Raw genomic sequence first — 268,872 nt, 5'->3', positions numbered from 1 at the left:
GAGAGTTCAATGGGGTCTTTGATGAGGGCACTAATCTCATTCATGAGGGCTCCAACCTCGTGACTTAATCACCTCTCAAAGACCACATCTCCAAATACCATCACATTGGACATTAGGATTGCAACATGAATTTGTGGGGGGAAACATTCAGTCCATAATACTGTGGCTTACAGTGGCTTCCAGGATTTGCCTTTTGACTACCTCTGCCACCTCATATCTTCCTTTAACAGTGTAAGTTCTAGTGGGTATGAATATATTCTCAGTTTTTGAGGCAAGATACCCATGTCAAGTTTTAGGCTTTAAACATGTTTAGTCCTGACCAATCCTGAGCACAAAATATGGCAGCAAGACATGAAGCTGAGTAGAAAGGCACTATTGGATTTGTGTGGAACACTGCAGTCTTGCCTTATTTATCTGACTTAATGAGGTGAGTATATATTTATAAAATATATCCAGCAACCCATGATTTTCATGCAACAAATACCACACTTATCATGTATTAATGGGCTACAGGAGACTGCAAGTCCAGAGTCACATCTTATTCCCTGTATTCCTATATTTCCAGGAAAACAATGACGTTAATTTCTTCAATTTTATAACACCTCAGGGGTGATTACAGGGAGCTGATTTAGAAGCACTTTTGATTGAGTAGTATGTGCAACATTATGTAAATGGCTTTAGGATTAAGTAGGGCCTATTTGATCCAGCATTTTGCTGCAGTATTTGAAAAGCCAGCAAATGGCTCATGTTATGTGTCAGCATAAAACTTTAGACTGCAAAAAAGTGTCTGTTTTGTCTTTGACACTATATTCTTTGCCTCCTCCACCTTCCTCAAACTCTAAGAAACTAAGTAAGCCTTTGTAAATATTTTCTAATTTTTTTCAATTAATGATATCCAAAAACAAAAACAAAAATGGGGTTACCAACTAATTTCCCCCCCAGTAGACTATCCCTCAGTAGGAAACTCACAAGGAAAGGAAGAATAATGTTCCCTACAAGTACAATAATGTTCCCTCAAGTACAAAAGATCTTGAGGAGAGATGTTTAGAGGTTAAGATGTTATTTTAACACTTATGAGGGAAAATATGATCCTTCTCCTTAGTGATAAGGAAGACATTTGTGAATCACCCACTTTAATACCTTTAGTGTGTATCTGGTACTTGGCAGCGTTGGTAGCAGTAAAAGTAAGAGTGCACAGAGCATAAACATGCAAGAATGAAGGCAGTATGCTTTGAATTGCAAAAACCCCTTGATATGAAATGGAAATGCATTTGAATTATCACTTTAGAAATACTGCTTTAATGCTGGTGTTATTTGTTGCAAACATATTCCCTTCAGGTAACAGAGTTATGTTAATGACTATTAAAATTCAGCAGATATTTCTGAGTACTCCTCTCACTGTATTCATGATGCTGAGTTATGGTTTAGTGATATCATATGTTTAGGGACAAAAAATGGGATTAGGAAAATTGCTCTCAGTCACCCTAGTAAATTTTCATCAGAACAATCAAGGAGGCAGCTATGGTAGATGATATTTACTTTGACCTCTGAATACATCATTAGAATGGAAATGACTTAATGTAATATCCCCAAATATATGTTCTGCTGCTGAGATATGTTACCTAAGATTAGTATATCCTGTGCCAGTATACTACAGTTTAAAAAAGTCAAAACTTTTAACATTCTCCATTTTTAAATTTTGGTATTTGTTGACATTGGTACACAGGCAAATGCTTATTCATGAAATGATGTATTTAAATTGGCATTGTGTGGGAATAAAGGTGACATATAATTTTTAATCTCTATACTTAATTTTGCATGTTCTTTGCAGATTCCATATTTGTTTTCAAATCCCCCAAACCACTCATCAACAGAAATTGTAGTTAAAAGTGACAGCTAACACTGTAAAGAAATAATTACATGACCACAGGAAGTCCAGTTCAACTCTGTATAAAATATGGCACTAATTCCATACATATATTTTATCCATTTAACTTTAGAGAAAAAATTTTTAGGAAAAGTACATTGCTAGTCATCATGTCAGAATCCAAACTGTAACAGTAGTCAACTGTCTTGGAGTATGTATTTTATAATACATGCCTCGTCTACAGTGAATGTTCCTGATTGCAATCTGCCATGAGGTTCATCTACTCAGGCTGTTGTCTGGGTTGCTTCTCTTAGAGGAGGACCTGGCTGAATAACTGCACTTCAAATTTTATGGTAAAAATAATTTTGTCTTGTGGCCAGGTTTTAATGTCAAAGGCCAAAATATAGCTTAGAAAAACCATACTCATATTCTATAGAATTTTCTCTTGCAATATTATAATATTGTGCAATTACTTTACTATTATGGAAATTTGAAATGTCTGAGACTTTATTCCTCTTCCAGTAATTTTGCATTAAAATTTTGACATAGGGAAGCAAGAGATTGATATGTCAGTCTTGACTTTGTCACTTTGTAAATTTGTTACCTTGGTCAAATCATATTAATGCTTACAGACATTTGTTTTCCAATTTATAATAAGAAGGAGTTGAATAAGATCATCAATAAGATTGATTTAGTTCCCAAAAGTTGTAATATTCTAACAAGGAACTTGCTTAGGTAACAAATCTTAAAAAGTTGTACCATAAAATTTGGTATTACTTTATCATGTGATTTTAAAGTGAGATTTCATAAAAATTTTGTTGATGTAATGAAATCAATGTTACTTTCTTAAAATTTAATTACAATTATCCCACATGCCATTAAATAATAATAAAACATTACTTTTTCTGTGGAAGTACATTTTAAAGAGAAATATATAATTTTTCTTTTTTTCTGAAAGACTTGATACGTCAAAAAGATTTACCTTTTTGAATGGTATCTATCTAGAATTGTTATTTTGTAAAACATAATAACGTCTTGGAATAAGGACAATAATGTCAGCAATTGAATATGTTATTAGATTTGACATGTGTGGAATGTGATGCTCATTTTTGTCATCTGCAGGTCACCATGACACAGGATCAGGATGACACTAGGTTAGAAGACAGATAAAATAAGCAATTTAATGCCTAAAGGGTTCTTTGTGCTCAATCAAACCTCTTTGTACTAACTCAAATATAGAGCTTGATTTTACTCTAGAAAATGCAAAACCACCTAATCATCTAGAAGTAAAATGTCTTTAGAAGTGAAAGCGTTCTTTAATCTGATAATTATAAAAATGCCAGTCACTTGTTACTCCATATACTTTGAAGTATTCTTTGGCTCATGTAATGTGAACTTTGTTTATTTTGCTATTTTTGTTCCATTTTTTCACATTTTTATTTCAAACATCATTCAATGGAGGAATGATTTCAATGACCTCAACTGTCTACGTGGCAGAGCAATTTGCTTCTGCTTTTATCCATGTTGAATTAGAGTGAGGAGAGAGTTTCTCTTTGGACCTATGAGAGATTATTTATGTACAATCCTAGAAGAGGGGCATTATTAACTGCAAAAGAAATCCATGAAAGCCCCTAACACACTCAGGGTTTTTTGGTTTTTTTTTAGAAGATGTTGGGGGTAGGAGTTTATTAATTAATTTATTTATTTTTGCTGTGTTGGGTTTTCGTTTCTGTGCGAGGGCTTTCTCTAGTTGTGGCAAGCGGGGGCCACTCTTCATTGCAGTGCGTGGGCCTCTCACTATCGCGGCCTGTCTTGTTGCAGAGCACAGGCTCCAGACGCGCAGGCTCAGTAGTTGTGGCTCACGGGCCTAGTTGCTCCGCGGCAAGTGGGATCCTCCCAGACCAGGGCTCGAACCTGTGTCCCCTGCATTAGCAGGCAGATTCTTAACCACTACGCCACCAGGGAAGCCCACACTCAGGGTTTTTAAGTTTAATGAGCTTATTTCAAGAGTAAGTCTAAATATTTTTCAGAAAATGAAAGTGATTACACAGAGACTATTAACCTGTTTTCCATTATCTTTGGTGATTTTGTAGACAGTCTTATTTAGTATCATTTGAACCAAGACAAGTGGTTAATTTTCTATTGTTTCAAATTATGTTGAAATCATATATATGTGCATGTGTGTGCATATATATATACATATAATAACTATTGAAACCGAGTGAGGCCCTTTTTCCCCTGTTTCTTGTAAGCAAGGCTCCAGCCTCCATGACCTTCCCTGAGTTCCAAAGGGCAGATTCCAACAGTTGTTAATCAAGGGAGAAGCATCCATGAAACCACCTGAGGCAAGATTAAAGGGACCAGAGAAGCTCATCAAGATTAGCCGACCACCTGAGCTGAGATTAAGGGCGTGCAGGCCCTGCGCAACCCTAATCTTGTCAGAGACCCCACCTTTGAACCACTGTTATAAAACTCTCATCAAATCCTCCCAGGTTGGGACACATAGTTTCTCAAGGCAGGAGCCCTATGTGTTCCCCTTTGCCTGGCAAAGTAATAAAGCTATCCTTTTCTACTTCACCCAAAACTCTGTTTCTGAGATTTGATTTGGCACCGGTGTACAGAGAGGTCAAGATTTTGGTAACACAATTAAACAATATTTTGATGACTATTAATCATTTAAAGATTGCAAGCAGAAAAGTTGATTTTATAGATTTATGAATATAGTTCCTTCTTAGGTTTAATTCTTATATTTAGATGCATATACTTTTCTTTAAGATTTAAAATGGTTGCAGAATTATTGTCCTTTCTTATTACAGATTTGCAGACTATTTTATAGAGTATCTATACTGTTAATCAAAAACAGTGTTTGATAATATATATGTGTTTATCATGTAATTTCATTTTATCTATGCAATTTTATAAATGCAATGGGAGAGTGTAAATAAATAAATAAATAGAAATTGGAAGCAATTTCTAATTACTAAGTCTCAGAAGACATAACATTTAAAAAGCCAAAATTAACTTACTCTAGTGACCTTTGAAATCATATTAGAATAACAATTTAGCAAATCACATGCCTCTTAATTCTGACTGAAGATATGAAATCAAAAAGTAGAATAAAACATGTTGAAGTTGCAGATAGTGCCAACTTTGGAAAATATTCTGTTTTATATCCTGATCATCCCTAATTTTGGCTTCAGGTCTCAGACTGTCTTCTCCTAAATCATTTAAAATCAAAGAAACTGAGAAACAGCCACATTTATATTAGAGACCTCTGCCTCCAGCTTTCTGATAGACTGGATATTCTACAAACAAACAACCAAAACACTTCTTTCTTTGATATAACTTGATCCTGGGTAAATTTTAACAAGCTTATATTTAAATGAGTGACTGAGCTTGTGATGAAGTAAGAAAAATTAACAGGGTTACCAAAATAGGAATAGCTTGCTAAAACCAAAGCAGTGAGCATTAAGTAATCAAAAGCTAGGGGATGTTCCTAAAAAGCAATGCATATATCAGGTATGTAGATCTTAAAAATAGATGATATAGTATACAACATTGTAAATCAACTATATTTCGATAAAAATTTAAAAAACAAATGACATAGCATGTAGGAAATTAGACATTATCCTTAGGCCCACCGAATTAGAGAGATAAAGGGACACGACTGCAGTAATACTATGTTTTAGTGAAATGGTAGGTTACCAACATTTTTCTTTTGTTTTATTGAACTATAGTTGAATATAGTTGAATTTTGGTACAAAATTCAACTATATTGTTGTTGAATATAGTACCAAAAATTTTGTACCAAAAATTTTCTGAACAACAAAAGGAACATACAAGGATACCTGTCTGTCTCCATCTCAAAAAAGAGAAAGATATGATAAAAATAATGATCATCATCAAAATGATAGGCTTATCTGATAACTTACAAACATAAAGCTCTCTCAGGTGACTCTCGATTTCAAATTTTTACAACCCATGTCAATGGAGAGTATCAAGCCAAGAAATTATCTTAAATTGGTCCCAAGTTAGTAGTTCTCCTCATGACATATAAATACTTTCAGGAGGAAAAAAGACCCAAGAAAATATCCTCAGGTTTTCAACAGAATAAATCCTGTCAAATATTAACTCAGATTAAAAAATACTGGATATTTCAAGAAAGAAGCCATTATGTCTGAGGTCCAGCACAAACAACACAATAAAGACATACAAGGACTTCAGATACTGGAATTATAAGATTTAGAATATAAAATAATTATATTCTAATTGTTTAAAAAATGGGGTAAAAAATAGCAATGTGCAAGAAGTTATCAAAAACACGAGAAATATCTGATATTCAATTAAAAAAGAGAATTAAGAGTGAAAAATATAATAAATTAAATTTAAAGTGAAGATTAAACAGCAGATTAAATAAATCAGTAGAGATTATTAATGAACTAAAAGAGACATTAAGAAATTATTTAGTCTGTAGCAGAGAGAAAAGAAGATGTACAGCATGAATAAGAGGTAAAAGATATGAAGGATAGATAAACATGGTCCATTAATATAATTAGAGTTCCAGAAATAAAGAAGAAAAATAATGACTAAGAATTAATGCTAGAAGGGATAATAATTAATAATTTTCAAGAACTTTATATGATATGAAAATCTTTATGAATACTAATAGAATAAATAAAAAGTTCACAACTCAATACTTTGTAGTGAAATAACTGTGACATACTCAAACAAAACCAAACAAAAAACTACAGCAAATATTTTTAAAAGCCACAAATTATCTTCTCATGAACAGTAATTATACTGACCGCTGATATTTCAAGAGTAACACTGTAATCTTGACAATAATGGAAAATATCTTCTAAGTGTGAAGAGAATTTATGTACCCAGCAAAACTATTTTTTATGAGTGAGGGAATAGAAAAGTAATTTGCAAGTAAACAAAATGGAGTTTACTATCAACAGATCCTTATTTAAAGAACTCGCAAGTAATGCATATATCTCAAGAAGAAGGAAAATGATCCTAGAAGAAAGTCTGAGATATAAGAAAAAATGGTGAGGAAATAAATTGGTAAATATGTGTATAAATACACACACATGCCAATTATAAAAAATATTAATATTCATGTATAATTTGGAGGAAGTAAAAATGACAAAAGAGGATTATAATACCACATAAGCTGGGGTATATAAAACATTCAAAGATCTTGGTATTTGAAAGGAGAATTAATCTACTGATTAAATTTTCTTTACATTAGGTACTCCTGAGAAAACTGTGTAAGTGTAACTCATAAAAGAATTAAAATAGGGCTTCCCTGGTGGCGCAGTGGTTGAGAGTCCGCCTGCCGATGCAGGGGACACGGGTTTGTGCCCCGGTCCGGGAAGATCCCACATGCCATGGAGCGGCTAGGCCCGTGAGCCATGGCTGCTGAGCCTGTGCGTCCGGAGCCTGTGCTCCGCAACGGGAGAGGCCGCAATAGTGAGAGGCCTGCGTACCGCAAACATAAATAAATAAATAAATAAATAATAATATTATGATAGCACCCAAATGTGTAGATTTAAAAAATAGTGACAATTAACACGTGAAAATTCCTGAAAAATTCCTCCCCAAAAAGACAGCAAAGAAAAATAAGACATATAAAAGCAGGAATAATAGCATAAAAAAAGATGTAAACAAGGCCTAATATATCATTAATCAAATGCAGGTAGACTGAATGTTTCTTTTATAAGACAGAAATTGTCAAGTGGAATTTAAAAGTCCAGTTGTAGCTACAGATTCTTTACAAGCAACAAACCAAAAATATGAAGACACCAAAATGTTGAATATAAAAGGATGGAAGAAGTCATATAAGGTGAATACAAGGCAAAAGAAACTATGCTAGAAATAGTATAGATGCTATTATGAGAAGGAAAAAATGGACTTTAAGATAAAAATGTTATTTGGACAAAAAGGATTAGTACATTATGATAACAGGTTTAATTCACCAGGAAGATGTAATAATTCTAACCTTGTACTTAACTAATAGATAAAGCAAAAATGGATCAAACCAAGTGGAATTTGAACAATATGCTTACCAAACTTTATTTAATAGTAGATCTGTATATCTAATGTTGAAGCCAACAATCAGAGAAAACAAACTCTTCTCAAATGCTCGTGAAGTAGTTTTACAATTTGTCTTAATGAATGTTATGTTATTGAGAAATCTCAACAATTTTTAATAAATTGATATCATACAGACCAATATTTACTGACTACAATTACATAATATTAGTAATAAGTGAAAACTAACTTGATTGTGGTGATCATTTCACAGTGTATACACATAGCACACACATTGTACACCTTAAATATGTATAATTTTTATTTGTCAATTATACCTCTAAAAAAGCTGAAGAAAAATAAAATACAAAAATACTCCAAAAATAAATTAGACATAAGTGGTAAAATGATACTTAATAAAGCCTCTTTCTATATTAGAAAGTTAAAAATACATAAACAATTGAATAATTAAATAATGACTAGATGAAAAAATCAAAATGGAAATTAAATAAAAAAAATGTTTCCTGCATGATAGTAAAACACTGCATATTAACATTAGATAGGTACAACTAAGTTGGTTAGATGAAAGTGGATAGCCTTTAATGTTTAGACTAGAAAATAAAGAAGACTGAAAATTAATGAGCTCAGCCTCCCACTTAAGTAGTTAAAAAAAACAACAAAGAGAATAGACCTAAATAAATTGGAAAGATAAATCTAATAAAGATATGAAGAGAAATTAATAAAATATAAAAGAGATATACAAAGGAAAAGAGCACTAAGCTAAAACAATGATTACTGAAGTACCTATAAAACAATAATACATTTTACAGGATGGAGAAACAACAATAAAAAAAAGAGAATGAAAATACAAATACTGTCAACAATTAAAACGGTAACATAACTACAGATATAGCAGAGATTTAAAGATAGTAATCGAATACTATAAACAAACGTATGCCAATATATCTGAAAACATGTGGAGTGGAAAAACCTCCCAGGAAATTGACTTACCAAACCAACTCAGGAAGGAATGGAAACACTAAATAATCCTATAGGCCTTAAGTACATTGAATCAATTAACAATCTCGTCATAAAAATAATACCACTAAATATTCCTCACAGATGGTCTTACAAGCAAATTCTATTATTTATATGGAAGAAACCCATCTCATCGTGAACAAATTATTTACAGAATGGAAATAGTGGGACTGTGCCCCAGCTTATGAGGCTACTAATAATCTTGATTGAAAGCCAAGTAAAGAAATAGGAAAATTGTACCTGCAAGATAGGTGAAATCATTTAAAAATTAGTCAAATAGAATGCAACAGTATATAAAACATATATTACAGCCTGACCTAAAAAGCATGTCTCATTTAATGTTACATATTCTATGTAATTTCCTTATTAAAAGACTAAAAAACAAAAATGCTTTGATCTTTTCCAGAGTTTAAAAGAAAATTCAACATCCCTTTATGATAAAAATTTTTAACAAACCAGGACCAGGGTAGAACTTCCATCTCATTGTCAAAGGTAAACATCATTGTTAATTGTCCAAAACATTCCTTTAAACCTAAGAAAAGGGAAAAGATGCCCAACGTCACTTTTGGTAAATCATAGTGAAGATCCTCCACAGTGTAGAAAGATAATAAAAGGCAGAAGGATTGGAAAGAAAGAACAATACATCAGTCGCTAGCATGCTTAGTAAAACTACAACAAAAGATGTGCAAAGTATTTATAAAGTTATTGAAAACAATTAAGGATATACTCCATATTAAAATATTAGTTTTCTCTAAATTAATTGAAAGAATCAATGCAGTTCCACTCAAAATTCAAACAGAGTTTTTCATGAAATTTGTCAAGCTGATTTAAAATTTTATATAGACAAGCAAGAAGACGAGAATAGCCATAACACTCCTAAGGCAGAAAACAAGGTGGAAAAATTTGTTCTTGCAGTTATCAAGACTAATTATAAAGTTATGATAATTGAGATAGTGTGGAGTTAACAAATAGATCAGTGGAATAGAATATAAAATATAGAACCAAACCCAAGTATATACTGAATCATACTATGTGACAGAAGTGACATTGCAAGGAAATACATTAGGATGGACTATTTAACAACTGGTAGAGAAAAAGTTGTAATTCTTGTAGAAAAAATAATAAAGTTGGAGCTGTACCTCATACCATAGACAAAAAAAGTTCAGGTGGATTGAAAGTTTAAGTGTAAATGTAGTAGATTTACAAGAAAATTTGAGACTATGTTTACAGCCTCAAAGTATTTCTTAAACAAGATAAACAAAGCAAAACAAAATAGAAAGAATTAATATACTTTACTATATTAAAATTTAAAAATTCTGCTCCTCCAAAGACACATAAAAATAAAGTGAATAGGTAAGTCATAGTCATAAATCAGCAGAAACTGAAAATTACAAAAGGAGGATTTTTTTATATATAAAACTACAAATCTAAAATTACTCAACAGAAAAGAAACAAAATATATACACAGGGATTTCAGAGAAGAGAAAGCAAAAATTTTTAATAAACATAGTAAAAGAGACTCAGGATTACCTGTATAAAAAATGCAAATCACATCTATTTTGACATATTCTTTTATATCCAAATGGCGAAAACCATATCACAATGAAATTTTAATATGGAAAAATAAATATAAAAGAACATGGACTCAATCATCAGGTAAGCAGGGCCAAAAAGAGAGAAAGCAAGGTGCAACCAAATAAAAGAATTCACCTTCCTGAGAATTAAAAAGAAATGCTAGACATCCAAAAAAACCAACGAAGCAACCAACCAACCAAACTAACAGGAATTAAGAATGCATTTGATGGGCTTATTTAGACTGGACACAGCTGAGGAAAGAATCTCTGAGCTTGAGGATATCTTAATCAAAACTTTTAACACTAAAAAGCAATGAGAAGGGTTTCCCTGATGGCGCAGTGGTTGAGAGTCCGCCTGCCAATGCAGGGGACACGGGTTCGTGCCCCGGTCCGGGAAGATCCCACATGCCGCGGAGTGGCTGGGCCCGTGAGCCATGGCCGCTGAGCCTGTGTGTCCGGAGCCTGTGCTCCGCAATGCGAGAGGCCACAAAAGTGAGAGACCCGCGTACCGCAAAAAAAAAAAAAAAAAAAAAAAAAAAAAGCAATGAGAAAAAAGACTGGAAAACATGACAGAATATCCAAGATCTATGGCACAACTACCAAAGGTATAACTTATGCATAATGGTGGTACCAGAAAGAAGACAGAGAGAAAGAAAGTGTTGAGCAGAACACCATGAACCAATTACTAATCCGTGGGGAGGACTCCAACTATGTAGAGAATAGCAAAGATCATCACTATGCCAGCCACCAGGAGTAGAAGGAAAATGATATAGGTTAGAAATTTATAACTACATAAAAAAAGGAAGGGCATAGGGGAAGGAATAAATAATGTAAAATAAAATATTTTATTTTTCTTATCCTTAATCGATCTAAAAGGTAACGGTTTATTCAGAGTAATAATAGCAACAATGTATTATGTAGGCATGTAACCCTTCTCATGGAGTTAAATTACTTTTTGTCCCTTATTCTGGGCAAAGCTGCTTTGCTTAGAAGGCATTTTCCAGATGGGAGGCATCCAAAAAATCAGTCTCCTTTCTAGGAAATTTCTATCTGTGGTTAACAGTTTAAGCAGACAATTTAAACAATTTCACATGCATGTTATTCTGAGTCATGTATAACCTAACACTGGCTTTACTGCCAATCAAAATGACAACTGCAAATTCATTCATGATCTTGATCTGAGAAGAGAAATCCCTACAGATGATTTAAGTAAAGGGAGAGTAGAGAAGAAAATGAAATTTTGTGTTATTGTCCATTATGGTTGCTAACTAGCAGGTCCTCAGAGAAGTGAATGAAATGTTTCCCAGGCACTGGCTAATAATTTGGAAGGATGTAATTTGAGATTAGAAAGAGAGTTTGAGGTCCATATGACAAATATGTGTGAGCTAGAGTGGCCCAGTTTCTCATCTAGAAACAAACAAATAAATAAAAAACACCTGAATAGAAATTTTAATAGAAAACCTTGAACTTTTGGAAAATTGGTCTGTCTGTCACACTTCATATATGATTTAAGGTAGGAGTTTTTTGCTTGCCTCAGGGAGTGAAAGTGCTATTGAGTTTACCTAATGAGATTTCACGGAAATAGATGAATTCAAAGGAGAATAATTACTCTAATATTTTTACTTTTCAATGCTTAAGGTTAAGGAAATTACCTATCTGTATATACATGTTCCTCGGTGTGGTCCTTTTAAAAACTTAGAACGCTAGTAAAAGACTGCATCTTCGAAGAATTGTGTACATTTCTGAAGCACAGTACTTGGAACCCAGTGGAGAGTGAGTCAATATATGCTGGAGCGAGAGAACAAGAAGGGAAGATGAAGGGGTATGAGGATCAGAGAAAATGAGGAGAGAAAGAAAATAGGAGACTTTCTTACAGTACCAGTTCTGAAGTTGCTAGATAATAGATTACTGAATTTTAGGTTTAAATTTTAGCATTTAATACATCCAAAGGGATATAAAGAATATTATATCAAGTACCCATGTAGTTACCAACTAGCTCAAGAAAATACTTGCCAATACTGTTAAATCTCTTTCACAAACCTTTCCTGTACACAACCCAGCTATGCTCTAGAAGTAACCATTATCCTAACATTGTTATTTAGCATTATAATGAATTTCTTTATAGTTTTCTAAATATATATGTATCCCTAAGTAATACATAGTGTTGTTTGGAATACTTAAATCTTTATATATAATTGGTTTCAATGTGCAACTTCATTTTTCTTTCCATTCAACATTGTGAGATTTATCTATATTCATTCCTTCCTGCATGGTATGAATATACTATTTCTCCATTCTCCTGCTATAGACATTTAAATGGTTTTTCTCTCCCTTCCTTCCTTCCTTCATTCCTTCCTTCCCTCCGTCCTTCCTTTCTTCTTTCCTTCCTTCGTTCCTTCCTTCCCTCCTTCCTTCCTTCCTTCCCTCCATCCTTCCTTCCTTCGTTCCTTCGTTCCTTCGTTCGTTCGTTCATTTGTTCCTTCCTTCCTTCCTTCCTCCCTCCGTTTCCTTCCTTCCTTCCTCCCTCCGTTTCCTTCCTTCCTTCCTTCTGAATGCTATTTTACGCATTATCCAAAGTGATGGCACCAATTCCCAATTCCACTGTAATGCATAGACATTCCTCATGCTTCCCTACTTTTCCAATATTTGAAATATGGCAGCTTAATATAGCAGCTTTAAAAATTTTTGCCAACTTGATTATTATGAAATGGTATTTCATTGTGACGGTAATCTATTTTTTTCTTAATTATTAGTAAAGTGGAGTATCTTTTCATGTGTTTATTGGCTTCTTTTTGTTAATGCATTGTTTTTGCTTTTTACTGTTTTAGGAAGTTTAAAAATATATTTTAGATATATGTACAGTGTATTATACATACATATGTGTGGATATAAAAAATAATTTTCCCCCCAATTTTCAGGCTTTTTTCCCACTTTTGTGATGTGCTTTAATGAAAATGATTTTACATTTTAATGCAATCAACATACAGATAAACTCATCACCCAGATTCTCATCCCTGTTATGCTCAGTACATCCTACTGAGATCTATAGTCTGTTCAATCTATAACATTTTTACTGTCTCTCCTTCTTATGCGTTGCCTACAGCCTTCATTGTCTTGCCCTTTAGAGTACAAGTCTGAAAAATCTGAACTCTAAATGAATTCAATTTTCTTTGTACTCAGCACTTACACTGGGACTTGTAACACAGTGGAGAAAAAAAGCACACAGCCATGATGCCTAACCCACTAGAACTCATAATCCTTTCCCTCTTCTGCTCTCCTACGTAGCTCTTTCCTGCTGCTTCTTAAATTCAAAACACTCTCTTATCCATCTTCACTCTCAGACTATGTCCTTGCTTATTTCACCAAGAAAATAGAAAAAATTGGAATAAAGATGCCACATACTTCCTCCACCCCAGTCCCCAGTTAACATAAACTATGTCCATAGAGCCTACATTACTCCTATAACTAAAGCTCCCCACTCCCCTATCTAAAGCTAAGCCCTCCACTGGGTTCCCTCCCATATCATCTACTCAATTTTCTTTCCAGCATTCGTCCCCTTTTTCTTCTGTGCACAACAGTCTCTTCTCTCTATTGGATCATTATTATCATCATACAAATAAGTAATAATTTTTAGAAAGAAACCTCTCTGGCCTCCACTTCCTTTCCAGCTAACACCACTGTAGCACTCCATTTCTTATCTCTCTCTTCTAACTAAACACTCAGAAAAGCTGTGTACAATTGCTTCTCTGATTCTCTGCTTTTATTCTCCTCTTTTAAGGTTTTTATTTTGAAAAATTCAAACATACACAAATATAGAGAGAATAGGATAATGAAATCCTATATTCTTATCACCCAGATTTAACAATTATTTGCCTTACTATCTACATCTACACTTTTCTTTTTCTTTCTTTCTTTCTTTCTTTCTTTCTTTCTTTCTTTCTTTCTTTCTTTCTTTCTTTCTTCTTTCCTTCCTTCCTTCCTTCCTTCCTTCCTTCTTTCCTTCTTCCTTCCTTCCTTCCTTCCTTCCTTCCTTCCTTCCTTCTTTCCTTCTTCCTTCCTTCCTTCCTTCTTTCATTCCTTCCTTCCTCACTTCCTTCCTTCCTTCCTTCCTTCCTTCCTTCGCTGAAGTACATAAAAGCAAACTTCAGACACCATGTTATTTTTCTTCTCTAGTCAGTCTTTGGAGTTCAATACTTCACCATATCAGCTATTGTCAAGGTCAACTATGACCTCTACCTGGCTAAGTCCAATGGTCAGTTCTCACTTCCTCTCGTACTTGGCTCATCAGCACCATTTTGTAAACTTGATCACCTGCCTCGTTGAAATATTTCCCTCACTGGCGCTGCAGTGTACCCTACTGCTTTGGTTTTTCTCCTGTTACACTGAACACTTCTCTTCAGTTTCATTTGGTGGCCTCTCTATCTATAAATCGTAGAGGCCTTGAGATTTACTTTCTTGGCTTCTTTTATTCTTTGCATAGATTCATTCTTGGGTAATCTAATCCAATATTCTGGGTTTAAGTACCGTCTAAATACATAATGATTTTCATAGTTACATCCCCAGATGAGTCCTTTTCTAAGCCTGACTCATATATGTCCAACTACTTTCTTGCCTGTATCACTAAGGTGTCTAACAGGCATGTCGACTTTAATGTCCCGAACTGGACCTAGAATCTTTTCACCTCCTCTTAGCAAACCTCATCCTCTAAACTGGATCACTATAGCAGATAAAGTGATCCTAGAATATAAGAGAATATGTATATTCTCTCTATATAATCTATAAGCTGTATCACATCACTCTTTAGCTCTACATTTTTTTTTTTAATTCCCATCAGAGTAAAAGACAAAGTCTTACAAGGTTTATAAGTAAGGTGGGTATATGTTTATCTTCCAAACCAGAACACCTTGAGGAGTGAAAGAGGATTAAAACTAATTAAGGTAATATGATTTTAAAATACTCACTTATGAGTAGACAAATTAAATTAATTTCATTTGTAGACATAAAATGATCATATTCAATAATTATTTCAGAACAAAAATGTTCTCCCCAAACAATGTTTGTTAAAGCAATATTTAAAAACTAAATATCTCACTTAAAAATGAACATAATGTGAATAATTATTCTTGGTACATTTTCACATACTTTAGTCATGGTTTAGTCATAATTATCTCTAATATTATGTCACTGGTACTTTTTTTAAGTGTATATTTTACCATGGGTTTATTAACTTTATTTAAAAACATTTTTTCAAATGTTCTTCTAATTTGCATTATACAGCTAATTTAAAAGTAATGAATCTTTCAATGTGTTCTAGTTTGCAAGCTGTCAATAATTTCAATTTGCTAAAATCTTCAGATATGAAATTTGGAAGGGACTCCATTTGTTGAATAATTTAACTATTTCTATTTTCTTGTTTTGAAAAAATACATCAACATTTAGAGGATTCTATAAAAAAATGTTCAATACCATTGTAGCACATTTAGCTAGATTGACAAAGCAATTGTTCAAAGAGCCAACATTTTCAAAATATTATTGATGTGGGAAGCAAAAGAATAAGTTAGCCTCAGAGAGAATGTACTTTTTTAAATTTAACATTAACTTAATCAGAAAAGGTTTTATAGTTAATCTATATACATGTATGTTTGTAAATTTTGACAACTATAGCTATTGTTTTTATTTATAGGGCACTGCTGTTTGTTTAGATGTAAATGAAAATTATACGTGCATGATAACCAATTTAAGAATATCTCTCTATATATTTTTAACTTATAAGAACACTGGTAGAATTATGCTGTTATTCTTCAATATTTGTATTTGTTTTATCACTGTAGTGCTAAACTTTCTAACTTAATTAAGAAAAGTATTCACAAGAATGTCAGATATCTAACTTTCAACAGAATCAACTTTCAATAATTTTACTTTTACCCCACGAATTGTACAAGAAATTCAAATCATTATTGGAGTTAAATTAAATTTTTTTGAAACATCAGATGACACTAATATGAAACTGGGATCTTTTAACTATTTCTGAAATTCTTCTACTAAAGGAGGCAATATATCACTTCACTCTTCATATGTGCACAAGAGAAGTAAATAACTAAAAAAAAAAAAAAACTTGGATCTAAAAGAAAAGCCACACTTAGAGTGACATATAAATGTATCTTCTACAGTTACAAGCTCTAAGTCATTGTCTTGTGTGAAGTTGTTTTTAAAAAAAGAAAAACATTTATGTTTAAAGTAAAGGATCTCCAGCAGATTTTTCTTCTGATTTTCATGTGATCAGTGATATTATGGCCCCATGAAAGATGGAAAATATTGACAAAGAGTAATAAGAGCAGGGTTGCTGTACAAATATTACAAATGTTTATAAATGTGGTAGCTTCAGAGATAGCGTAAGTCAGTCTATGAATGAATGCCTAAATGAAACTTTGTATTTAGGATCTAAAAATGTGGCTGTCATTGAATATCATGTTCTTCTATAAGGCCATCATTATAAGAAGAGCAATTTTATTCTACTGGACTGAACATTAAAAAAAGAAAAGAAAAAGAAAAAAGAAACCAGGGTCAAATCAAGGTTTATGTGTGTCCTGATAATTAGAATTCTAGCTCATTCTTATGTGGCATATGCTATGTGTAAGGCACTGTTCAAAATAATTTAGATATATTAATACATGTAATTTTTACAACAACCTTGTGAAAGGGGAGTTTTTTTATTATTACCATTTACAAAGAAGAAAACTGACAGCAGAGATGTTAAATAACATGTCTAAGATTACATGGCTAAAAGGTGGAAGACTTGCATTAAACCTTGGTGCTATGGATTGAACTGTGTCTTCCCCAAATTCATATGTTGTAGCCCTAACCCCCAATGTGACCATATTTGGATGTAGGGCCTTTAGGAGGTAATTAAGATTAAATGAGGTCATAAGAATAGGGCTCTAATCTAATGGGACTGGTATCCTTAAAAGAGGAGGAGATACCAGAGTGCATTCTCTCTCTCTTTCTCTGCCATGTGAGGACATAGCAAGAAGGTGGTCTTCTGCAAGACAGGAGGATAGCTCTCACCAGGAACTGAGTTGGCCAGCACCTTGATCTTAGATTTCTGAGCCTCCAGACTGTGAGAAATACATTTCTGTTGTTTAAGCCACCCAGTCCATGGTATTTTGCTAGGGCAGACTGAGCTGGCTAGTCCACCAGACAACTTGGCACCAGAGTCTGTACCTCTTAATGATTAAAACTCCAGGTGAAAAAATGACTTATCCAAATCTTCTCAAACTTGTGTTCTGGTGTGCCCAGAGCAGCAGCATTAAATGAATATTCCCATATGTATTTGTTTCCTAGGGCTGCCATAAAAAAGTATCACAGACTGGGTGGCTTAAAATAAAAGAAGTGTATTCTCTCACTTTTTGGTGGGGCTAGAAGTCTGAAATCAAGTTGTCACCAGGGCCATGATCCCTCTGAAAGCTCTAGGGAAGAATTCTTCCTTGTCTTTTCCAGTTTCTGTTTACCTTGACTTATGGCAGTGTAACTCTAATTTCTGCCTCTGTCTTCACATGATCTTCTTATATGCTTTTCTGTGTGCCCTCTCCCCTTCCTACAAAGACACCAGTCACTGAGGTTAGGACCCACCCTAATCCAGTATGACCTTATCTGAATTTAGTTACATCTGCAAAGACACTATTTCCAAAAAGTTCAAGTTACAAGGTTCAGGTTGGACATGAATTTGTGGGGACTCTTGTCGACCCATCACCAGATTTCTGGGAAGACTAGATTTAGGTTAAAAAATCACTTGAAATCTTCTCTCTAGGAAACCAGGAAAGGGACAGCTGTAAACGAGCCATTTCCCTCTCTTTCTTCCTCCCTCTGGATTAGCCATTTTGAAGGATTAAGCTGAATTGTAGGCTCCCTGCCGTCCCTCCCCCCACCACAGACAAGAAATTAACTTCTTTCAAATTTCCTGTCTTTTGAAGAAGGGGTTGTAGGATTTAGAGCTATGTATGTGGTCTGAAGAGAGCTCATTTCAGAGTTAATTTAGAATTAGAATTTCAGACTTAATTTAGAATCTAGTACATGTGAACCTCAGACTATTCTAACTCTTAAACAATTAGTGTTGGAAAAGCTGACTGAGCTTTAGAAAACTGTAATATTTAGGCTTGTTACTGAGTTTTTCTCTTCCTGATGAATAATTAAAACTGTAACTGTTATTTATGGGAAATCATTCTGAAAGAGTTGTCATCTATACTTTTCATAATTGGAGTGGAATAAACACATATACATTGCTATGAAAGATAGTTTGTGCGTCTTTTATTTATTTTGTTAGTTCTTAGATATAAGAAGAGCAAAGTACAAGAAACTAACTTTAGAACAATTAAGAATTTAAAAAGATTTTGAAAAAAATAAAGGACGCTTAGGGGCTGAGGGAAAAGATCTTCTGTAATTTATGGACATTGAATTATAGATTTGAACATAATACTTCAAAATATCTGTGTTGGTTAATATTTTGAATTTTGGAACGTGCTGAGGATGGATAAAAGTCACAATGGCAGACCAAAAAAAATCTCAAAGCAAAATGTAATAGTAAATTGTTCCGGATGGGCAAGGCCAAGGCATAGGTCCATTAGTAGATGATGTTAGGTAATAGCTTTCTTTGAACAGCTTGCTTCGTAAAACTGGGAAGCACTTTCCACTGTATGGGGCTGTGGTTTACATGAAAGTTCAAAGAAGACTTCTGGAAGTGGAGCATGGAGAATTATTAGAACCTTGACCTCTCTTGCTTCACTGAAGTTTATTATAAAAAGAAAAATGCCTGATTTTCTACAGTGAATCCAGTGAATCTGAATCTACAGTGAATCTACAGTGAATCTTTGTTGGAAAGAAACAAAGAAGGCTCTAAGAGGAGCCCAGTCTGAAGAGAGGAAGAGTGTGGATGGGTGGCCGGACAGCAGCAGTGCTGGCCCATCAGAGGGGAGTGCCGGGGTGGGGCACAGGGAGTAGCTGATGTGGGAGCCTCTACAGATCCAGGTTTTTCTCTGGGGAAATGGACAGGTGTGTGAACTGAAAGTGCTGTGCCACTGAAGAGTATAATTTCAGGTCCAGGTAGCTTTGTTGTGGTTAGTCTCTGATTGGATGTAAGTGAGGAGAGCACATCCTTCTCTTTGACCTATGAATCCTTGGAGACAGAACGTTTTGCATCTGGGAGGACTGCTGGCACTTTTAGATGGGCTCTCAAAGACTCTAAATATCTGGCTCCACTATCAGCAATGACAGTCCACTGCGGGTAATGGTGGCCAGCTATGAGGCTGCAGGCAATCAAACCACCTGGGGGAGGGTGGGACACCATCAATTATAAGTACCTTGTGGAGTTCAGCCTTGAGTGATGCCATTGGCAACAGGGGAGCTCTGAAAGGGACTTATTTATGACAGAATGTAAGCAGCTCTGAGGATTTGTGTAAATATTTATATGAAGAGTGAATTCTGGAATAAATGGAAATTATTACAAGTAAACGGATAGTGGCTTCAAGATACTATAATCTAAATATAACTATAAATGACCTCTCACTTTTGCCATTGGGCTAGTGAGACATGAGGAGGTTCTCAGTGACAAAACTGCCCATATTAAGGCAGTGCCAAGGTGGTTAAGAGCTCAGAAGTTGGAAACAGGCTTCTTGTGTTTTGAGCCTGTCTGTACTATATACTAGTTTTGTCTTTGTTACTTTACAAAGGTAAATTCATCTCTCTATGCCTCATTTTCCTTATCTGCAAAAAGTAGTGCCTCACTCATCAGATTGTAAGTTTCAGGGTCCCAAATTATTTCTTAAGTACTTAACACAGTGCCTGGCCCACATGCTATATGTGTAGTTAGATAAGAGTCAATCAAGGAAATGGAAGTGAACAAGGAGAGTTATATCTGTGTTTCTAAAAATAACAGGGTGAGAGGCTGAATTTGTTAGCATTTCAGGGGCACTGTTCATCTCCTCAGTGAGCATGACTGAACATCTCCCGTGGGTCAGACAATTGCTTAATTGTGGCCCTCAAGCAATAAGCTCCAGCAATGGGTAAGCCAATCAAAGAGGGGCACTGGATATCTATTGTCTTCCATTAGTCAGAGGGATTGCACTGGACCTCAGGCAAGCCTGAATATTTAGCCACCAAGGTAAAAACATGCAGTCTTCTGGCCTAAGGATGACTCTAACGGCTGTCCCAGACCCTCCTCTGAGGATGCTTAGGGCATTGCTAGATACTGAGAAGCAGTAGTGTAGTGATATTAGAAATCGGCTATAGTGCCAGACAAAAGAAATGCTTGTGTTATAGGGCCATTGTGAGTATTAAGTAAAGAGACACATGTTCAAAGCCTAATAAATAGGCACATTGTGGGCTCCTGTTATTCGGAAGTTGCATTTCTCAAATAATTCTCTGCTGTTTCTCCAAGGACCTCAACATCAATCCAATACACAGCATCACTGACAAAGGCTTTTGGGATGCAGCAAAGCATAATGACTCGATATTAGGGCTCTAGACATATTCCTGTATTCAAATCCCAGCTCCTTTACTTACTAGCTGTGTGACTGAGGGCAGTCTATGCTCCAGGTTCATCATCTGTAAGTGGGAACAATGACAGTTCTTACTCCACCGCATCATTGAAAAGATTCAATGTATTAATACATGGGAAATCCCCAGGACATTACCTGGTGCACAGTAAGTGACCTTAGTAGATATTAAGCACTGTAATTAATATAAGAGTGCAACAAAACACCAGAAAAAGAAATAGTGTCAGGAAAAATTCCACAGAAGGAATAAGATAGTGATGAAGTCATATTTGCCTTTTCTGTAAAAGCAGGGTTAGAAGAATCTTTTCTCCACTGATCATTGCTACCAATGGCTCTAGTGCCACGAGATGCAGGAAAAGGCTAGAGTAAGGATTCTGATGGCAGCAGTAAAGTTAAAGCAGGAAGCTCATGAAGGATCTCCTAAATATATGAGGTTCTGAGTTAAGGGCAGTGAGCTCATTTAAAGACCACCTAGCTGGTGGGTCTAAAATCCAGTCTCCTTACCAAGGCCCATGATGTCCTATTTGATCTGTTGGCCTGCCCAGTCCTCCAACCTCATTTCCCACTCTCCCCACCCCCATTCCTCACTGCACTCCTGCCTTTTCTTTTCCTCAAACATCCCAAATTCTCAACTCATTCCAGTCCCCGACTTTTGCATTTGAAATTGCCTCTGCCTAAAATGCTCTAGGCTCTCCTGACTGGCTTCAGATCACCACTCAGATCAGCATTCCCTGGTCATCGATTTGAAAGTACCCAACAGACTCTAGTCAGCTTTCATCTCCCCACTTGTTTTCTTCTTTGTACTTAGCACTGTGTAAAATTATACTGTGTACTTGCTTCCTTGAGTAGTAAAAGCACGGACTTGGTCTCAACCACTATTTTTTTTTTCTGTTCCTGGAACAGTGCATGTCATACAGTAGGAGATCAACAACTATTTGTTTTGTGTGAAAAATATTCTGGCTGCTCAGCAGAATGGGGCTGGAATTTAAAGACAGAATATCTTTAGAGCCTGTGGCTGACAAAGTCAGGGAGAGGTCTTCTCACTTCCAAAGAAGTTTCCTTTCTCTTCATGAGGTTGTTTTGGTTCATCTTAAAATGTGGGTGCAAACCTGTAATCTTCCAGGTATACTTTGGACTAAACGTGGCAGGTTTATCTCCATTCTTTCTCTGCTTTCCATTCATATTTTAAAATTCAAGACTAAAGCAGCATTAATTAAGTAGGTGAATTAAAAAAATAAGAATTTGGAACCTGTCTGAGTTTTATGGATTTTTAGCATTTTTTTAATGCAGTATTTCAAATTCATGGATAACAGATTGGCCTATTCAACAAATGATGCTGAGAAAACTAGTTAGCCTTTGGGGGTAAAATGTAATGAAAATCCATACCTCACTGAAATCAATTTCAGATAGAGCAATGCATGTAATATTAAAAAGTAAGATTTTGACAACAGTTGAAGAAAATAGAAGTGACTATTTCAGAATTTCTGATAGAGGACAACTTTTCTATGCATGCCATAAAGCCAGAAACTACAAAGGAAATGGTTGACCTACAAAAGATTAAAAGTTTCTATAAGGAAAAATAAGTCCTATAAACAAAATTAAGAGACATTTGACAAACCGGAAAGATTTACTATATTTCCTTAATGTATTTATGTTTTTTTTGTTTTTGTTTTTTTTTGCGGTACGTGGGCCTCTCACTGTTGTGGCCTCTCCCGTTGCGGAGCACAGGCTCCGGATGCGCAGGCTCAGCGGCCATGGCTCACGGGCCCAGCCGCTCCGCGGCATGTGGGATCTTCCCGGACCGGGTCACGAACCCGTGTCCCCTGCATTGGCAGGCGGACTCTCAACCACTGCGCCACCAGGGAAGTCCCTCCTTAATGTTTTTAGAGATGTATTTACACACACACACACACACACACACACACACACATCACTTAGAAGGACACCTAATCTTCTGAAGGCAGATGGCACTGGTGGCCCCATCCATTAGTCATCTTTCTTCCCTCTAATTTCTTCTTTGCCAGCGTAGTCAAGTTCTCACCATAGAGGCTGAACTGTCCCCCAAACCATGCTTTGAAGCATCCCTGCAGCTAGGCCAGGATCATGTGAGCATGTGACTCAGTTATGGTTAGTGGGATTTGAGTTGACGTCTGCTGGCCTCCTAAGATGTACTTTTTCTCTGTGAAAGAGGCTCAGAATAAGAAACTTTTCTTTTTAACTAGATATTGTTATGCCTACCTGGGAGCAGGATTTTGCTACATTTGAGGGCTAAGCCAAAAGTTTCAAGTCTGAAGACCAACCTCATATGCTAAGAAATTTAACTTCATATTTAATTTGAAAGGTAATTAATCATGCCAAAAGTTGAACATGATTTTATAATTTATCATTTTTTTAAATGTCCATATCATCTTTCTTTTCTAATCTAGAAGCCTAGGCAGGTTACATCTATCAATAGCCTTTGAAGTCGTTTCTGTTTGTAAATCATGAGTCTGTCAAATATTTGAGTTAACTCTCATTCTGAAGGCTTAGCAACTGAGTCAACTGTCTGTGGATCCGTACAGAGTGTATAGTTGACAGTCTTAGCATTTTCTAACAGCCAAGCCACATAATATGCAGTGTTCCAGGCATCTGGGATCCCTACTAACCAGGGTAAATGATAAAATAAGACCCCTTGTCTTCAACAAGATTGCGGTTGTATCTAACTCTGCACACTTCTAATCTCTGTTTTAATCAGTTAGAGATCCCAGTTGTCTGCTTCTGTGGCCCATCTGTGCTCTGATGTTCCATATTTTCTATAATACTCTGTACTACTTTGCCCTTGGGCTGCAGTCCTGCACCTTCTGAACCATCCATATCCTCTGGAGTTGCTCCTCCGTAATTGGCAACCCCTACCATATTCTCAGTGGATATCTCAGTGTTCCCTCCATCGTCTTGTCTTAACAGAGAATGGCCTCCTTCCTGTGGACATTACTTCTGCCCTTTTTTGTTTACTCTCCCTCACCCAATATAGCTCATGACCAGGAATTAGGCTTTGATGTCCCCATTTATCTCCATTATTACTTCCAGTCCATTGTTCTTCTACTCTCTTGTAATGAAATTCTTTTTTTCTCAAGTCAATGTATTGAAAACTGTGTTGCCTAGTTTACTGTCATCATTTTATGTACTTCGCTGCTCACAGGATGAACCTTCAGTGTTCTGGCTTCTCAGTATTCTGACCTCTTCAGCTCCAATGGCTTTCTCTTTTACTTCACTTTAACAATCCACTCCAGGGGTTGTCTCTAACATCATGCCATCACCTCCGATTTCTTTTTCTCTAAAATAAGTAATTCAAGCCTTACATTCTTTTTTTTTTTTTTTTTGCGCTACGCGGGCCTTTCACTGCCGTGGCCTCTCCCCTTGCGGAGCACAGGCTCCGGACGCGCAGGCTCAGCGGCCATGGCTCACGGGCCCAGCCGCTCTGCAGCATGTGGGATCCTCCCAGACCGGGGCACGAACCCGTGTCCCCCGCATCGGCAGGCGGACTCTCAACCACTGCGCCACCAGGGAAGCCCAAGCCTTACATTCTTTACCATGTCCTCTTATATGTTCAGCTTATTAATTCAACATTCCTTTTTTTTTTCAACTATTCAATACCGTCCATATCACTTATCCATTCTTACCCATTCATTCCTTAATTTGTCAACAGCTACCTTTCATGCCTTGTCATCCGGGTTAAACTTTATGGTTCATTATTTCAACAACACTCTTGCCAGTGTCTTAAACTTCTTTTTTCTCTGTATTTTTCCCCCTCATCATATTCACCTGGAAAAGCCCTCAAATCCAATCAGCTTGACTGTTTGACTTTTCCAACTTTCACTGTATTAGCCATTAGCTGCTCCTAGTTTCATGCCTTCTCTTACTTCCCATCTTAAAAGTTTTTTATCCAAATTTCTCAACATAATCACCTAAAATTTCCCATTTACTTCCCTCCAATTTACTTATTTATTTAGTTTTGTCAGTATTCTGACCTCATCCTTTCACCAAAACAATACATGTTAAGACCACAAATGATACCCATCTTCCTAAATTTTTCAGACAATTATCAATAATTTACTTGAACTTCCATCAGGACCCTGTGCTTTAGACTCACCCTTCCTGAAATAACTCTCTTTTTTGGTTTCCATGTCACAATATGTTTTCACTTCATTCTTCTCCAGGTCACTTATCCTGTTTGGTTTTGGGGGTTCATTCTTCTCTACTTACCCAGTGAACACTGACATTGCCAGAGTCAGCATTAAATAATCTTCTCTTCTAATTTTACACTATACACCATAACCTATATCACTAAAACCTATGGATTAAATTTTTCTCAATATGCAAATGACTCAGAAATATATGTATCTTACACATATATAAGATTTACTTACCTCCCATAGTTGCTTACAAGTATATGCAACTGCTAGTTGATATTTCTTTTGGTTGTGGTAAAAGCACCTTAAATGAAACATGGCTAAAACTAAACAAATGATTTTTACCCATCTCTCCAAGAAAACAAACAAAAATGCATACAACACAGGTCCTCTTCTAGTGACACAACCATCTGTTTAGTTGTATGCATTAGAAACTCTCCAAGTCCCATACATAATCAAATCCTAACAGTTTCAATTTCCACAAATCTAGGATACCAACATTTCTCTCCAGGAATGTTATTCTGGTGTCATAGCTCCCTCCCTCCCTCCTTCCTATCTTGCAACCATCCCACCCAACATAGTTTCCACATAAACCCAATTATGTAAACTCACTCTTTAAAGCAATGGCTTTCTCTTACACTAATTAAAAAAAATATTTAAGTGATCTACAATTATATTGTGTGTCTATCCAATATCTCCTTTTCAGCTTCATTGTACCTCTGTCTTCCAAAAAGAATGAGTCAAGGTTGACTAAAAGATTTGGCCTGAGAAAATTCTAGGATGGCATTGACATTTCCTGAGACAGAGAAGAGGGTACAAGGGGCAGGGGTTATCATTATTATTTTGTGTTTGTTGTTATTGTTTGTAGTGGTGGAAATTTTTTGGGAAATACCTATTAAACATCAAAATGGAGTTGTTAGGCAATTTGATAGAGGATTTGGGCAATTAAGGAAGAAGGTGACAGTGGATATATTAATTTAAGGGTCATTTCATGCAATTACCTATGAAGTGAATATTAATAGAGAATAGGCTCAAGACTGAGCTCTCAAACAGGGAAACAATTTGGAATATGGATGAAAGGAAGGATCCAGCAAAGAATCAAAAATAAAGAGTGGTCAGTGTGATAGGAGAAAAAAAAAGGTGGTGGAGTCCCAGAAGCTAAGTGAAGAAAAGTGAGTTACTGTGCGAAAAGAAGCTGATTCAAGTAAATTGAGGACTGGGTTTCCCAATATGAGGGTCACTGATGACCTCTATAATTGCAGTTTCAAGGGAATGGTAGCGGTAATACCTCGGTTAGATGGGTTCAGGAGAAGTGAGACGTGAGGAAGTAGAATAAACAAATAGTGAATTTCTACTAAAGAAGAGCTATGATTGACTTTTCTCAACCACCTCTGTTCGTAATAATAAGATACAATAGACTCAATAATTATTTGTTGAAAAAATGATTTAAGTGGATAAAATAAAGGAAGAAAATGTTATTATAAACAAAATTATGTAAATTCATGGTTGTTTCTTATCAATGACTTAAGTCAAAAATTTTAAATTCCAGTTTTCTTTATGTCTAGTACATAGGTAGATAGGATCCTTTTTAAAATTATTATAAAGGAAAATTGACTTTTTACTTTGGCTTACAGTTACATGAATTTTTAAGACATGTATGGTTTCCACCCATACCAGGTTACAAAACAGGCACTTCATCCCAAACAACTCCATTGTGTTATCACATTGTAGTCACACCTTCCCTTCATCCATTTCCATTGGCAACTACTGATCTGTTCTCGATCACTATCATTTTGTCTCTTTAAAAATGCTATTGTATAAGGAAGCATTCAGTATGTAGCCATTTAAGACTGGCTTCTCTCTTCAGTTATTGAGAGTCACCTGAATGATTGTGTGTAACAATAGTTTGCTCATATTTGTGGCTGAGTAGTACTCCATTGTATAACCTCTGTACCATGGTTTGTTTATCCATTCACCAGTTGAAGGACTTTTGGGTTACTTACAGATTTTGACTTGTTAGTTAGTAGATAGTCTCTTTTGTGTAACTTCTATAGCATTAAGTTCCATATAGTATCACTAAGAAATATTATTATAGGAAAAAATAATTAATGGAAGGTTTTTTATGTTTTAATAAATATTTTATAAAGCTATATAAAAATGACAGTTTTTTCTCCTAAAAGAAAAGCTATTTTAAATTCTGTCAGTTTGCACCATGATCATATTTCACGATTTGCGACTCTGTAGGCACAAAATGACCTTGAGGTTAAGATAGAACGTTCTAAGACCAATAGAGAGAAAACAATAAATATTCTGCATTACAGATGATACCTAAAATATTATTTCTTTACCTCCCTTCAAAGCCTTTAAGACTTTTTGTATGAGTACATATGTAATTCTTTTCACATAAAAAAATTGCTTCAAGAATCAGCTCATATTCAGAATCCTAAAAACAGTGGGTTGTTTCTTCATGAATCTTACATTTGTTTTGTAGTTGCGATAGCTTTTTATTTAATTGTATTTCATACACCTTAGAAAAGGTGTAAAATATAACTTATTTAAATACAAATAAAACCCAACCTATTTTGGAATAATTTTTTAAATGTCAGGACAACACTGGAGGTTGAAAGCTCTTGGGATACAGCACAGTAGAGTGGAAATCAATCATTCATTTAACTCAATATAATAATATCCTCTTGTGATTTTGCTTACAAGTTGACATGGAGACAGTGATATCCACCTAGGATCCTCACTTTTCCAGTCAGTTTCAGAAATGACTATGGGAGAACTGGAGAGACATGCTACAGCTAGATGACATGGAAGAAAAGTAGGCTTTATCTATTAAGGTGGCTTTGTTTGTACCCAATGGATCATAAGCCTAGGCAAACATATAATCACACACACAATAAAGACGAGTGTTGTATAATGATAGAGAGGTTTAATGTAGACACATCCACTGGGTGTTAAACCACTGTTCTTACTTTCTCTTAAACCAGTTTGAATTGGTAATGGCTTGAAGTCCGTCTCCTTGTTCTTCATCCATAGAAGTTGACAGGACAATCTGTTTTCATGAGGTACATTAGTAGAAATATAATCCATTTTAATGCACTGCTAAAGCACATCAAGAAAACCATATCCCCACATTCCTATGTGTGATGTAAAAGCTGCTCAGGGCTACCGTGTCCTCAGGAGGTGTGTGTGGAACCACCATTAGTATTTAATAGAAGCTGGGCACGTCCATCAAGAAGATAATATTATAGTATCTGAGAATGTGGTGAGAGCTATATAATATTAGGGCTTTTCTTGGACAATAGACATAAAAATGATTGAAATCCTGGTTTAAGGAAAAGAATGTATTCACTTTAAATGTCTTCTTTGGTGGTATTTATAGAAATAGCTTTTATTCTTCTCCAACAGCTTTCCTAACTGTGGAAAAAATAAGTCATTTCAGTATGATGCAGCCTAATCTATAAACCCTTAGCCTGTAACTGTTCCACATACCATTGAAATACAAATACTCATCTGGCTGGAATTTGGAAGAGCAGTCAAGGGGGCCTACCTAAAATTTGCTTTAAATTGAGGACAGAATTAAAAGATTCTTTCGTGTGTCTTTGTGCATATGTTTGTGCATATATGTGTGGAATGATTCTATGGCACATTACAATATGGAAGTAAAGCAATCAATGATCTAATTCAAATAAGAAATGTTTCATTTTCTAAGTGTTGATTGGCTCAAAGAGACTGCCTTTTCAAGGTTGTTGGCTTAAAAAAATTAAAACACTGCTTCAATCCTCTCTTAAATTTCCTCTTTCCGGTCCTAGGGAGATAAAAATACTTTATTTAAAAAAAAAAATCCTAATAAACCTGTGATTGATTAAAATGTGGAGATTTTTAAAAATTCAAATTATCTTTCCACAATTATCATTAAGCTTTGTGTGATGAGGCTCAGTGGCCTCCATTAAATTTTTTAGGTCAACTCTCCCAGATCCTAACATTCAAATTCAATAAGCACTTCTTGTTTGAAGTAGAACTGTATTTCCCATGGACTGTTTCCTTAAATGAGATCTCTAAATAAAAAAGAGTGTTTTCCTTCGTTTTTTCTCTTAGGAAGTAGTGGGTGGGGAGTCCGGGCTGGGAGGCCTTATAAGCTGTAATGTCCCGACGCTGAACTGCTTATTGGAGAATTCATTATACTCAACTGAGAGGGCACGACCTTTCAGCAATCGTGTCTTTAGATACTCCACATGTTTTGTTAGCAGCTGTATTGTTAAATTTAGATAAATCAGCCCTTGCTTGTACTGAGGATTGTGTCTTTGCAGTTTACCCTATATCAAGTTCAAGGTAATTAAATTTTTAAAATTTAATTTTCTTTCTTAAACACCATATGGGCTCTTTTTAAAAAAAAATATTTTTATTTTTCTAATTTTTTAAACATCTTTATTGGAGTATAATTGCTTTACAATGGTGTGTTAGTTTCTGCTTTATAACAAAGTGAATCAGTTATACATATACATATGTTCCCATATCTCTTCCCTCTTGTGTCTCCCTCCCTCCCACCTTCCCTATCCCACCCCTCCAGGCGGTCACAAAGCACCGAGCTGATCTCCCTGTACTATGCGGCTGCTTCCCACTAGCTACATATTTTACGTTTGGTAGTGTATGTATGTCCATGACACTCTCTCACTTTGTCCCAGCTTACCCTTCCCCCTCCCCATATCCTCAAGTCCATTCTCTAGTAGGTCTGTGTCTTTATTTCTGTCTTACCCCTAAGTTTTTCATGACATTTTTTTTCTTAAATTCCATATATATGTGTTAGCATACAGCATTTGTTTTTGTCTTTCTGACTTACTTCACTCTGTATGACAGACTCTAGGTCCATCCACCTCACTACAATTAACTCAATTTCATTCCTTTTAATGGCTGAGTAATATTCCATTGTAGATATGTGCCACATCTTCTTTATCAATTCATCTGTCGATGGACACTTATGTTGCTTCCATGTCCTGGCTATTGTAAATAGAGCTGCAATGAACATTGTGGTACAGGACTCTTTTTGAATTATGGTTTTCTCAGGGTATATGCCCAGTAGTGGGATTGCTGGGTCGTATGGTAGTTCTATTTTTAGTTTTTTAAGGACCCTCCATACTGTTCTCCATAGTGGCTGTATCAGTTTACATTCCCACCAACAGTGCAAGAGGGCTCCCTTTTCTCCACACCCTCTCCAGCATTTATTGTTTGTAGATTTTTTGATGATGGCCATTCTGACCGGTGTGAGGTGAAACTGTGTCCATCAAAAATATGCTAAATTTTGAGTGTAACAACAATAACAACAGCAACAAAACCACATTTGCATCAGTCTCACATCTATTCATTCTTCCTATGGTTGATTCCTTCTGATTTTGTTCTCCCTTTATCCTTACAAACAAACAACAAACAAAAACCTTTTTTCCTTTGACTGGTTCTCTTTTCTTCTTCTTCTTCTTCATTAAAAAAAGAAATTCTTTTATTTTCCTTTGTGACTATTAGTAGACTCCCTCAGCTAATTGTTTCTTGGCTTGGAAAACATAGGTTCGTTGGATTTCGGAATCTCTTGCTTTTAAAGATTTTTCCAGGAGGTGGCACTAAAACACTGTAAAAAGATTGAGTCACAACTCAGTTTTAAAATATCACCTGGAAAAAAATCTCTGATGGGTCGTGAGGTTGGTACATGTAAAGAGGGTATGGTTGCAAAAAAAGAGCGTTTTACAGTTGAAAAATCTTAACACTGCATAGATTTAAACTACTACCAACAATTTAGCCAACCTCATCTGTACAAAAGAAATCAATATTCATAAAGAAATAACAGGAGTTTGTATGAATGTGTTTGTCTCTTTTGGGGAGAATTAATTGAGACAATCTTTGTCTCCAAAGAGTCTGCTAAGTGTTGTGTAAAATACTATGTTAAATCTGCATAAAATCAGAATTAAAAATGTATTTATTAGTATCCATATGATTATGTTCTCATTTCAACACAAGGGAATCGGTGCTCATACTCTAACGTCTATTAGTATTAATGCGAATTATATGTGTAAATCCTCAAGTCCCAGTGCATTGAGATTAAAATCTTCAGAAGGATTTCCAAATCTGTATTTGTATTGCTTTTGGTTGTGAAGAAACTCAAAGTGTGGAAGTTGGTCTTATATCTTTAAACTTAGTAGAGATAAGTTGCACCTGAAACAACAGACTGAAATGTTATTTATTCCAGTTAAACATTCAGTTTTCGTGGGATGATCAATTCAGAGCCAAAAACTAGAGAGGTTTCTCGGATTGCCAACCCGGAATTCTGGAAATCAGCCATCCCCAAAGAGCTACCACAGCTGTTCCCATAGTAGCAGAGGTTGCTCCTGGGTCTGGCTTCCAAGAAGAAATATCTTCCTTTCCATGCCAGTGCGAGCATGAAAAACAGCATAGCTTTCGTCTCCCGCCCAAAGCCTATCTCTGCAGTTCCTTCTGCCTCACCCAGCGGGACTGCTCAGTCTCTCTGGCACCTGTGGCTCCCAGGATCTTCAGAACACCACCTGGATTTGTGCTGGTCCCCAGTGACCCTGTAGAAGTAGGTTCTCTCCAGAACGTTCCAGGTCCAGGCAGCCGAGGAGGAATGTCAGCTGCACTGCAGCAACCAGCTCTTCCTGACGGACACTTCTGGTTTGGCACTGAACCAGGAAATTGAGGAGAGGGTTTTGACAGCTGGGAGATCTCCAGCCCTACAGACCTAGAAGATTCTTGTGCCAGGAAAGAAACCCTTCCATGCAGGAATGCAAAGAGCCAGCCAGTCTTTTTCTCAACTGATTGTCTTTCCCGGCTCTTCTTTTCTGAGCTTTGCCCTGCCTAGATGACTAATAATAAGTCCAATCGCTTGAAGAATCTGTGTGGTTGGCACGCAGCTGCATTCTCTACCTCCCGTGGTCCCAGAGACTTTCTGGTCTTAGTAAAAAGCCCTTCTGTTCTTGAGAGTATACTTCCAGTAACGGAAGACTTCAGTTTTCCCCCACTGGATGAGTTGATTAGCCAATATTTAGTGAGTACTGATGATGTGGCCAGCACTGTTTTATGCTGATTATGTGAGGGACAGGGGAAAAGATTCTTTTTCCATTTTTTCAACCCTCTTGCTTCTGACTACCTGTTTTTTGAAGTACAATAGCCTTTTCTTTTCTTTCCTTCTTCTAGGTTGGCTGTGTCTACCATTCCTAGCTCAGCTTGCTGTATTTGCCAAGGTGATAGCTGTCACAAATCTACTGGCCTTTTGTATTTAATGAGTGGGTTTTAAAAGGCATCATTAGAGACAGTGTATACTATAGATAGATAATTCCCTCTGGGTTTAGGAAAAGATGAAAATGAGTCTTTTATGTTAGCCTGAAAACTCACTCTCCTTTATATTTTGTTGGTTTTTAACTCCTAATGTAAAAGAAAATATGTTTTTTTGTTTCCATTTTCTTGCTCTGGACAGGATGGAGAACTGTAACACGGGTACTGTGTGTTTAGTAATGATTTACTTCACTGATAGAGCAAATTGGTTTTGACAATAGTTGACTGTTACTGCCTAATAAGGGAAAGAAGCATTTTATTGATTAAAAGACAAAAGTACCCAAACTGGGTTTTGTCCCTTTAAATGTATTGACTGTAAAATGAAGACCTTGCGCTTTTTAAATTTGAATTTAGTCTGATATTACAATTACTTTTACTATCACTCTATTCATGTTTTCTGAAAGGGCATACACATTTACTCACAGGAAAAAATGCTACCCCTTAGAGATTCATTGTTGAGGAGTACTTACGCACACCCACATGCAAAGAAAAATTCAAAGCAAGAGACAAATGCACTCTAATTTTAAAAGACATTCCGAGGTCATTGCTAAAAATGTTTGATTTGAAGTCAGTTCTTCCAAGTTGACTATAACAATATTTCTTTAGCACAGTATCCTCCGTCCACATCTTATTTACAGTAGTTAAATCCCTAATCCTCTAACACCAATTCAAATAACTGTCCACTTACTAGCTTCAAGCTTTGGGTCACTATTCAGTGAGAAGTGACAGGCAGTAAAACAGAGAGCTTAATGGCAGGTAGGTAACGGATGTCAAAGAAAGCCTGCATGACTTGTAAATAGCCAGACTTTATAAATTATCTATTAAACAATTATCTTCTGAGCACTGTGCAAGGCAATGGGTGCAGTGGCTGAAATAATCACCATTCTCAAAAATTGTCACTGTTCTCAAGACACTCAGGGTCTGGCAACACAGGCTGATAGAGAGGAAAGTACAGGAGCTAATAATTGCCACAAACCAGGTGATTCTAAACATCCCATACCTGCTAAACACCTAATATACACCGTCTTGCTAATCTTCACAACCACCTTATAAAATATATATTATCTGAACTTTACCAAGGAGACAATTAAGGCTCAGGGAGATTATGTTAGATGGCTAATGTGTATACTTTATTAAATGACATCATTTGAACCCAGGATCGTCAGGCTCCTGAAACTGAGGTCTTTCTCCCCACCTTGCTATTTTCATCTCTTGGGAATACAAACGATCAAGTCAAATTTTCTGACAGGAACACAGGTGACCAGGCAAGACATCACAGAGATGGCATCTCTTGAGACTGGGGGATATATTTTCTTGGCACACTGAATTAGCTAATTTAAAAAAAAGAAGTGTTAGAGAGTTGCTAGGTAGTTTATATTTTATTCCAAGTTGGGAAAATACCTTGTTTCAAGGCTTTGTTTTTGTATGTATGCTTTGTGGGGTGGATCACATTGTAGGCAATTTGGAGAAAATGTTTATAGCTATACAGGCTGAGAATCTGGTCCTTCCCCAACACATATTTTAATGTACAGCAAAACAGCCACTGTTCATGAAGCGAAGTTTGATTCTGGGGCATAAACAGGAGTGTAACTATAGGAAACATGAGTTAAGCCTCTCACAGTTTTCAGCATTTGTAAAGCTTTTTAAAGAACCTCCTGTTTAGAGCTGACCAAAGCAATTTAAGCAGATACATGGAACCTGGAGAGAATCCAGAGGAGGGAGTCTGGAATAATGTAAAGATTCTCCAGTCTGCCTCGTGTAAGAAAATAATTCAATTCAATAAACACTCATGGGCAAGGGACCCCAGAGGAAAAGCATAGCCCAAGAGGGCTGGATCCACATCTGTTGTGTTAATTAATATGTCCCCAGTTCTTTGCCCAGTTCTGGGTACATAGTAGCATCTTGGTCCATATGTGATGAATTGAATCAAGGGCCTTAGAATCTAGTAGGGATGCAAACCTAAGACCACAATCCAAGGAACGGGAGATAAGTGCTATACTAAATGTACCAGGAAGAAGGGAAGAAAGTAATTCACTCTGACTAGATAATTATTGAAGGTTTCATGGAGGAGTCTAGTGTTTGAGATAGGCTTTGGACTAGGGGGGAGCTTTCTATAGGATAAAGAGGGAATGGACATTTCTGGATATTGGGTCAGTCTGTCAAAAGACATAACTGTAAGAGAGTTTATGTTGTACTGATAGAATGCAGGGTGGTAGAGCTGTAATATAAAGTTCATGGGGAACATGAAACAGAGGAAACAAGACTGAATTTAAGTCGATATCAGGCTACAAAAGGCTTGAATGTCATGGTAAGGATTTTGTACTTTATTCTTTAGGCAGTGGAGAAAATGAGAGTTAACATTTATTGAACTATGGTTATCAAATTTAATAGTGGGTAAATATGCAATTTACAAACATTATCTTACTTAATCCTCAAAACCTAGCTGAGGCTTAGTAGAGAGTTGAAGTAATATTCCCAAAGTCACCTATCTGGCTGATAGCATATCTGTCTGAATCTAGATCTGACCCCAGGGCCAGAACTATTAACTATTATATTAAGCTGCCTTTTGTCAAAAGCTTTTGGAGGAGGAAGTGATATGATTAGGACAATACCATCACTTTGAAGTATGCATTAAAGATATGAGAGAATGGAAGTGAAACCGCTTTGGTAAAACCAGGAAGATTATTGCCACAGTCCAAGCAAACTATCATTTAAAGCATAACTCTAAAAATGGCAGTTGAAGTGAAAGTAGGGCCTGGATATAAAAGTAATGTCAAAAGTAATCTAAAAAGGGCTCAAATAGTTTGAATTAGGTGATGTGGCTATTATTAGTGTTATTAGTCAAAAAATTCCAGTTCTTTCTCTTTCCAAACACATTAAGTGCACTTTCTGTCTTCCTGTAGTTGGATGGGGTCATGTGGTTAATTTGAGACAATAAGTTGCACATGGAAATGAAGTGTGTAATTTCTTGCCTGAGTACTTAATCACCAATGTATGAACCTCCAGAGCTCTCTCTTTTCCTCTTATCATTGCAACTTGCAGTATCTGAAAAGGCGTCTTCTCTTTCAGCCTGGTTCTTGAATGCTTATACAGAGCAGAGAGCCCTTTGATCCATGAAATGCATGATCTGTGAATGACAAAGAAACCTCTGTGACTGTGAACCACTGAAATTTTAGGTTTATTTGTTACTGCAGCAAACCTAGACTGTCTCGACTAATACAGGGGATGAGGGAACTAGCTAACATTTATTGAGTACTTATGATGTGATATGCTCTGTTCATTAATTATCTTATTTAGTTCTCAAAAGGAAATCTATTAAGTAGTTATTGTTATTATCCCTATATTTAGGTGAGGATCTGAGATGTATTGCTGTTAAAAGAGATTGGCTACAGGTTTCTTAGCTGAATACTCAAGTCAGAATTCCCCCGAGTGACCACATTTTGAATATCATCTTACCCTTTCATTGTGTTTTCTGGTCAGGATGACTGGAATAATGATTATGCAACGTTAGTTGAAAGAGAGGGAGTAGGTTCCTTAAACATGTGTTGAGAAATTATTACATTTTAATATATTTTTTAAGTAGAGTTGGAACTTTTGGAAGCAGAAGATTGGGCAATTTTATGTAAATATAACACTTGGGGGAAAATCAAAACTAATGTGGTAGACAGAACAGTAGTCTCCACCCCAAGATGTCCATGTCTTAATCCCCAGAATCTTTGGATATGTGTTCTTACATAGAAAAGGATTTTGCAGGTGTGATTAAGTTAAAATCTTGAGATGGGAGATTATCCTGGAATTTCTGAGTGTGCCCAAATTAATCACAAAATTCTGTACGGGAAAGAAAGCAGATGTGATGATGGAAGCAAGCAGAGGTCTTGGAGTCAGAAAAAGATTGGAAGATGCACAAGTGCCAGCTTTCAAGTTGGAGGAAGGGGCTGTGAGCCAGGGAAAGCAGATGGCCTCTAGAAGCTGGAAAAGGCAAGGAAACAAATGTTCCTCTAAACCCTACAAAAGGAATGCAGCTCTGTCAACCCATTTTGAACTTCTGACTCCAGTACTCTAAGATAATAAATCTCTGTTGTTTTAAGCCACTAAGTTTTTGGTAATTTATTAGAGTAGTGATGGGAAACTAATACAACAATAATAGTAGATTTGGGGATTCATCTAAAGCAACTTGATAGTTGATGCTGGGCAGGTGGTAAGATTGTCCAGATAAGGAACGTAAAGTGAAATGAGAAGGACTAAATACTGGACTTTGAACAATTATAAATTCTCTTCAAGGGGAACACAAGGGAGGAGGATACAGTCAATGTCAAGATAGAAAATGGGCAGCTCTACAGGAGGAGAACCAGAAGTGGGATAGTTATAGATCTGCTGTGAGTTTGGTGCTGCCATCTCTGGAAGGAATGGTGAAATTGATTCATAGACCAATCATAACAATAAAAAACTAAGAAAAATAGGACATACTTGTATGGAGCTCTGGCCCAGCCAGCTCACTACTACTACTACTACTAATACCAACAATAAAAACAGGAACATATGATTGACAGTTTACCATATGCTGGGCACTGTTCTAAGTGCTTTACATTTGCTTATACTTCTGAACACTGCAACAACCCACTAAGGTATGCACTACTGTTAGCTTGGTTTTGTAAATGAGGAAATTATTTATGACAAAGTAGAATTTTAAATGAAAAAGCTAAGAACCCAGGCAGTCTGGAGCAACGTCTATATTTCCTAACCCCAATGCAGGTAGATATTTAAGAGAAATAGGAAGAAATAAGACCATTGTGATTTCAGTTCTTTGTTAATCCATTTAGTAGATTTTTAAAATACTTTTTGCACTTCCTTTTTTTGTCTTTAAAGTAAACATAATAATAGCGGTACCTATTTTGTACGGCCACTAGGAGGTGTACTATTCTGGACACTATTGGTTGCAAATGATAGAAACCCAACTCAGACAAACAGTAACTGCCCTCTCATTCCACGAAAATAAGAAAGGTGGACTTATTGGAAGGGTTATGAGGTGGTCCTCAGATGGAAAGAGCATCACTCTTGGTAAGGAGAGAAACCCAGCTATCTCTGGGGATCCCAGCAATTCGAGTGTCATCAAATTTTTTTTCTTCTCATCCCTACATTCATCAGCATATAAAATTTGTCCTCTCCTACAGAAGAATATCTCCCTCCATCCATTCAGTGGGGGGACATGGTATTTTGGACTTCTTGTGCTCTTCTCTGTCACCTTCATGAGTACAAACCCATGATTTGGTCCATGGATATTTCTCAAATCTTATTTTCTTCCAGTATACCGCTGGCTCCTCCAACCATTCATACGAAGTCTCCTTGCTGTTCCTTGGACCTACCAAACATGCTACCATTGCAAATCCTCTTCTGGAATCCTCCACCTCAAGATAGCAATAGTAATAGCCAATTATAGAGTAATTATTGTGTTTGGGTACGTTCCGTGGACTTTACCTATAAATTAATACTCAGTGTCAAACCTCTGAGAAAGATACTATTTTTATCCCCGTTATACAGATGAAGGAAACTAATTCATGGAAAGGTTTCTTACTCAATGTCACACAGTGAATCAATAGCACAGCCAAATTCAAGCCCTAGAAACTTGGCTTCAGAGTCTTTACATTTTCATTCTCTCATTTCCTTCAGGATTCTGCTCAAAGCCCATCTCAAAGACCTGACCACCCTCTCTAATATAGTACCCCTGGTATTCTCCCTCTTTTATGTTCTATTTTCTTCTAAGCATTTTATCAGCACTTGACATTATATTATGTATCTATTGGTTGTTACCTGTATTCATCACTATCATATGAGTTCCATGAGAACAGCGGCTTGATCTGTTTGCTTAACTACCTGGCACATAGAAACATTCCAATATTGGTTGGACAAATTAAATTATTGAATTATTATGTGCTTAGTGTGTGCCAAGCACTATCCTAGATACTTAAAATGCATCAAAGATCCTTGATTTTGTGGAATTCATATTAGATGAGGATTTAGGGGAAGAAAACAAATAATAATTATAATGTAAAAGGAAGCTATAAAGTATGAAAGCAAATTATAATATAAAAGTAAATTTTATAATATAAAAGTAAATTGTAAAAGCAAAATTTTTTACTATGTTTGACGGTGAGAAATTCTATGAAATGAGATGGAAGTAGAGCAGGGAAAAAGGAGATGAGGAATGCTCTCAAGATAGGCAGTTGCAAGTTCCAAATGAAGACTTGAAGGTGAGGGAGTGAACCATGTTAATATGGGGGGTGAAAAGAGTATTTGGGGCAGAGAATACAGTCAGTGCAAAGGCCCTGAGTCTGGAGTTGGACTGGAGAGTTGTCTCTGCCGTGGCTGAGTGGACTGAGGTGGAAGTCAGAGGAGTTGAGGTGAAGGAACTCAGAGGCTGGAGAGAAGGAAATGGGTCAGGTCACCAAGAGACTTGAGGTTCACTGTCAGTATTTGGTATTTGAACAGAGAAGTGACATGAGTTTACTGGATGAATAAATAAATGAGTGATTATAAAAAGGGAAAAATGTATTACATTAGCTCCACTTAAAAAAAATAAAAAGTCTTTGACATTACTGAACAGTTCTGCTTTGGGCTTGTGTCTATTTCTGAACAAATCCCATGACATTGACCATGAGCCTCGGTCACAAGGTTAGCTCAAATTCGGTTGCCCACTTAAAAAAAAATCACTGTGGATAGAAAGGTAAGTTTATATGAGAAGGTGGTGATTTAGTTTTGTAATATTTAGTTTGGTTGGAAGAGAGGGTACAGTTCCCCCCAAAGTCAGAGTGGTATCCCAGATATGGCTTGGGACAGTAAATTTTAGTAAGGAAATAACCTGGCAAACAGTAGATTCTAATTTGTAATGTTCTTTTATCTGTTTCAGTCATTGGGAAACATTCTGTTTGAACTTGTGGCATCAACTTTAGATCATCTTTCATTAAACTCACTGTTCCAGGCACTGGGGACATAAAATTAATTGACCAAGACATGCTCTCAAGAAGCTCACACCCTAGTGAGACAAAATGTAAACAAATCACAATAATACGACGTGTTCCTTGATATAATGGAGGATGCACTGCCTGCTATGGGGTCATGCTGGATGGATCGCTTAGAACGTTATTTTCACAATTCAGTTTCACAAAGCATTGTCCAAGGACTGCCTGTATCAGAACCACCTGGGGAGTATTCATTAAAATGCAGGTAGGGCTTCCCTTGTGGCGCAGTGGTTGGGAGTCCGCCTGCCGATGCAGGGGATGCGGGTTCGTGCCCCGGTCTCGGAGGATCCCACGTGCCCCAGAGTGGTTGGGCCGCTGAGCCTGCGCGTCCGGAGCCTGTGCTCCGCAACAGGAGAGGCCACAACAGTGAGAGGCTCGCGTACCGCAAAAAAAAAAATAAAAAAATAAAATAAAATGCAGGTGTCTGGGCCCTACCCCAGACCTACTGAATCAGAATCTCTAGGGATAGGGTTTAGGAATCTGCTTTTATATTATAATAAGCCTCCTAACAATTCTTACCCACACTAAAATTTGAGAGCAACTGCCATATATTTTTTCTTTCCTCCAATGCTCCCTGGTAACAGTGCTAAGCACAAAACCAGCTGCAATGAGCTGGTTTACAGCTCAGCAGAGTCGCAGGGGAATTTGCATTGTAGTCACTCTGCCACAAGGTACACAGATCTGAAAATTCAGCACTGAAAATAGAGAAGCACAGGCCCCCAAAACACTCTTCAGATTTTAAGCCATTGCTGTGGTTGCCTGTGTTTAGAACCCAAGTATTACCGTGGGTGATACACTTCATTATTATTATTATTTTTTGTCCATTGTGAGTTAATTATTTTTAAAAACACTAGGCTTTTGAGAAAGCCATTCTTTGCTGATAAGCGACTGTTGTTTTCCTCAGGACAAATAGACACAGTTATCCAAGTTAATCTGATTGCATGATTGAGAGCTGGTGGTTCAACCAATACATTCTCTACATTACAGAAAGAAAGGAAAGGAAGAAAAGGAGGAAGGAAGGGAGGAAATCAAAGGAGGAAACCAAAGAAAACTCTCTCTCGTTACAATTTTGAACATAAGCCTTACTTATTATTCCCCCCACAAATTATTTATCTATGTAACTCAATTAGAGAATTGGCTCTGATGATGGTCAGATCATCACACATTTGTGTTTCTTTAGTCCTTTTTTTTTTTTTTGTGGTACGCGGGCCTCTCACTGCTGTGGTCTCTCCCGTTGCAGAGCACAGGCTCTGCACGTGCAGGCTCAGCAGCCATGGCTCACGTGCCCAGCAGCTCCGCGGCATGTGGGATCTTCCCGGACCGGGGCACGAACCCGTGTCCCCTGCATCGGCAGGCAGACTCTCAACCACTGTGCCACCAGGGAAGCCCTGTGTTTCTTTATTCCTATACTCATCTCCATGACCTCAGTCTCTAGCCCTTGTGTTCCCAAGTCCAGCTTGCTTACATATTACAATATATTCCTAGTGGTTCCCTTTGCTTTTCTGTTACCTAGCTTCAAGATTCAGCAGTGATGCTTGATAAATATTCCTAAAGTATCACTTTCATGATGCCAATGTGTTAGTTAGGCTTCTAGAACCAAAGAATGGAGTTTTGCTCTGATCACCTTACATACAAGGAGGTTACTGGAGGCAATTGTCTTCTCTCTTGGTCTCCCATATGTACTATGTGGTTTCATGATATGCTTCTGACTACAAGTTTCCTCTTTCTAACTCTTTCTCTCCCCTGAACAGTCCTTTATGCAGTCAGTCTGATTGCCTTAACTAATAATAATCGTCATCATTCACAGTGGGCAGATTCTCTATCCCTGGGCTGCGTACTCACTCTGACCCAGTTAGTTATCAGCTCAGTGCCAAGAATTGTCCATCTTTGCTTCCTGAGCCACAACCTCTGGTTGAGGGCACCTGTAACTTTCCAGCTCAAGAACCTAAAGTGACTCTCTGTTATGACCATAAAAATGTTTAAACTTTCTCTCTCTGGATTTCAGTTTCCCTGATAACAGGATGCTTCCCTAACTTTTCAATTTTATTGGTGACTACTTTAATGTGTGCTCACTGCCATAGTAGACCAGTTTCCTTCAAGTGCTTCCATATACTGTGCATGGTCCCACCTCTACACCCTAGTCTTTAATGCTTATTCCGCAAAAGCCATGCATCTTCCCTCTATTGACACCTTACTCATTTAGCTACAGCTCACTCATTCTATAAGAATCATGTTCTATCACCTTTATCCAGCCTCTTCAAGGATTTTGTCCTATGTTGATCCTCCCTTTTTGTCATCTTTTTGAACATTATAAGTACTGTCCTATTATCTATGATTTATTATTCAGGTTGTTTATTTCATGTGTTTTTTACACAATACTTTGCTCTCTAATTGGCTTCCTTGTGTCATATTGGCTAGCACTGTCCTCCTATGTGGTAGGGCCACATACCACTGTACTTTGTGACATAGTGCCCAGCCCAGTTCTATACACATAATTGGTGCTCATTGTTGTAAAGACAATGTGAAACAGAATAAGCAATCATTAAACAGGAAATTCCCTAAATGATTGCTACAAGGGTGATGATTAGCAATATTACCCAGAAAATATCACGTATTTGGTAAACGGGAAACTTCTTTTCTGTATGAATTAATCATTGAGTGGTTCTTTTTAACTAAAGAAAGGGGACTTTTTGGGCTTCCCTGGTGGTGCAGTTGTTGAGAGTCCACCTGCCGATGCAGGGGACACGGGTTTGTGCCCCAGTCCGGGAAGATTCCCACATGCCGTGGAGCGGCTAGGCCCGTTAGCCATGGCCGCTGAGCCTGTGCGTCCAGAGCCTGTGCTCTGCAATGGGAGAGGCCACAAGAGTGAGAGGCCCGTGTACCACAAAAAAAAAAAAAAAGGGGGATTTTTGAAATCTTTCTTCATAACCTCAAAAACAAACAAAAAAATCTCGATCTGATTCAAGTCCAGAAACTAGAGAGTTCTTTGAATGAAGTAGAGGACTTAGCTCATGGACATGAAATAGGGAGAAAAAGGCATTTAAGGCAGAGAAAATGGCTTAAATAGAAGCATGGAAACAAGGACATTCATGATTTGATCTGGAGTTCAGTTTTACTGAAGTAGTAAATTCAGCATAATTCCCACCTCTAGACTGGATGGTAAGAAATTTATCCTGCACAACTTTGTATCTTCAGTGTTTAACACAGTAGCTGGCATATGGTATGTCCTCACTAAACATTTGTTGCAAGATGGCTCAGGTTAGAATGAAGAAGAATTAAAAAAAAGAAGAGAAATTATTCTACAGAGCATCCTGAGTGAATGCAAAACATACATAGAAGTATAAAGGAATGTGTACATATTGTTCAATATTATAACTACCATTGACTAGTAATGGAACTCAACTGATCATTTGAGAGCAAGCAATTAAAAAGACTTAATAATGAAGGCACTAAAGCAAATATTGGTTCTTCTAGCACCAAATGCTATGGAGTGAGATTTCTACCAGGTATACAGAAAATGAACCGTAGATCTGTGACATGCGTAAGTAAAAAGTAACCAGGTTTATTTGATTCAAAAAATACAAAGATTTTCTTTTGGCTTTCCTCGTGAAAAAAAATTTCCTTTTTCTTACCAGTTTCTAAGTGAGCAAATTGACATTGTAATTCATGTTGTTGTACTCAAAGTTGCTTTGTTAATTTGTGCCTTGGTCATCTATATAAGAATTTCTTTTGTTCTATATGTTTCTTCTCACATTAACTTTTTCGATTGAATTTTATTCCTTGTTAAAGACTTTCTTTCAAGTATTCTTATACATATGTGACGGAGTAGGTGGACTTTACTCAAATCAGCAGGGCTTTTTCAGCACAGGTACTGGAAACTCAATTTAAATACCACGAGTAAAAACTTGGGTAACCTGGAAGTCAAGGGTGGAACTAGATTCATGCACATTAAAACCTAGGGCTCTAATGACGTTATCAGGCCTTTATCTTCACCCTGTGACTCTGCCTCTTGCTGTGTATCAGTTTGTATTTTTTCTACTCCAGATGAGCTTTTCACATGTGGTTGCTAAGGAGGCTTCTAGTGGGTCCAATTCTCCATGTTTCCAGCTTAATAGAACTAGAGGACATAGATATTCTCTCTCTAATGTTTGTCTTCAGAAAAGACTGATTGGTCCAACAAGGCATGTAGTTCCCGTGAATGATCTGCAAAGCTGGGTTGTATGATTAGTTTGATTTTCGTCATATCCCTTCCCTCCCTGACTCCCTCACCTTCAGTGGCCAGGGTGTGCTGGGCACCCCATGTAATAGCACTGCAAGATTACAGGTATTGAAGGGAGAATTCTCAGAAAGAAAGTGATGTTGGCCATTCAACATATGACTACAATTTTGACCTAATAGTGGAGATTATGTTTTCTAGATTGGAAACAATGAGATAAGCAGCACATATCTTGACATAGAACGCCATCCTAACAAAATTTATTTTTGCCTTATGATCATTTTTAAGACTGTATCCTACAAAGATGACTGCAACAATTCTTCTATCCCATGTGTTTTCTTCAATATGATCTTACCAGTTTCTGATCAAGAGGTGGAGTCTAACTCCTTCCCTCTGCCCCCAAATCTGGACTGTAGCTAACAGAAGATGGCAGAAGTGATGCTGCAGGGCTTCTGAAGCCAGGTTAAAAGCAGTATTGCAGTTTCTGCCATGGTCTCTTGGAATGCTTCTGCTTGGGATGGTCTATCTTAGAGCCCAGAAGCCACGGTGACTTGGCTGCATGTAGATGTTCTGATCAGCAGTCCTAGCTAAGCTTGGCCTTTGAGTCATCCCAGCCCTGCCACCAGCCATGCAAGTAAATTAACTGTCTTGGAAGTGTATCCTATAGCCCCAGTTGTTTCAGCTCCCAGCCATTTGTGTCACTCACAGAGGAGGCTCTAGACATAAAGGGGAAAAGATGAGCCACACCACTGTGTCCTGGTAGAATTTCTGACCCTAAATTACGTGGCACAAAACAAACAAACAAACACACCTCAGTTGTTTTATACTACTAAGTTTGGTTAGTTTGTTATGAAGCAATAAATAACTAGAGCATAATTCATGCTCTCAGTGCCCAGCATGGGTTTTGGCAGAGGATAGAGAACATATTTTCCCCCTGACATCTGAAACACCATTACTCCAGATGAAAAACATAGTCTGAAAATAATACTATCAGAGAGGGATTTAACTGATAGTATAATGATGATCAGGTACATTCTTTAAAAGAGGTGGATTCTGAGATCTTAAAGTCACTGAAAGATATTAATTAAGGGAGAGAAATGTAAAATAAAATCCAGGGATAGAGAGTTTAGTGATCAGCACCTACTTGGGATAATAAGAAATTGATGACTGAAATGTGTGCAAGGCAATAGAGATGAATTTCAAAGCTGGGTAATTTATTGGGGTCTCGAATGTTCTGCTAAGTTTAGCTTTAGATAAGGAATAATAGGAGGGTGTTAAAATATATTCTGTTTGAAAGTTACATACCCCAAATGGTAAATTTGTTATCATAGCTGTGTTTCAGATGACTTAGAGTGAGTAACAATCCCATGATGTAGTAGAGAGTCTGGTAGAAAACATGAAGAGCATGTAGAAATTGTGGAAGATAAATAGAATAATTGTGTGACCAGTTATAGTTAGGGGTTAATTATAATTATAAATTCTTGCTTCCTATAAATGATTAATCCCCCAAATAATTCCAGAACATGACTATAGTTTGTAGTGAGGGACAGCTGAGAAAAGAGGCTTATTTTGAGGGATTTTCAAGTGTTAGTGGTTAGTATAGAGATGTAGTTTTCAAAAATAGCATTGGAAAAATTTTATTTTCATTTGGCATATTTGTGATCTTAGATTTTTCACTCTAGTCTTGTCAATCATAGGTCGTAAACCACACTAACAGAATGTGTTGTACCTGATGTGTGTACTTTTGGTTTAGTACTCAAAATCCCAGTCACTAGCTACGGCATTTAGAGCAAGTAACATTCCTAGAATTTACTTTTAACATTGGGAAACTGTTATTTGACTATTTCATTGAGTTTGTGGAAGAATCAGATGAATACATATATGTGGAAGTGTTTTTGTACACTATCAAACCATATACACATAAAAATTCTTGAGATGAAACTATAGATTAAAATGTTTCAGCTATATCAAAGGAGTATGTTATAGGGTAAAGTCCCTGAGAGGTATATATACTGGGCTGGTGTCTTGGATTTTATGTGGGGCTACAAAGAGGAGTGTTTCAGCCCAGACTGAAGATTGGGGAACACAACTGGATGTTGGATCAGAATAGACTCATACTCTAGGGCAAGGAGCCAGAAATGGGTGTGGAGGTAAGACCATGATAAGTCCAAAGGTGAGAAATGAGAAGTCAATGAAATGAATCAGAGAAACAGATTTGAATAGACTGAAGGAAGGAAGTTAGAAAGATTTCAGTGGATTTCTGTAGGAGGGGCAGGGACACTGGTATGTCAGTTTCCTCTATCGACAGTTTCCTTTATTGATGGTCCTCTTGGTGTGGGGCTTCTTTGCCTAGGGTTTAATGGGGGCATTCTCACATAGGATTACTTAATTATTAAGGGCTTCATTCTTTCAGTTCTCAAAATTGCTATACCTGATACTTGAACTTAGACAATTCCTATTCCTGTCTCAAGCTTAGACTCTGAAAGCTAAGGGATATAAAAACTGTTGTCCTAGTTGGCTCAGATTCCTCCTCATTGACGGTGCCCTCCAAATACGAGGGCAGATGACACTAAAGCACCCTGTATAAAGCCTCTATTTTGTATCATGACTCCCAAATGCAGCTACTATAATTTCCTTTTTTCCCTTTTGAAACCCTATTGCCTCAGAAGTTGTTCTACCACCTTGCCCTTCTTCTTTGGATTGTTCATTCTATCAGCTTGGGTCTTCACCCTTTTTCTGACCTTAGAAAATGTCCAGCATTTTTTGATTCCATGCTCCAGAGCCAGAGGCCACCCTTGCTGTACTCAAGCATTTTAATTTAGTGTTTGTTGTCAGGGTCAAAACCTTAAAGAGATTATTAGTCAGCCAGGGCAATTACATATGCTGTTAGGTAGGTGTTAATGTGGTCACTTTTATTTCAGGTCAAACATTGAGGTTATCTCCTGTTTTCATGTTATTTGAGTGATGGTGCAGAACTTTATCAGTACCAAGTAACACTGTGTATTTGAAAGCAAACAGAGATTGCATGGTGGGTGCAGCTTATAGATACAGAATGCAAAAGAAATCTTTTCCACTTGCCAATATAATTTCACTTTCTGGCATGAGAATTGAATTATATTTCAAGGTGAATTTTTAAAAAATATTAAATGTTTAAAATAATATTTTCTATTTTAGAAGAAAAATTTTAGATTTACAGAAAAATTGTGAAGCTAGTACAGAGTTCCTGTATACCCAAGCCTAGTACATTTGTCACAATCAGTGAACAAACACTGGTGCATTATTATTAAGCAAAGTTTTTAACTTATTCAGATTTCCTTAGTTTTTATCTAATATCCTTTTTCTGTTCTAGAATTCCATTGAGGGCACCACACTATATTTAGTTATGGTCTCCTTAGCTCCAGTGACTACAATAAGTTCTCAGATTTTCCATGTTTTTGATGCCTTTGACAGTTTTGAGGAGTTTTTGTAGAATGTCTTTCACTTGGGATGTGACTATGTTTTTCTCATTATTAGACTGGGATTATGACTTTGGGAATCCCCATGGATGTGTTCTTTTAATAAGGGAGGCGGTTCTTTAAATTTAGCTATCATTTCTCGCTTATAAACTGGTATTATTTCTTTGTGTGTTTGTTATTCAGTGATCAGGTTACTGTATACAGGTCTCCTTATTGGTTTTCATTAGCATACAATACTTTTGGAGTGTCACCTCTTGCAAACGAATTTAACTAAAACCAAGATATCTGTCTTCATTTCAAGCATATTAGTGCCTGTAGTGCCACCAAAAGGCAACTATCACTCACTTTGAGATTTAGCTTATTAGAGACAGAGTGCTAAAGGAAGCAGGTTAATTCTTGGTCGTGGTTATTTTCCCTTTAAAAATGAGAGGTGTAGGCTGCAGCTAAGGCTTCGTAATGATGTGTTCAGTGTTCACAGGCTGTGTTGCTTGTGTGGTTTCAGAGAAAAATACTTTTTGAACATGGGATTTTTCACCCTTTCCCTATTATCTCAAGCTTCCCCTGCTGGGTCTATCGGGTGATTATGTCTGATTCAGTAGTCTGTAATACTCTCATTGCACTTGGAAGTGTTGCATACAAATCATCCATTAAAAGGGTAGACAAGAAGATATCATTGAATGCTGTTTTCAGATTCAGTAGATGATTTTCAGTTTTGTGTAGCTTCAGGGAAGGCATCCCTGCAAACTACTTTCCTTTAAAAATGTCTTTAACTTCCTCACTAATTCATAAATTCATTTTTCCTTAAACACAACTTCATTATTTCCCTTTCTCTTTTGTACACCGTCATAGTAAATCAGAGACTCAAAAGTTCTTTAATGTCATGGGTAGCACCATTTTATTTTTGAATCTGTCATTTTGTTGTGCAAAAGTTCCACAACTAGATCTGGGTGAGATGAAATACAGTCTTAGTGTACAATATGTTTTAGGTCATAGCTGTTTGACTCAGGTTGTCACAGAAAGAGAAAATAGGACGTAGTTTAAGTTTGGTCTCACTAAATATACCAAACTTTTGAAATAGATTCCTTGTATATGTAAACTTGCTTCCTAATTTTTCTGATATTAAATATTTGTCTTCTTTTTTTTCTAGTCAGAGCACTATGTAGAAATATTATTCTGTAAATAATATCAACTTCCTAGAGCAGAGCCAGAACTGGATACCATTATATAACCTTAAAAATACTTGAATATGGATAAACAACAAGTTCCTACTGTATAGCACAGGGAACTATATTCATTATCCTATGATAAACCATAATGCAAAAGAATATAAGAAAAGAATGCATATATATGTATAGCTGAATCACTTTGCTGTACAGCAGAAATTAACACACCATTGTAAATCAACTATACTTCAATAAAAAATTACTTGATTATGCATTCACTTACTATATATTAGTGACTTCACATTTGTTTAGAAAATGCTACATTCTTACTAGTTACACAATGATTAAATATAGAATAATACTTGTAATACAAAATAATTTATGTGCCATTTTACAAAATGAAAATATGTTCATCTAAATTTTAGGATAATAGTTTTTTTTGAGAGCTAAATATTTGCAAGTATGTTCTAAACTTGAAGCTGCTCTGAAAGTTATCAAGTGAATGAAAGAAAAACAGTAGATTTTCACACTGACTTTGGATTTTACACTAATAACCTTGAAATTTAATATTAAGATCAATGTATTTGTAAAGTTCATTTAGGTGGATATTTGCGTGTATATTGGCCAGGGAGAACTTTAACTAAATTACTCTCATTATGCCACAGATCGGGAGTTGCCTGGGCTCTCCATCACCCAATCATTTGTTATGTTGTATGAGGGAGGTGTGCCCTTAGTTTGCTACTTAATAAAGCTACTGTGTCCTCTTTTGTTGTTGTTTTCACAGAAAAATTATTAACTACATTCCTGAATTAATTGAATGCAAAGGAGTTTCATTTCACAACTGACAGGTACTTGACTTAGAGTTTATTGTCAAACAGAGTGCTACTCAATATTTCTGACCAACTCTACTGATGGAGTCAATAATTATGGATGAGTGACAGTGGAAGGATGTGGAAACTCTGTACTGTATCACATCAGTACTTCCCGATCTATGTGCTGTGTGATCTCTCAGATCTTGGTTAGTGTACTAAAGGGAAAGAAAGAAGGGTTCTGAGTTTAAAAAGGTATGGCAAAATTACGTTAAGCTAGCATCAACATTTTTGTTTGTGTGTTTTTTAAAACAGCAGTAATTCTTTTTTTTTTGTTTTTAACATCTTTATTGGAGTATAATTGCTTTACAATTGTTTGTTAGTTTCTGCTTTATAACAAAGTGAATCAGCTATACATATATCCTCATATCTCCTCCCTCTTGCATCTCTCTCCCACCCTCCCTATCCCATCCCTCTAGGTGGTCACAAACCACCGAGCTGATCAAAGCAGCAGTAATTCTTAAAAAATTTTATATACTAAAAGAATTGACAGGCTGGCTCAGTCAGTGGTAGAGTTGGGCAGTGGTTATGGGTAAACTATGCAGGATTTCTCAAAAATTTTTTACTTATGGAATACCTATATTATTTTATTTTTTCAAATAGGCCCTATTAACTTTAATCAGAATACTGGTGTTTGGATACAGTATGGGAAATACTGATATAGACATGGATTTTTAAAGCTACCTCTGGATTCAGATATAATAGCAAAACATAGTTACCTGGATCATATAATTTGGGACGTTTATGGCTTTTATTGTTTGCACTGAATTGTTCTTTGGTGTGACTTCGTTGGACTGTATTCAAGGACACTTCAGGGAACAGTCCTATTGAGTTCTTTACTTTGTCTAATGAAAGGATACACAGACATTAGCAACAGCATAAAACTTATGGCAGATTATATTTTCCTAAAATGACCTCAATAATATTTCCCAATTCCATATACTTTTATGCATGTGACTTTGTCACTCCATTAAAAGGTGGATCTATTTCTCCAACCCCATAAATCTGGGTGGGATTTGTGACTGCTTTGGTAGAAGTAAACATTATGTCTTCAGAGGCCAGGTGGTAAGAAGCCTTTCAGCCTCTACCAGGGTCTTTTGGAATGTTTGCTTTGGACATGCTATAACAAAGACCCCAGAATCCATGCTGTGTGAAACCCAAATGACATGGAGAGACCATGAATGGTGTTTGGCTGGCAGCCCCTGTGAAATGGTAGTGGATGGCTATCTCAGATGGCTGTAGCCCCAGTGAACATCTGAGTGCAGTTTCACGAGAAACCCTGCGTGAGAGCTACCCTACTGCGTTCAATCAACCAACAACAATGTGAGAAACAATAATAAATTATTTTTCGAAGGCACTAGGTTTTGGAGTGGTGTGGTTACACTGCAGCAGGTAACAGGACAGAACCTGAATGAATAAAGCACTCATGTTTTAACTCCATTTTATGGCTGTACCCTTATTTCTCCTTTGACTCAATTCTCGTATGTGTTTTGCATTAAAATATCTAATTTATATTTTATCCATGTTTGTAAAGTGCCTTAAAGTTATTTTGTAAAAAGGTTGAATGTACATAATGCTTCATGTATAAAATCACATCGTGTCCAAGTCCAAAAATATATATTAATCCACTTACCTTTTCTGAGATTTGAAAAGAAAACAGAAGGATACTAAGAAACAGCATTATACTCTTGGTCTCAAGGAAATAGAGATTTGGTGAGAAAGAGTCCCAACAAGTAGAAAAAAAAAAAAATGTTTGGTTGTATAGAGTTATTCAGCTTATCCAAGCTATGCATGCAAATCTACTTGAGAAAAAAAAAATTCACACAATGCTAAACAGGTCTTATACTTTAGCACATAAAAGAATAAAGAACTATGCTTCTGACCTCTGAGGCATTCTTTTTCAGAATGATGAGGTATCAGGTGACAGTGACATATAAAATAAAATGTCTGAATTCTTATATTAGTAACTAATAGAATTCCTGGTTCATTTATCTCAAAAATTTGCAATATCTAGTTTACTAAATATGGAAACTAGAAATTGCCTTTATATAATAACAAAGACATCTTATTGTTCAGGAAACAATGCAGAAAATTTAAATAGCATAAAAATAGGTAAAAACAAATGCATTTTACATATGACTACGAGGCATTTATTAAAGAATATTTCTTCCTTTCTACTGAAGATTCCTTTTTATTTTTTTCTCAAGTATTAAAATAGCTCATTTGCTTTTGCCTTTAAAGAAATCAAGACTATGTTTTAAAGGAGCATGGTTTCTATAGTTTTACATTAGGCAAGAGCAAATGAAATGACTGCAAATTGTCCTGCACAAAGAAGATGAAGTACCCAAATGATGCCAGTATGAATTTCTCGGTCTTTTATAGGAATATATGGAAAGCTGAGAATATCAAATTATCTTCGCGTATATGTAACTGTTTAAAGAAGAGATTATATTTTTCAAGTTCATATAAATGCTCATAGTATTTATACTTAAATAAAAATATATCAATGCACCTTTGTACAGGAAAACATTTAATCAAATATTTAATCAAATTGTGGGACATTTAGCCCTGCAGGGGCAGAGATTTTATATGTCCAGAGCAGTGCAGGGGCCTGGGCTGCACCAGTACTCCAAAGGGCGTGTCAGCAATGTTGAACATTTGAAATTCTCTCTAACATCCTACCAGCTTTAGAGTGGAACTTCAGATTTTGAATGGGGCAGGGTGGAGATGGGAAGGTAAGTTGGGAGGTGGTAGACAGGAAAGTGAACCTACAATTTGACTTCATCGTGACTGATTTCTGTTTTTACTGTTTCCTCAGCTCTTTCAGAAATAACTTGCTGATAAATCAATAATGTGGAAATCTTCACTTTATACAAGAAATGTATGTCTGTTTTTTATTAATTTGCTTTTTACTAGTGAATTCCACCACATACCTATAACAGTCCCTGGCACTTAGTAGGTGCACAGTCAATATCTGTTCACCCAGGTTATAATAATCATAGCTAATCCTTCAATGTCAATTGCTATGTGCTAAGCACTGTAGTAATTATCTTCCATATATTAGTTGATTTAATTGTCACGACAACGTGATGAAGTAGGTCCTGTTGTTATCCCCATTTCCTAGATGAGAAACTGAGTCACAGGGCATAACTAAGCTGAGATCCCATATCTCACTAGAGGTAGAAAAGGAATTCTAGCCCAGGCACTCTGACTGCAGAGAGACCGGCCACACCGCGTTGCCTTTCGGAAAGTAAAGCTCTAAGATGTGAGAGGTGGCTGTTTATTTACACATTCCTTAAGGAGAATTGGAGAGATTGATCTGAGTGGGAAGATCAAATTGGGGAGCATTTAGGTAGTTCTGCAAAGGAGTGGGTGGCACTTGAGAAACAAGAAGTGATGTTGTTTTGAATAATTACTTTCCTTACTCGGGTCATAGAAGGTCTTGCACAAAAGCCTCCTGCATCAGATTGAGTGGAAGATATAGTGGTCATGATTGCCGAGTGGGCTGAAGTGACAGAATAAATGACCTCACTGGAGCTGTGTCGCTCTCCAGGAGCCAGATGCACGGAAAACCAGGGGAATTTTAGGGTAATTTGAACAATATTTGCAGTGGTGGCAGCACAAGGCTCTTTCTTCACAGCAGGCAGCAGTAGCGTGGAGTCTTTTTTAGGGCTGTGCTCATATCACCTAAAACTTACAAAACTTAACTGACTGCCAGGATAATTAACCCCCCTGCATACTGGAGGTTCTTTTAGATCCACTTCCGATACATTAAGGAAAAGAAAGAAAATAATCATTTTCAGGTTGGGCAGCCTGGCCCTTGGATGCTGATATATGGCAAATTGCAACCCAATAGGAAATGAAACCACATTTCTTAAGAACAATTTTGCAAGAAAGCTATTAATTTTCCCCTTTTGAGTGTATAAAATTGTAATATACTTTATGGATTTTATTATTTACAATGCCTCAAAGTGGGGGGTTGAAATTAGAATCGTGGTACATTGACACCAGAAGAGATCCATTGCAGCTAAACTAACCCTCTCATTTTATGTTAATCATAACTACCATACAAACCTATGACGTATAACGTCTGAATGAAATACTGAGTAAATTGTTCTGTACTTTCAGATTGCCTACTGATCTTAATGCTTGCTCAAGCCTTCTATCTAGTGTAAGTAATTCAAATCCTTTTCACTTAAATGAAAATGCTCAAGGAGCTTTGTGGATCTCAAATCCATGGCATGATTTTCACTGAATAGTTACAAGAAATAACAAGCAACTTCTATATCAATGAAAGGTTTATAATGCTTTAGCTTATCAACATGGGTCCACATCCATCATAAGAAAAAAAATAACTATTGGCATTGGGTATTTTAAACAACAAAACCAAGCCACATAGCATGGAGAACATTACTCCTGAAAGATACTGACGTCTTCTAATGTATTATTGCATACCAGCTGTGCAATTTATGGTCCATCCTTAGTATGGAATATTATTCAGTCACTTAAAAGGAATGAATGAAATGTACCCATTAGCTTTCCACGTGATAATAGAGATGCTTTTAAAATCTGATCTAATACTAATCATTTGAATATGATGATATGAACAGGAAGAAAAAAATGGAAGAATATATAACAGCTAGTTAAAATAAATTGCCTGGCTGGGGGTGTAAGTGGGCATGGGGATAGGAATAAATGTGCAGAGAAAGGGCAGCAAAGCAAAGAGAAAAGAAGAAAAATACTTCACCTTAAAACATATGAAATACACATTTCAAATTGCATATGCAATGTAGAAAAGACATGTTAAAAAAGAATGTCACACTTCCTCTATACCCAAAAGAACATAATTGTAAACAGGAATATTATCCTTATATGATATGAGTTTACAGCTACGGAACAGTGGAATATGCTCTAGACTGAGAGGCAGAAAGCTTGGGTATGAATCCAGTCCCTTTAACTTCCTATCTGAGAGAGTCTGAGCAAGTTCCTCAGAGTTTCCATTGCGGGGAGCAGAAGCAGCTATGACTTTCAGTTTAAACACTGATTGTTCAATTTCCTAGCTGTGTGACACTGAGCACTTTTCACATTAAAAAATGAGGATAAAATTGCATATATTACTGTAAGAATTAAATGAGATCACACAGTTTAACAATTGAAATCTATATCAAATTTCAGGAAGAAGTCTTTTTTTCCCTTTAAATGCCATCTTCCAGTTATTTCTCTCATATCTGTAGTCTAAAACCTAAACGTTTTAAGTTTTAAGCATGATGACTTAACAACCCCTATTAAGTGTTATGTTATTTCGTACACTTTGTAAGTGCTATAGTTGTAGTGACTGGGGAAATTAATATGCACCCAATTGATCTGAGAGGCTTCATACTAGGGGTCTTGAATCATGGGCAGAATTTGCACGGGAGAAGACGTTCTAGGTAGCAGAAAAATCTGAACAATAGGTACTCTTTCTGATCCATACTGAATCAATAATTCACATACTCCTCAAAGATTTCATGTTGGAAAAATTAGAGGATAATCTTGACACACAGAAAAGGCTCATATTTTGTAAGTAATTGAAGATGGGTGCAATAACTTTAAATATATGGAAAATTAAGAAATGCAGGGTTATCATTTAATTGGGGGGCATTAAATTAAAAAGGACTGAAGAAATGATGCCATCATCAAATGAGTATGTATAGACTGTTGGTTATGCCTAGCATGAAGATTGTGGAGTATCTGCTTAGAGACTTTCTCGTACGTTTTTTAATTGCTATATTGTGTGCAAATATATTTTTTCTAACCACAGTGTAATCAATCAACTAACAGATTTTTTAATTAGGGGATTATAGTGTCTCCAGTTAATAACAAGTTTATACACAGTAAGGGAATTTATCTTACACTTCTTTGGTGTCCATTCATCTCATTGTTTGAGACGCACCTTAAAGTATTAAGTTCTTTGATTGAATCCCTTGAAATATGATAACCCTTCTCCCAACCCCAGCTGCTCATGAAGAAGAGTTTGAAAATTAATATTTATTAATGAATTTGTAATACATTTTAGAGGTTGAGGAGACTGAATTTAAAATCCTAATATTTATTCCTCTCACTATCAAATGGTACATGAGGAATAACAGACAAATGGAAAATAAAGCACTACTTTATTACTTCTTTGGCAAGTTCCTTACAAATCCCCAAAGATCTTCCCTGGAAAAACTGAGTTGAAGCCATATTACGAGCTCAAGGCTACATTGGTAGCCTAATTCCTCTCCCTGCTCTACTTCATCAATTTGAGATTGCTGGGCCATCTCTTCCACCTAAACTGCATGACGTTAGAGATAAGCATGGAGGGCTTTACCTGAGAAAGCTGGCTCACCCAATATGCTTCCAGTATGGAGTATCTAAAGCAAAAGAGCAAAAGCCAGGCTGTTCAGAGGGTCCAGACTCTCTTATCACCTCAACCACAAGGTCACAAAACAGAAGAAGGCAGTGACATTGATTCACGAAGCAAAAAAGAAAAGGTATCTGCCTTAAAGGAAGAACATAACTTGGTACAATGAATATCTTGAGCTCGGATAAATAATTGCAATACAATGTGATAAATGTCAAAATAGGTAAGTACTGGATGGAATGATGACACAAAAGTGAGCTGATTAATTCCTTGTGTGAAACCAGAAAGGCTTCATAGAGAAAGATACATTAGGTATAAGCAGATGTTTGTCAGAGTAATGATGCTAACAAGGAGGAAGCTCCAGAAATAGGGGGTTTGGTAAACCGTAGAAAGTCTTGGGAAAAATAAACAGTTTAGCAGAACTGAAGAAACTCATAGGGCAAACGTGAGAACCAGGGGGGTAGGATCTCTTTATCTCACAGACTTTGAGTGGGTTTAAATTTTTCATGTTAATTAAGTGTGTGGTGTGTGGGCATTTGAAGGCGTGGGTGATGTCCACACCGTGGGGCAGTGTCACTTGGGGATGGGGTGAGCCCTCAGGCAGCGGGTCACACTGGGTCCTGCTGAGGCAGAGCTGCTGGGCTTCAGGGGACATGGCTTCATTGCACTCCTCCATCTGAGGGCTCGGGAGCCGCACATTGGAAGTGTGTTTCCAGCAGCTAGCAGCTGTATGTACTTTTGTATGTACCTTTCAGTTCAGCATCTTAACACATTCCTGTCATTGTAATGTTCATTTTTGTTTTTGTGGTTGTTTTTTTTTTTTTTTTGCAGTGCGCGGGCCTCTCACTGTTGTGGTCTCTCCCATTGCGGAGCACAGGCTCCGGACACACAGGCCCAGCGGCCATGGCTCACTGGCCCAGCCGCTCCGCGGTACGTGGGATCTTCCCGGACCGGGGCATGAACCCGTGTCCCCTGCATCGGCAGGCGGACTCTCAACCACTGCGCCACCAGGGAAGCCCCATTTTTGTATTTTTTAATACAGTGAAAACCTTTTAATACAGTGAAAACCTTTTTTGAGCCCTTTCTCTTGTTGATTATAAAAACAGGGGGCAAGTGCTATGAGGCATTTATGCAATAAATACATATTTATACGTGTGCACACACCTGTTTTTTTTTTTTTTTTTAAAGAGAGATCCTTACCTAATAAAAAGGTAAGTGAGCAGTTATGAAAAGGTCTGAAATCTCATACTAAAGAATACAAGTTTCACCCAATGATGTCTATGGGAGGGTTAGTGAAAACAAGATTCGGGATTTTAAGGTTTTCCCTACTGATATGAATACTTGCTTATATCTAAAGATGTTATTATGTATATATTTCCATAGTATTAGTTCCTATAGTTGCTGTAACAAATTATCAAAAAAAATATCAATAATCTTGTGACAAATTATCAACAAACTTGGTGGTTAAAGCAATATACCTTTATTGTTTTACAGTTTTAGATGTTAGAAGTCCAAACTGGGTCTCCCTGGGCTAAAACAAAAGTACAGCAGGGCTGACTTCCTTCTAGGAGCTCTGGGGGAGAATCCATTTCCTTGCCTTTCTCAGATTACAGGAGCTGCCCATGTTCTTTGGCTTGTGGACTGTTTCCATCTTCAAAGCCAGCAATGTGTGGTTGAGTATGCCTCGTACGGCACTGCTTTAACAGGCTCCCTCTTCTGCCTCCATCTTTTGTTTATAAGGAAACTTGTGATTACATGGGACCAACCTGAAAAATCCAGGATAATTTCCTCACGTTAAAGTTAGAGGACTAGCTGTTAGCTGGTTAATTCTCCTCTCCACGTAACCTAACATATTCATGTGTTCTGAAGATTAGGGTGTGGGCATTTTGGGAAGACCATTATTCTGCCCACCACACATAATTTGTATACATTGATTGAACAGATTACTTTTTTAGTATCTTATTCCAATAGCACTGTCCTATAATGATAATTATAATAATAGGTCATATAAGAGATCAAAAGATCAAATAAAAAGTTATCACAAATACTCTAAAAATGTTTAAGACATTGGCAGGCAGCTCATCTTTCTAGAGAAATGCCTCAGTCAAGCAGTAGAAAGATTCATTTTATTTGTTAGTGTAAGATGTGACAGACTTCACTTGAACAGCTGGAGAAATTAAGTTCAAATCACAACATTTAGTGTATTGGCACACTTTTACAGGTAGGTGTAGAACAATTACATATTTTTTTGAAGTAAAATCACTGCTTCTACATTTTAATGAGAAAATTTGAAGATAGATAGAAGCCTTACATTTTAGCAGATATGCCTTAATAGAGGAAAACTGTCAGAAAATAGATCCAGTGTGAAAGTTTATACAGTTCCCAGTGATTTCTTTGTTATAAATAACATTTTTAAATGTGTACTTTTCTGAACAGAAAAAAATAGCAATTAACTTTATGAATACTTTCATATTTACAATGCCCTTTTAAAAATAGTAAATTGAAAGAGAATATTGTGATGTGAACTACAATATTTCTAAAATTAAAAAGAAATAAAGAACTCAAATATGCTAGTCTAATGAGATACAATATTTTTCACTACACTGAAAGGTTATGGAACAGAGTACTTCAGGTTTATATACACAATTTTTACATTTACAGGCATGAACAATATTATATTTTGACACATTTATGTACTACTGAATAAGCATTTGAAATCACAATCTGTGAAATAAGTATAGAAAGAGCATATACCTCATTCTGATGTTAACCTAAAAACAGAACAGAAATGTTTAGTTTTTTTGTGTGTGTGAAGTTTTGTGTTTTTATAGACTATTAGAATAGAAAATGGATATAATAAATACAGGTCTAAGTTGTTTTGGTAAAAATTTAAGTTCAGAACAATTCACAGAATGGTAAGATGTGTTTATTCAATTGTTTGTTTTATCTCTAATTTCCCATCTAGTTTACAAAACAACGAGCTTGTTCAAAATATGTCTCATCATTACAACCATCATTCCCTTTTTACTGTTTTATATTCTACCTCTTCATTCTCTTATGTTCCACTTTCTGTAACGGAGCTCATTACCAAGGTGATAGGGGACTAGTTTCAAAGGCAACATGAATCAAGAAAATATCAAGCCAGTGGTTTCCTTCAGGACATTCATATATTTTTTGTGTTAGAAAGAAAATCTTTCCTTGGGTGCAGTGATATCACTCTGAGAAACCAATTACTTTCCAAATATCTGCAATACTATTTTTGACATAGCTAACTAAGTCATGTAGGAAAGCTTACTATAGCTATATGGTACATAATTTTATCTCGTATTATCTACATTTCTTACACAGTAAACAGAAAAATGGACTTAAAATATTTGATTAGTATTAACAATTGGACAATTTGTTTGAGTCATTTTTATACACTGGCCATCCACAGCTTGGCTTCTTTATTTCTGTGTAGCAATAATGATCCAGAGTTCTCTCTGTTTACCTCAAACATCCGAAACAACAAGGGACATTTTTGAACAATCTATAATATTCTTCTTGGATCTAAAAAAAAAGAAGAAAGTAAGAAACGTGAAATGTAACTGTAACAATCACATCAAATTATTTTCAAATCACAACAAATTGTTATATTTAGTTTTCTAAATTATTGTTGCTTTCTGATTATCTGTCAGAATACGCTCAAGTGAATGTAAGCTGTATTTATACTCCTACTAGCAAGTTTTTTAAAAGCACATTTCCCTATGAACAGCTAAGCATTCTGATTATTTTGACACTAAAATGTACTGCACTTAGGCAATAAAGGCACAAGTCATAAATCTATGAGAATGAGAATTTTTATCAATTTGGTAACTGATGCTACATAAATATGCTATAAGGTTGACAAAAATAACAAATTGCTTACCTTTCTAGATAAAACACACAGGAATAAGAAGATGAACATCCCCTGGAAGGCATTGCTGACGGTGAAGAGGTAAGCTGTCACCACCGATGCATGTACAACATGGAGCACTCCAAAGATCCAGGTGGTGCCAAGGAGGAACAGGAGAGCAAGGGCTCCTCTGGCACAAGACCTAGAACAAATTTGCAATGTTCCAGCTAAGAAAGCTATGCATACTTAATGTATCCTCAAATTCCTCAAATTATGTGGGAAGTCAGTTTTTGAATAACCAAGAAATCTTCGGTAAAGACCAATAATTTTGAAACTGACAAATTATGCTATAGCTGCATGGGACAGGCTAGGGTATACTAGCGTACTGTGGCTGGGATGTGCTTCCAAATTCAAGGCAGCATTTTTAAAATCTGGTATTTTTCAAGGAATTTCCTTAATCCTAAAATATTTTCATCTGTGTGTATGCTTTTTTTTTTTTTTTTGCAGTACGCGGGCCTCTCACTGTTGTGGCCTCTTCCGTTGCGGAGCACAGGCTCCGGACGCGCAGGTTCAGCGGCCATGGCTCACGGGCCCAGCCGCTCCGCGGCATGTGGGATATTCCCAGACCGGGGCACGAACCCGTGTCCCCTGCATTGGCAGGCGGACTCTCAACCACTGCACCACCAGGGAAGCCCTGTGTGTATGCTTTGATCTCAAATCTAATGTTGCAGGAACTCCCAAAGGTAAGACAGATAGCTGTTAGGAAGTATTCTCCCTAAGAAACCTTGAAGAGTATACCATGTGGATTTAGGTCAGCACATGGGCAGGACATCAAAGGATACTTCTGCTTTCCTTTCAGGCTTAGTAGAGAACATGTAAAATATAAAACAAGTTTTTTTTTTTTTTTGCTTTTGCAATACAGTTACCTCAAAGTAAATTCATGTTAGAATGCTTATTTCTTAAAAAATACAGGCACATACTCACTTTTACACATTTTCAACTTATTGCCTGTGAGTTTTGGTAAAATAATATTCAATCCTGCTCACTGAGGACCTGCCTTGAAAATGAGGCAACTAATACTTATTTTCTCATTCATTCTTAGTGCAATCATTCTTTACTGCAGAAGATGTTTTTGCAGTGTACCACAGAAAATGAGTCATTCTCAACTTTATTAAAGCCAGCAAACTACATGTAACTATGAATGGTGAGGAGTAAAAGAAAGTAATCAATCAAACATTTGCTAAATCCTAACTATAAATCTTGTGCAAGATATTGAAACTACAGGAGTGTTCCCAAGAGACCCAAACGTCAGTTGTTTCTAATGTTCCCTACAGTACACTTCAGTTTTTCCTGAATAAACCATTTTCAAGGTCTCAATAAATCAGTTTTAAAGGGAGGGAGCTGAGGAAAAATCATGGCGGAATGCAAACTAGAAATCACAAGGAAGAAACACAGTTACTAAGCGCTGAGAAGTGCTTTGCAAAAGCAGATCACTAAGGCCAACTTTTGTCTTAAAATGCAGTCATCATCTTTTCTTTCAAAGGGGAATATGTTCAAAAAGATTGCTTTACTTACCATTTAATCTGTGGTGATTATAGGCTTATTAAACATATTAAATACTATTTAGCAATACTATTTAGTATTTTAAATATGATGGGGGAAAGTGTGAAAAATCATTTAAAAATTGTCCTTCCAAAAATTATTTCTACTTTAAGTTACTAAAGCTTTTAATCACTAAAGAAAATACAGTTGAAGAAATACTTACCTTATGTTCTCACAGCAACTAACTTCTGGTTTCAACCCCGCAGTGTGACGAAAAACTTTGTATATGATAACTCCAAATGCCAAGAGATTAACCTGAGAATATAAATTAATTTCAACAAAGAGATAATTTTCATAGTAAACTAGATACATATAAAGGAAATAAACAAATAGCAAAGATATCAAATAAATAGAAACCAGTAAATCATGGCACTTTTATGTATATTAAGAAGTACAAACCCTCCGGTAGACATATGCAAACAAATATGTGGTTGATCTTTATAATATCACTGAAAATTGTCAGTACAAATCACAGTTAGTACAATTTGCCAGATTGTATTAAGCACCTGTTCAAGAACTTCTTCAGATGTTATAGTCACTTCTACAGATTGATGAATTATCATCTTCTGCCAACAATATGGTTAATATACATATTAAGATAAATTTTGGTTTAAAAAACTTTATGAACACTTGAGAAATCAAATTTTTGTTCATGAAATTGTGTGCTGCTTCTTTGAAAAGAAGTTTTAGTGATACTTCTGTCAATCCTTTGAAAATTTAAACTGGAAAAGAGAAATTGAAAGGAAATTTGAAAACAACAAAACACCCTTAATTTCTACTGTTAGAAAATGTTTGAATGCACTTTCTTTTGTATGGTTCATCTAGCTATCTCTCCTAATATTATGTTGAGATTTCCTTTCCCTAAATTTAATCTCATAAACTTTCAAAATATTAATCAGTGAAATATATGTTTAAAGGCATATGCATTTTGATAAACATTTATATTCTATTATATATATTCCACAATATCGGTTATATAGAATGCACAGAATTTTTACCCCTTCTAAAACGACTGCATTATGAAAAACTTACTCTTCTTTTCTTTCCTTTTCTTGTACTTTTGGAGACTTGTAAGTCATATGTGCAGTGTCAGAGGATTAATTGAGGGGTATATTTTAAATGTATATCTATTTTAACATAAGCATACTAATAATTAAAAATATTAAAATTATAGAAATAATTTGTAGGTTAATCCTTTATTGAATATATTTTATTAATCCAAACAAATTTTTCAAAAGCCATTTTGTAACAACAGTAGCAAAGTGCAATATTTTAATTTTCAGCTAATTCTTATACTAGGATTTCAGAAATTAATAGAAAAATTCTGTTTTTTCTTCCATATTCTAAGGACTTTATATAGCTTCTAAAAATGAAATTTACTAGTTACTATTATAAAAAGCAATATAAAATAATGGATCAGATAATTTCACGTTGTCATATCTCCATGGAGGGGTCCTTGAGAGAAACTCTTAGAGGAATATGGATCTAGTCCCTTCTTCCTGCTTCCAAATGTTTATTACTTCAATTATACGATTAATTAATTCTAATTACAGTAAGGTTTCCATACAAAGAAACACTTCAGCAATTGCAGAGGGGAGATAAAATATATTTAAATTGATTTAGTTGACAAGTTTCGCCCTATTGTATGCTCAAATAACTAGCTGAAATGACAATTTAATAATATTTAATTTTATAAATAGTCTCTGCTACTTATGAAAGAGAGATGCATAGCATTTTCTAGGCTTCTATAGCTATAACTTCTTTAAATAAATTTGGCAACAACACTTGTATTTAATTTTATAAACATATATATGTTTTTTAAAATAATAAAAAGTATTAAAATTTGGTTAGTATAAATAATATACCCAAAATATTATTGGTTTGAAAATTTTCAAAGAAGTTTTATGAGGTGTTTATATTGAACTTGTTAACTCAACAGAAGAGTTATAAGATAAAATAACTTTAAGTGTTAAAATAATTGTTCACTAATGCATAAATTTCCTAAGTTAGTGATTTAAATTTATAATATTTATTAAATAAAGTTTCTTAAACTTCTGTTATCGATAAAACAAATTTGAAAAATAGTTGCTTATATTGTTATGGTTTCTCAGAAATGCATATACATTTTGGATATGCTTTTATGTCATATGCTAAAATAGTGAAGAGTAAAAATGAAACATTCTTTATGGGTGATCTAGCTGTGGAAAGTACATGTTTTCTACATAGAAGGGAAAATGTTTGCATACTTATAAAAACCAGGTGCTGCTAGACAAACAAGAGACAATTCTTAGTCCATAAACTTATATTTTTGCAATTGTAAGATAAAACAGATTAAAGCATTTTAATCAAAAGGTATTATGGTTTTATGCAATGAAAACAATCACAAATACATTGATTGTATTATCAATGACAATAATAAAAATATATGGAGCTTTTTATTTACATATATTCAAAACATTTTATAAAGGGTCAACTAAGTGTCTGGTATATTGGTGAGGTCTGGGTACATATTAATGAACAAAACAGACACTGCCCTTTGTTCTCATAAACTTATTAAGAAAATAGATAGTAAAAAAAAATCATACAAATACAATTCTACAAACTGTGAAAAATGCTACTAAGTCATAAATTTAGACTGTTAGGAGACACAAAATGAAGGTGGACTAGAATGAAGGTTTGGGAAGTATGTCTCTTAAGATTTAGCATTTTAAACCAGACGTGACGACTGATAATGCATTAGCAGATCAAAAATGAGGGAGAAAAGCATTCTATGAAGCAAAATGGCACAGAAAAAAGCCATGAGGCTTAAGAATATGGTATGCCTTTAAGGAATTACCAGCAGTGGTGGCTGAAGTGTAGTAAACATAGGGAAGGGTAGCTGGAGACAAGGTAGACAAAAGATGAAGAGTTCTTAGATTTTATCTTAAATGCAAAGGTTTTTAAATTTATTCTTTCACTCAAGAATCACGCACTATAGTCCTTTTCCTCAAGGAACTTACAGTACAGTGGAGGAGATGGCCAGTCAACAGGCAAGTACAACATTACTTAGGAAGAGCCATGCAGTTGTTTGCAGAGTAGAGTAGAAGGACACAGGTGATGATACCCTAATGTATGATTTCTAAGCCAGTCTTGAGTGACCAGTAGAGCCAAAGGAGTGAAACACAAAGAAAATAAGTGATTCGTCTGGATCTCAGTTGCTGGACCTGTCTATATATACTCACTGCCTCAGACTCAGTGGCTCCAAATAATATCCTTAGGCCCCATCTAACTTTTCTGCTTGGAAATCTAATGGGCATCATGAGTTAAAATGTCAAAAGTTAAACTGCTATTCTTCTCCTAAAGAACCTAGTTTTGTTGTAACATATCCCACCTCACGAAAAAAAAGTTATCTCATTTTCTAGCAGATCAAGTTTATTCATCAGCAAACCTTTCATCTCTACCTTCAAAACATATTCGGAATATGACCACCATTTACCGTCTTCACAGCTCTTATTCTGGAAGAGGCCACCATCATGCCTCTTCTGGGTTATTGCAAAAGCCTCCTAATTGGTCTCTCTGCTTGCATCCTTGCCTTCCTACAATCTTTTCTCATTACAGCAGTAAGATTGAGCCTTTTAAAATGTAAGGCAGACCACTTCTCTAGTCGGAACCCTCTAATGGCTTCCCATCTCAGAGTTAAACCTGAGGATCTCACAATAAATTCTAAGGTCTGAAATGACATACTTCTTCCCTCAAGTCCTACTTCTCTGTGCTTTGATCACCTCACTCCACTCACATTGGATTCTCTGTTCTTCCTCCAGCACACAAAACATGACTTCAGGCCATTGTCCTTGCTGGACCTTTAGATATCCCCTTAGCTCATTCCCTCACCACCTCTGTTTAAATGCTCTTTATCTACCTACTGCCTCCCAGTGTACCTTTGTGAAAAACTGAAACCCAAATGATAAAATCAGACCCGAATTCAATTCTACGGAAATGCAGAGCATGATCATACTCTTTACTGTTTTGGACAATGAAAATTCTGTATGTCAACATGTTCTTCCCTTGCCTTAGTCAGTAGGAAACTGACAAAGACTTTCCTTAATTAAATCGCAGTCAAGTTCCTCTGAGCCCTCTTCTCATCTAGGCCTCGACCCTGAGCTTCAGTGACATCCTTGCAGTGCCCAGTTTTAGCAAGAATCCTGCTGAATCAGCTTAGAGAGGATTTTTCCCACTCTTGATATGTGATCACTTTCAAATTCCTCATCTCCCATCCTTGATATCTGATCACCCTGGCCTGCCATTCAGTAAGAAAGCTCTTAAAATAAGTTTAGCAAGAATTTTCCCTACACTTAGGCTTCCCTGGTGGCGCAGTGGTTGAGAGTCCGCCTGCCGGTGCAGGGGATGCGGTTCGTGCCCCGGTCCGGGAGGATCCCGCGTGCCGCGGAGCGGCTGCGCCTGTGGGCCGTGGCTGCTGGGCCTGCGCGTCCGGAGCCTGTTGCTCTGCGGCGGGAGGGGCCGCAACAGTGAGGGGTCCGCGTACCACAAAAAAAAAAAAAAAAAAAAAGAATTCTCCCTACACTTGATGTCTCCTCTAAGTAGTTTTTCATCTGCCTTCCCCACCCACTCCCTCACACATAACCTGTTCCTTGGCTGTAAATTCCCAGTTGCCCTTATTGTATTCACAGTTGAGCTCTATCTCCCCTATTTTGATAGTTTTGCCACGTCTCACAATAGTCTGGAATAAAGTCTTCCTTACCATTTTAACAAGTGTCAGAATAATTTTTTCCTTAACCAAACTCAGAGTCAAATCCAAGGTCATATTGTAATATTAAGCAAATTTGGGATAACTGGAAAAACCTAAATTTACTCTTTTTACACTGCCTGCATTCTCTCTTTATCAATAAATATATAAGCTACTTAAAATTCTTTTTCTAATAGAGTAAAAAAAACAAAAACAACTTAAACAAAGAATTAGCATCACCTAAAGGCACATGACTTTACTTAGAGGTGGAAATTAAGTTGAAACTCTATGCATTTTACATGGTACAGAAAAGTATCTTTTGGGAGGAAATGTTTTATGAAGTAATCATGAACAGTCTGAGATGAGATAAAAACAAAAGCTCAGAACAAGATTATGTAGAATTAAAAAGTATTTCTAATAATAAGAAATAGTTTGCAATTATTCCAGAAGTAATGACTTTGAGGACTGATACAGAAATATCTGTATTTTAGGTTAAATAGTTGGGAAGATACTATTAACACTGTGTTTACAAGCAATGGCTACAGCAACAATAAAATACTTGAATACTTCAGTAAGTCTTTAAAATATAATGTAAATCATTAATATTAACCTTAATTAGCAAAATGTTGCCTTTAAAATGATTCACACTTTTGCTCATTAGTGCTTACCTATGTGTGCTGATTTTATAAGCTGTGGTTCCCTTATTACTTATCTCTAACATTAGTGTCACAAAAAAGCACAGGGGCTAATTAATGACTTGTGAATCAACAGAGTCACTCATTATGACTTTTGTCTCAATTTTTAAAATACAGTTGTAGTTTGTCAACCAGGAGCCCATAATACTTTTCTAGGAATAAACGGGACAAGGACATTACATGGCAAACATAAGAACTCTGAAATTCATTGCTGTACTTTAGATTACAGAAGAGAATGAAAATAGCTGTGGAAAAAAAATCATTCAAAGTCCTGGAAGCTTAAAATCAGTTCCCTTGCTTCATCTTAAGGGATGTTTATCTATACAGAGATTTGTTTCTTCACTTCATTGATGCATGCAGTTACTTCAAAGTTTGGAACACATGTTCGACAGAGTGCATTAAAAATTTTTAAGTGCCTTAGTTTTTTAAACTAGAAATTTAAATAGATGGGCTGGTGAGAGAGTGAGAGCTAATTCTGAAAGATTTAGACCTACAGGTACATTCAACCCAAGGGCTTCAAATTCAGACTTCAGAATAAAGCATCCCAATCAGTCATTTTTTTTCTTAGTCTTTTTCTCAATAATTGATGAAGCCATCTATATGCTGATGTCAGATCTCACCAGAAAGAATGAGAAAATTTCTCTTACAGCACTTTTAGTCTCATGCTTTAATTTTTCATATATATCAAACAGGATCTGGTTCATTTAAGAATGTGTCATGATCACAACTGCTATATCCTTTCAAATAGTTTTATTACCTTTAAATTAACTGGCCTAGAACAAAACTGCTTCTGCCAAGGACAAAAGGTGGGTTTCTACTGGCTTACCAAGAGGCCATAAAAAAAGACCCATTCTCAATCCCTAGGCCACTGCAGAGATGGCTGAGTAGCTTTTAATTTAAGCTTTAAAGTGAAAAGATATAATCTATTAAATAAAAAAATTGTCTACTAGCTAGATTGGAATTAAGTAGTTAGAGTTTTGTCTTCTGTCTGATTGTTTTTTTAAATTATTTCCCAGCTGGAATCACTTCTTTACATGCCTTAGTTACAGTATATTCATATAGTATTGGGGTATGTGGTAAGTGGAATAATATGCCCCTTCCAAAAAAAAAATGTCTACTCCCTAATGTCTGGGACCCTGTGAATATAGCAAAAGGGATTTTACAGATAGAATTAAGGTTATAATTCTAAGGATAGAAAGACTTTAGGATAAGAAAGTTATCCTGGATAAAATAACGGCTCAATGTAAATATGTGAGCCCTTAAAAACGAAAGAGGAAGGCAGGAAAGATTCAGCAGAGATGCCACAGAAGGCAGGAGAGATGAGGCATAAGTGAAGGTCTGAGAGACGGAAGAGCAAGCGGGCCATGTGTCAGGAAATGTGGGAGGCATTACAGATTGAGACTGACCTCTGTCTAACAGTCAGCAAAGAAATCAATCGCATGAAACTGAATTTGGCCAACAATCTGAATAAACACAGAAACAAATTCTCCCCCAAAGCCTCCGGAAGAGCTGACGCCTTGATTTTAGCCCAGCGAGACTCTGAGCACAGGAATCAGCTGAGCTGCACTGTGCCCAGACCTCTGACCTACCGCACTGTGAACTCACAGATTTGGGGTGTTTTAAGCCACTAAGTTTGCAATAATTTGTTATGACAGCATTAGAACACTAATACAGGGTGTCTCTATTGCTAATTATAGAGGTATAGATATGAAACACCCTATAATTACAGTGTTTCTTATTTTTAAAATAAAAATTTTAAATCCAGCTTAAAATAAATATTAATTTATCAATAACTCATAAATAGTATTGATGTTCCAGATATTTGATGGGTAGTCAATTACATGAAAGCATTTATTATTTGTGGATTCTGCTTCTGTGTTTCCTAAAATAAAAAGATCAAGACAAGTTATAACTTGTAAAAGACTTCCTTTCCAGCAAGTCACAAATGCAGTTTGTACTTTCAGGTACCTGTCACATTTTCTTCATTATAATACCTGCCCTTATAGGCCTTTCTCATAGTGCTGCCAGATTAGTAAATAAAAATATAGGATGCCAGTGAAAGTTGAATTTCAGATAAACAACAAATTAATTTTTTAGTATAAGTATGTTCCATACAATATTGGGGACATGCTTATACTTAAAAAATAATTTTTTGTTTATCTGAAAGTCAAAGTAAGTATGTGGGCATTCGGACGTTTGTTTGACAACTCTGACTTCTTAGCTTTCAAGTTATTTTCACATCTGATCTTTTTCATACTCTGAGGGCACTGACTTCTTAGTAGAAAACCCCAAGGACATTATCCTCTCGATGAAGGCTGATCTATAACTGCTTGAAAAGAGATCTCAAAAGAAGAGGGGGTCAATTTTCAGAAGTTGCAACCATTGTGGAGCCTGAACATGTGTGTATGTGCTAAGACTGATAAAATACCCTGAAGGTATATAGTGGCTGAAAGCACATATAAAAGGTTTGAGCCCGATAAAGACTATACCCAGGCTCGGCAGAACTCCCCCTGGAAAGCCCAAGATCTGCATGGTGAAGCTGTGCCAGGAAGCAATGGATTGGGTTGGCACCTGTTAAAAGCTTTTTGCTAATAAATTAATATTTGGAAACTAAATTTCCAAAGTTTAGATGCGAAATTGCTTTAATACAAATTTAGGGAAAACCCACAGAAATTATGACGCTACCGTGTTTGTTGACCTTTTGTCAGAACTGTGGAGTGGAATAACTTTTCCTCTCCATATACCTCCATGACACTGCTAGGAAGCATTTCTCTCCTAACATCACGAGCCTCATCTTGTTTAACATTCCTGAGGCTCAGAACTGAGCAGCTTGGGAATATCTACAGAGCTAAGAGATGCTTCTCTCCTGAAATTATTAGCACCTGGCTCAGGAGGGCATAGACTACAGAGAAATGGGAATGTAGTCTACAAATTATATGAAAAAAAAATAATCTGAAACATATGGAAACATCTGAAAAAATCTGAAAACAACATATTTAAGTAGGTTCTAAATATCATGAGAGGAGAGTATCCCTCATAGATTACTCTGGGGTATTAACAGTAATCCTGATACTTCACTAATCAATCTCTTGAGGTTTACACTTTAAAACACAGCAATACTCTCCTACCAGGCCTTGACTGCTTGGATATACAACTGGATGAATAGTTGTTCTGGTATAAAATAGCATTTTTCATGTACTCAATAACTACTATAAAATTGAGGCTCAGATCAATAACAAAAATAATAATAACTAATATTTATTGTTTTCTATGTGCCAGACATATTCCAAGTTTTCCTTATTTATTCGTTTATTTAACCCTCACATGAACTTTATGGGGTAGGTTTTCTTAGTCTTCTTAATATTATCGTTACAGATGGTCCCTGATTTACGATGGCTTGATTTAGGATTTTTCGACTTTACGGTGGTGTGAAAATGATATGAATGAAGTACAGTTTCAGTAGAAACTGTACTTCAAATTTTGAATTTTGTTTTTTCCCGGTCTTGTGATATATGGTATGATATTCTCTTGATGCTGGGCAGCAGCAGCGAGCCTCAGCTCCCAGTCAGCACCGCTGTCACCAGGGTAAACAACCAGTACACTGACAAATATCTGTACCCATACAACCACTCTGTTTTTCACTTTCAGTACAGTATTCAATAAATTACATGAGATTTTCAACACTTTGTTATAAAATAGGCTTTGTGTTAAAATATTTGCCCAATTGTAGGCTAATGTAATTGTTCTAAGCATGTTTAAGGTAGGCTAGGCTAAGCTATGATGTTTGATGGGTTGGCTGTAGTAGATGCATTTCGACTTAGGATGGGTTTACTGAGCCATAACCCCATTGTAAGTCGAGTAAGATCTGCATCATTACATTTATTTCACATTTATGGCAACAGAGGCATAGAGAAGTTAAATAATTGGCCCAAAGTGAAACAGTTAGGATGTAGCAGAGCCAAGATTCATACCTAGTAGACAGATTCTACAGTTTATGCTCCTAAGAACTCTGCAAAACTACCAAAGTACAGATGAAGGATAGGTAAAGAGAAGTTAAATTGACATCTAAAAGTTTAAGAATTTGTTTAGACATTTATTTATTTTGACTACTAATAGTAACTTTATTTTAGAAATGGTTAAAAGTAGAAGAGGAAAACATTATTAAGTAGTGACTTGGTTAGCTATTAGGCGTTAGTGTTCATTGAACTTAGTGAAGAAACCAGTAACACTGAACAGGATGTAGTGTTTTATGCCAATGACCTTAATGGAGACACCTGCCTTCTGTTCTCTGTGGTCAAGGATCTAAGAAAGTGATAGTTTTTCCTGTGCTGGTCAATAACAAAGCTTTATATCCTTTAGAGTTCAAATATGGTTATCGGGTTCATGTCAGTGGTCTAAGTGGAATGCAAAATAATCTATTGTTGCACAGGAAAAACACATTGGAATTCCTATTGATATTTTTCCAAGGAAAAATTAAGGTTTACTACTTAAAATACAAAGGACACTGGTGCCCTCACTTTTTCTACATCACATGTCACACATCAGATATAAGCCATTGGGAGGGATAAGTGCTTGTTACCAAAGGTAGCAGAGTCCCCCGTCTCCTGCTGCGCCCTTTGCTATCTTTCAGCCTCCTGCAGCATATGGTATGTGTACCTGCTAGGTGGATTTCCAGATCACATTATGTAGTTTAATAAAGTAACCCTAATAAAATGAAAAAAGTAAGATCTAATGTCTCCAAGTGCAACTCTGGATTAAAATGAATACTGCTAAAGTATACACGAAGGAGAAAATGACACAACTGACTTTTTTCCTACTCCTAGACTGAGTTATTTGCCAGAAAAGTTGCAAGTCCATGTAAGTCAGTCAAGTTAAAATCCACAAATGGATTCAAATTCCAGCTCTGACATTTTTACTTAATTCCTTGTATTGCATGTTCCTTGTCTGTAAAATATGGATAATATTAGTACTTATTTCACAGGGTTTTTGCATGTATTAAATTACATAATTAATGTAAAGTACTTAGAATAGTGTTCAATATATACATTCCCAACAAACATCAATTATTATCACTAATAGTTATTAATTCATATGGAAAGATGTTATTCCAAATTGTCACAAATATTTGAAGTGTCTAACAATAAATATAGTGAATATTTATTAACAATTGGATAAGCATTATTTTGTGTCATAGTCTCACTGGACCTATAAATAGCACCTTAAAAAAACAGAACTTTTATCTGTCAGTCTTTATTTTAGGCAATATGTCTTCAACAGAAAATTTAAGATCTTTTTTTCCACTTTCAGGATTTTCCTCTAAAATAATGTCAGGAAAATAAATACTTAGATATAATTCAACAACAAGTCAATTCTTTATTGTTCATGTAAACAATTTCTCATTTTTGTTAAAACATCTCTAGGGTAGAATTGAAATTTCAGGGTCAAAAAGCTAGGTATCTTTAAGAATTTTATAGAAAAGGAAGGAGTAACTAACTCTATTTTAAAGGGCAATCAATATATAAAATTACCAGATACCTTAATATAAGAAATATATTCTTAATAAATCCAATATGATATTCTAGGATATTTTATGGGAGAGGATAGTTATCTTTTCTTACATCACTCTAGTGTAGAACAGGGATTAGCATACTTTTTCTGTAAAGGGCCAGATAGTAAATAGTTTAGATTTTGAGGGCCATATGGTCTCTATCATAACTACTCAATTCTTCCTACCATTAAAACAGCCTTACAAGAATATACAGTGAAGAAAAGACAGCCTCTTCAATGAATGGTGCTGGGAAAACTGGACAGCTACATGTAAAAGAATGAAATTAGAACACTCCTTAACACCATACACAAAAATAAACTCAAAATGGATTAAAGACCTAAATATAAGGCCAGACACTATCAAACCCCTAGAGGAAAACATAGGCAGAACACGCTATGACATAAATCACAGAAAGATCCTTTTTGACCCACCTCCTAGAGAAATGGAAATAAAAACAAAAATAAACAAATGGGACCTAATAAAACTTAAAAGCTTTTGCACAGCAAAGGAAACCATAAACAAGACAAAAAGACAACCCTCAGAATGGGAGGAAATATTTGCAAATGAAGCAACTGACAAAGGATTAACCTCCAAAATTTACAAGCAGCTCATTCAGCTCAATATCAAAAAAACAAACAACCCTATCCAAAAATGGGCAGAAGACCTAAACAGACATTTCTCCAAAGATGATATACAGATTGCCAACAAACACATGAAAGAATGCTCAACATCATTAATCATTAGAGAAATGCAAATCAAAACTACAATGAGGGCTTCCCTCGTGGCGCAGTGGTTGAGAGTCCGCCTGCCGATGGAGGGGACACGGGTTCGTGCCCCGGTCCGGGAAAATGCCACATGCCGCGGAGCAGCTAGGCCCCTGAGCCATGGCCGCTGAGCCTGCACGTGCGGAGCCTGTGCTCCTCAACGGGAGAGGCCACAACAGTGAGAGGTCCGCGTACCGCAAAAAAACAAACAAATAAACAAAATAAACACAAAAAAACTACAATGAGATATCATCTCACACCGGTCAGAACAGCCATCATCAAAAAATCTACAAACAATAAATGCTGGAGAGGGTGTGGAGAAAAGGGAACCCTCTTGCACTGTTGATGGGAATGTAAATTGATACAGCCACTATGGAGAACAGTATGGAGGGTCCTTCAAAAATTAAAAATAGAACTACCATACGACACAGCAATCCCACTACTCGGCATATACCCTGAGAAAACCATAATTCAAAAAGAGTCATGTATCACAATGTTCATTACAGCTCTATTTACAATAGCCAGGACATGGAAGCAACCTAAGTGTCCATCGACTGATGAATGGATAAAGAAGATATGGCACATATATACAATGGAATATTACTCGGCCATAAAAAGAAACGAAATTGAGTTATTTGTAGTGAGGTGGATGGACCTAGAGTCTGTCATACAGGGTGAAGCAAGTCAGAAAGAGAAAAACAAATACCGTATGCTAACACATATATATGGAATCTAAAAAACAAACAAAAAAAACAGTCATGAGGAACGTTGGGGGCAAGACGGGAATAAAGGCGCAGACCTACTAGAGAATGGACTTGAGGATACGGGGAGGGGGAAGGGTAAGCTGGGACAAAGTGAGAGAGTGCCATGGATATATATACACTACCAAATGTAAAATAGATAGCTAGTGGGAAGCAGCCGCATAGCACAGGGAGATCAGCTCGGTGCTCTGTGACCACCTAGAGGGGTGGGATAGGGAGGGTGGGAGGGAGGGAAATGCAAGAGGGAAGAGATATGGGGATATATGTATATGTATAACTGATTCACTTTGTTATAAAGCAGAAACTAACACACCATTGTAAGGCAATTATACTCCAATAAAGAGTCCCAGTTAAAAAAAAAATAACAGCCTTAGACAATACTGAAACAAATGAATGTGACTGTATCCCAAAAAAACTTTATTTATTAAAACAGGCTATGGCTATTGTAGACTCCTGGTCTAGAATCCAAGATCCATAAGGGTAAGGACTTTTTAATATTTTATTCACTGATGTATTCCCAAGGTATAGCACAAAGTCTGACATATAAAAGATGCTCAATAAACATTTGTTGAATGAATAAGAGGATGAAGAGTGGTATGCCCCAATCCCAGGTATCCTTAATGGCTTATGTAAAGGAACATTCAACCATTAATCTGACTAAACATTTAAAAATTTATATTTTGTTACATCTTGCAGATTTTGACAAAACAATATCTCACTAGAAATCTATAATCTGTAGATAGATATACCAATGGAAACTGAGAGAAATAGTTATCAAAGTATAATGACCCTCTAGGAATAATTTTGAGAAAAGGGAAAGAATTAAGTTACATCTCCTTCATTTTATGAATGGATACCTTGGGATATATGCAACATTTTGCATCTAACAGAAACCACAGACCTATGGACTTTATGAGGTATATTCGTTAATCAGACTTGGGCACACAAAAGTCTTAATCAACAAGTGGGCAGAAAACTGCCTCATTAGGAAAATATCTTCCCACATCCCCCCTGAGGTAATAGTTAAATAATTGCTCTATTTTATTACGGCTAAAATTCCATAGCAATATATAATCATCTTATGAATTAAAAAAATATTCACACTTCATATTTTTAATATGTTTCCACTGGGAATATTTTAATAGTTGGATATTGTCAATGTTTGAAAGAATAATTTACTAGTCTCCAGACAGAATTAAAAGGTGGAGAGAACTAGAAATTTATAAACACGAAGGGTAAAGTGGCCTCCGTGGGTGTAAGTGAATTTCATGAGCTTATTTTTATGGCTGGTTTCAACTGCAGATGGTTATAAGCCATAGAAAGATACTAGAAAACAAAGGTGAAGGAGAAAAACTATATGTGAAGAGTATTTACAACAATTGTTCGGTTTAATGTGACAATGAAGACTGAATAATGAAATTTAAGATATAAGCAAGGAAAAATGTTCCTTGTATATGCTTACTGTATAAAATGAGGATAGAGGTTAGTAACAGTTAAAAAGTTTATACAAACATATAAATCATTAAGCTGTTATTTAGCATCTGATAGAACTTTAACAATTAAATTCAAAGATGTATCTAGTTATCACCAATATAAAAGATAAAAATAGAAGAGGGACATAAGACTGTCCCCCAAATTATTAAAAGTTTTCCTTTTTAACTTTTAAAGGATGTTTTTATCTTTTTAATTTTGTTTCTTTTTTTTTTTAACCGTAACTCTGTATATAGAGTTGACATTGCTATCCTCATGTACATATTAGAAATCCAGGGCATAGAAAGGACTCCATAATATGTGCTTTTTACTAATCATATTACTTTTTAAAAACTCTGACATTATTTGGCTAGGACCTCATTTTATTCAGTCAAACCTAAAATGCCAATGAAGATAGATCTAGGTAGATAGATAGATATAGCAATTATTCCTAAGGTGAAAAGACATAAAGTAAAAAATGAATTAAATAATGCCATTTGCAGCAACATGGATGGACCTAGAGATTATCATACTAAGCGATAGTAAGCCAGACAGAGAAAGAAAAATATACAATATCGATTATATGTGGAATCTAAAAAAAATAAAAGATACAGATGAACTTATTTACAAAACAGCAAGAGACACACACACAGAAAACAAATTTATGGGGGAGGATAAATTAGGAGGTTGGTATTAACATATACACACTACTATATATAAAATAGATAATCAACAAGGACCTACTATATAGCACAGGGAACTATACTCAATGTTTTGTAACAACCTATAAAGGAAAAGAATCTGAGTATACACAAATATACATATATATAATATATGTATAACTGAATCACTGTTCTGTACATCTGAAACACGACATTGAAAATCAACTGTATTTCAATTAAAAAAGTGATATGCTATAATGACTGCTTCACATGTTATCTCTTCTGAGAAGTCTTCCCAAAATAACCCCATTTCCACGCTGATGATTTCTTTCTTTAAATTTCCTTTGGAGAAAAGAATTAACATGTTTGACTAACTACTGTACTTGGTGCATCATTTATTTATTCATCCAACAATATTACTTGAGTGATTACTACTCGGCAAACTTCAAGGATAATATAGTGAGAGAAAATCCATAAGGTTTTACTCTTATAGAGCTTACAGTCTCCTGGGGGAGACAGATACGAATCAGTTATTGATCAGTCATTCAAACTAACTCCCGTGTAATTATAAATAGAGGAAAGTCTTCAAAAAGAAAAAAAAAAAAAAAGGGCTTCTTTGTAGGCATATAACAAAAAGATTCATTATAGACCAGTGAGTCAGGGATGACTTTCCTCAGAAAGTGTTGTTTGAATTGATATCTGAAAGGAGTTAACTGGATGAAGGACAGACAGAGGAAAGCCATGAGGAGTGTTTTAGTGTGGAGATGCTGACATGGGCAGCTACATAGAACTTCTGAGAAACTATAAAGCAGCCAATGTTATTAAAACACAAAAGCCCACGGGAGGGTCATGAGAGATGAGGTGGATCAGCAGACAGGGGCCAGAACACGCAGTGCCTGCAAGGGACAGTGTCCACTTTATCCATGTTTGTTGAGGCCCAGTATTTGTTACACCTGTTGCCCAGTGTTCTGCTCAGTTTAGAATTTACTTGAGTTTTTTGTTTGCATCTTATTAAGATAAGCTCAGATATGTTTGGCAAGCTCCACCTCCAGCTTCTGCCATGGCTCCTGGGGTACCGTGTGAGAATCATGTGTGTAGTGACCATTCTAACTTTCAAATGTGCCTAAATATGGAAGATAACCAGCAATAAGTCACCTCTTTCCGGACCTTATCCAGATATGATGTGAGCATCACCTTTCACCCAAATACGCTCAGGCACAGGTGGCTAAGGACAGCCATCTCCTTCGTGTATTGGGGTAGTGGAAGAAGGATTCAAAATGTCTATCATTGGGAATCTATTATTATCATTCAAAATGTCTATCAGGCACGTGGTGCTCTGTTCCAAATAAGTGTTACTCTGTAGAAAAAAAATTACTTTTGAAAATAGCTTTTTGAATAGAGCTGTCTGGAATACATCCAGACTATCTGTATTCTACATACTGATCTATAGTCTGGTATAGTCAGGATTTCAGGTAGGATTTTTTGATTAGTTGTTAGATATGCCTGGCAAGTATTTAGATAAAGCAATACAAAATGGGGAAAGAGACATCTATAGTAGATGAGATGTCCATCATTTTCAGTGAAAAATAATTTATTTTGACATCTTCACTAAGTAAAGCAAAGAATTGAAAGTTTATGAATAATTTTTAGAAGGAATGTAGTTGCTGTGTCTCTGACGACCCACCTTGAAACATTTGTGGAATCTGGGAGATGGGAACAAGTTTTTCATGGACCTAACAAAGATCTACTCCCTTCGGTTTCTTGGGCAAGGAAAGATGAAAGAATATATGACAGGGAAACAGCACAGAATGTAAACTTGGAAAGCATGAGTTTGCCTCTACCATTCAGTAGCTGGGTGACCCTGAGTAAACTTCTTATCTCTATAAGCCTTAAAATAAATTCCCACTTATTTGAAATACAGTCAAAATGGTGGCTCTTACCCAAATGAGTGTGAATAAATCTCTAATGAATAAAGGTTGTGCACTAACACTGAACAACTTGGGCTCTCTTTTTGAAAAGAAACCATCAGGAGGCATGTTTTTTTCATCAGAAGGAATTGTTAAATGTTCCTCTCTTGGGAAGCCCTGAAACTAGACACAACATTTTTATATGAGAAACAGAAATCAAAACAGAGCCACGCAGATAGTCCTTTCTCTCAGAATGAGTAGTTTATATTTTGCAGAGAGTACTGAAGGGGACAGAGGGACATGATACATACTTACAGGGAAGATTAAATATTTTCAGATGTGTAGAACAAGAGCTCAGCAAATGCTAACAAAGACTGATTCAAATAAGGGCTCACTCTTGTTGCAGACCAACTTGGGTAAGGACACTGTGTTACACTAAGAGGATGAGCAGAAGTAGAAGAATGATCAGAATATGTAGTGTGCTCTTGGCTAAGGTTAAGGATTTTTATGTATTCTTGCTGAGTAGTAGCTTGAAGATTTCATCTGTTAGCTACATAAGAATGTACATAATTAGCTTTAGTTTAACCAGTTCTCAAGGAATTGGTACACTTCTTTAAAAAGCTATAAATAGCAGAACCCCCAAAGGTATTTATAAATAGATAAGTCAAGATTATAGTTACTAGATCTAGTGAAAATCTAGTAAAACATTATCTCTTATTACATGCTATTCCTACCTTAATTTCGATGTATTACTGAAGCTTTTGGGAAGATTAACTGAGATGCTAAAAGGGTTTTGTAAAGATTAAAAGACTACACAAACGTAAAGTGAACAATAATTCTAATTGACTGTCTTGCTCTACCAACATCCCTAGTGTTTCCCTCTCACCATTTCATTATGTAACATCCCTCAATGTAAAGCTGCATTTATACGAAAATACCAGGGATGAATTTCACCTTGGCTGGTGAAATTCTAATTGAGCTGGTTATTTCTTATTGGGCTTGAGAGACCCAAGGGGTTTCTTTTTCGATATTTTTTTGGATTGATAAGTTTTATGAAGTTATTCAAATTTTATGAAATTTTTTAGAACAAGTTCCAAGAAGATTATCTGTGAAGGTATTTCTGATAAGAATATAACTCCCATGAATGGGAATACATAGGAAACTACAAATGTATTATTTATGTTAAGTTCTTTTTTAGCACCACTTTTCCTTTTTTAAAATTCCAGCTACCTGTTTCAAGAAGGTCAGAATAATATGAAAAAGTAGCTAAATGTTATAGGCTCTGAAGTTCTTATTAATACATAATATGGAGAAAAGGGTAGAATACTGAAGTGCCTTGAACCACAGAGGTCACTAAAGATGCATCTAACAAATATGATGCCATTAAATTAACACATGTAATTAAAATGTTATCCATGGAATTAAAATTGTTATCCACAATTTAAAATTTACAATGAATAGTGTTTCTAATATAACTTCAATGGGGTCATCTAAAGGACATTGCCCAAACTATGATTTTAATTCTCTTCCTTATATTTGTGTCATTTAAAGAAAGCTGCAAATGCACTCCTATAAAAGATACTTAAAAACCAAGTCTACACTAGTAGCTCCCAGTCAAGAGATTTAGGAGTATTGCCCACCATGGGACATTTGGTTGTGCCCGGAGACAGTTTTTGTTGTCATACCCAGGTGGTGATGGTGGAGCTGGTGGTGATGATAGAAGTCAGAGATGCGGCTAAACTTCCATACAGCACAGGTGCCACAACAAAGATTTGGTCCTATGTGTTAATGATGCCACTGTTGCAGAATCTTGGTCTATCATAATTCTTCCTTTCAGTTTATACATTCCTATTTAGCCATTAGACACCACAGTAGATAAAATTATCTAGTGTTGGCAAAAATGTCAGAAAACAGACATTCTTATATATTGTCAATGGAAGTATCAATTGAAGTAAGTGTTTCGGAGGCAATTTGGAAATTTAAAAATCTGCCTCTACTTGCATTTGTACCTTTTTTAAAAATTGAAGTTTAGTTGACTTACAATATTACATTAGTTTCAGGTGTACAACAGAGTGATTTGATATTTTTATACATTATGTACTATACAAAGTTATTACAATATTACAATACAAGTCAATATACAATTGACTATATTCTCTGTGCTGTACATTATACTTCTAAAAAGCACTTCATAACAAATTTATATAATGGGTATATGTAACTGTATTGAAACGATTCTCTTGCAGTATTATTTGTAAGAAGAAAATCAATAAGAAAGTGATTAAATAAATTAGATCATACTCATAATATGCAATGATAAAAAATAGTAGAATTGTATGTTCTAACAAGGAAGGATGAATATGATACATTGCAGGTTATAAATAATTTGGGTTATTTGAATTTATAATCAAATTTCTTGCTTACATTTATACATATGTATATGCATATTTATGTGTGGTATATATGTATTTGTGTGTGTGTCTGTATGCACAGCAAAGGTCTGGAAAGATACAAAGTAAATATTAAGCAAAAGAATAGTCAGTCATGAAGAATATGAGTATGTTTTGAAATGTTCACTTTTTACTTTACATAGTCTTGTAATATTTGCATTTCTTTCAAGCTTGGGCAATTTGCAAAATTTAAAAAAAAGTAATAAGAATACATCACATAATAATAAATATACATAGACATGGTCTGTCTTGTAAGGCTTATGTGAGGAATTCAGTTTTGAGTAGGTTTTAATAGTTATTTCCTAGTGAAAGGGAATTAAGAGATTGTAGACATAATTTAGAACAATTAGAGGAGACCATCACAAAAAACTGAGTGGAATTCTGGGCAACCTAAAAAGACATGGGTAAGGGAGCAATATAGAAACACTGAATTATAAGAGTTGTGATTTAAATTGAAATGAAAGCTCTCATTTTTTAAAGAAAATGCCTTATTTGGACACAGCTTAATTAGTATTTGCCTCAATCCAGCAAATTAAATTCTTCAATACTGAACATATCTATGAGAAACTTCAATTTCTACTTAAAAGTTAGATTATTTTCACAAACTCTTCTTTATATTTGTGTACTTGAATCTAATCATTTGCACAGTTTTAGTTGAAAGAATTCAGCATGAAAGATTAAAAATACTGAAGAAAAGAAATAAATTATGTAAATTATCTTCAGTTTGCAGCTTGCTTTACAAAGATTTAGAAATCTCTTTCTTGTACAGCTCAATCTTTCAAAAGCATGGCTAGGTCTTTTCATGTATAGTTATAATCTTAACATTCTAAATGTAGTGATTCATAGATAGAATCAGTGGGGTCAGTGGTTCACACTTCAGAATTCTAAGAGATCCTTAATATTAATGAGTAAACACCTGAGGAGTACTTTTATTTGATCAATGCCGAAAATGTTGCTGCTCAAATACCTAAGTAGTTAACACTTAACAGAGTAGATTGAAAGCTTGAATCTTCCTTTGAAACAACATACCTAGGGGTAGAAAAAGCCACCAGTGCGAACTAATTCAGTGCTTATTCATTTACATATTATCTTAAAGGCATCATCATTATAACTCCAAACCAGACATGCCCCAGGGCTCCATTCATAAAAACAAGCAAATATCATTTACTGGGAATTGGTTCTTACTCTACAGAAGAAATGCAAGGATTCCATGTAAGAATTAAACCCATTGCCAGTTGTTCGATAAAAATGTCTTTTCCAAGTACAAGTCTTTCCAGATTTATTCAGAGAAAGCTGAAAGCAATTTTATCTCTCATTTAAAGCCAGGCATAACAAAGTCACCAATAATTATGTATTTAAATTTGAAGGCTCATTTACTTTTTTATCTTTATTCTGGAAAGTAAATACTATTTATTCTATTAAATTTCTATTGCTTCTCTTTAAGACATTTCACACTTTGTTTCATTTCAGTTAACGTTTTCCAGCAGAGTGTACTAGAGACTTTTAACAAATTCCATGTACAAGCACGGTTATCATAATAATATCTTGCTATAATTAAACAAATGCTGTCATATCTTCACCAATATTTAAAAAATTAGGACCTATGCTTATATATATGTATACAGACACACACACACACACACACACACACACACACACACACACATTATACCGGCCGAACATATAGTACCTTGCATACAAAATTTTGCTGTGCAAATTATGGTTTTAAAATTAGTGTTTTAACTTAATTTTTAATACAAAAGGTAAAGCTAAGAAAGCCGAAGACTGTCCTCCAAATTATTGTGTATTTTCCTTTTTTAATTTTTAAAGAATAGATGCTTTTTCTAAAAAAAATGTTTTGTATTTACTGTATCTTTGTTGTGTTGGGCTGGCATCATTATCTTCATCTTACATGTTAGGAATCCAGAACACAGAACAGTCATATAGCTTAAGAAAGATCACAGGGTGTTTCTTCTTGCCTTATTTATTACCATGGTCTTTATTAATGGATCAATTAAAATACACAGATAATTATTAAGGATTTGCTACCATCTGTGTTCTGGGGTGATCAGTAAGAGGGCTGGTAGTTTTACAGTGCAGAGTCCACTCATACATAGAGAATGCATTGTGAATGTGGCTGTGTAGAAAATTCGTTTGCAACTCATTGGGCTGTGGCCCCTAAGGTCATGCAATAAGTGGCATTGATTATTGAACAAGTTATGGTCTGTGAATCAAGAGACTCACAGCTCTATGTTGGGTATTTGGATGTGGGAGATGAATAGTGTAATGCAGACAGAAAATTATCATGTGAAACAAAACAAAGCATTAAAAGTACTATTTCGGGTTTGACTCAAAATTCTGTGGGAGCAGGTTGAAGAAAGAGATTAGCTACAAATCTGGAAAGGTTTTCATGAAGTTGTGCAGTAATTAATGATAAGATTTCAGGCAGCAGAGTCTTACACAAGGTTGTAGGATTATTAAGTGCAGAGAACCAAGAAAATATCCAAGGAACGGCAAATATTCTAAAGAGGATAAAGCTCTTAGGTGAGTTGTTTTGTGGAGATATGCAGTGTAAGAAAAGGCTGAAAGTAGGCAGGGTTCAGCTAAAGTACTGAGAACCTTATACACCAGCCTATGGTATTTGGACTATAGGCAATGGGGAACTATCGGCAATGGGATGAAGAAGGTAGGTCATAGACTCAACTTCATGAACGTGAGTTCCAGCTCAGGTACTTACTAATTGTTCGGCAAACTGTGTAACCGCTCTATGCCCCAATTTCTCCAACTTCAAAATAAAATAAACCACACACACACACACACACACACACACACACATTTTTGAGTTGTTGAAGGATTAAACTAAATGTGCTAATATATGGAGAATGTTTAGCTTAGTACCAGGAATATACAAGAGCTTAATATTAATGTTCTTATTTTTCTTATTAATTGCTCTCATTATGTGAGCTGAGTTTGGAGCAGTTTATTCTGGATAGATTAAAATGAAATTGTACAGAATGGCAGCAGAAACACAGATTAGAAGGCAACTGAAAAAGTGGCAAGTTAAAATGAAAAGGTGAGCTTTAGATTAAGACAGAACTAGTTTAAAGTTCTAGCCTCATTATTTATTTGTAGATTTCAGTGCCTTGGGCCAATCACCTAACATTTTGAATCAAATTCTATTTTTAATTAACTATAAAATGGGATGATGACAATGTAGGTGATTTAAGGAGACTGAGTATTGACGTATTAGCTGTCTGTTTTTAAAATTAGTAGCTGCTCAACAAACTGTGAATTTAAAAAAGTCCCTATTATTGTTATTAATACTATAATCTTAGTAAGGAATAACAATGACTCAAAAGGATAAAAAAGGCCTGACTGTGAAAGTAGAGAAGAAATGGATAAGTTTATGGAGGTAAAAATTTGGTAAATAGTTAATGACATGTAGACTAGGGAGTGATGAGTCTATGAAAAGATGATTCTTGAATATTCTTAATAAAAGATAGATTATGATAATTTTGTGATTTCTGGTACTGCCTTATTTACATTTTGTCTGTGCCCTTTGTTTTCCTTCAAAAGGAATCTGGCATGCTTACAGGGCTGCTTGGGAGACACTTAAGTTCACACTAAGAATCCACTGTATGGAAAGTATACTCTGCTTCTCTCCCCATCCACAAACGAGTTCCTCATCTCCATGATGACTTCCTCTTCCACATCTCACTGGTATCACTTATATTTTATTATATGATATTCTTTGTCATTTGTTTCATCTTGCTTTCTCCTCATTGATACTATAGTGGGCAGGGGGTAATTCTTATATTTCCTTTGTTCTTCCATCATGCCCAGACCACCCAATTAACATGGTGACCTTAATGATATGGACTGGCATCCTGTCCTACCAGAATATCCCCAAACATAGGATGACAATTTTCAATTCAGTAAATCTGTATAGATGACTGTTGGGGTGGCATGGTTGATTCTAGGATATGTTCCTTCATTGGTAAAGCTCAGCTCCTCTGCTGCTGGGGGCTGGAAGGGTCTGATCAGCTCTTTCGGATGGAGAGAGCTTCACGACATCACTTTGGTTTAGGTTGGTTCTTATTACTGCCGGTAATCTTGGCTTATGTGATGGCTTACACTTAGATGGTATATGCGATTTTTTTTAGTGTTTATAGTATTTCATTTCCATCTTGGCCCCTTCCATTTTTCACAGAGGGCCAGCCACGCCACCATTCAACATCACCTGTGCTCAGCCTATTTTCTTGCTGTGTATAACTTCACTTGAGCTGACAACCTTCTGGGCAGCACTACAACTTTTCTTCCCCTCTCTAACTTTTTTGTGCTTATAGGATAGCTGAAGCCTTGGTGCGTTCGCCCCGTCATTTTATTCCCAGGCACACTCTATAATAATCCTTTTCCTCCCTGATGTCAAGGGGATAGTCCAATAAGCACGCAGCCTGCAGAAAACTAAAAGCAAGTCTAGGCTCTATGTTCACACTTGACCCAAAGTCAGGGGACATATGTCAAGCTGTCATAAAAATTGTTCATGTATTGCTCTTGTATATCAAGGAGACATGAAAATTCCACAGTCACATCAATCCGGGATCAAGATGAGAGTTTTACTCTTATTTCTGATTCCATTCTTTACAGACCTTTTGGAGTACTCCTTCACAATTTGAACTTGTCTTCATGGAGATGGGGGAGTACTTTTTTTTTTTTTTGATTGACAGGGTAAGGAAAAGCTTTTTATAGAGAACAATGCACTCCCTCAAAGGCCAAGGACTCCTAACTCTGAGACACGACCCTCTCAGCCTCACTCTTTAGTCCCCTTACTGGGCTACAGCTGGTCCTACTGTTTCTTTGAAAGACCCATGGGAAGTGTCAGGTCCAAACTATTGGTGGCTCTTTTTCAAATGTCTGGGTGCTCAATATTTCTTTTACTTTATCTTTGAATGCAATACTATTCTGGGACAACAGGAAAACTTTTACTTAATGTTGTATCATGCAGCTGAATAACAATAATAATTATAATAGTAATAATAGGCCAGCATTAGCACAGAAATCCAGAGATCACTAGAGTAAAGGAATTCACTTTCATTCAATAATTAAAGAATTTCTGCTGTTTTCAAAGATATAAAAAAGATAAACAGTATTCAGTTTTAGACTCAACCGAAAGGCCTTATCCATTTCTTAAGTAGCCTGACCCTCTAGTTAAATGAATGATTATCATACAGAAACCATATGGAAGATATATTGGTTCATTAATTTCAGACTAGGACAGTGTGACATTGTTCATTTAGGCTTCTAGGAAAGTTTACAGGACTCATTTTTAGATAAGCCCATCTAAAGTCTGTCCATCTTACTATAAGATAATCCAAAGTTATCTTTTCCCTTATAGAAGCAAAAGTAAAAAAAAAAATAATTTCAGGGAACACTTTCTATTTCTTACTTTAGAGAAATATGCTCCTATTTTTCCTGTTTTCAGGAACTTTCTAGCCCACTACTTTCCTCTAAACTCTAAGAATCACTGATCCAAAGAACTTTCACTTATACAAAACAATATGAGAGATGGTCCACTCTGTAGAGAAGGAATCAGTAAAATTAGAAAATTTAGACAGTGCTTTCACACAAAATACTCATATCAGGGCAACGCATGAAAATATATGCATGGGACACATTCAGCCTCTATTCTCCTGTGGGTTGAAAATTTTGGAATTCTAAATAAACTAACTCTGAAACTGTTTTAGCTGAAATCTTGCCAATGTTTTCTTTTTATATTACTAGATTCACTGTGAGAATTATAAACAATTTTCTGTGATGATTAGGAAATACAGTTACTGAATGCACTTTATTTCACCCACACCATTAAAAAGTAAACCTTGAAGAAAATTCTCTGCTTTGCATTTCAAGTCTTTCTCCATTTAGCAGCTTCCTCACACCCATAAAAACACATGGGGAGGGGCTTCCCTGGTAGCGCAGTGGTTGAGAGTCCGCCTGCTGATGCAGGGGACACGGGTTCGTGCCCCAGTCCGGAAGGATCCCACATGCCGCGGAGCGGCTGGGCCTGTGAGCCATGGCCGCTGAGCCTGCGCGTCCAGAGCCTGTGCTCCGCAACGGGAGAGGCCACAACAGTGAGAGGCCCGCGAACCACAAAAAAACCCAAAAAAGAAACACATGGGGAGAGGAAAAAAATTCAAAAAAGATAGCTAGCTGATGGTCAAAACATATGGGACAAAGTTGTCCAAAATACTGTCACAACTCCTCCATTGACAATTCATTCTATTGTAGAGCCTTGTCAGACCTCCCAGATTCATTGACAGACTATTATATTCAGAGAGGCTTTGAAAACTTACGGCACTTAGAAATGCTCTGGAGACACATAAAAATGTCTTTATTTAGAATGGAACATATAACACCTGCCAAATTTGCAGGTTTGAAACCACTTCCAATAAGAATTAAAAGGCCCTCTTCCCAGCTGAAATAGGGCTATCAATACATGACTTGCCTGCTCATGGGAAATAGTGGGTTCTTGTCTCTGATGTCGCAATTTAGTTTAAAATCACTTTCGTGATGACAGGGTACATAAGGATGATAAAACTATAAAGATGACAGTCTAATCTTCAAAGATCACTGATCATTGATAAAAGATTAAATAATGTAAACATCTGAAATGCCAGATTATCAGCTGGTTGGCACACTCTCAGTATTGAAGTATGCTGAGATACTACTGATAAGTGAAAAATGCTTTTTCTACATGTAATGCAAAAATACAGCCTCCCAAGAGGGGCAAATTAATTATAATAGCTTTGAGTTTAAAATGTATATTTTTTCTCAATAGTGATGCAATATATGTCCAGTATCAATAAATGATTTATTGTAAAGTGCTCAAAATTATTTTTCCCCTCAAAGTAATGTCTGATTGTTGACAATTTTAAGCACCCTTAAACTGTAACTTTTTTTGAATTCTAGCCGCAATTTTATGTATACTTACAAGGATGATTAGACATGCTGGTCCTATAAAACTCCAAATAAAGTTGTTTTCTGTGCTAAGCCAACATCTGAAAAGTAAATAAGAGATAAAATCTACATATATGCTTGTACATACTTCAACAAAGCAAAATTTTCAATGATATACAAAGCTTATTCAGAATTGCATTCCAAATATTTACGAGATCATCTTAACTTACACTTTGGTGGTGCCATAATACCTATATCCTAATGATGCTGAAAATCCAACTACCACAGCTGGGCTGAGATAGCCAAAGATATAAAAATTCTTGTGCAAAAATCCCTTGTTGTAGATGACTCCTACAACAATGAGATAGAGGTGGATGCCTTCAATGCACATCCATGCAAAGGCAGCTAAAAAGAAGTAATGCAGCAGCCCGGCAATGATGGAACAGAAGAGCTAGAAAGCAAAGAAAGAAACCATAAGCAATGTGTACTTTAACATTATTGCAACATAAAATCTTGACTTTCTCCATAAATTATGTCATTTTCTGTAATGCTTGGTCACATTAAAATATCCTTGTCAAGTGTCAGTTTTTTAAATTGTACCATTTCCAACTGATTTAAAAGAACTGTGCTTCATCAATGTGAAACATTCACCAGTCCTGTAATAGAACTAAGTTGCTGTTCTCGTCCAGAGATTTATACTTTTTATACACTTATATTATGTGATAAATTGTGGATTAGTCACATGATTATCTCACAGTAACTGTTATGATTTGAGTTGATTTCTGTTTTGGAGCTGCCTTTACTTCCCTTTATCTTAATCATGCTCAAAGAATGGAAATTACTGCTAATACTATGTTAAACAAAACATTATAAATAATTAAGAGAAGGCACTGAAGTTACAAAACAGACAAATGATGATATATTTTACAAAAATATCCATTATATGATCACTTGAAGTTACAAGATTATCAGGTAAATTTGAGATGGATTTCAGTTAAATATTATTTATTAGTATTGACTTCACACTTAGAACTAGAGTTAGGCTTATAAGAAATAACAAAATGTAATAGTTATACACTTCTGTAGTAACAGAACTAACACAATCTATTACTGGTGGGATAACACAACATTTACATACTTACTGCACTTAATAAAATAGAGTATAATTGAAACATAATGAGATTACCTACTCAAATATATTCGAGAGTACTATATAAGGTTGGGGATGGTGATTAAAATTTGGGAACCACTGCAGTGAGGAAGTGAGATTTGAAATACGGCTTTAAAATGGGAAGAATTTGATAGGTGAAATAGAATTGAAAGTAAACACTGGTGAAATAGAATTGAAAATAAACACTGTAACGAATAGTTTTGTGGTGAGGATGATGGTGGGGTGAAGCTGAAGGAGGAATTGGGCTTTGGAGGATAGTGGGAGGTACACAGAATTGACACGTGTTATAAATACCACTGCAAAACAAACAAACAAACAAAAACATACGGAGTTTACAGTCTTCTGTAGGCTATTTAAAATAGGTGCTTTGTGGCATCTACTTCAGAAGAAAACCTTGATAACTGATGGTTAGTCTCAGTACTTGAAAGATGACTAGTAAGAATGGAAATATGGAGGCAATTTAATGTTTTGTGGCCATGTTGATGCACTTCTCTGGTCTCCTGCGGCAGGGCAGGCTGCAGCTGCTATACAGGAAAGCCACTGATATGCTCACGTTCCCTGATGGCTGCTGACAGCCATTGACTGAGCACAGCAAGACATTCCTGTTCTTGAGAGACCTGCCAGGTGACTTTGGCTGAGGGTCTTCTCAAAGGACTCCTTGACAGGCAAACTGGGCTTTCCTTAGAACTGCGCTGCTGTGTAAAGCGCTTCTACTCACTCATCCTTTCACCTTTCTTTCCTTCACTCAGGCTCAGGCCTGCATCTTGGTCTGATGGCTCTCCAAGTCTGTCTCTTCCCGTTTTCTCTCACAGCCATTTCGCTTAATAAATTTATATTGTTTTATCCCATTTTAGTGTCTGCTTCGAGGATGACCCAGACTAGCTCAAGATGGGAACTATTTGATAAGGCTCTAAATCAATAATGGTGGAAAATGGTTAGAAAAGTGCATTTACTAGGTTGAGCTAATTCATCATATTTCAACCTATGAACCTTAGCCACTTTTGTGTTCCGTCCCTGTCTTGAGATAAACATTTTTTCCAACTCTCTCTCTCTCCCCTCTCTCTCCCCTCTTTTTGTTTAACGCCCATGGAAAAACAAACCAAAACAAAACAAAAAACAAAATAAGGTTATTTCTTCAGTTTGTTGACAAGTTTTTGCAGTTCATCAAAATAAGGGCCACTGTGGTTAATGGAATTACTAAGCAAGTTGTTCAGATATATTAGCATTCTCAAACTTAGAAACACCTTAAGAACAAAGTATATCGTGTATTTGCCCCATTAAGCCCTTAATTCCAATTCATGTTTCTATGACATATATATTTAGGAAAGTAAAAATTTAGAAAATAAAAATAGAGAGTAAGGGCGATCTACGTACCTTATTAGTATTTGTATTGATCCCAACAAGAAAAACAAGTTCAGCAAGGAATAGGCTACAGCAGAGATTTTTGTGAATTGTTGTCCTGGTGCTTTGAATTTCACTGAAGAACCAGAAGGTAAAAATGCATATGGCAAGGCAAATCAGTGAAATAATTATTCCTAGTTGAGTGATCCTTGTAAGAATATTATAATCTTTAATACCCTAAGGGAAAATAATAATACAACTGTTAAAAAAATAACTCAGTAGCTCGTCAAAGGAACTACAACATACAATGAACTTCCCTTTTTGGTGAAACATTAAACTGTTCCTAAAATGTAAAAATTCAAATGTGCATTTAGATGAGAACATTTTGTACTTTTGAAAATGTTCAACATTCAGAAAATCTGATATAAATCATGTAGCACTTTAAAAGTTCTGTAATTAGTGATTTTTTTCCCTAAGCATAGCATATATTAGTACATGGTTTAACAATGTTATCACCATCAGTTTCTTGATATTAGAAAGGCAATTCATTATTGTAATGTGAAAATGGTTAATTAAAGCAGCTTTATCAGTGGTAAGAACAAGTAATTTCTATGCAGTAATTCATTTAAACACATTAAACAAAGGTATCAGAAATGCTGAATATGTAGAATAACAAAAGAGTATAGTTGCGAGACTTTGAAATTGGAAACGATGGTTTCACTCTAACCAGATGGTTTTAAGAGGCATCTTTGTTTATTTAACATTCAGAAAAAAAATCATCTTTGTTACTGACATTAGGGTTAGGCAGATTTATTTAGTCATGATATGTATTTGATGGATTTTAAGTATTGTATGGAAATGAGCCTGTAATCTAAAGATTCCAATACAAGGATATAAAATAAAAACCTATATAATGTAAAAGCAAGATATTACTGATGTAAAATACATATTATGAAGCTATTCACCTTAGAAAGATTTTTCATGTTTAAAAATCTTGTGGGGTTCTACATTATTAAAACATGGTATTTGTTATGAATGTGCTAATACTTATTGACCAGGTATCAAATATTTTTAATGAATTTGTCATCAGTAAAAATAAAGTTTCAATACAAAGGCAAAAGCCCTTGAAGTCCATGATACTTTAAAATGTATAAATGGTCCTTAAAAGCTGCATTAAAAACTAAGCGTCAATGGATAGATATTTAATACACAATCTACTAGATATTATAGATTAGGTAAGTTTTACACTAAGAATAACCAAAGATCCAAACTAGATATGTCATAGAAGGCAGGTAAGAAAAGAAAGACTAAAAAAAAGGTAATGTTGAGATTGTATCAGTAAATTAAATATGCTATTTATACCCAAAGAAAACATATAAAAATTAAATATTCTCTTGAATGACATAAAGAAGAAGAAAAAATAGATTTATAAATATGAATTGGAAAATTGGCTTACAATAGAAGAACCAGAAGACATCAAAATTGCAAAATGTGTCAGGTGGTTACAGCTGCATGAGGTGTGGGTCTCATTTGAGTATGTCACCTCACAGCCCTCCGAAGACCAGCTGCCATTCATGGTGTCAGGTAAGTAGTTCCAAAATGCACATTGACTCCTATACTTATCTGTGGTCTGAAAAAGAGACATTTTACTGACAGGAAAAAGAGAAAAATTTACACATACGACATCGTTTTGGTTATATTTAAAATACCATTTTGCATAGCAATATAATTAAAACCATGCCTAAAAAGTAAAGCATAAAATCAATGCTAATAAGTGAATGCTACTGTTGTGTGAAAAAATTGAAGTTTATACTGTAATCATGCTATATTTTATCAATCCTGTGTCACGCATTTGTGAGAATTATTGTCAATTGAGATCATGTATGTCATTTAGAATGGTGCATATCTCATTATCTTCGATAAATGTTTATTGGATATGCACTAGATATTAGTCATTGATCCAGGTGCTAAAAATACAGCACTGAACAAAACAAAAAAAGTGTTTGCGTTTTCTTTTGTTTTTTTTTTTGTTTTTTTTTTTGCGGTACGCGGGCCTCTCACTGCTGTGGCCTCTCCCGTTGTGGAGCACAGGCTCCGGACGCACAGGCTCAGCGGCCATGGCTCACGGGCCCAGCCGCTCCGCGGCATGTGGGATCTTCCCGGACCAGGGCACGAACCCGCGTCCCCTGCATCGGCAGGCGGACTCTCAACCACTGCGCCACCAGGGAAGCTCCGTGTTTCTGTTATTGACCTTACATTCTAATAAGGAGATAAGATATTATTAAACAAAATAAATAAGCTAGGGAAAGGAGAACAGAAGTAATCTGAGGAGGCTTTTCCTAGGAAATGACATTTAAGCAAATACTTCAATTAAGTGAGAGTGTGAGTCCTAAAGACTTGGGAACAGAGGGTTCCAAGAATAGAAAATGAATAGAATGAATAGAAAATGGAAAACCTCTGAAGTGAGACTCAATGAAGGTCTTCCAGAAACATCTAGAAGCCAGTGCAGTTCAAGCGATGAATGAGGTAAAGGGTACTGAGTGTAAGATCAGAGATAGACAGGGGCTGATCAAATAGACTACAGGAAGGTTGTTCAATAAATAGCAGAGTTCTCCTTATCATATATTAATATTAACTAATCATAACACAATACTTAATGCACTGTAAGTTTTAATAAGTTACTCATAGAATGCTGTATACCTACGCTTGTGTCTCGTAGAAATAAAAACTGTTTATAATTATATAACAATTTATAGTTAACTAGGTGCTTTCTTACCTACTTTGTTTAATTTGATCCTCGAACCCTGTGAGTGGGTATTGTGTTGAGAGACCAAGAGATGTCAAAAAATATATGCAAGACTAATCATTGATAAGTGGAGTAAAACAGAACCAAATGCAAATCTTCAGACAACTATTCATTAAAGAAAATATTAGTTGAGTATCAAATATAGGCACTGTGCTAGGAGCCACGGATTCTTAGTTGAAAAGATAAAGCATCTGCCCTCAAGGAGGACAGAAGCCTAGATGATTTTAATACAATTAGACAGTTGCTTTAATGGCCTATATAGAAAATCCAACACTTAGATCAATAGTTGGAGCACTGGCCAATTTGATTGGAGTACGTCTAGGAAGACAGTGATTGAACTAAAACTGGAGAGATGACAAGAAATTTTTCAAAGAGGTCACGCTACGTGAAGAAAATTGAAACTCTACATCCAGTTGCCCCAAAACTGCCAGGAAAATACCCAATCCCACTCTTGTTAAAAAGCAAACAAACAGATAAGCTAGAGGAGCCAGAAGGACTCTAGAATTGAGGAACTAGAGTCAGCTGAGAGTGCATCACTCAAAAAACAGGGGTTAAGTGAGGGTCTGTCTACATGCTGAGCACCCACCATTGCCCACCACTTTCTTTTTATTCTCCTAATCCTTGCAGTGAGCTTCTGTCTTTAGGCATGAGACTAAAAGGTTTCTGAGAAACTAAAGGCTGAAGAGAAATGACTTTTAGGTAGTGATCTTCAGGATCTTCCAGTGCAATGGCCAGAAACTAGCCTGATGATAACTCTCTAGGGAGGCACACCACTGCCACAAGCCTCCTGAACACACAATCATCTTTCAAATGTCTCATTATTAGATATGGATGGATGGCCATGAACCACTAGACCTCCGAGGACACACTCTACCATGAAAGACAAAGAACAAAAAGCCAACAAGCCAAACAGAGGAAATCACGAGCAACATAATGTAGGGAGTAGAACACAGGTTTTTTTTAAATATAAATACTACCACAGAGAAATACTGCACCTATGAAACAAAAGTAGAGTTCAAAAAATAAGGGTGCTCTGTTATAATTAAGTATAAAGTAGAAATAAAATATGTTAGTAGGAAAAAAAAAATGTAAAGGAAAACTTAAAATGAAAAAAAACAAAAAGACCTTAGAGGCTCAGCTGGAGAGTCCAATATTTACATAAGAATAACAAGAGAAGAGACCAGAGATACTGGAGAGGAAGAAATTAGCAAAGAAATAATAATAGAAAATTCCCTAAAACTGAAGACCATACATTTTCAGACTGAACAGACTCACATAAATGCCTAGTACAATTAATAAAGAAAGATCCACACCCAGGTTCATCTTTGATTGAATCCTGAGAATAAAGATAAGATCTCAAAAGTTTGAGAGAAAGAGACAGATCACTTGCAAAAGAATGCAAATTTTAAGTAAAATATTAATTGCATGCAACTTCCCCAGGTTAACCTGGAAAGCTAGAAAAAAATAAGCAAGGTCTAGAAAATTCTGAAGAAAAAATTATTCACAATTTATAACTCTATACCATGGAATTTATCTAAGTGTATGGATAAGATAGAAATATAGTATATACTTAGCTAAAAAGGCAATGCAAGAGCTCAAAAACTTGACTTTCTGGGCACCTTTCTCAAGAGTCACTGGAGAATATGCCACCAAAATATAGAGATAAACCAAGAAAGAGGAATCGTTGGTTCAAGGAAACATTGAATCTGACACAGGAGAGAGGAGAGTTGCATGCCCAGGATGATGGTGACAGAGATGTCCAGGCTGATAGCTATACAGAAGGCAAAGGATAGACCATCCAGACAGGATCAAGTTCACAGAGGCCTAACAAGGATGTTTCCAGAACATTAATTTAGCTGATAATCTTATGTATTTGAATGTTTTATAAGGAGATTTATAGTACTATCAGAAAGTTTGGGGACTAATTAGTAATGGATAAATAGAAATCTAAGCAAGCTAAATTAAGGGAATTTACTAACACCAGGAAAATTGTTCAGCCTCATGATTCAGCTGTGTATAACACATTGAAAACTGATTTAACCCAAAATTTGATGAAGCATGGGAGGATGAATAGTTGGGGGAGTGTGTGGATCACAGGGGAAGACATGTATAAGAAAATTAAATCCACATTTTCTATAGATGAAGGCAATAGATCATATCTATTTTATAAAAGCTTAAAAAAATAAGAGGAGTTATTAAGTTTGGGGTGAAGGAGATAGAGGGTCAATGGAAAATGCTTTCCTATTTTGTAGGAGGCCAGAAACTTCAGCCTATTTGTTAGCTGAGACACTGGGACCAATGTGGAGACATCCAGGAAAGTTGAGGTAATGGACAAAGCTTAATTTCTTGGGAGGTAGGTGGGGGAGTGATTCAGAGAATAGCATCAGGCAGGAGAGTATCTTAGCTGTGGAAGAATGGATTCTGGAGAAAAACTGTGGGTATGAAACTTTGTTCTACCAGTTGTTACTGAGTGACCACGGGCAAGGCATTTAATCTTTCAGAGTCTCAGTATCCTCATCTGTGAAATGGAGATAACAGTACATACCTCATAGGGTTCTTGTGAGAATTAAAGTAAATAACTTAGAACAAAGCATGTTTCCATATAAGCATTATTAAAGTATTGGTTGCTATAATTATTATCATTATTATTATCTGTATTATTATAACAACTATAATTAATATTCCTTTAAAGTAATGAAGTATATACTAGTTGGTGAAGTTGCAATTATCAGGGAATCAGGAAGTGGAAGGTGTTACATATGAAATAACTTCGATTTTCCTAGAGAATAAAATGGTATCCAAGTTTTATTCTGAGAGGGAAGCAATTGATTAGGTAAATGTATTGTCAGAGGAAAGATGAAATTTCAGAGTGGTCATTGCTTTGAATGGGAAAATAATTTGAACAGAGAAAAAGATTAAGGACAATCAAGTTTTCTCATTAAGTATGGTGAAGAACTCTTGTGTAAATGTGTGTTTTGTTTTGTTGCTGTGTCAAACAGAGATGGGAGAAGTGGTTTGTCCTTGGCACCTCTTCAGCTGCCAAAACATTCCACTGGTAAAAACTGTAGAAAAACCATAAGACTATGTAAAAGAACAATGTTTGTTTTCTAGTATCAAAAGGTCATTTGCATTTAGCATCTGAAAATATCTAAATTTAGTTTCCATTCTTAAAACATTTCACACCTTCTTTTTCCCTCAACAGAATGCCCACCATTGTTTAGGTTTGACCTACTATTTACTTGCAATTTCTATACATTTTGTTTCTCTCTACATCAGATGTCTGTCTTTACAGTGACACATTTGTACTGTATGGAAGCATATAGAGTGGCCCCTCGATATTCACAGGGGATTGATTTCAGGACCCCTGCGTATTCCGAAATCCACGGATACTCAAGTTACTTTCGTAAAATGGAGTAGTATTTGCATATAACCTATGCACATCCTTTTGTATACTTTAAATCATCTCTAGATTACTTATAAAACTCAATACAATGTAAATGCTATGTAAATAGTTGACGGGCTGCAGTAAATTCAAGTTTTGCTTTTTGGAACTTTCTGGAATTTTTTCCCTTGAATATTTTCCATTTGTGTTTGGTTGAATTCATGGATGTGGAACCTGTGGATACGGAGGGCTGACTATATGTTCTTTTAATCCCCTGTTTTCCATAAACATGCAAATACAATTGCCCAGCTTCAAGGTTCTCCAAATAGAGTTTCTGAGGCACTTTAATTATGTACTAAGATTGAAATTCAATTGAAAGCCCAATAAACCATTAACTGTAAAAATGCAGCAAACAATATGATTTTGAGTTTCCCCTTCACTTTTAGGTCTATAGAAACCCTAAATACTTAGTTATTTCTAATCATTTTTTTTTATTGTATAGTTTTAATTATACATGGGTTTGAAAAAAGATTTAGAATAACAATAAAAGAGTAAAGTGTTCTCAGATAATTTCTTTATGAAATATTATGAACTTCTCTATGATTTTATTTTAATCAGCACCCAAATCCCTGCAAGTATTATTTTATATGACAATTAACCAAACACCTCCCTCATTATACAAGTAACATTTATCTCTTTAATACTTTTTTATAACTTCTTCCTTGAAGGGCTGGAGACTTCCAAAATGAACAATGTACTTAAAAATAAAACTAAAATGTAGCTTAATTTAGATAATCAAATACATAAAATTCTTTGGTATTTATTATAAAATTTAAAGAGCACTGAAAGTACAAAAATATTTTATAGAAAAATTAGTTGAAACCACTTTACTCTTTTATTTCAATTTTGAATTTGCATTTTTTTTTTTTTTTTTTTTGCGGTATGCGGGCCTCTCACTGTTGTGGCCTCTCCCGTTGCGGAGCACAGGCTCCAGACGGGCAGGCTCAGCGGCCACGGCCCACGGGCCCAGCCGCTCCATGGCATATGGGATCTTCCCAGACCGGGGCACGAACCCATGTCCCCTGCATCAGCAGGCGGACTCCCAACCACTGCGCCACCAGGGAAGCCCTGAATTTGCATTTTTAAACTCAAGAACTCACATACAATTAAAGTGACACTACAAAACATGTTCATTTCTCTGAATGCTTCACAATTATAATCAATAGTCAACAGAAACACAACTTACCTTTATGTGATTTAATGTAAATGTTATTTTTTCAAGTTCATACAATGTGGGTGGGTTTGAGCTAATTGAGACTGAAATTACTGAAGAGATGACTCTTCCCTCCTCTTCAGCTTTATCATAACTTTGAGGTTCCAATAAGATGTTGTCAGATGATGAAAATAGAGGACCAATACTCTTATAATATAAAAATGCAACTGCAACACTGCCTGTCAATCAAATAAGTGTATTCAGTGAAATTCTTAAAATAAACATAAAAATTGACCAAAGGGAGTCATACAAATTCCCAGATACTGAAATGTGGGTCATAATATATCTATGCTTACATCATCCAACCATATTAAGACATATTCTCTGACCTCTGTGACTCTGAAACTGATTGTGGACTGTAGCATTCCCTTGGCACAGACTATATTTAGGAGAAAACTAGTCCTAGATAAATTTACATCCAAGTGCTGACTAAGAACCAAGGAGTAAAGTATATTCACTTGAAAAATAAAATTTTGACTTACTACTTTGCTGGGCGAATATATGAATTAGAAAGATATTGGGAGAAAATTATCACAGATTTACAGTATTAAGAAAGTTTAGAATTGAAAGAGTTGTGAGATGCCACTGAGTTCAACCTCATGCCCACTGAAATGCTTCCTCTTTAAATTCATGACATATAGTTATGCCGACACAGCATAGGGAATTTATTGCCTTTCGAGGCAGCCATTTATCTGAACCCCTGACACTCCCCAAATGCAGCACATCAGCACATAACCAGATACTAGAAATGTTACCTGATCAGTATAGACTATCACATGCCTATTTTTCCCTTAGCCTGGACACTACACCTATTTTAACAGATCTCAAATTGCCTTGGTTTTTGAGATCATTATCAGCAGCTCATTATCACTGATATTAAGTGTGTGTGAACAACTCAACATGGACAACTATTATCTTTTAAAATTCCTGTTGTCACTTAGGTCACATTCCTTCTCTGTTGTACAGAATTACGGACAGTAAGTTGAGGAATTTATATTCAGAATTTACTCTTGGAGTTAGAAGTTCTGGTTTTAGTCACTTCTCCTACTTGTGTGTCCCTGGGTAAACTTGAGTTTTCTCACGTATAACATGATGGTAGTGATATTCCCTCCGGCTATTTACTAGGATAAGGTGGAGACCAAATGAAATTATACGAGAGAGTCTTCTATAAAATTTAAGATGCTATATTAATATGATTATTGTTATATTTATTAACTAGAAATGTTATATGTTTGCTTTAGATACTTGGACAAATTAGGAAGAACTCTATCATATTCATTTTCCCTCAAATTTGTGACACCAGCAAATAATTTGAAAAGCATAAATTAATCAAAATCATTAATACAAATGTTGATAATGTCATCAAAAACAAAGGTCTGTGATATAATGCTGGAACCATCCACATCACAATATCACACTAATAGCTAATATTCTTTGGATATGGTTATGTGAGCTAGAAGTTGCAAAAATGTGTCACTATTCATGTTTTCTACCTTAGTATAAAAAGGCACCCCAAGATACTGCTAAGAGTCTTGCTGAAATTCAGATACATTACATATTTTCCTAAACTGCCAGCCCAGAAAACTTATATAAAAAAATAATGTTAGTATAACATGGTTGGGCTAGTGAAATTGTGATGGCTCCAGATGACAACTAGCCCAGCATTTGCTATGGACAGACCAGGGATGGAAGCACAACCTGGAAACCTCTTAGGGGAACTTGACCTAGTCCAGCTGATGAACCAGTTCATGCAACAGCAACTTCTCAGAGGTTGTAGTAGTGGGTGGTCCAAAATCAAATGAAGCACCAAAGAGATAACATGGATTTAAAAATCTATCACTCTGATACTTTCTAAAGGAAAATATTTATTTAACATCAATTTTTGACTTTGGGTAAAAGGAGACTCATGCCACGTAGAATGGTCCAAAATCCCTTTTTAATCTTTTTCTGAATATTGATCCAGTATTTGTTCATTCTTTTTAAATCATTTGGAACCTATTTTAATTCCCATGATTTCTCACTAATTCTAGGCCTGATCTAGCTTTTAACTCTCATATCAGATCTGTACCTATTTTCAGTAAACTAGGGGTTCATTCACTAATGATAGGCACTACAATTCAGTATATAAAAAAGATTAAAAATCCATCTGTGCCACCCTTATTTTCCTCCTAATGATACTATGCAGCTTTTAACTAATGAGTGTTTTTATTAAGGAAGTTTGTCAATAAATGAATAATCACATGTAGACATCATTGAGTGGGTTTGATCCGTTTCTTACACTTGTCCTTATTTTGAAGATTCAACCTTGAGGAAAATAAATTTTCTCCCTCTGCTTTCTTGAGAGCTGATATTACTGTCCCTTTCAAATGTCAGCGTTTGCATGCGTGATTATGAAATGTAACAAAACTACCATACACTAAGACACGATCTCTTCGAGATATTAATTCCATGACAATTTCAGCATCTGTCACTATGATAAGTATTTTCAATGTCTTTATTCTCAACTTCCAAATACTACTCAAATTGTCTTTGAAAATACAACAGTTTAACACATTCTTTGGATTTGCTCCTAAATATTACGTGTGTGCTTGGTTAATTAGAATATGATGTAATGGGGTAAGAGCCATGGGTTCAATGGCAGTATGGCTTAGTTATTTTTGTTTTTTATGGCCATCTGTTTCTTATTTTTGAATAAATAATGACAAGAAAAAATGGAAAGGATAATATCAATGGATTAGAAAAAAATTCCCACATTAGTGCTGTAAAAATTTTTTTAAAAAGATGGTATTCTGAGAGGGAATGTGCAACAAGCTTTTTAACAATAAAGACAACATATTTTTTAATGAAGTGATGTCTGTAAAAGTGACATATGTGTGTTATTGTATATATTTTCCGTTTGTACGTATGACCACCCACAATGCTTTGTGGAAATATTATAATTCATGTTTTATAGTTAATATATTTGACCTATATGTGAACAGCACCAATTCTATTATCAGCAGAGATTTTTTTTTCTAAGTGCATTGCACTACGAGAGCAGATAAATGGTTAAATTAAAATAGCAGCTGCTAGTTTGCCTGTGGTTAGGTGACAAGGGAAAGCTGGTCAGGGCTGATTTCTTTGTTACCTCCTTCTCTTCAAGTCTTAGTTCTGTATTATCTGTTGATGTACATAGAGACAAACCCGTTAGCTTCTTGTGCCTTAGTTCCATTATCCATAAAATGAGGCCATTAGGTTAGATAACCGTAAAGTCACTTGCTAGTACTAGCATTCTCTGGTCCCATTTCTTAAGAAATCCTGCCTTTAGTTTAGCTGAAGAGTTTAGTGTACAAAAACTAAGAAATGAGTGGAAGAGAAATCCATGCTTAAACAATAACTTTCTACCTTTTTGAACACTACCTCTATTCATCTTCCTCATACAATCCCAAATTCAGTCTTACAAGGAGGAATATGAAGGATTACTGAAGAAGAAATATTAGAAGAACTCTATGAAAATTATAGCATCTGACTGCTGCAAAATGAGGAATAAAATCACAGTTCCTTTGTATATTTCCACTGGGATCTTAACATTATTAGACAGTTACAGAGTTGGAGGATCGAGGACAAGAAGGATCTAGGTATCATCAGCTAAAATTCTACCCAGATATTTTTATCATAATGAAAATCTCAAATATAAATACGGAAATTCTGTGTATAAACATAAAATATTTTTCTATAGAAAACCACACAAGTTATATGCACATATGATACAATCAAATGTATGGTATTTATTGCAAAACATTGAAATATTGTATATAAGATTGTCAAAGTCCTACCATTTGAATGATATGCAGCTTTTCTATTTGGAAATATCTTTATATTATCTCCGTCCATATTCATATGGGGATGAATATGCTGCATGTGATATGAATCAAAAAAGAAAACTTTGAGAGCTGAAACAAAATCATGAAAATAATAAATTCTCTGAAATTAGTTTAATCAATGTATTTATTTAGTTAGAGACAATTTCATCCATCATTGTTGTATTTCAACTTCTTAATTACGGCAGGTAGAATGAACATATTCTGAACATGATGTTTGGACATTATAATTTGTATTTAAAAATCTGATTCAAGTTTATTTGTTTGATTTCACTATAGCATTCATGGCTTAATTCTAACTTTATTGAATAAAATAAAAGAAAATATGTATGTACACAAAGAAGCTATAAATCATAATTACTAAAGCAGACAAGCAATTACAATGTATTAGAGGATGATATCTACAATATAATTTATTATATACAGAGTGATTGACTTAAATTCTTGAGTAATAATTTCCTTACCTGGTGCATTTTCACCTTTTTCATGCAGGAACATCATAGAAATTTAGGCTCCTATATATGGTCACAATGCTTGCTACCTTAATTTTGAGTAACTGGTGAATCTCGATGAGTTAATGATTTTTGTATATCTATAGGTGCACAGCAGGATAACAACCAGAAATATAATAGGGGTGTATATGCAATGATTACTGCAGAAAGTGTACTTTGTTTCCTCAGAACAACTTACAGGCAGCCTCAATTTGATCCAGATTCTTAATGTGTTAAGTATGAGATTTCATAAAGCAGGAAACATTCCAATTTGCTATGCTAATTACTTTATATTATCGAAAGGCAAAGGATTCCTAATGAGAAATTTAAATATACTACATTCAGGACAAAGATATACGCCCAAAGGATTTCAACGTTAAAAATAAACATCTTCAACGTTCAACATTAGAAAAACAGGGAATGGTTACATAAAATATGATTTATCCATAGACTATTGCAGAGACACTAAAAATTATGCTCATGGTATGGTTTTAGAAGTCAGGATGGTATAATCTTTATGGGGCAGGGAGTGGCTGCCGGGGGGATGAGGGGTCTTCTGGGGTGCTGTTTATACAGACATGTTCACTTTGTGAAAATTTGTCAAGTTATATTCATTTGACATGTGCACTTTTCTGTCTGTTATACTTCAAAAAAAATTAAACTTAAAAAAATGAAATATACTACATCCAGAAAATCTGTCTGTACTATGATCGGTCAAGACAGATCCTACCAAGTCATGAGATGACAAGGGAGTAATGGTCTCTGAGCATTTAAATGCTAAACAGTTCAGAGATAGAAAAAGGTGGAGGCTATAAGTAGGTGGCAAATCTTAGGCACTCATCCTTTTTATTCACACTTCATTCATAACTACTCTTGTGATATGCATCACCATTCATGTCTACATTGATAAAACAACTGCCAGTTTAATTAGCAATATTTTAAAGACTTTTCTTCTCTTTTGAGAGTGGCTTGTTTGGAAAACTCGATTGCTTTGAAATTGACCTTGGCTTCTTACCTATATCACTTGAATTAGTATCAAACTGAGTGGTCTTTTGAAAGTTCTGAGATAGCCTTAAGGTAGCTTGCTCCACAGCATGTATCAGTTTTGTAAGATGAGTTCTTCTATGGTTTGTAGACAACTTGTCCCAAACTATAAATGTATCCTTTTGAACAAAATTATTCACAGTTTTTACAAATTCCTGTTGAAAAAAAGTGTATCTTTTAAAAATGTTGGACTTTTACATTAATCACAAATGTAAGGAAAATTTTAAGCCTCAATTATGAGTTAAAGCTCAACATACTTACAGTAAGAGTTGAATTAGAAAGGGTGTCCTTGGCCGAATTCGTGCTATTCATATAACCCAGTAATGGGGATGATTCAGCTAATATTTCTATATATGTAATTATATCCGTCAGTGAAAGATCTTTCACAGAATTTCTATAGACTTCTTGTAGCAAAGCCACAGGTTCTTCTATGTGCCTAATCTGAACAAAAATGAGCCCAGAGAAAGGAAACCAGTTTAAAGCACTACTAGATCTTTTCAAGAATAAATGTTGCATGATAAATATGGTCTGAGTTTTTTTTCTCTTATACATTAATAAGTTATCAGATTACACCTAAACCATAACACAAAGCAATGAAACCTGAAATTATTTACAAAGGATTAGCAAATAGCTTAAAAGGCATAGAATTTACTTCAGAAAGGCAATACATATTTGAATTTATCATTTTAAAGTTAATTAAAATAAATTATAACTAATTTGAATTAGATTTTAATTAACCAGAGAAATTTTTTTACATGATAAAATGGCAATTTGCTTTTACCTCATTGTTAATGAGTCATGTGAGACTCACACTTCTAATCTCAGGACAGTAATTTTATGAATGTCCTACTTTGTTTACTCTTTAAAATAGTATTTACTTTGGTGTACAAAATCTAGTTGCATTCAGCTATGTCTCCTTAGAATTTGAAAATGGCCTGGGGTCAAAGTGTGTTTTTACTATTTTATCCATCCAATTTCTTTACATGTTGAAAATAACTTTCCAGTCTACCGAATAGTGAAAAAGTAACTTAAATTAAATATGTAAGTCTTCTTCAGTACTTTGGGGATTTTCAAATTAATCCTATCAAGTACTTAGATCTCTATATGTAAACAGTTTCAACTCTACATGAAGACCAACTGCTTGTTACTCTTTTAAAAAAAGTGACTTTGGAGTGCTCACTTCAGCAGCACATATACTAAAAATTGGAACCATACAGAGAAGATTAGCATGGCCCCTGCGCAAGGATGACACGCAAATTCGTGAAGCGTTCCATATTTTATAAAAAAAATAAAAGAAAAAAAATAAAAGAAGTGACTTTGGAAAGAATTAAACTGAAACCAAAATGTCAAAATAGAACGTATTTTTAATTCAATACCTTTACTCACTTTTGTTAAAGTTTTATTAATATTCGCCGCAATACAGATATTATCTAAATGGCAGTCTGGATTCACAATTTCTGTAGAAAAAAAGATTATATATTAAGTCTTAAAAAATATTTTTCCTAAGATAATTATATTGATTCCAGTGATTTTGCTCACTTATTTAGACATTAAAAACATTCTTATCATTTGAGTTTCATTTTTATTTTATTCATGAAAATTCATTTATTTAAAATTTTTTTCATTATTCATTATTTTAAAATTTTATTCATAATAAAAATTCATTTATTTTTATTCATTAAAATGCAATATTTTATGGAAAATAGAATATTGTAGTTACCCTAAGGAAACAGGGTATGGTAATTACATAAAACATGTGGTCTACATCTTCTATTAAATAAAACTGTAACTTTTCTTATTCCATTTTATAGATAAAGGAATACTAGCACATTTCTTGGAAGACGTAGCTCTTTGATACTTCACAACCGTGTAGTACATATTTTATATGGTGCTTTGATAATACATAACATATAATAATATAATTTACCTTGGCAATAAGTGCCATCATTAGGTGTGAACTGTGAGTTTCCTGTGGATGTATAACCTTCCTTGCAGGAGCAGTAATATCCACCATCCACATTTTCACACATTGCATGCTCTCCACAGGCAAATGATTCATTGCATTCATCTATATCTGGGAATATTTGAAAAATTAAAATTTTAATTTAGTGCTCATATAGTTGTTACCTTGTTGATAATAGTATTACATAGAGTTAGTGATTTCATATCGAATTTTACAAGATAGCAAGAAAAATTCCATCATTTGGAAAATGACAGAGCAAACTTAGCAGCATATATATATATATATATTTTTTTTTTTTTTTTTTTTTTTTTTTTTTTTTGCGGTACGCGGGCCTCTCACTGTTGTGGCCTCTCCCGTTGTGGAGCACAGGCTCTGGACGCGCAGGCTTAGCGGCCATGGCTCACGGGCCCAGCCGCTCCGTGGCATGTGGGATCTTCCCGGACCGGGGCACGAACCTGTGTCCCCTGCATCGGCAGGCAGACTCTCAACCACTGCGCCACCAGGGAAGCCCTGCATATATATTTTTAACTTTGATTTGGTCAATCCATTTTGACAATATATTGAAAATGTTATTCATAGACCAATGCTTGAATTGTTTTCTAAATAGCTTAATTCATCAACAAAGTCATTAGAGTAATTTCAATCATTGATGATGTAATATTTATTCCTAATTAAAGATCTAATTTAAAAAATACATTTAGAATTCTTTGTTTTCTAGTATTAAATTAAACTGATTGTAACAACTCAGTTTAGAGTAATCTGCAGGGCAAAAAGGAGTAGTCCATTTTCTTTCCAAAGCCTCATTTTTCCATATAAGTAAACCTAAAAATTAAGATGTAGCAGAATGTATGATTCAACTCCCTTAAAATTTTACCAGAACTTATTACTTTTGTTCAGGTTATATTTTACTATGATTCTTAATACATGGTCGTCAAAGGTAAAGTAACAAACTGTACAGAATTAAGTCTTAGATTTTCAGTAGCTATATATCAAAGCTACAATAAAAATGGTAAGTTATAAACTCACATAATTTATATTCTTAATTTAAAATTTTACATACTATAATGAATAGTGAAATATGTCTTAAGTTATAAATACAGAATAAATACTCTGCCAGTAGGCAGAGTTCCAATAGGGAATGATTCCAAGGAACTGAAGAGTCCAGATCATTACCTTAAACTAATGTAAAGATTTTTGTGCTCCTAGCCTAGCCCTGACATCTTAGAGCTTCTCTATGTTAGATTAATGCATTAATCTGTAATCTTGCATATACAATTCGATTTTTTAAAGACTCATAGAGTGGCACAATCCTGTTTGCCATAATAACAGGGAGTAATCAAAGTCCAATTAAAATGTCATCTAGCGAGCTATCTGAAATGTAGATGATCCTCATTTCTCATTTTAAAAATGCAATAATGGCACACACACACATAAAAAAAAAAAACATTAAACCTCACACCACCAGAAACTGGAACTGACAGTAAGTCTCCTGCCAGTTCTTGAAGAAATTTCCATTAGCTAAGAAGGTGAGGGTACTGGACTTAGAAAGACTATTAACTCCCTGAAAAAGAGGTAGAAAACCCCTTGTTCTTCTGCCAAGTCTTCATAGTCACGATCTGTACTGCCTAGAAGTCCAAGTTCTCTACTTTTAAATAAACAAATGCTGCCCTAGCACCCTCACCCTCTTCCTTGAATTTCTATATATATGTGTTAATAAACTGCCACTTCACACAAAAAAAGGACAGAAATAAAGGAGGAGGTGATATCAGCTTGGCTCTTGGGATCTGGAGAATCACTAGCAAAATCATTCCAGGTTGGGCTGAAGTAAAGAAGTCAGGTGGGAGGGCAGACTAGAATTATTATTTTTCATGAGATCAATGAAGTGAGAAAAAAATATGAGAAAGCAAAAGACTAGTCTTTTGTGGAGCAGAGTTGAAGAAGTCAATTGTGCAGTACCCAAATGTGGATAATACCCCAGTGAAGGTGTGAAGAGATCCATGAAGTATCATAAATAGAAAAACTTATTTCATGGGAAAGAAAGCTGTGTTCTCTGAATACCCCCACTTCATATTTTTGGATACCTTCTATGGCTAACTGAAAATGAAGCATTGATTTCTCCCAATTTCAAAAGTGCAACTTTTCTTGGGAACTTTGTCCTAAGCCCAATCTCTCAGCAACATACTGATCATAGCTTTACAAACTCCATTTGCATCCTCCCTCATGCACTTTGGACACAGATGTACACAGTCTTGGTGTTCTTGACGGTTTCAGCTTTCCCCTGTGCATCCTCCATACCCTGAGGTCATTATGTTGGGGTCTCTCCTCTGGTTCCAGCCCTCCCAGCACCCGCTCAGCTGTCTGCTATCCCAGCACGTCAGCTTTGGACCAACTAGGGTATTTCAGCTTCTGAATTCACCAAGTGACAGAATGTTAATCTGTAAAAATAATGAGGTCATACTCTGGGAAATAAACATTTGAGATTAAGATTATGCAAATTTTTATATTCTGACTCCAAATATTCTAAAAGAATATCAATCACCCTACCAAAGTAATGTTTTTCAAACCTCAATCATCCTTAATGAAAGACATGTTTTCTAAATTGTTTATACTTTCCTTGTTTACATTATTGTTTCTCTAACTTATTACTAAAATGTAGACATGAGGTTTGCTGAATTTGATATCCTTCTCAATTTTGGCCTCAGTATTAGAACTTACTGAGTTTAACCTAGTAACAGGTACAGAGTGTGTGACCACCACAACTGGCTGTGTGTTAGGGTAGTCAAAGAGCTTCCACTATCCTTAGCATATCACTCTATGCCTCCTTGCTACCTAGTAATATAAAGAGATTCATAAAATACTGAAAGAGTATCCCAGGCCCAAAAGGGATGAAACTGGCTTAGCCAAAATGAATGTGACCGCCATTTTACATTGAGATCCATACTAACATCTCTTGCAATTTCTTGTAGGGCCTAATTAAATCTAATAAAACCACTATGTATCCTCCTTCCTACAGGCAAAGGCCCTGTAGAAGACCTTAATTCAAATCTTGATTCTAATACTCATTAGCTCTGTGACCTTGGGTAGTATTATAAAAATACTCTTAACTCAGAAGAGTTCTTTTTCATAACCAACGAGGAAATGTATGTAAAGGTGTTTGGAGGGATGCCTAAGATATAGTAGGTACCTGATATTGTAATTGGGAATCAGGTCCAGTGATTCTACTCATATTGTGTGTTTTCTTAATAGCAGGAGCCCTGTGAGTATGTAGGTTTGGAGAAAACACATTGATAATGAGTGTCTCATTAAATTGCCATGTTTTGGTACTCCTAGAGCTGTAAAAGAGAAAAAGAACCCCTTCCCCCATTTTCATGAAAGCTAAATTGCTGCTGTATAATTATTTCAGTTAGGCTACAATTGACAAACTATATTTAATAACTGATCCACTTTTTCCACTACCAACCTAACACTCAACACTAATAACTCGATTTCGCTAAATATAAGTACATCATAACACACATTTCCTTGTTTTGCATGTCAAAAAATTCATTAGCTACTTTTTCATTAATAAGGTTATGCTTGTTTTTCATGTCTACAATGAGCCAACACAGCAGTATTTTATCATAATCTTCTTTCAAAACATGATCATATGATTGTTTTGATTTTTATAATTTTTATAATTTTCACCAATAACTGAATTTTCTAATGTTGTTTAACTCATACACTGAAAAGAAAAGATGCAATGTAGTGGAAGCAATTTGCAAAAACAAAATTGAACGTTAATATTATTCAAAGCCAGGAAAAAAATCTGTATTTATCAGGGTACCTAAGGCAATAGGACATAAAAAATTACAAGCAGTGAACACTGCTCTTAAGCACACAGAAAACGTGAAGAAGTTCTTGGGTTCTACTCATTTGGTTTTGGGAGAGTCACTTTACCATTGGATGCCTCAATTTCCCTCCTTGTGAAATGTGAGTCTAGAACAAGGTCTCTTGGGAGCTGGGCACCAGACGTTCTGTTTTACTCTGATTCCAAGGAGAAGGAAAATAGGCAGGGTGCTAAATCTCACTCAAAGTCTTCTGCAATGAAATTACCTCATCCATGGAAAATAGTACTTGAATATAGACTAAAGATATAGAATTTTGCTAGGGTCATTTCTTGCCCTGTACTGGAGTTTTTCATTATGTTTTGTTCATATTTTCTGTTTCTTCCTGGTTCAGTCTTGGAAGCTTATACCTTTCTAAGAATTTGTCCATTTCTTCCACGTTGTCCATTTTGTTGTCATAGAGTTGCTTGTAGTAGTCTCTTAGGATGCTATGTATTTCTGTGGTGTCTGTTGTGACTTCTTTTTCATTTCTAATTTTATTGAGTCCTCTCCCTCTTTTTACTGATGAGTCTGGCTAATGGTTTATCAATTTTGTTTATCTTCTCAAAGAACCAGCTTTTAGTTTTATTGATCTTTGCTATTGTTTTCTTTGTTTCTATTTCATTTATTTCTGTTCTGATCATTATGATTTCTTTCCTTCTGCTAACTTTGGGTTTTTTTTTCCTTCTTTCTCTAGTTCCTTTAGGTGTAAGGTTAGATTGTTTACTTGAGATTTTTCTTGTTTCTTGAGGTAGGCTTAGCTATAAACTTCCCTCTTAGAACTGCTTTTGCTGCATCCCATAGGTTTTGGATCATCGTGTTTTCATTGTCATTTGTCTCTAGGTATTTTTTGATTTCCTTTTTGATTTCTTCAGTGATCTCTTGGTTATTTAGTAACGTATTGTTTAGCCTCCACGTGTTTGTGTTTTTTACATTTTTTCCCTGTAATTGATTTCTAATTTCATAACGTTGTGGTCAGAAAAGATGCTTGATATGATTTCAATTTTCTTAAATTTACTGAGGCTTGATTTGTGACCCAAGATGTGATCTATCCTGGAGAATGTTCTGTGCGCACTTGAGAAGAAAGTGTAATCTGCTGTTTTTTGGATGGAATGTCCTATAAATATCAATTAAATCTATCTGGTCTATTGTGTCACTTAAAGCTTTGTTTCCTTATTTATTTTCATTTTGGATGATCTGTCCATTGGTGTAAGTGAAGTGTTAAAGTCCCCCACTATTATTGTGTTACTGTTGATTTCCTCTTTTAGAGCTGTTAACACTTGCCTTATGTATTGAGGTGCTCCTATGTTGGCTGCATATATACTTATAATTATTATATCTTCTTCTTGGATTGATCCCTTGATCATTATGTAGTGTCCTTCCTTGTCTCTTGTAACATTCTTTATTTTAAGTCTATTTTATCTGATATGAGTATAGCTACTCCAGCTTTCTTTTGATTTCCATTTGCATGGAATATCTTTTTCCATCCCCTCACTTTCAGTCTGTATGTGTCCCTAGGTCTGAAGTGGGTCTCTTGTAGACAGCATATATATGGGTCTTGTTTCTGTATCCATTCAGCAAGCCTGTGTCTTTTGATTGGAGCATTTAATCCATTCATGTTTAAGGTAATTATCGATATGTATGTTCCTATGACCATTTTCTTAATTGTTTTGCATTTGTTTTTGTCGGTCCTTTTCTTTTCTTGGTTTCCCACTTAGAGAATTTCCCTTAGCATTTGTTGTAGAGCTGGTTTGGTGGTGCTAAATTCTCTTAGTTTTTGCTTGTCTGTAAAGCTTTGATTTCTCCATCGAATCTGAATGAGTTCTTTGCAGGGTAGAGTAATCTTGGTTATAGGTTCTTCCCTTTCATCACTTTAAGTATATCATGCCACTCCCTTCTGGCTTGTAGAGTTTTTGCTGAGAAATCAGCTGTTAACCTTATGGGAGTTCCCTTGTATGTTATTTGTCATTTTTCCCTTGCTGCTTTCAATAATTTTTCTTTGCTTTCCATTTTTGCCAATTTGATTACTATGTGTCTCGGCGTGTTTCTCCTTGGGTTTATCCTGTATGGGACTTGCTGTGCTTCCTGGACTTGGGTAGCTATTTCCTTTCTTATGTTAGGGAAGTTTTTGACTATAATCTCATCAAATATTTTCTCTGGTCCTTTCTCTCTCTCTTCTCCTTCTGGGACCTCTATAATGCGAATGTTGCTGCATTTAACGTTGTCCCAGAGGTCTCTTAGGCTGTCTTCATTTTTTTTCATTCTTTTTTCTTTATTCTGTTCCACAGCAGTGAATTCCACCATTCTGTCTTCCAAGTCACTTATCCGTTCTTCTGCCTCAGTTATTCTGCTATTGATTCCTCCTAGTGTAGTTTTCATTTCAGTTATTGTATTCTTTATCTCTGTTTGTTTGTTCTTTAATTCTTCTACGTCTTTGTTAAACATTTCTTGCATCTTCTCGATATTTGCCTCCATTCTTTTTCTGAGGTCCTGGATCATCTTCACTATCATTATTCTGAATTCTTTTTCTGGAAGGTTGCCTAACTTCACTTCATTTAGTTGTTTTTCTGGGGTTTTATCTTGTTCCTTCAACTGGTATATAGCCCTCTGCCTTTTCATCTTGTCTATCTTTCTGTGAATGTGGTTTTTGTTCCACAGGCTGCAGGATTGTAGTTCTTCTTGCTTCTTCTGTCTGCCCTCTGCTGGATGAGGCTATGTAAGAGGCTTGATAGGAGGGACTGGTGTTGGGTAGAGCTGACTGTTTCTCTGGTGGGCAGAGCTTAGTAAAACTTTAATCCACTTGACTGTTGATGGGTGGGGCTGGGTTCCCTCCCTGTTGGTTGTTTGGCCTAAGGCAACCCAACACTGGAGCCTACCTGGGCTCTTTCTTGGGGCTAATGACAGACTCTGGGAGGGCTCATGCCAAGGAGTACTTCCCAGAACTTCTGCTGCCAGTGTCCTTGTCCCCATGGTGAGCCACAGCCACCTTCTTCTTCTGCAGGAGACTCTCCAAAACTAGCAGGTAGGCCTGGTTCAGTCTCTCCTGGGGTCACTGCTCCTTCCCCTGGGTCATCATGCACACACTACTTTGTGTGTGCCCTCCAAGAGTGGAGTCTCTGTTTCCCCCAGTCCTGTCAAAGTCCTGCAATCAATTCCCACTAGGCTTCAAAGTCTGATTCTCTAGGAATTCCTCCTCCCATTGCCAGACCCCCAGGTTGGGAAGCCTGGCGTGGGGCTCAGAACCTTCACTCCAGTGGGTGGACTTCTGTGGTATAAGTGTTCACCAGTCTGTGAGACACCCACCCACCAGTTATGGGATTTGATTTTACTGTGATTGCGCCCCTCCTACCATCTCATTGTGGCTTCTCCTTTGTGTTTGGATGTGGGGTATCTTTTTTGGTGAGTTCCAGTGTCTTCCTGTCGATGATTGTCCAGCAGCTAGTTGTGATTCTGGTGTTCTCACAAGAGGGAGTGAGAGCACATCCTTCTACTCTGCCATCTTGGTTCCTCCTCATTATGTTTTTATAGAGGTTCTTAATGACTATAATTACTAGACATGTCAAATTTAAGGATCAGCTAAACTTTCAAATCAGAAACAATATACTACAAGGTGATACACTAATGTAAAAAGGAAATAGAATTATGGTTCTCTGTTCAAATTCCCTGAGGATTATCACAGTGCACAAGGAAAATTACTATAGGACTGGGGAAAAAAAAGGAAAAGAAATAGCTGTTCTGCTTCTTAAAAAAGTTTAATCTTTAAGGAAAACAAAACTGGTGAGAAATAACAATTTTCCAGAGAATGACTTTTTTCACCAAATAATCCATCAAACAAAACAGGTAGAAATTGAAGGACTCAATATTGGGTATTGGGTTTTAATCTAAGTTATTGTTTACTGATTACTTAAAATAGCTAAAAGGGGAATTAGCAAAAATGCAGGGCCCTTCCACAGTATCTCAATAATAATTGAGTACTGGGAGAAAGAGTCTTATATTACAAATATATTACAACCCCGTAAAATGTTGGCTTTCAATTATCTTTGTGTGTGTGTTTTCTCTGTATCTGTGATTAATTTTTTTCTAAACAGGAAATCTTTACTTTCAAGGAATACAGAGAGAGAAATATATATATCCCTTTGTGAACTGAGGCATATTAAAAGTAAACATTATCAGATGAAAAGACAGATGTCTTCTAGAGACAAGAGGGAATGGAGAGCACAGTTTAAATTGTATTAAATTCCAGTGATTAAGATGTCATAAGTTGCATTTCTCCATTAACTAGAACTTTTCTAATAAAGCTTATACAGGTACATATTTTGAACTTATCTACTATAGATAAAATAGGCACACATTATATAACATTCTAAAACTAGAGACAAGAGTTTAGGTTTGAGAAGAACGAAGAGTGGGGTACTAGGTTTTCTGGGAAAATTCTAATTTCTTGCATATATTGTAATGCTATAATCCAATAAAAAATTTTGCTGCAAACAAGAAAGACAAAATTATAATTCAACAGAAATAGCATTATTTTCTCATATTTTAAATCATTTATGCCCTTGCAAAGTTGATCCACTGCATTTGCATGATCCAGATTCATGTGAGATTTAAATGGCCACCCATTTAAGACTCCTGTGGAAATACCAATGGCTTTCTAGATACAAGACTGTGATTCTAATCTTCCCTTTACCCTAAATGTGTGAATCTGGAATAGCTCTTCACTTCCCTTGGCTATAATATGAGAATAAAATCTACCTGGTTTATGTAGCAGAGAAAATGCTGTGAACCATAAATACACAAGACAGGATAATTTCTTTGATACAGACATTTCACTGATTAATTCTCTTTGAACATTATCTCCTGACTATCATGTGTGTTAATGATAACATTGCCAGATTTCTCCTTAGCTCACTGATGAGAACCTCACTAGAAGCTCATCAAAGGCTTTAGGGTGATCTACATTGATTTAGACATCTCTCATTCATCTAACTATAGAAAGTAGAAGCAGCACCTTACTCCTGCCCATGTTGCATGTACAGTCCCTGAGTTCAAGTCTCATATCTACCCCTGGTTATGTAATTAACTCTCAGGGCCTTGGTTCATCTGTTAATTTTGTAGATTATTATCAATCATAATTATACTAGCTGTTGGTAAACTGGACAGTTCCTTAGAAACCATGATTAAGATGATTCATAATTTATTTTCAAAGTTAAAGTCTTTGGCTCCAGAGAATTTGTCTCTGAAATTTCTATGCAATTATTTTTTTCTCAGACTATAGGATCTGATAAATCAAGTGTGTGACCAAAATACAACAGAAGGACATTAAAAAAAATCTAGATACTCTCTTCAGACTCACAATATTTCACTTAGGGATTGAATTGAAATTAATAACCCTCCAGAAGACATTTTAGTGAATCTGAGATGATTTTCTAAATAGGACTATAGTGTTCAGAAAAACAGAATGCAGATTTTAAGTGTGACAAACTTTCGGCAGGCAGCAGTAAAAGCACTAGGACAATTTTTTCACAAGTAATGCTTTCCTGAGCACTTTCTAGGAAAATGTAGGGCCCATCTCAGAGTTCATATTTATATAAGCATCAATATCTGGTGATACCAATGATAATTTTCTAGAGTTAATATATTACTTTAAAGTGTAAACATTTATTGTGTTGTTTGCCACCATGCTAGATCTCATAACTTCACGATTTATTTATTTATTTTTTGGTAAACTGGTTGATATTCTCAAAAAAAAATTTTTTTCTTATACCCTTGGATAAATATACCATAGTAACTGACACCATACTGGAGAATTAAGGGAATTAATGAAGTTTTTGATAGTATTAACAACGGGGTACAATCAAGGACTGACAGAACTTGGTTTGAATATTATTTAATCTCTGGAGGTATAAGCAATAAGAGATAGGTACAAATTTTAAGTTATATAGTTGAATTTACCTATGCAGATGGTTCCATCATTAGTAATAAACTTGTCTTGCTTACTGCTGGATCTGAAACCAGGTGCACACATACAGTAGTAACTTCCTTCTGTGTTCGTGCAGTTAGCATTTTCACCACAGGACTGCGTTAAATTTCCACACTCATTATCATCTGTGGACATATCAATTTAAAACATTATTTTTATATAATTGAGATGAATTCCTAGTTTCCATCAGTTTTTGGGAATTTTGCCTGTTAAATAGTTTAGGTATGTGATGTTTATTTATAAGAGAAGTTAATAATAAGAATCCACATTCCAGGTACTTCCTTGGTGGTCCAGTGTTTAAGAATCCGCCTTCCAATGCAGGGGACGTGGGTTTGATACCTGGTTGGGGAACTAAACTCCCACATGCCGCAGGGCAACTAAGCCCACACACTCTAGAGCCTGTGTGCCACAACTAGAGAGAAGCCTGCATGCTGCAATGAAGAGCCAATGTGTTGCAACTAAGACCTGACACAGCCAAATAAATAAATAAATTAATTAATTAAAAAAAAAGAATCCACATTCCATACTTGGTTATTCTTGCTTAAATGTGAAACCTTTGCAGTTGCAAAGCAAAATAGAATCTCTTACTTCAAAAACACTAAACATAGCTATTGAATCTATATTGGATTATTTTTCAAATTTTTACATATAATTCAATTATTATGTCAATGAATATCTTATTTGTGAAATTATAATGCTTTTTGTTATCAGTCAAAAGCATACCATAAGTTAAAAATGAAAAATCAGAGATTACACATTGATATACTCTAATCATGTGCCATTTATTTTTGTCACTTACTCCCCAGAAGAATTTTGTGTTACTAGGTTTGCATCCCTTCATTTATTCATTGTCATATGTATTGTACTGTATATGGAAGAGTACACAAATACAAAAATAATTACATGATGATCCATGGTCCTTACCCTTATACTCTTATACTGTAATTTATCAGAAAAGATATATATAGGTTCATAAACCATTTTTAAAAATCAGATCTATATTATCTGTCAAATAAATGAAATAGAAAACAAGTGTTTCTCAGAAGTGATTATGAGGGGCTGGAGGAGACATTAGATCCTCCTGTGGGTTGAACTGTGTCTCCCAAAAAGATATACTCAAGTCCAAATCCCCAGTGTCTGTGAGTGTGAGCTTATTGGGAAATAGGACCTTTGCAGATATAATCAAGTTAAGATGAGGTCATTCTAAATTAGCAGGGCCCCAAGAGTGGTGTCCTTATACTATGTAGGAAATTCAGACATGGAGCCACAGAGGAGAAGACGATGTGAAGACAGAGCCAGAAACTGAAGTGATGCAGCTACCAGCCAACAAAAGCCAAGGACACCTAACAACCACTAGAAGCTAGAAAGGCATAAGCAAAGATTCTTTCCTAGACCCTTCGAAGGGAGCATGGACCTTCCAACCCCTGGATTTCAGACTTCTGGCCTCTAGAACTGTGAGAGAACAAATCTGTGTTGTTTCCAGCCACCAAGTTTGTGCTAGTTTCTTAGGGCAGCCCTAGGAAACTAACAGACCCGAACTGGCTAATTTTAGGTAAATAAGTATTTGTTAGACAGAGAGAAGGAAATCACTAAGAGGAAAGCAAAATTTTGGGCAAACATGCAAGCCTAAGGGTGATTGAGATGTTTCTGAAGGTAGAGGGAACCCTAATCAGGGACACAGGGAGAAATCATAGGGGGATAGTGGTACGAGTTGAGTTTGGAAAATGTCTTGAATTTCTATTCTCCATTTTAATCAAACTAAGGTTAATTTATTTTAAAAGGATGATTTGTATAACATTTAATTTAAACACAGCTTACTGAACATGTATATTGATACCTAAGGGTTGGAGATTTTCCTAAGTTTATATAAATACTAATTCACTTAATCCTTACATAAGTTCTAGGAAGCAGGTACCACTATTATTCTCTTAACTGATGAGGACAATAAGCCATAGAGAGGAAATGTAACTTGTCAAGGTCAAACAGCCATTTAGTTACAGAGCCAATAGTTTAGTCCAAACCTTGTTCTCCTAACTGTTGCATCCTGCTGCCTCTGTGAGAATCATTTTAAAAAGCAAATATATAAGATAAGAATGTATCTAATGGATTATGGGTCTATTTTGAGAGAAGAAAAGATATTGAGGTAGAGATTTCAGAAGGAAAATAAAAACTATTTGTATTTTATCTCTAATGTAAAATTTATTTCCACTTAATCATTTTCAAACATTATAGATATAAGTATAGAAGTTAGTATATGACAGACAACTAGAGGTGAATTCCTCTCTCTCTCTTTTTTTTTTAATGATTCCTATGGACAGTCAGGTAAGATTTGCAAATCCTATCCTTTCAATATATTCAAACTATACATCTCTATTCCATAATTTTATTTTAATATTTATATGTTCTATCACTTTCACTTATTACATTAATTATAATAGGCCAACTGTTACAAATATATCCCAACATGTAGTGATTCAGCACAATGAAAGATTATTTGCTGCTTTAGTCAGAGGCCAAGGTTAGTGTTCAGGTCGATGGTGTGGCTTCTCCCACAATGGTTCAGGGACCCAGACTCTACTTTTGGCACAAGACTATTTCAATTGCTTGGAAAAACCAGTTCATGAGAAAACTGGTCAGTCCCCAAGAAGCAAGAACATTTTCTCCAATGTCTAGAGCAAAGCTAGGCCAAGCCTCTCACCTAATAGTTTTTCATGTTATGGCATCAGGTCTCTTTCCACTTTCCCACTGGCGCCTCTTTTGGGTTCAATCCCTTGCCCCTTTGAAAGTTCTAATTCCCAGCATGTGACCTGATTTATTCTTGGGTGAGTAGAAAGATAGAGCAGCAAGAGAAGAGTTTTGAGCTCCCCTTAGAGGCCAACTACTTGGAGACATGTAAGTGCAAAGGTTGAGCTCTCAAAAAGCTTGTTTAGGCCAGGCAGGAGGGTAACTTAAAGTCTGACTCCACCAAGTGTCAAACAATAGAAGGTGGTGTGGCTTATGATATAAGGAAGTACATACCTCACTTAGAGGATTTAAAATTTTTTAAATTTGAAAAGCATATTTAAAACTTTTTTTCACATTCAGCACTTGGTTAGGCATTTGTCACCCCTAAGTTAAAGTGTATAAATGTTGGAGGAGTTAAGGAAAATTGCTGAAAATATGATAATCAAGTAAGAGAAATTATGAATGGCCATTATATAAAATGTTGAAGAGTTAATATTTTATTAACATGTGTGTATTATTAATTTATCTATTCTGTATACAGAGATATGAGATATTATGCAACTCTATATGACTATATGCACATATATACTGAGAAAGCAAACATATAGGTCTATGTATGCATTCAAAATAAATTAGACTAGTTTATTAAAATTACCTGAGAGTATCTCACAAACTGACACACAAGAACCTAAATCAAGTTAAAGAAAAATATTTCACACACTTTGGGTTTGATTCAATCATTCAGTTACTCAAATATTTATGGAGTTTCCCAGTTCCCAAATGTGAGTATGTCTACACTGGGAAATAAGTAAAAATTAATCAAAAAGTCAGGATCTGTGCCCTGCTGTCAGAGTTCACATTCTAAAGCAAGTTAACATAGGAGCATGTAATTGAGTTCTTATTAAAATAAAAGTTTCCATTTTTATTTCAAAATTTGACTCCCTTCACTGCATACTGGGAGAAGTTTATATTAATTTTAAAAGAAATTGTGCTCTCAGATCAGTTATTGGTAATACAGAGAATGATGAAGATTGTATCCCTGTGGTCTATAACTGCAAAAATGATATGCAAAAATACTGAGGAAAAGAATTCACTAGGTCTGAGTTATTGGTCGAGTCTAAGAAAATGAGCCACTTTATATCACCTGATTGTGTTTCTAAAAACAAATTAATGTATTGATATGGTATTTGACTCCAATATATTTTTAAGTCTTGGGTAACACATTAACTGGAAGAAAAAAAAACAAAGATTGACACTGATTTTTGTGTTTCTCCTTACTATGTAGTTTTGAGCACTTGACCTCTTAGCTTCCTTATCAAGAATTTGGAAATTAAAACATTTTCTTATCTATCTCCTAATCTTCTGGACTGGATATACAATATAGGCGAATTCCCTAAATGGTCTGACTCCAATCTTGTTCCTTGAAATACCACTTATCTGAAAGTAACTGCCTCTCTCCCCCCAAGATAGTGGAGATAGGCAAAAAAATTATCTTTCTGAAGTAATATATAAATCTGAATTATTTAAATAGCTTTAAACTTCCCAGTGTCTAACTCCATAATAATTAAGTTTCAAGGAGAAAGTTTCTTTGAATGGGTACAATATAGGAAAATATATGTCTGCTTCTTTTGTGTTCTTATTTCCATTGTTTAAATCAATTTAGCAGTTATGTTACCCACTCTCTGTGACTCTATATTTAATACTTCTTGTGGGATTATAAAATAAATATTTAGATTAGGATGTCATTTGAAAAATTCATTATAACACCATTAAAGAGAAGGTAAATTATTTAAAAATTATCAAAAAATGTTAATAAGGAGAAATATTCAGCATTCCTTCAGTAAAAATTCTTACAGGCTCAAGCCTAACACACCAGGTTGAGCACTACAGGAACAAAGGCATACACACAGCCTGTAACATAACAGGATCCATGGCTGCTGAAGAAGACAGACAAAAACCCAAATTATTAGGATGTGGTGTGTATAACAAATAAATGAGGTGTTTAGCGGTACACTAGTAACTCAGAGAAGAGAAGGTTTCCTCAGCAAGTTTTCAGGATAAAAGGGAGAAGGTTATTCGCACAGAAGGTTTAGAAGAGGAAGAGATGCTTGAGCCAGGCACTGAAGTATAAGAAGAATTCAGACAAACAAAAGGGGCCCCAATGATCCATTCAGACAAAGGAAAGAACTCACCCAAACGCCTGAAGCCTGCAGAAGCATCATACTTTAGAGGAGAACTATATTGTGGAACACCGGCCATGAAGGTAGAGGCTGTAGGGCCAGAATCTATGCAGACAGATATGGTCTAAACTGGGAAAACACTTGCTAAGAATTTCAGACTAAATTCAGTGGGTAAAGGATGGCCATCATCAGATTTTATGTAGTGGAGAAGTCTGATTGGACTTGAATTTCAAAACAATTTTTGAAATATAAGGAAAATTAGCTAAGATCCAGGTAGACCTGCTAAAACGCTGTAAGACATGAAAAACTAACAAAACAGAGTCAAGGAGAAAGGGGGGAGGGTGGGCTAGATCAGAAATATTTTCATGTTAAAAGTCAGTGATCTGGGGAGATAAAGGAAAGTGGGTAGGATTCACCTAGATTAGGCATGAACTGAAAACTGTGTCATCTGGATAATGACTAACATGTGGATCTTTATATATATTTTTTAAGGTTGTATTTTTTTTTCAAAGTTACATTTATTTATTTATTTTGGCCATGCTGCACGGCATGTGGGGTCTTAGTTCCCCAACCAGGGATTGAACCCACACCCCCTGCACTGGAAGGCAAAGTCTTAACCACTGGACGACCAGGGAAGTCCCTGGGTCTTTACATTCTTATTTTTATTTTTGTGACTTTGAAATTTTTCATAATAAAATGATTTTAAAATATTAGTGCGGCTTGGAGACTAACTGGATATGAGTTAGTTGGAGAGGAAGTGAGGACTCCCAGGTTCTGACTTGGAGGGATTTGTTGGCTACATTGACTCACGAGGACAGAGAGAAGCAGAGGAGGAGCTTACTTTGGGGCTAAGAGAGTGAACTCACTTTTGAGCATGGAGAGACTGAGGTGCCTTTAGGACATTCAGATGGGAGTATCCACAGTTGGATAGTCAACCATGAAGCCATAACTTGTTTAAACACAAGGTGGAGCTCAAGACTCCCTTCTTTTCCAGAGGGTGAGTCAGAAGCAAGAGCCTGGCATTTACTAGGCTCCAGTGCAGGGAACAAGCCTGCTGTCTTCCTTTGCCCTTATCTCTAGATGGACCCTTTCTCCTGACTCCTCCTGCTTTGATCTCAGTAGTTTAAATGAACTTTGCCTCGGGCATTATACACTCTCTTGTTATTCCTTTTTCTTTTCTTTCTTCCTTTTTTTTTTTTTGTTGTTCTTTGTAGCTTCTACTTACTTGAGTTTGCCTCTTCCTACCAACTGAGTGATAAAGTCCAGAGGTTAGGATGTGAGGGTAGAGAGAAAGGACCAAGGAAGCCCCTTAACCTGTGTTTGGTCTCAGTGTTGACCAGAAAATTCCTTGGGGTTCCACTTGCTTCAGTCCAGCCTATTGGAAAACTACACAAATCTTTAAAATAATACACAGATGAATATACCAGAAATATCTTCTCTCAATATGTTTTTGGGCAGCTTGTTCCTATGGTTGATGGTTAGTTACTGATTTAGTTATTGGCTTATATTTAGTTATTGGCTTACATTAAAAACTAGATCAGCATGATTTATACCGAATAATCTGAAAGAAGAGAGGAAACATTTTTCAGGCATTCTCCTAGATGGCTCATTTTAGTTTATTTAATCATTACAATAACACAATAATTGATATTATCCCCATTCTATTTATTAGGAAATTAAAGCCCAGATGCATTACATCATGCTAGTTTAGAGAATCTGTTGGATGTGGTTTTTATATTTAAGAATGCCTGGCTCTAAAGACCAAGTTATATCTTTGTATTGTAGAGTGAGGTGTATTTTGTAAAGTGTGCTTCTAAACAAGGCATAAGTAGTGGGTATATAATTCTCCAAATTCAAGAGTGATATTGAGTACCCTAGTAATGACATGTTTTTGGCAACAAAGCATAGAATTATATTACTTCCTGTATAATAATGTAGAATTTTACTAGCTTTATAGGTCACTGGCATTCCAGAATCTGAATAAGATTTTAGTTTTTCTTCCATTTTTCAATCTATTGACCACAGATAGGGAAAAATAATTTAAAAAGAGAAAATATTCCCCTTTCTTTTTCTAGCACTTGAAATATTATTGGCTGGGCTCAAATTGATTATAACAACTTGAAAGCCAGAGAACTTTAACAGCAGCATCACTCTTATACACATTTTCCCTCTGGACATGATTGCCAGTATTGCTCCGTAAATTTGAACACTAAAATGACTATAACCATTGTGTGATTACTTGTGAAACAGGCCCTCTAAGTCAAAGATGGAGCAACTCACACGCTTTTTTTCCTATTTCTCCCCAAGGCAGTCTCCTGGGCTCATTTGTTTTCAGTAACACTGGTAATTCTCTTCTCATATCCAGCATTCTTTAATGAACTTAGAAGAATCATCCTTACGAGCCCCCTGAATTATGGACTTCCTATGGTTTATATTTTTCTGGGTAATATGAAGGTAAACACATAGTCATGGAGGTAAGGGGGAGAAAAAGGTCAGCAGAAGGGAAAGAAAAAAAGGAGAGCTGCAATGAAACCAGAATGGGTTCAGTCAGTCAAGAAAAGTAATGGAGTTATTGTTTCCACGCTGGAACTGTCATTACCAACCGCTATACAAGACAAGGAAAGGTATCAAAGGAGACACTTGGAATTATATCTTTCTTCCCCTCTGGGAATTTCTTCTGCACCTGACTCTTCAAGTGCAGCCCAGAACATGAGTATGATACACACATAACCCACCCTTCCATATAAACATACTGACATATGCAGAATTATTAAGAAGACAGAGAAAAAAATAAATCCAGTGCTGAAGATATACTTCCTACGTTACCACTGTTGATTATAAAACACATAGTATAAAATGTATGTTTCCCATAACTGTAAAATTAATAAGTCCAATTTAGTAAAGGAAAAGTCAGACACATCAAATGCAAAATGTTAGAATTTACCATGGTAAAGAAAGTAGAATTACATAAGAATAAATTGTTCGTGCTGGGTATTTATTATTTGAAAAAAAAATTATTTAGTGGAAATGTGTGTTTTTTCCATTGTTTGAAGCAACAAGTATCACTTGAAAATTTTATGAAAGAAGTGTGCCTTTGACTATGGAACAGATTTTGCAAAGGCTATATAAGCCAGGAAAAAAAAAAACAAAAAAACGTATAGGATGGTCTCTGTTGCTGCTTTTGCATTTACTTATTTGCCAAGGGAAATGTAGCACTTAAGAAAATATTCTCATTTTATACTACTGTCACTTTTTTAGTCCATTCTTGGTAGGAATTATTAACACACACATTTTAGAGCAAACAAGCAAAACCAAGTGTAAGCAGAGTAGGCAAACAGGAGAAAAATAAATCACTAGACACTGGAAACCACTTCTCTTGTTCGTTTGATACAAACGGTAGGATAAAAATCCTCATACATTTATTTCACATTATAAATTAACTATTTTAAAGTTTTTTCATTTCATTGTATCTATCAACTGTAACAGTAAAAATGAATAATACTCATATATAGTCCTTCTGGTGCTTGAGTGATGGCCATGGAATAGTTTTTAAGAAATTAGTTTTATTGATTTTTGTTTCTAATCATTAAATAATACATATTCCAGGGGAAAATCAAATCCATGATAGAAAAATCTTACAAACTTGAAACTGAGTCCCCCTAAAACTGAGTTCCCCTGCTGAGTTTACAATTAATTTCTCTATCCCCTTCTTGTCCTACCCCTGTTCCCCTCAGGATTGATGAGTATCAAAGAAAAGAGGGGATGTAAACCAAGCAGGACTGTGCGGGGGGGGGGGGCTTCTGTGTACAGAAGCCCTGATCATGCATCGTACGACCCTCTCCTCTAACACTATCTTTAAAAACCCTTGTCTAAAAGCCATGAGAGAGTTCAGGTCTTTTGAGCATGAGCTGCCTATTCTCTTGCTTGCAATAAACGCTGTACTTTCCTTCACCACAACCTGGTGTCAGCAGATTGGATTTGCTACACTTCGGGCAAGCAGACCCAAGTTTGGTTCAGTAACAAGCTCTCAGTTGCAAAAGAATTTGCCAGTTTACAAAGGAAAAGCAATTATAATAGTATCAGGTTCTTGCTAACATAACTGAGAGACAGTAGGATACCATGTGTAAGTCACTGAGATAAAATGACTATGAGACCAGTTCTCTAGTTCTCTAACCAGCCAAAGAAATCTTTTACTCATCAGGATGAAAAACATTGTAGAAATACATGGATTCAACGAGTAGATCACCCATGTACTCTGTGAAGAAAACATTCGAGATACCTTTGAATCAAATAATAATGAATTTAGGAGACAGAGCTCAACAAGGGAAAATGAGATGGAGGTGTAACAATGGTAGACAGCAAATCTTGCAATATGTAAATTCAAATGAATGATGACTGTATGATTATGAATGTGCAATATAAAAGATAATTAAGATTCTTATAAAAATTTACTGAAAGGAAAACCTAAGAGTCTGGATATAGTGGGTTCATATTACCGTGGTCAGGCTGAGGATAGAGTACAGTGGCAAGTAAAGCACACTGTAGAAAGGAAAGTACAAAATGTGCACCTAATTTTGGTAAAGTACAAAAATGTGAATTTGATTATGAATAGAAAAAGGAAATGGACTGAGAATTTACAATTTAATTTTTTAAAAAAACAAGAGGAAAGGGGATGAAAAGTAAACTAAGAAAAAACGAAACTATAAGTAAAAATAAAATAGCTAACATGAAATAATTTTGATGGAATAAAAATATCAATCAAATATATCAACTGTTATGCTAAGTGGAAAAGACTCATATTTCCCCATTATAAGACACAGCTTGTTAAATTAATTTACAGTTGCAATCCAACTATTTTGTTAATAATAAACACACTTAAACTTTAAATTAAAGCAACCTTGAAAATAAATCAGAGGACAAAGAAAATAGGGATGGCACATTTAATATCAAAAATACATTACTGCCAGCCTGATTTAATTATTAATGAAACCTTGTTTCCTTAATTTTAAGATGTCATAAATTTTGTCACTTCATCAATGTGATAAAATATTTTGGGAAAAAACTATAGCCAATCTACACTTATTAAAAGTTTAAACATTTACCCTACAAATACATAGTACTTTATCATAAAATTGACTCTAATCCTTTTACACATTATATTCTAATATAATTTGGAATTACCTTTGGTATCCAACAGTACATATGTTATGATAATATGATGCCTTCCCTAATTTGTGATCATAACCTTCACCTCTATATTCACTACATTTAGATGTGGCAGATGTTACTGAAATGCAAAAGCTATCAGAGTTTTGCCTGCATTTTCTTTTTAGCTAAACTAGGATTTTGCTTGCTTTTGTTGCATTGTATAGCACTGAACATTTATATAACTTCTCAGCACTCAGTTTTAGGCTGTGACAGATTTCTCATGCCTGAGTAATATTTGTTCCTGATGCCCACATTGGTAATACCAACTTCTCCTAGGTTTGCTCATTGTATTATCCATTCCTAAATGTGTTAATATCTGAGCAAGAAATGGCAACAGACTTGAAACTTATTTCTCTATCAGCCAACAAGTTCATCCTGATATCAAACTAACAATGAAAAGCAGTATTTGTCTAATGTTCAATTCTATGTTACATTTTAATTTGGGGGAAGGCAAGAGTTTAACGCTCATTTTTCAAATTCCTCAATCTAATTTACTTTTTCCTTATTTTTCAATTCTTGCATGCTAAATTAGATTTCCCCATTATTATTTTTCAAAATACATAATATAAAATAGTATTGCTGACAACAGTGAATTAAATTAGTTATCAACAGCATTAAAAGTTAATGAAATTTTTTAATTAAAATTATCCAGAGTTTTAGAAAACAACAAAAACAAAACCCCAAAAACTTCTAAATAATGCACAGGACAGAAGAAATCAGAAATTATAATGGATATTTTGTAGCTTTCTGACACTAGAAATGAGTATATAATTCACAAAAGAAACTCAACATATAAAATTGCAAATAAATATTTATCCTTACTGATAAAGAAACTCAAATTAAAGAGCAAATGAAGGTCAATTATCATCTATAAATTTAGCATGATACCTTTAAAAATTCTTACCACCATTTTTATTAAAGCTAGAGATTTGCTGTTATTTTGTGATCAATAAATAGTCCATGGTCATTGGTTACGACACTATCCCACACTGTATTCCTTATTTGCTACTACTAAAGTTTTAAAACCAGACTGGGGCAATAGGGCAGAAAAAGCAAAGATCCATGAACATCTTCCATAACATCTTACTCCGATTCTGCCTCCACTCTGATTTTTTGATTTGTTTTTCTCTTGGGAAAAGTGTTAGAACAGTGTATTAGAACAGTGTATGGACTGGTGGGCAACCTGGTATCATGACCTTTTTTTTTTTTTTTCAAAAAATAGCAATTTACAGAAGTAATGGAGTTCAACTTGTATTCCCTTTGATTTTATTGGTCTGACCTCTTTTTACATTACTTTAACATTTCAACAATTTCCCGTAACTGTAAAGAAAAAAATAGAGGAACTTAAGAGAATACTGAACCAGAGGTGGAGCACTCACATATCTTGCTAACAGAAGTATATTCACTGTTAAATCAAGAGCCTGAAAAAATGGCAACATCTTTTTCCCCAGGAATTTCCCTTCTAGGTAATAATACTAAGGTTCAAAGATATGACAAAATTTAGTTCAAGAACTTTCACTGAAGTTATATAATGGTAAGAATAAGCAAGCGCCTAAATACCCATTACAAATATTTTGAATTATGTGATAATTTACAGCCATTCAAAATCATATTTTGAAGAATACTGGCTAACTTTAGATAACATCCATAGTTTAATAAGTGAGACATCCTGAAAAACACAATGATGAATCCCACCTCCTATTGCTTACTAATTATTTGAAATATCTCTGACACCTTTTAAGAAAGATGCTTACTTAGAGGCATATCCTCATATGAATTATTTCACTGAAATAAAAATGTGGCTTTTTTGTAAAGCATCTGCTTGCACCATGATTTTTCTAAAGCTATTAAATTTTACAACAGTTATTCAGACTTTTTTAACTATATCTGTGCCCATGGGCAGTTTATGATTTTATATATGTTGTAAATAATATCTAGAGTTTAAAATTATCACACAAATGCCATAGTAAATATTTAAATCAGGTTTCTGGCAACCATCAGCCTTTGGAATAGACCATAAATCTGACAATGACCCTTTGCTCTTGAAACATTAACTACACCTTGACACCCATATTGAGTGATCTAACATAATTACCTCTATCCCAGACCATATAGATTGCAAAGCCAACTGTGATCTGGATGTGGAGTTAGAAAATTTGATACTGTCATAACTCTTCTACTTTACTATATATTTCCTAGGTTAAGGTTTGCAAACTTTTTTTTTTTTTTTTTTTTTTTACAGTTGCCTATGGTAGGAAATGCATACATCCCCATGACTGGATATATTTATAAATACAGTGAAACAACTTTTTCATAAAAAATATTTACCCTTCTGTCATTTACCGTCACTTGATATTTCCAATTCTATATTATTTCAGTATGTTTTAAAAAGCTGGTCATGATCCACTCCATCGACTGTTTCACCTTTTAACTACATAAACTATATATATATATATATATATATTTTTTTTTTTTTTTTTTTTTTTTTTGGTGGTACTTGGGCCTCTCACTGTTGTGGCCTCTCCCGTTGCAGAGCACAGGCTCCGGACGCACAGGTTCAGCGGCCATGGCTCACGGGCCCAGCCGCTCCGTGGCATGTGGGATCTTCCCGGACCAGGGCACGAACCCGTGTCCCCTGCATCGGCAGGCGGACTCTCAACCACTGCGCCACCAGGGAAGCCCCTTAAACTACCTTTTGAACAAGCACAGATGGCTAGAGTCACTTGATTCTGTTTAGTGTCAGTTCCACATTTTATGACACCATGTGTTGATGACCTACTGTATGCCAAAGGCCAATTAATGTTTTTTTTTTTTACTGGCAGTCACAACAACCCTGGAGCCAGGCCATCAGGGCTGCATGCATAGCCTTACATGGCACCACTGTATATATGTCCTTGATACGGCGCCATTGTACGTATTAGAAAAATGTGCCCTCTCTGAGTGGACACAGCTTTGTAGGCATGGGAGTAAGTGAGCATATGAAAGCTTTGCACCAATTTGTAAGAAGCATCCCCTCCTCCGTGTGAAACCTCCGTGTGAAACCAGCCCTGCATCTTGGAACAGGGCCTGGAGAGCAGAGCATGGGCAAGACTTCAGGCTATGCTGTAATCAACATTTAATGCATCCCTAAAGTGCCTCAGTCAGCAAGCAGCCTTTGTGCTTCTTAGACATCATTCACTCTCTGTGTTCAACTATTACCCCTGGGGATTTACATTTTTTTCCCCTACATCCTTGACCTCTCTCTGCATTTTAATTCAACAGCTACAAGATACTCCCACTTATCTCTCTCAGCATTTCCCTATACTAAACACGGGAAGTTTTCATATATTATCTCCTTCTTCAAAGATGACAGCCATTCTGCCTCCCTCAAGTTCTTTGCATCTACACCATCATTTCATGAGTCCTCCTGCAGTCCTATGTTGAAGATATCTTTGATTCCTTTCTCTTCCCTGTCTTCTCCAACCAAGAATAAACTTTATCTTGACAATGTCAGGATGACATCTTTTTCTTTAAATATTTCCCATAAATCATATTGATCTTTCTTCAAAAATATGTCATTTATGTATTTTGTTTTATAACTAATATATATGTATATATGTATGTGTGAATATATAATATACATAGTTTTTATTTTTTAAAAGAAAGGAATACAGAAATTTAATTTCAATAACATTTCCACTTTTCTGGTAACATATCTTTTCATATATGACAGATATCTCACTATGTACAAAATAAAGTGCAATAATGGTGAGGACATACATAAAACCTATGGCTAATAGAACTAATCAAATAACAAATTTTAAGTAATACAAAATACGGTGCCAATCTATTTGAGAAAAATGGCCATGGAAGCTTACATTTTCTTAGAAATACTTGGTATGCAAAATTATAGCATGCATAAAAGCTTGTTTTCACATTTTATTATTATTAAAATATGGTTTCTGTATTTTATCATTGTAAGTTGATGAACTATCTACAAATATGCCACTTACTTTAAACTGTGAGATTCTCAAGGAAAGAGACCATAAGTTATTGATATTTGTATTTTCAGTCAAGTGTACATATCTAGCACATAGCAGATGCACAGGAAATGCTTGCTCAATGAGGAGACCATGATATTGAATCTTCTTGCTTGCACCCAGATCAGAGTATGTCATGCACTTTTTATTGACAAACTGTTGAAAACTTAGTATGGGATTTGTAAGAGGTATAAATCGTACCAGTGTTCCCACTGCAACAGAGGTCTTGTTGCTTGCTAGGCAACTCATGCTCCATATTTCCTTTGCTCCAGCCTTTCTCTGCTGCTTTGTATACCTGTCTGCCTTTCCTACCTGATCCCAAATTCCTCTGCGCCCAGAAAAAAAGTTAATACACCCTGCCTAGCTAGGAGTATTTGGACTCCCAGGGTGCTGCCAAGATTATCTTTCTCTGCCTTCTGAAGTCTCTAGCGAAACGGAAAGCTCTAATTGGATTTGGATATTTGAGGTCTCCTTTGGGACTGTGTAAAATGAACCTGGTACTCCTAGTTTTCATATTAGCAGGATTAAATATGACATATTTTAAGACAACTCTACCTTTATCTTAAAGCATGACACAAAACGATTATTTTATCATTTATGTCTGGCTGGTCTTAAATCACAGTCACTTGACTGTTTTATAGGATATCTTAGTAAAAAAGATAAAAATACATTTACACATAATAAAATCAAGGCCCCAAGAAATAATGAAAGCATGTAAAGAAACTGTTTCATGGGGCATATAATAAACATATGGACATTTCTTCAATTCTTAGAAGAGTTCACTGATTTAAAAAATCGTTGCTATTCAAAAAAACGTATGAGTAATTTATAGCTATTTAAATTGAAAATGATACTAGGTGTAATCAAACATCACGCTTCTAGCCCTAACATAATTGCCTTAAGGGTCAGTTAGAAATTGCTTTCCACCATCAGTTTTGCAGCCTTATACCACTGTTTAGGTACACTGAACTGTGTGAGGATGATTTAGCTAATAGTTCAGACCCTGGGAAAAGACATGATGCCTTATTTTCCAGACCAGTGATCTGACTGGTCCGGAAAATAAATATAGGATGGTAAAACTGATTATATAACTTGAAATGTGAATACTTAAGAGCAAAGGAGACTGATTCAAAAACTTTGTTCAACTTGAAAATGAATGTTCAAGATCAGAGTGATCCTGATATTACTGTACATTTCTTTATCACTCTAGTGTCTTTCTAGCTCAGAGTATGCAGTTACTGCATTTTTTTATGTTTAATAACATCTTTTTATGACAAGCCACTGAAGTCTTAGAGGTATATCATTTTTAGTTCAGACACTATTTCTGATCAAAGTACAAAGCAGAAAAGGTTGCAACAATAACCTTAGAATTAAGTTGTTTACATCCCCATATATGACGCAAAAGTGAGTGAAAACAGCAAGGACATTCTAGGTTGTTGGTATTAGGTTGCATCCCTACTATCTACTTAAAATGTTTTCATGTTTATTTTTCCCCTAGCCCTATTGTTAGCAATGTCATTTCAAAACCTAATAAAATTCTTCCATTTAAGTCCGTTTTTTCTTTCTAAAATATTTTATCAATCAGTACAACTGTGCTTTTTCGTGGGATAATTGCAAATTGTCATGTCAAAAAAAGCATCTGCATGTCCTCATCCCCCTTATCTCCACACGGGACAAGGATGACAGCTAATTTATTAGTTCAGATATTGTTAAACTCATCAAATAAAATACTGTTTTCTGCTTCTGTGATGTTTTCTGTTACAGTATCAAAACTGTCTCTTTCAAAGCCCATTTAAAGATGCCTGTGATAGCAGTTAGTTATGCCTAATGCCTTTGTTGTACAGACATTGAAAATGGGAACTCCTTGGTTCTGGCTAAATGACTTGTACCAGATATTCTGGAAGAGAAAAGATGTGTAATCAGAATACAGTTCTGCTTGTTGGTGTGTTAAAAAGTATGAAGACTTTAAATCAGGAAGATAAACATTTATTTACCACCAGTGGCTTTTTTTCCAGGCAAGTCACTCAGTACTACTTTGTGTCTCTGTATTCTCACCTACAAAGGGGTGATATTATAATTACTTCTTTTAAAATTTCTGTAGAATTGTTTTCAGCAATAAATCAGATAGTGACTGTAATGGATTTGAATGTTAATCTGTGAAGCTATTTTATTCCTAGTATTTTAACCTTTAAAAACAGAAATTCACCTAAGTCATAGTATAGAAATCTAATTGATGCTTATAACAGTACAGTCCACAGTTCTGATAAAATGCAAATATATATTTTTGGAGGTTCCTTTTTTAATGTAAAGGCTAAAATTTTTAATTTTTAAAAATAATCACACTTAAATATGACTAAAACCCCCTATAATCTGAATAATATTTACTACTTTGTTATAATAATAAAATGTAAGTGAAATATTAACTGATGATTCAATTTTAACTGTGCTAGGAAAGGAGATATTTGGAAACTAACTCCTTGTACTTTCTTGTTCATAGCCGGCAAAACTTGTAGGCTAACATAAAAATAAATAATATAGAACAACGTGCTAACATTTCAGTTTTTATAGTATTCTTGGAGATACCCAAACCATAAAGTGTTCATTTAAGGAAAAAAATGGAGCACTTCCTTATCTCACAGTCCAACATTTCTGTAGCAAACAATAAAATGATTTCCCAATAACAAGTATAACCAGAATCCTCTTTTAAATAGCCTACTCTAAAAACCAATAGCTGGAAAGCACAAGATACTGTAAGCATTAAAACTACTATACCCATTTCCATCTATCTCTTATAATAATGATTACACAATGATATATATAATGATATATAATGATAATGATATTATAATAATGATTGTGCTAGGCAGTTACATTAACTGTGTCATTTAAATATTAAAACACACCTTTGAAAACTATTGCCCCCATTTTATAGATGCAAATACTGAAAGCACAGAGACAGATGTTAAGCAGCAGGCTGAAGGGCACAACACTGCAGGGTCAGAGCTGGGTTATAAATCTGACAGCTGAGATGACACTCTAAAATATTAAGCAAGATTTATATTATCTCCAATGAACATAGTGCCAAAAAAACTATCCTCCAATGAGAAAGTAAAGTTCATTTCAGTTTAACAGTGATGACAGCAAGAATCAAAAAAAGAAAAAAACAAAAACAAAAACAATGAAGCTGTTATTTGGAATCCTGGTTGAAAAGAGCCATAAGAGATTGAGAAAAAACACAGACTGAAAAGTCATGTATAATAAAGTTTGAATCTTATGTGACTTGTCCACACTTTAAATTCCCCATCAGCAAAACGGAATTAATAATGTCCACTGAAGAGTAACTGTAAGCATTAAAAATCCATTGAAGTTGGGAGGGAGGGATGAATAGGCAGAGCACAGAGGATTTTTAGGGCAGTTAAAATGGTCTACATGATAATATAGTGGTGGCTACATTTCATTACTTATTTTTTCAAACCCATAAAATGCACAACACCAAGAGTGAACCTTAATATAAGCTATGGACTCTGGGTGGTAATGATGTGTCAGTGCAGGTTCACCAATTGTAAGAAACATCCCGCTCTGGTGGGGGGTGTTGATAATGGAGGAGGCTGTGCAAGTGTTGGCTTAGGGGGTGGACAGGACATCTCTGTATCTTCCTCTCAATCTGCTAGGAACCTAAATCTGCTTTAAATGTAAAGACTTTAAAAATAAAACAGGAAATGTCCTCAGGGAGTAACTGGTACATTGAAGGTGCTGTACAAATACTATGGATAACAAAGCATTCTAACTGTTGAGTAAATATGTAGGAAAGTAAATAATTATTTTTAGCCCACTGCTTAGGTTATGGGATCCTACCTTCGTTTCTGTAAAGCATGTATTTATCACCATACTGTACCAATAGGATGACAAGTCTGACTGGATTTTATATCAGTATGAATGCTAAGTTCTAATATTTATGGCCAAATCTTCATTAAGACAGTAAACAGAAACACATTACTGCATAATTCTAAGATCAGAATTAGTAGGTTTCATTGTAAATCTTACTGACTCATAAGTTTTCTAATGTAGCATATTTAGAACAAATGGAAATTATAAATATGTTCAAAAGAATAAAATCCAGAACAAGGAACTTATATAAAAAAATAGTTTTGTTCCTATACCAAACCTTTATCATGTAAGAACTGTACATATTCACAACTAGCACACTGACAGGAGTTTGTTGAATTAGAAAGGGAACATGCTGGGAAATAAAATGCATTATTTGAAGATGAGGAGGATGGTATTGGCTATTTGGTTTCACGAATGTAATCTTATTGCCAAATCTTTTTCAAATTCTCTGCAACGGTTCTGTTTTCTAATTAATGTCTCAAATTGTAAGACCTTTCACACAGCTTCATGGCCGGCATACATCTGCACGTTTCCCCCCAAATGTTTTTTGTTCCACAATGACACTCCAGCTGTTGTTGCCAGCTCACTTGTTCACCAAAAGTGTGGGAAGTCTGGTTGAGGAGTCAGATTGCCCGCGGACCCTGTTGCCACCAGGTGTGGGCCTCTCAGCTTTGAATGTCAGACTGAATTCATCGGAAAAGCACATATTTCTGTGGTTTTAAAAGAAGCCAGACAGGTCGCATTCTTAGATGGTTAGCATTTTCATTTTCACATATCCAGTTTACTCCACTTTATTCCTTTGATTTACTTCCAAATTTAGTCTTCTTTTCTTTCTTTATGAGCTGGTTTCAAAGCATTTAAAAAAAACAGATTCTTTAATTTTGTTTCAGATCTTAGAGTTAAACCAAGAACTCTTTTTATCCCCTAATTTATATGCCTTTTTAAAATGAGTTTATTTTTGCTCCATGTAACAGAGCAAATATCTAGTAACTCCTTTCATATATGTGTAGGTATTATATATCAGCTATATATAGAGAGAGACGGCCTTCATTTCTAAAGAAATGAAAGATTCTGAGTGACTGTTCTACTTATAATTAAAAATATTATTTTAAAACCTATCATGTAAATGTATATTGCTTTAAAAGGTATTCTTATGACTATACTTAAAGTTTCAAATAAGGGATATTTTATGAGCAAGTACAACATATGGAAACTATAATTTGAATAAAATGTAACATATATCAATTTCTCCTAAGTGATGTGAGATGTATCTTATATGAAAATAGTTAAATGTCAAAAGAAATAAGTAAGGAAGGAAGTCTATTTATATAATGTTAAACACGTAAAACACATTTTTCAACAAATTTTGCCATCTAAAATCTTTATGATAAATTGACCTGCTTGTTATCCCTCTCCACTTGTAAAATATGCTAAAATATCCATTACTACTAAAGGACTTTTGTTTTATGTTGTTTTCCTCATATATGTTCATATTCTATAATTCTCCTTTTCAACAACTCCAAGAAGACTTTTGACTCATTTAATTAAAAATTAAGCTTAGGGCAACTGACAAAATCTTTAGGTAGTTATCCATGAGCTTTAACTTTGATTTATTTAATTATTGAAGTATATTGACAACAATTTTTAGAGAAAAATACACTCTCGTTTCTAGCTCAATCAGCATATTGAACACACACACACACACACACACGTGCATTCTTGAGGTAAGTACTCTGATTTAAATTATTATTTAATAATTACCTACAAAATTGGGGCTAAAAGTCACAACTTTGTGTTATGTCTCCCTGTAGATACAGGTGAATTTGAGTACCATGATCTATTTTCTTCTACTCTTCCAGGTATTTCTTGGCAATCCAATTGTGCCATTTGGTTTTTTTTTTTTTTAAATTATAGTGTCTTTTTTAAAAATATGACTCCAAAATCCTGTGAGGTTAAAAAAAAGAATAATGTACTAAGTTATGCTTTTCACTTTTATGTAATATTATACCCAAGGAAACATACTCAGTTACTGTATTAATTTCCAATTGCTGCTATAACAAATTACCACAGACTTGGTGGCAATGGCACAAATGGCAATGGATCTCACTGGGCTAAAATATTTTGCTGGGGCTGAGTTCCCCTTAGGAAGCCTTAGCAGAGAATCTATTTTCTTGCCTTTTCTGACTTCTGGAGGCTATCAGCATTTCTTAGCTCATGCCCCCCCATCCATTGTCAAAGCCAGAAATGGCTAGTTGAGTCTTTCTCATCTCATTACTCTGACACTGACCCTCTGCCTTCCTCTTCCACATTTTGGGACACTTGTAAGATTACATTGGGCCCACTCAGATACTACATGATAATTGTCCTACTTTAAGGTCACATGATCAGCAACCTTAATTTCACCTGCAACCTTACTTTCTTCTTGCCATGTAATATAATATACTTACAGGTTTCAAGGATTAGGGCATGGAAACCTTTGCAGGCCATTATTCTTCCTGCCAATAGTCACCTATTTAATATGTTGAAGAAACACTAACAAGACTAGAAAATAGATTGCAGTGGGCATGTGAAAACATTTGTTTTTCAGATCCTATTACAATCATACAATCACAGAGAGAAAAAAAATGAATAAATAGATCAACTTTTCTCTCTAGCACCAAATTGAAATTGGGAGCTTCCAAATTGAAATTGGAAGCTTCTTTATATGATTATAAAGTAATCCTAACTCTTGACTACTATATTTCTGGATATCTCTCATTAATAGGACCAAAATGGTTTCTGAGTTGTGACTATGATGAAGGAAACACTAATGATTGCTTAGAATAAATATCTCATGATAACTTAATGACATGACAATTATAATATAGAAACAATGGTGAAAGTTATTCCATTATATGAATATTCCTCAATTGAGCAATACATTCTACTGATAATGGTCAAATGGATTGTTTGCAGTTTTAACTATTAGAAATATTTCTCTATGAATATTTTTATGTCTTTTGGTGCATAAGTAGTAGAACTGTTGAGTTACAGGTCATGCTTACCTTCAAGCATACTAGAAAATGCCAAACTGTTTCCCAAGGTAGTTATATCAATTTATTTTCATGCTAGCACTGATGAGAGTTCCCATTGTCCAAAAATTTCATTAACATTTGGTATTGACAATCTTTAAACGTTTTACCCATCCTGGTAGGTGTGTAGTATTGACTTACTTTTGATCTCTTTGATTACTAATAAGTGTGACCATATTTTCTTATGCTCACAATGCATTTGAATATCTTCTTTCATGGACTGCCTATGCAAGTCTGTTGCTCATTTTCTATTGGGTTCTTTGCCTTATTATTATTTTGTAGAAGTTCTTTACATATCCTATGCAACAGTCATTGACAAATTATATGTGTTGCATGTATTTTCTCCCACTATATGGCTTGCCTTTTCATTAATAATGTCATTTGAAGAAAAAATATATTTAATTTTCATCTAATCCCATTTATATTTACTTTTATGGTTACTAATATTTTGTCCTGTTGAAGACATAATTTCTTAACATCCTCTTAATCTTCTATAAGCTGTTCTGATTTTCATTTCTTATAAAGATTTACAATTCAACTAGAGCTAACTATTATGTATGATGTAAATAGAGGGTATGCTTTTCATTTTTCCATATGGATCTTTAATTGTTTCATCACCATTTACTGAAACGACCATTCTTTCTCCATTTTCTATAATACCTGTGTTATAAGTATAAGTATAAAAATATAAAATTAACTATTTTAAAGTATAAAATAAGTATAAAAATATAAAATTAACTATTAAAGAAATTGAATCTGTAATTAAAAATAAACAAAACACCAGGCCTGTATGGTGCACCATCTGGATAATATAATGAAATAATGCCATTTCAAAAATTCTTTCAGTGAACAGAATTCTTTCAGTAACTTTTAGTTACTATCTAACTAATTCTAAGAAGCCAGAAAAATATAAAAATCTGAAAAACTGATAAGGACATTATGAGAAAGAAAAATTACAGATCAACTTCATTCATAAATAATAATGCCAAAATGCTAAAAAAAATAGCAGCAAATCTAATCCAGTAAAATACAAAAGTGGATAACATATGATGGCTAACTCTGACTTGTTACAAGAATACAAAGATGGTTTAACATTTGAAAATCAATGTAATTTACCACACTAGTAATGTAAAGAAAAAATAGCATGGTCATCTTAATAGATAAAGCATAAAGACTTTATTGAATTCAGCATCTATTCCTGATGAAAATTTCTCTAAGCAAGTAATAAAAGGGATAATACAGTAAACAAAAATTTAATGGTGAAAAGAAAGTTTTCCTTTGAGAAGAGAAATGAGATAAAGATGTCTGCTTTTACCACATCTATTCATCATTGTACTGGTGATACAGTGAGGCAATAAAAATAAATGAAAGGTATAAGTATTAAAAGAACAAAATAAAATAGTAGATGATTTGATAAATTATCAGAAATATAAATAAATGTATCAAGCTCATCAGATAAAACATCAAGATAAAAAATCATTTGCATTCCTTTTTACAGAAATAGGCAATAAAATCAAAATATAATTTAAAATACAGAAAAGTAACAGATATCTAGAAATAAATCTAAAAAAATTTGCAAGCTCACTACAAATATCATTAATCACTACTGAGAAATGTTAAATTATTGTAAAGCAGGCATATACCATGTTCATGGATTGGTTACATCAACATTACCAAAATATTCATTTCAAATATATATAGATTCACTGCATTTTGAAACAAAATCCCAACCACAGAAAATTAGCTTTTGTGGAACTAGTTATGCTGGTTCTGTCAATCTACATAAAAACACAAAGAGCTAGAAATGAATATCAGAGATCCTATTACTCTCCTGCCAGAAATAACCAACATTAATAATAACACAACAACAAAACAGGAAAAACATACGAATAAATGGTTTTCAAAGCACTGTACGACAGATATCAAAAGACAGTAATCCCTGTGAGATGAGTAAAAAAAGTGAAGCAAGCTTACTGCCTTGAAAATTTATTGGCCATGACCCAGAGCAGCCTCATGAATTCCCTGAATTGAGCAGATGGAGCTAATAGTGCCAGAAGACCAAGGTGGCTAGAGTTTGCAGAACAGGAAAAAGAGAGCGAGAGAGAGAGAGGGAGAGAGAGAGGGAGAGAGAGAGAGAGAAAGAGAATCCTAAAGAACTGAAAAGTTCATGTTGAGGATTCAGCAAAGTACTGAATAGTGCTTCATGTGAAGAACAAACCATCTGAAAGAGCAAAAGAACAGCATCCTTTGCTCACATAGCAACAGTTCTGTTCCCACAAGCCAGACGGAAAACAGGACATTAGGGAGTATGTTTAATAGTGTTAGGCTTCAGCAGTTTCTCCCATATGTGCAAAAATGACATATAGATATAGAATATTTTAAAAATTCTCAAGATAAAATCTTCAGTATTTGAGGTGAAAAATACACTTCATGCCTGTTCTCATTTTAATTTAGTTTAGTTTTGTTTGTATTGCCCATGAGTTAAGGATGGTTTTTATAATCTAAAGTGAGTACATGTTAAATAATTACATAAATACTACTCATACATAAAAGCCTCGATTTTGTCCTGTGTAGTTTAAAATATTTACTTTCTGGTCTTTATGAAAATGTTTGCAAATCCTTGACCTAGATAAAATGGAAAAATTCCTTAAAAAACACAAACTATCAAAACTCACTAAAAAAGATAATCTGAGTAGCCTTATAACTATTGGTGAAGGCGAATTTGTAATTAAAAGCTTTCCCAGAAAGACAACTCCAGGCCTAAATGGCTTCAATGGTAAATTCTTCCAAAAACGTAAGAAATAAATACCAATGCTACACACACTCTTTCAGAAAATCCAAGAAAATAATTTCCAATTAATTCTATGAGGTCACCATTACCCAGATACCAAAATCAGATAAAGGCATTACAAGAAAACTACATGCCAATATCCCTCATGAACACAGATGTAAAAATTCTAAACACCACTGTAGCAAATTTAATCCAATAATACATACAAAACATAACACATCATGACCAGCTGGGTTTATCCTAGCAATATAAATGTGGTTTAACTTTTGAAAACAATCAATATAATTCACTATATTAACCAACTAAAAAAGAAAAATAATCTGATTATTTCTATTAATGCAGATAAAGGATTTGACAAAATTCAAAATCTATTCCTAACCTAACTAAACTAACCTTCAGCAAACTGGCAATTGAAGGAAACTTCCTCAATCTCATAAAGGACTTTACAAAAAAAAATCTTAAATTATATTTAATGGTGAAAGACTGAATGTTCTTCTTTAAGGTGAATAACAAAATAAGGATATCTGCTCTCATTACTTTTATTCAACATTAAATTAGAGGTTTTAGCCTGTGTAATAAGGCAGGAAAAAGAAAAAAGGGCATTTAAGTAGGAATAAAAAGAAGTAAAAGGAAGTAAAGTAAGGGGAAGAAGTTACACTTTTTATTTGTAGGATAGTATTTTAAGAAAATGGTGACAAAATAGTTGGATATTGATATGTAAAAAAAAAAAGAACTTTAACCCCTACTTCACACCATATTAAAAAAAAATAACTCAAAATAGACCACAATATAAAACATAGGATGAATTTTTGTGGCTTGAATTATAAGAATATTTTTTAGATACAGCACAAAGAGCAAAATCAATAAATGATCAAACTGATAAACTAAAGTTCACCAAAAATTTAAATGTTTGCTTTTTGAAAGACACTGTTAAGATAATGTAAAGTCATAAATTGGGAGAAAATATTTGCAAAGAATATATCTCAGAAAAGACTTCAATCCATAATATATTTTAAAAACTCTCAAAATGCAATAATCAGGAAAAAACAATAATATTGGGTAAAAGAGTTGAACAGACACTTCAGCAAAGACAGTGATTGACAAGAAGCATGTAAAAAGATGTGCAACATTGCTAGTATCTTGGGAAATGCAAATTAAAACCACAATGAGCTACCATTACATACCTAATAGAAAAGCTAAAATTAAAGTGATGGACCACAGCAAATGTTGATGAGAATGTGGAACAACTGGATCTCTCATTATCTATGGGAAAGTAAAATGGTTCAATCATATTGCAAAACATCTTGGCAACTTCTTATAAACATATACTTACCAAATGAACCAGCAATTCAATTTCTAGGCACTCATGAGAGATGTAAACATATGTCCATAATAAGACTAGAGTATGGATTTTCATAGCAGTTTTATTCATACCCCAAACTATAAACAACCCAAATGTCCATCAAGTGAATGATTAATAAATTATAAATATTACTCAGAAAGAGAAAGAAATAAACTACTGATACTTGAATAAATCTCAATCATTATGTTAAAAAAAGCAGTCATATTCAAAAAAGTATGTATTTAAGACTGCATGTATTTGAGATAGATCAGAACTAAAGTGACAGAAAGTCAATCAGTGGTTGCCTCAGGTCTGGTTTGGGGGTGGGGACAAGATTGACTATGATAGATTATATGGGAACTTTTGGGGGTGATAAAATATTTTATATACTGATTGCGGTGTTGGGTATGTGGCTTTATAAACTTATCAAAGTTATCAAATATAAATTTTAAATGGGTGACTATTACTGTATGCAAATTATACCTCAGTAAAGTTGATTTTTAAAAATGCAAAAGGCTAAATGCTTCTAAGATACTCTTGAAGAGAAGAAAATGACTTTATCAGTAGAGACTTACAGTAATTAAGTTACAGTAATTAAGACCATGTGGTGCTAATACAAGAATAGACAAAGAGACCAAAGAAACAGAACCAAGAAACAGATCCATGTACAAATATATGTGTAGGTAGTAGCAGTAATAGTAATAGTAGTAATACTATGTGTGTGGATTGGTGAGTAGTTTGGAGAATAAGTACTACTTTTCCTGTGGTACTACTAGAATTTGGCTATAGACTATTTATACTAGTGATTACATTTTACAACACAGGTATAACCTTTACTTGGAATTAATTAGCAAAGACTAACATAATCAAAATAGTAGACAGTCACCCCTATCATGTATTTGTGGTAGAAAATATTACCTAAGAAGTATAAGCCACTAGACCAGAAAATAAACTCATTAAATAAATCAGAAATTAACAAATAACTAACATTTCTAAATTAATAGTATTCTCCCCACCAAACTTTGCAACCATGTAAATTTCCATAACAATTCCCACTCTGCTCTACATCCTCTATTACAATGGCCATTTGAAAAAAGTTTGGGATCAGCTTCTTTGCCATCCAAAATAGTTAAGACTTCCACTTGGTTCTTGGACCCTAAATCACATATCATCAGCATTCCAGTTCTCTTCAAGTTTAAAAGTACCCATTGTGATCTATATTCCTGACTCTAATCTCTGTGCTATTAATCAGGTTCTAGATTTCTGGAGCTTGGGGTACTCTTGGGGAATTTTCTTGCCCTCTACAAAGGATCAGGGCAGACCATCTATTGGCATCACTGGTTCTGTTACCTACACAACTATGTTTGTATTGAAAATGTACTGCCGGGCTTCCCTGGTGGTGCAGTGGTTGAGAGTCTGCCTGCCGATGCAGGGGACACGGGTTTGTGTCCCGTGGGAAGATCCTACATGCCATGGAATGGTTGGGCCCGTGAGCCATGGCCACTGAGCCTGTGCTCCGCAATGGGAGAAGCCACAACACAACGTGGGTGAGAGGCCCACGTACAGCCAAAAAAAAAAAAAAAAAAAAAAAAAAAAATTTACTGCCTACCCTACAGTTGACACTGTAAAAGTGAAAGGCACTATCTTTGCCCACAATAACATGGAAGATGAAAAGCTACAATTTCCAAGTAGAAAATTGCCTGCACTAACCAATGCCTCAATTCCTCTCCCGTGTAATTCTTCAGGCCATTGTTGCCAAATGTTTCTGTTTTTATTATCATCTTTTTCTTATAACCTTCCTCTTCAACATATATGATATATTCTTCCCTTTGAGAAGGATTTCCTAAGAAACCTTAAAGTATTTATAAATATGCACAAGAGCAGACTAACATTTATCAAGTACTTTCCAGGTACTGAAATCTGTAAGTGCTTTACATGTGTTGTTTCAATTGATCCTCACAAAAATTCCTGTGGGTTAGATTTTATTAATTCTATTTTACCTGTTGTAAAATTAGAATCAAAGAGGTTGACTTTTCAAAGTTTACAGACCTGGAAAGCTTGGAGTTAGGACTAAATTAATCGAATGCCAAAGATCTTATTCTTTTTTTCATCTCTATCCTAACGTATTCTATTCTATATATTAGATTGATAATCTAATGTTGATGTTCTACATTTTAATGTTTTAACATTAATATTTTTAAATGAAAAAATTAATATTTATTTTACAATGTTTAATATTTTAAGTATTTTAATACAAATTTTGGACTGTCAGTACTTATCATTTACCACTAGCAGCAGCAGCAATTTTTAGAGTCAGTTATGGGTAAAATTTAACAAAAACACAGGTCCAAATACACCTAAAATTTAAACCAAGAAAACACCATAGTCTTATCTATAGCTCACATAATTATCTCTCAAATGTGGCTGGCCTTCCTAAGAAAGTAGAAACAAAACTTTTATGGTAATTTAAATGGTTAACATAACCCTCAAGAATAAACATCGTTCACAGTCATGAGAGCTACAGACCCAAAATATAAATGTCATCATGGCCTTTCCCTGCTTAAAAAGCCTTGTTTTCAAAACTAACTTCAAATCCCATAGCTTGATATTTCAGTCCATTCCCCATCGTTTGATACTGATGTTCCTTCACGATCCAGCCCTTGGCTATGTCTCTCTTCTCACCTTACCCTTGCAGCCAATATTTCAGATCTACGAAATACTTGAAGATTTTCAAACTCATATCTCTCATTTTCAGAACCATTTAACATATTACTTCTGACACATTATTCTTCTTAACCTCACTTTAACAAAAAGTACTAATATTTTCGGACATAAATCAGATTTAACCTTTTTCCAGCCTTGCTAATTTCTCAACTACTCATGGGCACACACTCCCCAGTTGGAAGGCATTCCCTTCTCCCATGTGCTCTCTCTTCTTCCAATGCTTATTCATAGTGAGTTTCAATCCTTTTTATTTACTGTAGACTTTTTCACTTGGCCTTTCTTCTGAAGAGTACAGACATCTTTGTTTCTTTCCAACTTTTTCAGATAAGAACACAATAAATATTTAGTTTAAAAAACACTGCTTTTCCCAATATAACAGTCTCCAATAGAGACCTATATATCAAGTCCATTTGAGTGTTCCACTGAAAAAGAGTTCTAACTTCTACAATTAAAAAAGTTTTACTTAGGTCTTCCCTGGTGGCACAGTTGTTGAGAGTCCACCCCCCGATGCAGGGGACGCAGGTTCGTGCCCCGGTCCAGGAATATCCCACATGCCGTGGAGCGGCTGGGCCCGTGAGCCATGGCCGCTGAGCCTGCGCGTCAGCAGCCTGTGCTCCGCAACGGGGGAGGCCACAACAGTGAGAGGCCCGCGTACCGAAAAAAAAAAAATAAAAGTTTTACTTAATATTCTTAAAACAAAATTTTATAGCCACTGAGGAGTTAAAGCTTTATTTATATAGTAAAGTCAGAAAATTTAGATGAAATCTTTAGTAACTAGTTTACCACTGAGAGTATTAACTGCAGCCTAATGGAATTTATGAGCAGTTCTGAAGAAATATTTTATTTCTTTAAAGAAGTACAAAGCTGGAAACGAACCAGAAGGGTCACTTAGTTCACCTCTCATGTTTAAATCATCCCAGATAAATGAGGAGCTAAACTATCTGTAAAAACCTCCAGAAAAGTAGATATGACAACTTCTCTTTGTACTCATTCTAGTACATGACACCTCTTACCCTGACAATCTCTCCCTTAATGTAACCTAAATTTCTATTGCTAGAGTTTAAACCCCTTTCCACTTGCACCATCACTGTTTAAGCCTGAGAACAGTAGGTTAATCTCTTCCATGTAAGCAGCTTATACACTGTAGCCTACTACTGGAGCCCTGAGTACTCCTTTTGTCTCTGGTTGAATAGTCATTTTCCAAAATTGTGTTGATCTTTGTGACACCTCTCAGAATTCTTGCCAAAGGCATCAGCCTCTCTACCACAGCCTTCTAATTTTCACTCCTGCCCCTCAACAAGCCCTTTCTCCAAAAGCAGTCACATTAACATGCAAACTTCAAAGAAGACAGTATAAAAAATGTCTGTTGAAAGTAAAAAAGGTGAATATGAAGTGACTAATACAAAGACTGGTTACAAGGAAGCCATGATTATATCCTGCCCATTCCCTTCATGATGTTTCAAATTATTTTGTGTCTGCTTATTCCACTGCTGCTTCAGGTATAAAAGCTAAATTATAACAATTTTTTCACTTATAAAATGGTTACAATAAGAGCACCTACTTCACATGACTGATAAGGATGATATGAGTGAAATGAAAGTAACTGTATTGAGTAGGTGCTCAGTAATTGTTAGCGGTTATTATTAGTAATATTCACAGTACTATTGATTATCTTTTACTCTCTTTAAACATATGAGCCACATAATATAATTTTAATTCTCATAAAAGCCCTGAAAGACTAGGGATATTGTCTTAGAGGAACAAATAAAAGTCTATTTGATATCCTAGTTTTCCCTGGTTTTATAAAAGTGGCTGCTAAAATTTATTAAAATGTCTCTTTCTTGTGTTATGAATTATGTTCATATAATAATGCAAAACAAAAATTAAAAATTAATAAAATTGAATTATTTAAATCATTACATAAACATTCTTTTATGTCCCTTAATGTCCTTAATTACGGAAGATTTCACTATTTTCACTTCGTGTTGTACATATCTTATAATTCATTTTGCACTTTCACCTTTTACCTCTATTTTCAGTCTTCTTTGCAATCTACCTCACCTGTCTATTTTGCTTTCTCTTGAGTTCAGGGTCTTCTAAGAAAATAGTGGCATAATTTTCTTCTTTTTAAGCTTTATATAATTTTTGCATTCATATATTTTAATAAAATATTATTTTTTTAATATTTTTCTGATTCATTTTGCAATTCTAAACTTAAGCAGTTTACCTTGAAAATCTCACTTATATTTCCCATATTTGCAAGCACCATTTCAAAATATGTGTGCATTTCTGTTAGAGCCAGATAACACCTTGCTTTAACATTCTTCTATGAAAGGTAAGGCAACAGCTCACACCAATACGGCTTTACAATCAAGGTCAGGAGGGTTGAGAAATCAAAGCAAACAAACTGATTATAGATCGTGTAAGGTGCTTCTGACTATAAGTAACAGAAAACCCATTTCGAAGTGACTTAAACCATAAGGTAATTAATTATCTCACAAAAGAAAAAGTGCAGCAGTAGAGTGACTGCAAGGTTATTTCCTCATTCTGCTCTGTCATTCCCAGAATTGATGCTTTTTCCCTCAGGCTAGATTTCTTCATAGTCATAAGATGCCTTACAAAGAATTTTGAATTTTTATTGTAACTATATAAAGACTAGATAATCTTAACATCTGTTTCCAACAATAGAAATACTAGATAAAATATGACAAATAAAACAAATGTACTCTTAAAGGTAAAACCGAGAATACTAGAAAGTACAAGAAATCCTCAGAGACAAAAATGAAGAGAAAGATAAAAACTAGGATGTAAAATTAAGCCTCAAAACACTTTTTAGGGGTGATAATTTTCAATGACTTCTCTGGGAGGAAAGGACTGAGCCTGCGCAAGGGGAAGCCAGGACTAAAACCATTGCATAAAGTCAGGATCATCAAAGGGCTGCACACTCAGTGATAGGATGGATTTACCAAGGTCTTCACCAGGGAAAAGGGGTGACAAAAAATTATCTGTCTTGACCTAGGCAATATGTGGGGGGCAAAAACACATTTCAGAATCTGTAGTTACATGCCTATCTGCAGGAACCCCAAGCTGACAAAATAGTAGAAAGTGACTCTGAGGTGGCAGTGATGGGGGCATGGTAGCTGCAAGGAGCAAAAATGAATATTCTTCCTCCATAGAAAGATCCTTGACACAGGCATCACAGGACCCCACACATAATGACTGCGGCTAAAATAAGTCCTACCACTAAAACTAAACACACACACACACACACGCACACGCACATGCACGCACACACACCATTTCTGGGGATCAGCACCAACAAGAAATTTAGGATCTTTTACAAATGGAATTATTGAATACATATATAAAATAACTATGTTTAAAACATAAAGTGATAAGGGATGAAATTTAAAATATCTAAAAGCAATAAAAATATTTCTATTAAGGACTCAAGAAAGTTTAAAAGAATCAAGTAGAAGTTCTAGAATAAAAAATACTAGTTGGAGTTAATAATTTAGTAGACTGTTGCACAACAGATTAGCTGTATCTGTAAAAAATACTGATGTACAGCTAGATCCGATGAAGTTACCTAACACGTGGTGTATACAGACAAAGAGATGGGTAATGAAAAAAAGTTTAAGAGACATGAAGGATAGAAAGAGAACATTCGACTGGAATTCCAATGAGGTTAAATGAGGAAGAGTCATTATTTTAAGAGTTAGTAAATAAAATGTTACAGAATTGAAGATAAGAATGTTTAAATACAGGAAATAAAATTCCAAGCCAGATAAATGAAAGAAATCTAAGCCCAGACACATCACTGTGAAACATCGGAGGTGATCTTATAAACAGATGCTCTTATAAACAGTGTAATAAATTGAATGTTTGTGTGACCCCAAATTCATATGTTGAGGCCCTGACCCCTAATGTGATGACGTCTGGAGATGGGGTTTTGGGAGGTAATTAGGGTTGGATGAGGTCATGACAGTGGAACCCTGGTCCAATGGAATTAGACCCCTATAAGAAGGGACATCATAGAGCTCTCTCGCTCTCTCTCTCTCTCTCTCTCTCTCTTTCTCTCTTTTTCTACCAGGTGAATGTGAGGACAAAGCAAGAAGGTGACCATCGGCAAGCCAGCAACAGAGCTCTCACCAGAACGTGACCATACTGACACCCTGATCTCTGATTTTCAGCCTCCAGAGCTGTGAGAAAATAAATTTCTGCTGTTTAAACCACCCGGTATATGATATTTTGTTGTGGCAGCCTGAGTTGACTCATACATACAACTATAGAGAAAAGATAGATGACCTACAAAGATAAATGACAACAGACTTGTAAAACAGTGACATCAAACAAATGCTATACCATATGCCTTCAAATTTCTTAAAGAAAATTATGTTAACTCACAATGTTACGTTAAAGTACAAGACAAAATTCAGACATTTTCAAATAAATACTGTAAAATGTGACACCAATGGTGAACCTCAGGGCAAAGAATATTGAACCCAGAAAGAAGGAATGGTAAACATGACAGAATGGTGAGAAATAAATGGACAAATAACCAGGTAAGTTTAAAACAACATTACTATGTAAATACAATAGTACACTTAAAGAGACCGCAGAGCAGTGGTTCAGAACATTTGAGAAGCTGGCCTGCCTGTGTTTTGAATTCCATTCGGTCATTAGTTAGCTGGGTCATCCTTGGCAATATATTAGTTTCCACATCTGAAAGATAGGCATCATGAAGATTATATGAGTTAATATAAGCTAAGATCTTAGAATAGTTCCAGGCACAAAACGAGCAAGTTATAGCTCTTAATATTTCTGTGAATATGACTACTATTATTTCAAAATAATAGTGCCTAATTTAAGGGACAAAAAATATCAAACTAAAACATAGGACTATAGTAATAATTCAGATAAGAGTGAGTGACAGGTGTTGAAATATTAAAGTCATATATATATTTTAAATGTAGTTGTTTAAAAAAAAATTTTATTGGAGTAAAATTGCTTTACAATGTTGTGTTTCTGCTGTACAATGAAGTGAATCACCTGTATGTAAACCTATATCCCCTCCCTCTTGGACCTCTCTCCCACCCCCCACCCCCATCTCACCCTTCTAGGTTGTCATAGAGCACTGAACTGTGCTCCCTGTGCTATACAGCAGGTTCCCAGTAGCTATCTATTTTATACATGGTAGTGTATTTATGTCAAACCTAATCTCCCAATTTGTCCCACCCTCTCCTTCTCACCTGTGTCCACATGTCTGTCCTCTATGTCTGTAGAGATAATGATTATCTTCGTCTCGTTTCGTTAATTATGCAAGCTAAAGATTAAGGATACTACTAAAGGAAAATACATAGAAAAGGAAAATGTCTTCTAGCAAATAGTCTGGATAAATTTTGAATGTATCCATCTGGACAGAAAATACATGTCATCTATGAAAAGTTAAAAGTCACACTAGCCTGAATCTTTGACATGAGAGCAGTCAGTGTCAGAAGATATAAAAAATGGTGTACAACATTCTAAAGAAAAGACTGTTTGGTTTAAAGATAGTATGTCCAGACAAGATTTTCAAGTATGAAAGGAGCTATTAAACCTTTTCAAATATACAGGGGCATAAAGGACACAGCGGTCAGAAACCTTCTTGAAAAAACATATTCAATGATGAAATTCAACTAATTGGAGAAGATATTTTTTAATCCCCAGAAATGCAGCATCAATAGTGAAAATTCCTCAAGGGAAGCACTAAAAGCTTTTAAACATAAAAGCAAGACTAAACTTCTATGGGAATCGTAGTAGAACAGAATATCAATAGTATAAGCCTTGATAGGATAAGCAACAAAAACCAGGTAAAAAGGGAAAGCAAGGGAGAAGTGTTACTGTAGTAATCAGTTAATCTTTTATAGCAACAGGCAAACCAGTACTGTTTGAAATTAAAATGAGTAGTTAAAAAATTATCTCAGCACGCTGATTCTATTTATATTTTTTCTTATATTTACACAGTTACTTTAAAATTTATTTCTCTTGTGGTTAAAAAAAGAAATCTGCAATCAGCAATTCCTTCAGTTTCATTTCAATTTCCTTTTCTTCTGTTAACTTCTAGTAAAATGAGTCAGCATCTTTCAGTATATAGTATATTATATACTTTCAGTTATAACAGTCTATTCTTTTTCTTCTGTTAAATCTAGTAAAATGAGAGTGGACACCTTTCAGTAAAATAATAATCCAACTGTTATAATTGTCTATCTATCTATCTACCTATCTATCACTTATCAATCACTTCCCTTATCTATCATGTCCTTTTATAGGTACCTATAGAAAGATCTCCAGAATAGTGTTCATTAAACACATAAAGGCTGACTTGGGGGGCTGGGGATTTTAGTGATGTTTTGCTTTCTCCTTTGTACTTTTTAAATGGCTTGAAATTTTTATAATGAGTATATGTATATATATATATATCACTTTTATAAAACAAAAATAATATTTATAAACAAAAGATTAGAGTTTGTTCCTGATTTGATAAATTTAAGAGCAGTATCTTTTTGTTGTTTTAGTTGTTTTGCACAACTAACATAATATGCTTCCTCCAATGGTAATTTCAGATAGTTAATAGCTATCATATATAATCTCTCATTACTCATGTAAATGAAGATGAAAAACAAAAATTACACATAATAACATCCTCAGATGGCAGAAGACATGAGTGGCAAAGCTTAAACAATATGTGAAAAATATGGTTCATATTTAAGTTTTTATATGACAGAAATATGACTAAGTGACTGTCTTTTTGGCAATGAAATCTGCAACAAAGATATCAATTTTTTTAAAAAGCAGTATTCATTATTTTTTCTTCTTTTATTCAGAATTTCAAAAGATGTGATATGCAATATTTGCAACTAATAAAATACAACTGAAATCCAAATGTGAACTAGGTTTCTACTCAAATTCAAATATTTTCCAAGTTGTTGACTCATCATAACAAAAAGCAGCTGGTGTCCTTTTCAAAATGACTATAAACAATTTAAGTTAACACCTCAAAAGATTATCAAAACAGAAAAAAATGTATTTTGCAAAAGAGATTGGATAGAAAATCTAAAAATGTATTTGACCATAAGGGAGGTATTCTGTAGCAATAAGATGCTTTGAAGGCACTTTAATCTCAACATATGTGTCACAGGACAAAAACAGATAAATCACGGTGGCATGATGGTATAATTTAAAAGGGATATTTTGGAAGGAGCTGTCAGTGCTATTTTTAATAGTAAATTTTCAATCTTAGATGAATTTTTTTACTACCAAGGACATGAGTTAAAAGTAGCTTCAAATCTCAATATCTAAATCAATATTTAACAGAAAGTACAATAATTATAATTTCCATGCATGGCTTCAGATAGTTACATGGTATATATAAGACAGGCTATCACGGTATACTTGTCAAAGAGGACCTCATCAGTACCAGTTGTTTCCAAATTACAGTGGGGGAAATGCACCGCAAAGCACGTGAAAAACAATCCATTGATATACAGGAAAACTGTTAACATTTCTTCACTTATAAATACCTTTTCCTTTTTACAGTTCAGCAGTTATTGATCATAATGTAGAAGGCTATAATTTATAAGTAAATGTATATATATATTGGATGTGCAGTCTAAAAATTCTAATTTACAGCATGAACAGAGTCAAAAAAATCACCATTATTAATTAGAATGGGATTGATTTCCATGTCAATTCTAATTATCTGGTAGTTGTTGATCAGTACACTGTTTTGAGAAAATTCCAAGGCAATGTTCAGTCAGTGTCAGTAAGGGATACTGCTATGGATTGAATATTTGTATCTCTCCAAAATTCATATATTGAAGCCCCAATCCCAGTGTGATGGTATGTGAATGTGCGGCTTTGGGGAGGTAATTAGTTCATGAGGGTGGAGCCCTCACGAATGGGATTGGCACTCTTTTAATTGGATGAAGGGACTAGAGTGTCCCTTCTCTACCAAGTGAGAGTATCAACAAAAACTGGCCATCTGTAAACCAGGAAGAGTGTTCTCTCCAAACATCTACTCTGCTGGCACACTGATCGTGAATTTTCCAGCCTCTGGCATAAATGTTTGATGTTTAAGCCACTCAGTATATGGCATTTGTTATGGCAGCCAGAATTGATTAAGACAGAAATCATGACAGTTATCTATGGGAGAAAACAGGAAGCATGGCATCATTGGAATGGTAATCTGGCATCCTGCTCTAGGCACTGGCAAATAATACTGCTTGCTTAATTTATGTGGATAATTTCTTTGTTTCTATCATTTCCTTTTCAATATTCCAAGACTCCTGTCATTTTCCTAGATAAGCCACATTTATTCCCTCTTCCGTCCCCCACCACTCAAGGATTTGAAATAGCATATGAGGATGCTCTAGATGACAAACCTGTGCCTGTATCTACAAGTAAGCCAGAATCTTTTGTTCTAAACCCTCATTTAGCCTCACGTTTTCTCTGCTCAAAATCCCACCCATTTTTATCTTCATTGAACCTATTCTTTCTTCTAGTCTTTTCTCTCATCTTCTACTCTTTTTCTGCTCAATTCTTTCCAACAGCCTTTATATTTGGTCAATTTCCACACTGGCTTTTTTGTTTACTTTCACAGCTATACTACTTAAAATAATTTCTTTACTTCTCAGGCACTACTCAACCCATTCTTGATTGGATTCAGTCACCAAAATTTCACCAAAGTAGTTCTTGCTCATGCCACCATTGATCTCTATATTAAAACAGTTATTGAGTGTTTTTTAATTTTCATTGGGCCTTTCAGTAGCATTTGAAACTGTGAACTCTTCTTCTTTCTTGCAATACCCATTCCCTTAGTTTTAACAATAACACACAAGTTCTCCCTTCCTTTAAGGCCACATTTCTAAATTCCTTACGTCAATTTTCCTTTCTCTGCTGATTAAAGATTTGAGCTTAGTTCTTCTTTATTTTCATTCGATGATCTCTTTTATGTCATCTCTATAGGTAATCATATTTACTTCCATGGTTTCCATTAACACCAACATTCTGCTAATGATTCCAAAAATTTTCTGTCTATTCAAGACCAACATGTACTGTTGTCTCTACTTAGATGTATGAATAGCATGACAGTGATACCATACAAAACAAAACTAATGATTTTTCTCCATATACATTTCCTTTTCTCATCAAATGAATCAATATCCACCCAATTGTTCATACTACAAACCTAAGAGATATCCTTCACAACTCTCTGTCTCTCACCTGGAACATCCAATTCATCAGCAAGACCTATAGATGTCTACATTTTAAATATCACTCCTATCTGTTTTCTTCCGTCTTTTTGGTCACTAATTTTGACTAAGCCAAAATTCACTATCCCGGACCCATGAGATATCCTCCACTTGCTGAGCCTGCTTCCACACTTTGCTGGCCTTCAATTCATTTACTTTGTAGAAGAAAAGGTGAATATCTGAAAATAGAATCCATTTTTTTCTATGGATAACATCAGGGCCCTACATAATATGACCACTGACCTACATTTTAGATACATGTTCTACAACTATAGCATTTCACTAACTACTTTAGCAACTTATATTTGTTCTTAGAATTTGTATTTCTTTATCGTTCATTAGAGCTTTCATATGTGCATACAATGCTCATTCCTACCTGCCATTTCTATCCTCAAGCACATGCTTCATCAAACTAATTCCCAGCTCAACTCTCAGTTTAAACATTGTCTCCTTATGAAGCTCCCATGATCACTGGAACCACTCAAATGATTAAGTAATCATTGTGTAATAGTGGTTTTAATGTTTCTCTCTCTTTCTAGAATCCAAAACAGCCACATATACTTATTCACTGCTTTATATTTAACCCTACAAAGTGCCTATCACATCATAGGTGCTCAACACGTATTTTTTGAGTGAATGAATGCATGAATTAATGAATGGTAAACTCTATAAAAGAGCACCTGATTTGATTCAACCTTATTGCTCTATCATTAAAAAAGGTAATCTACACTAATTACAGTATGGATTTTTAAATTTATGATAAGCTATCATCATATTCTTTAAAATATTTTTAATAGCAGCTGCATTTTTTGTGTGTCTATAATTTAGAAATATTGAAAAATTAGAATGAAAGTTACAAATGTATTAGAATTTAAAATTTTAAAAAAATTAAAAGTGAAGAATTATGACATAACCTGATACTTTCTTGCCAAGTTACAAAATAAAAGTAATAAAAAAATAAATGTTATTATATTAAGGGTTTAAACACTTTATCACATTTTTTAAAAGTTAAATTCATCATCAGCTCCTTGACAATAATTTTGAAATGACAAGTTTAAAAAAAATAGAGAGGAGTAAATTTAGACTTAGGAGAGACTGATAGGGATTTTCACCACTGGCCAAGTGCTATGATGTTTGTTTTGACTTTTTTTTTTTTTTTTTTACGGTACGTGGGCCTCTCACTGTTATGGCCTCTCCCGCTGCGGAGCACGGGCTCCGGACACGCAGGCTCAGCCTCCATGGCTCACGGGCCCAGCCGCTCTGCGGCATGTGGGATCTTCCCAGACCGGGGCATCGGCAGGCGGACTCTCAACCACTGCGCCACCTGGGAAGCCCTGTTTTGACTTTTAAAAAATATTTATTTGAGATTTAGTTTCAGAAAGATGACTTTTCATTCTTAATCAAATGAATTTGTATTTAGCTTACTTTTCATTTATTGGAAAGTTTTCCAAGAAAGTAAAGATGGTTCAAATGCAGTGAGTAAATACTTGATCATCTTGGGGTGACATAAGTTAAACCATAACTCAGAAATGTTGCTGAACTGAATAAAGGTGTCTTGACACATTTTCACTCAAATCTATCCTCATTCAGAATGAGATGTTAATTTGATGAATGCTTGAACAGCCTTGGAAGAGCAGAATCATAATAGAGTAATTCAAGTCATTCCTCTCAACGAGTTCTTGTCAATGAACACATGTCATTTCTCCAAGGCACTGAAAATCCTGATAGCTGCTGTCCTAGGAGGTTATTCTATGGATCCTTGATTTCTCTCAGAGTTTAAGACTCTACCTAGAGATTATATTGAAATTCCCATCCTTGAAACAAAGTTGTGCCAAATATTTCATCTTTCCATTCTGCAAAATTATTTTCTTTATATTTCTCTCAGAATGATCTTATTCAATGGCAAATGAATCTTATTATTATATATAAGCATCATATATATGTGATCTTGTTATTATATATAATGATCTTATTGTTCATATACACACATATATATATTTCTCTATTCAAATAAGCTTTAAGCTAAATTATCCTGCAAGTCTTTTTTAAAAATTGCATAATAATAATTAAAAGAAACCTCATATATTGGGACTTCCCTGGTGGCACGGTGGATAAGACTCCATGCTCCCAATGCAGGGGGCCGGGTTCAATCCCTGGTCAGGGAATTAAGTCCCACATGCATGTCTCAACTAAGAGGCCACAGGCTGTAAATAAGATTCCGCATGCTTCAACTAAGAAGTCTGCATGCCGCAATGAAGACTGAGTGTGCCACAACTAAGACCTGGTGCAGCCAAAATAAATTAAATAAATAAATATTTAAATTAAAAAAAGAAACCTCATATAGAGAAATATCTATTTTTCTGTGTATCTGTTTATCAGTGTTCATTTTTTTGTTTGTTTTTTAATTTTTATTGAAATATAGTTGATTTACAATCCTCATATACTTTTTTTTTTTAATATAAGCTTTTTTTGTGTGTGTGTGTGTGGTACGTGGGCCTCTCACTGTTGTGGCCTCTCCCATTGTGGAGCACAGGCTCCGGACACACAGGCTCAGCGGCCATGGCTCACGGGCCCAGCTGTTCCGCAGCATGTGGGATCTTCCCGGACCAGGGCATGAACCCGTGTCCCCTGCATCGGCAGGCGGACTCTCAACCACTGCACCACCAGGGAAGCCCTAAGCATTTTTTTTTTTAATATAAGCATTCTTAAGGTCACTTTTCCATAAGCTATGAGAATGTCCCCAGAGCATTTTCTCTGGTTCTCTTATATGCTCGTGGGTTTTTATTTGTTTGTTTCCATTTTATTTTTCTTTTTTAATTGAAAGTTGCAAAAGCTTAACGTTAGGATCAGGCAAAATCTTATATTCATTTTCCATACCAGCAGCTTCACTTCCAGAAGGTTAAGGGTCATAAGGGTTTAAAGCTTCATCTACCACAAAGGTTCTCAATTCTTCATGCACTTTAGAATCACCTGGGGAGTTTAAACAACTCCCAATGCTTCTGTGCCACTGCCACCAGAGATTCTGATTGGCCATGGATGGGGCCCAGGAATGGCAATTTAGAAGCTCCAGAGTGGATTCTAATATGTAAGCAGGGTTGAGAAGCTCTCTCTTTATTCTTTTTTTTTATTTTGGCAGGGGGGGTCTTTTAACATCCTTTACATTTTATACAATCTTCATATACTTTTAAATAGCTAATTTCAATGGGAGATTTGTTAAGCCAAAGAAAAATATTTAGAGTTTCATAATATGTAGATTTGTTCAAGTTTTCATGTAAATCCTGTGTTTTCAAGCAATATTAATTTATTACTCAACTATGATAAATATTCACAGTAAGTGGACTAAACTGTTTCCTCAGAATTTACACTTTTAAATGTTTCCTACTGTACTTAACATCCTCCACTAGGTACCGCATCTTCAATGCTAAACATTTTATATTATATATGCCAATAAATTATAAAAATAATTTATTGGCATATATATATATATAAATTTGAAAGTAATTAGTTCCTAAATATTCTTTTTAAATGTGCTTCTACTTTAAATTCAGTCTTCCACCAAGCTGACCAGGTGATTGGTACAAAGGTAATTTAATGAAAATTGCTCTTTGAAGAAAGCTTACTTCACAAAGGCCAGTGATGGGTGTTGACATGATGTGATTTCTGCCCAGTGCTCTGAATGTCAAAGTGAAGAAATTCAATGAAGCTTGGGTAAATGGTGGGAGTAACTATGACTCTCTTCAGGTAGCCAAATACCTTGTCATCTAATTAGTGGTGCACATGAATGGATGAATGAGATTCCCACTGTCCCTACCTACTATCCAGCGAAAACACAACCAAGGGAACAGACTTGGTGGAATCAGAGGAGAAAGAAGACCCTGTAGAGCTTAACTCTAGTCTGGCATGGTGAAAAGAATGAGAGATGTAGAATAAGTGGGAGGCCCCTGGCACACTCCAGTCCCTGTGAGAGGGTGGGGCGGGGTCCACCGGACTTGCAGGCTGCCAGTGAAATACCACTACTCTGATCGTTTTTTCACTGACCTGGTGAGGTGGGGGGGAGGGGGGCTAGCCCCAAGGGGCTTTTGCTTCTGGAACCAAGTGCCCGGCCACACTCTGGCCATGAGTGACCCACTCCAGGGACAGTGCCAGGTGGGGAGTTTGACTGGGGTGGTACAACTGTCAAATGGTAATGTAGGTGTCCTAAGGGGAGTTCAGGGAGGACGGAAACTTCTTGTGGAGCAGAAGGGCAAAAGTTCACTTGATCTTGATTTTCAGTATGAATACAGAGCATGAAGGTGGGGCCTCAAAATTCTTCTGACCTTTGGGGTTTTAAGCAGGAGGTGTCTGAAAAATTACCACAAGGATAATTGACAGTAACACAATAATAGTAGGGAACTTTAACACCCCACTTACAACAATGGACAGATTATCCAAACAGAAAATAAATAAGGAAACACAAAGTTTAAATGACACATTAGACCAGATGGACTTAATTGATACTTATAGGACATTCCATCCAAAAACAACAGAATACACTTTCTTCGCAAGTGCATGTGGAACATTATGCAGGATAGATCACATCTTGGGTCACAAATTAAGCATAGGTAAATTTAAGAAAACTGAAATCACATCAAGCATCTTTTCCGACCACAACGCTATGAGACTAGATATCAATTACAGGAAAAAAAACTGTAAAAAATACAATTACATGGAGGCTAAACAACATGCTACTAAATAACCAAGAAATCACTGAAGAAATCAAAGAGGAAATCAAAAAATACCCAGAAACAAATGACAATGAAATATGACAACCCAAAAATTAAGTGATGCAGCAAAAGCAGCTCTAAGAGGGAAGTTTATAGCAATACAATCCTACCTCAAGAAACAAGAAAAAATCTCAAATAACCCAAGCTTACACCTAAAGCAATTAGAGAAAGAAGAACAAAAAACCTCAAAGTTAACAGAAGGAAAGAAATCATGAAGATCAGACCAGAAATAAATGAAAAAGAAATGAAAGAAACAATAGCAAAGATCAATAAAACTATAAGCTGGTTCCTTGAGAACTGGTAAACCATTAGCCAGACTCATCAGGAAAAAAAGGGAGAAGACTCAAATCAACAGAATTAGAAACGAAAAAGAAGTAACAACTGACAATGCAGAAATACAAAGCAACTATATGCCAGTAAAATGGACAACCTGGAAGAAATGGACAAATACTTATAAAAGTACCACCTTCCAGAATGAATCAGGAAGAAATAGAAAATATGAACAGACAAATCACAAGCACTGAAACTGAAGCAGTGATTAAGAATCCTCCAATAAACAAAAGTCCACGGCCAGATGGCTTCACAGGTGAATTCTATCAAACATTTAGAGAAGAGCTAACGCCCATCCTTTTCAAACTCTTCCAAAATATAGTAGAGGGAGGAATACTCCCAAACTCATTCCACGAGGCAACAATCACCCTGATACCAAAACCAGAAAAAAGATGTCACAAAAAAAGAAAATTACAGACCAATATCCCTGATGAACATAGATGCAAAAATCCTCAACAAAATACTAGCAAACAGAATCCAACAGCACATTAAAAGGATCATACACCATGATCAAGAGGGGTTTATCCCAGGAATGCAAGGTTTCTTCAATATATGCAAATCAATCAATGTGATACACCATACTAACAAATTGAAGGAGAAAAACCATATGATAATCTCAATAGATGCAGAAAAAAGTTTTGACAAAATTTAACACCTATTTATGATAAAAACCCTCCAGAAAGTGGGCATAGAGGGAACCTACCTCAACATACTAAAGGCCATATATGACAAACCCACTGCCATCATTCTCAATGGTGAAAAACTGAAAGCATTTCTTTTACTATCAGGAAAAGACAAGACTGCCCACTCTCACCACTATTATTCCACATAATTTTGGAAGTTTTAGCCATGGCAATCAGAGAAGAAAAAGAAATAAAAGGAATCCAAATTGGAAAAGAAGAAGTAAAACTGTCACTGTTTGCAGATGACATGATACTATACATAGAAAATCCTAAAGATGCCACCAGAAAACTACTAGAGCTAATCAATGAATTTGGTAAAGTAGCAGGATACAAAATCAATGCACAGAAATCTCTTGCATTCCTATACACTAACAATGAAAAATCTGAAAGAGAAATTAAGGAAACACTCCTATTTACCATTGCAACAAAAATAATCAAATACCTAGGAATAAAACTACCTAAGGAGTGCTCACTTTGGCAGCACATATACTAAAATTGGAACGATACAGAGAAGATTAGCATGGCCCCTGCACAAGGATGACACGCAAATTTGTGAAGCGTTCCATATTTTTTGATGACCATAGTGGTAGTCTGCACCTGGTCCTCCTTATGGCATTTCTAAAAGAAACCCCCGCAAAGATTCACCTTGTTGACTAACAGGTAAAATAAAAGAAAATATTCTAGAGGAAATAATACCAACAGGACTAAAAAAAAAAGTGCCGCCAAAAAGTGAAGAGTCTGCTCTTCCAGGGGAAAGTGCAGTGAAACATGGTATATTTGTAAAAGATGTTCTGTTCCCCTGCACAGAGGTGCCTGCTATACTGCCTATCACACTCTAACAAAATATTAGTATGCTTTAGTAAGACATGTACAAAGTTTCAAATAAATACATTAAGTACAAAAAAAAAAAAAAACTACCTAAGGAGGCTAAAGATCTGTATGCAGAAAACTATAAGACACTGGTGAAAGAAATTAAAGATGATACAAACAGATGGAGAGATATACCATGTTCCTGAATTGGAAGAATCAGCACTGTGAAAAGGACTATACTCCCCAAAGCAATCTACAGATTCAATGCAATCCCTATCAAATTACCAATGGCATTTTTCACAGAACTAGAACAAAAAATTTTGCAATTTGTATGGGAACACAAAAGAACCCGAATTGCCAAAGCAATCTTGAGAAAGTAAAACGGAGCTGGAGGAATCAGGCTCCCTGACTTCAGATTATACTACAAAGCTACAGTAATCAAGAGAGTATGGTACTGGCACAAAAACAGAAATATAGATCAATGGAACAGGATAGAAGCCCAGAGATAAACTCACGCACATATGGTCACCTTATCTTTGACAAAGGAGGCAAGAATATACAATGGAGCAAAGACAGCCTCTTCAATAAGTGGTGCTGGGAAAACTGGACAGCTACATTAAAAGGATGAAATCAGAACACTTCCTAACACCATACACAAAAATAAACTCAAATTGTATTAAAGACCTAAATGTAAGGCCAGACATTATAAAACTCTTAGAGGAAAACATAGGCAGAACACTCTATGACATAAATCACAGCAAGATCCTTTTCGACTCACCTTCTAGAGTAATGGAAATAAAAACAAAACTAAACAAATGGGACCCAGTGAAACTGCAAAGCTTTTGCACAGCAAAGGAAACCATAAAGAAGACAAAAAGACAACCATCAGTATGGGAGAAAATATTTGCAAATGAAGCAACTGACAACGGATTAATTTCCAAAATATACAAGCAGCTCATGAAGCTCAATATCAAAAGAAAAAAACAACCTAATCCAAAAATGGGCAGAAGACCTAAATAGACATTTCTCAAAGAAGACATACAGATGGCCAACAAACACATGAAAAGATGTTCAACATCTCTAATCATTAGAGAAATGCAAATCAAAACCACAATGAGGTATTACCTCCCACCAGTCAGAATGGCCATCATCAAAAAACCTAGAAAGGATAAATGCTGGAGAAGGTGCAGAGAAAAGGGAACCCTTATGCACTGTTGGTGGGAATGTAACTTGATACAGTCACTATGAAGAACTATTTGGAGATTACTTAGAAAACTAAAAATAGAATTACCCTATGACCCAGCAATCCCACTACTGGGCATATGCCTGAGAAAACCATAATTCAAAAAGATACATGTAACACAATGTTCATTGCAGCACTATTTACAATAGCTAGGATATGGAAATAACCTAAATGTCCATCGACAGAATGGATAAAGAAAATGTGGCACATACATATGATGGAATATTACTCAGCCATAAAAAGGAACGAAATTAAGTTATTTGTAATGAGGTGGATAGACCTAGAGTCTGTTATACAGAGTAAAGTAAGTCAGAAAGAGAAAAACAAATACCGTATGCTAATGCATATATATGGAATGTAGAAAAATGGTAGTGATGAATCTAGTGGTAGGGCAGAAATAAAGATGGAGACATTGAGAATGGACTTGAGGGCACAGTGGGGAAGGGGAGGCTGGGACGTAAGTGAGAGAGTAGTACTGACATACATACACTAACAAATGTAAAATGGATGGCTGGTGGAAGCTGCTGCATAGGGAGATCAGCGCGGTGCTTTGTGACCACCTAGAGGCATGGAATAGGGAGTGTGGGAGGAAGGCTCAAAAGGGAAGGTATATGGGGATATGTGTATGCATACAGCTGATTCACTTTGTTGTTCGGCAGAAACTAACACCACATTGTGAAGCAATTATACTCCAATAAAGATGTATTTAAAAAAAAAGAAAGCTTACTAATAAGTAAATGATTAATTTTTTTCCCCTTCAGACACAGAAAGCCTAAAATGTAAGTTGAGGATTAATAAACTATTAGCAAGTAGGGACTAATATACCCTTATTCTAGGTATATGGTTAAGTGCTCATATGTGTTGCTGTTCGTGGAATTTAGGAAAAGCAGAAGAGCACCTTGTTATAACATAACTGCCTAGATGATTTTCATCTGATTTTCTGGATAGTTTGGGAAAGTAGAAAAAGAATGAACCTATCCAAAACAATGTGGCAGAAAGTGACTGACAGATTTACATTAATAACAGTTCACTTACTGAGGCCTTTCTATATGGCCAGTATCATAAGTAAATGCTATATTTTTATTAGCTTCTTTTATCCTCAAAAATATTTTGAAGTTGATAAGACTATTTATATACCAAAGACATAGCAACTGGTCCAAATATGACAGCTAGCAAATGATGGAACCAGGATTCGATCCCAGGGATGCCTTCCTCAGAAGCTCTGCTTCTTCTATAGCTCTGCTTCTTTGGATCGATCTTGGTTCAAAGTGTCAATAGTGTCTGAATCTAAAAAGTTGAGGTACAGATTTTCAAAGCAGGTCTCCATTATAATCCTTCACCTGCTGTAATCTACTTTGAAATAAACTATAGCCATTTTTTCCCCTCCTGTATTTATTATTTGTACTTGGTATTCCAAATTTGAATACTTACCGTATGTCAAAATTTTGCTTTAAATTCTATTCTCTAAGTGCGTCATATTTGTAAGTGTGTCATTCGGTTTTAATATTGTTGTAAGGACAATTTCTTTTCAATTAATAAAGGAACTGATCTGCAAATATTAAGGCATTAGTAGTAGTAAGTCCTTGGATCATAATTTATGAATCGCTGGAATCTTTTTTTGAAAACTGTATCTCCAGTAATCAATAAGACTTAAGTTTTCTTTTCTAAACACAATAAAGTGTATTATGGGTTATAATCTAAAACCTTGCTTAAATTCATATTAACTTCATACTTCTTTATTCTTAAAGCAACCATCTGATTGTTTAAAAGGATAAGTATAAAGAGATTATTGACTATAAAACAATTACTGCCTCTACTGAAAATTTTCTGACATATTTGTCTACTAATAAACTGAAATTCAAAGTCCAAAACATATTTAAAAAAACAGTCTTCTCCACATAGTATTCCATTATGAAACTGCTGCAGGGAACATAACATTCGTTGAACAAACACAACACTATAATCAAGCATCTGCTTGCTTTCCTGCATTGCATATACAACAGAGATTTGTTGTACTATTTTTAGTATTCTCAATAGATTTCTGTGTTTATAAAGGTCCAGAAATTATCTTCAGAACAGATCCTCCATATGGCACCAGGAAACCTAGCATAAGAACCTTTCTGACACAAAGGATATAGGACTCTCTTACTTCAAAATATCAAATTTTTTCCACAAATACAAAACTATCAAGCAAGTGTCAGGACCACCTCAACTTCTGTTCAGTCTCGTCAAAATTGATTTAGTTGTCTGCACAAGTCAACTTTAATTATCAAAAATGTACCAAAAACAGCACATTTCTTCCCACTTAAATGTTAAACATGACTCCAGTGACATTTTTAATTACAAATTCTTTAAGACTCAGTATGTGTTCTTGATCTGCAGAGGGCTAACAGCATGATATCACTAAATAAACATGACCCAAATTTTAGTTCTGAGGTTATATCCACAAAAGAGAAATAAAGTGGAGATGCCCACTTTTCTGCATAATTATTGCATATATAACTGACCTGGTGAGTCAACCCAAAGAATCTCAATGAAAAAAAATATATATTTTGGTGTTCTTTGGTAAGACTTTACAAATTTCACAATTTGTTTGAACTCTCCTCTGCAATTCATTTTTTCCTCTGTAAATATATCCTGAGTTAACACCTGTTAAATAAGCTAGCATGTAAGACATGTAGAACACTGATAACCTGGCTACCTTCATTCTACTGTAAGTTCTTAAAGACTACATTCTAAAATTCACTGAATAATTTAAATAACAAATATTTTTTATGTCTGTGCTCATGTGCACACACTTTCTTATTTTTGATTTTATAAATATAACCTTTAAAGTATTAGAAAATACAAAATACCATGTTAATCTATAAGGATAACACTCTTAAATGACTGCACCTTCAATATAGTGAAACAACTAAATATAATGTCAATTACATAAAAACCACTTGTTACGCCATAGAAGATTATTCAGACCCCACACAAAAGGTAGTTTCCTTCCCCGTAATGGTAACAAAGTGATTAACTAGCAAGTTCAACATGAAGGAATGATATGGTTCCAAGTGTGTATGGTTCCTTAAACCTCGTCAAGGCATATTGCCAGATATTTCAATTAATGTGTAACAAGGTCACAAAATCAATTTCTTATCAGCTAAAAACACTCTTACAGTAAATTTTATTTTCAAACCATAATCTCTAAATTAAATCTGTGTCCCTAAAACATACAGTACAGAAACTCACTCATTGGGTTTTCCCCCTGATAGCATTTTCACAAATGGCACAAGGCTTTGTATGCTATATATAGCCTACAATGTTTGGCTGGATTCTAATCTTCCTAGAGAATGTCTTTATCTTTTTCCATGGCAAATGAAGGACCAAAGTATTAATTTACTCCTTAAAATAAGTACAGGCTTTGAACAGTCTGGCATTCTATCTTCTAGCAATTTGTTTGGGAACTTTTAAACAGTTATAAAGAGAATCTCTGATACTGTATATTAATCCAGATTTCTTGGTAATATAAATTATCAGAACATAACATTGTGGGAAAAATCACGTTAATACGGGAAATACCATTACCGTGCAGTAAATTCCATTTAAAGGGACTTGGCAGGAATCGAGCTTTTCAGGCCAATGACACTCAAAATAATCTCATTCTTAATGAAAACTCTTTGACTTGAATATAAAATACCATCGTCTATTAGTCAGGTGCTGGAGTTCTTTCTCTATATTCCAATTTCTTTAAACAGAATGTTTTTTCCTCCTAAAATTCTTATTCTCACTCTACCCACAACTACACATGAGACTACAGTAATTTAAGTCCTGGTACCTTTTCCCTCAATGGCAATGGACCAAAATAGTTAAAGCAGCTGAAATGTATCAGTAATACTGCCTTAATTTTTTAATATCCAGAAAATCACAACTTTCAAGGCAGACAAATATGATTTGTTCTGTTTTTTAACATTCAAAATGCTTGATACATTTATACAGATGCTGTATAATGTACACTACATAGTGGTATTATCTCATACAGCTGACCAACAAATTAAAAAATCGATTTATTATAAATTCAGATTCTTGGCACCAGTTTGATGGTTGGTAAAATATGGCATATAAAATCATATCTCAAGAAGACAAGAAGAAGAAATTATCTGAGATAATACATTAGAGTTTTTCAAAACATTTTTCCCATATCCTCCTAAACATATACTCTTTTAGTTGATTTCAGCACTGCTAGAGAGCATGAAAAGAATGTTTCCTAAATCATGAAATGAATAACTCTTAGGAAGGGTTACAACACATTTTTTAAAATTAAACACAACATTTTTGTAGATGAAGACAATATTTTCTTCATAATCTTTATATATTGGAAGTATTAAAATTCTAATGAAGTAATTTAAAGTTACAGAGATTAAGAATATTTTTTTCTTCCCAATTCATTCATGTGATAATTTATTCTATTTAATCAAATTTAGAGTTTGATAAAAAACAAAATAAAATTTGTCCTTCACTTTGTACATACTAATGCAAAAAAAGATACAACTTCACCTTAAGTAGGTAACTGAAGAATAAATACAGCTTCATGTAATGTTGTATTTAAAAAGATTAGTTCATGGGAAAGAGTGATAAATGTGAGACAGATATTTTCAACAACACAGAATAAAATTCTGTTTTGAAATTAAAGAAAGAACAAAGTACTAATATGCTTAGAAATGAAAATATCATTTTTCTAAGTGCTAATAATTTCACAATTACTAGGATTTCTATGAAAACAGCATATGTGACACATCAGATGCAGAAAAAAAATACCATAGTCAATGTGACTCCTGGGACTCTGAAGATTAGGACCAGGGTGCTTCAAAAACAGGAGGTCATCACAAGGTATTAGTGCCAATATTGCAAATGTCCCTGCTTTAGGACATACTGCTTCCTAATTCAGGAAAATGTTCAAAAGAGGAATAGATAAGTTAATGGAAATTCAGTCTTGCACAGTTGATCACTCAAAATGAAATAGGGAAAGACAGTTTGGAGAAAACCAATGTGAAGTTTATTAAGCAAACTGATCATTCATGCACATTTTCTATCTGGCTATAATGGATAGTCTTTATTTACAGCAAAATATTTGGGATGGGATTATACCTAATGTAATCTTGCTATATGGGTCTCTTACAATGTATAGAATTCAAGCAAATCTAAGTGCTGATTCATGCAAGCAGGAATACCACCCACAATGTCTTAATAAATTCAGCATAGGCAAGGAACAATAAGAATGGGGCGCCAACCAATCAGAGTAACCACTCAAAAACAATCCATAGTATTTTACAGATTGGATCCAAGGAATTTTGGTAGTTTCCAAGGATCCACTCAAGAATAAGAATTAGTTACTCTCCTCAAACAGCAGTCACTGTTGGGATTCCCCAGGCACTATTAAAAAGCAGGCATTCTCTATGTCTGTGTCTTTATTCCTGTCCTTGAGGACACGGGGAGGGGGAAGGGCAAGCTGGGATGAAGTGAGAGAGTGTCATGGACATATATACACTACCAAATGTAAAATCGATAGCTAGTGGGAAGCAGCTGCATAGCACAGGGAGATCAGCTCATGCTTTGCGACCACCTAGAGGGGTGGGATAAGGAGGGTGAGAGGGAGGCGCAAGAAGGAAGGGATATGGGGATAGACGTATGCATATAGCTGATTCACTTTGTTATACAGAGGAAACTAACACAACATTGTAAAGCAATTATACTCCAATAAGGATGTTAAAAAAAAAAAAAGAAGCAGGCAAACTCCATCAACACTTATTCCAATATCATGAATTGATGTAAAAATAAAAAATGAATTATGAGAAGATGAAAAAGCAAACAATTATTCTTAAAATATAGAAATAAGAAAGGCCTTGCAAAGAAAGTGACATGTGTATTGAGTTTTAGACAATGAATCTCAGTTTATAATTTTTCCAACATTGAAAGTGCCTGATTTATTTCCTGAGCACACACACAGCTGATTATCCTGTCCCATTTATTGTCTGACACAAAGTATTTTGATGCCTGGAACTATATGAAATCCTCAGAATGGAGAAATTTAGCTACAGGTTTCCAGCTGAGAAGACTGCCCCTCTGATCAAGTCCACTCTCAACATCCCTGGCTCATCACAGTTAAAAATAAACAATCATCAATGTTCTTTTGAAATTGCAACACAAGGACAAGTTCTATTTTGTAGCATTTTGTTCCAGATTGTTCATTAAATGGTACTTATAAAATCACATGAATCATAACCCTCCTCCCCACATAACGAATATGTGTATCACTTTATTCAAAAGGGGTTCTGTCAACTGCATACAACAGTGACTAAACCTTTCCCAGAGGGGAGCAAATATAAAAATCAAGGTTTATAGCCTTCTTGTTTCTTTTTTTATGATTCAGGTGACTCTGATATAGCACTTCTCCTGCTGATCATTTTCTATGTAATACCTTACTTTTTAGCACTCTAATACAGGGGGTTCACTGAAGATTCGTCCAGAAGTTCCTTTCAAAGGAGGAAATCACCAGAGAAAACAATAATGGAAATAATGGAAAATAAGTTTTATTTATGTGCCTGCCTCTACTGATTTGTAACATCTGCCTGGAGAAGAACTTTGAGGTCACATCCTGGTTCAGCAGAAAAGAATATCATGATGGTGTTATGGCCATGAATAGGGAGAAGGTAGCACAAGCAGTAGATGAAAGCCTCACCTGCATTGGTCATGCCAGCTCCAGAGATCGCAGTAAAAAGAAGGGTAGTAGAGTGGAAAGTGCACTGAGTTTAGAGGCAAGAGACCAAAATCCATATCTGTTTCATTTTCATGTTTTAAACTGAGCCGAAAATCCATTAGTTACCCAAAAAGTAGATGAACTGTATATTGACTACAGTCCAAATAAAAGTCTCACAATAACAGAATCAAAGAATTTTAAAGCTGACAGAGACATTAATAACCATTACCATAACAGTCCCAGTTGAACAGGACTAGAATATACATAACAAGCTTGGAGACCTCAACACAGTCATATGAGAATTTATTATCAGAGAATTTAGTTACTCGGGCATGGCATACTAGGAGGGTTCAAATTACAGGGCTGCTCCCAGTTATTGAGATACAAGGATATAAGAAAGGGATCCAATAATGGGCACCTGGAAGATAAGACTTTGGTGTAGTAATTATTTTATTTTTTTAGATGATGGGGTAATATCACAGTATTTCTAAAATATACCCCTCCTTTCTTAAACTAGAATTAGTCTCAGAAAAGGGTTAAATGAAAGTAGATGAATGTAGACATGGAGGCCCAGAGGATTGATAGAAACTCTTCTTATAGTGGTCATTGTTGATTTTTGGCTGCTTCGCACCTATTCACTCTCCTGATGGTAAGAGTCACTCAACTGTCGTCTTGAAAAGTGCTTTTTCTCACTCTGTCCCCATGATTTGAGAAGGTTTTCACCTATGCTACAGGAATGAAGAAGTCTATATATTCTATTATTTAGGTACACAAAGGTAATAAACATTTTGAATGTATAAATAAAAATGACAGGTTTTGAAGTAAACTATACTCTTCTTTTATTGCATGATATCAATAGGTATTCCTTAAACATAAGCTGAGAAGCAAGGCACAAACATATTATGCAAAAGACAGTTGAATAGTAGAGGGCTCTTTTAACTGAAGACTCAGGTGTTTCTTAAGCTATGGGAAATTGTCTTATATCTTTTGTTATTTCCTTTGCTAAATCTTGTCTGATCCTACTTTAATAAGACTTCTATTAGATGGATATTAGGTTCTCCATGTTGCTCTCGTATTTTCCATCTTTGCCTTTTAGTTCTGCAGTCTCTGGGTATTATTTTTCTGCTGCTTTATTGCACGTTATTGCCTCAATTTGGGAGTAACATAGATCAGAAGATAAATATATTTTATTGGAGGAGAAAAATAGATCTTTTTGTATGAACTCTCAAGAGTATTAGCCAGTGAATTCAGGAAATTACTCAGGGAAAACAAACAACATAGGTTGGAAATTGCAGATAATTACAATATTATAACCACAGAATTTATAAGTAAGTCAAAAACAAAGTTTGAGTTCAATCAAATGGAGCGGAGGTTCTTCAACAACAATGCACTATTCCTGGGTACCAAGTATGGGCTCTATCCCCATATTAATGACATTATAATGTGAAAAATTACCAGCAAATCATGAAATTAGGGTCAAAAGACACATTGACTACCCTGTTTTACCTTTGAGATAAACTAGGGGAGGAATTTGGGAGAGCTGTAGGCAGAGATAATGGAAAAGATCACAAGGGGGTGAAATTGGGTTATTATAAAAAGGGGGATTGTGCTCAGCTGATGAACTTAAGAATATCCTGACTTATGCAGTCCAGGGGTATCTTCTACTGATGTGTAAGAAAATTTGAAATTTGTAGTTTCCCTGTTCGGTGTGTGATCATTTTCATAGGAGAGAAAACCCAGGAATAGAGACTTTAGTCTCAATCTTCTGGTGATTTTCAAGAATTGCTTGCATTACTGACAATTTTACCAGTTTATTGTCTTGATGGATTTCTACAAAAGGAGATGAATAAAAGGATAAAGGAGGTACAAGGAATTGAGCAGCACAAAGGTTATGGGATATACCGAAGAAGAAAGTATTTTTTCTGGTATAATAGCTCTTTCACACACAGAAGCCTATTCTATTTGTTTTGTTTGTTAGGATGCAAAATTTTTGAGAATCTCTTTGAGGGTATCAACTAGAGTTTTTCCTTCAAACTTTCTCTCCCTAGAAAGTAACTTTTTCAGGCCAGTTCTATTTATTCATCTTTGTGTTTGTATTTTTGGCTTTTCTCCAATGACTGGTTATCCTTAAAAGACCCTTATGTTTATAACTAAAGAACAATGTTGATTATCACAGGTACCATGACCCAGGTTTTGCCTGACAGTTACAACCTCTTTAGTGCAAGAGTTCTGGGTTTGCTGCATACGTGGGTGGGGCAAGTTTCAGGCATTATTCCAGGTAGCATAGATGGGGAGTGGGCAGAAAGGTGGTATTAATTTGCACCTTAAGTGATGACAGGCAGATGACAAAGTTTCCTTTGAGAGTATTTTCTTGGCTTTATTTGGGAGCAAACACCAATGGGAAATAGGGAGACCAATCTGTACAGCTTTAGGAAAATAATGTCTCAACCAATCACTTAGATTTCCACTCCCTTTCTGGGAAGGGTAAAGAATATGACCACCACAGGGAAAAGACACCATCTTCACTGAAGCCTTCTCTGTGTACATTGAACTACCCCCATTCGTAGCACTGGATTCTATTTTGAGAAGTTCACTCTTAATTTGTAGACGTCTCATGAGCCTCCTTTGATTTCACTGATTTTATTTTCAATTCACTGGGCTTGAAAGAGATAGATAAGCAGGAGTTAAACAATTGTTTCTGGCCTATGATTTTCATCAAGCTATTAAAACTTGTAAATAGTTTTAACTTCTCTGTACTTATTCCTAAGGTATCATAAATATACACACCACACATTTTTTTTTCTTTTTATCAGTTGTTTTGATAATGTAGCACAAAAAAAGCAGAATTGAGGTAGGAGGGGTAGAACCAAAATAATTCATTTTCTTCTTAATGAGATTCAATTTCATTATTTGCAGACTTAATTCACATAGTAGTTTGAGGATCATGAGAAGACTGTTTGAAGGTACTTTCTCTGGGAAAATTATTTAACCTATAAATTGAGAATAATACTAGCTTTTACTTCAGAGTTGTTATGAGGATTAAATTTACAAATTCATGTAAAGTGCTTAGAATAGATGGTAGCTCAGAGAAAGCACTCAAATTAATATCAATATTATTATTCTTTTTTTGTGAATAAGCTGTAAATCTGAAGTTCCTTATTTAAGCATTAAAGAGACTAAGTAAGGATGAAGAGAAATAATGCAAAAATAGATAATCAGAAGACTGGTTAATTTGCTTCCAAAATAACTGGGAGTTGGCTATGAAGTATGCTAATGCCCTATTAAAACTGGGACTGTAGAAAATTGACATTCCAACAACAAAAGAAATATCATCAATATTGCAAAATGAAGTTAGCAATCTTAAAATATTGACAAAATAATAGAATTTTAATAAGCAAAGCGAAAGAATTGAGACTCATTGAGTCACTTTACGGTGTTAAAGGTGCTATCTCCAAATTCCTTTGTTCTTCTTTATGCCAATATTTTCTTGAAAAGCAACAGAGGTTTAAAATGTTTGAAAATTCCACATTTAGAGCACAATTTTCACTTAATTTAAATTTCCTAGCAGTTCCTAAAGATATGACTGAACATAAAGTATAAGATGGTACAACTGCCATGTTCACTTTGCATGCAAAAAATGAAAACTAATGCTAGAAAAATGATATCCAATTGTATTGCTATTGATGCTTTATCATCAGCAACACATATTATATGACGTATATATATATAAATATATATATGATGAATCAACATTTTAGCCTACAGTAAAAACAAATTGATAGTCTTCACTTGAAAAAAAAAAACCCATCACTCTGATAATGTCAAATCAGGTAGTAAGTCTTATCTAGGATTGATTTAACACAGAAATTTGAGTAAGTATTTTTGATTATTGATATTAGCACTCAGAAGTTCTGTGTTGATTTTTACTATTTCTGTTTAATTCTCTGTGCCATTAGTTATCTGATATTACTTTTCTGATTCTAAATATGCAATGAATCCACGTAGATAATACTGATTAAAAAGTAATCAAAAATAAATGAGACTTCTACATGAAGAAACATTTTCATGTTTCATTATAGATTAGTTGGGAAAATCCAAAATCATATATTCATATTAAACTTTTCTTTAAGAACTCAGGATAATTCTTAGTTTGTATCTCATTCATTGTCATATCTGTCCAGTGAAATACACATGAAACAGGATGACTTAGAAAAATGATTCCTGAAACTTAGTCTGCAAAAAATGACCTTGTCAAGTTAGATAAGAGAAGTTTTTAGTTTTTAGTTTTTTAACATTGTTATTGGACTATAATTGCTTTACAATGGTGTGTTAGTTTCTGCTTTATAACAAAGTGAATCAGCTATACAAATAGAGGGAGGAGATATGGAGAAGTTTTTAGTTTTAAAACTGTGGTGCTGATCAGCAAAACTCAAATGACACAAGTTCTTTTTTCTATTTCTTTTTAAAAATAAAATACTAGCTTAAAGATGGTTTCTATAATGGTTTATTCTTTTATTTTTCTCTTTTTATATGGTAAAAGAATTTGTAATCTTATAGAGTAGATTTTTTGAGGAGGTTCTACTTAATTATTGTGCTTGAGTTTGTTCTCTCTATTGTGTAACTCTTCTTGTCAACAGACGAAAGAGGTCATATTTCTAGTTACAAGGAAAAGAATTTCTGAAATTGGCAAAGGTATTTTATTTATTTGGATGAAGTTCACAGAAGTCATGCATCCTGGAATGTAAGCCTTGGGTTAATTTAGACTATCAGTTTTTAAACAGGTTACAGTTTCCATTCAGTACAAGAAGGCCCAAGGAAATATGTACCTCACTTTAAAAAAATTTGATACACAGCTATCTAGAAGCATGTTAGAGTTCATACTTTTTCAAGTTTGTACTAGTATTCATTTTCCTAGGAAATTCCTCTGGAGTATGTAAAAATACACTTGTTTTACAAAAGAAATTTTGCTTCCTCAAGGGTTTTTAGTAACATATTACATATGAAGGAAGATGTGGATGTAATGTTATTGAGACATAGATTTCTAAATCTTCAAATATTCCTTAAATATTCCTTAAAAACCAGAAGACACCTCCTTCTATGGACTGGAACAAGAAGAAAAGAGAAAAAGACATAGAGAGGGAGGCAGAGAGAAAAAGAGAGAGAGAAAGGGAAAAATTAAAGAAAATGCTAGCCCTGGCTGCAACTCAATTCTGTACTCCTAAGTTTCAATACCACAAAATGTAATAAATGTAAAAGGATAAGAAAAGTTGTAGATGAACTACTAGGAGAGCTGATGATGCCAGCTGAGAAATGAAAACAAATATTCAAAAGATACCCATTTGCAGCCTTAAGACAAAAAAGATTTAGAAGCTGCTGTGAAAAATCGCTTTTCTAGAGGGACCTAATCCAGGCAGTTTTGATGCACTCTATCTTCTGGGTATGTAACTCCACAGAAGTTAAATATCAGTACAATTTAAAGATGATTATAAACTTTAACTTTCCTTGTTTTTGTTCCAACTGTCTCACTCAATAAATAGACTAACTTTGGTAACCAGACTATTTAATTTGCCAGATCATGACAGAACTAAACTGATGGACCATCTTTTTTGGTAACAGAAATAAAATGTTGGTATGCTAAATTATTAAGGGTACCATATTCTAAATTTTCAAAGTTAGAATAGGTTTCAAAAATGACAGGGTCAAAATGAATATTCCAATTGTTGAAATAAGTAAAGGTAATGATGATGTTTTAAAAAGGTAATGATGATGTTTATCATATAAGAAAATGCTTGACATGTTCGCCAAAATGCACTGATACATTTTATGACATTTTTGTCCTACACTGTAAGGTTTATTTCATAAAATATTTGTATTAACGAAAATATTTCTAAGTAAGCTGGTATAAACTTAGAATCTAGGTCAACAATGTGTTGGGTTTATCTTTGTTACTTTTAGAGCTAGAGATATTAACAATGCCCTTTGGAATCGGATTCATAAAGAACAGATAATGCTTATGAAATGAATGCGTGAAAATAATACAACTATCTTTAAGCAAATAACAGAACTTAAGCATCCCAATGAGAATTAACAACTTGAAAGTCAGCACATTTATTCTAGTGATCTCGCTATTATATGCAATATCAAAACATTTCAAAACTTAAAAAACTATCTTTGTTCCATGCTACTCATGAAAAATATTTCATCTCATATTACTTTATAACCACACACCATTTTCTTAAAACCATTTTGGCAATTAATCTTCCACTTCACCCATCAGATTTGGTTAAAAGTTTCTCTTAGCTGTTTCTGAAGATTAAATCCACTCTCAAAATCTCATTGTCATTGAGGACAGGAAAAAAAAAAAAAAAAAAATATATATATATACTTAAATAATTTATTTAAATTTAATTTATTATATTATACATATAAATTATAAAGTAAGAGTTCTAATAAAATTTTAAGCACTGGTAGCATCATTTTCATAATTAAACCATCTTAGACAATGATATTTACTTGAGTGAGAAATGGGTGATACCAATTAGTTTGTTATTCTGGCATGTTTGTTCTGAAAAATCATTCACATACGGAATGTGACTATACCTCATAAAAGTGAAAAGGTATATGTATGTTATATAGCTTTGACTATATGTATATATCATTATTAAATATGAAATATCATTGAGATGTGATGCAAAGAAGAGTACATAAGAGTTATTTTTCTGTTCACATTTCTATTACAGATATTATCATTTTGTTAAGTATTTACAGCTACAGTTATTACTTGTAGGACATAGTTTAGATAGTATATCTAATTGTGTTAACGATGTGTATATTCATGACATACACATTTTGTATGCTTTGCGTCTGTTCTGATGACTATTGGTTTGCCCATTTTGATGAGCAACCTCTTTATTACTAAAGAAAAAATTGTTATGGAAGCAATCACATGTCCTCAACACTTCTATTTTATCTTGGACAGATTCATGCTAGTGGACTATTTTAATTAATATTTCTCTCACATTCTGCTCTTTAGATAGCTACTGTGACACTTCTCTTTACCTTTACCAGCCTCATACTGCTCTCTAGTTTATTATGATATTCTTCCAGTTGAATTTTACAAGCATACGTATGGTTATTAGATAATAATGAAAAACTACTTTTTAATCATACAGTATGTCTCCCTGAGTCAGGCACCAAGACTTCATTATTTTCTGTAAAGTGCTTGTGATGTTGTTCATAATAGGCATAATAGGCATGTCTCAAGCTCTGAAAAGATTTTTATACATGCGTACTGGTAGTCAATTACATCCTTCCTGACCATTCCTCTCCTTACCTGGGGCAGTTGTTTTCCTCCTACCCATTCTCATTCCATGAAACTTCCCAAAAAACAGCCCCACTTAATGTGCTGATATGAGAGTAGGGAGACTATTTTCTCACCACCCCCCATCCTTACACCCAAACATGCAATGCACTTCATCCTTCCACTGGTTCCTGCTTCTTGCTTCTCACAGCTCAGTATATTCCAACTCAAGCAATATAGTGTTTTAGGTGTAGCCAAAGATTCTTTCAGCCCTTCTAACCTTCCTTCCCTTTTTTAACACTTTCATAATTACCTGGGGGAGGAGGGATCTTTAACTTCCTATATTTGTAACTACTGTGCACTAGAAGGTAGTCAAAAATGTACTGAGAGCCGTAAGGAACGGCAATAGTAATATATGTTTAAAGAACTAAAATAACCTACATTTTATAGTTAAACATCATCAACAATTTCAAAAGCCTTTAAAGGTACCCCCAAATTTCTCCACACTTTTTCACCTTCTATCTTAAAATACACTTACATGTCAGCATAAAGATAAGTATGTAATAAATTCCCATTAATACCTCAATAAAGTGGTAATAAATACATTCCTATTAAAATGATACTGTTCCACCAATTTGGTTTAAAAATCTGTACTAAACTAATTATGTCAGGTGACTGGTAATACACTGACATTTTTGGTAATTTAGAGAAGGCTGAGATTCCAGGGTTTGAGTCCTAACTTTATCACTTTAGCCTGGGACACTGGGGAACTCACTTAAGCTTTCAGAGTCCTGCTTCTCTCATATGCAAAAGGCTGTAGTGTGGAGTTCAACAGAAGCTAGTTATAACCAGTAATAATACTGTTTGTAAGTAAAAGACAGCATCTGTAGTTTTTATTTCAACTGCTTGATATGAAGATTAAAGTACATTGGGTAGATGGAGCATAAAGTATAATGAACTGTACTATTGGTTTTACAGGTTGGGTAAATGGTCTTTGTGAGTTGACCCTTGCTAATCCGTTCTTACTCTACCTAATGGGGTTATCTTTCTAATACATACAATCTATCATGTAACTCAGCTAATTAATACCTGCCAAAGGCTTTCTTTTGTTAACAGAATAAAGTCCATACCTTTGACATCTTGACTTAATTGCCATTGACCCCTCAACTAAGATACCTGTGATATATATCCAGCATGAAATACTTGGAGCTCCTTAAAAAAAAAAACACACACATGTTCAACTTCTAGGCCTTTGTTACTGCTGATTCCTTTTGCCTGACTTCTCTCTGTCACTTTGTTCGTCTTAATAAAATCTATTTATTCTCAATTCTGAGCATAAATGTCACCTCTACTTGGAAAACTTCCTTGCTGTTGACTGCACACCTCAAACTTACCTCTTTTATAACATTGTATCAAATTATTAACATAGTTCTGTAACTGTCCTCAGATATATTAGAAATCAAGGTCAATTCTTATTGATTATTTTAACCCAAGGGCATAGCAGTATCTGTTAAGCAGAGGCCTTATGGTCAAACACCGTGAGTAATAATACAGGCACTGGAATTAGACAGACTTGGGCTCAAATCTTGGCTCCACTACTTATTTGTTGTGTCACTTGAGATTTTCACTTACCTTCTTAACACTGTATTTCCTTATAGATAAAATGGGAATAATAACGGATGAAGATGTTGTGCTAATTAATATCTTGGACTAAGTGAACAATACAGCTTAACTATCCTGATGATGATCGTGATAATGATAATGATGATGATGAAAGTGCTCAACAAATACTTGTTCAATAAAAAGATAATTAAGTGAAATAAATTCACTACTATTAAAACTTGTTTCTGTGGGACCACGTAATCCAAAATCTAAATAACTTGTTCAAAACTAGCTCTTGGAACAGAATACATTGAGTAAGGTTGGGTTATTATCATGACATTTATTTGGCATGCCTTGGAGGGAGCCAGATTTTATGAAGATGATGAAGATGATGCTAATGATGCCAAAAAACAACAATTTCCACTCCTCAAGAAGCAGGCATCTTCTGTAACAAAAATTCTGTCCAGTGATTTCTTAGAGACCTACTAACAATCTTAGAGAAAGATAAGGAAAGATAGGGAATCTCCTTAGAGATGAAAAAAGCCAACAAGAGTCTTCAAACCCAAAATATAATCTAGACGAGTCAGCAGTTGAAAACACAATGTTTTGATTCCAAAAATCATATTAAATATATTTACTGAAAAAAGTGTCCCAAATTTGTCAGTGGATTAATAAAATGTGAAAAAGATGAAAACCACTGTTTGAACAGTTTTAAGAGGATATTATAAACCTCAGATTGTGAATATTAACACAAGTGTATATGCACCATTCTTCAAATAAGAAGGGAATTTAAGAAGAACTTGAAAAGAAAAAAAATTCCCATTACAAACTGTGTTCTGTGTGAAAAGAAATTTCAGGGCCAAAGCTCTTGAAATATTTTTATTTTCAACAGAAAATATTTTCTGCCCTTCAGCTGACTATTGACTAAACAGCAGGGGGAAAAACAATTGCATTGGATAATGGAAGAGGTGTTTTTAAAAGAAATCATTAAAAACATGATTATGAACTGCTTGGCTGCTGAAGGTCCAAATTGTGAAAAATTATTGATGTTAATGATGGTAATCATGACACTTGAAAAGTATCTAAATAACAAAAAGGCAACACTGCTTATGAAGTACTCTGGTACAATTTGTAATGATTAGTGGAAAAGTGCACTAATATGTTTGATGCCATATTTTGAAGGTCACTCAACTATCAACTTGCCATAATGCCATTCAATTAAATACACAATAAAAATCTAAGACTATTTATGGAAAGAATTTTGTAGTGCTTGTAGAATAGTAAATTACAAATCCCGGCTGTATGTACAAGCAGAAATGCCTGATCTAATGCACCATTAAGCAACTGTAGCTTTGCTCCACATTTTTAAGCATTAAACTAATTGTGATGAGGTCTGGTCTTACTATATACTGCATATTTAATCTTTTTTAAGAGCCTATCAAATTGAATCACGAGACACAACTTGTTTATGCTATAAGCAAACACATGCAATATTAACAATGTACAATATCCTGGCTTAATTAGAAAAAGTCCATGTTATCTTAAATACATTTAGGAGTGTAATACCACACAGTTCGAGTCTGAGACTTCCATTTAATTATATTTTAAAACTAATTTACATAGCTTGGAACTTTTTTTTTCCTCCTACATAGAATGTTGTTCTATTGACCTAGTTAAACTAGATTCTACTAAAAATGAAAGAAAGAATAAAGACTGGGTGAAGCTTGAGGAAAGAAGAGGCATGGTGGTGATGGAGACCACAGGCAAGAAATCACTTAAATTTGATTATGGGATAGTGTTCTGTTCATCAAGTCAATGGGCTAAATTGTAGCCTAGAAGGAACTTTCCTGGCATTCTTGCTCTGGGCTCTAGTCTAAAGTTCCATAAATGGGATCTACTTTTTCAGAAAAGAATATATTTTAAAATTTTCTTTCTCTCTCTCTCTCTCCAGGGTATATATCCAGGGTATGCAGGAGAAAACCTCGAATCTCTTAATGGTATTCTCAAATTTAGATAGGCAAGTACTAAGGAAGGTATCTGAGGGCAACACATGCGGATATAGCCTGGACTTCATGAATTCTCTGTTCTTCTGTTCCTGAAGGTATTGACTCTGCTCTCAGAACCTAGTTTTCCAGCTTAAGTTCAAGGGCAATCTTTACCCAAAATAAGATATGCATGGAGTCATCAAAAGTCCATAATCAAGTATAAATTTTGACCTGGGAAGTTTAAACTTATCGTTTCGTTAATTAAGCTTTTTTATCAATAGCATGAAACCAAACAGTATAAAGTAAGACAACTTAACTTCTCGATAAGAAAAAAGCAGTCATATCAGAATTTAATCTTACAATATACTCCAAAAGAGGTAATAAAGATTGTCTACCTTCACAAATTGTGACACCATTTCCTGAAAATCCAATGTTGCAATAGCAGCCTTCAGCTCCATTCCGTATTTCACATTTTGCATTTGGGAGACAAGGTGTCCTGGTACAATTCTGAGTGTAGCAACAATTCAGCAAAGTGGAAAAACCCACTAAAGAAAATAGAGAATACACCTTTTCAAAAAGAAAAAGAAAAACCTTCTCCCACTGTTGAGTTAGATGACATACACATTACTATCCTTCTTTCTTTCCATTTAGATAAATGCATTATGAGAATTTCCCAAAGGAGGATTTAGGTAAATAACAGGACATGACCAAGTGAGTAAAAAAATGTAACGTTTTTCTTCAGTCTCAGTGTTTATCAAGTAAACCTCAACCAAGCTAAAATGTAGTAAGCAACCTGGCTTTATAAAGAAAACAGCATTCTTACATCACTGGACCCTTCACCTTGAGGTGAGATACTTTTAAAGGTAGCTACATGATTGTAAAGTAATATCTCTCCCCTGGGAATGATTCTGTGCAGAAAGAAGTCAAGGTGAACTGAATATTTGTGTCTTTTCAAAGTCAAATCTGTGTTATTTTAAGATGAAGAGAAACATATCATACCATTCAGGAGGACAAATGCAATTACTTTTTTTTCTGTGTTCTAATTATCTTTTAAAATTCTGCCCTTTTCCATAATAAAGTTTCTTTTACATTTTCTCCCATTAGAGGGGAAAAAAATCAACTCAACATACTGGTCAAAGATCGATCTTCCAGAAATGGAACACCAGACAAACATGACCAATAACATGCAGCATAAGAGAGAACAAGCCTTTATTTCAGAGTTTTTGAAAACAAAGTTGGCAATGGTATTATGTGGGCTGTTAGGAAACGATAAGGAAAAGGGTAGGACGTTCCTTTTTTATTGTTGTCCTAGGCCTTCTGAAGACAAACACGCTTGGGATGGACAGTTTTGAATCATGCAAGTCATTACTCTGAAAACAGTCATCCGAGATAAATTGTCCTCATCTGGTAACAAGAGATTCTTAAACATTCATTTCTAAATCCTAGCCTCACATAGGGCTGTATATACTGTCTAAACCAGAATTAATTCGGCTTCAAAGATGTGATTTATTTTCTTTCCGCACAGTATCATCGAAATGGTATTTTAAAGGAACCCAAAGTCTGGGCCAGCGGTCCCCTTGAAAGGCCAGGAAACCTCCCACAAGTGTTAATGGTTTGGATTTCCCAAATGTCTTGGGGGAAGATCAGAAGAAAGGTCAAAGTCTGGGACTTTGAGGACTTTGTCAGCAGGAATAAAAAGATGACTTGGTCCCTGGGTACTGAATATCGAACTCCAGAGTTGAAAGGCCAAAGAGAAAAACATCCTGAGAAGGACTGTGTCAATTCCCCCTGGAGTCTTGGTCAAACGCACTCGGCACGTGAGTTCCACCTTGGAAATAGCCTATTCCCTACAGGTGCTGGCCCGGGGCAGCCGGGCGACCGGGGCGCGGGCACTCACCTAGGAGCGGAAGGAGTCTCATTGGCGGCGCCGCGGTCGTGGCGGTGGCGGTGGCGGAGCGGCGGGGCGAGCGGGCCGTGTACCTGGGACGCGGCGGGGCGGGCGCGCCAGGCTCCCAGCTGCGGCCCCCGTGACGCGCCCGCTTCCTCCCGCCACTTTCCGGCCTCTTTTGTGTGAGTGCGCTCGTCCAGCGCTGAGTCTGCAGGCCACGTCCGGGCCCGGCCCCCAGGCCACCCTGACCTCACCCCTGGCCTCGGGGCTGCCGGCCCGCTGCGCTCCGCGCACCCCTCGGGGGGATTCTGTCCCCTTCCCGCGGGCAGCGTTCAGGGTGTCGCCCTCAAAGACAATGCGTTCCGGAGTTCAGTGGAGCGTACCCCGCCCCGAGAGAACCTGCCGAACTGCCTATCAGGGGTCCTTCCTACAACCTCAATAACGGGACACAGCTTTTTTTTTTTTTTCTTCAGTAACACGTTTCCCTAAAGAACTCTGGGCCCAGAAGTAGGCTGGAAACTTGGATCCAAACAACAGGGCCTTGGTTTCCAGCACTGAGGCCGCACCTTATGGGAACTCAGCGTTCCAGAGTGTAGAATAAAGATACTCTGTCTTGCCTACAGAGCCTACAGGTTAGAATCGTGTCTAAAATGACTGAGTAAAAAACAAGCAAACAGAAAAGCCAAGTGTCGAGAATTAAATGGCTATAAAGTACAAGATGCTGTTTTCCACTTTCAACTAAAATTTACCTCTCTCCTCACCAGCGCCCTCCCCAGAACACCTGGTGCATCGTGTATAGCTTTCCTTTCATGTTACTACATATGAGTTGATTACATAGATACGGATCGTTCAGGTTGAAACACGGAAACATTTTTAGTGTAAAGATTTAAAATAACTAGCAGGCAAGGCTGATCTATAAGACAGAAAGTAGACCAGTGGTTACTTGAGGTTGGAGTGGGGAGTGAGGATTCACTGCAGAAAGACACAGAGGGAAACGTGGGGTAATGGGAATACTATTCATTTTGATGGGGAGGCTGGTTACCTAAATGCATGCATTTGGCAGAACTCATCTCTTAAAATTGTGCCTTTTATCACATGGAAATTATACCTCAATAAAGCTGATTTAAAGAAAAGAAATAACGGATGTTTGTGTCACTGACACAAGTCATTCCACCTAAAAACAGTTGAGCACACCTTTGTCACATTTCATATACGTTCTGTTTAATTGAACAAACATCTGCTAAGAATCTACTTTGCACAGAGAGTACGCTCACAAAGATGATCAAGTCATGGCCCTTGGACTCCAAAAAGATTATAAATAGTGGGGCAACAGCTGAAACTAGTCACGATGACACAAGTCACAATGATACGAGTACTTATGTATAGACATATTTCCTTGGCTCTCTATTGCATTTTCCTGGACCCTTTCTAGCTTAATTTAATTCCTACAAAAAGCTCCTGAGTGTGGTCCCACAATAAATGAGGGAAATGAGGAACAGAGGTGTTGTGTGATTTGCCCAGAGTCACACAGCTAGTCTAGCTGACCGGTTTGATTCAAACCCAGGCTATTTTGCTTCTGAGTTGGTGCCTTCAGTCACCCTGCTATATTCCTTCTATAGTGGTACCACCCTGAGAAGGGTATTGCAAAAATGAGTAGTCATCAGTTATTGCTACCAAGGAAGTCTGGAAAGGTGATTTAAATGCCCCAAATTCCTTTTTTTTTTTTTTTTTTAATAAGCTAGACAGTGATTCAGTGAATAAAACTCTCTGGCAGCAGTCTAAATGAGGGATGTTATGGAGACAACAAAGGCAGGGAAGCCAGAATAGTCCAGGAAATAGACTACAAATGCCTGAACCAGGATAGGAGTATTGGGATGAGGGAGATAGGGACAGATTGAAGAAAGGATTAGATAAAGAAAATTGACATCTGGTTGACTTGCTAAGGTTGAGGGATAGGTTTAAAACAGAGTGTGAAGATTTTCTAGTTGTATGAGCAGAAGGTTGGAACCATTCACAAAAAGAGGAAAGATAGGATGAAGAGTGGTTTCAAAGGGGAAAAAGTAACAAGCCCAGTTTTATAATATAAAATTCGAGGTGTTCGGAAGACCTGGCTCCATTTATGGGAAGCTAGTTTTTCCAAAGTCATTGCATTGTACTTATGAAGTCATTGTGTATACTCATCATTCAAAAGACATAAATATAGAAATATATTATCTCCCAAGATACGTTATAAACTGAAACACTGTACGTATGTTTAAAATCACTGTCATAAAATAGTTTACACCATAGATCTGCCACACATGCTTACTCTTGATTTTTATACTAAAGGTAATAGAAGACAACCAATTTTAAAAAATATTATTTTTCTCCATGCATTGCTTAAAAATAACAAAAATGAGGTAAAATGCAATTTTAAAATATTTTTCAAACTTTCTTTTTGCATTTGTGTTCTTATTAAAAAGTAAAAGTTTATTCATATATTTTATCAAGAAAATACAGGAGAGGCCTTCCCTGGTGGCGCAGAGGTTAAGAATCCACCTGCCAGTGCAGGGGACATGGGTTCAAGCCCTGGTCCGGGAGGATCCCACATGCTGCGGAGCAACTGGGCCCGTGCACCTCAACTACTGAGCCTGTGCTCTAGAGCCCATGTGCCACATCTGCTGAGCCTGCGTGTATAAAAAAAAAAAAAAAAGAAAGAAAATACAGGAGAGTAAAATGTGAGCATGAAGTGTTTAATGATGCTTATAGTTTTAAGATCGTTCTTTGTAAAAATCAAAATTACTTAATTTATTGCTCAGTCATTTTCATAAGAAATAAATATAATAACTGAATAATTTTGGATATGTTGTCTTTACATTAATGAAAAAAATATATTGAATTTTCATTCCAAATATTTTACTTGTGAGAGAAAATATATGTTAAAGAAGTATTCTCAAAGAAATATAGAACTTTAAGTTTAAAATGTTATCAACGATCTTCATTTGGGTACCACTGAGACATTTCTAGTCTTTTGAAGATATAACAATCATTTAGGGCTTGATTTTGGCCTAAATATAACACATGGAAGTAAAATCATTTTAAGCTGCCTACCTAATTGCAGTTTTAATACACTAGTATAAACATTCATCCTGCAATGCGAGATCTTATCAAATCCATGATTAGTTCTATATTGGGTCTGTCTGTAAGGTGCCAGGATTTAAACAGGTTTCCTTGAAAGGTTCTTGGTCAGGCTGAAGTTTGTTATGGAAAGTATTTACTGTGAAGACCTGGGTTTAGCTGTAACTTTTATTATGAATAGATTCTTTAGGCTCTTTGGGGACCAGTTTACCCATTGTAACATGGAAATAACAATGCCTGCCTTAGTAGATCATTGTGCGTTGTTAAGGTCATTAACATACATTTCAGAAATATTGGACATTTAGTACCTTTAATATCTAAAGCATCAAATATAGGAAATTAGTACACAATTGAAATGAAGACCTTATCCATGGATGTATTTATGGTGCCCCAGAGAGTGGCACGAGAAACACATGCAGCTTCTGGACCCCCTTCATGAGGCATCTGTGAGACTGTCTGATTCCTCACCTGAGCGTTGGTAGTGTGACTGAATTCTAAGTGTTTGGCCAGCTCTGTGACTATATTTCTAAATATCATCATTACTCACACATCATTTGAATTTTCTCAACTATGGAAACTTTGTCATCAATTTCTTAATTTAGGTAGCTCCTCATTTCTTCATATTGTCTCTATTCCCATAAGACCCTCAAAAGGATTACAGTTTACCAAACATGTTTTCCCACCACAGGTCAATTTTAGTCAAACCTAGAATTAACAATGTACAATTGGCAAAAGGACGGCAAAAAGGTTAAAAAAAAAGAGAAAAAGAAAATTGAGTTATATGTAAGGTTGGGAAGAGTAATTGGATGGCAACACACTCAATGTTTACACCAAGAAGAGTTTTACCAAAGTGGGACATCAGTTCCTCATTGTAAGGGAAGTTCCACGAATGGATAAGGATTGAGGTTCCACAAGGTGAACTTCTCTATTAATGGTTCTTAACCTGGACTCTTAGAACTTGAAGGTAAGAAATCTAATTATTTTTTCCTTCATGACACCTCACACAGTGTCTCGAGGATAATAGGCATGTAATTTTAAAGGTGCTGATTGAAGGAATAAATAAATTAATAAATACCTAGAATAGTGTGTAGTCAAGTTTATCAGAAATGAAAAATCTTTCATTTTGGAGATTAACTGTTTGCCTCAAATATCTTTTAGATTTCTAGATACATTTCATGTCATTGGGATATAGCCAATCACAATCTTTTGCATTTCAATTTAAAGAAAAAGCCAGGAAAACTCTTAGTTAACTGTAGAGTAATCTATAGTTCCCAAACGGTAGGGAACCATTTTTTTGTCTACTGTTAAACTGATGATCTTAAATAGTCGGCGTAGAGATGCTGCAATTCCTGAACCTAGTTACCTGGTAAGTTGTGATTCTCAATCTATATTGAGTCTATGTGTCTGTCGACATCTTGTATCAAACAATTTTAATGTTTTATTTTATTTGTTTATTTGTTTATTTTTGCGGTACGCGGGCCTCTCACTGTTGTGGCCTCTCCCGCTGTGGAGCACAGGCTCCGGACGCGCAGGCCCAGCGGCCATGGCCCACGGGCCCAGCCACCCCGCAGCATGTGGGATCCTCCCAGACCGGGGCACGAACCCGCGTCCCCTGCATCGGCAGACGGACCCTCAACCACTGCGCCACCAGGGAAGCCCAATTTTAATGTTTTAATACACATTTCCATTGGGGCACTTTTAACAACTTAATTTTCTAATTATAAAACTCAAGTTATTATTTAAAAGAACAATTTAAAAATTGAGTTTCCAAAACTACAAACAGAAACACTTAAGTAGCTTTTATGGTACTAATTGTTTTTAGTGAAAGGGGATGCAAAAAGCATCTGGTAATTTTCAACCTTGGTTTGCAGAGAGGAGATCCGAGTTCCTTCCCAGCCTGGTTTGTTCAATTGTTTTGTGGCCTTCATAAAACCCACTAAAACTTTCCATTATTCTGTTTAACATTTGCAAATCTCTCTGTTTTGTATGTTTTTTTCTCTTCTATGGTTTCTGTTCATAAAGATTTATAAATTAGCACCCACACTTAGGAACTTATGTTTTTAAGCCAGGCATTGGCCAAAAAAAGAGAAGTATGTGCATTATGCTAATTGTTTGCATTATAACTGACTTCTATGTTATTTTATTAATGTATTTTCCTTTGTTTGAACCTTTCCATGTTACAAAAATATGAAACTGACCTCACTTTTTTAAAATGGCAATACTTCTAAAATAGAAACCATGCTAAAATCACCATCTATTTGATATTGTCGTACCTTTTAGCTATGCTTTTAACATGTTGTAGCATTGATTTATTTATAGTTGATTGCTCTTCTTCATTGAGTTGTCCAAAATAATATCCTGAGAGGTTACAGAATCCATCAGGATGTACAAGTAATTTAAATTATTTCTTTAAGTATGTACTACTTTGTGCTTTATATTACATTTCATCTACCTTTGTGTTCTTCAATCACTAGTTTATTATACCTTCTTACAATTCTCCATATGGCTCAATTTTTTTAGCAAAATTAAATATTGTAATTACAAACTGTCAGCATATTTCAGCTGCTTGTTCTTGACTATCATCCATTATTATTAACATGCATATTGAAGACACAAGCTTCTGGTTCAAATCTCCAGGGGTCATCATTATTAACTTCCTACCACTTTGAGAATTATCTTTTTTTCTTACTCTTTACTTACTACTTTGTCACAAACCTTTAATCTCAGGCAAGATTTAATTTTCCTATTGTAATCTGTTTTAGTAATAGCCTTCTGTAAGAAGGGATTGGCTTAAAAAACAGAAAGCTATTTGGAGATCTAAATAAAATACATTAGCTTATAGTCATTTGTAATTGATCTCATTTAAAAAAATCATATTAAAGGTGGACGTCAGACCATGAGTTGTCCCCTCATCCCATCTACAACCATAAATGAATGTAAAAGTACTGTCTCTAGCCAACCAATTGTTAAAATAATCTTGCTTATACAGAAATAATTTAAAAAATTTAAAGGTAACAATTACTCTTCTCAAAGTCATGGTAATATAAAGGCATCATTGATATATATCTTGTACATTAACATTGTCAAACAAGGGCTAAGATAACAGAGTTTAGTTCTCATATATGTCAAAAATTATTCACAAACCAGTTGCACTAGTTTCTCTTTCAGAATTCTGAAATAGTTACTGATTTTTCCAAATTTTAGTTATACCTAATCTACTACTTTTCTAGTAACTAGTATAATGACATTTTTTAAATGTATGAATAAAAATAGGTTTCTTTGTCATATGAAATTATATAAACACATTTGTTTTATTCAATGACTTACAAGAAAGTGATGGAAACCTAAAATGATGATCAGTTAGTGATAATTCCAAGAACATTTTTTTCTGTGAATGGAGTTTCACAGAGGGAAAATGTATTTAAAATGATATCTTTTGGAAATGAATCTCATTTGTGAAATGTAAACAAAATTATTTATGGTGCAAAGAGTAATGATATGAAAAAAAAATTCTCACATTATTTTATTTTTGTGACAAACATGATTGCTGAGTACAGAACATTAAATGATCAAGAGGTTTTTTTTTAATTTCTTTTCATTAGTGGATATTCAGGTATTTATAGGTAACTTTCCTGATGTAAACACATAGGTTTAAAATTAAAAGAATTCTAAACTATAATTGTAATGAAATTGTCTAGGTGTGAAATTGTCTAGCTGCGAAAGATAGAAGTTTCAGTTTAATTATTATCACATAATTAACCCTTTAATCCTGAGGTTGATATCCTATTTCAAGGCGTTTTTTTCACTTTACCTATTTAAATCAGAAAATAAAAATAAGATTTCTATGTAAAGAGTTGACATTTTTGTTAACATAGGCACTTCCTCTCCTTAAAAAAAAATGAGCTACATGTTAAACACTCTTCAGGAGTTTTTATTTGACTTCTAGGATACTACTTTATACTATTGGCCAAATTTCTTTTTAATGATTATTCTTCATTTATTTTTTAATAATTTCAGTATTCTCTCATTAGCAATGAATTTTGTGATATGTCCCCCATTACCCTCATATTTATGAGAATTAAAGAGTTTTATTTATACTTGCAAGAAAGTACTTTTAAAAACTTTTAAACAATTCATATTACTTTAAAATCATGAATCCTCTGTTGACTGTCTTCTTTTTGTTTTTGAAGGCTGAAATTAACTTTATGTATTGTTTATACTTTCAGTGCTAAGATTGTTAAGGTCGGTGTGTAAAATTTTTAAGTGATGTGTCTTGTTTACAATGTCCTGTGGTCCATTACCAAAGCATTTGAGAGGAACCACATAATTATGGTCTTAGAGGTTGTCCTGTAAATATACTAATTTCGTTCCATTTCCCTACTATCCTTGTCAATAGAATGGCTAAATATCATCTTTCTCTTTTTGTTTTTATTTCTTTTAAAGGACTTATAAGGCTGTCAACAAAAAATGGATTAGTTTTTTACTTCTGTCATCATAAAATGTTCACTTCCTAACAGAGTTATCCCTGAATTGTAACTCATACTTTCACTGTGCAAAAAATTCACTGAGAGATAACATGCCAACAAATTATTCTAGTCTTAACAAATCTTTAAAAATAAATTTCCTGGTTCATGTGGAGTGCTACAGAGCACTGAAAAAGTATGTATATGGTAAAGTAACTTGCCTAGATGCAACTTTTAATGTGTATTATATGTTTCAACCTAATAATCTGTACTTAGAGTATCAAATCACTCTAACACTGAATCATCTCCAAATATTATTACCCAATAAAAGCAGTAGTCTGTACAATGTGTCTGATAATTAAATAAGGCACTAGGAACAATAGAATATAAACCATTTCTGAAGTGCTCTGCTTTGTCTGGAGAACTGTGCTCCAGATCATATTTATCACTGCTAAGACCACATTCTCATTGGCTTCCAGTGACATCATATACCCAAGGGATGCCAAATTTCTTTAATCATCTGAAGCCAAAGGCATTGTTTCACCTACCTGGCCTGATATCTCTATCAGAAAAGGAAACTCAGCACTGACTATGTCTGGCCTTCCTGCTCTTCCATGAGCCTTCAAACCAGTTGCAATGGCCTATTTATCCCTCTTGTCCTCAGTGAGAAATTGTTTTATAATGAATATTTTTTTCTTTTATGATTAAAGGAACTATTCAATAAGGTGATTGGAATCAGACTGAAAGAAATATAATAAGTTAAAAAGAACTTTCTGATGAGCAATTCCCAAGATAAAGTCTCTTAGCATTACTCCAATCAGGCTCACTCTGTATCTCCCCTGATAGGGTCATAAAAAGGTTTGCTCTTTCATGAGAAAACACACACTAACGGGTCAGCAAATCTACACAAAGGTGACTCTATTTGTTTTTTTCATTTAAATAAAGGAACAAATAATTCAAGTATTAGTGTATTTCTCAATGTTGCTTTCAGGTATAGCATCAGATGTCCTCTATTCATTCATTCATTCTCCAGCCAACATAACTGAGTATCTACCGAATAGCAAATTCTGCGTGATAGTCTGGAGATTCAAAAGTAAAATGTATCAATCAGAAACATTCCAGGATGGTCCTAGGGGCTAATTCCGGGTTTCCTGAGCCAGGACTGGAGATGCCCCTCTGCTTTCTTGATCAGGATAGGCTGTGCCAAACCTGACTTCTCATGGGGACCCAAGGGGCCCAGGTACTTTCCCAGACAGCTCTCATCAACAGCTGATATCAAAGTTCAGACTTCTTGGCACCCAAATTGACCAATAATTCCTTCCTATACAACTGACAAGACTGGTCTCCTATTGACCCTACCAAAAGGGAAGGCAGGGCTCTATCCACTAAAGACATGTCTGTACTTCATGTACAGCAGGAAAGCCTTGACCAGCAGCCCTCCCCTGGGGATGATGGGAAGACTGCAAGACCTGTACTTGCTTTTCTATTTCTGACCTTGGGCTTGCAAATTCCCCTGCATAGGCGCTTTGCTGAACACACCTTGCATGTTTGGAGTCCAGTGAAAGGGACCTGACCCTCTGTTCTCCCTTATTATAAGGGAAACCTAAGAAAATGACTTTTTCAGAGGGTAACAGACTCCTGGGAACCAAGAAATCTGGCTTCATGGACCAGCTGCCTAACATCAGGGACTATAAGGCCGTTGGGAGGTTTTAACTCCTCCTGTGAGTGACTGGGGTAGGAGAGAAAACTGCCTCTTAATGGAGAAAAGAGAATTCCTAATCTAAGATATCTCGATGGGCAACCTAGAATGAATCCTCAGGGTTACTTTCAGGCAGTTCCTGGTCCTCATATCATACAAGTTAATATGACATGTTCCTGACTTCAGTAATGGTACAGTTAAGCAAGGATAAATTAAAATAAAAACATTATACTAAGAAATAATTGTCAATAATGGTACAAAGAACATAGCCTGTCATGAGGGGTATGGCAGGGATTGTTGGTGGCTTCTTAACAAATATTTTTTTCTGACTTTCCTAATAATGGCACCTTGTGTTTGAGGCTGTGAACTTGGCCTACTCTTTTTCTAGTCTACTTTACAGCTGGGAGTGCTGAGACTAAGTACTGGCCATTGAGGTATAAGCACAAGTTTGGATTTCACTTCTAGAAACCTCCTTTAAATAGACTAATTTTTCTCACTGCTTCTTCCATCCTGCTGCTTTTGACACAGTGGTAAAAATCACAACTTAGCCATTATCTTAGGCTAGGAGGAAGAGGTGCAGAGTTGTGATTGATACCCCAGGACAAAGCCACGGATACCATGGTGGTCTGCAAGTGGACTCTGTACCAACATAATGCCAGGCCTCCACCTAATTTGTTCTTCACTCCCAGTAGGTATTGATCAGACACTGTCAGCAAAGGGAAACTGAGGCTCAGGCAAGAAGTAAGAACATTAGGATAAGTCAGGGCTACCACATGGCCCTGAACTTCAGTTGAGGGAATTACACATACACATACCCATATTAATATCTACGTATGTGTATATTTATACATGTGTATAAATATATATGTATCTATGTGCATATATGTGTGTATATTTCTACATAGACACAAATATAGTAACTTTTAAAAAGTATGACTGCCTTTCATACATCAATACAACACAAATATCCAAAATTAAAATCTTTATTTTCAGATTTTTTTTTTCACTTATTTATTGAGTCCAGGGATTAAAACAAAATTAGGACAAAATAAATGCTTTCCCAATATTTATTATGAGATAATATCTTACAATGTTAGATCTCTCTTTATCCCAATTCTTTGAGCATAATTAACTTATGATAATTGATCCTTAAGTTGTAAATTAAAGAGATTGTCCCTGATTAAAACAAGAATGCTACACAAAAGCACCTCAGTGTGGCAAGCCCAAATCCAAGTAATTTAACTGCTCATGTCTCCATCCTCTGAGTATTTTGCTTAGTCTATTAAAAATAATGACAAACCTTCAAGATTTCAAAGAAATCCATAAGGATTTTGTTCAATCAAAGGGTTACTGAAACATTTCTAGAGGGTCGACATGGTGACTTTAATAGATCATGAAGACAGTCATTAAAAAATAAGACAGTGTTTATCAGAGTAGCATGAAAAAGCATCCCAGTGTGCTGTAAGTGATAATGGGAAATTTTATTAATTTATAACTACAACACGTGTTTCTGTAACAGGATCCTGTGCTTTGAGAGTGAAGTAAATGTGGCTTATTTATAACGTCTTTTGGTTTCTAAGTGGTTGACATCTTAAGCTTAAGCGACATATTTAGAACTAATAGCTTTGTTAGTAAAATTGTGAGTTCTGCTTTGCCTCTCAAGTGCAATTATTAGATAATATTCTCTTGCAGATACTGGTGGATTTTCATGCAAGAGGATAACATTTTGATCTTGATAAGATCTTGATAAGAAGTCATTTTAATCAAGCATACTAAATCTTTTGCTATATATCAAAATTTATTTTGCATGGTCATAAATAAACTTTTTTATTTTACAATTCCTATTATCTGAGAAATGTGTTGATGCTGATGAGGTTCAATCAAAAATAAGTTTTGGGAGAAAGCATGAAGAAAAATTTGAAGTACATTTTTCAGTTATAAATAAAATAGAGATTCAATATAATGGTCCATTAAGGAACAAAATAAGAATAGTTTAAAGTTTTTTCACATTATAAGTACACATTAGTGATGAGGGACACCCTTCGCTTTGTGATTTGTGATTGTTTATGAAATTTAATTTCTTCATTCTCCATGTAGCTTGACTTTACTTCCTTACTTTGACTCTTACCATGGCCTGCTTCAATGCTGCTACTTACGTATAAGTAGAATCACCCACATCAGACCATAAGTTCCCTCAGGGACAAACCCTGTCTTGTTCAGCTATAAGTATGGAATTTTGAGTCACACACTATGCTTAGTCATTGCTGCCCACTGTGAAAATCTGTCCTGTAAAATCCATCCTGTGATTATTGTTACAGCAACAATGCCTAAGAATGTCTTGACACAAGTGACCTCCTACTGCAAATTCTCTGCAATTGTTAGTTAATTAATTAGTTAAACAAAAAAAAAAAAAAAAAAAACAAACACCTAAACTGATTTGGAGAGCAATTTCTCAGTGTTTATCAACAGCCTTAAGAGTATTCTCACCTTTGACTCAGTTGTTCCTGTCCTTTACATATATTCTAAAAAAACAAAAACAAACACTCCTCCATTTTGACAAATTTTATGCACCAAAATATGTACAGCCATTTTATTATAGCATTCATATATTGGAAACAATTTAAAAACTCAACCAAAAGAAAATAATTAAGGAAACTATGCCACAACTAGTCAATGTTGTATGGTCATATAAAATTAGTGATAGTAATAATAGGGCAAAATGTATATTTTGTGGGGTTTTTGGCTAATTTCAAAGTGCTGATATCAGTGTTATTCTTTTATTTAAAACAAACATAATTTTGAATTCACAATATGAAATGAGAGTAAATATATGATATACTTCAAATGCAATAAACTATAAATATAATAAGTCATGGAGTAGAATTGTAAATTTATACTTTTCACTCAAATATAAATTAATATAATAAAGTACTTTCAGTGAACCAAAATACAATAAAGTGAAAAAATAGTTTTAATTATGAAATATTTAAAGCAAAATGATATTTGATCTCTTTTTAAAAAACACTATCTTTAAAAAAGTGTCAATAGTGTCAATGTTAACTCACAAGTATATTTTTGGGTAGATTATTGCCTGCTGCTGAAGAAGCTCCTCCGGACTCTACACACTTCAATAGAATTCAATAGAATGATGCAGAGATAGGCTATAAAATAATTCCAGATTCTTCATTCCATATCTTTCATCTTCAAATAACACATCCTTTAGATAAGTTTGAGGAGATCACTTAAAATAAGATTTTAGTGTTTTATTCCTGGCTTTGCAAACTTGTTTATTTATTTAATTTTTTACATTTGATTTTTATTTTATATTAAGATATAGTTGATTTACAATGTTGTGCTAGTTTCAGGTGTACAGCAAAGTGATTTAGTTATACATATATCCATTCTTTTTCAGATTCTTTTCCCATATAGGTTAATACAGAATATTGAGTAGAGTTCCCTGTGCTATACTGTAGGTCCATGTTGATTATCTATTTTATAAATAGTAGTGTGTATATGTTAATCCCAAACTCCTAATTTATCCCTTCACCTGACCTTTTGTCTTTGGCAACCATAAGTTTATTTTCTAAGTCTGTGAGTCTGTTTCTGTTTTGTAAATAAATTCATTTATATCATCTTTTTAGATTGATGACAAAGTATATATTTTGGTTTTGTTACAAAAAGTAGTTTCCTGGTTTGTCCTTTTCTTTCATTTTATCATTGATAAATGGAAGTGTTGATGCAGACTTACCAAATAACAGTTACAATACTGTTATGTTCATAGTTCATTTATTTGGAATGTCTTTGAAGTAGAGTAAGAATTGTTATTGAAAAAGAAGATTTGCAATATCACAATACATTTGCCTATTTGGACTCACTGGCACAGAACTGGCTAGACTTATAGATTAGCAATTGATTTGTCTTTTCACATTAACTGTATAGTAGTTATCTTCATTTATATAAAATAATGATACAGATCTCAGATTTTTAAAATACCAACATGATGACATAATACTAACAAAAGATACTAGTGTATTGATTCTTAAAAACAGCCTTGAATACTGGAAAAAGTGAACACAATAAGCATGACAAATGCTATTTAAATGTTACTTATAAAGACTCTTCAATAATATGGAAGATTAGTATAATATAAGTCTAAGTAGAGAACAGAAAGAAAATTTCTACACTCTCTATGCAATCTACAAAATTTCATACACAATAGTATTAACAGTAATAACTAATAATTACTGAATAATATATGTTTGTTATGCACCAGTCACTGTAAAGCATTTGGTGGATAAAAGTTCATGTATATTCGAGATAACTTCATGAGCTAAAGGTGTGTTACCATTTTAGAAGTTAAGATCTCAGGCTTAGCAAGAATAAAATGTGTCTTATGTTATCTACTGGTAAGTAGCAGTATCTGGATCCCATCTCGTATCCCATGGTTTCACCTGTCACATAAGCATTTTAAAGTCAGTCTGCCTGCAACCCATAATAAGAGATTTGTTTATAGCATTGGAAACTCAGCAAACACACATAAACACACACATAACTTTGTATATATAGAGACATAATTTTTTAAAGAGTACCTTATACTAACTTAGTCATTCTTTTTTGCTTGTGTCCTAACAATTTTGTTCTGCATTTTGATGATGTAGATCCACCTCTTCCTGTCAGAGCAACAGGAAAACAAACTTCCTCTTTTCAGGAGTGGCTACAAGAGGTAGCCAAATACCTTGGCCAATTATTGTCAGAAAAACATCTGAATATCAATTATGGAAAAATCACAGTTATTGCTTTACACAAAATGACCTGGTGGTCTAACAGATAAAACTAAACTGTGTTCACATTAACTCGTTCACTTATCTGGAGGTCTATTTTCTGACTAATGTCCTAGTCGACTCACGTGGTTATCTCTCTTCAAAATCAAACATGTTACAGGAAGCAAGTTGCTTGAAGGATAGAGGTCAGAAACAAACAGATCTGGCTTTGTCTTATGAGGAAACCCCTGGCCCTATCCTCAAGTACTCTTACTGCACAGCTCCCATAAAGGCAAATTCATGGCAGGATTTTAGATGTTTTTAATAAAACATTTGTTCCTTCATGTCTTAAATATTTGTTAATATTGCACTTAAGAGCAATGTACTATGCATGGTAATGAAGATGTAACAAAATAACATGATGAAGCCTGATGAGACTTATGTCTTTGTTGTTTACACTTGCCGTATTTAAACTATATCCCTAGCACCTAGAACTACTTACTTGAATGCCTAAAACACTTTCAAAAATTAAACTTCACCCTTCTCCTTCACCTCCCCAAACAAAATATCTGAAACCGTGTTTACTTCCACATTAAGTTAAGGACAGTGCCATCCTAATTGTTACTTGAAACACAGTTCTTGGAATCACTCTTGACTCTGCTCTTGCACACCTAAAATCTAACTCATCAGCAAATTCTGTGAGCTCTACCTTCAGAACCTATTTAGGATCACTTCACTTTTCACTGCCACCACCACCTTGACCCTGGTCCTAGCCACCATTATCTCTCTCTCCTAGATTTCTTCTTAAGTACCTTAACTGGACATCATATTCTCACTTTTGACCCTAAAGAAATCTGCACTAAATACTGCAGTCAGAATGATCTTTTTAAAATGTAAGCTGTACCATGACACTCCTCTGTCAAAACAATCTAATGACAACTTATGTTCATTCAGAATTAAGCCCAAGTTCTTCCACTGACCACAGGACCTTACATAATCTGTACTCTTACTCTTCTAACTTCACATCCTATAATTCCTCTCTCACACTCCCCCATTCAACTCTATTAGTACTGTCCTCATTGGGGAATTTATTCTTACAGGTCCCCCATCTGAAGAGTTTGCCTCCTAGTTTTTACATGCTTTGTCCACCTCAGTGTCCTGCTCAGCATTGTCACATTGCTTTTGCACTTCAGGCATTGGCTGAAATGTTACCTTATAAATGAGACCCTTCCTAATAACTCTAAAACCACAGCCCTAAACTTATAACTGCTTTTTCCACTTTCTCTTCTTTATTTTTCTCCACAGCATTTACCACCATCTGAGGAGCTATATATTTTAATTATTTATTCTGTTTATATATTTTTTTCCTGATAGATTGTAAGATCCATGAGAGTAGAGACTTTGGTCTAATTTGAACTCTTTACTGTTGGGCCCACAGTATATAGGACAATACCTGACATATAACAAACTATAAATATTCATTGAATGATTAAATCAATTAAACAATAAATTCATCAAATTTGAATAGTAAATGAATAAAGACCCTGTGAATGAATAAGGCAGACAAGATTATTGTCTTCTGGAATTCAGTTTGGAAGGATAGATCATTAAACAAGAAATTTTATTTTTATGTTATATATTATATACTTAATTTGTACACAGATAGACATATTAGGAAGAATGAATTGGATCCACTATAGAAAATTGAGCATATTAGTTTCCCTGTTCGGGCTGCTTGCCACAAACATCTTTGTATTAGGGACCAAGGCACTTTCTGAAAGAGGATCTATCCTAAGAGAACAGGGCATGAGACATGCAAATTTGTGCCATTACCAAACTTATGAAACAGCCCACAAGACCACTCTTATTTCTGAAATCACCTATAGAGTTCAGGGTTTTCCAAGATAAGCCTCAATTTGATAATTCATTAAAAGGACTCACAGAACTCACTGAAAACTGTTAAACTCATGGTTATAGTTTATTACAATGAAAGGATACAGATTAAAATCAGCCAAAGGAAAAGAGACCTAAGGCTGAGTTCAGGAGAGTTCCAAACACAAGGCTTCTAGCTGTCTTCTTCCAGTGGAGTCATGGAAAGTGTTAACTCTTTCCAGCAATGGTATGAAAATGTGGGTGAAGCATTACCAACCAGGGAGGTTTACACAAGCCTTAGTGTCCAGAGGTTTTGGTCACATAGAGATGGTTGGCCACTTATGTGGCTAAATTTACTCTCCAGTCCCTTTGACGGTTAAGCTGATACTGCATGACCCAGAGTCTACACAATAAATCATATTATTAGCATAGGCTGTTCGATGTGGACCAAAGCCTCCAGGTAAAAGAATACTTTCAGCAAGGAAGACATTCCAAGAGCTTAGGGATTACCACTCTGGAACCAAAGGCAAAGACCAGACCTCTCTTTGGACAAGGTGAAATTCTTTACTACACACAAAACTCCATTTGCAAAAGGAGAAGATTCCTTCTGAGTATAGCATGGTTCCTGTTATTCTGATATTTTCCTAGTCCAATTCCTCTGTCTGCCCAGAATCTTGACCATCTTTTATAGATACAGCTCTCTTTATTTTGGGAAGTAAAATTAATTCTACTTCAAACATGTGGTGAGTATGGGAGCAGTGATGTTTCTACAGACTCTGATATACTGACCATTGCTGAGTAGAGGGTAACATGACTCAATTGAATACTTTTCTCAGAATTTTTAAATTAGAAAAAGCTAAAGCCATAACCTTTCTGATGAAAGGCAAAATATATGAAATAAAGGACTATAGTGGACAGTTTTCATGGACACAGGCCCTGGAGCAAATGTCTAGATGTGATTAAGACTTTGCCATTTATGAGCTGAACAATCTTTTTTGTGCCTCTGTTTCTTCATCTTTAAAATGGGGATAATGATAATAGATTGCCTCTAAGATTGTTGCAAGTATTATATAAGTTATATGCAGAGCAATTAGAACTTATAGTAAGCACCTTGTTTTAACTCTTGCTGTTTTTGCCAAGAAAGGTGATTTTTCAGTAGAAAAAGATAAATGCAGTATTATAAATAATTTTATTGCAATTGATTTGTAACATCTGCCCAAAAAGACATATTTATAAGAAAAATAATTTTTCTTGACTGATTAAAGAAATATAAAATTGTAATAGTCCTATAACAATTTTCATAGTATTTAGAAGTCTTTTCATAGAAAAAACTTCAAATCCAGATAATTTTACAGATGAGTTTTTTCAAATTTTCGAGGAACATATAATTTTAATAAATCTTATGCAACTATTTAGAGAATAGAGAAAAAAGAGGGAAACAAGTTTATAAGGCCTGTATCACATTGAAACCAAAAGTAAGCAAGGATAGTACAGAAAAGAATAATAACAGTCAAACACAATGATGTGTAAGAAAATACCAGTTTAAGTTTATCCCAAGAATGCAACTTTAGAAAACCTTTAAGTGAATTTATCACATTAACTGGCTAATGAAGACAGAAGTAATACAATGGCACCAACATATACAGAAAAGAATCAGTAGATACAACTTAATACTCAGTCCTGATTTTAAAAATGCATATTAGAATAAAATATGTTTAGAATTTGGCAAATATCACTCTTAATGGGAAGCATTAGTAATATTTGCTTTAAAATTAGGAAAAAAAGGCCAAAATGACTTTTCACTTCTTTGTACTGAAAGCCTGGTGAACAGAGTAAGAAAGAGAAATAACAATGAATTAGGATTGAAAAGAACAAACAAAGCTGCTATTATAATATATTGTCTTATAATATATATATTATTAGAAATAAAGAAGATTAACAAAGTGGTTAGATAGATGATCAATATATAAAAAATAACTGCATCTTGAAACAATTAAAAAATACCACTTATACTGTAAACAAAAAATACAAAGTATGTGGGAATATATAATCTGATTTGGAGGACCTGTGTGGAGAATATTATGAAATTTTAGTGGAAGTCTTTATAGAAAATTTAAATAAATTGAGAGATGTAAGCAGTCATTTCTCCATAAACTAATCTATGCATTGAATTAAACTGGAAGAAAATCTTAATAGGGTTTTAAAAAAACAAAATATTGCTGTCCCAACTTTATTGGGATAAGTTTAGGTTGACAATAAGTAAGTTACCTGACAACATCAAGTGTTGGTGTGGATGTAGATCAAGTGAAGTTTTATATTTTAGTGTATTTATTCAGGAAAAAATTCTAATATCTACCCTTGATCAATTCTATGCCTAGGTATATAATCTGAGAAACTGCTGCACATGAGGCTTGGGAGACATATACTAAAATGTTCATAGCAGCTCTGTTTATAATACCAAAAACAAACAAACAGAAACCAGAAATCTGGAAACAACCTACCGGAATGTAGGGAGGAAAACTGATAAATAACTAAAGTATATTCATGTAATAGTATATTATTTATTAATGGAAATAAATAAAACCAAAAATGAAACAAATGGATACATCTTAGAAACATAATGAGGTGAGAAAAAAAAAAAAAAAAAGAAAAAAAGAAAACAGGGCTTGCCTGGTGGCGCAGTGGTTGAGAGTCCGCCTGCCGATGCAGGGGATGCGGGTTCGTGCCCCGGTCCGGGAAGATCCCACATGCCGCGGAGCAGCTGGGCCCGTGAGCCATGGCCGCTGATCCTGTGCTCTGCAACGGGAGAGGCCACAACAGTGAGAGGCTCGCGTACCGCAAAAAAAAAAATAATAATAAAAATAAAATTAAATTAAAAAAACAAGTCACAGAAGCTGATGTAAAGTGCGATGGCATTTTTATAAATCTCAAACAGAAGTAAACTAATTTATTTTTTCAGGGGTAGATACACTTGTGCTAAAACCATTAAAAGCAAGAGAATATACTAAAAAAAAAATTAGGGTAGTGTTTATTTCTGGATGAGAGACAAAAATAAGAGATACAGGAGGAGTAGACAATGTATACGGTGGTATCTGATTTGTTATTTTGCTTTATAGTTTGTATATACCTATAGGTGGTCTTTCATCTGTATCGAATAGTTCATATGAAATAATGAATAAAATATAAGCAAAAGAATAAACTTCTGAGTGAATAATGCTTGATGTAAATGAAAGAAGATCTAAAGAAGATTCTAGAACTATTTAGATCAGATCATATAACTTATTTTTCCTATGCTATTGACCCTTGATGTTCTCCCTCTCTTTAAAACTCTTAAAGCATTTATCCTAGCTATATCCACTCAGCAGGCAGCCAACACATATCAGATGATGGCAATCATACATCTACGCTTATGTTAAGTTGTTTTGTCCTTCAGACAGATGTTACTTGGACACAATTTTAAATTTTTTCTCCATTTAACTGTCCAAGGGAGGTTGACACACAGTGAACCATATTTTTCAGTCCACATCAATACAAGTTCCAGAATTAACTACACACAAAGAACAACTGGCTTTCAGTTCAATACATTTCACACCTGACCTCTTTATTAGAGTCCATATATTTCTTAAATCAAGTACCTTTAAGCTAGGAATTACAATGTACCTTATGAATATTAACTCTTGGTTCCTATAAAATTTCAAGAGCATCTATCACTATCTGAACATAACTTTGAAAATATTCATTTTTATAAATGCGTATAGTTGGAAGAAAATTAGTCATCAGGTGTTATAGGAGTGTTTTCAGGTTTTTAAAAATGAATTATTAGTCCTTGCAAATACTTAGTCTGTATTCAGTTTAAAAATCAGTGTCAACATTTTTTGGCAAGGAAATTTGATATGATTGTATGATAAAAATTTTAGAAACACCGCCATAAATTCCTTCAGCCTTCAAAAATAAAACACTAGAATAATTATCTCTAGAGCAAAGAGGTGCCATACCCCATGGCTAATTACTGACATGTTTCTTCCTGGGAGCCACACATCAAACCTAGTGGTTAACAGCCTTGGCTTTGAGTTCAGAAAGCCTGGGTTTGAATCTTGCTTGTGCTACTGACAAGTTGTGTGGTTTTGGTCAACTGAGTTTTGCTTTTATCTAGAAGTTTAAAGACTGCAACAGCCTTGAGGTTTTGCTATGAGCATTAAATGAGATAATACACATAAGCACAATTCCTGCATGTAGTAATTTTTAATAACGGCAGCAATTTGCGATCATTATTTCATAATAGACCAGCAAAGACCTGTGAAATACTTCTAACTGTCCCCTTGTTGGCAGTAGACTTGATTAATAAGTAAATAGAAAAGCAATTTTAGATGTAAAATACATCGTTCTGGAATGAAATATATAGAATTTATCTCGAAGACTGTGTTTAGGAGGAGAGCTAGACAAAATTATGACTCAGGCAAATTTGGACTCTATTCTAACTTCACTTCCACTTTTGCCATTCTTTTGGTTTGTACCCTTGACTAGGTCCCCTGTTCTAGTCCTCTCCCAAACACTGACCACCTTCTCCAAATCTGACCCATTATATTATTACATTATGTAATTATAGCATCATGTAACAATGTACAGAATGTGCATTGCTATGTTAGCTAATAATAACTTAGCTTATGCAAGGATGTTTAAGCTTTTATATCAAGACCTAAGGGAGTGAATCACTTAAGATAGAATTTTAAGACTAAATAGATCAATCAGCACAGGATAAGTTCTTCAAACTGCCTGTTCTGTCTCCCCCTTTGGCTGCCTATATGCCGATGGTGAGGTAACTAGGATATATATCTATAATATCTATACCTATATTTGACTCTTTTGGATTTTCTTGACGGGTTAGGAAAGCTGTCTAAGTCATTGTGCTTTCAGATGCAAAATGTAACAGAATAAGTTTCAGACTGTGTTCAGTTCAATTGACCTCCCCCAATTTTCCTTTCTTATTTCTCCTTAGAGTGGTAAAAAACTGTGGGAGCTCTTAGCATCATCTCTTCTCACAGTATGCGCAAAGGCTGGAAGAGGAAATACCAGTCTTTGTGTGCCCATTTTTAGGTTTCTCCTAAACTTCTCTAGAACTCTACTGCCTACAGATTCCCCCCTAATGCTGCCTCGTATCACTTCATGGAGCAGTTCCTAAAGCCATGACTGCTCAGAAGACTAGAAGTATCCTGTCTAGCTAGATGTACCCTTCCAGATAGACAGAGGTAAAACTGACTTCCACTATGGGAGACCTTCTATGTCTTGCCACCCTCTCATCTCCAGATCACCTGCTTTGGGCAGCATTTTCTGGGGATTTCTCACAGATTGAAATACTCTGTTCATGTTTCTCTCATGATATATTAAACACAATTTATGACATCATGTCTACACTGTATTTGAATTGAATATTAACTGTCTTAATAAACTGTTGTTCCTGAGGGTTTGGGCTGTGTCTTTCACATTTCTGCACCCCCAGAGACTGACAGAATATGTTCAAAATGTCTAATGAAATGAGTGAGAAACTTAGGGATTGAATGTTTCTCCCTGACCAAAGTATGTTTCCATTCTGGAATTTTGTCATTTATTAAAATTTACTGTGTATAATTATCTGTAGAGGTCTTTTTGGATACACATGGCCTTCAAACAACTCTTCCTGAATGTCAACAGATATAACAAGAATAATGAAATAAAACCAAATAGAACTAATAAAAAATTCTCTGCTGTTTAAACATTTGGATTTTGAACTTAGATATTGTATTTATTTCTAGAATGCTTGAGCAGAAATCATGGAAATTTTAACCAGTGACTCAGGCAGTGGGAAGAATAAGCACTTCCCACAAAATCAGTCAAGTGATCCCCAAAAACGTAGGTGGACAAATACAGAGTGAAAAATGCAAGAAATTACTGACTAAATCATCATTAAACTGCCTTCCTCTCTAACTCTTACCTGAAGTATTTTGATAACTGTGTATTTTTTCCTCTTCTTCACCTTTGAAATGATGCCATTTAACTTCAAACCATTAAAATAAGTAATGAAAGTGCTTACCAGTTGTATAGTCATAATTTCAAATATGTTAACTTACTTTGCAATATATACTGTAGTTCAAATATCTCCTCTTAAATCACTATCTGGTTTATGGTAAATTGCTGTGATTAAAGCTCTTCATCTGGTGGGAAGAAGTGACTATTTATTTTGCTAATGTACCTCACATCTGTCATTTTCACTCCCAAAATACTTTGTCATGGTACAGAATATAAACCTTACCGAGTAGGTCTATGAAGTATGTTTTCATTTTAAGAATCACTGTCTCTGATGTAATTTGGAATTCTGAAATGATTAGATCATCTTTTTTCTTTTTTCTTTTTTTTTTTTTAACCACTAAAGAATAAGCATGCTAACTTTAGAAATGTCAACTTTCATATTCCCTGATAAAACTATTTCCAGGATTTATTCTAAACTCAGATTTTGAGGGTGGGGACTGATTCTTATGTGACCATTTATACAGAGTTAAGTTATTCTTTGTGGTTGATAAGCACTACCTATTTTCTACTGTTTAGGAAGTGTGCATCTGAGTAGGAAAAAAAAAAAAAATTGTCAGAGGAAATTTGGGTGGTACCCTGTTAATTCAATTAATTAAAAACTGAGAGTTATTATATAAAGGAAGGAAACACATATCAACTGTTGAAAAAGGAATCTGAAGTACCTTACAGAGTACTGTATGAATAAATAATATGCATTCAAATATGTTTTTAATGAGTGAATTTGAGAAATGGGTGACATAAAATGTTTTTTCACAGAAGATAACATTTCTCATTACAGTAAAAACATATTTGGCAGTGATAAACCAAAAGAGAATGTATTTGTTAAAAAATGCATTTTCTTTTATTCTTTCTATAAAATGACACAGCCAAAGAAAAGATCTAAATAAGATGTGTGAGTGTAGAAATATGAGTCAGAAAATCGCCTTAAATATTTTCAGTGAAGTGCATATTTAGAGTACCTAAGCTAGGGAAGATTTAGATAAGTTAAGATGGAAGCGTTTAAACATTTACTTAAAGCTGACCATGACACAACTAAAGATATTTAAATATATGTATATAGAAATACACATGTAAGGATATTTTTGTTTTCAGCATCTCTCTGAGAAATTCCTGTTTAGGCAAGATTCTACCCATTAAAAATTTGATTGGTTGATGAGCCATCTTCATGAGATACAAAATAATAACCCAGTATATATATATATATATATATATATATATATATATATAACCAGTATGTATATAAATAAATATCGTAATACATAGACTGCCAGTTCTGAAAGTGAGATATTGATACTTGTACTATGAGTCTTTTTTTTTTTTTTTTTTTTGCAGTACGCAGGCCTCTTGCTGTTGTGGCCTCTCCCGTTGCGGAGCACAGGCTCCGGACGCACAGGCTCAGCGGCCATGGCTCACAGGCCTAGCTGTTCCGCGGCATGTGGGATCTTCCCGGACCGGGGCACGAACCCGTGTCCCCTGCATCGGCAGGCGGACTCTCAACCACTGCGCCACCAGGGAAGCCCTATGAGTCATTTTAAGAAGTAAAAACAGTGACATATATAATCTGACAAAAATTTAGCCAAAAAATTAAAGAATTTTTTGAAGCAAAGTTTTACATATTATCATTAATTATGAATCATAACCAAGAATATAGGTAATTATACTCTGAAGTCATATCTATAAGGAGGCAGCAAAATATTATTCATTACATCTTTATTTCGTCCTTTCAAAATCTACTTTTGAATATGTTAATAAATATGTACCTATATGGAGGATACTAAAAATGTAATGGATATGTGAGTTTAATGATACAATTTTGGAGGCAACTGATAAACTATAGAGACTTGATGGAGCTGCAGAATCTGGGAGGGTTTTGTGAAGAGATATCAGGAAGCCTCAAAACTTCCTGAAATTGTATGCAAATCTAAAGTGCATGTGCTGACTTGTATGTTTCTAAAGATAGCTTGCAGGGCTCTCATGACATTATCATGGAAACGGAGACTCATTTTAACTTAAAAACAACCACATATTATCAATCCCTTATGGATTCAGACTGAAGAATATTTAAATATATTGGAAACAAATATTTGGTATGTGTTAAGATGTTTGAATACATTTTTTAATAAATTGGGTTTATTGCAAAAAAATACGCCTTCATAGAATGATATAGGTTGCAAAAATATATAATTATGTCAATTGACTGAAATGCATCAAATAACAGGTGTGTTACAACTGATAGCTAAAATGATATTTAATAGAAATTCATATGGTAGAATTTCATTTTTTCTTTTCCATTTAGTAATCAAAAATACATTATAGACACTATAAAATGAAAACGGATGAAATGAATTTTCACTTGGGTCCTGCCAAATTTCATCTTCTCTGTGAGTTCTTAGGAAGTCCAAAATCCATTCCTGTGAGTCTAACTGGAATCTGCAGAATCTGTGAATTGCTTCATTCTGCCACTGACAAACTGCTCAATGTAATGAATACGAGGCGATGGAAGGCAAGTGTGTTTATTAGGGCATCAGGATTATTTCTTTTCCTCACTTCTCCCTTCCCCTCCCCTCCACTCCCATTTTCTTTCCCCTCCCTGTTCCTTCCAGGACTCCCTCCTTCCTTCCCTTATTTTTCAGTTCACTTCATTACTGAAAACATTACAATGCTCTCAAAAACTATTATTATGTTATTTTTTCATAAATTTTGTAAAAAGTAGATGTCAAAATGCAATAGATATGTCACTCTGTTCTGAGTTAAAAGACAATTTCTGTCTACTGAAATATGGAATGGAATCCATCCAGAAATAAGATTTAAAGTTGGACTACAGAAATGTATTTATTTTTTAGCAAATCAAAAAGAGTCTCTCCTTAGTCTACACATTAATAAACTTTTGGCAGTTATATACTTCCACTTACTGTCACTGAACTAAAAAAAGAAAAACTGCAAGTTGTCATGAACTTTCTACCAAAATGAACTGACTGAAGGAAGTATTTAAGTTTCACTGTGTCTTAATTTGTCATATTCATTCATCTACCTTCAATTCATTCAAATATATTATTCTTCACCAGGAAATCAGTACTAGAAATGAAAGAACATTTTCAAGAGTTAATATTCAAATGTCTTTGACATATTAATGATACACATCTCTATCTCTGTATTTCAAATTTTATGAACTACAACATAATTGATGACATATTGTTTAAAGGATAATCATTTCTTGAGGTTGCTTTAAGATACCATGTAAGTAAATATTTTAGAAACATGATCATGTTTCAATCAGAGAAATCTTAATATTAGGTATCTAAAAGCAATTGGTATTAATATTTTGTGCACATTTATATTTAGTGAATTAATTGGCTTTAAGATTAATGTGATTAAACTTGATTCTAATTAGCTCTAGAGGTTTTAAATATAATTTATTTACTCATACTTAAACCCAGAGAAAAATGGGTTCTTTTAAACATCATAATAATTGTATGTATTTTTCAGTTCTGATATACTGTTTGAAATGCAAGTACAACTTACTAAGGTGAAGTACCTAATATCTAAAAACTTAAATGATCATTTTCCCACTATTTCCTAAAAATATTTAGTGAAGAATAAAAAAATAGGGTTAGTTTTCTTGCTTTTACATATTATTACATATGTGGAATAGAACATTTCAATCTTTGTATATTTTAATCTATCCCTTAACCCATGCAAAATTTAATTTTTAATATAAATCAAAATGCTCTGTTATCAGGGATTTTTTAAAAAAATTTGAGACAATATTTCATAAGAATTCTAAAACACTTTCATTCTCCTGGGATGAAAAAAATCTGAACTCTATCCTCAGTTGAATATTTTATGCTTCCATCCATGGCACGTTACACAATCTCATTTAGCATTAGTTTGTAAAATGGGGATAGTAATAATAGCAATGTCTATCCTGGCTCCCTCATAGCATTTTTTTAAAGGTGGGGTGAGGATCATTTGAAGTAATGGATATGAAATAATGTTTGACTCACAAAAGTATAATTTAGTGTCAGTATTGATATGTTATTAGTGATCTATAAAACAATATTGATTTCTGATTCTGACCATTAACATGGTACTTTATTCCTGGGTAGACATTTGGGAACATATAATTCAATCCATATATTTTACAGACCAAGAGAAACCCAGTCCATGATTTGTTGAGTGACTATATCTCAAAATTCTTGACTTACTTAAATGTACTATCATTTTTTTTATAACAAGTTGACTTGTATATTAGTTCATTATCTTATTATTGTCCACAGCTTTTCATTAAGGTTCAATTCTCTAATAAAATATGTCTAGTTTATGCAGGCTGGTTTAACTACCAATAGTACATTCAGTTTGGATGAAAAGGAGTCTGGCTAAATTGGCCAAAAATATTAATCATCACTATCAGCAAAGTAATCCATTTATTTGATAGTGTACAAATTTTTATCTTGTACTATTTTTGCTAAATAGTACATAGCAAAAATAGTACAAGATAGAAATTTCATTGCATTTTAGACAGTGTTAATGTTTTGTCCAAAATCCTTCATCCAGAAAAATGTTTTCTGATGTTGAATTTACTGATCTACAAAAAAATGATAAATTAGAGGCTTTGTAGGTTCCACATAAATTAATTTAAATTGTTGTTTTAAAATGTTAGAACATTATTTAACAGGAACACTGTATTCTAATTAAAATATGACTTACTCCTGCCCAGAATATAGTAGTGTCTTGTCTAACTTAATTTCCTAGAAGTTGTTCTTAATTCCTAACCTGTGATCTGTTCTGGCATGCCATGTTGGACCCTTAAGTCAGGATTATGGGTAGTTCCTAAAGAAAGTGATAATATAGAAACAAAGATACTATTTAGAACCCACAGAGACTTAATTTTTGGAAAAGCCTCGAAATTTGAATCTTTTTATTCTTTTATTAAATCAATAATATCTATCAAGTAGCGTGGATAGAGTTGTTTCTGAATCATGTTTTATAAAGGGTTGGCTTTAGAGCAAGTGGAGCGGTATTAGGAAAATTCAATTGGTTCTTTTTGTGATTTATTAGGACAACTGAAAAAATCTGCTGCCCATTTTAAAGTACACACCATTTGTGGTTTTCCAATACCAGGAATCACTTTGGCTGTGTAATAAGAGACATGCAATTGTTCTTCTTTATCCATGGGGAAAAAAGTCAAACAAATGACAGTTATGACACTAAATAAATATTCACAGCATTTGAAACATAAATTATTTATTTTTGAGTAGCAATCAAATTACGTTGTCAAAAGAAATGTCATTCTGCAATGATGAATTCTTAATCTTTGATTCTCTTTTAAATCCCTCCCTTTTCAACCTGAATTTAAACTTAAAGAGATTTTTGAATGTGAATAAAAAAGTGTTCAAATTTCTTATCAGGGCACTATGTTTCACACATGACTTTCTGAGCATAAGTTGTTATTAGAATTTGAAATGATAGTGGAAAATAAATTTCTCTTTTCTATTGCATAGTGAAGTAAAAATATTTGTTATGACAAAGTCCCAGGAGTATAACCAATAACATTACTTTACATTTAATTGTTTTGCTCTCCTGTGAATAAGTTTTGGGGTTGTGGATAATCGCTTAATTAACTCTTTAATAAAATAAAACCAAAACCAACTACCTTCTTTGAAAAACTTCTCTTTTATTATTTTTTACATGAGTTTGGTCACTAATTATTTCATAAAATGTATTTGAGATAGTAGGCACTTTTAAAACTGGATATAAAATGTTTATGAGAAATTATTTCATGTATATCCATGAAGGAACTAGATACATTTACAATAAAAATTAAGTAGTTTTCTTTAGTCAAGTTTCACAGTGTGTTGTAGTAAAAACAAAATAGATTTTGATCATTTGCCTATGTTATAGACTGTAATTTTGTTTTGTTTGTTTTTATAAGACTCAACTTACTAGCAGCTATTGAAGGATCAGAGAGAACACATTTTTAGAATAATGTACAATGTAGGTGTTCTTTATTAAAAAAGACACTAATTTTACTCAAGGTTTCAATATTTTCAGAAGAAAACAACACAATATATTTTTGCAGAGATGAAACAGAGTTTCTGAGCAAGAAGATGCTGCATATGGCAGTGTCTTAAACGGGAAAAACTCGTTGTCAGGAGATGTTTCTAAAAAGGAGCCACAGCTTACATTTAAAAGTCTTTTCAAACACAGCTGAGAATATTCTCAGAAATATCTCATTCTTACAGTTCTGAGAAAGCATTGTTACTAGTTCTTTGGGAGAGCTACCATCCTAACACCACATGGAATTAAACTTGTCAAATTACTCTTGTAGAAAACATACACACACACACAATTTCTAAAACTTTAAACACTGATTATCATCAAAAGGTATGTTAGGCAAAAGACATTGTTGAGTTATGCAAAAACTCATGGTCTTTTTTGTACAATTCAGCCTAGAAAGATAAGAACACTCCGAGGATTTTAAAACATTTTTGAGAAACAGAAAGGATTGACTATATTAATTTTTTAAAAGTTTATAGCCAGAACAAGGGATAGATGGTATAATTTACTATATAATTATAATAACTTATGCTTATATACTCAATTACGGTTTTCTTGCTTTGTTTCCCAATTTGGGGTCTCACAACAGTGCTGTAAAACGGACAAGACATTTTTGCCTGTTTCAGATGAAGAAACTATGTTTAAAAATTAGCCTATGGGTTAAACTGAAACTTAAACCCAGATCAGAGCTGAGTATTTTTACTTATTTTTTTTCTCATAGTATACTCATTCACACACATGATTCAGTTCCTTTTCAGGAAGAATGAGCTAGTGGAGTGACCCCAGGTCCCAACCCTCTGTTCACTGAACACCCTGTGCTTGACCTCAGGACCCTCATCTATAAAAGAGAGGACTGAACTTCACGTTCTTCTTTAGCTACTCCCCATCCTACCTCCTAAAATGTGAAACTGATTTTCAAACTGAAAGTCATGCAACATGTATAATCAAGGGGAATTATACATACAAGACAGAGAGAAGACTCTAAGATCTCCTAAAGGGCTCTGTGTAAATTAGGGAACATAGTGTTGAAGAATAACTTTGCCTAAGACTGAAAAATAACAGAGGTGTAAAATCATGATTGCTGCTTTGAGCCCTCTTGGAGAATGAGAGTTGCAAAATATTGTGGACAGGTGTTCTTAGGGTCAGAAAGAAATTTAGAGAACTCTAAGTTGGTTGATTCTGAAAAATACTGTTGGGGAAAAAATGTTTAGGGAGCATTTAGAAAAGAAGGCAGTGATAACTGGGCAAGCATAGATCCTTTCCCAGTAAGGCATGTTAACATTTTTATTACAATACTAGACTGGTATAAATTTATGTGTGTATGTCACCGTAGAATGAGTTCTTGATATTTTTGTGGTCAAGATAGTCAGTGCAGACTGGATCAAAATCAGGTTGGATGGATTTTTAGGAGAATAAACAAGCCGAAAGAGTTTGACTGATAGTTCAAATTAGCCTGGCAAGTGGTCTCTAAGGATTGGCCATATGCTTCTATGATTAACCTTTTTTTTTTTGTATATATTTTTATCTATTACTTAGAGATCTGCTTTAATAGTGCCATATGTCTTTCAAAAACTCAGACTTCTGTTAGACTGTCTGTTTAAGAAATAAAATCCTAAAATGTTGGTCTATATATCCTAACGTTCTGATCAGTAGTTTTTGCTATTAAATCAGTAGATCCTCTTTAAAAGAACCAATAAATTGTGCTACCTACATCTTTGCCTCCATGTGGCTCAGTGTCAGAAGACGAAACAGGAACTGAGAGACCTTTGGTTAATGTCGTTAAATGTCTCCATGGTACAACTGTGTTGTCACTAACCATGACTTTAATTTGGTAGTAAAATTACTGCTCCCTTCCCCAAAACAAACAAATAAAATATTCCATTTATTTAAGGATAATTTCCTTTTCCTTCTCACAAAATATCTGTTTTTGATTTTTTCTAATTAATAATGTTACTTTATTTTAGCAACTTTTCCAAATGGAGTTGTATTTTGCATATTTGAATTGCATGTCTGAAGACTTAAAATTGGGATATAGACTTCCCACAGAGAGGTGGTATGAACAGACAACTTGTAGTGTTTCAGTAGAGTAATGTGAGACTGTAAGATGTATCCCCACCCCCTACAAAAAAAGTTTTCGACCAGACCAAGAATTTCACCTTTTGCAACAGTATGTATCTGGCATTGGAAACTTTATTTCTCACAAAGCTAGCATATATTACTTTTAAGGATATGTGTATGAATGTTTTACTGACATTCTTATTGGGAATAGTCAGTAGCTACATTAAAAATGCTAAGTTCACATAAATGTACTATATCCTATGCTATTTGCTATTTGTAACATTGAATCCAAATAACAGTAACTGAAAATTAAAATATTTTGAAATATTCAAAAATTTAAAAAAATATTTTAGTTGCAATAAATAACAACTAAGAAAACTAATTAGAAAAGTAAAATGTGAAGTTTACTGCTCTAGCAAACCTTGTGCAACTCAATGATTAAAATTTAACATCAATTTTGCCACTGTTGATAAACCTTGAATCCTTAACTAAAGTATATGTTGTTTCTGAAACATTCTTAACATACAAAGGTACAAAAGCACAAAGTGACTATTATTTCATTTGTGTTATTATATTTTAGATTAGAGTACATTTCATAATACTCTATTTTACGTAGTGGTGACTTTTTTTCAAACATGAACCTGATAGCCATCTGCTATTTCAATATCAGCATCTACCAACATAGTACCTCAATATTAGTCTAGTTTATATTACCATATCTTTTGTTGTATAAGCTTCTATTTTAAGTTGTTGATCAAAATTAATGTGGTTCTTCTACCCAATGGCATTTATTTTGGTTATAAGATTAGAAATGTAAATTTGCAATAAAGAAGAAAATAGGAAGCTGGTTTTAATGAATATTTTACACATGATTAATTAACAAAATCCCCTACAGGAATTTGGAAGAAATAAGGAATTGATTGATAATAAATTAAAAATTAATAAAGGAGTCTCCAAACAACTTTGTTTATGAACATTTAACAGTTTCTTCCTTAGTTATGAATATTTCAAGGTGTTTTGTTATTCAGCATGTATTATTCTTGTAGAGTTCATAATTTTAGAGGTGATTAGACAAAAAGGGAGTAACACACACACAAAAATGTCTTAAAATGATAAAAACCCACCTTGGGAAATCTTGCTAATGTAAAAATAATGGCTTAATATTCATGGGTTTTGTCTAACAATGTCTGCACAACAGAGTCTGAATCCATAGAAGGATCAAAAACCCTTAAAAGGATCAAGAGAAAACCCAGCAGCTTGATTTCCACTAGCAATATAAATGCTTTTAGAGAAGAAAATTTTGAGCTGAAGATAATGCTGCTCTTTGTCAAACGTTCTGAAAATTAGTTTAAATGATATAGATTCATTCTTGCATGTAAATTGGTGAGAACCTCTTTCCAAAAGGAATATTATCATATCATCCTTTTTCAAGTATATTTGATCTTAATTTATTCAGGCAGCTGAATATTTATGGGCACTTTCCTTCAGTGTTTGCAAACTAAAGACATAAGTTAAAGAACTTTAGCTACAATATGTCAAGAGCCAAGTTTTTAAGAAACTTCAATTTTTTCCCAAAATTAAAATGGAATAATCAGACAGATTGAGTGACAATTATTCCTTTTACTTATCTACTCTCAGTGGAAGCAACACTGATAACTTCAGGTGTGATCTGTACATAAATGGTGAAGTATGTTTGGAAAAATACGTTACATAAAGAAAAATTTGAAATACAACATTTGAATATATAGGAAGTACCAATTTGTTTCATATGAACAGAAAACATTTAGAATAAATGAACTGACACTTACAAATGATAATAGATTTCAGTATTTAGTAAAAAGAAGCAACTATAAAATTACTCAAGGATAGGTCATAAATATTTTGCAATATTAAATCTCTTAATATACTTAAAAATCTGCATATGTACCAGAAGTATTTAATAGGGAAATAATAGACATATAAGAGTGCCATAGTCTTGAAAGCATTTCAAAAGAAAAAAAAAAGTCAGGTTCCCAAAGTTAGGTTTATTAATATTTTTTAATGTTTTCTCAAATCAGGAATACATTAATAAAAAAAATTATGTTCTTAAAATACTACAAACCTTTTAATAGGAAATAAATGTTTCCCATGTCACCTACAAATTCTAGAACCAAATTTAATTGTAAATGTTCTGATATAAAGTGTCCTCGTTACTATCAGTTCTCCTATCTGCAAGATAAACTTTTTACTTTAAGGAAGAAAAAAAAGTCCATTACTTGGCATTGGTGATCAAAGTCAGAATCACTAATAACTTGTGTATTTCTTACTGTAATTTGGGTTTTCAACTGTAGAATGTGTTTTTCTTCTGAAAGATAAAGAAGCAGAAAGACTTAAGTCAGCATGCTATTGTGTTTCAGGTGGATAGATTGCATTTGGTTAGAAAGGGAGGAAAGGGAAATGTTGAAGGAAAAGAGAAAACCAAGAGAAACAAAGACAGTGATATGAGACAGGGAGGGAAGGAGGAAGGGTCTGTGGCCTTCATCTAACAGTAGTTAGGTATTTATGTGTTATGTGCAGAGTTCCTTGTAAATACATTCCGTAACACTACATAACCATACTTTGCTTAGCCTTCCTTCCTTTAGCCAAAACAGGATATATCAGGAGACACTGGCCTCTCTCTAGTGATCTTCTCTCCCCCCCACACTTTCTCCTCCTCCTCCTCCTTCTTCTTCTTCTTCTTCTCTCTCTCTTTCTCTCATTCCATTCCTCACCCTCCCTCCCTCATTCCCTCATTCTCCTTATCTTTCCTATGGGATATTCCTCAAACTCAGAGATGTATAATTTATAAATAAAACTCTAGAAAAAATTTATATTTGAAACTAGCAGGCCATGATTACAGGCCCTGTGGTCTTAGTAATATTACCGTTATGAATTGTTTTTGTCTAAACCTTTAAAAACCAGCCAAGACATTTTACTTTATTTTTCATCTTGTCATATGCAAAACAAATTTTTGACTTTATCAGAATATCAGCAACACATGGATAAAATTTGCTTCAAGAGTCTAAACAGGGGACTTCCCTGGTGGCACAGTGGTTGAGAATCCACCTGCCAATGCAGGGAACACAGCTTCGAGCTCTGGTCCGGGAATGATCCCACATGCTGCGGAGCAACTAAGCCCGTTCACCACAGCTACTGAGCCTGCACTCTAGGGCCTGTGAGCCACAACTACTGAGCTCACATGCCACAACTACTGGAGCCCATGCACCTAGAGCCTGTGCTCTGCAACAAGAGAAGCCACTGCAGTGAGAAGCACGTGCACCGCAATGAAGAGGAGGCCTCTGCTCACCGCAACTAGAGAAAGCCTGAACCCAGCAACGAAGACCTAACACAGCCAAAAATAAAAATAAATAAATTTATTAAAAAAAAAAAAGAGTCTAAACGTTGCAACTGAGTCATTTAAGTAATGGTATTAAAGTTGTGTTCAGATATTCATTCCGATTTCAAAAACAGTAACAATATAGGAATATATTTACCCGCCAACCTTTTATTAGCTCTACTACCAGGCATTCCAATTTTATTATTTACAGAGAAGATTTGAATATTGAGAGTTAGTCTTTATTAATAGATACATAAAGTAATCTAAAGTAAAAAGATTGAAACTCTGAAATTGCAAGTTTGTCATTGCTCTCACTTTCATGTTATTCTCTCTTTGAAAATTCATATGGATAAGCAAGAGAGTATATGGAACAAACAAGGTTATAATTATTTGCCTGGACTTCCAAACAAACAACAAACAAAAACATAAATTCAATTAAAGTTAAGTTTATTTTAAAAGGTAAAAAGTTAAAGACAACTTCTGATTCTAGAATGAGCCAAGGTCTATAAAATACTTGATGGGTGCAAACTGTCCATCCTATTAACTGTTTCAGGGAGTTGATGTCACAGTTGGCAAATTGTTTCTTCCTGAGTATCTAAATGATACCCTTGTGCCCTGAAAGAATTACTGATCCTTTCCAGTTACCGAAACATTAGGAACCCTGGCAAAAGAATTGTCCAAACACAGGCTCAGGAGTCATGAAATTCGGATTATAGTTTTAACACCGTTTCTAGGGCAAATCTATCATACTGAGTAATTCAGTTAAGAGAGAGTATCTCAGTAACTCAGTTCCCTCACTGGAAAAGCAACTGTTTGATATTTTAAAATAATATCCTTCAATAATTATTGTATTATAATGAGAACATAAAAAAGATTACACCAGTTTTTTTTTAATGATTTTTCTTTAAAGACACTACTGGAGAATTCCCTGTTGACCAGTGGAAACTGCTCTATCTTTAGTATTTTGAAATTTCTGTTCCAAGTGGTGAAAATTGGGTAAATGGTTTTGACTGCTTATACTAGTCTCAAATGGACTGAAAAAAAATTGAACAATTAATATTTTTTCCCATGCTTCCAACAATATCAAAGGCCAGGAAATACAAAATTAACCATTTCCCAGGCAGCCTACTTATGTCTACTTATGAAACTTATGACTGGTGCTCTATGGGCAGAAATTTTCCCGTTCTACCTATAGGTATTTATATTCTGAAAGAGCTACTAAATTACCAAGCTATACTCCTTTAACATAGAGTCTTTTTTTTTTTAAAGAAGATGTTGGGGGTAGGAGTTTATTAATTAATTAATTAAGTTTTGCTGTGTTGGGTCTTCGTTTCTGTGCGAGGGCTTTCTATAGTTGTGGCAAGCGGGGGCCACTCTTCATCACGGCATCTCCTGTTGCAGAGAACAGGCTCCAGACGCGCAGGCTCAGTAGTTGTGGCTCACGGGCCTAGTTGCTCCGTGGCATGTGGGATCCTCCCGGACCGGGCTCGAACCCGTGTCCCCTGCATTAGCAGGCAGATTCTCAACCACTGCGCCACCAGGGAAGCCCAGCATAGAGTCTTTTTAAAAGTGCTACTTGAACACGTTCCAACTAAACTATTCATATGCATACTATATATCGCAGGTATTTACGTGCCTATTTCATTTTAAGCTAAATAAGGAAGTAGCTAGTCTTCTTAATTTACGTGTAACAGATTTCCATTTATGAAATGCTGCATTTTAGAAATTAAATTGAGACGTTATAAAGTCAATAGTAATAATAACCTTTCATTCATCTATAGTATTACATAAGTTGAATTAAAAATACCTTCCTTAGTCTCTGAAACGCCCAGGCTCAGCGGCCATGGCTCACGGGCCCAGCTGCTCCTCGGCATGTAGGATCTTCACGGACTGGGGCACAAACCCGCGTCCCTTGCATCGGCAGGCAGACTCTCAATCACTGCGCCACCAGAGAAGACCCAAGCTGGTGGAGATTTTAGCATGTAGTGCTTGATCAAAATTATGCTGTGCCCTACATTTCTGTTACTGGTGGGGATTGGGAGTGGAAGGAAGAGGATGGCGAAGTAATAGGAATTATCACCTCTACAGAAAAGGAAGTGTTAGACTTCAAGTGTTAGAATTCTTTCAAACCAAAACAATGTAATAACTGAGAAAATCCTCTGATGCTACATGGTAATTCTTCAGAACAAAAATTTAAATAACCATTGACACAATTAACTGAAAATAGTAAAGACTTTTTCTGTGAGAATTTAAAACAGAAGTATTTGTTTCGTAAGTTTGGTCTACATGAGTCAAAGTTGCTATTTAATTGAACTTAAGTTAAGCCGATATTCTTTCACTGAGGAAATATTTATAACACACATTCCCCATGACTATGAGATTGAAGACTCCGTAAGTCGTTCAATGGAGACTGGGTTTGAGAAAGAGGTGTATAAAGTAATGATATGTATGGGAATAATAAATGGAAAAAAGAATGGTTATATCTTTAGAGAAATATTGCTTAGTGGGGGTAACCAGGCCACACATCAGAGGCTGATGAGCTTAGCCCACTATCCTTTGTCACTGGCATACACAATACACACTGTCTGTCACTCTTCTACTTATGAACTGGTAATGTGTTACTTTTAATGTATTCAGGCAGAAGGTATTTGACTTATTTCCTTTCTTGGAGTACAGAGCCAAATATATTATTTCCCATTTGAAAGTGGCCTCTGTAACAGGAATTTTATTTTAAAAATACATCATATTTGTGTTCATTTATGAGTACAAACAAATCTAATAAATAGCTAAAATCTAAAAATGATCATCAATATATGAAATTTAAAAATCACACCAAAATCCAAATGGAATCTAGAAATCCACACAGAAGTGAAACTCTATTGATATTGCTTTGTTAATGAGCGATATATCAGATTAAAGCTATTACACTTGACACTATATTCTTATTAAACTGAATCTATATTTTTTAGATCCAAAGAAACATGCATCCAGAGAAAAACAAATGTTAGGTATTGGAAAGAATACTCAGTTTGACGTCAAGAAATGGAGGACTGCTGATGTGGAAGAAATGGCAAGCTGCTGCTGAAAGGGTTCACGTATTACCTCAGTTAACATGATCTTACTGAAATTTGGGGGCTATAAAACAAAATATAATAATCAACAAACTTGCAGAAGTTTGTTGAATTACTAAATCTTGTAATCGTTCATTTACCATAATTATTAGTCAGTGTTTAAGTTAAATAAATGTTCTTTGCGAATTTAAACATTATATATTATTGTTTTGCTTTTGATATGAAAGTTTACTCCCTTTCCATTTCCTGAAGTAAAGCTGTTAAATACCCCTTACCAAATAATTTATACATAAAATTTGCCTTGAAATAAAAGTACAGCAGTGCAATGATACAAATTAGTATCACTAAAGCTGCTAATTAAAGCCTAAAATATGTGTGTCACTGTTAAAGAAATTACAATTTCAAGAGCCTTAAAAAGAAAAGTTATTTGTTAAGGGGTCCTGAAGCAATTGTGCTTTTGAAGGTAACTCCTAAAACAAATCCAGTCTGGTATTTTGTTTTTATTCTATTTAGCCTTTGAATCTTGCTTTCATGGACATTTTCTCTATTTGTGCAAGAAAGCACCAAGAATGCATCTGCCTGGAAGGGAGGACCCTTTGCAAAAAACTTAGGAAACAAACAGGGTTTCAGATGAAAATGTGGAGAGTTGCCCCAGAAACTCTGGTAGCAATTCCAAAAAGACATTTTTTTAAAGAACCTTAAGGGATTTATCTGGAGGGATTTCATACATTAAACTGCAGTATAAAAGGAACGATTTTGTATGGACTCATTAGGGGTGCAGGGTAACCAGCAGTATTAATAGGGGTGTTATGCTGTAAGAACCTGCAGGTAGTGGATGAACAGCTGGGGAACGGTTTGACTCACAGATGCTTCCATGTTGGTAGAAGGCCTGTGATGAAATTCATGGATGTTTTACAAATAACAAACCCATTGCCATTCCAGCTGTGCATTCTCAAGCTGCAGGTAATAGTGGAGGGTCCTTATGCCCCCAGAACTAAAACAGAATTGCTTGTATAACACAGAGCCCTTACTGGATAATAACTGTTCCTCCAGAGTCAGATCATTCATCTGTCAATATTGAAAGCCAAGGTTCTTATTTAACATCACAGTGAACTGGCAAACTACCTGGGAAGCAAATAGGAACCTTTCTTTCACTTAAATTTCTGCTTTACCCTCCATATTTATCAGGTTAGGCTCCTGAATATTTAAATATGCAGAGATCTGCAGTCATCTTTAGCCTCATCCCTTGGCAATTTGTTAAGGCTTAGGGTCTCAGTATAGATTTTCTTCACTGAATAAAGCTGTGAGGAAACATGGACTCTGCCAGTTAAGTGAGTCCAGCAAGAAATAACCAGGCAGTATGAAAACCATTACGATGTTAAGGTTCTCGCGGCAATTCTGAATTATTCATCACCCTTCCTCCCTCTACCTAGCCAACATATGGTGCTGTCTGGGTGTTACTTTTATTGAAAACTGGAAAATTCTACTAAAATACAAGGCTTGCTTTGGTCTTTTTCATCTTTTTCATATATCTATGTTAATTTTAAAATATGCTCAGTTCATAATAAAAAATATAAGGTATCTCATTGTTATTTGTCATTAAGAAATTTCTGATGATTTCTTTGTTATGAAGGCAAAAAAAAAAAAAAAAAAAATGGAGGAGTTGGACCTCCGGCCTGGTTGGGTTGAGTCAGTGACTTGTAAAGGAAAATTCTGCAAAATATTGTTAATTTTAAAAGACTGTAAACTGTGCTAAAGTTTGTGTTCCTTCTCATAAAGGATATTAAAATTTTATAAAAATTATAAAGGTGATGATGGTTTTTAAAGGTTATGAATAATCTTAAAAGCATATCTTATTGTTTCCTGCAATTGAACTTGCAAAAAAAATTATTTCTTTTTGAAACATTTGTTGCTGTTTTACCCATGTACTCACAGGTGCATTAATCAATGAATGTTATTACATGTATCCAGGAAGGCAATTCAATCATTTGAAGGTGACTTATTTTACTTGAGGTTAATTTGTAGGCAGCTCTAGAGGTATATGGCTTTAAGAAGTTACTGAAGGTGACAAAATGAAAGTTAACAGCTTTAGCCCTGTGTTACTATATATTACATGGCTGAAATTGAGCAAAGTAGAAATAGGAGGCCATTGCAATCCCCAAGATGGACTTGGCTTGAAGCTCGTCAGTGTGCTTTGGGTTTTAGTGTCACCACTGGAGGTTATTTTTATGCGATCAAATCACAGGAAGCCTGTGAAACTAAAACATATGGGTAAAATGATTTTCCTGGAAGCAGCTGTTTGCTATTGGCTGTGTCTAGCAAGTAATTATGCATTAGCATTTAAAAGTGCAAACACTTCGCTGATTCCAAGATTGTATATAATTTGTGTCTCACTGTTACTTTGTAATTATTCCCGTTTTACAGTTGAAGACATTGTGGTCCAGAAGAGTTAAGTGGCTACCAAATGATGAGGTGAGTCAGTTCTAGCCAATTCACAGAGGTAGACCCAATTAAGTTAGTTTTTCCTTCTCAAACATAGAAATAGGGAGATTAATGTGCAGGTCATTGCAATGATCCAACTAGAACTAATGGGAACTTGAGCAAAGAGTGTGTTGCAGAAGACAAAAGATAGTGCAGAGATAAAATCAAGCTTCGGTGACTGATTGGATCAGGGAGTAGAATGAAAATGACTCTGACATTTCAAGTCATTTGCTGTGATAACAACAATGTAGGGAACAACTTTTTTTTTTAATTAACTATTTTACTTTGAGATGAATTTAAATTTACAGAGGAGTTGCCAATTTAGTACAAAGAGTTTCTGTATTCCCTTCACCTAACTTCCCCTAATTAACATCTTACCTAACCATAGTGAAGTTATCAAAATTAAGAAATTTACATTGTTCCCAAACTACTAGCTAAATGATAAATGCTATTCACAAATGTACACAAGTGATAATCAGTTTTACTTATTTGAATAAGTATCTCTCCATCCCCATTTCATTATTTTTGTTTGCATTTCAATAAAACACTAAGGAATGCTTAACAGACTCTAGATATAAGCCATCAGTTTACTAATGATTGGATCTTTTGGGGGAACACTCCATTTTTGAAATCTTATTTAACCTTTTAAAGGAGGCAATCTCCTGGCAAGGGGTAACACTAGGCTGTTGGGTGTGCCTGCTCGCCTTCCCACTGTGCCCCACTGACACTGCTCCCACACTCATGGGAGCGGTCATTATGGAGAGGATACCAGTGTGACTCAGTTTTTGATCTTGTACTTTGATGTACTCCAGTTTATTACATTTGATTGCACGTCAGCAATGCTGGATACTGTGACCACTTTTGCTCAACTCAAAGCCATCTTTTCAAAAAGTTTGATAATTATTTTATAAGATTTATTTCAAGCTTCTGCTTCCAGCCTGAAATAAATGGATGGAGTAACAGTGACTATGTTTACCTTTCTGCATGAAATGCCCCCAAACTGGATAAAATATATGAAACACTGGTTTTCAAGATACTATATTTCAGGAGAAGTGTTGTTCCACCCCAAATCCCTGCCCACAGAAGCCAATTCCATTATTGGCAGGCACAGCAGGGAGCTGATCAACCTGTCTAGCAGATGCTCGTGCCACACCCATTCCTCCACCAGGATAATATCAGTGCAGTTTAGGGGCCAGCTCGCCTCCATGCCACACCCAGAAGCAAAGAGATGTAAAGTGGCAGTGCAGGTATAGCTGATTATCACTAGAATTCATATCCCCTTCCTCCATGGTGGTGGGGAGATGAGTTTCTACCCCACCTTACATCAATAAAATAAAACAAGGTGGTACAAGTAAATGCTAGTGAGTATTTCACTTCCTTCCCACCCCTGGTGTCTCGGAAACCCAGTGGGGAGCTGAACTTCCTATCCACCCGGCAGCAATGAGACTGAATAAGCTGTTTGGAGCAAGGCCAACCACACTCCTGTTTCTGCACACAGCTCCTCCATTGTCAGCATGGGTTGCAGATTTAGTGGGCTGCTGAGCACCTACCTCAGGAGGCACAAGGAGGTGATGGGAATGGGATTGGTTGACATGCTGCTCGCCCCACCTCCCTTCTCCTGGTGTCTGGGGACCCCAGTGGAGAGTTAAGCTTCTGACTCCAGCCTGCAGCAATAAGGCAGTTTGGGCTTGAGTTCGTCACTTTCCACCTTCTTGGGGGCAGCAAGATCAATGGAAAGCTGATCTTACCACCCCCCCGTTCAGAGGTAATGAGGTGGGGTGAATAGGTGCCCTATTTTTAATGTGGACGTGTCATCAGGGTGAAGGAGAAGCTGATCTTCCATCCCAGCTGTCTGCAATTCAGCAGTGTGAGTCAGTGCTCACGAGTGTGGGAGGAGTGTCAGCGGGGCACGGTTGGAAGGTGAGCGGACACACCCAACAGCTTAGTGTTACACCTTCCCAGGGGACTGCCTCCTTTAAAAAGTTTAATAACATTGAGAGTCTCATAATATAATGTCAACTCTAGGTAGAACCAAGAAAATCACAACATGAGAAAATATAATCAACAGATGCCAACAATCAAGATGCATCAGATGTTGATTTTATCTGACAAGATTTTTAAAGCAGCCTCCAAAAATGCTTCAACAAGCAATTACAAATTCTTCTGAGCAAATGAAAAAATTGAAAAATATCAGGAAAGAAATAGAAGTTGTAAAAAAGGACCAAATAGAAATTATAGAACTGAAAAATCCAATAACTGAAAAATGTCACTCAATAGTTTCAACACTAAAATGAAGATGACAGGGATAGAATCAGTGAATTTGAAGACAGATCAATGGAATTTACCTAATCTCAACAACAGAAAGCAAATAGACTTAAAAAAAAATGACATGTAGACAGATGAATGGATAAAGAAGGTGTGGCACATATATACAATGGAATATTACTCAGCCATAAAAAGAAACAAAATTGAGTGATTTGTAGTGAGGTGGATTGGACCTAGAGTCTGTCATACAGGGTGAAGTAAGTCAGAAAGAGAAAAACAAATACCGTATGCTGACACATATATATGGAATCTAAAAAAAAAAAAATGTCATGAAGAACCTAGGGGCAAGATGGGAATAAAGACACAGACTTACTAGAGAATGGACTTGAGGATATGGGGAGGGTGAAGGGTAAGCTGGGACAAAGTGAGAGTGGCATGGACATATATACACTACCAAACGTAAAATAGATAGCTAGTGGGAAGCAGCCGCATAGCACAGGGAGATCAGCTCGGTGCTTTCTGACCACCTAGAGGGGTGGGATAGGGAGGGTGGGAGGGAGGGAGACGCAAGAGGGAAGAGATATGGGAACATATATATATGTATAACTGATTCACTTTGTTATAAAGCATAAACTAGCATACCATTGTAAAGCAATTATACTCCAAAAAAGATGTTAAAAAAAAATGACATGTAGGACAATAACAAAGAGCTAATATCCATATCCTTGCAATCCGAGAGGAGAGGAGAGTACTTGAAGTATTTGAAAAAGTATTTGAATGAATAATAGCTAAAATCTTCCCAAATTTGAGGAAAGATATAAACCTGCAGTTTCAAAAAATTGAGCAAAACTCCAAGTGGACAAACTCAAATAGATCCATGCCAATACACATAATCAAACTTCTGAAAACTAAGAACAAGAACAACAACACACACACACACACATATATATATATATATATATATATATATATAAAGCAACCATAGAGAAAAATGACACATTACTTAAAGAGGAAAATCAATGTATATTAGCGTGTTTTCTCATGTGAAATCACTGAGGCCAGAAGGAAGTGACACAATATTTTTCAAGTAATGAAAGAAGCAAATTGCTAACCTCAAATTTTAAATCCTGCAAAAATATCCTTCAGGAATGAAGAGGAAGTAAATATATTCTGAGCAAAGAAGAGTTAAAAGAATTTGTTGCTAGCAAAACTATCCTTAAAGAATGGCTAAAGGAAGTTCTCTAAACAGAAAGCAAACGGTAACAGAACAAAGCTTGGAACTTCTAAAAGGAAAGACATTAGAGTGGATAAAAATAGGGTAAGTAACAGAATATCCACCTTTTTATGAGTTTCTTAAATCATAATTTATGGTTGAAGCAAAAATAACACCGTTACATGTGGTACCCAATATATACTTAAGATAATTATTTTTCAAAGGTGGGAAGGGTAAAAAAGACCTAAATTGAAGTAAGATTTCTGCACTTCAGTCAAAGCAGTAAAACAGTGATTGCTATCTACTGTAATAAAGTATGTATGTATGTTTTAATACTTGGAATGACCACTCTACCCACTTTATCATATAAAGTGATACACACTATTACACTCCAATACACGATCAATAAATCCAGGTATAATCTTAAAAAAGGTTCAGATTACCCACAGGAAGCTAAGGAAAGAGAACCAGAGGAACAAGAAGCAAAGAAAACAAATAAAAAACAATAAAACGGGGGCTTCCCTGGTGGCACAGTGATTGAGCGTCCGCCTGCCAATGTAGGGGACGCGGGTTTGTACCCGGGTCCGGGAAAATCCCACATGCCGCAGAGCGGCTAGGCCCGTGAGCCATGGCCGCTGAGCCTGCGCCTCCGGAGCCTGTGCTCTGCAACGGAAGAGGCCACAACAGTGAGAGGCCCGCGTACCGCAAAAAAACAAACAAACAAACAAAAAAACCACAATAAAACGGAGGTAAATGTGACTGTAAAAAGGCAACAGGAGGGATCGTTATGGTGGTGGAAGAGTTCTGTACCTTGACTGTATCAATGTTAATATCTTGATTGTCCTATAGTTTTCAAGATGTCACTATTGGGGAACCTTGGCAATGGGTATATGGCATTTCTTTGTATTATTTCTTACAACTGCATGTGAATTAGTAGTTATTTCAAAATAAAAATTTTAGTTAAAAATGTACACAACCACAGTGAGATACTACTATATACCTATTAGAATGTCTAAAATTTAATAAGACCGATCATACCAAGTGTCAGCAATGATTTGAAGTAGTTGTAACTCTCATACTGCTGGTCAGAGTGTAAAATTATGCAGCCACTTTGGGAAAGAGTGTTTGCTCATTTCCTGCAAACGTTTAACCATACATCTGCCAAATGACCTAGCCATTCCATACCTAGATATTTATTCCAGCATATATCCATAGGATGGTTTGTTCAAGAATGCTCATAGCAGTACAACACAGATGTCCTTCCACAGGTGAAAGGACAAACAGATTTGGGAATAATAACACACTAGAATACTGCTCTGCAGTAAAAGAGAAGGAACTATCGATGTTCACAATAACATAGATGAATCAAAATGATGATTAACTGAATGAATAAGAAAGAAGACTACATGCTGTATGATTGCATTTATATAAACCTTTAGAAAATGCAAAGTAATCTATTGAGATAAAAAGCAGATTAGTGGTTGCATGGGCACTGGGAGGGGCAGGATAGGAGGGGAAGGATTACAAAAGAGCATGAAGAAACCTTGGTGGTGAAGATATAGATGAATATGTTCACTACCTTGATTATGGTGATGTTTTCTCAAGAGTATAAATATGTCAAAACTTATTAAATTGTAACTTTAAGTACATTTGTTAAATTGTAACTTTAAGTATGTCTAGTTTATTATTTCAAATTTACCTCAATAGAACTGTTTAAAGCAAAAACATTCCTGCAAATTCCTTGCTTTGGGTTATGAGAAGAAAGAAAGAAAGAAAGAAAGAAAGAAAGAAAGAAAGAAAGAAAGAAAGAAAGAAAGAAAGAAAGAAAGAAAGAAAGAAAGGAAGAGAAAGAAAGAAAGAAAGAAAGAAAGAAAGAAAGAAAGAAAGAAAGGAAGAGAAAGAAAGAAAGAAAGGAAGGAAGGAAGGAAGGAAGAATGAAAAGAAGAAAGAATGAAAGGAAGAAAGAAAAAAGAAAGAAAGAAAGAAAGAAAGAAAGAAAGAAAGAAAGAAAGAAAGAAAGAAAAAGAAAGAGGAGGCAGGGAGGGAGGGAGGCAGGGAAGGAAGGAAGAAAGAGAAAGAAAGTTGAACAGATTATAAGATTATATGTTATTATCCTTGTTGTACAGATTAGGAAATTGGATTACTGAATTCTGCAGGGAAAAAATTCATGTAAAGGTGTCAAAGGCACAAGAAATATTCCCACAATGGGAAGCCAGAACTCCCCCTCCTCTTATTGTGCACCACAAGTTTCACTCACTGTGCCTGAGATCATATATCTATAATATTAAAAAAACAAAGACATTAATTTTATACTATGTTACCATGCTAAATAGTGGGTAGATTAAAAGATATGCTCAGGTCATCTAAATCATTGTAACTAAACAAGGACATGACTTCAGTTTAAGAGGTACATTCTCTTTTCTGATAATTTAAAATATTACCTGGTCATGACCAAAAACATAAAACAATTATTAAATGTTTAGAACTATTATAATTCAAATGTCTGAAGAGAGAATACTTACATTTACTGAGGGTTTTACACATGCTAGATTTGTGCCAGAAATTTTATGTATATTATTTTATTTGACCTACACAGAAACCTGAGGTAGGTATTATTTGCTACAAAATGCTGAGAACAACACAGATGAAGAAATGCAGCCAAGTTAATAAAGACATATTTTTAAAATTTTTAAAGCAATGTTTTTCAGAATTTATCCTGCCAAGAGATTGCTACCTTGTCAATAGTTTTATGTGAATTATGCATATAAATTGATATTTCACTGTATCTATACATATATATACATACATATATATTCCATAGTCAATTTAAATATTTACTTATTTTGTAATGTCTGTGAGTTTTCTTAATTTAACTACATTTAATATATACTCAACCTTACTTAATCAACTTTCATATAAAAAGTAAAATAATAAGTTTAGTAGTCATTTTGAATGTAATGCTCATGAAAACATTGAAAAGACACAAAGATTGAGCTAAAAAAAAAATCCATACATTTTCCTTTCACATTTCAAACATTTAACTTTATAAACCACAAAACTGTAAAGGATAAATGGAAAATCATGCAGATGGAAAGAACATCAAACTCTCCCCCTCTCTTCCTGCTTCTCTCCCTCCCTCCCCCCACCCCTTTTTCTCTCTCCCTCTTTCTCTCTCTCTCTCTCTCTCTCTCTCTCTAACATAAGGAAGTGAAACAGGAAGAGGAAACCAATTCCTTGAAATCAGCACATGATTTCTGTGAAAGACGAGGGGTCAGGTCTTGTGTCTTTCGCAAACCACAGCCACTTCTGTGGAGATTCCTTTGGGTTCCCTTAATGCAGGAAAATGCTACTCTGGTTGGAATATTGGCTTTGTAGTTCTAAAAAAGAGGGAAGCACCCCACATCATTTTTGAAGCTTTTGAAGCTTTTATCTCAAAAACCAATAAATTAGAGCTACAAAAAAAAAAAAAAAAAAAAAAAGCCCTGGGAGCTGAATGTTTTTATAGTTCCTGTAGGCTTCATGATACCATTAGAAGGGTTTTATTACAAATGTTTCATTATTAAACTAAAACAAAACCACAACCCTCAGTGTGCTCTTGTGGTGTCTGGATTTTCTTTCACACTGAAACTGGAACAGGAAAGAAATATTGAATAGCAAACAAAACTGCAAATAATGGAAAAATTGTATTACATCTAACCATTTTGAATTTTGGAATTGTTCTAACCAAATCTGATTTTCCTTATTTCAGTAAAGACAATGAACATACAATATGAAACATTTATATTTGATCATAGGACACTATGAAAGTATCAAACCCTGGAGAACTGAACAAGAGGTAAGAATGAGTGAGGAGAATCTTCCTAGAGGAATTGACAGGCAATTCTTAAAGATAAATAAGAGTTAGCTACATTCCCAAAGGAAAAATGGTAACTCAAGCAGGGGAAAAATGTACATAAAAGGCCAGATATTTGTGGAGAATAGGAGATGTGTAATATGGTTGGAGGGGAGGGTGAATGTGGGGATGGAGGAGGACAACAGAAAAATATGGGACAATATTTTGAAAACAGTTAAATAGTTCATTGAAATACTTTCAGCAAAAAATTAACTTGACCAGCTGTGTGTTTTGGGGAAAAAAAGTATCCTTTTGAGGGGTTGAGTATAGACAAAGAGGCCAGACAAGTTCTGAAGTATTTCAAGACAGACTGAATGTTGGGTTTTGAAAATGGAGAAGAGAAAGTTTCAGAAGCAGAATCCACACAACTTAATGACTGTGGATGAGCAGAGGGAAGGGAGTAGGAAGTGAAGGATGATTCCCTGGGTGACTGTGTGTAATTAGAGAGAGAGATGCTCATTGCTCAGATGGAGACAGATTCTCAATAAGGTTTTAGGGAGAGATTAAGGAGCTGAATCTGGACATTTTGAGTTCGATGTACCTGTGTGAATATAAGAAAATATCTGGTAGGTACTGGGTCCAGTTTACTGTATGATAGGAAATGGGATAAAATGGTGAAAATAAGAAAAACAAAAACAGAACAGGCGACGTATTCTTGCTTTCATGGAGTTTTTATCTATGGGAAAAAATAGAGCTAACACTTATAAAAATTAATATTAATTAGTACCGTGTTAGTGTTTTACAGGGTGGCGGAGTATGTAATAAGAGGTTTTGAACAGGTGGATTTAACCGCAGTATCTCCAAACACTTTACAGTGACAGTTACGTTTCATTTGGTCCCGGAGACGAATGGAGGTTGGCAAGGTTATGAAGGATGTGGGGATAGCTCTGCATGCAATAGAGGAGGAACAGAAATAAAAGAAACTTTGACCTGTTTACAAAATTAAGATGGAAAAGTTGATCACTGGAGCCTTATAGAAACTTGGACTAAATTCTGTGAGCTGTGAGAAAAGTCTGGGGGAGTATAAAATGGGAGTGACATGACATAGAGGTCTAGCGCTCAGAAGTATTAATTAACAGTCCAAAGTCATGGACTTTTATTTTTATTTTCAAAATAAGAATATTAAAAGTAGCTTTGTCGTGTGGTAGTGTGAAGTTAAATACCGTACACAGTACATAAAAAGGGCTTAGAAAAGTGCCTGTTAACACAGGAAGTGCTCAGTATATGCTTTCCGTTATTATTTTTTTTAACATATACATATTATTCAGAGAAGTTTACACATTAGACTATCATTTAATATCACCTTAAAGGAAACTAGTTTATCAGATCACTTCCCATTTTCTAGATGGTTTCAAGATGGGAAGCAGAGTCTTAGGTAAATTTGCTAAGAAGATGAAGAGATATTCAGGATTTGCTTCCCGTGTTGTCACAGGAACTGGCAGGGGTAGTTTTACCTAGTTCACTGTTACGGTAAAATCCACACCAAAGGTCGGGCAAAGAGAGTTTACTCATGGAAGGAGTATATATAGCAGGTAGTCAAGGTTACCACCTGGTTCTCTATAGCAGTGTCCTTAACTTTTATTCCAAGAAATATCCTCATTAATACTGGAGAGAGTCAAAGAGGGAGGGATGGCATTTTAACATTCATTTAACTCATAGAGGACAGAAAGGCATAAGGAGGCTACAGTACATTGAGTATATCCATATAACCATCATTGGTCATACATATATTTTTTTCGTATTCAATCTAGACAACAGTCTCTCAAGGTGGAAGTGAACATCATCCTCAACTACTCCTGATGAATCAGTGTCTCAGAATGGAAAAAGAACTTTCCCAAGATCACATCACTTATAACTGCAAGATCCTAGATTTGAATCCATTTCTAAGGCCTCGTAGTGATGCACACATGTGTACCAGGCTCTTTCAGTTCTGATTTCTGCTTGTCTCCACCTGTCTAGTCTCCTTTTCCATGTTATCATATACCCGATGCTGTCTCAATTCTTAATCCCTCCCCATAGTACCACTACCATAAGACCGTGTATGTATTTGGGGGTGTGGAAGGGGGTGAAGTCTTTACTAAAGTTCAAAGATATGCAGGTGTTTCAATAAAGTGTGCTAGAATTATACAATTTTCAAAAGTTCCTCAGACGTTTCCCCAACCAGAAGCTTGTCACTAACTTGCCTTGAATCAAAACCTAATTGGGATCCTGCCTCTTGTTTTTCAGTCTCACCTTTCAGCACCTCCCTTGGTCCCCAGTTCCCAACCTTCAACAACAGGGCAATTCAGCCTAATTTTTCTTTTTTCTTTTTTTCCAGAATATTGAAACCATGTCCACTGGGGTTTTTAAAAATTTCATTCCCAGAAGGAGTTTGTCTTTATTCTTTTTGAAACATATATAAAGCATTTAAATTAGTCCCTGGCACAGAGTAAGAGCCTGATTCTCGATAGCTTTAAAAACTGCAGGGATGGTACAAATGAACCTATATACAAAACAGAAATAGAGTCGCAGATGTAGCAAATAAACTTTCGGTTACCAAGGGGGAAAGATTGGGGGGAGGAATAAATTGGGAGATTGGGATTGACATATACACACTACTGTATATAAAATAGATAACTAATAAGAACCTACTGTATAGCTCAGGAAACTCTACTCAATACTCTGTAATGACCTATATGGGTATAGAATCTAAAAAGGAGAGGATATATGTATATGTATAACTGATTCACTTTGCTGTTCACCTGAAACTAACACAACATTGTAAATCCACTATACTCCAATAAAAATTAACTTAAAAAAAGAAAAAGAAAACTGCAGGGAAGAAGCTTAAGGACACTGACTATCCTAATAATTTTTAATTCCATCCTTCCATCCTACCTCAGCTCCTTCTTATAGGAGCTCTTGTATATAGGAACACATTAGAAAGTGATAGTGACTTTGTTATAGGAACAAATTTCAAGTGGCTCTAATTTACATTTTAAAAAGTTAATTATGTGAAAAATTGAAGGTTTTTTTTGTATACCTTTGCAAGAGATTCTAGTACCTGATATTTGAATAGCATTTTGAAACACAGAGGCAATTTTCACATCTATTTTCATGTGTGGACTTTGGCCATTATTATCTCCAGTTGATTTTAATACCAAGGTTTAAAATCAATAGAGTGAGATGCCCATCTTTGAATAGCTGGTAAGCAACAGAGAAGAGTCAGAAGCCAGGCTTTCTGCTGTCTGGCTAGATGTTCTTTCTCCTACATAATGTGGACCCAGTTGGAATTGGAGGGAATAGATTGTTGGAAAGTTTCAATGAGATAATTTGTAAATGTGTCTAGCAGTCTTTATTTTAGGAAGAGTTGAATACAGATGGTCTCCAAGTTAAGAAGTTTCAATTTAGGATTTTTCTACTATACAATGATGCAAAAGCCATATGCAGTCAGTAGAAACCACACTTCAAATTGTGAATTTTGATATTTTCCTGGGCTAGCAATATGCCATGTGGATACTCTGGTGATGCTGGGCAGGCAGCAACCCCAACTCCCAGTCAGCCCTGCAGTCACAAGGATAAACAACTGACACACTGACAACCATTCTGTACCTATAAAATCATTCTGTTTTTTCACTTTCTGTATAGTATTCAATAAATTACATGAGATATTCAGCTCTTTATTATAAAATTGGTTTTGTGTTAGATGATTTTGCCCACATGTAGGCTAATGTAAGTTCTGAGCACATTTAAAGTAGGTTGGGCTTAGCTATGATGTTCAGTAGGTAAGGTGTATTAAATGTATTTCTACTTAATGATATTTTCAATTTACAATGCGTTTATAGGGATGTAACCCCAACATAATTCAAGGAAGATCTGTATATGAGATTTTGATCTTATTTCCGTGAGGCTCCTTATTTAAAGGGTAAGTTTAATGTTGTGTTGAATGTATACATGAATATAAGAAAATGGCTGCTGATTGATCAAAAGTTGGAATTAATATTTTAAAATTTTTAGACAATTACCAAGAGCACAGTATGTAAAGGAAGAGAGTATAATCCCTAAAAACAAAACAGATTTATGACACTGTTTCTAGCACAATACTAGACTAGAAGGAAGGGGGAAGTAAAAGAAAGGGGAAAGCAGACAGGAAGGCAGAGAGACAGAGAAGAACTGGAAAGATCTTTTCAACAGGGTAATAGGGGGAGAGTGATCTTTCAGTTGAATCCTTGAATGATGGACAGACATGAGTAGGCAATGGACATTCCAGCAGAGGAGAGGAATAAGACTGAAGGTATGAATACTGGAGTTAACATGGATACTCAGGAGGCAAATGGAGTCAGCCTGAAATAAGTGTAATGTAAATGTAAGAAAAAAAATGAAGTGTACAGCCATTGAAGAGACTCGATCCATATTTACCTTGTAAGCTATGCTATATACTGTATTTCTCCCCTTATGATTCCATAGATGAGGTGCCTTCTTTATCATGGATAACTCATTACCTACACTTCAACACTTTCTGAGAGAGTTTTGAGAAGTGACCTCACAAGAGAAACCAATTTTAATACCATGTAAGTAAATCTCCTAGGATTCTACTTCTCAACAGTCATGAGGACTTGACTGCTATTCTCTAAACTCATTGCAACCCAAACTTTCCTTTCTAAGAGAGGTTCTAAACGCTGACATTGTGGGTTGCTGACCCCTTACGGAATTCTTATTAAGAGGTAAAATTGCCATCATAAGCCCACTTCCTGCTAACCAGACTTAAGATATTTAAAAATACTTTCATTTATGCTGTTTACCCAACCAAACACATTCACATGGGTTCTAGATAGACTTTCTGTACCTGAAATAACACCCAGACAAGGGTCCTGCTATTAATAAAATACGTAAGGAATATCCCAGAAAAACTAACATTAAAGAGTTATAAAATGTAGGCTTTTCTATTACAATGACCTAATATGTTCCTATTACAAGACTTCCTATTATTTAAACAGATGAATTAGCAGCTTTAATACACTTTAAAAGTTAATAGTGGAATTTCAGTGAGACCTAAGTCCATATTTTTTTTTAAATTAATTAATTAATTAATTTTTGGCTGTGTTGGGTCTTCGTTTCTGTGCGAGGGCTTTCTCCAGTTGCGGCAAGCAGGGGCCACTCTTCATCGCAGTGCGTGGGCCTCTCACTATCGCGGCCTCTCTTGTTGCGGAGCACAGGCTCCAGACCCGCAGGCTCAGCAGTTGTGGCTCATGGGTCCAGTTTCTCCGCGGCATGTGGGATCTTCCCAGACCAGGGCTCGAACCCGTGTTCCCTGAATTGGCAGGCAGATTCTCAACCACTGCGCCACCAGGGAAGCCCCCATATGTGTTTTAATTACAGTATTTTATACTTGCTCTTATATGTGCCTAGAAGTATGTGTTTATAACTCTCCATATACATTACATTATTGTAAATCCTTATATTTAACTTTTTGTGATTGAAATAGCATTGTATTTCACTTTGTTATTTTTCAGGCTGTCTATAATGTTTTCAGTGATACAACATACAATATTTTCACAGTTTTCTGAACTCACATAAAGAGTCCTTCCAAATACTATGGGCAAAGTGACTTGCCAAATTGTTTAAAATAAAATGGTCGCTTCCTTTCTCTTTCCTTTATGGACTAATGCTTTCCATCTCGTGTATTTTGGCTTGAAAGAGAGAGAGAAAAAAAAAAAGAAATCTATTTTAGAAATGTCTCAGCCATTTAATCTGTTTCTTAATACACTCATCCACTACCTATTGCATGTAAAGCTATGTTTTCATATCCGATTGACTTTAAGGAAATTGTTTTCGATTAGGGATAGTTTCTGTACTATACTGTTTTTAAATTTTGGTTTTTTAGAGGTAGATTTAAACAGCATATGTAATCATACTACTAAAAATATATGGGAAATCTCTAAGCAATTTTTGCTTTGTTTCTCCCTTCCTCCCTTTCTTCTTTCCTCCCTTCCTTCCGCTCTTCCCTCCTTTCTTCATTTTCTTCTTTCTTTCCTTCTTTCTTCCTTCTTAGTTTGAAATAACAGTTAATAAAATTGACCCTATATTCCTTTTTTTTTTTTTTTGTGGTACGCGGGCCTCTCACTGTTGTGGCCTCTCCCGTTGCGGAGCACAGGCTCCGGACGCGCAGGCTCAGCGGCCATGGCTCATGGGCCCAGCCGCTCCGCGGCATGTGGGATCTTCCCGGACCGGGGCACGAACCTGTGTCCCCTGCATCGGCAGGCGGACTCTCAACCACTGCGCCACCAGGGAAGCCCTGCCCCTATATTCTTAAGGTTTATTTATCCATGTATCTGGAAATCAAATCAGAAACTTTCTGATTCAATCTTCAGAAAATTTGAACGCTACTATCACCATAAAGTAATAGAAGAATAGTTTTAGCAAAGGCCTGTAAAATAACATATATCTTTTAAAAAGATAAGCTCAGCCTATAAATTCTGATCATGGTGCTCATTATCAAAAACATTTAATGAATGATGATCTGATGTTGATAAAATTATAGGCATCATGCTTTGGAAAATCTGTGGTAAAAAAAAAACACAACCTTTTTAAGTATTTTAATTACATATAAGTAAGTACTTTAAGTACATTTAGTCAGTTGCTCTATTATGAAATCCTACAAAATACATTTTAACAAATGTATAAAATATAAATATGTCTTTTTAATCACATAGGTCAAGGGCTAGGAACCATTTCTCATGTAGGGAGAAACCAAAAGCTGTGGTGATGAGAGGATGGGATATGTTCACTAGATGTTGAAAGAAAGTACTTGACATACTTTTGCAAAATGATTTGTAGAATACGAAACAGAGAGCAATTAAGAATGTGTTCAAATTACCTTAAGTAAACTTAGAATCTAGTCACTGAGATTTAAATCCTAATGTACTTGAAACCAGACATGCATCCAATTGTATTTATCATCCTCTAAAAGAAAAATTTTCTTAAAGAATAACTCAGATTTCAAATAACAAAAGTTCTATGGAGAGCATTGGGCTCTGAGCTTCATTTTCTGAGAAATGATGTAACTATTACATGTCAGCGTGCCAAGGGAAAGGGGTCAGTGGAGGGGCCTGGGAGATGTTGATGAAGAGGGTGCTGACTTAAACCTTATCAGCTTCTAAAGATTGCTTGGCCTGTTCTTCTGGTTCCTTCCTCAGGAAGCTGAGATATGCATGGCTGCCTCTTGGGTGAATCATCACCAAATTCTGTAGTGGAGTGGTCTGGAAGGAGACTGTGTCAGGAACTCTGGGACACTTAATGACACTCCTGCTTATCTATGGCTGGTAAGCACAGTTGATCCAGATCTACACCGGATCTACAGGTACGGGGTTTGATCCCTGTGTGGGCCAATTAGCTTTTTTTTACACATGATCACAGACTGCATAGCTAACCCTGGCCAGTCAGGTGTCTTGCACATATGAACCACTCATGAGAGAATGGGCAAGTTACTATATATATACATGTAGTTTATATAGAGAGAAATTTATATGTATATATAAATTTCTCTCAGTCTTGGAAGAACAACTGAACCATATTATCATCACTTTGTTAGCACCAATTTCATTTATTAGTAGATCTGATCAGATTCTTTAGAGAATTAAAGTCATTTTTCAGATGGAATTATTATTTTCAATAAAATAAATATTTTAAAAAATCATGTTGTTAAACTTGTTCTCAAAATAGTGGCTTGGGAGCCTAATTGCAGGGAGAATTATGATAATAACTAATACTTTCTTCCCATAAGCTACTCCTTTAAATTAGATAAAATTAAACTACTAAAAGGTTAAAACAATAACCTTCAAAACTACAAGTGACCATTAGAAATAGATTAGACACTCCTTGCAGAATTGTAATGCTGATGACATTTCATGACTGAAATATATTCTAAAAAGTTGGTTGGGAGTTCCCTGGTGGTCTAGTGGTTAGGATTCAGTGCTTTCACTGCCATGGCCTGGGTTCAACCCCTGGTCGGGGAACTGAAATCCTGCAAGCCATGAGGCATGGCAAAAAAAAAAAGAAAAAAAAAAAGAAAGTGTTGGATTCTCAGGTGAGATTGTATAGAAGATGCATGTTGTGTAAATAATGCTTGTATTTTCCTTTGGGAAATCACTTCTTTTTCACTCTTAATCCACACCTTTAATGTAAGATGATGTCACTTCTGAGATCTAGGAGAAGCTACAGAATTCATGCCTGGCCAGTGAAATATAAACAGTGACTTTTTTTTGAGAATTATTGGAAAAGAGAGCTTTTCCACTGCCTTGGTTACTTACGTAGTAAGATGGAATTTAGGAGCTGCCAGGACCATTAGAAAGAAAGGACTTTCCTTAAAATCAGGCTAAGGCTTCCCTGGTGGCGCAGTGGTTGAGAGTCCGCCTGCCGATGCAGGGGACACGGGTTCATGCCCCGGTTAGGGAAGGTCCCACATGCCGCGGAGCGGCTGGGCCCATGAGCCATGGCCGCTGAGCCTGCGCGTCCGGAGCCTGTGCTCCGCAACGGGAGAGGCCACAATAGTGAGAGGCCCGCGTACCGCAAAAAAGAAAAAAAAAATCAGGCTAATATGGAGAAAAGCAGGGCCATGGTGGATGGGGGGGGGGGGACTTGGGGGTCAAACAAAACAAAAACGAAACAAAACAGAGAGTCCTGACGACTTTTTGGGCCCCTGGATATAACCATACCTGAAGGTAAAATTTGGGACTTTGGAGTTTTATTAAGTCAATAATTTCCACCCCCTTATTTCTGCTTGAATCTATGTGACTATATTTCTATAACTTGCAAACTTAAAATAGCTAGTTAATAGAAATAATAATCAGAACTTTTAGTTAATCTAACACATGTTTATTGAGCACCTACTTTGGGCTTTAGACTTAGTCACTAAGCTCTGGTTTTTACAGAATCTGATAGGATAATATTTTCATATTACGTTTGATGTAAGTTATAGTAATATATAAAAAAGATTGTATGTTCAAATGACAAAATTTGAATTCATTTAAATAGCACTTTCTATTAATTAGATTAATTTTCCTTCTGTTCTCAGAACAATAGTTGTGCTATTTTTGTTTTAAAGACCTAAAATGCTAACAGACGCAGTAGAGTGTTTTAAAATTGAAATGTAAAATTATACAATGAATACTGAAACAATGAAGCTGGAGGACTGGGTGCTTTTGAAAAAATTTCTTCTTCTGTAACACTGAATCTGCCATGTCAGCCAAGCTTAAATGAAGCAGCAAACCTGAGTGCATTCAATCACATTGAATATCACATCTATTGCAAACATATTATGTATCATTACTGGTACTTCATGTTCCATTGATTTTCACTGTGTTGCATGAATCCATAGGTTAGTTCAGAGAGACAGAGGTCGTGCTATGGAAAACTACATTTTAATTTAAGAAATAAATCATGTAATGCCCTTGGTGTTGTCCAATCATACAATATCAACATTATCTGGAAATTATAATGGGTCAATAATGTTGAAGACCATCAGGATTAACTATCAAAATCAACTCAAACTTAGGGGGGAAATACAAGTAGTTCCTTTATGAGGCATTAACATCCACATAGATGTTAAGAAAGAGAAAGTTTCAACTATAGTTTCTCTCCCCTTTTTACACTGGCTTTCTAAAACACATCAAATTTGTTATGAAAACCACAAAAAAACTTTAAGGGATGAGGAGCAGTGCAAACAGGTCAATGGCTAAAATATAGTCAGAATTGAGTATACTTTTTACCTCTCCCATTGCGGAGCAGAGGCTCCGGACGCACAGGCTCAGCGGCCATGGCTCACGGGCCCAGCCGCTCCGCGGCATGTGGGATCTTCCCGGACCGGGGCACGAACCTGCGTCCCCTGCATCGGCAGGCGGACTCTCAACCACTGCGCCACCAGGGAAGCCCTTGAGTATACTTTTGATGTTGCCTTTTACAGTGTTATTGTTTCTTCAACCTCTCCTCCTACGAGAACTCTAAATAGAGAATAAAGTGCCATTTTTTTTTTTTTTGTCTCTTCCTTCCAACTTTTACATTATGGCATTATGTCACATGCCCTTTCAAACTTTCCCTGTCAACTCAAATAGTTAGTAATGCAGAAGGTTCCTTCATGTGGCTACTGGTGGGGGGAAAGGGCTCATAATTAAGATGTTATGTTTTCCTTTGGGTCAGTGCACAACTTTCTTTCCTATCTAACAAAAAAATGACAACTGTAGATCACAAGGATTAAGATAAAACTCAAACACCCTAAATGGATGGGTTTCCTTTCTCCTCTTACAAAAGAGGAAATACCAGTTCCCCTCCCCGTCCTCTGAAACTGTATGACCTGCTCCTTTCCTCCTGGGATTTGCAGAGAATATGGAGGAGAGAACAGATAGCTCATCCACCTGGTCATGGTGTTTTATTAACATGCTTCTTGTTCTCATTGATAACTCTTAAAGGAAGATTTAAATCCATTTCCTCAAGTTTCAGATCAGGTGATTTTTGTCTAGAATAAATTCCAAAGTCTTAAGTGACAAAAAAGAAAATTCTCATATACAAACAAAAAACAAAAACAAGTACAAAAGCTTATGAACAGAATGAACTTTTGTCCAATTATCAAGGGTGTGCGTGCGTGTGCGTTTGTTAGTCTTGATATCTTCCTATCTCTTGACTGATGGATGATATTTGCCTACTATAGCTAACTATAGTGATATTACAAAACTATCTCCTCACAAATCTTATATATTGCTAACTACTTGGTTCATTTTGTTTAGATGGAGTAATAATTAGTGTAAACACAAATTCCAGTCACCACGTTTGTTTTTTCTTCCACATGAACTTTGTTTCACGAGAGTATGAGTATGACTGTAAAATGACAGCTCACTATTTCCTGTTAAATAAAGCCTTCTCATTTCTTCAAACAATCATTATTACCACAACAATAAAAACTAAACTGCACTAGAAGCAACTCAATGAACAAAAGGCAGACATCTCTGATATACAGTTCAGAAACTGAAAATCAATTTGGAATTAGACAAGTCTGTAGTTTACTCCTAGATTCCCCATTTACTGAATGTATGAGTTTCTTCATTTCTGAAAAGAAGTTGTGCATAGTCAATAAGGTAGAGTTATGAAAACCTATGACACATACTATATACATACAGAAAATGCTAGTTCTTTCCAATTTAATTTGAAAAGATTTTTGAAAGTCTCCTATGTACCAGATACAAAGCCTTGCAGAGAGTGTTGGATGGGTCAGAAGTTGAATGTAGCCCACTTTGAGCAGCTGGCCTAACCAGAAGTCGGCCCTAAGAGGGCATAACCAACTCTTAGGAAACAATAGCAACCATGCCTACTCCTTCTCTGAGGCTACTTTCTGTTCTAAATGAAGACTTTCCTCAAGATTCTGTTCTTTATCATCTTCTCTCTCACACTTTGCCCGTTCTATGGTAATCTCATTTATTCCAATCTCAGCACTATAAAGTTAATTTCCAAATCAAAATTGGATTTTTTTCCACCTCTCTAAACCAATTCCATGAGTATCGTTTGAAATATAGAAATATAAACTCATCTTCTTCTCTGCCCAGAGAAGTTCCTCCTTCTGACATCTATGCTTTTGTTAATGACTGTACCATTCACGCCATTCTCCCAGTGAGACAGTTAGAAGAAGTGAGAGAAGTGTGGTTCAGTCTTTAAGAGCAAGCTTTGTCTTCACCCAGAGAATACCTCTCTAGGAAATGACTCTCACCAGACAAGTGCTGCTCCCTTGATCTTGGACTCCCCAGCCTCCGGACTGTGAGAAATAAATGTTTGTTGTCAAAAAAAAAAAAAAAGAGCAAGCTTTGTGGGGTAAGGCTGCCCAGGTCCAACTCAGCTCTGTCATTGGAATAATAAAAGCATCTTAACACCTTACCCTCCCTTTGTTGTTGTATGGATTATATTTTATTAAATTTTCAATAATACTGTATTGTGTATTTGAAAGAGAGTATTGCTAAGAGAATAACTCAAAATTTCTCATCAAAAGAAAAAATTCGGGGCTTCCCTGGTGTCGCAATTGTTGAGAGTCCGCCTGCCGATGCAGGGGACACGGGTTCGTACCCCGGTCCGGGAAGACCCCACATGCCGCGGAGCGGCTGGGCCCGTGAGCCATGGCCGCTGAGCCTGCACGTCCAGAGCCTGTGCTCCGCAACGGGAGAGGCCACGACAGTGAGAGGCCCGAGTACCGAAAAAAAAAAAAAAAATTCATAAGTATGTATGGTGACAGATGTTAACTAGACTTATTATGATGATTATTTCACAATACATACATATATTGAGTCACAGTGTTGTAAACGGGAAAGTAATATGAGTTTATATATCAATTATATCTCAATAAAAATAATGAATTTTGTAATAGAGGTACAATTATTAGGATAGGGCATAGCATAGAGTTAGCACTGTAGAAAATAGTTTATATTTCAGCAAACTCATTTATTTGCTGTTTTATAAGTACACTAAGTATTTGTACCAGGATGGAATTAGACCCCTGTCCCCTGTATCCACGTTTGTCTCTAATCTTCATTCTAAAACATCTAACGATCTGTCCAACTAAATATAAGCTTTTTCACCTTTTACTCCCATAATATTTAATACTTCCTTTCTGAAATGTATTTTCTGCTTTATATTAATACTATTTGCATGCTAATAGTAAATCTCATTTGATTAGTAAGGTCAAGAAACTGTTTCTTAGCCACTTTTGAATTCTCAGAATAAAAGGTTATTCATTGGCAAGGACTGGATTGTAAAACTACTTTGAACTGAATTATAAATATACTTCACAAAATATTAGAATTGTTAGCACTGTACAAAATACTAGTCATATTTTTAGGTTCTGTTGAAGCTGTGTGTCTTTCTCGTTTCCAAATTTCTTTTTCTCTATAGGTTTAACTGAGGAAAAGAACACCCTGAAATAATCATTGGTTACTAAGTTGTGTTAGCAATGTGTAGGTTGGATGTCCACAATTTCCTTTACTTTAGTTGCATAATTTATGTGGAAAAAAATACTATTGGGGATTTTACTATGCTATTGTGTGTGAATATCACTTATCTGAGAATGTGTAATAAATCGACACAGTGACTTATTGTAGTAGGGTTCTGGGCCATTTATGTGGAGGAGTTAATGAGTTACTTAACCCATCAGTTTTATAGCCCTACCCCCATCCCAGACCCTAGAATAAGAATGCTTAATGACAACTGGTGACTTGGACTCATTGATTAAGGAATTTGAGTGTGTATTTAGGGAGGAGATCCTAAGACGACTGATGTGTTTTGCCTTGGTATAACCCTTATAATATTAAGTTATTTTTTTTTAAAGTAATACAAGATTGTTAGGACAGGGGAACTTAGGAATATTACAATGTATGCTCTACAGTCAGGGTGACATAAGGAAAAATGGGAGAGTGACCAACAGGGGGAAGACAGAGGACATAAACCACAATCTGGCCGAGATACAACTTTTCTGGGGTTGGAACATAGGAAATGAGTACTAACAAAGTTTTCACTAACACTTTCTCTTAGGATTGTATATCATCAGAGACAGTAGTAGACAAATTTGAAAAAAAATCTATTTATTTTTTAGTCTCTTCACCTTCCTTCTTAGTTTCCGACATAGCTTCTTATCTTATGTTGGAGTCATGTGGTGTTTTTTTTTTTTTTTTTCCTGCCTGTGGCCACTATCAAGTCATCCATTCATAGTTTCACTAATTCCTTTTTCCAATATATTTTATTAAGCACCACATCATTCATATATAAGAGTAGGTATTACGGGTAGAATGATTAATGAGATGAGGTCCCCGCCTTCATAGACTCAGATATAGGATTAATTTTAATTAATTAACTAAAGACAAGATTAATTTTAATACTCTGAGATAGTCTCCCTCCTATTTCCAAAGTAATTATACTTTTTATTCATCCAGAAATGTGAAAACTAATGACTCTTGCTTTATGATTGAGCCTCATGGTTCTGTAGATGCTGTGTTGGCCTTTAGCTCTAGACTTCGCAAATGTCATTAGAGATTCTTAGAGTTTTGGAGAATGTTTCATATCATCTCATTTTCCATTAACAGGTTTTAAATCCAATAGCTTTTGAAAACCAATAATATAGTTTGCAGCATTGAAAAATCTTCTAAAAATCTCAATTTAGTAATGAGAGCACTTTGTTTTTCTTTGATTTGGGTAATAAGTGTCTCAGGATCTACCCATGGGAATGAGGTCTTGGTGCCAGCGTTGGCAGGTTTTGAAGTAGCATATTCAGCCTCAGCTTTGTGGAGGTGCTCCTCCTTTGACAAGAGGCAGCTGTTTGGGTACAGGGACTGATTATTCCTGAAGTGGCTCTTAATAGCATGCTGGTTATTTTGCTAAAAGTTCTCAAAGGTTATAATAACTTAGCTTTCATGTGGAAAGAAATGTTCCATAGTAGATTTCCTGAAATCACCATGGAAGCTACCTTGATGTTGTAATTGGCACTTGGTAGCCACAGATCTGGTCATACAAATCTGTTGTACTCATGATTCAATCAGTATCTTTGCTTAAGCAATAGCATCCCCTAATCCAGAAGATGAAACAGAAAGGATACTTCAACCAAATGGACGAAGCAGAAAAATCAAAAATATAATAGCTGAGCTACTTAAAGGGAAGCTGAGAAAAACACCTAGCCTTATTTTCCACACCTTTTAAACAACCAGTTGAAAAAAAAAACCCATAATTTACCCAAAGTAGTAGGCATGTAAGGTAGAACAACTGCACAGTGTAGTATAAAGAACATAAAATTTGGAGTGGAACATAATCAGGTTTAAATTTTGCTTTGCTGCTGGCTCTACTTATGTTGGACGTTGCTTAAAGACTTTCAATTTCCTCAACTATAAAGTTAGAAAATATAATCATACTTCTTTGTAATAAGCCTTAAATAAGGTTATAGTATACTTACCACAACACCAAATACACTTGATCAATAAATGAAGTCCCCATCCCCCAACAAATGAAAAAAGTATATATACAAACTAAAAGAAAATACCTTTACCAAATATAATATTTTTTTTCTATTGAGAGAAATAAAATTGTTATTTCTGGAGAGATAGCTTTTAAAAACTCCACCAAGTAACTAAATAAGGAAAACAGTCTTTCTTATTCATTTCTAACTCTGTTCAAGATTGGACTTTTGAGCAGCAACATAGCATTTATTCTATCCTTTTCTCCACTGGAATAAACACACCTTTAAATGTATCTTGGTGATCAGGAATTGTGTCTTCACTCCCATGAGCAATAAAGGTTGCTGTTTTTATATAAGCAAACAACACAAAGAATTACAAACTTCTTTTAGTTATTAGGTCATATCCGAGAGCTTTCTGGTTTATATTTTCAACTAATATACATCCCTGGTGGATTACACAAGGAGCATCCAGGTTAAATATAGCTGTCTCTATAAAGAGCTCACCTGAAGAACTGAACATATTGTGGTTAATGGTGACCCTCCTTGCACTTTGCTATTGGGTGTGAATTTCAGTGAAACTTCATATCCAGTAAGACCTCCCTGGGGAAATCAGTTCTGGACATTGGAATTCTGCCCTCAGTTATATGGGGCCATCTTTACAGATATAATCCATCAAGGCTTTCCCAATGATGATCCCTATTTGAAAAGCTGAAGAGATATGTCTTCAGATTATACAGTCTAGAGAGCAAAAGAAGAAAATAATAATAGATATTTGTTATATTGGGGAAAAGTACACATATATGCCTCATGTCATGTAATCTTGACAAGAAATCTTTTAAAAAGGCTTTACTAGATACATAAATATAAATATATAATCGTATTTGTCATGTTAGAACAGTTTCTGAAATTGCATCATTTGTTTCTGGCTCGGAGCATCATTACCAGTGTCTTCATGACACTAAATGTTTATATAGCCCTTACTATCTGCCATACCCTGAATATACAAAACACTTTATACATATTAATTCATTTAATTCTTTCTCTAACCCTATGAAATTGATATTATCAGTTACGTCATTTTTTGAACGAAGAGTCAACAGAGACACAGAGAAGTAGCTGTTTTAAGGTCATTGAGTTGGTCCAAGTCTTTAATTACTCTTCTGTTTCAAACCATCTTCTCTAAAAGTTACTTGATTCCAAAATTGAAAACAAAAAAAACTAAGTGAAGGACTCCTCGAATTTAACAGACCGAATGTAGTACCCAGGAAGTCCCTTCTGTATACATTCAACTGATTTTGGAAGTGTTGAAAGACCACATTGCTCTTATTTGGGGAGCATTAAACAAAGTCTATAATTGTCACCCTTTTGGTTAGATGCAGTTTGCAGATTGGCTACCAAAAGTTTTAAATCCTCCCTAAATTACTTTAAAATAGTTAAAGAAACACTTATATTAAATATTAGGACACTGAAGCATCTGTGTATTCAGCACATAGTGATTCAGTTTGTTTTCCGTATATACATGAATGAATTTATCAAATGGGTACGAATTGGTTAACCTAGAAGTGTTTGAAGAAAATACACTGGTGACTAATAGAAAATATATCTGCAGTCCTTGAGAGGTGTGATGACAGAGCGGAAGCACTTCTGTGGACATAGCAGCACCTATCTACTCTATTCTGATGGCAGAGGGGGTTATGAACAGGGGTTTTGGCTTAGGGTACACTTCAGAATGTAAGGAGGGAAAATAAATTGGAAGGAGAGCAGATGCAAATACTTTCAGAGAACACTAATAAAGGGAAAATGACTTAAAATATGACAAAGCAGGGATGGGAGAATTCCAGACAGTGTTACCAAAAGGTTAACATTCTCTCCAAGTCTTCCTATGTGTTGTATGTTGTAATTTTGAGTTTGACAACAGTGAGAGCTATGATTGAGCCATGGTCTGTGATGCTAAAGCGACAAGTCTTTGATTATTTTCCTTCTCTTGTTACTTTTAAAAAATATTCTTGCAAATATCTAAAAATCATACATATCATTTACTTTTTTTTCATTTGTAAATACTTATTTCTCCCTAAGATTTTAAGCATCTAATCTCCTGTTCCATATGCCATTCTGAGACTCCCTATACCAGAGCCAATTTTTGGTTCTACTTTATTTCCTCTAATGGGAATATTTTTATGTATTTTTACATTGGAAACTGTAGTTCATTTCCACTCCCATTAACTATTTTTAGAGAATTAATTAAGGGTCTGTTCCTAGTTGGGACTTTCAATTAATCTTTGAAGTTGGTTTGAGTTATTTCTTTTTCTTGTAAAAGTTGGATTTCCCTTTAAAAAGACAAAACCCAGTAGCAATCAGAACTGGGAAAAATTGTTCTGGGGTGTCATTGAGAGGTGTACTCTGATTTGTCCATACAATTCAGGACAGTATTTAAATATTGCATTTGTAAGCTTGGTTTATATTTTTTGAGGAATTGTTCTTTACAATGAATATAAGGTTAATTCACTTCATTTTACTGTCATATGTACATATTTTATATTCAAATTGTTTTGTCATTTTGAATCTTTGTGCTTTCCAACAAAATGCATGCCGTGGAGTACAGTCGCTGTTGCAGCTGTATGCCACATCAACCCATATCGACATATCACTGCAATGAAGGCAAACCTTTACAGACAAGCCAGTTTAATGATGCCATGAATGTTTTATAGACTCTTAAATGTTTTCTGTTCTGATTTCATATGAAAATTATATAATGAAGGAACTCGTTTTTGAATACTCTTCTAATAATTTTTGACCTTTATGTATATAAATATTACTTTCCTTTTCTTCCCTTTCAATGTTTAGAAAGGAACTTCTCCAAATGAAAAACTTTTGTTGTCATAGAAAAAAATATGCTTAAAATACAACAAGAGTATTATGTAGTTTGATTTCTATGATAAATATATAGTAAATGGCGATTCAATGTTATAAAAAAAAGATTTTGGAGATTGTTTTAAAGGGATAATTTCCATACAAATTTGATGCTGTTTTTAATTTCAGGAGTTATGGGCCATGATAACTCATGGATCATGAGTTGGATCATGTCTGACAGAGAACCACAGAAAGTTGACAGGTTTGGACAATTATGATAAAAGGTGAAAGAACTTGATCAAGAAGAGAGAGTAGCCATAGCAATAGTATCAAGATGAGTGAATTCAAGCCAAGCTGTTTTCTCAAATCTTATATATAATTCATTTATTAATTCATTTCTTTAACAACCATTATCATGTACCTGCTAGGTTTTAGGCACTGTACTAGGAGATAAAGTGCTAACTAGAACACATTATCTGCCCTCAGAGAACTTATAACCTGCACTACTATAATTTCTGATCCATGAGATTTCCGGACTTCCTAAGTATCTATAAATTCACTGTGCTAGAGTGTATCAGAGGAATAAAAATGTTCATTGGACAATTTAATTAAAACTGCAAAAGAAGAGGACCAAGATTTATAAGTAGAAACACAATGTGCCAGTGCATATTCTGGAAGACTCCATAAGTCTAAATTCAGAGCCATCCCCAAGACCAGCAAGCTGAGAGTAACTTCCACAGGACCTATGCATTAGGGGCTTCAGAGATTATCTTAGAACAACAGTGGTAATTTGAGGAAGCAGCTGATAGAGGAGAAGGGAGTAACTACATCATCTGACATTAAAAAAAAATAATAATAACAACAACAAGCTCTAAAGTTTTTAGACAGACTAGTTTATAACTATCCCTTTCCCTTGTTTCACCACATGCACCAGAAAGAGTATACGATATGTAGCTAAGCACATGGACTCTGGCACCAGATGTCCAGTTTACCAGATGACAGGTTTCCAATCTGGCTCTACCACTTTCTGGCTGTGTGGCTTTAGGCTGTGCCTCAGTTTTCTCATTTTCCGCATCTATAAATGGGAATGATAACACCATCCTCATAGGGTCATGAGAATCAAATGCATTAATATGTATCACATTGCTTAGTGCAGTGCCTGGCACAGGAATCAGCAGCCCCTGGAAATTTTAGCCTTTGTTACTGATGTCACACTATTTAATGGGGTAAATTTAGGCTCATGCTTTATGATTACACATAAACCTCAAACAGGGCTATTTTTCCTCTGAAAAACTGAATTAAAAAAACATGATTGTCCTGGGCAAGACATTTGGGCCCAGTAATAGCAGGCATTCCCCTCTCCGATGTCAGAGACGGTGGAATATGAGTGCAGGAACTGCTTCTCTCCACTCTATTCAAGGCTCTTAGGCTAAGAGCAAGAGAAAAGCAAGAAGGTACAGGGATTCTTTTTTATGGTGACTTAACTTTGCTGTTGTTATAGTCGTTTAGACCAATGTTTTGCCTGTAGTGGCAAACATATAGTGTAGTTTATTTAGAACAGTGGTTCTTAACTGTGCGTACAATCCCCTAGAGGTTCTTTGGGAAATGGAAATGTGTTGGGGCATTTGCTGTCATGACCAGTGGAGAGACATTGCTGTCATTTAATGGGCAATTGCTAGGGATGCTGGGTGCCCTGAGTGTGTAGAAAGTCTTGTACAATGACTGATTCTATGACTCTGCATGACCTGTTTATCAATAACTGAGCCTAGTAAAATCAAGTATTTTTGTGAATAGTTTTAGTATATGCAGATTTTTTCTGATAAGGCAACTACTGTGCAAATTTAGGAAAGATTGTACTTTGTTTTTGTTAAGAACTTTACCAAGAGTGACTCATCATTTCTCACAATCACACTGTGATTTCTTTGATTTTTAAGGCAACAATACAGCGAATTTGCATTTTTGTCTGTACATTCACAGTGATGATATTTATAGGAGTCAGCATCTATCCAATTCATTATGGTTACTAGCATAGTCATGTCTAAAATGTAAATATTAATGTAGAGTATTTTGTTATAAATCAATTTCTTTATTTTCTCCTTCATAGAACAGTTAATGATTAATTTTTAAAATTGTTCATTGTTACATGATATTACCTGTGAATTTTGTATTGGGTGAATAAAAGTGACATTATAAAAATATTTGCTGCATAAAGGAGGTATTGAGTCTGATGGGATTGAGAACCAATGGCCTAGAGTCTTGTACCCGAAAGGATAGTTCTGGATACTAAAAGTTTCTAGGAATAGTTCTGCTTGCAACATTTTTTTTTTTTTCCTGCAGGATAATATGTTCCAGACTTTTCTTATCACTAATTCTCATCTCATTTTTTTTTGTGTGTGTGTTTGTGTATGTGTTTCCGATGATGGATAATCAGTGAGGCAATTACTTAAAGATTTCAGCAATTTAATTTACTGCATACACTGTTTATTTTGTTGTCTTTTAGCAAAAAAATAAACTAATAAAAATGCCAAGTACTAGAGTAATTTATTGACTAATATCTCCTTAATTTTTTAGATAATTTAAGAACACCATTAAATGCTCAGGTTTGTTGACTAGTCCCAGTAGGCAATGATGATACTGGGAGAGTCAGAAACCTGCTTATTAACCAGAAATATAATCACTCAGGTCATTCATATCCAGTTATAAGTTTGCTTTAAAAAAACAATACTCCTTCAGAAAATCACTATCTTTTAACTCTCTGATTATATTGTTATGATTTTACAAACTGCCCTGCAAAAATTCTAAATTTAAATCTTTGCAGTGATATGGAAAACTCTACACATGCATTTATATTTTCAATTCCTATATTAGTTTTATAAATGAAAACAAAGGAAATAACACCAGCCATAGAATGTTATGAAGCAGTCATTATAGAACTATGGAAAATTGATTATATAGAACACCAAAACATTTTAGATTTGACTTTATAAGGAAAATCTTATTAAAAAAACACTATTGGCAAAAGGAGGAATATGAAAACAATAAGAATATACATGACAACTAGTGAAATAGAAATGGAATACAAAAGTCATATTAAAACGTGAACTAATAAAATAAAATATCACTTGTTTATATTACTATATGAGTATCTTAATGGAGAGAAAAATCTTGAAATGGCAAGGAGATGAACTGGATGCCTCAGATTCATTTTCTGTGATTATTAATGAATAATTCTATTTCATTTCAGACCATATCTTCCCAAATACTCATGTGTGATCTCCAGTAAGGTATTTTCTTCAGTAAGGTATTTCCCAGTGACACTGCACTCTGTGTGTGTGTGTGTGTGTGTTGGGGTGGAGGGTTGTGGTGTGTGTTATGGAGTATGGGGGGAGGGGGCTGCAGTCTTTTGGAATTACAGCGCAAAATTATGTAGAACTCCATGTAGTACATGGTATAGTATATATGGACAGCACACATCAGCTTATTTCAAGAACTTGGGATAGAATTTGAAACAAGTCTACTTTGAACTTTTTGTAAGTGATACTTTTATAGATTCAGGTAGAGATTTAAAAAAAAACAACAACAGGTTATATTTGTTTCATGAACTCCTAGCATGCCTTGGAAACCAATTTGCTTTTTGAGGGAATCATGAAGACAGTGGGGAAGGACAGACCCATGGTTGTCAAGAAAGGAATCCTATTTAAAGTGGATATTCTGTCTCTTGGATTTCTTGGGTCTAGTTGTAGTTCTCCATTTTTCACAGGCTGAGGAAATGGAAAAACACAAATGGGTTTTTGATGTCCTGTCCTCTCTTCCCTTCTTGGATATTAGGGCCTTACTTCAAGTTATTCTAAGCTTTTCTATATTTTCATTTGCTTTCTCCCTTCTCCATGGATTTTTATAGTATTTTATTGAGATATAATTTATGTAGAATAAAAAGCACAAAGCTTAAGTATTGCATAGTGATTTTGAATATATATAACCTGGTGAACATCCCAAGATCCAGATACTAAACATACCCATTACCAAGTTTCCTCATTTTCTTTCCCAGTCAGACTTCACCTCTGTCTTCACCCTCCCCACCCACCCTGCAGCAACCATCCTTCTGATTCATTACTGATTAGTTTTGTCTGTTCCTAAAAATTATGTCATGGAGTTTATATTTTTTGTGTGTCTGGTTTGTTTTGCTTAATAGATGTTTTTGACATTCATCCATGTTTGTTGTGTATCAGTAGTAACTGTGTATCAAGAGAAGAATTGTTTTAACAACCTCCACTCCAACCCTGAATTCCCCAAATCCTATAGCTAGTAAATAAACAAACTAGGTTTCAAGTTGATGCCTTCTGATTCTAAATTCAGTATGGATTTTTTGTACCTTAATTGTCTCCATAGTGAGTGTCCATTGGAACTGGAAGTCATATGAAAATGCGGGGAAAAGAATAATACTTCTCACTTAATATAATAATCTCCAGGTCCATCCATGCTGTTGCAAATGGCATTATTTCATTCCTTTTTCTGCTTGAGTATTCCATTGTATATACGTACCACATCTTCTTTATCCGTTCATCTGTTGATGGACATTTAGATTGCTAAATGTTACAAATGAACTTATTTACAAAACAGAAATAGACCCACAGACATAGAGAACAAATTTATGATTACCAAAGGGGAAAGGGGACAAGGGGAATAAACTAGGAATTGGGGATTAACAGATACACACTACTATATATAAAATAGATAAATAGCAAGGACCTACTGTATAACACAGGGAACTATATTCAATATCTTGTAATAACCTATAATGGAAAAGAATCTGAAAAAGAATATATATATTATATAGGTATAAAACTAAATTATTGTTGTACACCTGAAACATTGTAAATCAACTATATTTCAGTAAATACGTATAGAAGAAAAAAGATGTCATTGTTATTGTCAAATACAATAAAGCTGAATTGAAAAAAATAAAGAATTCAGCCTTAAAAAAAGAAGAAAATCCTGCAATATGTGACGACATGAGTGAATCTTGAGAACATTATGTTAAGTGAAATAAGCCATTTATAAAAGGACAAATACTTTTAAGTACATACAAGTCCACTTACATGAGATGTCTGCAGTAGCCAAACTCAGAAGCAAAGCATTGAAAAATGGCTGCCAGAGGCTGGGATAAGTGCAAGACATGGAGCTACTAATCAATAGGAAATAAAATTTCAGTTATGCAGGATGAATAAATTTTAGAGATTTGCTTTTCAACATTCTGCCTGTAGTTGAAAATACTGTATTGTACACTTAAAAGTCTGTTAAGAGGGTACATCTCATGTTAAGTGTTGTTTCCACAATAAGAAATAAAATTCCATGAACCACTTACATTTCACTAGAAACTCACTAAAAATGTAAATTCAAGCATGTTTTTTTAGTGAAAGGTGACATCTCAGAGGAAAATATCAACCGAAAATCCTGTCAATAAATAACAATTTCTGTCATGTATAGTGAATAAAGTATCTTCAATCAATGAATAAAAAAAAGAATATATAATAATGAGAAAGAAAGGTTTCAGTCTTAGAATACTTCATAGTCAAGTTGCTCTTGACTATACATGACTAAAGTGAAATGACTCAAGTGATAATTCAGATATTATATTCTGTGTTCTAGTAAATATTTTTGTTTTGTAATAGTATAAGGTAAGGAAAAATCATATAGGCTTACTTTACTGACTTTGAAAATATTAAAAATGCTTTAGGGATTAAAAACATAATTTACTAGGTTATGTTGTTGTAGTTTCTCTGTTGTATTGATTGTTGTAATTATGGATCCTCTGAAAAAATAGCCATGGAAAGTTATTTTTCATCCCCCCATGTAATTTCTCACCTGGTCCAATCCTCTTCCTTTTCCTCCCTTCTCTTCGTCTTACCAACTTCATCATCCCTACTTCTACCCTCACAAACTCAGCTAGCCAAGTATCTGAATTTAATCCCCATGATAGAACTTATGAGAAATGTTTAAATGGCTTCAGAAATACCTAAAGCAAAAGGACACAGGATTTTTCCAAAGCAGGCCTCTCCTCCTGATGCTCTGCTGCTCAAATTTAAGGTCAGCAGCCCAGCGGGAGTTAGAAGAACTCAAATGCTCCTAACTGTGTTTGAGCAATCTACAGTGACCAAACAGCCCTTGTATTTGCTCACATTGTCTCCTGCACTGGGACCCAACTGCACTCTCCTTAGGTCAGAAGGAAAGCTCTGATTGACCACAGTGGGAGTTTTGCCAGTGAAAGGACAATAGTATTGGGCTCCTGACATGAAACTAATTTTTACAGGATAGCCAAGAATCAAATTACATCTTCAGCCACATACTGTAGACTAGGGAGAGAAGAAAAACAAGGTGGGTATAAAACAAAAAACAAAAAACAAAAAAAACCCAGGTTGGGTACCTATTTGAGATGGGTGATTTTCTATGTGATTATTCAAAAGGGAGAATCAAGTAATACTTTAACAATTTTATATTATAAAAATCATTAAGTTTTTGGAGACAATTTTATCTATAGAGTAAAGGGGTGTGTGTGTGTGTGTGTGTGTGTGTGTGTGTGTGTCTAGGACATGGTTAGAAACTTTTATCTTTCACATTTGTTCTATGGATGTATGAACATCTCCATTCTTCACCCCTATTGGGAAAGTGTCCCCCACTCCCTCTGCTCTTGGCCATTATTTGGTAGAGTTGGTTCCACCATAAAGCCTCTTGTTCATAACCAGCGGCACATCACTTATTGTTCTTACGAAGTGTAAAGAGGAATAATGAGAAGGAAGGAGACTGTTGGGCCCCCAAATTAGAATAATGCCTGACATTTTGTTGGTTCCAATAAATGTATCATAACAATTAATGGCTGTTCAGATATTTACTTGTTCAGGAATTAACATGAAAAGAGTATAGAAGTAACTTTTACTTCTTTCAAGAATCAGTATTTCAGACTACCTGAGGTTCTTCAAATTTTTGTCATTATATGTACACACACATACTCATAAAAATACAGCATTCAAATTGAATAATATACATGCTTGTGACTTTTAAAAAGAAGTTTCTTTTTTGTATTTTTTAAATTTCATCTCTTCTCTCCTCTGTCCTTTTCTGTATCACTTCTGAATCTCTATCTATCTATCATCTATTAGTCACTTATCAGCAGTCATATAGAGGTTATTTTGTCATTACTTTACAAAAATGTGGTCTCCTTACACTAACGTTTCAGTATCTTATTTTCTCAGTGCTGTGTGAAACCTCCCATTTCAAACCACACCACGTAAGGGGGAGCCGGTGGCTATAAAGGCACAGTGGCTCTTCAGAGGAAAGCGCTCTTCTACTCTTTTTTTTTTTTTTTTTTTTGCGGTACGCGGGCCTCTCACTGTTCTGGCCTCTCCCGTTGTGGAGCACAGGCTCCGGACGCGCAGGCCCAGCGGCCATGGCTCACGGGGCCCAGTCGCTCCGCGGCATGTGGGATCTTCCCGGACCGGGGCACGAACCCGTGTTCACTGCATCGGCAGGCGGACTCTCAACCACCGCGCCACCAGGGAAGCCCTCATCTACTCTTTTTTACTGATGTCCTTGGCAGGAGATGCCGGGTCATTTGAGATGATTCTAATTAGTAAATTTGGCTCCAAGTTATCTACCACTCACTGTGCTCCTTTTGGGGTCTGAGCTCACTGTTTCATTTGTACATCCAGAAACGAGTTAATCTTCTTTTGACTATACTTTCCCCAAAATACCTGGGTCTGGGTGTTTGGGCTTCTCCTCATCTCATGGCAGAGCCTCCATCCTTTCTTCCTGGGCTTCTACACTATGCTGGACGTTGGCAGACCTCTTTTGTAATCACCACTTTGGAAGAAGAGGTTTAATTAACATAACGCAGCCTGGCAGTAGTGAATAGCATATGGAAAGCTCAAAAGTCCCACTAAGCCCAGCTTGTTCCATGTCCTCAGACTCACTCATGATCAGTGTAGGGGCAGGAAGGAGTCCTTCTGTCTGAAGGTGCGGGGGACCCTGTCTCACGCCTGCGTTCAGTGCTGTGAGATCCACACTTCTGGCAATCTGGCCTCTCCCGGGTTTCTTCACCCCTTTCCAGTAATGGGTTTTCTTCTCTTTGGTGCACTCTCAGCAGAATGATCCAATCCCTCAATTACCCTGAAGTTGGAAACAGACATCACGACTCTTCTTTCCTCTTTCACTGTGTCTTTCTCAAGTGGAGAAACTGCAATAACAACAAAGACCTCGAGCTTTTGTTGGAAGACACCGGGAAAGCTCCTGCAGTTCTCAGTTACTAAACTTTTTTACTCCCTCCTACGGATAGGCTCAACAAAGTTTCTACAATTATCACAGTTTACAACAACATATATTACGTCAATTTCCTTTCCTCTAAACACATGGTTGGATCTTGTACAGATAAGATATAAAGGCAGCAATTATAGGGGCCAAGCCCACCTACGCTCCTACACGATTTTAGACATCAGAAAAGGAAGACAATGGAAATTTAGAAACAGAATGTAGAGAAGCTGTAACAGAATGTCATTGAAAGATCAGAATTGATGGAAAGAATTAGGACCCATTGCCTTTATAGGAAAGGTTGCATTTAAATAGAAGTTAAAATCAGAAGACAGTATTAAAATAATGCCGAAAACATCCAAGTGTTGGTGGGAACATGAACTGAATCTCTCAACATGATAAAAGAGCCTTTCATTGCTAATCATAGCCCAGTGACCTTAGCACTGCTGCTCTAAGAACATGGGTGGCCCACGGTGAAAATGACAGCACCCCAGATTTTTTCCCTTTCTTTCTTTGATTTAAAGATTTTGGTTTACAAAATCTTTCTTTGTCCTCTTTAAAGCAAACTAGTCCCTTTTAACTACAGGTCAGAAATGTGTGTTCACAGCCTGATCTATTTTGCACACTTGGAGGCTAATTCTCATTTGAGCTATACAGAACTTTGGTGCTTTACAAAGGCTTGCACTGCATCTGGAGATTAATACACAGTTCTGTTTTTTTGAAATGGAACAGCTCCATACACACCCATCCAGATGCATTTGTTCATAGTAAATTACCTGGCAGAGGTCTCTATATAATGTAATAAACAACCTGGAGATCCCGTAATATCCCTTTCCCTTCCAAATATACTTTTCCAAATATATATGTTAGATTGAAAAATCTATAGATTTTTACTAATGCTTTTCATTTATTCATTTTCAATCTTCTCTCCTGTTTAAATTCTGGTGACATCTATGATGACAGATGGTAACTAGAATTATCATGGTGATCATTTTCTAATGTGTAGAAATATTGAATCACTATATTGTATACTAGGAACCGACATAGTATTGGAGGTCAATTATACTTCAAAACCCAGCCAACCAAATAATCAAACTCATAGAAAAAGAGATCAAATTTGTGGTTACCGGAGGTGAGCAGGTAGGGGGAGGGGAAATTAGATGAAGGTGGTCAAAAGGCACAAATTAAAAAAATCGAATTCTGAAATTAAGTAAACAAGATTGGATATAGCAAAGTGTATTTGATTTTATGTACTTTTTTCTCTGATTTTATTTTTTTTAACATCTTTATTGAAGTATAATTGCTTTACATTGTTGTGTTAGTTTCTGCTGGATAACAAAGTGAATCAGCTATATGTATACATATATCCCCATATCCCCTCCCTCTTGTGTCTCCCTCCCACCCTCCTTATCCCACCCCTCTAGGTGGACACAAAGCACCGACCTGATCTCCCTGTGCTATGCAGTTGCTTTCTACTAGCTATCTATTTTACATTTGGTAGTGTTTATATGTCAGTGCCACTCTCTCACTTCATCCCAGCTTCCCCTTCTCCTTCCCCGTGTGATTTTATTAAATAATTTAAGTTTTTAAAGATTATGTTTTGAAAGGGAGAAAATGCCGAGGGTGGTTAGATGATTTAAGAAGGGACAGAATTAAAACATCTCTTGTAATAGATTGAAAATATGAACACAAATTCTTCCCATCCAGGTCCACCCCTTTGAATATGCACTGGCCTTAGACTTGTGTTAACCCATAGAATCTGGCAGGTGTGAAGTTGTATGACTGAAGATCCAGGGCTTCAGGAAATTCTGTAGCTTCCACACTTACCTTTTTTTTTTTTTTTTTTTTTTACCGGTATGCGGACCTCTCACTGTTGTGGCCTCTCCCGCTTTGGAGCACAGGCTCCGGACGCGCAGGCTCAGCGGCCATGGCTCACCGGCCCAGCCGCTCTGCGGCACGTGGGATCTTCCCGGACCGGGGCACGAACTCGTGTCCCCTGCATCGGCAGGCGGACTCTCAAACACTGCGCCACCAGGGAAGCCCCACACTTACCCGTTTTTAGGGCTGGCGTCTGGGAATGCAGCCTGTGCAGTCTCACAGAGCCCCAGACTTAGAAGGACCTACGTTGGTTAAATACTCTGTTGTTAATATCACAAATTATGGAGCTGGCCTAGCCCTTTTTGATACCCTGAGATGACCAGGATCTAAAGAAATCAATGGAGCCTACTTAGAAATGAAAAACTACCTGGGGAAAAAGATCCAACTGTCTCAGCCATCCTGGCTTAGCTTAGCCAGTGGTTGACCCAGAGTTGAATGCAACTGCATGAGTGAGTACAGGTGAGGCCAACAGAAAAATTGCTCAGGCTACTCATGGGATTGTGAGAAATAAAAAAAATTGAGCTTGTGTTAAGCCAATATGTTTTGCTGTGATTTGTCGCATAGAAATATATAACTGAAAGAGCCTCAAATACAGTAGAAATGTCTCTAGAAGAATAGATTTGAATTAAAATATGAAGACTATTGTTCACTGCATTAAACCCTTAGATTTTGTTTTGCTAATGACTATTAACTCATTGATTATGAAAGTGATTTAAGTTTAGTTTTTAAATGGAGAAGATTGCTTAAAAATATGTAAAAACTTTAGCCTGAGGATTTATGGCTGACTTAATACAATTCAGACACATTATTATATTGAAATTTGTAGATGACACCTTATTTCCTAATGTTGTTTATTTAGAACTTTTAACATAAAGTTTATAGAAATAGGAATTCAAGATAAAACTAGGAAAATCTTTATAAAAATATTTAATACCTAGATGAGTGAAAGGAAATGGATTGCTCTAAAATTGTGATAATTTGAAAAGACAAAGTGAAGCATGTGGGCACAATTAAGCATTACTCAAGCAGTGTAAAATCTAAATGTTTATAAAGGCTTTTTGTCAAAAAGTGAATAGATCATTGTTATTTTTAAAAAGTTTTCTAAGAAAATTTTTTGATAATTACTTAATATAAACTCTTTACTCTGTTCTGTGGACCCTGAAGTGTTATAAATCATATTACCATGATAGAAATAGGAACTGTTCTTACTATTTTAAATACTGTTAAATTAGGTCAGTCTTTCACCTGTTAAAAAATAATTACGAGTCTCATTTTTTTTCTAATAGTATTATTTGAGACATAAGAAGCAATCTATATGATTCTTTAATATGTATCTGTCTAGACATTTAGATTTCCTCATGTTTGAAAATCAAGCTCCTCTTAATAGTGAATGAAGTGGAGCATAGAGATTTTCAACATAAGTATTTCAGTACTGAAATAAGGTCAACATTTTGCAGCACCGGCATCAGCAGGAGCAGAGGTCACAAAATTTCATTTGAATATATTGCCTTTAATGTTTCTGAGCTTATCTAAATAATGGCTTCCTCAGTACCCATGCATTGCTTTATAAAAGTAATATTTCGTGCCTACTTAGGAGAAGCAAGCCCCATGTAGAATCACTGAGAGATATTCTGAATAATAAAAGAAATGTTTAATTTAATTTTTACAGTTCTTCATTACTATCCTTTTAAGAGGCGTTTGCTGTACACTTAAAACTCTCAGTACTGCCTTCTCACTACAGAATGTTAACCAATCACACATAGAATACTTTTCTGTATTCCAATTCACACTTAGAGCAGTGATACCCAGGTCAAGACTAAAAAGCTAATTGCTAAGGAGTCTGTTTTGACTCTTCTAAAATGTGAGCAAGTAATGCAAATTGCTTTCTAGGATTGATAGTATATTGAATAAGTCTATACAAAATAGTTAAATATGTATTATTTTTTAAAAATTCTTAATGTTCCTGGCAGTTAAGCCAATCTATGTTTATGTGAACTTTGCTAGTTTTGCAGGGTTGTGAAGTATGGAATATGTCAACATGAATAGTATTACATTTGGTGTTTCTTAGCTGAATACATGAGACAAATCCTGAAGCATGAATAAAATATATGCTGGTTTAAGGACTTTTCATTGCTTTTAGTAACTCAGAACAGTAAGATATAAAATTTAAAACCGAATTCTTATATGCAGCCAATATACAAAATGGTGTCGATGGCATAACATGATAACATAATGTCCATATAGAGGAAATGCTTTAATAAAAGCATTAGTGGCATGGCCATATAAAGTAATGCAACACAATACTGAAAATGATTGAACTGGAATAATGAGTTTTAAAATGGTAAAAACTAAAAATATATAATATTGAGTATTAAAAGCCATTGCAGATGATAAAGAATGTTACTATCATATTTTTTTTAAATGAAAAGCAATGCTATATTTTGTTTGCAGAAAAAATACCTACATAGTAGAATTATGAAAATGCTTGAGGATAATAAAAAAAAATTTAAATTGCTGTTATCTCTGGCATATAGGAAAGAAAGAGAATTTGATGGTAAGTTGCACAGAGAAGCTTCAAATATATTTAGAAAGTTTATTTCTCATCCTGGCTAGATATACAGTTCTTAATTTTAGGATTACCAATACTTTTATGTTTACCGGAAATATTTCAGAAAAGGAAGACAATGCAAATTTAGAATCAGAAAGTTTTACAGGTAACATATCAAATACCTACTGCCATAAAATACTAAATAACAACCCTAAATTGCAATGTCTTCAAACAGTAAGCGTTTACTAAGTGGACAAGTGCAGGAGGTCATTTTCACTAGACTCCTGTAGGTAATTTTCAGATCTTGCCTGGGCTGATTCAGCTGTCTGGGGATGAGCTTGGTATGGTCTCAGTTTGGAAGATTGAGGGGGCCTGATTCAGCTATCTCCATGTGGCTCTGATCCTACTGGGCATGTCATCAGGGTGATGGCAGACGTTCAAGAGAAAAAAAAAATAGAAACCTGTAAATCTTCTTGTGTTCTGAGTTCACAATTCTATTAGTCAAATAGGTCACATGGATGAGTCAAGAGTTAGAGATAAAGAACACTACAAATATATGTCAAAGAGTGTGAATCTAGAGAGATGATGAATTTGAGCAATTTTGCAAGACCCCGTCTGCTTGTAAGGGCACAATTTTTCATTTCCTCCCTAATGAGAAATATACTCATTTCTCATGCAATCAAACATAACCTCCAACTCCAGTATCCTGTGATATACATGAATTTGAATGTAGCTACTTCTAAAGTCCTATGAACCAAAGAAGACAAGTTTTCTGACCCACTCAAACCCAACACACAGTGTGCAAAACTGCAGCAGTATAATAACAATCAGTGCTACTGTTTGTTAAGACAAAGAACCCAAGGCTCTTTAGAAGTCATTCATCTAGAAATTCTGAAATTGCACTTGGCAATTTTAGCCAGGTCCTCTATGCTGGTGGTGGAGAATGTTCTTAGGTCCAGCTCTGATACCAAAGAAGGGTTTCTTATTTTGTTATTCTCTACAGCTTTTAGCTCATATCTCTGGGATATCTTTCCCTTTCCAGAGTGCCTTTTGCCCCAACCAAAAACGGCACTGGAAATTGTTTTCTGTAAAGATCATTCAAAGCTAGTTTCCCAATCCTATAAATTTGGGGTCCTAATGGTCTATTTACATTTTGAAAAGTTTCAGTCCATTTTTGATCAGCTTGTTTGTTCTTTTGCCAGTGCATCTCTTTTAAAAACATTAAGTGTATTTTAAATATTTGATTTAGCAGTCTTCAAGTTTCAAAGCCGCACTCGCTATTCTTTTTGAGAATTTCATCTCTCTCTAGACTTGGTGATGGTGCTTAGATTGTTCAGGCTGCTGTAGAGCCATGACATTCAGTTCCCAGAAGTCCTTTTGTCCAGGTGAAGGGTACTATTAACTGCTTAATTCTTTCTGAGATCATAATAAAGTGACCCATAGCCACACTCTTGATTTTTCCTTATCCCTTATGTGATGTCTTAGCAGTGTGAGAAGCTGGAGATGAGAAAGAGTTTTAACTTCCAATTTAGCAGGTACTGGACCCTCTGTTTTCCTTCTATTTGCACCTAGCCACTATTCTGAGTTCATCTCTTGAGTGTATTACATTTTCATATATAGTGAATAAGAAACAACTGCTGTTTTCAACTTTTTGCCTGGAAATCTCTGTGCTCAAGATAAAATATTTGTTAGTTATATTTATAAGTTAAAGCAAGTAATAGTTTTACCAAATGTTTTGCAACTACATAACATGGTCATTATATTTTAGCTTCCTTTGGCAGCTCCCTTGCCATTTTTCCAACCTCCTTTTAATACCTCTTCACTGTACTTCCAGCCTTCTGCTGCAACCTTGTCCCCAAATCGTGCCACATAGTTTAGATTTTTGTTACAACACCCTACTATTAGTATCAATTTCTGTATCAGTTACTTCTTGCTACAATAACGCCCAATGAGCAACCATTCCAAAAGTAAGTGACTTAAAACAGTTAACACTATTCAGCCAATGAGTGTGTGCTGGTGATTTAGGCTTGGCTTTGCTTGGGCTTCTTTAGATTTTAGAGTCACTTACGTGTCTGAGAGGGTACAGACTATTGGCTAATCTAGGCTGGCTCTTGGTGGAGTGACTTGGGCAACTCAGCTACGATCCCCTTATCACTTCTTCTACAGCAAGCTGGTCTGAGAGCATTGTTAATGGCAATTACAGAAGTACAAGCATGCAAAAGGCTCACAAAACCCAGATTCACAACTGACACACTGTCATTTCTAAGTGTATTGGCCAAGACCCAGTGTCAGAGTAGGGGGAATTATAAAGTAATTATAAAGTAACTATGAAGTTACTTGGCAAGGGCAGGGATTTGGGAAGGGTAAAATTTGGGCTGGTTTTACTATCTATTCTACAACAAATAACAGTATTTTCATCAAAATGATTTATATTTTATATCAAAATTTTTTTTTATATTTTATATTTTTTATAAAAATTTTTTTTTAATTTTTTTATAAAAATTTTTTTATATTTTATATCAAAATAATTTATAGGTTTACCTTTGCAGGGCCTAATACATTGCTTATGTGAATTGCTTTTGTAATGGGGAAAACTTTCCCAAATTTAATTTTAAACAAAACCATGACATCACCCCTACATAACATTTTATCTTCCCAAAGAAATATCTGTACTTTAGAAAAGAATCATAACTGCATACACTTGTAACATTTAAATAGTTAGGATTTTAAATGTACATTTGCAGACTAGTTATCTCACTAATCAAAGAATTTCCTCATGAAAACTAATGATATGAATCTTAAACACAACAAACATATTTACCTGAGAATAAACTGCCAGTTTCCAAACAACCTTCACAGAGAAGAGATCCAAAGCCCATATCAAAATACGCTTTTTATAAAAATGATTCTGTGTAGTTGAAATATTCAATACATTTGAAAATGGCTGCAAGTTATTAAGAGATATCATTAGATAAGAGATGTCATTAAGAGATAGAGTATAATTTTCCTCACCTTAAATCTGGGTTGTGTTGACTTGCTGGACCAATTGAATGAAGTTGAAGTGACAATCAGGGATTTCCAAGACCAAGTCATTAGATCCTTCAAGGTCCACCCAGATCTTATCTAACACTCTCTTTGGAGCTCTGTGACACTATATAAAAAGTCCTGTTATCCTAAGACTGTTAAGCTAAATAGGTCACTTGTAGGCACTCTACTGGACAGCCCCAGAAGAGACCAGGCTTCCCGATATCCCTGGGGAAGACTCCAGACACATAAGTCGCCATATTTGACCATTTTTACCAGCCTCTGCCAGCGGAATACCACCAAATAACCTCAGGCAATGTAACAGAAGAGTTTCCTAAGTCTTGATCTAATTTCTGACCCAGAAAGCCCTGAGATATAATAAAATGATTATTGTTTTAATATGCTAAATTGGAGTTATTTGTTTTGCAGTAATAGATAACCAGAACAAAAATTGGCAGCAGGAAGTGGGAACTTGCCTTTACCCAAACTTTAAACATGTGGCACTGGCTTTGAGCACAGGTGACAGGTACAAACTGGACAAAAATTTGAGGAAATTTTTTGTAAGTTGTAAGGGCCTTGAAAAGACTATAGGTGAGGGATCAAAAGACCAGATGTAAAACATTTAGAGGTTACAGAAAAAGACCCTTTTTATATAGTGGCAAAATTTTGGCAGCTCAGTTATCTGCAGTAATAGGGAAAATAAAAAGGTTACCAAATGAACTCATCGATTTCACCGGGGAGATTTCCAGGAAGAATATGGAAAGTGCCAACTGACTTCTTATAGGTCCTTAAGATAAAATATGAAAAGAGATGTAACCTAAAGATAAAGCATTTCAGTTTTCCACCATAACTTAGAGAAAACATAAAGGAGCCAAGACATACTAGACCTGAAATTAAAACTGTCTCTCATCCTCCATCTCTCTCAGTAAAATATTCTCAAGGTAAAACATGGTCTCAAGGAAAAGACCAACTCTAAGGCAGTAAAATGTGGGTTTTGGGTAAAGCAAAACCCAAGAGAATGGATGAAAGCCTTTTAAGTCCTCAGAAGATTTAAGGTCATGACTTGTAGACCCTCTGTTCTAGATAAAAGGATTTCTAATGAACTTAAAGATGTTATTTCACAACAGTTTTCTAGGTGGCCAGCAATGGAGAGGGGCTTGTCTCAAGGCAATTTGTGAGTGTGTTTTCTATTTGAGTGAATTCCTACAAGGCTTACAGAAAACTCACAAAGTTTTTAAGAGAATTATACCACCAGCTTAGCCTAAAAGGGATAAAGAGAGTACACACAACACCAAACGTAAAATAGATAGCTAGTGGGAAGCAGCCACGTAGCACAGGGAGATCAGCTCGGTGCTTTGTGACCACCTAGAGGGGTGGGATAGGGAGGGTGGGAGGGAGGGAGATGCAAGAGGGAAGAGATATGGGAACATATGTATATGTATAACTGATTCACTTTGTTATAAAGCAGAAACTAACACACTATTGTAAAGCAATTATACTCCAATAAAGATGTAAAAAAAAAAAAAAAAAAGACTTCAGAGACCTAACAATCAAAAAAAAAAAAAAGTGGCTTTAGGACTCCACACTTCTATAAACAGGAAGCAGAATTAAAAGGTTATATAGTGTCAAATACTGGTAGTTTTTTTATGCAAACAGAAAGGTGAATTCAGGGCATAACAAAAAACCCCAGAGAGCAGAGCCAAGGAGTCACTTCTGAGGATTAGAGGAGGTCCCTAATGGATGCGTTGTCAACATATGTCCAGCTGTATTTAAGAATTTCTATGGACCATAATGACTGCTATGTGGGTCCTGTTTTCCCCTGACTCTCATGAAAAGGAGTGTCTATTGTGGTTACCCTAAGACCATCTCATCAATGTTTGTTGGATGTGTGTGTGTGGCAGGGAGGGTCAGCTAACTTGTCTCATAGTTCTCAAGTCTTCAGACCGAATGAAATTCTACCAGGGGATGTACTAGGGGAAACACCACCAGGAGCCTCCTCTACATTTGAAGCTCCACTGGGTGACAAGATCCTAAAAGTGCGCCTGAGCCTGATAGTATAATTGGATAAGAATTTGGGAGGTCTTTGGAGGGCATAAGTATGTTTTGGTTTTTGGAGAACTGTAAATAATTTGTGGTTGGCTACAACTGTGGCAGATTAGACATGACTATAAATTGTTTGGCATTTCTCTCATGAATGTGGGGTATATGTCTCTTCATTGAACCTGGGCAGTTTCTGGGCAATAAATTATGGTGGGTGTGGCATTGTACCAGTCTTCAGTTCTGAGTCTTTAATGACTAGAATCTTCTTCTCCCTGTATCTTGGAACACTCGTTCTGGGTGATGTCAGAGGTCCAGCTATCCTGCTGTGAGAAAACCCAACTAAGCCATTTGAAGAGGTTACATGGAGGAATATGGGTGACCATATTCCAGTTTTTTTTTCAAAGCTTGCCAGCCCAGGCATCAGATGGAGTAAAAATGCCTTTAGGTAATTCTAGTCGCAGGTCCTGCCTGAAGGTAACAGCATGAGAGATATTAAATGAGAACATACATGGGTTCAGTAAATCCACAGAATCATAAGAACTAATGATAAATATATTTTAAGCCATTATGTTTTGGGATAGTTTTGTGCAGAAATATATGTAGTTGTATTTTCTAAGCCGGAGCTGATTTAGATGTCAAAAATCTGAAATTTGAATTTGAGCCAAGGATTGTAATGAGACGATACTTTGGGAGGCTTTAAAAAGGCATTGAGTATATTTTCCAAATGGGAGAAATGTAAATAATTGATGACCACACATCAGACTGTGATAGACTAAAGATGGTTGCAATTTTTTGCTACTCCTCCCATCGAGTGGGGGTGAATAACTCCCTAATAGAATGTGGCAGAAGTGACAATCTGTGATTTCCAGGGTTATGTTGTAAAGACTATTTTCCACTCATTTCTCATAGAACAGTTTCTTTGGGGCCAAGCGCCATATGCGAAATTTGACTACTCTGAGAATATGTAGATGGGGCCATGTGTAATTTCTTTGGTGGAAAGTCTCAGCTAAACCCAACCTTCCCATCATCCCTGCAAAGGCTCCAGACATGTGAGCGAAACTATCTTGGAAATTCAAGATCAGTCCATCTGTCAACTGAATAACATCAGGTAACCTCATTCAACACTTCATGGAGTAGAAGAGTCATGCAAATTGAGTCTTGACCAAACTGCTGAACCATCAAAAATATAATAAAATTGGTTATCTTTGTAAGCTTCTAAATTTGGGGCTGATTTTTAGGTAAGTAATAAATGACTGGTACGGAATACAAATGATGCAAAAGCATGGGTCAATTTGAACCAGCATATATGTTTAAAGATGAAATAAGAAAAGACAACCAACTCCAGGAAGTTATAAAATTCTTCAACAGATCTTTGTGGATATCTCTATGTTTTTGAAAAAATAAAGGAACACAGAATCAAATCCTAGAGGGTAAAGTGTATTTCATTTTGAAAAAGAAAAAAAGATACTGCATTATATTTCACATCCATTTTGGCCTGAAGCTCTCAATTCTACAAGTTTTTTTCAACATAACTCAGCTATACTTAATTCCTTAGGTATATACTTTCCACGGGATCCCTGGATTATAAAAATTAGAACATTTAGAACTCTAATTCACATTTCATTATATTAAATCTTCATGTGCAGTATAACCAAGAGCAAGAATGCCCTATTAAAAGTCCTTCAGAATTAAACTGTTCATACCTCTCTGAAATTAAAATCACCCTTTAAATCATTTGGACTCTTTGGACTTTTCACTTTCTAACTCCTATATTTTACAGGTTACAAAATCCCATTCAGATTAGGAAATTTACCTGCTTTCAGGATGGTACCACTTGCAAATTCCTCAGGAGGAGTAACTTGCTCCCATCTCTGTGCTCCCCTGGAAAGACCAACATTTCAAATCTCTGCCATTATAGCACTTATTATTGATACATGGTATCACAGTTATTGGTTTTTGTGCCCTTCCTAAAATATATGTTTTTGGAGTACATATACCAATGCTTGCAATAAAAGGGGTGATCATTATATAAATTAATCTGTGAACATATTTTTCTCTTCCCAATATTAAATATTTTTGTTAAAATTAGGAGAGCATCTTATTCATAAGTATATAGCCCAGAATGCTAGGATTTGGGCACATAGAAAGCTAGAAAAATAACTTAAAACAGGAATTTCTTCATAGGCATTTTTAAGAAAGAGAGAAAAATCAGAAAAATAATAAGCAAAGATTTTGAGTTTCCTGAGTTACCTGAGATGGAGGGAAGGGGAATAAGAGGGTATAGATGAGACAACAGGATGTTCCTTTTGAGTTCCTGTATAAACTGGTTGCTGGCTACCTGAGAGCACTTCAGGGATTATAATAAGTTTTGTTTGCAAGTATGTTCAGTTTCTGTTATGAAAATAAGAATGAATTCCATAGAGAACACATTTGGAATTTGGTAGTTTAACATGCTAGTTTCTTCTGGTGATGGAAGCATTTGAGGTGATTTTGCTTAACAATAGATTTTGACATTTAGAAGTTGTAGTTATTACTTAGCAGATCAGGTTTCTTCTATAGAAATTAGCTAACTCTATAATCTTTTATTCTTTTTTGTTGTTGTTCCTAATTTTATTTTATTTATTTATTTATTTCCTTTGGCCATGCCGTGTGGCATGTGGGATCTTAATTTCCCGACCAGGGATAAAACCTGTGCCCCCTGCATTGGCAGCGTGGAGTATTAACCACTGGACAGCCAGGGAAATCCCAATCATCTTTTATTCTTTTAGATTTCTTTTAGATGAACTCTAATTTTGAATTTTTATAAGTTAAACATCATATTAATAGTACCTAAGGTAACAAAGTATCTTGATTTTTGTCTGCATGAGTATATATTTGCAATAAAAATATTCTTGGGAAAGAGGAGGCTATTAATATGTATTGTAGAAAGAAAATTTGTTCTCACTTGGTTTCTGGGTTACTTGGAAGGAAAGATAACTTGAAAAAGGGCCAAGATACCTTAAAGAATGAAGTATTGGTTTAAAATAACTGATTATTTTACAAATTTACTGAAATCAAATTGAACTAGGGACATTTCTCCTTTAATTTGTAGGAGTCCAGACTCCAAGCTATAGCAGTTATAGCAGTTTAGTTATAAGATATTTTCTCCCCAATTATTTGTTATGTTTAGTATATTGAAATATGCCATCTTGAGATTTCACCTTGATTTAAGCAAAGCCAGTATAAACCTCTGGACAATTTTTGGTAAGAGATTCATAATTTCCCTTAATAAAAAGCATTAGTACATGATTTAATTAGACAAATTCAATTTGCATATAACTTCCAGGACACATCTATTGCATAAAAGGAAGGTAAACTTTATTTTATTAATGAATCTATTCCCAATCCTTGATAATAGTTTGATATGATCTATGTTTTTATTCAGATTCCAATTATAGAGAATCTAAGTATTTCAGAAATATAATATGCTTTGATTTTGTTACTGCTTTGCTCTTTAATTGGGCAGTTAGGTACTTGATTCTATCTATTTATTTTTTATGACCTATTATTATCTGGCAAACCTGACTAGTCTATGGAGTCCAATAATATAAAACATAAGTTATTTCATTTCACAAGAGATAAGGTAACATTCTGGTAATTTATAATCATGGTCCAGACAATAGGAGACCAGGAGAAGTTTTCTCTAAATTCCAAAGACTAGAATGTGAACAGGAAGTACAAATGCTTTAATTTAATCTTGAAATTATACATCCTGGTTGTTCTTAAGACAACCATATGGGTGCACAGTAATTCTCAAATATTTATTAAATAATTGAATAACCCACAGATTTAAAACTTATCCAAATTAAAGTCCTGGTGCTTTATATTTTAATAGCCTCAAATAAGGGCTATTGTTTGTTGCAAATTTGGGTTAGAAGCAGATGCCAAGATGGAATTAAAAGTGAAAGAGATTTGAGGGATGGGAGAGGATGGCTGTGAAGGATATAAGGGAGATGAAACAGGAGTAAGCAGAGAGAGTCTTCAGACTGTGGGCCTGATACCTGTGAAGGAGTGAGGGAAGAAAACAAGATTGTGTATGAGGACCCCCAAACTACAATGAGCTCTGAGAAAATCTTGACCAACCTATTGGGGAGGCCCAAGCAAGGAGTTGAACTCTTTCATTAGAGTTTAGCTGCATTTGGCCGGAATACCTCAGCTCTAGTACCACACTGTGGTCAGTCAATTTATGGGGCCAGCTAAGAGAGAAGGTACTTCAAGCTGGACATGGAGGTAGATCCCAAAGATGTGGCAGGTGGAGGCTGTTGGCTGACTATATTCCTCATAACTGCTTTCCCCTTGAAGGGAGACTGAGTGACACACCTCTATGACTGCCACCATTTGTGTCCTCCAAAATATTTAATTACTCAGTAGAGGGTTCCTGATCCCTTGAATTTCCTCAATTTATGTCCATTTTGTTCTCCAATGTCTTGAAGATTGTATGTATCTATTATACTCTCTATTCATTCCCTTTTCTCCCAGAGGGCAAACTCCATATTCAATCACACACTTTTAATTCCAAAACTCTTAGAATATACCAGTTTAACAAGTGGTTAAAAAGTGAGACCGCTCAGCAAAAATAAAGGATAGAAGGGGAGGAAGTAATGCTTAGGAGTCAGAGGTCAAAATAGCAAGCTTTACTTTTATGGAACTAATAGGAAAACAAATGATGATGAAAGTTCTTTAAAAACATGACAGATGAATGGATAAAGAAGATAGGGTATATATATATAATATATATATATACACATATATACATATATAATATATATTATAATGTATGTAATATATATAATATATATGTATATATATCAATATATATCCATTTATACACACACACACACACACACACACACACACACACACACAACGGAATATTACTCAGCCATAAAAAATAATGAAATAGTGCTTCCCTGGTGGTGCAGTGGTTGAGAGTCCGCCTGCCAATGCAGGGGACACGGGTTCGTGCCCCAGTCCAGGAAGATCCCACATGCCGCGGAGCGGCTGGGCCCATGAACCATGGCGGTTGAGCCTGTGCGTCCGGAGCCTGTGCTCTGCAACGGGAGAGGCCACAACAGTGAGAGGCCCGCGTACCCCCCCCCCCAAAAAAAAAAATAAATGAAATATTGTCATTTGCAACAACATGGATGGACCTAGATATTATCATACTAAGTGAAGTAAGTCAGAGAAAGACAGATATCATATGGTATTGCATATATGTGGAATCTAAAATATGACACAAATGAACTTATTTACAGAACAGAAACAGATTCACAGACATAGAAAATAAACTTATGGTTAAAGTGGGGGGGAGAAATAAATTAGGAGTTTGGGATCAGCAGATACAAGCTACTATATATAAAATAGATAACAAGGTTCTACTGTATACCACAGGGAACTATATCCAATATCTTATAACAAACCATAATGGAAAAGAATATGGAAAATAGTATATATGTATATGTATAACTAAATCACTTTGTTGTACACCAGAAACTAACACAAAATTGTAAATCAACTATACTTCGATTAAAACACACACACACACACACACACACACACACAAAAACAGGGTAAAGGCCAGAGACGTGGTGTGTGTTAGGGAGTGGCATTTTGATATAAGTTTTCCAATAAGGGATATGAGTGAAGCAAATGAGTAATCCTTGCAGTTGTGTGTGGGAGGAGTCACCCAAACACAAGCAATAGGTAATCAAAGGCTTGGACTAAGCACGTGTTTGGCCTGGTCAGAAAAATGCAAAGAAGCTACCACAACTGGGGAGGAATGAGAAGGGGTTAGGCCGGTAAGAGATGAGATAAATGGGGCAGCTATTGTCAGGATTGTGAACTTTATTCTGGGTCAAAGGGCAAACCTTATAATTTTCAGTGGATGAGTAACATACACTCACTTATGTTTTAAAGGGTCACTCTGGCTGCTAGCCAGTAAATGGACCTGAGGGGATATTATTAGGGATAGAGCATTATAAGCATCAGGGACGGTCACTACTTGAGAATGCAATGTTCACTTCACCAAGAAGATATAGATATTCTAAACATATATGCAATTAATAAAATGGCCTTGGAGTATATAAAGCAAAACTGCAAGGAGAAGTTAGAAAAATTACCATAATCAGAGGGCATTTCAACACAAAACAGTTTCAAACACACAAAAAGACCAAAAATATCAGTACAACAAAATTTATCTGATAGATATAAAAAAAAATTCTGTATCCAACAAATAGAAAATGTTTCTCAGACTTATATAGAATATTTACAAATATTGGTCATGTAGAAAGGCCCCCAAATATGCTTCAAAAACCTTTGAAGTAGGATAGGTATGGAATAGGTATAAGCAGGTCATATTTCTTAATTGCAAAATGATTAGGTTAGAAGCACATAGCAAGAGATATATGAAAATGTCCTGAATAATTAGAAATTAAATAATCATACTCTCACAAATAAGATTTTCTAACTGGAATTCAAAACTACCCAGTAGTAAATAACACACTACATATAAAATTTAGATCTTGAGGTAGACGAAGCTTTTAATAATCAGAACAAAAATATCTAGCTGTGAAAGAAATGCTACATTTTACTATTTAAAAATTATTTTTTATCTTTTTTTGTTTAAAAGTACTAAAGAGAGTAAAACTGACAAGTTAAAACTGGGAAATACAATGTCTACAAATACCAAATGTTTATTAATTTTAGTAATGTATAAAAAAACCTGTTATGATTTGATTTAAAAAGCTCAAAAACTAATTAAAAATGAGTGAAAAAGATATGAACCAGCATATTATAAAAAACACGTATGGCCAATAAGCATGAAGAAATATTCAACTCTATCAGTGATTATGAAAACCACATCAAGATTACGATGAGATGCTAGTTTATTCTATTGGAAAAATTTCTAAAAATATGACAATACTAAGTGATGGAGATGTGAGTCCACAGACCCACTTATGTATTACTGGTGGGAATGTAAATTAATACAGTTCTTTGAAAAACAGACACTGTACTGTAAAATTGTATTTTCTTATACCCTACAACTGTAGGTTTGTTTTGGGTCAAATTCCCTGGAAGGGAGGCAGGGATTCTTGAGCAATGATTTGTAAAGGCAGTGCAGGCAGCAGAAAGTTACAAGGGAGGTAGGAAGCAGGTTAGAGAAAGCAGTGGAGCTAAGCCAGGATGTAATTTCAAGTGATCCCTCTGCAGAACTGTCCTTGCCCCGAGGCAAGGGAGCAGGGCTTCTGACTACTTTCTTTGACTCCCAGCTGCCTCCCAGCTGTGGGAAGGGTGGGAGGAAGGGGCACAGTGCAGGCAACTCAAGTGAGGCTGCACCTATTTCCCAAGAGCAATCCTCCAAGGAATGTTACAGGTCTAAGCTTTTAGCAGCAGCACCAGTAGCAACCTGTAAAAGGATTCCCCAAGAATCTGGGTAAGAAACTAACAACATCTTTTACAACCTGAGAGAAACTTTTCACGTGTGCAAGATTGTTCATAGATGCACTGTTCACAGTGGCCAAAACCTAGAAGCAATCTTTGGGTTTATTGACATGGGAGTGAATATATCAACTGCAGGATAGTCACATAATGGAATATTATGCAGCAGTCAGAATGAATTAACCTCAGCTACATGCAACAATCAAGATGAATCCTAACAGTGTAATATTAAGTAAGAACCAAGTTTGCATACATCATGGAAGTCATTTTATGAAGTTAATAAACAATTAAAATAGGTAGGGATACATATAGATGAGTTAAAAAATGTATAAAACTATAGAAAGGAAATGATGAACAATGCATCTTAATGGTTGTTACTTTGGGTTAGGAGTGGTAGGGGATGGAGTGGAGAGTGGGGAACATATATATAAATTATCCACTGAGTATAACAGTTTTTATATTAAATGGTAGGTTCATGAATGCTTATTACTTTCTTAGAAACACACAAATGGATAAAATATGAATAAATAAGTCTCTGTGAACAAATAAGTGTGTAATGAATTGATAAGTAGGATTAATAAAATTATGTTCACCTA

The 268,872-nt window shown here is 35.2% G+C and overlaps 1 protein-coding gene and 2 non-coding genes across 4 annotated transcripts; 2 read left to right on the top strand and 1 right to left on the bottom strand.

Moving 5' to 3' along the window:
- Positions 1-57,130: 57,130 nt before the first annotated feature.
- On the bottom strand, positions 57,131-179,246 carry ADGRL4 (adhesion G protein-coupled receptor L4). 2 transcript variants are annotated; one of them, XM_033405916.2, is made up of 16 exons: positions 178,853-179,245; positions 177,351-177,500; positions 114,230-114,382; positions 104,379-104,525; positions 103,838-103,908; positions 102,713-102,892; positions 102,423-102,606; positions 100,872-100,988; positions 97,030-97,235; positions 91,052-91,225; positions 89,629-89,832; positions 87,314-87,534; positions 87,118-87,184; positions 61,313-61,404; positions 59,581-59,749; positions 57,131-59,222 (listed from the first exon to the last, which is right to left on the bottom strand). In XM_033405916.2, the coding sequence occupies exons 1-16, from the start codon at positions 178,872-178,874 to the stop codon at positions 59,160-59,162; spliced, it is 2,220 nt and encodes a 739-aa protein (XP_033261807.1). In that variant the 5' UTR covers positions 178,875-179,245; the 3' UTR covers positions 57,131-59,159. The 2 variants fall into 2 exon arrangements, with proteins under 2 accessions (XP_033261807.1, XP_033261808.1); XM_033405917.2 differs by lacking the exon at positions 114,230-114,382 and having other exon boundaries at positions 178,853-179,246.
- LOC117196634 (U6 spliceosomal RNA) lies at positions 103,624-103,731 on the top strand. Its single transcript, XR_004476908.1, has one exon. It is a non-coding gene; the product is annotated as a U6 spliceosomal RNA (small nuclear RNA).
- LOC117196633 (U6 spliceosomal RNA) lies at positions 157,739-157,845 on the top strand. The gene has a single exon (XR_004476907.1). It is a non-coding gene; the product is annotated as a U6 spliceosomal RNA (small nuclear RNA).
- Positions 179,247-268,872: the final 89,626 nt, after the last annotated feature.

The sequence above is a fragment of the Orcinus orca genome, chromosome 1 (assembly GCF_937001465.1).
Source record: "Orcinus orca chromosome 1, mOrcOrc1.1, whole genome shotgun sequence".
NCBI classification, from domain to species: domain Eukaryota; kingdom Metazoa; phylum Chordata; class Mammalia; order Artiodactyla; family Delphinidae; genus Orcinus; species Orcinus orca.
This window is presented reverse-complemented; position numbering and strand designations above follow the sequence as displayed.

Bases quoted from the DNA above. Each gene is read 5' to 3' on its own strand.
- ADGRL4 (XM_033405916.2), bottom strand. From the start codon at position 178,874: ATGAGACTCCTTCCGCTCCTAG. The intron at 102,893-103,837 runs GTGAGTAAAGGT...ATTTTTGTTCAG, and splicing joins TTAATAAAACTTTAACAAAA to ATTAGGCACATAGAAGAACC. The intron at 100,989-102,422 runs GTAAGAAGCCAA...ATTTTGTTTCAG, and splicing joins TACTAATTCAAGTGATATAG to CTCTCAAAGTTTTCTTTTTT.